The sequence below is a fragment of the Pantherophis guttatus genome, chromosome 15 (assembly GCF_059756535.1).
Source record: "Pantherophis guttatus breed Tessera chromosome 15, ASM5975653v1, whole genome shotgun sequence".
NCBI classification, from domain to species: domain Eukaryota; kingdom Metazoa; phylum Chordata; class Lepidosauria; order Squamata; family Colubridae; genus Pantherophis; species Pantherophis guttatus.
In genome coordinates, this window is record NC_142077.1 from 4,200,001 (window position 1) to 4,438,602 (window position 238,602).

At 45.0% G+C, this 238,602-nt stretch overlaps 10 protein-coding genes and 1 long non-coding RNA gene across 29 annotated transcripts in view; 8 read left to right on the forward strand and 3 right to left on the reverse strand.

Moving 5' to 3' along the window:
• The window catches only part of LOC117675850 (uncharacterized), a 133,545-nt gene extending 68,244 nt beyond the window's left edge, over nucleotides 1-65,301 (forward strand). The window contains exons 8-10 of one of the 3 annotated variants that reach the window (XR_015730066.1): nucleotides 22,198-22,304; nucleotides 49,468-49,646; nucleotides 65,083-65,301. The gene's annotated coding sequence lies outside the window, so the exon portion shown is untranslated. Of the gene's footprint in view, nucleotides 1-2,848; nucleotides 3,512-22,197; nucleotides 22,305-49,467; nucleotides 49,647-65,082 lie in introns of those variants that run through there. The other 2 variants (XR_015730069.1, XR_015730068.1) reach the window with 2 other exon arrangements.
• On the forward strand, nucleotides 22,198-69,062 carry ANKRD65 (ankyrin repeat domain 65). Its single transcript, XM_087879338.1, has 5 exons — nucleotides 22,198-22,304; nucleotides 65,083-65,301; nucleotides 65,908-66,136; nucleotides 67,331-67,880; nucleotides 68,243-69,062. Exons 2-5 carry the CDS (start codon nucleotides 65,295-65,297, stop codon nucleotides 68,690-68,692), a joined length of 1,236 nt encoding a protein of 411 aa, XP_087735464.1. The 5' UTR covers nucleotides 22,198-22,304; nucleotides 65,083-65,294; the 3' UTR covers nucleotides 68,693-69,062.
• Nucleotides 31,052-47,554, reverse strand: TMEM278 (transmembrane protein 278). The gene is made up of 2 exons (XM_034434885.3): nucleotides 46,633-47,554; nucleotides 31,052-33,163 (listed from the first exon to the last, which is right to left on the reverse strand). Exons 1-2 carry the CDS (start codon nucleotides 46,900-46,902, stop codon nucleotides 32,894-32,896), a joined length of 540 nt encoding a protein of 179 aa, XP_034290776.2. The 5' UTR covers nucleotides 46,903-47,554; the 3' UTR covers nucleotides 31,052-32,893.
• Nucleotides 69,063-71,049: 1,987 nt separating the features above from the next.
• Nucleotides 71,050-76,558, forward strand: MRPL20 (mitochondrial ribosomal protein L20). Its single transcript, XM_034434886.3, has 4 exons — nucleotides 71,050-71,410; nucleotides 73,211-73,321; nucleotides 74,646-74,723; nucleotides 76,313-76,558. The coding sequence occupies exons 1-4, from the start codon at nucleotides 71,096-71,098 to the stop codon at nucleotides 76,484-76,486; spliced, it is 678 nt and encodes a 225-aa protein (XP_034290777.2). The 5' UTR covers nucleotides 71,050-71,095; the 3' UTR covers nucleotides 76,487-76,558.
• Nucleotides 76,559-78,350: 1,792 nt separating this feature from the next.
• CCNL2 (cyclin L2) lies at nucleotides 78,351-101,030 on the forward strand. Of its 9 annotated transcripts, XR_015730070.1 has the most exons (12): nucleotides 78,353-79,505; nucleotides 83,873-83,947; nucleotides 85,343-85,452; nucleotides 86,695-86,815; nucleotides 88,864-88,928; nucleotides 89,971-90,771; nucleotides 92,450-92,549; nucleotides 94,438-94,542; nucleotides 95,569-95,707; nucleotides 96,954-97,074; nucleotides 98,191-98,283; nucleotides 99,567-101,030. XR_015730070.1 is itself a non-coding variant. In XM_034434887.3 (11 exons), exons 1-11 carry the CDS (start codon nucleotides 78,960-78,962, stop codon nucleotides 99,925-99,927), a joined length of 1,836 nt encoding a protein of 611 aa, XP_034290778.2. In that variant the 5' UTR covers nucleotides 78,351-78,959; the 3' UTR covers nucleotides 99,928-101,030. The 9 variants fall into 9 exon arrangements, 6 of the variants coding, with proteins under 6 accessions (XP_034290778.2, XP_034290783.2, XP_034290779.2 ...); XM_034434887.3 differs by lacking the exon at nucleotides 89,971-90,771 and having other exon boundaries at nucleotides 78,351-79,505; XM_034434888.3 differs by lacking the exons at nucleotides 78,353-79,505; nucleotides 83,873-83,947; nucleotides 85,343-85,452 and having other exon boundaries at nucleotides 86,755-86,815; nucleotides 89,971-90,100.
• A 2,297-nt stretch (nucleotides 101,031-103,327) lies between these two features.
• AURKAIP1 (aurora kinase A interacting protein 1) lies at nucleotides 103,328-107,949 on the forward strand. 3 transcript variants are annotated; one of them, XM_060694217.2, is made up of 4 exons: nucleotides 103,328-103,402; nucleotides 103,596-103,658; nucleotides 105,879-106,354; nucleotides 107,621-107,949. In XM_060694217.2, exons 2-4 carry the CDS (start codon nucleotides 103,607-103,609, stop codon nucleotides 107,726-107,728), a joined length of 636 nt encoding a protein of 211 aa, XP_060550200.2. In that variant the 5' UTR covers nucleotides 103,328-103,402; nucleotides 103,596-103,606; the 3' UTR covers nucleotides 107,729-107,949. The 3 variants fall into 3 exon arrangements, with proteins under 3 accessions (XP_060550200.2, XP_060550199.2, XP_060550201.2); XM_060694216.2 differs by having other exon boundaries at nucleotides 103,341-103,414; XM_060694218.2 differs by having other exon boundaries at nucleotides 103,399-103,422.
• A 13,438-nt stretch (nucleotides 107,950-121,387) lies between these two features.
• MXRA8 (matrix remodeling associated 8) lies at nucleotides 121,388-142,032 on the forward strand. 2 transcript variants are annotated; one of them, XM_034434893.3, is made up of 10 exons: nucleotides 121,388-122,072; nucleotides 126,944-126,967; nucleotides 127,835-128,128; nucleotides 129,471-129,572; nucleotides 131,676-132,137; nucleotides 135,920-136,078; nucleotides 137,455-137,485; nucleotides 137,788-137,864; nucleotides 138,499-138,576; nucleotides 139,637-142,032. In XM_034434893.3, exons 1-10 carry the CDS (start codon nucleotides 122,024-122,026, stop codon nucleotides 139,660-139,662), a joined length of 1,302 nt encoding a protein of 433 aa, XP_034290784.1. In that variant the 5' UTR covers nucleotides 121,388-122,023; the 3' UTR covers nucleotides 139,663-142,032. The 2 variants fall into 2 exon arrangements, with proteins under 2 accessions (XP_034290784.1, XP_034290785.1); XM_034434894.3 differs by having other exon boundaries at nucleotides 121,669-122,072; nucleotides 127,838-128,128.
• A 4-nt stretch (nucleotides 142,033-142,036) lies between these two features.
• LOC148111856 (uncharacterized) lies at nucleotides 142,037-147,930 on the reverse strand. Its single transcript, XR_015730074.1, has 2 exons — nucleotides 147,800-147,930; nucleotides 142,037-142,249 (listed from the first exon to the last, which is right to left on the reverse strand). It is a non-coding gene; the product is annotated as an uncharacterized LOC148111856 (long non-coding RNA).
• DVL1 (dishevelled segment polarity protein 1) lies at nucleotides 147,907-211,119 on the forward strand. 4 transcript variants are annotated; one of them, XM_087879345.1, is made up of 16 exons: nucleotides 148,002-149,096; nucleotides 175,903-175,972; nucleotides 180,432-180,553; nucleotides 184,814-184,926; nucleotides 189,108-189,246; nucleotides 190,945-191,038; nucleotides 191,977-192,046; nucleotides 192,999-193,138; nucleotides 193,935-194,011; nucleotides 194,313-194,380; nucleotides 195,769-195,918; nucleotides 196,493-196,624; nucleotides 197,514-197,681; nucleotides 198,610-198,816; nucleotides 199,774-199,802; nucleotides 200,905-201,030. In XM_087879345.1, the coding sequence occupies exons 1-15, from the start codon at nucleotides 148,927-148,929 to the stop codon at nucleotides 199,782-199,784; spliced, it is 1,731 nt and encodes a 576-aa protein (XP_087735471.1). In that variant the 5' UTR covers nucleotides 148,002-148,926; the 3' UTR covers nucleotides 199,785-199,802; nucleotides 200,905-201,030. The 4 variants fall into 4 exon arrangements, with proteins under 4 accessions (XP_087735469.1, XP_087735471.1, XP_087735470.1 ...); XM_087879343.1 differs by lacking the exon at nucleotides 199,774-199,802 and having other exon boundaries at nucleotides 147,907-149,096; nucleotides 195,769-195,846; nucleotides 200,905-203,401; XM_087879344.1 differs by lacking the exons at nucleotides 199,774-199,802; nucleotides 200,905-201,030 and adding an exon at nucleotides 211,034-211,119.
• CPTP (ceramide-1-phosphate transfer protein) lies at nucleotides 205,057-214,546 on the reverse strand. Its single transcript, XM_087879349.1, has 3 exons — nucleotides 214,459-214,546; nucleotides 211,090-211,278; nucleotides 205,057-208,288 (listed from the first exon to the last, which is right to left on the reverse strand). Exons 2-3 carry the CDS (start codon nucleotides 211,209-211,211, stop codon nucleotides 207,766-207,768), a joined length of 645 nt encoding a protein of 214 aa, XP_087735475.1. The 5' UTR covers nucleotides 211,212-211,278; nucleotides 214,459-214,546; the 3' UTR covers nucleotides 205,057-207,765.
• INTS11 (integrator complex subunit 11) lies at nucleotides 211,038-233,588 on the forward strand. Of its 3 annotated transcripts, none has more exons than XM_087879348.1 (18): nucleotides 211,038-211,285; nucleotides 217,045-217,149; nucleotides 217,968-218,065; nucleotides 218,812-218,885; nucleotides 219,955-220,183; nucleotides 221,216-221,314; nucleotides 223,088-223,122; nucleotides 223,720-223,858; nucleotides 224,082-224,146; nucleotides 224,493-224,682; nucleotides 225,738-225,821; nucleotides 227,616-227,705; nucleotides 228,490-228,652; nucleotides 229,794-229,901; nucleotides 231,144-231,205; nucleotides 231,345-231,487; nucleotides 232,059-232,188; nucleotides 233,090-233,588. In XM_087879348.1, exons 2-18 carry the CDS (start codon nucleotides 217,122-217,124, stop codon nucleotides 233,153-233,155), a joined length of 1,803 nt encoding a protein of 600 aa, XP_087735474.1. In that variant the 5' UTR covers nucleotides 211,038-211,285; nucleotides 217,045-217,121; the 3' UTR covers nucleotides 233,156-233,588. The 3 variants fall into 3 exon arrangements, with proteins under 3 accessions (XP_087735474.1, XP_087735472.1, XP_087735473.1); XM_087879346.1 differs by lacking the exon at nucleotides 211,038-211,285 and adding an exon at nucleotides 215,420-215,514; XM_087879347.1 differs by lacking the exon at nucleotides 211,038-211,285 and adding an exon at nucleotides 215,446-215,580.
• Nucleotides 233,589-238,602: the final 5,014 nt, after the last annotated feature.

A 238,602-nucleotide genomic window follows, 5' to 3' on the forward strand; every position in this document is an offset into this window, starting at 1 on the left:
TTTTACAGAGAAGAAGAAAAAAAGCATCTGTTCTAGAGTTTATTTGGGTCATATTTTGGCCTTGAAAGGACCAGTTTACTGTCCGCCTCCGCCGGATGATGCAATTAGAGGAAGGGGGTGAGATGCTTTTTGATTAGAAAACAGCGCTTTCTCCTCTGCGGGATTCTATAAAAGGAACCTCTGTTTACTTCATCCGACAAACACGAAGCAGGATCCCGGATAAATGCACCCAGTTTGGCGAGGAAAGAGAATTTCACCTACTCATGGGCTGCGTGTTATTCTCTAAATATTTACTGAACCAAACATTTATCCCTCGTTGCCTGGAAACCTTTCCAAAAATGGGGGGGGGGAAGGGGAAAAGAAAATATGACATGATTTTGGGCGATGCGATGACAGTCATAACAGAATTACAGAGCTAGCAGGGACTTTGGGGGGACCAACCCCCTGCTCAGGCAGGAAGCCCTAGACCAGTGATGGCTAACGTTTTCTGGATTGAGTGGCCAAAGCGCACGTGCACGCCCGACCCCCACCCCCAAAATGCAATGCGCGCACGGCCCCCATGCATCTGCCCCGCCCCCATGCATGCACAGCAGAGACCCAGGAGGCACGTGCGCATGTGTGGCGGAGCTGAACTGGGGCGACGGCTGGCGTGTCCACAGAGAGGGCGCTGCGTGCCACTTGTGTCACGCGTGCCAACGGTTCGCCATCATGGCCCGATACCATTTCAGACAAATGGTTGTCCGATCTCTTCTTCAAAACTTCCAGTGTTGGAGCACCCACAATTTCTGGAGGCAAGTCGTTCCACTGATTAATTATTCTCCCTGTCAGGAAATTTCTCCTTAGTTCTAAGTTGCTTCTCTCCTTGATGAGTTTCCACCCGTTGCTTCTTGTCCTGCCCTCAGGTGCTTTGGAGAATAGGTTGACCCCCTCTTCTTTGTATAGGGCAGCCCCTCAAATATTGGAAGACTGCTATCGTGTCTCCCCTGGTCCTTTTCTTCACTAGATTTAGACATATCAGTTCCTGCAATGTTTTAGCCTCCAGTCCCCTGATCATCTTTCAGAAATGCTGGGCTCATTTGTGGTCTTAATATAGCAATAGCCCTTAGACTTATATACCGCTTCAAAGTGCTTCTCAGCCCTCTCTAAGCGGTTTACAGAGGACAGCTCCTTGCCCCCAACAATCTGGGTCTTCATCTATTCTATTCTATTCTATTCTATTCTATTCTATTCTATTCTATTCTATTCTATTCTTAATTTAATTTTTGTAAAAAAATTTGATTTATATGCCGCCCTTATCCGGAGATTCAGGGCGGCTTACAATGCGTTAAGCAATAGCCTTCCTACTTTTGTATATTTATATAAAGTCAATTTATTGCCCCCACAAACTGGGTCCTCATTTCACCCACCTTAGAAAGGATGGAAGGCTGAGTCGACCTTGAGCCTGGGGAGAATTGAACTCGCAGTAATTGCAGGCAGCTGGATGTTAAATGCTGCCTTAGTAGGAGGCATTAGCCTCCTACGCCACTCAGGCTCTTTAATATGCCACTCAGGTTAGTTTAATAAACTAACTATTCTGATCTGCTTAACGCTGGACGGAGGGGCCCCAGGAGACGTCCAACTAAAAGCAATGGGAAACCACTTCAAAAAAAGCCCTTTCCAGGAAGAAATTGACATGATAGGAACCGTTCCTCAATAATACAATGATCACAATCACATTAAAGCATGTGCGGCTGGTTGCCTGTGGGTTGAAGGAAGTTCAGGTTGTCTGGAAGACATCCACATGGTAAAGGTTACTTCTAAACATTTTGGAAAGATTCTGAGTCCAGAAGTCAAACTGATCTGAACATTGAAGTTTTGTCCTGGAACAGAAAGCAAGTAGATAGATAGATAGATAGATAGATAGATAGATAGATAGATAGATAGATAGATATAGATATATTAGATAGAGATAGATAGATAGATAGATAGATAGATAGATAGATAGATAGATATAGATATATTAGATAGAGATAGATAGATAGATAGATAGATAGATATAGATATATTAGATAGAGATAGATAGATAGATAGATATATTAGATAGAGATAGATAGATAGATATAGATAGATAGATAGATAGATAGATATAGATATATTAGAGATAGATAGATAGATAGATATAGATATATTAGATAGAGATAGATAGATAGATAGATGATAGATAGATAGATAGATAGATATAGATATATTAGATAGAGATAGATACATAGATAGGTAGATAGATAGATAGATAGATAGATAGATAGATAGATAGATGATAGATAGATAGATAGATAGATAGATAGATAGATAGATAGATAGGAAATCTAGTCAAGACTTTGGGGGGCATTTTATTTTTAAATTTCGAATTTGAAGACGACTCCAAGAAGGAACGACATAACCTCCTCTGTAATATTGGAGAAACTAATTGCAGGGAGTGAGAAAGAAAGAGAGAAAGGAGGGGGGTACCCAACATTGTCTGCTTAATTACATGGTTTCCATGTAATTGTTCTGTGTCAAGTGATGGGTCGTTTCTCGGGGAGAGAGAGAGAAAAAAAACAAGCATCGAAGTCTGTAGAACTTTAATTATTAAGGTGACTGGTTGTTTTTAAGGCTTCGTGAGATCTATTTTGGTCCTTCTGTTAACTCTTGAGGCGGTCTCGCTTCAGAACAAAACCCGCTAGGAAAAAAAACCTTAACATTTGTGAATTTATGCATTTGTTGTCCTGAGTTGAACTCCGGAGAGAAAGTATTTGGAACCCAGCAATCGTTTTGGGCATGGTGTTTTTGTTTTACAAACTTACCGCTGCTGTTTTTTTTTTTGACAAAGTACAGGACCAGATAACAAGGACGAACTCTCTTCCCCTCCCAACCAACTCTGGCGAAACTGATGATTCTGAAATATTATCGAAGGGTGGGGAAATCCTGAACTTATTTTGTGAAGTTATGCACAAAATGCCAAGTCAGAGAGACTTCTTGGATCCCGACGCAGGAAATCAAGATGTTTCCCCAAATCTGGTGTCCTCCAGATGTGCTGGGATTATAACTTGCCAGATGCTCCTCAGCCAGCAGGCCAGCAAAAGGCTCGTCTCAAAAACAAAGAAGGAATCCAGACGGATGTAGAAAACGCGTTCGCGAGAACCGACAGCCAAGGTTTTCTTTGCCGTTCTCCATTTTGGCCGCAAGCCCCAGAATCTCAAGAGCTCAGCTTTTCACGGACGGAATTGGAGAAGAGGCTTTGCTTTGTCCATAATTTTATGAGGGAAGAGGGGCGGATCAGAAGTGACAAGGAAGAAAAGTTGGAAACAGTCGCCTCTGGGATTAATGATGCCATTTAAATGCTAAGTAAAGGCCGGCTCGGCTGAGCCAGAATATAAACTGTTGAGAGAAAGCACTAAAAACAATGGAATAACATCCAGGCTATTCATAACACTTAAAAAAAAAAATGCACCTGTCTTGGGAAGATTAGAGACATCATAAAATCTGGAGTTTTTAGTTTGCATTTTTCCTTGGGCCTCAGTCTTTCTCTTTTCAGAGAAAGAAATTCTGATTTCCTTGCCTTTCCTTCTAAGTTATGGGATAACCTCAATAATTTTGAAAAGGGACGCGGTGGCTCAGGGGCTAAGACACTGACCTTGTCGATCGAAAGGTTGGCAGTTCAACGGTTCGAATCCCTAGCACCACCGCGTAGCGGGGTGAGCTCCCGTTCCTTGTCCCAGCTTCTGCCAACCTAGCAGTTCGAAAGCGCGTAAAAAATGCAAGTAGAAAAATAGGGACCACCTTTGGTGGGAAGGTAACGGCGTTCCGTGCGCCTTTGGCGTTGAGTCATGCCGGCCACATGACCACGGAGACGTCTTCGGACAGTGCTGGCTCTTCGGCTTTGAAACGGAGATGAGCACCGCCCCCTAGAGTCAGGAACGACTAGCACGTATGTGCGAGGGGAACCTTTACCTTTACAATAATTTTGAGAAGAAATAATTTTGAGAAGAAATAAAAAGGGATAGTGGAATCTCTCTCTCTCTCTCTCTCTCTCTCTCCCTCCCTCCCTCCCTCCCTCCCTCCCTCTCCCCCCCTCTCAAACACACACATACAGAGATAAGGATTACCAAGAAGGGCTGTGAATTTTTGAAAAAAAAGAAGCAGACACATTCCAGGAAGAGATGTGAGTAGCCGTGTCTTAGGCAGCTAATGGTTAATTTAGGGCATTCCAATTTAAGACTCTAGATGCATAAGCCGGCATCTTTAACTGGATCTGTCAGCCTTATAAGGTAGACCAGACAAACAGCCGCCGTGCGGGACCTAAAAGCTACTTTTATTAGAACAGCTGTAATAACTGAATCTTGCAAAATATGCAGGCTTCTTCTCCTTCTCCTTTCATCTTCATGAAAGAAGATGGGGGGGAAGGGAGGGATGTCTGTGACGATCCCGTAAATCTCTTTCCTGGTATGGGCTCAACCCACGTTTATCTAATCGTTGCCATAGTGAAGGATCTTCCTTCTGTCCATCAAGGCTATATACATCCATGATGGCGAACCTATGGCACGCATGCCCGAGGTGGCCATCCTTCCGGGCACACGAGCTGTCGCCCAACTCTCCTGCAGCTGTGCATGCACACGTGCCCCAGCTGGTGTTCGGGCCTCCAGTGCGCATGCGTGCAATTCAGGGGACCCAGCTGGTCCTCAGAGCTCTCCTGCGCAGCCGTGCGCATTTGCCCAGGCACACGAGAGTACTTGCTTGCAGCGAACGCTTGCGCAGTCGGCGTTCGCATGGGTGCATTGCGCGTGCGAAAACCACGCACATTTGCAGATGGTGCAATTGCGTGCGCAGCGCACAGGGGGAGCCGTGCACAAGGGAGGAGCTACATGTTAGCGCGGATGGCATGCACGCATGCAAAGTGCGTGCCCGTTTGGCACTTTTTGCGTAAAAGGTTCGCAACCACTGCTATACCCCAATCTCCTTCAGATGTTTGTCTTCTCCCAACTCTGCTCCAAACTCTGACCATTGGTGTCCCTCGGTCCTCATTAAATAAATTGGTTTGCCGCTTCCAATGTTTTTTTTTGAGGGGCGACGGTGGATCGTCTGAGCTGATGGATTTGAAAACGGGATTCTGCCTCCCTTAGCGCCCAATCAGTGGAGGAAAGTTTCATGTCGCTGTCATCTCTAGCAAGGCTAATTTATTTATGATATTCCTTTTCTTTTTTTTTTCCCCAGCCAGGTGCTTACAAGAGATTAAGAGTAGGTAATGATAGAGGATTTTAAGAGCTAAGCATCTTTAGATAAAGTCTGCCCTGGGTTACATTTGCATCTTCTTAACGCTTTCTCGACTTGCGAACGAAGGGGGAAAAATAATCTTTGGGGATCTTGCACATATCCTCGCAAATGTGACAGTCACAAGTACATAAGGGCCCTTGGCAAAGCTTCATCTCCCCCTTGCCTTGAATTCACCAGACAAGAGAATAGATGAAGAGGGATAAAGCAGGAATATGTTGTTCCTATTCAATCTGAACCACCGGGAGAGGATTGAAGGACTCGGAAAACAAAGCTATACAGGCCTACAAGAGCAAAAAAAAAAAACCCCCAAAAAAACAGATTTTCAAGCTTAACTCAGCTGTGAAATTGGAACATGGCTTGCAAAGATGACTTTAGAAATGTTTTTCTTATTTTAGAAGGAGTTTTATATTTAGAAGGTGGCTGGTTTTTTTATTTTTCAAAAGGAGACGATTTTGCAGAATCCGGATTTGAATTGATGAACAAACTCTTCCCCCAAGGTTTTGATGCATGATATGAATCCCCGTGGCATATCAAACTTCAATGTCGGTTGTCTGGCAAAACTCGGAGAAAATAAAAATCCGAATCTGCCACCATACATTTTGAATTTCTGATCATGATTTTGAAAATGGTAACGGTGAAGCATGTTTCTTTTAAAAAAGGCTTCCGTGATCCAGGATCCTGTTCCTCTGAACAGCAGAGAGTGGCTTTTGGGTAGTTCAAAAACAACCATGAAATGTTGGCTAGATGAGAACCATTCTCAAAGTATGAAACTTAATTTCTAGAAAATCATGGCCTTACTAGCACTGATGATGTTCCCTAGTTTGGTCATGGAATCTCTGCACGAAAACAACCAAGCTCGGAGAGCCCCAAGCACCCCTTGTTTCAAACCTGTGCTACAAATATTTTCCTTTACTGAATAATTAAAGGTAAAGGTTCCCGTTGCACAAAGGTGCTAGTCGTTCCCGACTCTAGGGGGCAGTGCTCATCTCCGTTTCAAAGCCGAAGAGCCAGCGCTGTCCGAAGACGTCTCCGTGGTCATGTGGCCGGCATGACTCAACGCCAAAGGCGCACGAACACTGTTCCCTTCCCACCAAAGGTGATCCCTATTTTTCTACTCGCATTTTTTTTTAACGTGCTTTTGAACTGCTAGGTTGGCAGAAGCTGGGACAAGTCACGGGAGCTCACCCCATTATGCAGCACTCGGGATTCGAACCACCGAACTGCCAACCTTCAATCGACAAGATTAGCATCTTAGTCACTGAGCCATTGTGTCCTTAGATATGAATAATTACAGAATAACAAAGTTGGAAAGGACCTTGGAGGTCTTCTAGTCCAATCCAAGTTTAAATAATAAATAAAATCCCCTGCCCAAGCGGGAGACCTTATACCATCCTGGAGAAATGTTTGTCCAATCTCTTCTTAAAAACCTCCAGCGATGGAGCACCCATAACTTCTGGAGGCAGGCTGTTCCACTGATTAATTGTTCTCATTGTCAGGATATTGTCAGCCTTCCATCCTTCCGAGGTTGGTAAAATGAGGACCCAGATTGTTGGGGGGCAACATGCTGACTCTATAAACTGCTTAGAGAGGGCTGTAAAGGCACTGTGAAGCGGTATATAAGTCTAAGTGCTATTGCTATTTTCCCTTAATTCTAGGAAATTTCTCCTTAATTCTCTCTCTGATAAGGTTCCATCCATTCTAAAAGTTCTAAAAGTAAGTTCTCCCCCAGCCACACAAGCCCTTCCCCCTCCCCAATTCACGGAGAGCTGTGGGACACGATGAAGCATTCAAGTTGAAATCTGAACCCGTCAATCAACGAGGAAGCTTATCAACCAATTTGCACTGCAATTGTAGGAGGAAACGGTGCAAGACGTCACCCGTGTGGGAGCTGGGAAGGAAAAAAATCAAAACACTGAGAGCTCTGGAATGTCAGAATCCATCCTGTTATTTCCAGCCTGGTCCAGCTTTATTTCTCTGTCCTTGACTTTCCAAGATAGCAATAATAGCCACAACAACATTAGCAATAAATCTTAATACATGGAGGAAATTGGGAGAAAAGTAAGGTAAAGGTTCCCCTCGCACATATGTGCTAGTCGTTCCTGACTCGAGGGGGCGGTGCTCATCTCCGTTTCAAAGCCGAAGAGCCAGTGCTGTCCGAAGACGTCTCCATGGCCATGTGGCTGGCATGACTCAACGCCAAAGGCGCATGGAACGCTGTACCCTTCCCACCAAAGATGGTCCCTGTTTTTCTACTTGCATTTTTTACGCGCTTTCGAACTGCTAGGTTCGCAGGAGCTGAGACAAGTAATGGGAGCTCACCCCGTTATGTGGCACTAGGGATTCGAACCGCTGAACTGCCGACCTTTCGATCGACAAGCCCAGCATCTTAGCTACTGAGCCACCGCTCAGTGGCTCAGAAAAGTAGACATCTGTTTTTCTGGGATGGAGAGGCCATGAAAAAGTTTAGCGTCTCGGAGAGAGCTCCCCCCCAAAATCTCTTGAGAAACCCCAACTCCTGACCCGTAGATTCAGCTTGAAGCCGAGGGCTGAAATTCAACCCTGATTTATCCCTCTCCTTGGGTTATCTTCCATTGGCGTTACAGCTTCTATCATGCTGTTATTTCCCCCAAGCTAATGAGCTAATTTGGAGGCATTTGAAGCTGGTTTTATTTATTCAGCCCCGGCTGATCCGTTTGTTTATTTTGTAGGAGATAATAGCCGGTTATCCCAAGATAAAGTTATCTGCAAACCGTTCAGCAAAGCGCAGGAACAAAAACGAAAAAAATAAATGCAAACAGCCTTGGATGTCACCAGATTACAAACACTTCCCAAACATGGCCATGTAAATCTACAGAGGGGGACACCCGCGCCCCTCATATCCACGTCTGCCTAGATAATGTCTTTTCTTAAGACACTAACTAAAATGATACCATTTTTTAAATTCGTTGGACTTTTTAAATTGCACTAAGAATAACAGAATGAGAGTTGAAAGGGACGAATGGCTGTCCAGTCTCTTCTTAGAAACCTCCAGTGATGGGGCACCCACAATTTCTGGTGTCAAGGAGTTCCACTGGTTAATTGTTCTCACTGTCAGGAAATTTCTCCTTAGTTTTTAAGTCGCTTCTCTCCTTGGTTAGTTTCCACCCATTGCTTCTTGTCTGCCTTCAGGGGCTTTTTTGACTACACGAGACAAGCAGTGCAATTTGGAGTGAGCACCTAAAAGAAACACCGTGTTTCCCCGAAAATAAGGCCCTGTCATATTTTTTTTGAACCTTGAAATAAGTGCTTGGCCTTATTTTCGGGGAGGTCTTATTATTTTGGGGCGCATGGAGCTCTGCATTTAAATATTTTCAGGGGGGGAGGCTTATTTTAACGCATGCGCTCAAAAGCCCGATTGGGTTTATTATCAGGGGATGTCTTATTTTCGGGGAAACAGGGTAGAAAGAACCCCCAATTCCAGGCAAGAGAAGAACGACTGAATAGGACATCCTGAAGATGCCCAGGCCAGCAAATGAATAAAAAGTCTCAACTTTGGAACAAGCGCCGACGAGATGTTGACGAGATATCCTGTCTCCATGGATGAATGTCCCATCCACACCCAGGTTTCTCCCTAATGTTTCCTTTTGGGCTGAAACTCAAGTTCTGAGCAAAATAGCTCTTTTACAGTTTATTTTTAACTTTCCTCTTCCTGGACCAGTTGGAGAGCTCTGCCTCAGAGGATGCTTTGCTCAATACATCTGCTGGTGAACTTCCCTTCCACGACTGGGCAATCACAGTGGGAACAGCCTGTTGGGCTAGCCCAGGGGTTGGCAACCTGTGTGGCTCTGGAGCCGCATGTGGCTCTTTTATCCCTCTGCTGCGGCTCCCTGTCACTGGTCGGCTCCACAATTGATAAGGCTTTCGGTTAGGACAGGTAGAGGAAAAAAGATCCCCCGCGCTAGGAGGAGACTCTATGGTGGGGGAATCGGACTTCCGGTCGACTCCATAATTGAATGGAGGCTTCCGGTTAGGACCTTTGGGGCTCTTTGAGTGTTTAAGGTTGCCGATCCCTGCTCTAGGGAGAGAGACCAACCCAACAAACCAGACTTAATTCTAGTTGTACAATAAATTGATCTTCTAGCTAGAACAGGGGACTTCAACCTTGGCAACTTTAAGCCTGGCGGATTTCAACAGATGGCAGTCCGGTCTCGTCTTGAAAGCTTCCAGTGATGAAGCTCCCACAACTTCTGAAAGCAACTCCTGTTCCATCGGTTGATTGTTCTCACTGTCAGACAATTTCTCCTTATTCCCAGGTTGAATCTCTCCTTGATCAGTTTCCATCCGTTGTTCCTTGTCTGGCCTTCGGGTGCTTTGGAAAATAGGTTGACCCCCTTCCTCCTCTCTGGGGCAGCCCCTCAAATATTGGAAGACTGCTATCATGTCTCCCCTGGTCCTTCTCTTCACTAGACTAGCCAGGCCCAGTTCCTGCAATGGTTCATTGTATCTTTGAGCCTCCAGACCCCTCATCATCCTGGTTGCTCTTCTCTGCACTCTTTCTAGAGTCTCAACATCTTTTTTTTATAGTGTGGGGACCAAAACTGGATGCAGGATTCTAGGTGTGGTCTTACTTGATTATGGATCCATTCGAGGGGTGAAGTCCAGCAGGTTCTGACAGGTTCTGGAGAACCGGTAGCGGAAATTTTGAGCGGTTCGGAGAACCGGCAAATACCACCTCTGGCTGGCCCCAGAATGGGTTGGGAATGGAGATTTTGCAATATCCTTCCCCCAGGAGTGGGGAGGGAATGGGCATTTTGCAGTATCCTTCCCCTGGAGTGGGGTGGGAATGGAGATTTTGCAGTATACTTCTCCTTCCACACCTACCAAGCCACACCACGCCCACCAAGCCACGGACACAGAACCGGTAGTAAAAAAATGTGGATTTCACCACTGATCCATTCCTTTGGAACAGGGTCCCGGATAGCTTTGGCTTATTCGTGCATTCCTCCTTTGTCGAACCCAGCAGATGCTTCCATTTTTTGCAAGATTATTCTCCTCCTCCTCCTCCAGAGAGGTCAAAGAAAGATACTTGTGAGCCTTTCCCCTTTTGGAACATCGATGGGACAGGAGAGGGATGCATTGGAGATGCTGGCACGGCTGCATCCTCCCAACCTCTCCAATTCTTTTGCATGGCAATGCTGAGACTGTCGAGCCAGCTGTCCCGGGGAAATATTTGCTTTGAAGGGCATAAAGTTGCAAAATTAATCAGCTAGCTCATTCCAAGTTCCCTGTCTCTGGCCAGTAATGAGAGCAGTGGGAGAAGAGGTTTCGAAAGAGAGAAAGAAACGAGAAAAGGAAAAACAAGACTGTGAAGCGAGCACGCTCAGCTGGTGGGAAGGAAAGAGTTGATTTCTGCACGCAGCGCCGGCAATGCAGCCTCTCCTCCCTCCTGGGCTGAACATCTTCTGCAGATGATAACAACCGCTCTTCTGCCTTCGCCAGGGGCGGTTGGTCCATGAGCAAAGAGATTTGTTCCTTACCGTCTTTGCATAATGTTTCCAATCTTCCAAGGGAAAAAAAAGGGTAGGGGAAAGTGTGGGGAGAGAAAGAGAGGGTGGGAGAGAGAGAGAGAAGAGAGAGAGAGAGGGAGGGAGGGTGAGAGAGAAGAGAGAGAAAGAAAGGGAGAGAGAAAAGAGAGAAAGAGGTGAGAGAAGAGAGAAAGGGGAGAGAGGAGGAGGGAGGGAGGGATAGAACAGAGAGAAAGGGAGGAGAGAGAACAGAAAGGGAGGGGGAGAGAGAGAGAGGAGAGGGAGGGTGGGAGAGAGAGAAGAGAGAAAGAGAAAGAGGAGAGGTGAGAGAGAAGAGAGAAAGGGGAGAGAGAAGGAGGAGGGAGGGAGGGAGAGAACAGAGAAAGGGAGGAGAGAGAACAGAAAGAGGGAGGAAGAGAGAGAGAGAGAGAGAGAGAAGAGGGAGGAGAGAAAAGAGATAGCCTTCAGTACTCTAGTCTCCCTGAACATGGAAAGTTAAGCTTGGCTCTCTGGAATACTGATGGAGGCTCAGGACCAGCGTGTGAAAGGATGAATCCAAGAGATTTCCCAGGCAGTAATTTAGGGCAGGGGTCCCCAACCCCCAGTCCAGCAACCGAGCCATGCAACCAGGCTGTGCCCAAAAGATTGGGGGGAGCGCTGATTTAGGGCATCTTCTGCTATCATTCAACATTGTTGTGCCAACTAACCATCCGGGGATCAGGACTTTATCAAAGTGATAGTCACTGAGTGGTTACTGGGGACGTAGCTATGGATGAGCGTAATCCAACGCCTACTTAATTCCACTTCTTCTCCAGGATCTGGAGCAGCCTTTTGCCCACTAATACCTCTATTCCGACACGGGTCAGCATGTTCTCCAGATGTCATTGCTTGCGTCATGGCCTAAACATCTGAAGCCTCCTTTTGAGCTGGCCTGACAGCCGTTAACACGACGTCCTTCCAACTCTTGCCATGAAAGAGGTTTCGAAGGAAGCCTCCTTCGCTACGGTCCAGACCTTGAGAGCAGCTGCTCAAAGAACGGATGCATCCTTACGCCATGAGTGGGACTTCCAATTCCTCCAGAGACCTCTTAATATTTCCTCTCTCGTACACGGACAATACCACGCTTCCCATAAACCTGTCTAACTCATGAGGTCATTCCTGGAAATTGGTCCTCTAGCCGCCATCAGGCATGGTCCCTCTGGGGGCAGGAGGATGAAAACAAAATTCTTGTCGGCCCACGCTTCTTTCTCAGACTGGAGGAGGCACCTGGTTTAATTCTAGTTAGGCGTAAAGCCAGTTTCAGCACATAATGTGCTGGAGGCCACTTCGCTGACTGAATTAATTTCTCTGTTGTTCTGAAGGATAGTTTTAGTGTTGTTCAATTGGCTGAGTTGTGTCGGACTCTTCGCAGCCCCATGGACCACAGCACCACCAGGCCCCTTCGTCCTCTAATGTCTCCCCGAGTCTGGCCAAATCCATGCCAACTGCCTGCATGAGACTATTTAATCATCTCATCCTCTGTCCTTCCCCTTATCCAGTAGTAACTGTGAGAAGGATCTTGGAGTCCTAGTGGACAATCACTTCAATAGGAGCCAGCCGTGTGCGGCAGCTGCCAAAAAAGCCAACACAGTTCTGGGCTGCATCAACAGAGGGATAGAATCAAGATCAGGTGAAGTGTTGAGACCACTTTATAAGGTCTTGGTAAGGCTACGCTTGGAGTACTGCATCCAGTTTTGGTCGCCACGATGTAAAAAAGATGTGGAGACTCTAGAAAGAGTGCAAAGAAGAGCAACAAAGATGATTAGGGGACTGGAGACTAAAACATATGAAGAACGGTTGCAGGAACTGGGTATGTCTAGTTTGATGAAAAGAAGGACTAGGGGAGACATGATAGCAGTCTTCCAATATCTCAGGGGCTGCCCCAAAGAAGAGGGAGTCAAGCTATTCTCCAAAGCACCTGAGGGCAGGACAAGAAGCAATGGGTGGAAACTAACCAAGGAGAGAAGCAACTTAGAACTAAGGAGAAATTTCCTGACTGTGAGAACAATTAACCCGTGGAACAACTTGCCTCCAGAAGTTGTGAATGCTCCAACACTGGAAGTTTTTAAGAAGATGTTTGGATAACCATTTGTCTGAAGTGGTGTGGGGTTTCCTGCCTAAGCAGGGGGCTGGACTAGAAGACCTCCAAGGTCCCTTCCAACTCTGTTATTCTATTCTATTCTATTCTATTCTATTCTATTCTATTCTATTCTATTCTATTCCATTCCATTCTTTCTGTATTCCTATTCCTATTCCTATTCCTATTCCTATCCTATCCTATCCTATCCTATCCTATCCTATCCTATCCTATCCTATCCTATCCCATCCCATCCCATCCCATCCCATCCCATTCTATTCTCCTTCCATCTTCCCCAACATCAGGGTCTTTCCCAGTGAATCCCCTCTTCTCGTTCGGTGACCCAAGTATCTGATTCTCCAGCTTCAGGATCTCTCCTTCCAAAGAACAGCCAGGGTTGATTCCTCTTTAGGATTGACTGATATGGTCTCCTTGCGGTCCAAGGGACGCTTCACGAGTCTTCTCCAACATCACAAATTTGAAAGCATCAATTCTTCGGCGCGCAGCCTTCCTCCTGGTCCCAACTCTCACAGCCCCACATTTCGACGGGGAAACCCTAGCAAGGACTATACGATGCTTTGTTGGCCAAAGCAGATGTTTCTGCTTTTTAATATGCCGTTCCTGAAGGATGGCGCTTGCATCAAATCAAGGGTGCCATATCAGCCCATTCCTTGAACGACCAGGAGTGACATAGTAGCAGTCTTCCAATATCGCAGGGGCTGCCCCAGAGAAGGGAGTCAAGCTATTCTACCCTATTCTGAGGCTGGAACAAGAAGCAACGGATGGAAACTAATCAAGGAGAGAAGCAACCTAGAACTAAGGAGAAATTTCCTGACAGTGAGAACAATTAATCCGTGGAACAACTTGCCTCCAGAAGTTGTGAATGCTCCAACACTGGAAGTTTTTAAGAAACTGGGCAGCCACTTGGAACGGATATAGGGGGCAGGGGGTTGGAGTAGAAGACCTCCAAGATCCCTTCCAACTCTGTTATTCTGTTGACTAGATGACCTTAGAGCGATGTTTGTCAACCTCTGCAATTCGAAAACGTGTGGGTATCAACTTTCAGAATTTCCCCAGCCCAGCATCGCTGACTGGGGAATTCTGGGAGTTGAAGTCCACACGTCTTCAAGCTGCCAAGATCGAGGCACGCTGGTTGAAAGGCTTCCCAAAAAAAAATAATTGTTTGGAAAGAGGGAAGACCTGGTTCCAGGAACAGTCCCATATTGCCATCTGGAGGCGGGCGTGAAATGAACATGAAAATGACAGGGGGTGAGCCCAGAAGAAGAGAATAAAGATAAAGCATTACAACATAGCTCAATCATTATACCATCCTTTTGCCCCCAGTCTCCAATGCCCTCCAGTAACTGCAGAATCCTTTGTGGCTGGGAGCGGAAAACTCTAGATTAGTATCTCTCTCCCATTTTTAGGAGTATCTCACAATGCGAGCAGGGGTGGGCTTCAAAATTTTTAGCAAGGGGTTCTCTGCCCAGTTGCTGGGTGGGCGTGGCCATGGTGGGTGTGGCTTAGTTTCCTGCACCATGACAGGGGGGGTGTTTTTGCCCTCCCCGGGCTCCGGAGGCTTTTCTCGAGCTTCCAGGAGGGTGAAAACGGCCTCCCCAGGCTCCGGAGGCGCCTCCCGAACTTCCAGTAGGCCTGTTGTTTGCCCTCCCTGAGCCTCCGCACGCGCCCTGCCTTTACCTGCATCCAAAACAGGCCGCATGGGGACTCCTGGGAGGGGAGGGGAGGGGTGGGCAGGGCCAGCCAGGAGTGGGATTTGGGGGTTCTCCGAACTGCACAGAATCTTAGCTAGAAGATCTCCCGAACCCCTGCGAAATCTCAGCGGCCCACCCCTGAATGCGAGTGAGAAGGGCGATGTTTAAACTCGGTCACTAAATCAAGTAAACGCAACCACTTCAACTGCCACCGAGAAATACAGAGGTGAATAGTATTATACAACGATGGGAAACTTTATTTTAAAAAAAGAAAAATCGCATTTACTGTTAGCACAGTAATAGTTATAGTTATTAGCATTTATGTTATTTATCATTGATCTCTCTCTGGTTGTGCTTTGTTGGCATTGTTATCCTGACATGGCACTGTCTTTTCAGTTAAATAATAAAATAAAAGAAAGAAAAGAAAGAAAAAGAAAAACAGCTCCGCCCCGCCACATAAACGACAGAAGAGAACATTTTCCCTCTGACAAATCGAATTCAGGATACTATATCTAGTCATATTGAACAAGTGAGACATCTTATTTTTTTAAAAAAATCTTTATAGTATCGCAAGGCCAAAATCGGAGTGATTGCGCTGAATTTTTAAGCATTTGGGGAGCAAAATAAAAGAAAAAGGAAGAGGCTGTTTAAAGATTCAAACTTGTATTGCTTTGTCTGTTTAAACGCTAATCCCTAGAAATGGATTGGGCATTTTTCTTTTTCTTTCTTTTTTTTTTTTGAGGGGGAAGAAATGTTCTGTCTTGGACTCCGGATGAAAATCAATCTCTTCTCTTTTAACCTCTCCGTCTTCGTGTCCGTCCCTCTGGAATATTTAGCTTTTCAGGGTGCGTATGTGTGAGTGTAATTCATTTCGACATGAGATACAGCAACGGTGCTGAAGCAACGGCTGTAGAGCCCAAGCTTGTCTGTAACCTGATTTACGAGGTCTCTTTTCGGGTTGTCTGGCCTTAAGCCCAGCTTTCAAAAGCCTGAGATTTGCATTGTCCTCTTTAGGTTCCTGGTAGCTTTCCCTTCTAAATGCTGCGCCGGTAAATCCTGACCCGTCGTCTTTCATCGGTCTCTGTGTGAACGGAATACTAATTGGGCGTCCACCGCAGCCAGCTTTGGCAGACGAGTCAGAAGGATGGACCCACAGTCATCGTCATCATCATCATCATCATCATCATCATCATCATCGTCAGAGTTGGAAGGAATCAGACTCAGAATAGAGTCTGCTCTATTCAAGCAGGAGACCCTAAATCAGGGGTGTCAAACTGGATTTCTTTGAAGGCCGGAGAAGAAACTTCACAAGATTAGGTTAAACTACTCTTAATGCTGATTAAATTGGGATATAATTCTGTCTCAATTGTCCCCACTCTTAAGGAGATGCGATCTGCTTCTGTTTCAAATTGCAGACCTCATTTCCCAACGACTTTCCCAAGGCGTTGTCAGACTTCGATGCTATCTCAAAATAAATGAATTTCCAAACTGCCAATCTTTAAGGAAATCTTTTCTTTAATTGAGCACGGCCGCCGGATCATGACTCGATGCGGACAAGACTGACCTTTTGCCCCCCCCAATCCCTCCCTTTCCGATCCCCAAATCTCTGCTTCTCATTGGCTATCTTCCAAGTCATTCTTCAGACTTCTTGTCTCGTCATTTCCCAGGAATGTTTCCCCCCCTTCATTTCCACGACAACCCGACTTCAAAGGGATTTAGCAGGCAAAAGTTCAGAGCTTATCTCTCTCCCCTCTGCTCTCTATGCCAGCGTCGAAGCGCTGACAGGCGTCTTCCTTGCCAGATGCAAACTTTGATATTCTTTTACGCACTTTCTTGTTCTCCTTTTTTCTTTTTTTCTTTTTTAAGAGCAAGAGAGGCTTTGATGCTCTCCGGGGGGTTTCAAGTTGGAGTCTTCCCAGCTGGAGGTGCCAAGGAATGAAGCGGGCACTTTTTTTCCGCGCGAAACATGTTTTGCTGTTGCCGTTGTAATATAATTTTTACCCCTCTAGGCTCATCTTTTTCTTTTCCATCTGCAAGAAATTAATTTTGTTCTTGTTCTCTTAATTCCCCGCTGCTTCTGTAGCCTGGAGCGAAATAAGAGAAGATGGATTTTGAAGAAGAAGAAGAAAAAAAGAAGAAATACATGCAGTAAAGTTCCTGGAAGTTGATTAATTCATATGTGGGTGCACTTTGAGAGAGAGAGAGAGAGGAGGAGGAGAGGGAGGAGGAGGAAGGAGAGGAGGAGGAGAAGGAGAAGAAGAGGAAGATGAAGAAGAAAGAAAGGAGATGGAGGAGGGGGTGGTAGAGGTAGGAGGAAGAGGGAGAAGGGAAGGAGTAGGAGGAGAAGAAGAGGAGGAAGAAAGAAAGGAGATGGAAGAGGTGGTAGAGGGAGGAGGAAGAGGGAGAACAGAAGAAGAGGAAGGAAGAAAGAAAGGAGATGGAGGAGGTAGAGAGAGGAAGAGGAGGAGGGAGAAGAGGAGAAGAAAAAGAAAGGAGATGGAGGAGGTGGTAGAGGGAAAAGAGAAGGAGAAGAAGAGGAGGAAGAAAGAAAGGAGATGGAGGAGGATGTGGTAGAGGGAGGAGGAAGAGGGAGAGGAGGAGGCGGAGGAGAAGAAGAAGAAGAAAGAAGAAAAGAAGAAGAAGAAGAAGAAGAAGAAGAAGAAGAAGAAGAAGAAGAAGAAGAAGAAGAAGAAGAAGACGACAACGACAACGACCAGGAGGAGGATCAAAGACAGAAAAGCAGTTTGAATGGGATTCTGTTGAGCCTTAGGCAGCAAAAAGGATGCTGAACTTTCAAACATTGGGGTCCCTTTATTGTCACAAAAAGACAATAAAGCAAAAAACTGCCGCAGGACATTTTTTGTTTTTCCTAAGCCTCTTCCAACGCAAGCTGGAGAGCTGGGGATCGTGAGGGAGATTGCAGGGGTTTTCTCCATGTTTTGAACACTGCAGTGAAACCAAAGGATTTGAATCATGCTCGCCCTGTCTGTTTTTGTTCCGGTTGGCACCTCCTTGGGGGCTTACAGTGGAAACGTAATTTCTGGGCTAGATGAGCCTTCTTTGGGACGTAGCATGACGCTCTTTAGCTGGAATAACTCTTTTTATGCACCTGTTATGGGCAGAAGGAGTGACTTTGAGGAACAGCAGGAAGAGCCCCAATCAAGACCATGGTTAGATAAAAGAAACTTGAGTCTGGGCCAAAACTGTAACCCGAGTAAGTGTTCTCAGGCAAAAACTTGGCAAATTTTCACGAAGCTACTAGCCCATCATCAAGTTGGCCTATGAAGACCTAGAAGGAACACCGGTAGTCCTTGGCTTACAACAGTTCATTTAGCGTCCGCTCAGAGTCACAACAGCGTCAAAAAAAAGTGACTCGCTGTACGATCGTTTCTCACACGACCGTTGCAGCATCCCCGGGGGTCACACGATCGAAATTCAGACGCTCGGCAAGTGACTCTATTTATGACAGTTGCACGTCAACCCCTTTGGCGGGGACCTTCGGACAAGCGAAGTCGAGGGGGAAGCTGCATTCACTTAACAACCCCGTGACAACAGCTGCAGAGACTCACTTAACAATTGTGACAAGGGAGATCGTAACGTTGGGAAAAGCTCACTGAACAGCTGTCTCGCTTAGCAACTGAAATTTTGGGCTTCATTGCGGTCATAAGTCCGCAATGGGGACAATTCCTCTAGGGTGAAACTTCGTAATATGCCTTCCCTACTTTAGATTCTAGCGATGCATCCATTTTGGGCTCTGGCCCATCCACCACCAATTTGCAAAATCCACCCCAGCCAAAACACTCCCATTTAAGTATTCAATGCTTCGTTTTTTTCCCCCTATTTATCGTTTTTCTTAATTTGCCATCCGCTGGCGTTAATTAATCCAAATTTCAAGTCAGATGCGCAGATCCCATCCACCCGAACGGCAGCCTTAAAGATGATCGATAAGCGATGAAATATGCAGGAGCTTGAATGGAAGCGCTGGCAAAATAGCATTTCACGCTCCTGTGGCTGTCAGCCCTTCTCGTAAACAATGCCGAAATAACCATTTTGCCATTAACCTGTCTGACTCGGCACATACATTCTCCGGCTTTCTAATGGAGTCGCTATTTCCCCAACAACAAATGGAAGAGTGTGGGGTGCATTGTGTGTCAGCCAGCAACATCAGGAGGACTTTAATCTGTTTTCCCTCGGAGGCAACCGGGTTGGAATAAATACAAACGCTCAGGACTCTCGATTCTTTTTCTCGTTTCTCTCCCCTGTGCCTTCCCACTTTCAAATATATTGCTAAAAAAACCCACTGCCGTATCACATCTTGTTAACCGCTGCAGAGATGAAATCCAGACGGGCAGCCTCTAAAACGGGCAGCCAATGCGGTCAGGTTATCATTTTTATCGCTGCAGCCAGAGTGGTATCTGCATCAAAAGTCAATGTGGAAAGTACCCTGTTTCCCCGAAAATAAGACATCCCCTGATAATAACCGCCCTGAGTCCCTTCGGGGAGAAGGGCGGGACATAAATTAAAAAAAAATTAAAATAAGTCCAATCGGGCTTTTGAGCGCATGTGCTAATTAAGCCCTCCCCTGAAAATAAGTCCTCCCCGAAAATAAGCCCTCCCCAAAAATATTTAATAGCACTTAGACTTACATACCACTTTACAGCACTCTTCTAAGCGGTATGCAATGTCAGCCTATGGCCCCCAACAATCTAGGTCCTCATTTTGCCAACTTTGAAAGGATGGAAGGCTGAATCAACCTCGAGCCGGTCAGGATCGAACTGCTGGCAGTGGGCAGACTTAGCCTGCAATCCTGCAATTCTAACCACTGTGCCACCCAGGGGTGGGCTTATAAAAATTTTAGCAAGGGGTTCTCTGCCTGGTTGCTGGATGGGTGTGGCCATGGTGGGCGTGGCCTAGTCAGCTTCCTGCACCATGGTGGGAGGGGGGCGTTTTTGCCCTGCCCGGGCTCCGAAGGCTTTTGTTGAGCCTCCACTAGGGCGAAAAGGGCCTCCCCAGGCTCCAGAGGCGCCTCCCGAACTTCCCATAGGCCGTTTTTCACCCTCCCCGAGCCTCCGCGCATGCCCTGCACTTGCCTGCATCCAAAATGGGCCGCGTGGGGACTCCTGGGAGGGGAGGGGTTGGGTGGGCGAAACCAGACCGGAGTTGGAGTTGAAGTTTCTCCGAACTGTACCGAATCTTAGCTAGAGGTTCTCCCGAACCCCTGCGAACCCCCAGCAGCCCATCCCAGGGTGCCACCCCAGATTCCCCGCAGCACCCCAATTCTGAAACTGGCTAGCAAATATCAGGCTGTCTAACATTGGAGATGACCCCCCCCCACCCCAATGTTTCTGCTAAGGAAATACCCGTGAAAAAGCTTCGCCGCGGACTAGGAGCAAAATTAATGCCAGTCAACGCACCTCCCCACCCTCATTTTTCAGTGTCATAACTGGCCGGGGAACAGCACGGAAACGTGATGTGTTCCTTGTAACACAATCAGAAAAACAGACTTGTCTGGGAGGTTGATTTTTTGCTGCTGTTTGTTTTTCCGCTCGCTGGCTGCTCTTCCCTGTCCGCAAACAGCCAACTGTTTTGCGGCATTCAAAAACTCCCTTCGGCCTCCACGCAGTCTGCTTTGTAAACCGATTATCCATGTCAGCGAGACATCCACACCAGCTTGCCAGTGTCTTGACTGCAAAATAACTTCATTTAACCTTGGCGTTTTTTTTTATTTTTGTTTTGTTTTTTGGGGGTTTTTGGGTTTTTTTTTTGGAGGCAGGTAGAAGTTGAAATGCATCCGTCTCTTAAAAAATGAAAAATAAATCGGGTTAAATTTGAAAACCTCTAGAGATTTTTAAAGCGTAACAAGCTCAGTGGTGAAATTCAATTTTTTTTTACTACCGGTTCTGTGGGCATGGCTCGGTGGGCATGGCAGGGGAAGGATACTGCAAAATCTCCATTCCCTCCCCACTCCAGGGGAAGGATACTGCAAAATCTCCATTCCCTCCCCACTCCAGGGGAAGGATAATGCAAAATCTCCATTCCCTCCCCACTCCCTCACCACTGCCACAATCTCTGCTTTCTATAAAGCACGCATATACATTTAATCATAATTTTTTTTAAAAAAACCCTGTTCCTTGCCTCTTCCGTTGCAGATCTGTGGGTCCCAGGAATGACGCTGGCTGCCTCCCCTCCTTCTTAAACCATCTTTCTTTCTTTCCCTCTTTCTTTCTTTTTTGGGAACTTCTTGACCTCGTGCTAAACGGTGCAGCTTTTTTCGTTTCCGGAGGCCAGTTTCCAGACACCTTTGTGACTTGTTTTTCCCAACTTGGCGTAAATCAGCAGGGCTCCCCGTGTGCGCTATTTTTCACTTGCTCTGTCTCGGGCATAAATAATTTCCCGGCCTCCCCTCTATGGCAGGGTCGGCTTCCTGAGTTATTTCTGATAAATGTTTCATAGCACAGAAGGCAGCAGACAACCGGAGGGCCATCGTGAAATATTTCATAAGGACGGTGGTTTTATAAGTAACCTTTATAAGCCTAGATTCCCACTTCTTCTTTTCTTCTCTTTTTAATTAAAAAAACAACAACAACCCTAGACATAATTTTGAAGCTAAGGAACTTAGGAGGGGGACATCAGAAGATTTCTTTTTACAGCTCTCCACTTTTTCCCAGAGGTGATCCCAACTGAGTTGTTAGAACACCAGCCAGATTCAGTTATTTTTTATTGATCGGTTAGATTAAATCTACTTTACTCGGGTTATTCTCTGGTGAATATTTGGGGGACATTTTAAAAAAGAAAGAAAGAAAAAAAGAAAGAAAGGCTAATGTGCCTTAGAACAAAATAGCTCTGCTGCTTTTAAGCATCCTTATCTGCTATATTTCTAACACGGGGTGAATAATCTGTGAGTAATTTGTGCTCTGGGATATCTTTGAAAGTTCAAAGTACTTCCCTGGCACCATGAAGTTTGGAGAGAAAAGGGGTACCAAAATAAATTGGAGAGAGAAAGGGAGAGAGAGGGAGGAAGGGAGGGAGGGAGGGAGGGAGGGAGGAAGAGAGGAGAGAGGGAGGGAGAGAGGAGAGAGGGAGGGAGGGAGGGAGGGAGGGAGAGGGAGAGAGGAGAGAGGGAGGGAAAGAGGAGAGAGGGAGGGAGAGAAGAGAGGGAGGGAGAGAGGCAAGGGAGGAAGGAGAGGGAGGGAGGGAGAGGCAAGAGAGGGAGGGAGAGAGGAGAGGAAGGGAGACGAGGGAGGGAGAGAAGAGAGGGAGGAAGGGAGGGAGAGAGAAGAGAGAGGGAGGGAGGGAGGAGAGGAAGGGAGAGAGGAAAGGGAAGGAGGGAGAGAGGAGGGAGGGAGAGGGAGGGGAGGGAGGAAGAGAGGCAAGGGAGGGAGGGAGGAGAGAGAGGGAGGAAGGGAGGAGAGAGAGGGAGGAAGGGAGGAGAGAAAAAACCCTTTCCATTTCCCTTGTCTTGTGGATTTTAACATTGTTGTGGTTACTTCGCTCTTAAACAAGTTTCTGTAACATGTTGGGAAACTTTTTTTTTTTTAATTGATCAAATGTATTTTCTTTGCCCCCAAATTTGCAGGCATTTTGGGTTATCTGGAACAAATTTAGCTGCCGATTGCATCAGAAACATCTCCCAGTGACGGTTTTGGGTGGATCGCTGCATTTTGATCCCAAAGTGTCAGGCAGGTAAGTCTGCATAAAAAAGAAAAAAAATACAAATTCAATTAAGTTCTGCCGTGCGTGTCAGAAGCTTGGTTTAAGATGAAATGACTTAAGATCAGCTATTTTTTTTTCCCCACTGGTCCTGAAACTTAATTTTTCTACGGCTCTTTGATTTTCCCAGGGATAATCTCTACTGAGTAGGAATCGTGAGTCATCATACCACCCAAATGTATCTTGGGAAAGTATCTCTGAGTTGAGATTTCTTCCTTTTTAGGTAGAACTCTCTAAACCAGGGGTCACCAACCTTTCGGACCTCAGGGACCACTAAATTCATAATTTTAAATCCTGCGGGCCACTAATATGATGGGCAGAAAAGATAATCACATGCTTCAAGATGTTGGGTGAAGAGATGCTGAGAGGCCCTTGGTTTTATACCTTCTCTTTGTTCTGCCCCAGCTACGGACCCCAAAGAACGCAGCACACACAAAGTCTATTTACTAAATTAAATCAGTATTTTTCAAATAAAGGCTGTTAATTGACTTTCTTAACAGCCTACAAGAATCCAAAGAATAAATAAACGTAATCTTACTATGGTTGGCAGAAAGCCCAGAAGCAATTTGCAGGAAGCTGATAAGAGAACTAAGATCCAGACGCGAAGGAGAGTGAACGAAGTTGTTCCCTGCAAATTGCTTCAGTCGGTGTTCCTCCTTAAATAGGCTAAGGGAGTGGCTAATTAGCCCCAAGCCTTACTCTCGAGGAGACTTCCTCCTGAGGAGCCACTCCTGCCTTTTGGCAGCTCTGCGCGCCCGTGCATCGAGAAGAGGCTCCTCCTCTTCTTCCTCTTCACTTATGGGGGCTTCTGGAGGTTCTGAAGATCCTGGCTGAATCCCCGCCTCTGGCACCACATCTTCTCCAGCCTCCTCACTGTCCGACTCGAGTGCCAACTACACAGGCTGCTGGCACAGCACCAATCCAGCCTCCTCGCTGTCGGAATCAGCTACTAGCTGCACAGACCGCTGATGGGCCACAACATTCTTGGGCCCCACCTTAGTGTTTCCTGTTCCCGTATAAGAAATGTGCCCTGATTGGTTGTCAGACTCCCAGGAGGCGGGGGTCTTAGCTTACTTTGTAGGTGGTCTCCCAAGCTTGCTTGAGCCTGGCTCAGACCTTAATGGTCCATTGACAAAGACGGGGGGCAGGGTTGTCTTTAAAACATGTTTCTCCATTTCTCTATTATATTTCCCTTTTTTGATATTTCCTAAAATATTTCATTCTTCTAGGAGTGGGGTGGGTTTTAACTTCCTCCAGACCTTTGTTCTGTTAGAGAAAGTATTTTCCAAAAGGATTTGACAATGCCAGAACTCAAGTAAGCTGGAAAATCAATTTCAAGCGATGACGATCCCATTTGGCTTTTTTCGCTCTGAGCCAGGCCTGTGTTTTTTACTACGTCTCACACAGCCTTCAGCGTGGCCGTTTTTTCGCATTCGGTGCCTGAATCACACACCTCATCATTTTAATGTCGCCCATTTCGACTCGACACACACAAAATAAAGTATAAAACCCAAGCCACCGGATTCAAGTTTTACACACCACGGGCAGTGGTGGGTTTCGATTTTTTTTTTACTACCGGTTCTGTGGGTGTGGCTTGGTGGGCGGGCATGGCGTGGCTTGGTGGGCGTGGCAAGGGGAGGATACTGTAAAATCTCCATTCCCACCCCACTCCAGGGGAAGGATACTGCAAAATCCCCATTTCCTCCTGATCAGCTGGGACTTGGGAGGCAGAGAATAGATGGGGGAGGGGCCAGTCTGAATTTTTACTACCGGTTCTCCAAACTACTCAAAATTTCCGCTACTGGTTCTCCAGAATTGGTCAGAACCTGCTGAAACCCACCTCTGACCACGGGTATTCGCAACATCAGTGAGTTTAGCACAGTTTATTTATAAACACTCTTGCAAAGTTGAGTGGGAGAATATAAATGAATGCAGAGGGGGCATATACGGTGTGTATATATATATATATATATATATATATATATATATATATATATATATATATATTTGTTTTCTTGTCTTATCGTAGGCCCTTTATGTGTATTTCTCCTCAGCCGGGTACTTTCCTACGTAAACCAAGATTTTAAAATGCAGCCATAGCTCAGTGAAATCACATCCACTAGTTCTAGGCTATTGGTCAGCAAGCAAGCAGTTTGCTGCCTTTTGGGAAACTAATATAGATCTATTTCGGACTAATTAGTCCTCATCAGTTAGCCACACCCTCATCCCATGTTTCCTCCCCGTAGAGTTCAAGTATTTGTTTTCTTCTCTTATCGTAGGCCCTTTATGTGTATTTCTCCTCAGCCGGGTATTTTCCTACATAAATTTTAAATGTTTTAATTGGTTTGTATTTTTAATTTTGGGCCAAATTTATATATATTTTAATTGTTTTTAATATTTGTATTTCATGTTTTTTAATTCTGGCTGTACACCGCCCTGAGTCCTCAGGGAGAAGGGCGGTATATAAATTTAAAAATAAATAAATAAATAAATAAATAAATAAATAAATAAATAAATAAATAATAAACAAACAAACAAACAAACAAACAAACCAAGCTTTTAAAATGCTTGCTTGCTGACCAATAGCCTAGAACTAGTGGATGTGATTTCACTGAGCTATGGCTGCATTTTAAAATCTTGGTTTACCTAGGAAAATACCCGGCTGAGGAGAAATACAAGTTCGAATCCAAGTAAGGGTATGGCTAGCTGATGAGAGCTAAATACCTTGAAATAGATCTACACTAGTCTCCCTTTATTTCTTTATTAGCGAAATATATATAATTGCAAAGGACAGGGATTTCAGTAGAGAAGTGATGCAGAGGCTGTATGCAGAAAGGGAAGAGATTCTGCATGAGGCACCGCAATGTTTTTCCGTGCCAGAATAGGTGTCTTGCATAAGTGTGTGTGTGCACGCACTGGGGGAGGACAGAACAAGTGTTTTTTCTTGCGTTGAATTAGATCAAGTTCTACAATAGAGGCAGTTCAGCAAAGCAAAGTTTCTTTTAAGCTGGTTGGCGACCGTCAAGGGAACCCACAAACACAATCTCGCCAAACAAAAAAATGCTTAGAAGCTTTCGACTTTGGGCTTTTCTCTTGGGGAGGTGGGGGTGGGTGGGAAAGAAACAAATCTATTTAAATTAAATTAAGCCCCCCCTCCCTCCCTGCTTGCTAAGCCTTTGTATTTTTCTTCTTCTTCTTCTTCTTCTTCTTCTTCTTCTTCTTCTTCTTCTTCTTCTTCTTCTTCTTCTTCTTCCTCTTCCTCTTCCTCTTCCTCTTCCTCTTCTTCTTCTTCTTCTTCTTCTTCTTCTTCTTCTTCTTCCCCCCCTCCTTTTTTCTCCTTCTTCTTCTCCGGAGCCAACATAAACAGCCGCCTCATTCTGTCATAAAATTCACCCATTTTTTTTTTCTGGGTCGTGTGGAGCATCTGTTTGCGCCGTTCCATAAAATACTGGTTAGGATATATATATATATATATATATGCAGCAGTAAGGGGGGGGGAAAGCTGCCTGTTTCTTTGAAGGACACTGGGTAGCTACGTGGCAGGCGGACTCTCTCGGAATACTGATGAAAGCTGCACCAATACAAAAGAAAAAACCTTGGCCTTTCCACCCCCTTCTTGCCAGCATGTGGTGCTGATCTTAGAATCTTTGAACGGGAAGGCCCCTCAGAGGACATCCATCCCAACCCCCCATCTTAGTGAACAAAATGAATACGCAGAGCCCTGGTGGCGCAGCAGACTAAAGCGCTCTTAAGTAGCACCAGCTGCCTGCAATTACTGCAAATTCGAATCTCACCAAGGCTCAAGGTTGACTCAGCCTTCCATCCTTTCTAAGGTAGGTAAAATGAGGACCCGGTTTGTGGGGGCAATAAGCTGACTTTGTATAAAAAAAGAACACTGCTTTGGGGGGGGGGCGAAAGCCCTACTAAGCAGGTATATACAAAAGTATGAAGGCTATCGCTTAACGCATTGTAAGCCACCCTGAGTCTCTGGAAAAGGGCGGCATATAAATCGAACTAATCAATCAATCAATCAATCAATCAATCAATCTCTTCTTGAGTTTGAAAGAAAGGACAGGTGCTTGAAAGAAGAATGAAGGCTAGGGAGAAGGGATGGTCCTTTCCCTTCACTGGAAACTTTTTCTAATTTCTCTCAGAAGCTTGTTGCAAAGAGACCTAGTTCCTGGCTGTCATAACATCTCTCATCTTCCCCAGCCAACACTGGGGAAGCCAGTGGGAAATGAGGTGTAAGAAATGCATTTTGACTCCGCTGTGGGCTATGAGTGTAGGAGGAACAGCATCTGAAGCAAGGATGGAGGGGAAGGGAGAGGAGAGGAGAGGAGAGTTATAGCTTAATAGAGTTGGAAGGGACCTTGTAGGTCATCTAGTCCAACCCCCTGCCCTACACCATTTCTGACCAATGGCAGTCCAATCTCTTCTTGAAAGCCTCCAGGGATGAAGCTCCCACAACTTCCGAAGGCAACTTCTGTTCCACGGGTTGATGGTTCTCCCTGTCGGAAAATTTCTCCTCATTTCTAGGCGGAATTTCTCTCTCCTTGATCAGTTTCCATCCATTATTCCTTGTCTGGCCTTCGGGTGCCTTGGAAAATTGCTCGATCTCCCTCTTCTCCGTGGCAGCCCCTCCAAATATTGGAACGCTGCTATCATGTCTCCCCTGATAGACTTTAATGTCACGATCTTCGATTCACCCACGCTAGGCTTGGCTGCCTGAATCCATTAACACTTTTCGGGTCTCTGCACAATATATTAACTTCCCCATTAAGCAATAGTAGCCTTGTGAGTTTGCATAGGATTCGCAGATGGACCGGAAATTGCAGCTGCATAAACATCATCCGATCCAAAGCTCCGTTGCAAACCTTGTTTTGTCCAGTTGTGCCTGCTATTCGGAGGGCCTTGCTACTTTCATGTCACATAGTGGTACAGAGAGGATACTGTTACCATGGAAATATAATTTCCACCATTAACCCAAATTAAGAGGAGAAAGTCGATTTGCATTCCCGGCTGTTGGCCTGGACACACTCGTCCTGAAGAGGCAGAATTCTGCCCAGGTAATTCCATTTATTTTATTTTATTTTTTTCCCTTAGATTTGGAGAAGCGATCATTCATTCCCTTACATACCGTCCTTCCCTCTAATTTTATTTCTTTTTAAAAAAATAATCTTTATTTACATTTCAGTTAAAAAGAAAAAAAAAGCAACACAACACAAAACGACACACAAAACACAATACAACAATAAACATACATACTTCCTACTTTCATATAGTACCTTAATGAACAAGTATTCGGTACTATAGCTCTAAATTATCCTTCCCTCTAATTTTAGGCCCTTTATAGTCAATGCATGTAGTTCTGAACCAGGGGTGGGCTGCTGGCAGCGGTGAAATCCAATTTTTTTTAACTACCGGTTCTGTGGGCGTGGCTTGGTGGGCGTGGTGTGGCTTGGTGGGCGTGGTAGGGGAAGGATACTGCAAAATCTCCCTTCCCTCCCCACTCTGGGGTCAGCCAGAGGTGGTATTTGCCGGTTCTCCAAACTGCTCAAAATTTCCGCTACTGGTTCTCTGGAACCTGTCAGAACCTGCTGGATTTCACTCCTGGCTGCTGGGGGTTCACAGAGGTTCGGGAGAACCTCTAGCTAAGATTCTGTGCAGTTCGGAGAAACCCCAAAATCCCACTCTGACCATTGCAGCATCCCCATGGTCATGTGATCAAAATCCAGATGCTTGCCAACTGATTCGTCTTTATGACGGTGGCCATCATCCGATCCCCCTTTTGCGACCTTGTCCCGAGCGAACTCAACGGGGAAGCCAGATTCACTTAACAGCCGTGTGACTAATTTAATAACGGAAAAAGAATCACTTAACAACCTTGGCAAGAAAGGTCGCAAAACGGGGCACTTAATCGCTGACTTGCTCAGCAGAGGGAAACGTTGGGATCAATTGGGGTCATAAGTCAAGGACTTCCTGTAATGACACGGATCGAAGTGCTAAACTTACCACGAATCTTCTTTTTGGCTTAACTACATTTCCCATGGTGCCCTCCCCTCACCGCAGCATTAAAACCCCAAGCCTAGCATTTTACAGCTGAATTTTGCTGCTGTGGGTTTTATTTAACAAGCTGCGTTTCAGCTTTGCTGCCCGAGTTTTCACCCTGGCATCTTTCCCAGGTCCTAATAAAAGAGAGAGAGAAGAGAGGGAGAGAGAGAGAGAGAGAGAGATCTTTGGTAGGGAAAGTAAGGATACAGAATTCAACCCTATTAATATTTGATATAAACGGCTTCTGATTCCGTAAGCCTGATTTTCCGAGACGAGGAATTCGCTTGCCGTTTAACTTATTGCGGTATTTATTTTATTTTTTTTATTGCGATACGATAAACCCTTCCAAAACACCGCCACAGAGTTAATTAAGGAATGGATTATCCTGGGCAGTCAAGGAACAGAGAGTCTGGAAATTTAGGATTTTGAGAAAGATTATTATTTAACGCATGGGTGATATCAGAAAGACACAGAAGCGGAGAAGGGGAGGGGTATATGACATCATTTATCTCCTGCCTACAACACAGTCCTTTAAAGCAGTTCCAAAAAGGCTCCATGCCAGGGGTGGGTTCTAAATTTTTTTACTACCGGTTCTGTGCGCGTGGCTTATTTTGTGGGTGTGGCTTGGAGGTCATGTGACTAGGTGGGCGTGGCTAGCTGGTCAGAGTCATGTCTGGAAGGTCCTCGCAGTTACGACCATTCCTCGCACTTACGACCCGACTCATTTGTTTGCTTTTAACACTGATCAGCTGTAGGACAGCCCTTTGAAGCCCCGCGGCAAGAGTTTAAACAGTTTTTTTTCCCTCTAGTCGTCAGCTGGGACTCAGGAGGAAGCAATAGATTGGGGGTGGGACCAAATAAAAAGTAAGAATAACGTTGGGAGGGCGGGGTGGGAGAACCGGTTCGGTGACGTCATATCGTCACCGCTACCGGCTCGGCCAAACCGGACCGAACCGGGAGGAACCCACCACTGCTCCACGCCCATTTCCACCACTCAGGTGACTCACGAGGACACAGACCTACCTCCAAGTGGCCTCAAGGACTCTCTAAAAAGAATGCAAGTGACCAGCTGTCTAAAAAGACTATAAATCCAGCAAAGAATAGAATAAAATAACAAGAGTTGGAAGAAGAGGTGAAATCCAGCAGGTTCTGGAGAACCGGTAGCGGAAATTTTGAGCAATTCGGAGAACCGGCAGCGGAAATTTTGAGCAATTCGGAGAACCGGCAGCGGAAATTTTGAGTAGTTCGGAGCTCCGGCAAATTCCACCTCTGGCTGGCCCCAGAGCGGGGTGGGAATGGAGATTTTGCAATATCCTTCTCCCTGGAGTGGGGGGGGGGAATGGAGACTCTCCGCAGCAACACAAACGTTCATTGCACGTATCCGGTCCAGGGGTCGTAGTTTGAGGAGCCCTGTTTGAGTGCAATATAAAAAAATGCAAATAATTTTTCTGCGGACTTTGGTGACCGCTGACTTGGAGGACTGAGAATTTGCATAGACCTGATCTCAAGAGAGCATCAGGAGCTCAGGGCAGCTGAAGGGGTTAAACCCCCACCCCCAGAAAAAACAAGACAGCTTTTGAAAGGCCGGAATCATGAACAGAGACATTTAGCCCGCATCATATCAAGGAAATAAATGAAAGCTGTTTTTAATTTCACCCCTGAAAGAGTTGCCTCCAAGACGGAAGGTTAATAGCTGCCGTTTGGCACATCCATTTTTCCCCATCGACATTATTAACACTCCTCTCCAGGAAATAAAACGAGCGAATTAAATCTCCGCTGATGCGTCTTAAAACCGGGATCGTCGTTGCTTTGCGGTTGTTGTTGTTTTTTAATAGAAAAAGCAGAGCTTAGATCGGAGGGAAAGACGGCGGACTTTCTCTCCCTTGACTCAAAGGAGCAGAATTTGGGGTGGAGATGGAAAGAAGGTACACAGGGGAAACCTCGTAATTGAGTCCAAAATTTCTTTTGCTAAGCGAAAACATTGGTCGCCTGAGTTGTTTTTTTTTTTTGTCCCCTTTTTACAACTTTTCCTGCCACGGTTGTTAAGTGAATCACTGCTGTCGAGTCACCTGGCTAGAATGATATAAGCTTGCTAAATGTAATCAATACGATTAATAACTGTTCTATTTTTATTAAAAGGGATGACACTTAGAATAGGGTGATTGCAGTGGCGGGATTCAGATTTTTTTTACTACCGGTTCTGTGGGCGTGGCTTGGTGGGTGTGGCTTGGTGGGCATCCCACCCCACTCCAGAGGAAGGTTACTGCAAAATCCCCATTCCCACCTAACTCCAGGGGAAGGTTACTGCAAAATCCCCATTCCCTCCCCACTCCAGGGGAAAGTTACTGCAAAATCCCCATTGCCTCCCCACTCCAGGGAAAGGCTACTGCAAAATCCCTATTCCTACCCCACTCCAGGGGAAGGATACTACAAAATCTCCAGGACAGAGAGAAGGAAGAACAAGAACTTAAGGAAACAGACGATGGGAAAAAAAGTAGTTAAATACTGTAAATAAATGTAATGCGGAAACTGGAGGCAATGATAAATGATTGTGTTGACAGTGGCCAGTCACAAAACACTTGCCAGGTGTGGCACATTCACTCCTGTAGTGTTAAGCAGTTCAGAAGACCCATTTCCCGCAACAGAGAAGAAAGACCGATGGACATGCATATTTTAAAAGAATCTTTAATATCTAGCTAGACAGCGTAGGAGCATCGGGCATTGTCTGTGGTGTCCCCACAATACTGATACACAACAGCAGCTGGAAGAGTTACACAGGACAGGAAGAAGAGTAGCCAGAAACACCACTCCGTGGAGCTCACAATCGGTGCATTACAGGAAGCATCTCTTTGCCCAACAATGACGGGTTTCAGAAATATTACACCCCGGTTCCCATTTTAAGGATAGCCACAAGACATCGGCGAGGGCACAGCTGGACTGCCAAGCGAAAATGTAGCTGGCTCAGCGATTCGGGAAACATTTGGGCGCGTTTCAACTACACCTCGTGTAGTTGCGAATGCAGAGGTGACGTGCCATGTCCCTGCCTCCCTGCCGCTGCGCCAGTCTTCACTGCATTCATGAGCTGGCGCATCAAATCAGCTGGAAGCCACGAAAACCAGCTGGGTTTGGAGCGGGATGTGACCCCAACACAGCACACAGCGAAACACGGAAGCTGCTGCGGCCGACGGAGGGCCTGAGGGCGAGGCAACTCTTGCTAATTGGGATAAAATTTTGGATTAAACCCTACATTGGGGAAAGGGGGGGGCTGACTCTTCCCCCTATGCTGCAGAGGTAGTATTCAGCTGGTTCAGACCGGTTCGAGCGAAGTGGTAGCAGAAATTGCAGGTGGGCATGCCCACCCGCCCTGGATCTATGCCGTCCTATTTAGGCATGTTTTTGAGGCCGTGCGCATACGCGGAACGCGCGAGTGCAAGCAAAGCACATGCACGGAAGGCCGTGCGGAAGTGGCACACGCGCTCACATTTGCGAACCGGTAGCGAAGGTAGGTGAATACCACCCCTGAACGGCGCCTCCTTGGATATTTTCCATCTGAGGGAATCTTAAGAGACCCTCTGAGTCGCCAATGTTGCCTTGTTTGTGAGAGTGAAGCGTTTTCATCGTGTCTTCTGACTGCTAGTTGATGTCCCGCATTTTAAAAGGTAACTAACTATCTCTTAATTTAAAAAAAAAATGTATTGAAAAGAAGGATCGCTCATCAACCTGCAAACTAGGCCGTGAAATTGAGGATGGTTGCAACCAGGGGACATCCTACCTTATTGTCAGGATAATGACGATATAATAGCTGACCAGCTGCCGTAAGGCTGTAATGAGGATGCAATGACGAGGAATGAGTCAGCAGAGTTATTTGACTGTTACCACTTTAAGAGGCTGTATTATAAGAGGGTGTATCTCTCTCTCCAAGTGTGCTTCCATGCTGTAAATTGCTGATTGTTTGACTTTTGCCTAGTATGTGTATGTATATATCCTTTTGTAGAGATAAACCACTATTTATTATTACAAACCTCTGTTTACTATATTTGCTCCTGGGTTATCTCACCTAACAACACTGTGCGCATTCGGACACTTATCCTGAATTAATCCATTTTCTGGGTTTGTGGCACACATTGACTCCATAAATTCACCTAAAATGTATGAATCACAAAGTAAGCGAAGTTGCAGGAAAACCAAATCGGAGAATCGAAGTCTTCGCATGAACCGATGAAGTGAATTAGGTGGGAATGGAATACTCCCACCCACTTGGGCTCCGGCCCCACCCACCACTGCTTCGGCCCCGCCCCTTGTGCAGCTCACAATGAAAAATAACAGACACACCCCGATGGGATTATCTAGCCCAAAGCTGCCTTGAAATCCAGGGAGGCCTTTAGCCCAGCTACTCCTTAGCACAAAGAGCCCGCGGGAAAACAACATGGCGGTGGGTTACTATCACTGCTCTTCCTTGATGCCCCCCACTGAAAATAACCAAGCTGCACGGAGAGGCTGGGAGGACCATCTCAGACCCAAGCCTTGACTTGGTGGTTCCACTCCTTCGCACACCCGCACAGCCCCCCTTCTTCGTACCACCGCCACTTCACGCCTTTGTACACGGCCCGGGTGCACGGTTGGAAGCAGAGGAAGAGGTGCAGGCGCCGGGCCAGGCTGCAGTAGAGAGCCATGGAGACCACGATGAGGGGAGACATGATGACGAAGCCCAGGATGATCAAGGCCGAAGAGCTGTTGTCGTCCAGGATGGTCTGGCAGTAGTAGGCAGTCGAGTGGAGCACCTGCGAAGAGCAGAGGAAGTGAGTCAGGGGCGGTGGAATAGAGTAGAGTAGAGTAGAGTAGAGTAGCGTGTCAAGTTACGATGTCGTCTCAAATAAATTGCATTTCCAAACAAATAGTCTTTGATGAAATCTTTCATTTATTGAGCACAACAATCTGTCCCCGACTCCATCGTAGTCAGCACTGACCTTCTGACCCCAAACCCTCCCTGTCCGTTCCCCAATTCTCTGCGTCTCATTGGTCATCTTCCAAGTCACTCTCCCCATATCTACTACTTCAGCTCACAGGAATGTCCCCCCTCCCATCCCATCTCCTAGGGGATAATAGCTTCAGGGAAAATAAGTAGGTGAAGAGTCAAGCGTCCTCTTCCTTATGTCAGCACTGGAGTGAATGTAGCTTGGAGTGCTGACATAGCGTAGCGTAGCGTAGTGTAGCATAGCATAGCCAAGGACTAGCTATTTTCCCACCCCGTGGATCCCAACGCAGACTCGCTGAAGATGAGGAACTTCAGAGCTAACGGTTTCCCTCCCCCTCTCTACAATTGGCCCACTCGACACCAGGAATCTTCCCCCACGAAATATTTTAGCTTTTCTAGAAATAGAATACCTCTTAATAGAAGATCTGTTCTATTCAGAATTAAAACAGAGGTAGAAACTAGAAAGGGGGAAATATTATTGTGTTATATTTCTATATAACACTTTAATTAATATGTAGATGTAAAGATCAGAAGTTGAAAGATGTTCCTATTAGGTATACCTAAATATGGCTATTAGCATTGTGTATTAAAATATTGAATTAATTAAACGATGAAGGCTTATATACAGGGTGGAGGAATGAGTAACACGTCAACAACTTTACTTTTAATATGTAGAATAATTATTAGAATTATATGTGTTTGATTAATGTAACTAATATTATCAGTATTATCACTGTCACTGTGTATTGAAACGAACGATACCAGACGCCACACTGCTCATGTATTCAATGCTTGCGTCCATTTAAAAATAAAAATAAAATATTTCAGCTTTTCTGATCCTACAATCTGGAGAAAAATCTATATTTTATCTTGGAGAGCACGTTGAATCAGAGGCGGTGGTCCAGATCGATTTTCTTCAGGCTGAAATCATATTTTCTAAATTGAAAGCCCACGCCGAAGCCTCGGGGAGCCCAAAAGCAGAAAAGCAACCTCGATTCAATTTTATTTACGTTTATGGATAGTTCCCATCCAATCCAATCCGCTCTCTTGTCATGTTAAAGTGCCCATTTGGTGGGTAATTGGCTTTTTTGCTTTGCTGAAAGGAAAAGAGGAGAGAAAAAGAGAGAAAAAAAGAGGAGCGAAAAAAAGGAGAGGAGGAGAGATCAGGGAAGAAGAAAAAATCAGAATGATACTTTGAGTGCTAAGTCTGAGGTTCCGAATTCTTTCTCCTGGTTTAAAAAAAAAAAAAGGATTGGAACATTGAACTGCATTGAAACAAAGCCAGCAACCTGACGTTTAGCCAGTCCTCGACTTATGACAGTTCGTTTAATGACCGTTCGAAGTTACGATGACACTGGAGGGGGGGGAAAGTGACTTACGACGGCTTTCCACACTTACACGACCATTGCAACATCCCCATGGCGATCAAAGTGATGAAAATTCAAGACGCTTGTCAACTGACTCATATTTACGACAATTGCAGTGTCCTGGGGTCACGTCAATTGGGAAGCCAGGTTCACTCAACAATCTTATCAACTGCAGTGATTCACTTAACAACTGCGGCAAGAAAATTCGTCAAATTGAGACATAACTCACTTAACAACCTGTCTCGCTCAGCCGCAGACATTCTGGGCTCCATCGGGGTCGTAGATCGAGGGATTGGGATTCACCTGTGTTGAATTTTTCATTCCCCTTTACAGCTTTGGAAAGTCGGCCATTTTTTAAAAAAAATATCCCAGTGCTGTTTTCTTAAACTCCCGTATCCATTTTGGTTTGCTTTCCTTGATTAATTGGCTGTAGAAAACAGAAATAATATCCTTCTGTGTTCCCTAATTATCAGGAACGGGCAAAATTTTGGCTTATATTATCAGAGAAAACTCATCTTGGTCTTGAGGGCTTGTTTAACATTCTACATTCAGTGATGGGATTCAGCCGGTTCGGGCAAGTTCAGAAGAACTGGTTTTTGCTCCCGGGGGGGGGGTGCAGGAGGCCGACTGCTGCCTGTCACACCCTCTGGCCACACCCATCATAGCCACGCCCACACAGCCGGTCATTAGGGCAGAGAACCAGTTGTTAAAATATTTGAACCCCACCACTGTCTACATTGGAAGGATTTTTGCGTTAAGCCAGGATTTGTTTTAGAAAGTGGCTGGGTACAGGCCAGACAAAGCCAGAATCCCAAACTCATATCTTGGCTTGACCTCTGTATGTAAATTCAAACCGAGATTTAACATTCTATAAAAGGGGGTGGGGTTTTTTTGGGTTAGGTGAAAGAGATGCTTAATTAACATCTAATTTTCCTTAGCAAATTACCCTCTTTGAGCTTTTTGCCTTGATTGATTGATTAATTTATATGGCAATCTATCAGCGTGTCTTCCTTGGGCAGCCCGCAGAGCAAAGGAAAACAAAATAAAACGTTACGGCTTAGCAAAATGGATTGTAATAATAATAATAATAATATTAAAAAAGACAGCAACTCAATATTAAGACCAGGAGACAAATTTCAGTGAAAAGCAACGGCCTCAATTACTATCTAGAACTAAAAATTGGACAGACCCACCAAGAACCTAGGAAGCGTTTAAGAAAACTTGGCAGGGGTGGATTTCAAAAATTTTAGCAAGGGGTTCTCTGCCCGGTTGCTGGGTGGGCGTGGCCATGGTGGGCGTGGCCTAGTCAGCTTCCTGCACCACGGTGGGAGGGTTGTTTTTGCCCTCCCCAGGCTCCGGAGGCCCTCTGGAGGCCGGAAATGAACTTCCGGTAGGCCCGTTTTTCGCCCTCCCCGAGCCTCTGCGTGTGCCCTGCACTTACCTGCATCCAAAACGGGCCGCATGGGGACCCCGGGGAGGGGAGGGGCGGGCAGGGCGGGGCCAGCCAGAAGTGGGATCTGAGGTTCACTCCCAGATGGCCCTGGCCCTAACTCTGCCTCCGACGCAGAGGCCTCTTCTGGGCCTTCCCCGGACTCCAGGACTGGCCCATGTTCCTCCCCAGCCTCCTCACTGTCCGACTCCGCTGCCAACTCCGCGGGCTGCTGACGGACAAATAAGTTACACATTGCTTTTCTACCTCTTGAAGATAAATCTCTTGCTTTTTCAGTTTTCTATAGATACCTAGATGCTGGACCAGGATGAATAATCCTAGCATCCTATAAATACATGTGTCCAAGCCATCAAGGTATAAACTCTGTGAGCCATTTCACCTTTTCAATATTCCCTGTTATGCCAAGGTGCAATTTATTTCTCTCACCTCCAGCGAGAGGCATTCTTTGTGCTTCTGCCTCCGCGTGCCTTCGATTCCCATTTTTTTATAGTCTTTTGTGGAAAGGATACTGTAAATGGCAAAAGAAATGTGAAACCTAAGAGCGAATGGGAAAAAAAAGCAGGGCGTTGAATTTTCATATTTTCCTCTGGAAGCTTTTCAGGATACAGAAGAAGTACAACTTGAATAAAATATCCGGCAGCCGGAGAGAGGTGATCCAGGCCATCTTGCAGAAAAAAAGATCAGTGTTCACAAAATAAGAAAATAAGGCCCAAGGTGGCAAAGCAGATATTTTTGATATCTCTCAAGCAGTCAAAAAGTCTAGATTTGTATTAAGGGGGCTTATAATTTGACTTTGATATGATGGCTTTTGCTTTGCAAAGGACGCAGATGATTCAGAGTACATACAACAAACCGGCTTTCCCTGGGGAGAATCCAGTGGTGGGATTCAGCCGGTTCGGGCCAATTCGGACAAACCGGTAGTTAAATTGCTGGCTGGCCCCGCCCCGCCCTGCCCCTTCCTGCCCTGCCCCTTCCAGGAGTCCCCATGTACCCCATTTTGGCTCCGAGGCAAGTGCAGGGAGGCCTCCTAGGCCCAAAATGGGGCACGGGAGGAGGGGTGGCGCTCCCAGACCCGTTTTCGCTCCCAGGAGGCTTCAGGGATGCCTACTAGGCCCAAAACAGAGTGCGGGGGGGGCATGTCCCCTCCACGGCCCGTTTTTGTTCCCAGGGGGTTGCAGGAGGCGGAGTGCTGCCTGTCACACCCCTGACCACGCCCACCAAGCCACGCCCACAGAACCGGTAGTAAAAAATTTTGAATCCCACCACTGGGAGAATCCACCCTGCAGACCCTTTCTCCAGTTCTTCCCTTTCCCAGCTGCCTAAAGCAGTAGCCGTGACAACCATTGGGGTAGTGAGTTTACATGTGGTTCGACAGGGGAACTGACTGCCACAAGATGTCACCGCTTCCGCTTTAGCTAGCTGGAAAGGGGAAGAGCTGGAGGGAAGAAATACCTTTGCCAAAGTTGAAATCTCCCAACAATTATTGGTAAAAAAAAAAGACCTAAAGCTTGGCAAAGACTTCTAACTCCACCACCCTCCATTCCCCACTCCGCTGAATACTCAATCATCCTGCCTTCTCCCTTAATGGCCTACTTTCTAAACTAATTCCAATGCCAAGTTACTTTGTAAGGTTCCAGTATCTAGCGTTTTCTGTTGCTTTGCTTCTTCGGTGTTATCTTCTCACCGCAGCAGTGAGATTTTTTATTTCCTTTTTTTTTTAGAACTGTGATAAAATGGTGGGAATTTCCTGCAGTCTTATGGGAGGCAATTAGGGTCTATAAAGTCCAGGAGAGTTTGATTGTTCTTTAATATGCGGTAATAAACAACTCCGGGGAGATGAGCCCAGATTAAGGAAGCGCCTGCGCTAATTTCTGCAGGGACGCGAGATGGGGGAGAGAGAGAGAGAAAGAGAACGGAGAAATTAAATCATGAGCTGCTTCAGAGGTTCCCAGTTCTCTTTTTCCTTCAGGACTGAGGGGAAACTGTTGCTCTAAAGATACAGGAACCTCTGAAGATTTGCAGGGCTGGGATTCACCCGGTTCAGACCAGTTTGGGGCAAACCGGATGCTAATTTTACATCTGGTTCACCGAACCTGTAGTTGCAAGGATTGGCTGACCCCACCCGCCCCGTCCCGCCCTGCTCCTCCCAGAAGTCTCCATGCATCCCGTTTTGGATGTGAGGTAAGTGCAGGGCCCGTGCGGAGGCTCTAGGAGGGTGAAAAATGGGCCTACCGGAAGTACCCGAAGTCCAAAAATGGGCCCGTTTCTGGCCTCCGGAGGGCCCCCAGAGCCCAGGGGAGGCCGTTCTTGCCCTCCCAGAAGCTCGAGGAAAGCCTCCGGAGCATGAGGAGGGCGAAAATGTCCCCCCCACCTGTTGTAACTCAGGCCCACGTAGTTGATACTAAATGCAAACAGTTCCAAAAAACGAACAGATTTTATTAAAACCGCTCATTCTGAGAATTAACTCATTCTCAGCATATTCTAAATGAAATGAAAGCAAAGTCCTCGAAACACCATTTATCGCTGACCTTGGGATAATTAGGCAAACCGCCAAAGACTTTTCTTGGCAACAGTTCAGGAACAGAAGAAATAACTACAGCCAAACTAGAAGTAAATCTCTCAACGGTTGTTTTCCGGCAAAGAAGCCAAGAGCAGTTGCTGGTCTTTTAAGCCTTATGGGAGAGGCCAATCATCTCTTGGCCTTACTCCTGAGTCGTCCTCTCTGCTTTATCTGCTCTTGCCTTCTGGCAGCTCTTCTCATACGTGCACTAGGAACAGGCTCCTCCTGTTCCTCTGCCTCTCTACTGTCAGCCTCTGGAGGCTCCGGAGTCCACACATCACTTCCCGATGGCCCTAGCCCCATCTCTGCCTCGGACGCAGAGCCCTCATCTGGGCCTTCCCCAGCCTCCAGGACTGGCCCATGTTCTTCCTCAGCCTCATCGCTGTCCGACTCCGCTGTGAGCTCCGCAGGCTGCTGGCGGACCACAACACCACCGGGATGCAGGAGGCCGAGGAGGCCACGTCCACCCAGCAACGGGGCAGAGAACCGGTTGCTAAAATTTTTCAATCCCAACCTTACACACAGTCTGCTAAAAGTAACGGGGGGGTTTCGAACATAATGTGGGCAAACCGAGCTGCGAAAAGATTTTTTTCTGTTTCATTCCCGGTTGGCCGAGGAAAACATAAGCTGAGTAATGAGGAAGGGAGGTTGCCTGGGCTTTGCATTCCCTCGTGCCCCATCTGCAAGGGATGGCTGAGTGACTTTCCAGAGAAGTTCCTGCTTGGATAACGCGACCGATATTCAGCGCGTAGTCAGCAGCAGCATCCTGATCTGTCGCTGCTCTGCGGGAACCGCTGGCCTCAAAAGCTGACAGATCCTGGGAAGCCATTAGCTAACCGTACCCTTGAATACCCAAAGGTGTCATTTACTTCTATTGATGGTCTGTTTGCCACTATAGAAAGGAAAATAACCATCTGGCATCTCCCGGGGTGGGTGAGTGGGTGGGTGGGATGGATGGATGGATAGATTTTTGTTTGCTACTCATCTCAAACGGGGGCTCAGCCTGGAGCAGCGGACAGCCGCTGCTTTGCAAACGTCGCCATCGATTCCAGAAGAGGTCATTTAGAGAACAAAGTTACAATCCGGGATTGATTTAGCATTTTAATCGCACCCCCCTCCCCCTTTAATTAAGCTGGTTTGAACCGCCACTGGGGCTCCCGCTCTCCCATCGATTAAAAAAGTAATTGGGAGGCAGAGGAAGCAGCAAAGGATTCCATCAACTGGTCCCAGATCAGATCTCACCGAATGGACATGCTGTGGGTCCTGTCATCAAGGGAGATAGATTGAGTAGCGTGCCTTTTCTGCTGGGTGGAATCTCCTCCCACCCCCCACCCCCCCAAAAAAGTGAGGATGGCCTCATCGCTCTGTAGGTCTCACAAGGGTTATGCCAGCAGGCCTCGGGGATCCCAGGGGATGGACGAAATAGTGGGGAGGCTCCATTAATATTAGCATTCTCTATCTATTATTCCTGTTTAACAGTTTTTATCGGGTTTTTTAAAATGCTCTTTATATTGGTTAACGGTAGTGATTTTAGATATTTATTGTTTGCTTTGATGTACGTCACCCAAGGTCATTTGCTGGTGAGATAGATAGATAGATAGATAGATAGATAGATAGATAGATAGATAGATGATAGATAGATAGATAGATAGATAGATAGATAGATAGATAGATAGATAGATAGACAGACAGACAGATAGATAGATAGATGATAGATAGATATCCTGTTGCCCCTGATAATAAGCCCAATCAGGCTTTTGAGCACATGGCAATAAGGCCATGCACTTATTTCAGGGTTCAAAAAAATGTAAGACAGGGTCTTATTTTCAGGGAAACATAGTAGATAGAGAGAGAGAGAGGGAGAGAGAGAGAGATGGATAGAGATAGAGAGAGAGATGGATAGAGAGAGAGAGATGGGTAGAAATAGATAGAGATGGATAGAGATAGATAGAGATAGAGAGATGCATAGAGGGGTAGAAATAGAGAGAGATGGATAGAGAAAGTTAGAGAGAGAGAGATGGATAGAGATAGAGAGATGGGTAGAAATAGAGATGGATAGAGATATATAGAGAGATGGGTAGATAGAGATGGAAAGAGATGGATAAAGAAATATATATATGGAGAGAGATAGATAGAGATAGAGAGATGCATAGAGGGGTAGAAATAGAGAGAGATGGATAGAGAGAAAGTTAGAGAGATAGAGAGATGGATAGAGATAGAGAGATGGGTAGAAATAGAGATGGATAGAGATATAGAGAGAGATGGGTAGATAGAGATGGAAAGAGATGGATAAAGAAATATATATATGGAGAGAGATGGATAGATGGATGGATAGAGATAGATGAATAGAGATAGAGAGATGGATAGAGAGAGATGGATAAAGATAGAAAGATGGGTAGAGATGGATAAAGATAGAGAGAGATGGATAGATAGATAGATAGATAGATAGATAGATAGATAGATAAACAGACAAAATATTTTTTCAACACTTCAAGACCATGGACAGCTCCTGATATTTGCATCAGGACTGGCTGATGAGGGAATCTTGAGGGCATTTCCCCATTTTCCCAACATAGACCTTTTGCCTTTCCATGACATTTTCCCTGGAGGGGGGGGATCAGTCCCCTTTTGGTATTGCTCTTCCCGTTAAGAGAAAGTGCCTTCCCCACCCACTCCCCACCAAACAAACCCTTCTCATTGTAAGGGACCCTTTTGATAAAAAGGCGAAAGAGAAAGCAATCGTATCCTCTCTTCCCTGGGATTCATCCTCAGACCATCCAAAGCACATTCTCTCCATCCCTCCTAGGTTTTTCCGGTGCCCTTCCTGATCATCCCGCCCCCGTTGCCCTTTTCTGAATTCCTGATTCTGAAAAAGCCCCCCCTCCTTTTTTTGGCGAGGGGTGGGTGGGGGAGAACTTCTGCAAGGAAGGTTTGATAAAGCTCAAACTTCCTAGGGATGCAAAGGAAGGGACCAGATGAAATGCCTTTTGAGTAGATTTGTCCCTAATGGCACGCATGCACTACCTTGGCAGGTCGATCCGCAGAATACTTAATGAGAAGAAAATGAATTTGTCAATCTGAATGAATCAAGGGTTGGTCGAGACGGCCTGAGCCCAAAACCTCCACGCTTGAAGCCATGGATAATATTGATTCAGGACTTTTAACAGATGAACAGAGTTGGAAGGGACCTCGTGGGTCATCTAGTCCAACCCCCGGCCCAAGCAGGAGAACCTACACCCCTGGTGGTGAACCTATGGCGTGCGTGCCAGAGGTGGCACACAGAGCCCCTCTCTGTGGGCACGCGTGCTGTCACCCCAGCCCAGCTCCATCAGGTTTCTTCAGAGAAAGAGAGGGGAAGAGAGAAAGGGAGAGAGGGAGGGAAAGAGAGACAGAGAGAGAAAGAGAGAGAGAGACACAGAGAGAGAAAGAGAGAGGGGGTGAAGAGAGAGAGAGGGAGGGGAAGAGAGAGGGGGAAGAGAAAGAGGGGGAAAAAGGGAGGGAGGGAAAGAGAGAAAGAGGGGAAGAGAGAGGGAGAGGGAGGGAAACAGGGAGGGGAAGAGAGAGGGAGGGGAAGAGAGGGAGGGGAAGAGAGAGAGGGAAGAGAAAAAGAGGGGAAGAGAGAGAAGAGAGGGAAAGAGAAAGAGGGAGGGGAAGAGAGAGGGAGGGAAACAGAGGGAAGGAAAGAGAGAAAGAGGGAGGGAAAAAGAAATGATATTACAAAAGTTTTTCTTTTTTATCGCTAAACGTAATATTTCAAAAGCAGAAAAAAATGAAGGGGCATAAAAGTGCATTGATCACGTTTTTCTTAGAACAATTAGCTGAACTCTGCCTTGTTTATCATTATTTTAGGTAGTAAAACCTCAGTATTCAGGTTAACTTGCCGTGTTGGCACTTTGGTTTTGGGTTGAAGTTTGGGCACTCGGTCTCTAAAAGGTTCGCCATCACTGCCCTACACCATTTTTTTCAAAAAACAACATCTTTAATCTTCTTGAAGATTTGCTGCAATTTGGAATCCTCTCCTTGCTTTTCCCAAATGCAGAATATTTTAGAAGCATTTCTGCCACAACTGGAATTCTTGGGCCATTTCCCCCCCCCAATCAGAAAATAGACTCTTAGTTTTATAGATTTGGGGGTGGTTTTTTTTCTCATCTTGGTTTTTTCCCCCCTTTTACTGACCTCTGCGCCCCTCCGCCGCCCCACTTTTTTTCTCCCTCCTGTCTTTAATTTATCAGACAAATCCTGGAGACTGACTGCGGTAAGTGTGTGCTGGGGGGAGAAATCCTTAATTAAAAAGACATTAAATGGAATTCAGTCCGTGTCGGCAAATACAGACAGAAGCTAAGGAGCAGGAGGGAGGCTGGGAGAAAAAAAGAGAAGCAAGCCACACACACACAAAAAAAAAATACTGTTAGAATTAGACAAAAATTCTGCAGGAACCAAGAAAGAAAGAAAAAGAAAGAGGAAGGAAGGAAGGAAGGAAGGAAGGAAGGAAGGAAGGAAGGAAGGAAGGAAGAAAGAAAGAAAGAAAGAAAGAAAGAAAGAAAGAAAGAAAGAAAGAAAGAAAGAAAGAAAGAGCTCCTGTCAATGAAGATCTGGAATTTATTGAGATTGTAATTAATTACTGAAGAGGAAATTTAGATCAATGTGTATGTGTCTCCACCAAGAGACGCATAGTGCAATAACTTGAATTCCTCTCTTCTCTTCCTGCTCTGTTTCCTACCCCAAAACTGATATCAAAGCTGTTTTTCCTTAATATTACGGGCAGACTGTTCTTACAATCCATTTGTAAGATTTGTATACATCAGTGGAAGCTTTTTGAATGACAGAGGCCTTGATGGGACACAAAATTATCTGTGTAGCAAATTTAACTTTTCTCCTAAAAGGTAAAGGTTCCCTTCACACATATGTGCTAGTCGTTCCTGACTCTAGGGGGCAGTGCTCACCTCCATTTCAAAGCCGAAGAGCCAGCGCTGCCCGAAGACGTCTCCGTGGTCACGTGGCCGGTGTGACTCAACGCCAAAGGCGCACAGAACGCTGTTCCCTTCCCACCAAAGGTGGTCCCTGTTTTTCTACTTGCATTTTTTACGTGCTTTCGAACTGCTAGGTTGGCAGAAGCTGGGACAAGTCACGGGAGCTCGCCCCTTTACATGGCACTAGGGATTCGAACCGCTGAACTGCCGACCTTTCGATCGACAAGCTCAGCTCTTAGCCACTGAGCCACCGCATCCCCATATCATATAAATACTGCAACTTATTTATTACATTTTACGGCAGTTTTTTATTCATACTAACACATGCCAATAAAATAAACATATCTTTAATTTGATGGACCATTTACATTTTTATTCCTGTGAGTAGCTGTCGTAGGCTAACCCCACCCCCACCCCCCAGTACACTGATTTGCCTGGGGGCCCGTAATGCTGTTAAGACGGCCCCTGGAGCAACTCTTAGCAGGTTGAATCCGATGCCCGTGCCAAAAACAAGCCTGATCAAGTTGGCTTTTTAAAACAGGATGGAATTCGGAAAGTCAATGAAAGCCGTGGACTCTTTTCAAGATTACAGTATACAACCGCCCTCATTCTCAACCTCTTAACTGGGATTGGATGCAGCCAAGATAGGGCGACAGCTATGCTTGCTAGGAATGCTAGATTCCCCATATTTGGAAAATTGGGAAACAGATTCAGTTTTGGTCGCCACGATGTAAAAAAGATGTGGGGGCTCTAGAAAGAGTGCAGAGAAGAGCAACCAAGAGGATTAGGGGACTGGAGGCTAAAACATTTGAAGAACGGTTGCAGGAACTGGGTATGTCTAGTTTAATGAAGAGGAGGACCAGGGGAGACAGGATAGCAGTCTTCCAATATCTCAGGGGCTGCCCCAAAGAAGAGGGAGTCAAGCTATTCTCCAAAGCACCTGAGGGCAGGACAAGAAGCAACGGGTGGAAACTAATCGAGGAGAGAAGCAACTTAGAACTAAGGAGGAATTTCCCGACAGTGAGAACAATTAATCCATGGAACGACTTGCCTCCAGAAGTTGTGAATGCTCCAACACTGGAAATTTTCAAGAAGATGTTGGATAACCATTTGTCTGAAGTGGTGTCAGGTTTCCTACCTAAGCAGGGGGTTGGACTAGAAGACCTCCGAGGTCCCTTCCAACGCTGCTATTCTATTCTATTCTATTCTATTCTATTCTATTCTATTCTATTCTATTCTATTCTATTCTATTCTATTCTATTCTATTCTATTCTATTCTATTCAGATGCTGCAAGCTTCACCGGTCCCTCTCTTGGGTATTAATGACTGGTGGCTACTAGCTTTCCAAGAGATCCTTTCCCCTCCCTTGCAGGGTGAGGGAGAACAACCTGGATTTTTGCAGAGAACTACTTTCGTATTCATAAAATTACAGGGTTAGAAGGGGCCTTTGAGATCTTCTAGTCCAACCCTCCCACATACACATACTTAAGGAGGAGATCCTATACCATTCTGTCCAATCTCTTCTTTAAAACTTCCAGTATTGAAGCAACCCACAACTTCTGAAGGCAAAGTCGTTCTACTGGTGAATGGTTCTCACTGTCAGGAAATTTCTCCTTAGAAATTCTTAGGTTGGATCTCTCTTTATAGTGATTTTCAACCTGTTACTTCTTGCAATGGGTTATTCAGGAGAAGGAACCAGCAGTTGAGAAGAGGGCGTGGGGGGGTCTTTGCTCACTAGGGCTAACAGTCTGAGAGCCAGATAACTTCCAAAGAAAAGGGGTTTTCCTTTAGACTAAGATCCTTGTTCGAATCTGACTTCTGTTTAAGAAGGGCATTTTGCACAAAGATAGTAACAAAAAATTTAGAATGTGCCGAAATGAACAAACTGAACATTTGAAATTAAGGAAAAGGAAGACAATGAATGTTTCGAGGTATGGGATCTGTTCTAGCGATGGTTACGTAAGAGAAACAGGAGATAGAACTTCAAAAAGCATAAGAGAAAGACTAATCTTATTATTAGGATTGTTTACCGTAACTTATTGATTAATTTTGATTAGTATTAACAATTAATCTGTATTGATGTAACGAGGGAATTAACCATGTTCGTGTGAGATTACGATTAGAGAATACTATCATCATTACTGTGATGCTTATTACTCAAAAGAACTGTAACCAGACAACTCACGGTCTATATGGATTTTGAATATGTTGCTCTTGTTTATTTATATTAATATATATATATATAAAGAGTATTTTGCAAAGGCGAACATTATCTTTTCCTTGTCATAGCATCACGCCCCATCAACATCATATCTGTCAACAGCCAGCATTCTTTCTCTTCACAACGAAACAAAGCCAACGAAGGAACTCCCCAACACTTGAGGAAGTGAACAGGTTGGCTGTTTTTGGATCTCTACCCTCCCCCCACTTTCCTTAACAACTTGGGTGTACAGTCAACAATGCCCTTTGGGTAGGACTTAATGGATCAAGTCCCATTTAGCATTATGCGACTGAAGCATCCATTGCATCGAAGCTACCTTGTGATGCTTGTCATCCAACGAAGGACCACATATCCCATGCTGGCAGAGCGATTAAGGGGTTGGGCAAAGACGGAGGAACTCCAGGTTCCGTCCTGTCCCTTATCTATGAAGCTTCCTGGCTGACTTTGGACCAGTCACTCTCTCAGCTCAACCTACCTCACTGCTCCTGCAGTGAAAAATAAGAGAATGGAAACACTATGTAAATAGATCTCCTTGAGGTCATTGGATGAAAGGCAGAATAGAAACCTACGGGGAGCCATCAAATCTAGCACGGTGTGATGACGACAGACGATGCCTCTGAGAACAGACAGAGTACAAACCTCCCCTATCCACTAGGCTTCTCTCTCTATCCTCACCCAGAAAGTTCAGTTTGCTGTATAATACTTACCCGGGAGTGACACTGGAATCCGAAATAGACCACGACGATGGCGGGCAAAAGGACCACTGAAAAGATGGCAGCCATCAGAAGGAAGTTCAGGAGAAAAGCCAAAGAGTTCATTGCCCCCACCAAGCAAGTCCAGGCCCAACAGCCACAGGTGCTACGGCGTTCCATGGGCAGGAGCTGGTCCTCCATGTTGTAAGGTGGGAGAGTTTGGATGGTGTGGGACGTGTCGGAGAAGTTGTCCCCTTCGTAGTCGTCAATCTCCTGATCGGACATCTTCAGGAAGATCAAACCGGGCGTCTCAATTCCTTAATTTCCTCCTCTCCCTTTTCTGTCCGTTCAAAATGGAGCACCCCAAGTTAGGGGAGAAGATAGCAGCCGAGGTGGGTTTTTCCCAAAGTGGTGCCCACTTCCAGGAAACAGGAGATTGAATGGAGGTGGCCTTGGGAGCATAAGACAGAAGTTCTTACATGTCCTTTCGGGGATCAGGTGGTTGCCTCACCTGAACTGGTGAGACGAGATGGAGAAGACCTTCCAAGAGATGGGATGAAGTTTTCCTAGAGGGTGGACAGTTCTCCAGCTTTGCCTACTGGAATTCTTGGTGCGAGAAGAGCTTGCCGGTGTGAAATTTGGAAAGGAAGGGGCCAAACACACACGCCATCTTCTGCTTCCACCTTGTGGGTTTGAGTTTCCAGCGAGATATTCAATTTTCCAGAAGTTCTACACCGGTCGCACCGGTCCTTCCCTCGGCACTCCTCAAGTCTCCACGGCAGTTTGCGCTGGATTCATCCCCTGATTATTTGGGCAGGGTTCGGTCCTTCAACTTTTCACTTCTCCCCCCTCCTTCTCTTTCGTGATGTCCCGGATGCAAGGAAGGCTCCCTCCCTGCCTGAGCCGAAGGCTCCTTTCCCTCTTCTGAGCCGGCTCTGATCTCAGTGCTGCCGCTTAGAAGCAGCTGCACCGAATTTTCTCCTGCAGGCATCCAATCCTTTGCTGCTGCTGCTGCTGCTGCTTTTCTCCACCCCCTTCGAGTCGCTTACTACGTACCCGTTTCCATCCAGCCAGGCCCACTGCTGATCTTTTCCTTGGTGTGTTGCTGCTCTGCTGCTCCCTTTTGATGGAGGGAACCGGACCAGCAGGCTGAGGAAGGGTGGCAGGCAGAGGACAGTGAGAGAGGGGGGGGAAAGGAGATTAATGAGAAGGGATGAGAAGGAATAGAATAGAATAGAATAGAATAGAATAGAATAGAATAGAATAGAATAGAATAGAATAGAATGGATTAGGAATAGGAATAGGAATAGGAATAGGAATAGGAATAGGAATAGGAATAGGAATAGGAATAGGAATAGGAAAGTAGAGTAGAGTAGAGTAGAATAGAATAGAATAGAATAGAATAGAATAGAATAGAATAGAATGGATTAGGAATAGGAATAGGAATAGGAATAGGAATAGGAATAGGAATAGGAATAGGAATGGGAAAGTAGAGTAGAGTAGAGTAGAATAGAATAGAATAGAATAGAATAGAATAGAATAGAATAGAATAGAATAGAATAGAATAGAATAGAATAGAATAGAATAGGACTAAGACTATAGAGTAGAGTGGAGTGGAGTGGAGTGGAGTAGAATAGAATAAGGATTAGGAATAGGAATAGGAGTAGGAGTAGGAATAGGAATTAGGAATAGGACTATACAGTAGAGTAGAGTAGAGTAGAGTAGAGTAGAGTAGAGTAGAGTAGGAGCGAATAGAATACAGAATGAATAGAATAGAAGAATAGAATAGAATAGAATAGAATAGAATAGAACAGGAGTAGAGTAGAGTAGAGTAGAAGAGAATAGAATAGAATAGAATAGAATAGAATAGAATAGAATACAGAATGAACAGAATAGGATAGGATAGGATAGGATAGGATAGGATAGGATAGGATAGGATAGGATAGGATAGGATAGGATAGGATAGGATAGGACTAGGACTAGGACTAGGACTATAGAGTAGAGTGGAGTGGAGTGGAGTGGAGTAGAATAGAATAAGGATTAGGAATAGGAATAGGAGTAGGAATAGGAATAGGAATTAGGAATAGGACTATACAGTAGAGTAGAGTAGAGTAGAACAGAACAGAACAGAACAGAATTGAATTGAATTGAATTCTTTATTGGCCAAGTGTGATTGGACACACAAGGAATTTGTCTTTGGTGCATATGCTCTCAGCGTACATAAAAGAAAAGATACGTTCATCAAGACTCATCAGGTACAATACTTAATGATAGTCATAGGGTACAAATAAGCAATCAGAAAACAATCAATATAAATCATAAAGATACAAGCAACAAAGGTACAGTCATACAGTCATAAGTGGAAGGAGATGGGTGATGGGAACGATGAGAAGATTAATAGTAGTGCAGATTTAGTGAATAGTTTGACAGTTTGTGGGAATTATTTGTTTAGCAGAGCGATGGCGTTCGGGAAAAAACTGTCCTTGTGTCTAGTTGTTCTGGTGTGCATTGCCCTATAGTGTCGTTTTGAGGGTAGGAGTTGAGACAGTTGATGTCCAGGATGTGAGGGGTCTGTAGATATTTTCCCAGCCCTCTTTTTGCCTCGTGCAGTAGACAGGTCCTCCATGGAAGGCAGGTTGGTAGCCATGGTTTTTTCCGCAGTTCTAATTACCCTCTGAAGTCTGTGTCTGTCTTGTTGGGTTGCAGAACTAAACCAGACAGTTATGGAGGTGCAGATGACAGACTCAATAATTCCTCTGCAGAACTGGATCAGCAGCTTTTTGGATCATACAAGATGCCCAGTTCTACTTTTGCCTCTGACTTGCAACTTTTTTTTTTTTTGTATTCCAGATTTATTTCTGGCACAAGCCACCCCATTGCAGTAACTCTGGGAGATTTGCAAAAATGTAGGCATCTCTTGACACCAGCTAAAGTGAATTAAGGCGCCGGATCCATCTCTGAAGTCAACTTTTCAGAAGTTTTTTCAGAAGTGTTCATGGAAGTAAAAAGGGGAAGAAATCCAACTACAGGTAATCCTCAATTTACAAGACTTCATTTAGTGACCAAAGTTGTAAAGACGTTGAGGGAAAAAAAGGACTGTTTTTCAAACTCACAACTGTTGCAACATCCCCAGGGTGGCGTGATCAGAATCCGGATGTTTGGCCCCTGATTCATATTTATTCACGTGGCAACTAAGAGGCATAAAAAAACAGGGAAAGCCTCTTTCTTAATGGAATGGAAGCTGCTGAGAAGGTTGGAGGTTTGGTGGCCAGGAAGGCTGGAGAGCTTCAAGGGCAATTGTCTCAAAAGGATTCCATGCCACCAGCTTCCAACTCACGGTTCTGCAGAATCTCCCTCACCTTTCTCCTTCATCCCACATCTCAAAGTTGTTTCTCCTCCGCATCAAGCCGATGTTGTGAAGCTGATAATTGGCGACGGGAGGAGATGGAGAAAGGCAGCGTGTAAAAATAAAAGGAAGTGCCAGAAGTCATCTTAAAAATAGACACTTCAGCTGGCAGCGTCAAGTGTTCCCCCCCCAGAGTGGCACGAGGAGAACGATAAAATACAGTTAGTTCTTTGGCAGAAAATTGGAGAGGCTGTAATGATTCCCTGGGCACTTCGGAGGAAGGAAGTGGCGTGAGCACTCGCTCACACAATTGCGTTTTGGTGAGTGTGAATATGTCTAACCTTGTCCCGAGGAAGCATGCCCAAGGGATCAAGATCAAAATATTTATCAACCTACTCAAAAGAAACATCTGTCACTCCCAACGAAAAAAGACTCCAAGGCTTGACTTTCCTCAAAGTTCCATTTTATTAGAGACGTCACATCTGAGAAAACCCGAATCTGAAAGCTTTCAGGTTTCCCCCAAACCAAAAGAAAGTTCAAGTCCCTCCCCAGCATCCACATGTCCATCACATGATCCAATCAGGCACCATCCAAAACTGATAATGCCTCCCAGTCACCGCATCGCAGCTGCAGGGCACTGTGGCCTTGACTCTCTGAGAAAAGAATGTTATTTTGACTACATATCACCCATATTCTATACAATCCCCTCCTCCCATTTTCCCACAGTAGAAAATGTGGCAGGCCTGAAGGCCCAACTGTAAAAGATGGCTTCCAGGTCTGACACACACACACACACCCCATATCAGAGGAAGGGAGTGAAACGAGTTTGGGGATACCCAGTAGCGTGCAAAATGTGTAAGCCAACTTGGCCTGATATCTGTCCATAGCACCTAGAACCGGTCAAGCACAGGGCATTTATTGGCTCTAAAATAAATATGTAAGTTCTGTTTTGGGGAGTTCCTAGAGGTCTCGTCTTGCAGGACCGCAGAATCAAGTCGATTCTTCTAAGCCAGACCTGGGGAAAATGCGTCTGGGCTGCTGTCGCTCTCCTTGGTGCTGAACCTGAGTTCCTGTTGATTTCTCCAAAAGCTTATCAACACTGTCAGAATAGAACTGGAAGGGACCTTGGAGGTCTTCTAGTCCAACCCCCTTCTCAAGCAGGAAACCCTATATCATTTCAGACAAGTGGCTCTCCACTCTCTTCTTAAATACCTCCAGGGATGGATCACCCACAACTTCTGGTGGCAAGCTGTCCCACTGGTCAATTGTCCTCAGTGTTAGGAAGTTTCTCCTTAATTCCAGGTTGCTTCTCTCCTTTATTGGTTCGATTTATTTATTGGTTCGATTTATATGCCGCCCTTCTCCGGGAATTTAGTCCGGAGACTCAGGGCGGCTTACAATGCGTTAAGCAATAGCCTTCATACTTTTGTATATACCTGCTTAGTAGGGCTTTCGGGCCTCCCCTAAGCGGTGTTCTTTTTTATACAAAGTCAGCTTATTGCCCCCCACAATCCGGGTCCTCGTTTTACCTGCCTCGGAAGGATGGAAGGCTGAGTCAACCTTGAGCCTGGTGAGATTCGCACTTGCAGTAATTGCAGGCAGCTGGTGCTACTTAATAGCACTTTAGTCTGCTGCGCCACCAAGGCTCCTTGCTTAGTTTCCATCCGTCGTTTCTTATCCTGCCCTCTGGTGCTTTGGAAAATAAGTTGACCTTCTCTTTTTTGTGGCAGCCCCTCAAATATACTTAAATTTAAAAAATGTTAAAAAATATACTGATAAACTGGATTGGGAGCCTCAGTTCGGTGCTTTTAAGGACTGCAGACAATGCCGCCTTCTTCGTGACCAGCATTAAAGTCAGATTCAGCTGCCAACCAGGTTAATTTTTAAACATGAAATAGTAGCGAGAAGGTATTACTTTCCCCCCCCCCCGGGAGCCAAAAAAATATTGGGAATTGCAGCTTTCGAATTCCCCCCTTTCCCTCTGATGAATATTTAAACCTATTTACGGCTCTTTTCCCAGCTTTGAAATAATTCACTCCTTTCCTTTCTCAGACGTAGCACCCCCCCCCCCCATCTTAGCCACCGAAAGAAAAGTTGCATGTCTGATTTTTATCCTCAGCCATTGCACTTAAAATAGCCCGGCATAATTGCATAAAACCCAGATGGCGTCCAGGGTGCAAACAATCATGACGGATTGCACAGAATGTTCTCCGGAGATACGTAGTGTTTGTGCCTCACAATTGCTCTTTCTTTCGCCTTTCTCCTTCCCCCATCCTCACCGCTCTCAGGACTATCATTCCGGACAAATGGCTGTCCAGTCTCTTCTTGAAAACCTCCAGCATTGGAGCATCTTCTGGAGGCGAGCTATTCCGCTGATTAATTGTTCTAACTGTCAGAAAAATTCTCCTTCCTTCCAGGTTGAATCTCTCCTTGATTAGTTCCCACCCATCGCTTCTTGTTGTCAGGGCTCCAAGTAACATCCCCAACGAAAGAAAACTCCGAGGCTTAAGTTCCCTCAAAGTTCCATTTTATTAGACGTGTCATATCGGCGCATCTGGGAAAACCCGAATCCGAAAGCTTCCAGCTTTTCCCCACCCAAAGGCAAGTTCAAGTCCCCGCCCAGCCCCCACATGTCCATCACGTGTCCCAATCCAAGCACCGTCTCAATTGGAGATGCCTCCCAGTTTCATCTGTCCAGGGACAGGGCAAGATGTCCTTGACTCTCTGAGAAAGGAATGTTGTTTTGACTGTATTATCACCCATGCTCCATACAGTCCCCCCTCCCAATTTCCCACAGGGGTAAATGTGGCAGGCCTGAAGGTCCAATGCAAAAGATGGCTTCCAGGCCTGACAGGCCGCCCCCTCCCCCCATCGGAAAACCATGTCCTGAAACAAGAGTAGCATAGTGGTTAATTCATCATATTAACCATCTCTCCCTCCCCTTTGGCTTATCGGGAAACTTTTCGTGGAATTGTTTTACTAGCTTATTAGCTTTAACATTCCACCTTCCAGGAATTGACATTTGTCCTGCCCTCAGGTGCTTTGGAGAAGAGGCTGACTCTCTCATTGTTGTGACAGCCCCTCAAATACTGAAAAACTGCTATCATATCACCCCCTAATCCTTCTCTTCGTTAGGGCAGAATATACTCAGTTCCCTCGATCGTTCATCGTCCAGTTCAGCCTCTAGACACATGGGTTTCCAACCTTGGCGACTTTAAGACTTGTGGACTTCAACTCCCAGAATTCCTCAGCCAGCTTTGCTGTGCTGACTGAGGGATTCTGGGAGTTGAAGTCCACAAGTCTTAAAGTCGCCAAGGTTGGAGACCCCTGCTCTAGACCAGTGGTGAAATCCAATTTTTTTTTTAACTACCAGTTCTGTGGGCGTGGCTTGGTGGGCGTGGCAGGGGGAGGATACTGCAAAATCCCCATTCCCTCCCCACACCTGGGGGAAGGATATTGCAAAATCTCCATTCCCACCCCACTCTGGGGCCAGCCTGTTCTCCAAACCACTCAAAATTTCCGCTACCGGTTCTCCAGAACCTGTCAGAACTTGCTGGATTTCACCCCTGCTCTAGACCCCTTATCGTCTTTGTTGCTCTTCTCTGCACTCTTTCTAGAGTCTCACCTTCTCACCAAAGGGGGTCCCTATTTTTCTACTTGCATTTTTTTACCTGCTTTCGAACTGCTAGGTTGGCAGAAGCTGGGAAAAGTCATTGGAGCTCACCCTGTCACACGGCACTAGGGATTCGAACCGCTGAACTGTCGACCTTTCGATTGACAAGCTCAGCGTCTTAGCCCCTGAGCCACCTCTAGTCTAGGTCATCATGTTTGTTTTCCATAAAACAGGAAAACTACATAAATATGATAGTTGTATTTTTTTTTCTGGCTTATGATTTGATATCGCTTCCTTCTGCTCTGAATTTAGCATCTGATATACGCTAACTTTTTTGGGGAGTGGGGGTGGGGGGAGATTGGGGGGAGTGACTCAGTGGTGAAATGTAAAATTTGTTACTACTGGTTCTGTGGGCGTGGCTTGGTTGGGGGGGTAATATGACTGAGTGGGTGTGATCAGTTTTTTTTTTTTACTTTTAAAACCATTTTTTCTACAACCTCTTCGGCTGAAGAGGTTGTAAAAAAAATGTTTTTAAAGCCTCTGACGATCCCAGCTGACTTGCCTGATCGACAGAGGCTTTCTTTTTTTAAAAAAAAAAACCTCTGATGATCCCAGTTGAGCCACGCGATCATCAGAAGCTTTTTTTTTTTTACTTTTAAAAGCATTTTTTTTTGGCCAAATAGGTTGTAGAAAAAATGCTTTTAAAAATAATTTAAAAAAGCCTCTGATGATTGCTCGGCTCAGCTGGGCAATTGGGGGGGGGAGCAGGGATTTTTGCTACCGGTTCTCCGAACCACCCGCCTCCATCGCTACCGGATCGGGCGATCCGGTCTGAACCGGGAGCATTTCACCCCTGGAGTGACCAAACTGGATGCAGTATTCCACGTGCTCCGATTTATTGCGAGTTTCATCTCTGAGCAACGGCTTTCTGGATTTTTAACTTTTAATTGGTAAAGAAATGAGGCATAATGCTCAACAGAGTTGAGGGGGGGGGCCAAAGAACCTTACCGTACAACAGTTGTGGCTTTTATGGGAGCGCCCGCACCATTTTCAACAGCTTCGCCTTTTAGTTATGGGTCTAATTAGCTTGTACTCCTGAAGATGAACCTCTGGGGGGAAATACAAAGGCTCGGCAACCGCACAATTATGCCGCAAATTTTTATCATTACGTGGACAAGTCCACAGCTCGCCTGCTGCCTTGGTTAATATCTGAATCTGCCTTTTATCCATGGGGTCAGTTAGATAGAATAGCGGGCATGCCATTCCTGGTGCAGCGGGAGAAAGGTAATTGGACAGGCCGAGTGGCTCCAAATCAAACACAAATAGAGGTGATCTGAGGATTTGGAAAAGGGAGATAGGCCTTTCTATCTCTATCCATCTCTCTCTCTATCTCTATCCATCTCTCTCCCTCCCTCCCTCCCTCCCTCCCTCTCTCTATCTACTGTGTTTCCCTGAAAATAAGACCCTGTCTTATATTTTTTTGAACCCTGAAATAAGCTCTTGGCCTTATTGCCATGTGCTCAAAAGCCCGATTGGGCTTATTATCAGGGGATGTCTTATTTTGGGGGAAACAGGTTAGGTAGGTAGGTAGATAGGTAGGTAGGTAGATTGATAGATAGATAATGATATAGAGAGATAGAAGATAGAGAGACAGTAGTTAAGATAGATAGATAAGATAGATATGATAGATATTGTGTTTTCCCGAAAATAAGACCCTGCCTTATATTTTTTTTTGGAACCCTGAAATAAGCGCTTGGCCTTATTGCCATGCGCTCAAAAGCCCGATTGGGCTTATTATCAGGGGATGTCTTATTTTGGGGGAAACAGGTTAGGTAGGTAGGTAGGTAGGTAGGTAGGTAGGTAGATAGATAGATAGATAGATAGATAGATAGATAGATAGATAGATAATGATATAGAGAGATAGAAGATAGAGAGACAGTAGATAAGATAGATAGATAAGATAGATATGATAGATATCGTGTTTTCCCGAAAATAAGACCCTGTCCTATATTTTTTTGAACTGTGAAATAAGCACTTGGCCTTATATTGCCATGTGCTCAAAAGCCCAATTGGGCTTATTATCAGGGGATGTCTTATTCTGGGGGAAACAGGGTAGGTAGGTAGGTAGGTAGATAGATAGATAGATAGATAGATAGATAGATAGATAGATAATGATATAGAGAGATAGAAGATAGAGAGACAGTAGATAAGATAGATAGATAAGATAGATATGATAGATATCGTGTTTCCCCGAAAATAAGACCCTGTCTTATATTTTTTTGAACCCTGAAATAAGCGCTTGGCCTTATTGCCATGTGCTCAAAAGCCCAATTGGGCTTATTATCAGGGGGTGTCTTATTTTGGGGGAAACAGGGTAGTTGCTAAGTCGACAAGAGCCTGCTTCCTCATTCTCTGCATTTTTTTTTTGCGCGCCCACACAAGCGCAAATCCAATATTTGTTCAGTGCGCCAAGATTGTCACACGTCCGCCTTATTTCCCTTTGTTTACGCCTCAGCACATCTCAAATAACAAGGGCCTGTGTGAAGAGGGTAAGATACACCCTCGTTTGCTGCGGCTTTCATTACATACAGTATATTTATTTATTTATTTATTTATTTATTTATTTATTTATTTATTTATTTATTTATTTATTTATTTATTACATTTCTCTCTTCAGCACTGAAGCTTTGAAATATTGGGGGGTTGTAAAAAATAAATAAATAATAATAATAAATCCCGAGCCTCCCCAAATTGGGAGAAAATAGGTGAAAATGTCAACTCCAATGACACGTCCTGCCAATCTGCTTGCAGCCCTCCTAAGCCTAAAATGATCTTTAAAAAAACACACATTGAAGATGGTTTCCCCAGTGAAAAAAATTAGAGATGTGTGCACTTTGTTCCCTGAATGGTTATACTAGGTGCAGAAACTTACTGCACAGATGCCTCTTTCCTTGGTCTGAAGGAAGCCAAGGGAACAGGGATTTGGTCTAGCTATGTAGCTAAAGAAAGTTATTCCCAAACAGAGGAAGGAAAGGAAAGAGGGATAAGAAGGGAAGGAAAGAGGAAAGGAAAGGGGAAAGGAAAGAAAAGAGGGAAGGGAAGGGAAGGAAAGGGAAGGAAAGGGAAGGGAAGGGAAGGAAAGGAAAGGAAAGGAAAGGAAAGGAAAGGGGGAAGGAAGGGAAAGAGGAAAGGGAAGGGAGGAGGAAAGGAAAGGGGAAGGGAAGGGAAAGGAAGAGGGAAGGGAAAAAAGAGGGAAGGAAAGGAAAGGGGAAAGGGAAAGGAAAGAGGAAAGGAAAGGAAAGAGGGAAGGGAAGGAAAGGAAAGGAAAGGGGGAACGGAAGGGGAAGGAAAGGAAAGGGAGAAGGGAAGGAAAGGAAAGGAGGAAAGGAAAGAGGGAAGGAAAGGGAAGGGAAGGGAAGGAAGGGAAGGGCAGGAAGGGAAGGGAAGGAAAGGGAAGGAAAGGGAAGGGAAGATCTCTTAATCTTTCTGAATATTCCTTTTTAGGCATTTTCAGATATTTGCTTGGAACTTTTGCCATTGGAGGACTTTCTGTTTACCCCCAATTTTATCCTTAGTCCATTCCAGTTCATCTAATAGGCTATATAATTCTCAAAACCTGCATTTCACACCTGGTTTTTTTTTTCCAACCGTCTTTTAACCTTGTAAATGATTTACTTAACAGTCCCACCCTCTTCCGCAGTCACACTATATTTTTCATTCCCACTATATTTCTTCGGCGGCATCTTCTGGCAGTTTTGAAGTCCGTCGTGAAGCTTCCTGGCGACTCCTTGGCTGTTCCTGAAAAAAAACGGATGGTAGCCAAAAAAAACCCTTTTCCCTGATCCCTCATCCTTATTTTATGCAGCCAAGATTTTATTGATTCTTCCGGGCGGTGGAAGCTCAGAGGCATTGGGAACAGCTTTGCTAAAAAGGCATTAAGAGTTGCCTAGCTTCTTCTCCGGTAATATTGAACTGCAAACTAAGGCATACAAAAACCTTTGCCAGACCAATTCTTGAATACAGCTCATCTGTCTGGAACCCACACTGCATATCGGACATTAATACAATCGAACGAGTTCAGAGATATTTCACGAGAAGAGTCCTCCGTTCCTCCGCTCGCAACAAAATATACCTTATGCCACCAGACTCGAAATTTTGGGCTTAGATAACTTAGAATTTCGCCATCTTTGGTCTGACCTAAGAGTAGTACACAAAATCATCTGCTACAATCTCCTACCAGCCAATGAATACTTCAGCTTCAACCACAACACTACAAGAGCACACAATAGATACAAACTCAAGGTAAACCGCTCCAAACTCGACTGCAGGAAATACGACTTCAGCAACAGAGTGGTCAACGCCTGGAATGCACTACCTGACTCTGTGGTTTCTTCCCCGAACCCCCAAAACTTTCACCTTAGACTGTCTACTGTTGACCTCGCCCCATTCCTAAGAGGTCTGTAAGGGGTTTGTGCATAAGCACCCCAACGTGCCTTCCGTCCCTGTCCTAATGTTTTCTTTTATTCGTATCCTTTTCATGTCTTTATAATGATGTTTACACCTGTATTTGTCATCAAATACATGCTTGACGAAAATAAAAATAAATCAGATAAAAATAAAGGCCAGGGCTCATAGAATTGAGCATAGCTATGCCTTTGTGTTCCCAGCCAACCCTTCCGCATTTCCAACGAAGCTTGAAGAGCAGCAAAGGAGGCCCTTGAGTCTAATCACCCAAGCTGACAAACCAATCCTGAAACCCAGAAACCAGGTTCCCCGCTCCCCCCCGGTACCCGAAATAAATTATGGAGAGCTCTGTTATGGAACAATTTGTTCCCTCCCTCATTAGCATTCCTAAGAGGAAGCTTTGTGCAACACGGGCCCTTAATCGTAGAGAAACACTACCGTCTCTCTCCTTTAAAATAATAACAAAAAGGTTTAGTTTGAAGACCCATTTCCAGTGGGTGTTAAAAACAGTGGCGGGACTCAAAAGAACGAACCCTTGCAATTAAGTCCTTCAAGCATCGTTTTTATCATCCCTAAATGCATCTGTTACCTTTGTTTCATTCACAAAGCCGGAGCCTGACTCAGTGGCCTCTCCCAACACAACGGAAGCCATGGAAACCAGCGGGATAGGGACGGCGGTGTCATTGTTTCCCTATCTCTGCGAGGATTTCAATTTTTGGAGTAACAAACCGCGATGCACGGCCCCTCTCTCTGGCTCTGGAGCCAAGCTCTCACTGGGTTTCTCGAGTAACTCGGGCCTTCTCTCTGGACTGGGCGCCCGTAACCTGTCAGAGTGCGCGCAGTGTGACTATGTGAGATGACAACCCAGGAGCAAATACGGTAAACAGAGGTTTGTATTCAAATCGTGGTTTTATCTACAAAGAATATATACATACATGTACTTTAGTCAGACCTCAAACGAACAGCAATCAGCAATTACAGCAAGGAAGCACACACGGGGGAGAGAGAGAGAGAGAAAGACGCCCCCAACAGGGCCTCTTCTTATTACAGGCTCTTAAAGTGATATCAGCCCAAAAACTTTGTTGACTCATTCCTAGCGTTACATCATCGTAGTGGCTGGTCAGCTCTTAAATCATCATTACCCTGATAGGTCGGAAGCTCTTTTCTCTTGGGGACAGTTAGCCGGAGATGTTCCCCCCAACCTACCGTCCAAGGAGTCCCTCTGGAAGGGTAGTCTGAACTGGGTGTCCACCTCTGAACATCTACCTCCAACCTCCAGACTGAATTTGAACCTCTACCTGGTAGCGTTTTAGGGATCCCTGGGTCCTACTCTGGAGTAGCAGACATATTCTGAAACCCAGCTCCCCAAGATGGTAGAGTTAAAAACAACCTAATCCATAAAGCATCTTTCTCTGTGGAAAAATGGCCTACTTGTTCTTCAGTTGAGCTCCATCCTAGACAAAGAGCTAACCAGAGCTTTGTATCTGCAGCTCAGTGGGTGATATACTCGTAAGGTATACTTAGATCCACAGAATGGATGGAAAGAGAAGGATTTATTTGCCCTGAAGAAGAAGTCCCTCCTTTGATCCCAAACCTGCTCTCCCTTCTGGCCTCTTGTTGTGGCCCGCCAGCTGCCAACGTTGCTGGTGGCAGACTCAGATGAGGTGGAGGTTGGGGAAGAATTTGAGCCAGTTCTGGAGCCTGGGAAAGGCTCTGATGGATGCTCAGTGTCAGACACAGAGATAGAGCCAGGGCCGTCCGGCATTTCCCAGCCACTGGAGAGGCAGCTGCCTTTGGAGGCTGAGATGAGTGAGGAGGATGAGGAACAGCTGGGGCCTGTTGCTCCAGATACACCAGTGGTGGGTTGCCCCCCAGTTCGTACCGGTTCGTAAGAACCAGTAGTAAAACCGGCAGGAAGTCCCGCCCACCGCCCTGAATGTCATCATCGGCGATCTGCGCATTCGCAGAAGCTGCTTCTTCAGTTCGCGCGATCCCGTTGCAAACCGGTAGTAAAGGTAAGTAGAACCCACCCCTGAGATGCACGTATGCGCAGAGCTGTAGTGCAGAAACACTACAGTGCCCATCATCCACAGCCAAGCAGAACTGCAATTCTCCCACCTTCAGTGGGACGTCGAAAGTGGCCGACGGGGCAACGATCTGAAATGGCAAAATTTGGGAGTAAATGTTCAGGATTTGAAAAAGAGGGTTAAATCTTGGATGGTGGAACGACCCCTCACAATGGGTATCCGCAGAAGAATAGGGGTCCAAAAAAAAAAAAAGTCCAATTACTTCTGCCATTTTGACTTTTTAAGACTTTCTCTTGCCACCTCTCAGCTGCCTTTACCTCTGTAAGAATTGATAGAGGAAGAAGTTTAGACGCTCTTAAAGGTTACGCTGCTGCGGTGAGTTAACTAAACGTACAAATTCATCTTTATTACAGCCAAAGGCCAAAGATATCACTGAAAAGCAATTACTTTTCAGGATAGTCCCTGACTTAACATCCATTCATTTAGTCTGTTTCTTGTTTCTGCTAAGGCTGGGTCGGAACAGCCTCTCCTGATTTGGACCAGGGGTGAAATCCAGCAGGTTCTGGAGAACCGGTAGCGGACATTTTGAGCAGTTCGGAGAACCAGTAGCGGAAATTTTGAGCAGTTTGGAGAACCAGTAGCGGAAATTTTGAGTAGTTCGGAGAACCGGTAGCGGAAATTTTGAGTAGTTCGGAGAACCGGCAAATACCACCTCTGGCTGGCCCCCGAGTAGGGTGGGAATGGAAATTTTGCAATATTCTTCCCCCAGGAGTGGGGAGGGAATGGGGATTTTGCACTATCCTTCCCTTGCCACGGCCACCAAGCCACCCCACGCCTACCAAGCCACGCCCACAGAACCCGTAGTAAAAAAAATGTGGATTTCACCACTGATTTGGAGGTTCGACAAAAGTAGGACAGAGATTTCTAGCAGGCCCAACAGTGGTCAGTCAAGCGCTAATGAAGTTAACAATGCGAACACGATAGCATTAGTGCCATGAACGGCTACCGGAAACGCTCACTTAATTGGCGCAGATAGCACTCTTCTTTGGCATTTTATCGCTCTTGGGAATTCGACAATCCTCATTTTATTCCCCTCCGCCCCCGCGGAAGCTATATATATGAATTTTCAAAGGAAGGACCTGTCGCGAGGGTGGATTGTAACCCACTTCTCTTGACGCAAGTATCCTCCTTGAGATCTTTCTGTGGCCACCAACGGGGATGGTGGCCCTCTCTCTTTTCTTCTTGCTTACAGCACCATCTTGTGTTGAAGAAGAAAAAAATATCTCCCAGTTGTAAGGGATGCGATGGCTCAGTGGCTAAGATGCTGAGCTTGTCGATCGAAAGGTCGGCAGTTCGGCGGTTCGAATCCCTAGCGCCGCGTAACGGGGGTGAGCTCCCGTGACTTGTCCCAGCTTCTGCCAACCTAGCGGTTCGAAAGCACGTAAAAAAAAAATGCAAGTAGAAAAATAGGGACCACCTTTGGTGGGAAGGGAACAGCGTTCTGTGTGCCTTTGGCATTGAGTCATGCCGGCCACGTGACCACGGAGACGTCTTCAGACAGCGCTGGCTCTTCGGCTTTGAAGCGGAGATGAGCACCGCCCCCTAGAGTCAGGAACGACTAGCACATATATGTGAGGGGAACCTTTACCTTTACCTTACATCTTGTGTTCATCCGATTTGACGAAAAATATCTCCTAGTTGTAGCCCATCCAAAGCTGGGGTTTTTTTCATAAGGCAACTGGGCTTCCTTTGGTTTTTTTTCCCCTTGAAGACGTTTCGCTTCTCAGCCGAGAAGCTTCTTCGGTTCTGACTTGAATGGTCAGAACCGAAGAAGCTCCTTGGATGAGAAGCGAAATGTCTTCAAGAAAGAAGAAAAAAAAACTCAAGAATGTCCGGTTGCCTTTTTGAAAATGGCACCTTTGGGACAACCATGACTTGAGAATCTCCATAGATATTTAGTTGTTGTATAGTATCTCTCCTTTCCTTGTGCCTGATGGATCAGTGCTGGGCACTTTTGAAATAAAACCAGCAAAGGAGATTATTCAAAATGTGAACATGGGTCCAGAGAGAACTGGAAATAAGCAAACAGAATACAGAATAACAGAGTTGGGAGGGACCTTGGAGGTCTTCTAGTCCAACCCCCTGCTTAGGCAGGAAACCCTACACCACGAGAGAGAGAGAGAGAGAGAGAAAAGGAGAAGGAGAAGGAGGGAGAGGGAGAGGGAGAAAAGGGGGGAGAGAGAGAAAGAAGGAAAGAGAGAGGACAGAGAGAAAGAGTGAAGATAGAGAGTAGAGAGAGGGAGAGAGAGAGAAAGAAGATAGAGAGTAGAGGGGGGAGAGAGAGAGCGAGAGAAAGGAAAGAGAGATTGATCTGGGATTATAGAATAACAGAGTTGGAAGGGACCTTGGAGGTCTTCTAGTCTAACTTCCTGCTTAGGCAGGAAACCCTACACCACGAGAGAGAGAGAGAGAGAGAGAGAGAGAAGGAGAAGGAGGGAGAGGGAGAAAAGGGGGGAGAGAGAGAAAGAAGGAAAGAGAGAGAAGGACAGGGAGAGAGAGTGAAGATAGAGAGTAGAGAGAGGGAGGGAGGGAGAGAAAGAAGATAGAGAGTAGAGAGGGGGAGAGAGAGAGAGAGAGAAAGGAAAGAGATTGATCTGGGATTATAGAATCACAGAGTTGGAAGGGACCTTGGAGGTCTTCTAGTCCAACCCCCTGCTTAGGCAGGAAACCCTATCCCATTTCAGACAAAGGGTTATCGAATCTCTTCTTAAAAACTTCCAGTGTTGGAGCATTCACAGCTTCTGGAGGCAAGTTGTTCCACTGATTAATTGTTCTAACTCTCAGGAAATTCCTCCTTAGTTCTAAGCTGCTTCTCTCCTTGATGAGTTTCCACCCGTTGCTTCTTGTCCTGCCCTCAGGTGCTTTGGAGAATAGCTTGACTCCCTCTTCTTTGGGGCAGCCCCTGAGATACTGGAAGACTGCTGTTTTTGTTTTGTTTTGTTTTTTAAAAAAAAGGACCTTCCTTTCCAGATTTTGGATCCCTAAGCAATTCTGGTGCCCGTGATGGATTCCTGGGCCTCCGGGCAACCTTTACCTCTCAGGCCCGTAAAGAGCTTGGGTTCAGGGAAGTGTTGTTACCCTTTTAAAAAATTCATTGTGTAATTTACCAGCCGGGCGGGTAATGATTCAGAATGCCAAGGTGTCAAAAGGCCAGCTGGCGAGATCACGGCAGAGAAGCCAAGTTAATGATCAGGTCTAAATAAATTTCTAGACACGGCTCCGGGTGCCAAGTAGATAATCCCCGTAGGATCACTCTTCTCTTCTTTATTTATGTTAAAAAAATCATAAGTATTCGGCGGAGTGTCTCTTGTTATTTTAACAAGTAACATTCATTTAATTGTTGTTGTTGTTGTTTTTTTAAAAGGAATTTCAGGCTTGAGTAACAAAAGAAAACAGGGCATTAAATAACAGAAGTAACCTCAGCTTGGAGACGTGTTGGAGCATGCCGCATTGTCTGTCGGAAAATCGCCCACTTGTGTTTGTGTGTGTGTGTGTGTGTGTTTTTCCTGCGGTGCCTCTCAAGGTGAAGAGTCGCTTTGGCGCTAAGCTACTCATTCAGGGTGTTTTTTGGGTTCCCCCCCCCGACCCCAGAAGCTGCAAGGGCAACCAGCAACCCGGCACTGAGTCAAACTGAGGTGCCCAAGAAAGAGCTTTCCGTTCTTCTTCCCTTTCATACGGTGAAGGGCAAGTGAGGATTCGGTTCAAACCTTATATTTTAAAGGTTTGATTTGGTTTTTTTTTTTTTTTTTTTAAAGAATCCAGCAATGCAGACCTTTCGGCAATTTGTAAACACTGGGTCTGATTTTTCAAAACACGACCTTGCTTTATATGGAGAACTTCACACCCTTCTGCAAATCCTAAACAGTGAGATTTCATCTGGGAGGCAGGACATCTTGGCCTACAACCCCACCATCTTTTCCTCCTCGTTGTTGCTGCTTCTTCTTCTTCTTCTTCTTCTTCTTCTTCTTCTTCTTCTTCTTCTTCTTCTTCTTCTTCTTCTTCTTCTTCTTCTTCTTCTTCTTCTTTATTCCTCCTCCTCCTTCTTCCTCTCCGTCTTCCTTTTCCTCCCCTTCCTCTTCCTTTTTTCCTTCTCCTCCTCCTCCTCCTCCTCCTTCCTCTCTGTCTTCCTCTTCTCTTCCCCTTCCTCCTCCTTTCTTCTTTTTCTTCTTCTTCTTCCTCCCCCTCCTCTCCTCCTCCTCCTCTTCATTCCTCTTCCTCCTTCCTCTTCATCTCTGACTTCCTCCCCTTCCCCTTCTTCCTCCTTTCTTCTTCATTCCTCCTCCTTCCTCTTCCTCTTCCTCTTCTCCTCCTCCTCCTCCTCCTCCTCCTCCTCCTCCTCCTCCTCCTCCTCCTCCTCCTCTATTCTGGCTCTTGCTCTTCAGGCAGCCTCAACCATTGCTAATTGATGTTGCCGTAATACGTCTTAGATATTGCCTCTCTCCACCTTCTTCTGGGTCTGCCTCATATCCCTGGATATTCCCCTCTTTTTATATACGCCTTCACCCCTCCCCACCCCATCACTACTACATTATTTTCCTAGCTGCCTTCCCAAACCTGAAGTCCATGCCTGTGTTGGACTACAAGCCCCATGTTCCTCAAACATCAGGCTGCTTCAAAATCTAGACAGGTTTCAAAAGCGTTTGCGTCAGGGTGTCTACCGTGTGTGTGTGTGTGTGTGTGTGTGTGTGTGTGTGTGTGTACACACAAAAGGGAGGACAACTGGCTAGGTGACATCCAATCACCGATACATAAGACGGTCACGTCTCCTTCCCTCCTTAGGTCTACTTAGTTATTAAGTAAACAGCTCATTGCACGCTCGAGCATAGATTTGCAAGGAACAATCTGCTGGACTCAGCTCGCTGGCTGCATTCCTGGATATTTATGAAGCAAATATTGTCAGAATAAAAATAATAGGCCTGATTCTTCTTGTCTTCCTCCCTTCCCTTTCTTTACAGAGCTGCTTTGGAAATTCTGCTTCGTGTACCAAGAGTAGCTACACACCACCCTGCGCTCACCTCTCGGGCGATAAAAGAAACTCTGGAGAAAAGATTGCCAAGTTCTCTGAAAAGAAGCAACTCAAAAGGTGTGTGAACACGCCTTTCCTACACATCCTTGGAAAAGCAGCATTGTGCGGTAAATCAAAAAGTCGGCAGCAGAAGAGAAAAAAATGACCGGTAGGTAATAAAAATGTCTCCACCTGCTTCTTATGCTTTTAGAAGGAAGCCAAAAATCTCAAGTTTGGATAAGATCAGGGATGTCCTACCTTGGTAACGATAAAGACTCATGGACTTCAACTCCCAGAATTCCCCAGCCAGCCATGTGTTGAAAGAAATATCCCTCTGGGTTCAGTTCCAAGCCGGGAGAAAGACACTGGAAACATGGAGGCTGATTGGAAAGAGGGTTTAATTAATGGTGAAGCAGAACCACCAAGCACATGTGATTCTGGGTAGCTGACCACATGGAGTAGAGAGTGTCGGTTCTTTATACCTTCTCTTGGGCTTTGAACTTGAGCTTCCTGTTCCTGTGGCAAGAGCATGTATTCTATTTGCTGTAGTCCGACTCCCATGGGGCCGTGTACAAATCCTGGGAGTTTGTCTGAGATACGTTTGGTTGAAGTTTGGCTGATGCAATGAAGGGGCTTGTTGGGCAATTCCTATTGTGGCTACCAGTTTTCAGAACCTGCTGAATATCACCTCTGCTGCATCTTTTTTATTTTTTTAGATGCACAGACTCTAACGCTGATCTGGTTTCCCCCCCCCCCCCAATCCTTTCTTCAACAGCAGCGAAAACTCAGGCTGAGCTGATGAGAAAATGGATGGTGTTGGCCGAAACCACCGGCGAGGGAATCCGAAAAGAGGAAGGCTTGGAACCTATCGCAGAGGGTACCGATAATGGTTTGGTCCCGACAGCCAAGGCACCAAGGTGGAGGGAGCTCCATCAGGCAGCCAGGAATGGGGACCTGCGGCTGGTAAAACAGCTGTTGCAGCGAGGGGCATCTACGAACAGCAGGTGAGGCCTGAGGACACCGGTAGAAACTTCCTGCTATTGCTTTGGTCAGGTGTCGGTCGCTCCTTAAAAACCTTCAGTGTTGGAGGTTAAGCCACGAATCATGATTAGCACGTAGCTGCTAGTTTGCAAAGGCCATCTAATCACCAGCCCTTTGGTTCTCGAGTCTGGCTTTCACACAGGAATGGAAATCGGCCAAGAGGATGGACGGGAGGAGCGGAGACCTTTCTGGATACGAAAGAAGAAGAAACACGAAAGAAATGCTCGTTAGGAAACCCAAAACCTCCTTTGCTGTGGGGGGGGGAGGAGAAAACATTGGAGAAAATTGCACTTATGCCTTTTGACCCAGTGTGTATCAAAAAAGCCATACATTCTAGGCTTCACTTCTAAAGAGAACTGGCTGGCACGGACAGGGGTGGGCTTCAAAAATTTTTAGCAAGGGGTTTGCTGCCTGGTTGCTGGGTGAGTGTGACCATGGTGAGCATGGCCTAGTCGGCCTCTGGCACCACGGCAGCGTGGGGGGCATTTTTGCCCTCCCCAGGCTCTGGAGGCTTTTCTTGAGTCTCCAGGAGGGCGAAAATGGCCTCCCCAGGCTCCGGAGGCCCTCTGGAGGCCGGAAACGGGCCCGTTTTCAGCCTTCCTGAAGTTCCGGTAGGCCCGTTTTTCGCCTTCCCTGAGCCTCTACACGTGCCCTGCACTTACCTGCATCCACAACGGGCTGCGTGGGGATTCCTGGGAGGGGCAGGGTGGGCGGGGCCAGCCAAGAGTGGGATTCGAGGCTTCTCTGAACTGTACAGAATCTTAGCTAGAGGTTCTCCCGAACCCCCAGCAGCCCACGCCTGGATACGGACCGGGGTGAAATCCAGCAGGTTCTGACAGGTTCTGGAGAACCGGTAGCGGAAATTTTGAATAGTTCAGAGAACTGGCAAATACCACCTCTGGCTGGATCCAGAGTGGGATGGGAATGCAGATTTTGCAATATCCTTCCCCCAGGAATGGGGATTTTGCAGTAACCTTCCTCTGCCACGCCCACCAACCCACACCCCGCAGAACCGGTAGGGCAAAAATTTGAATTTCATTCCTGGTACGGACCTCCAGCCGTGCCTCTATCTAGAACTAAACTTCCCAGCATCCCTCGCTTTCCATCCAAGGCCTTCTTAGCTTTCTTTTTTTTTCTATTTAACTGACACTTTTTAGAGACGAAAACGGTTGGACTCTCCTGCACGTCGCATCCTTGCATGGCTACCTCCCCTTGGTGAAGTTTCTCATCCAGCACGGAGCAACGGTCCACACTGACAACATGGCCGGTTACACACCTCTCCATCACGCTGCCTGGAGCGGCCATACCCAAGTTGCCGAGCTCCTCCTGGCTCGGGGGGCACCGGTGATGGACACAACCAAAGGGGGCCTTACCCCGTTTCACTGTGCCGCCGCCAACGGGCACACCTTGATGATACAACTGCTTCTATGGCACGGGACAGATCCCGACGCTTCCGACTGTAACCAGTGGACTTCCTTGCACTGGGCCACAGCTGGCCACCAGCTTCATATAATGAATGGGTTGATTTCCCAAGGGGTCAACCCCAATCTCCAAGGCAAGGGCGGCATCGCACCTTTACACATAGCTGCCGAGATTGGGAGGGCCGAAACGATACGTCTCCTGCTCGCCAAAGGGGCCGACGTGAATCTGCAAGACGACAGCGGAAGGACGGCGCTCTCTGTCGCTTCTAAAAACAGTCATCATGAGGTGGTCTTACTTTTTAGATCAGATCTATACTAAGATCGGTGTTATTATTAATTATTACCGGTGGTGGGTTGCTCCCGGTTCGGCCTGGTTCGGGCGAGCCGGTAGTAGTGATGATATGACGTCAGCGAACCGGTTCTCTATGGCTGTGAGCTGGGCCCTCCTGCCCGTCCCCGTGTTATACCTACCTTTATTTGTTGTTTTTTAGCCCAGCTGATAGACGCGGCAGAGTGGATTGCCGCACCTCAGCTGGGCAGAAATCTAATGCGCTTGCGCAGAGCGCAAGCTCAGCGCAAGTGCAAGCGAAGCGAACTGGGCCATGACTTCCGTGGCTTTCTCAAGCTTTTCCTATCTTCCCTCTTCAGATGGTGAAGCTGTTGCTCCAGAACCAAGCGGATCGGAATTTAGCGGACTCCCATGGCTGCACCCCGCTCCACAAGGCCGCGGCCGCCGGGAGCCTGCCGTCTGTCCACCTTTTGCTCCAAGGAAGCTCCCCTGCCTGCGTTACTCAAAGAGACGGCCTCCTGCTCACGCCACTTCACCGGGCGGTCCTCGGCGGTCACGCCGAGGTAGCCGGTTGTCTCTTGGAGCACGGCGCGGACGTTGACGCCGCTGGGTGGCTGGGCAAAACCGCTTTGCATTTGGCAGCGGAGAAAAAATTCTTTCCCCTGATGGAACTTTTGATAGCAAAGGGTGCCGACTTTAACCAGAAGACTTGGTGGAACGAGACGGCTGAAGACCTGACATTGGTGAAGCCAGAAGCCGGAATTTTTTTTAGCTGTGCTCTCCCTGGGGGTCACCAAACGTGTAGGTAGTCCTTGACTTAATGGCCGTAATTGAATTTCTGTTGCTCAGTGGAAACGGCGGTTAAGTGAGCTTTGCCCTATTTGGCGAACCTTTCCTTGCCACCGTCGTTCAGTGAATCGCGCCACCGTCGTTTCATAACCAACACGGTTGTTAAGTGAATCTGGCTTCCCCAATGACTTCGCTTGTCTGAAGGTCGCCGAAGGGGATCCCATGACCCTGGGGACACGGCAACGGTCATAATACGAACCAGTCGCCGAGGGTCTGATGAATGTTGATCGTGTGTGACCGCCGGGACGCTGCAACGGTGTGACCTGTGGCCTCTTGTCTTTTTGGCTTGATGGTTCACTATTAAAAAGATATTAAATCGCCTTTTCAAAAGGATCGGAGCTCAACTGACTGGAGATTTTGTGCTGTGTCAAAACTGCCTGGTAATTTCCTGCTGCAAACGAGCTTCGCTTCTATTTTTCTCCTTATTTCCAGGGAGTTTGAAATTTTCTTTTGCGTTTCTCATGGCGGCCGGTCTGACTTTCCAGAGGTGATGAAAAGAGCATTTTAGGCCGAGATCTCTTCACACCTCACGGTAGCTTCAAGGCCTAGACTCTCAAACGTGGTGTTTCCCAATACCGGTATAGTCCTCGATTTATGACCACAATTGAGCCCCACATTTCTGTTGCCAAGTGAGACATTTGTTAAGTGGATTTTTTTTTTGCCCCGTTTTACGATCTTTCTTGCCGCATTGGGGCGGCTTTTTCCAGCCCAGATCTGGAAAAAAAATTAAATTATTTCAGTGAAGCTTAGCACAAAATCTGAGCTGTCAGATTCTTCCATTGGGGCAGCTGTGACAGGAGTGAAATCCAGCAGGTTCTGACAGGTTCTGGAGAACCGGTAGAGGAAATTTTGAGTAGTTCGGAGAACTGGCAAATGCCACCTCTGGCTGGCCCCAGAGTGGGGTGGGAATGGGGATTTTGCAATATCCTTCCCCTGGAGTGGAGAGGAAATGGGGATTTTGCAGTATCCTTCGCCTGGAGTAGGGAGGGAATGGGGATTTTGCAATATCCTTCCCCTGGAGTGGAGAGGGAATGGGGATTTTGCAGTATCCTTCTCCCAGGAGTGGAGAAGGAATGGGGATTTTGCAATATCCTTTCCCCAGGAATGGGGAAGGAATGGGGATTTTGCAATATCCTTCCCCTGGAGTGGAGAGGGAATGGGGATTTTGCAATATCTTTTCCCTGGAGTGGAGAGGGAATGGGGATTTTGCAGTATCCTTCCCCTGGAGTAGGGAGGAAATGGGGATTTTGCAGTATCCTTCCATTGGAGTGGGGTGGAAATGGGGATTTTGCAGTATCCTTCCCCTGGAGTGGGGAGAGAATGGGGATTTTGCAATATCCTTCCCCTGGAGTGGAGAGGGAATGGGGATTTTGCAGTATCCTTCCCCCAGGAGTGGGGAGGGAATGGATTTTGCAGTGTCCTTCCCCCTGGAGTGGGGAGTGAACTTTTGCAGTATCCTTCGCATGCTACACCCACCAAACCAAGCCACGCCGACAGAACCTGTAGTAAAAAAAAATTGGATTTCACCACTGCCCTACGCCACACTTCAGACAAAAAATGGTTATCCAAGATCAGTTGTTTTACAAATGCAGGCTTTGAAGTGCGGTGCCCAGGTCGAGCCAAGAGCCCACAAAATCCCCTTCGAGCCCCACCCTGGATTTCCTTCTAGAAGACCCATCTGCCACAGCCTGTCCCCAACCAGCATCCCACCTTCCCATCTATATCCACCCCTGTAGGTTTTTTTTTTCCCTTCTTCTTCCAACAGGACCAAAGCGGTTTGCCTTTTTCCAGAAAGTTTTATCTCCTCCCGGGCTTTCCTGGTGGTCTCCCCTCCTAATGAGGTCCGATCCTGCACAACAGCCTTTCCAAATTAGCCAAAGGGAAGGAAAGAAAGAAAGAAAGAAAGAAAGAAAGAAAGAAAGAAAGAAAGAAAGAAAGAGAAGGAAGGAAGCAAGGAAGGAAGGAAGGAAGGAAGGAAGAAAAAGAAAGAAAGAAAGAAAGAGAAAGAAAGAAAGAAAGAAAGAAAGAAAGAAAGAAAGAAAGAAAGAAAGAAAGAAAGAAAGAAAGAAAGGGGAAACTCCCCTTCCCTTCTTTTAAATTCCTTCGGGGGCGCGTCGATCGGAACCGCAGCTGCCTTTTGCTCCACGTTCGGCCTTTCCTCTTTCCTTCCTTGAGGGGCGGCTCCCATTGAAGCGAACGGGAAAAAGGGACGGGACGAAGACGATCGCACGGCGGCTCTCCCGCGCAAAGCCGCGACAACCGTCCTTTTGTGTCCCTTCCCCCCCCCACTACCCCGACCCTCATCTAAACCCGACGGCGTCGCTTCGGCTTTCCTCCTCCTCCTCACCCACCTCTCCACTCAAATGGCGAGTTCCGCCCACCGCACCGCACCAGCGCCGGAAATGCGGGGTTGCGGAGCGCGCGCTCTTTCCCCTTTGCGCCCAGGCATTTTTTTTTTTTTGCAGCAATTGCAGCTGAGACTGGCCGGGCAGCCGGAGGGGGGAAAAGGAAGGGAATTGCACCGCGTGGCTCGGTCACCTCCAGCCTGCAACCGGGCGATCGCCTCTTTTGCAAAACTCCGGGTCGCTGGCATGGTTTTCCTCACTTCCGCGCTTTGGCTCCGGAGCCGGGTGACCGACCGATTTTGGCGCAAGCAGCTGATCCTCAAACATGCGCTGGTAAGGCGAGAGGGTCTCTCCATCCACACCCCGCACACCCCAGTCTTTCTTCCCGTCCTCTTCCCTCCTTTTAGTCCCGGGAGGGGTGTGTGTGTGTGTCAATAACTTGATGTTTTGGGGGCTAGGCTGCCTGGGAGCCGGGGATGGGAGACCACGAGGAAAGGACGATACTAGAGATTCAAAGAAACATCCCGGAAGGAGGCAAGGGGCAGCCCGCTTCCGTGTTGTGGTTGCCTGGAGATGCAACCTGAACATCAGGAGTTGAGCTCCCCTGAAGGTCATCTTTACTCCTGCTGGAAATTTACTCCTGATAGTAGTGATAGCACTTAGACGTATATACCGCTTCACAGTGCTTTTACAGCTCTCTCTAAGCGGTTTATAAAGTCAGCCCTATTGCCCCCAACAATCTGGGTCCTCATTTTACCCACCTCGGAAGGATTGGAAGGCTGAGTCAACCTTGAGCTGGTCAGGATCGAACTGCTGGCAGTGGGCAGAATTAGCCATAAATATTGCATTCTAACCACAGGAAGGGAGGGCGGGAAGACGAAAGGAAGGGAGGGAGGGAGGGAGGGAGGAAGGGTAATAGCACTTAGACGTATATACCGCTTCACAGTGCTTTTACAGCCCTCTCTAAGCGGTTTACAAAGTCAGCCCTATTGCCCCCAACAATCTGGGTCCTCATTTTACCAGTCTCGGAAGGTTGGAAGGCTGAGTCAACCTTGAGACAGACGGTCAGGATCGAACTGCTGGCAGTGGGCAGAATTAGCCTGAAATATTGCATTCTAACCACAGGGAGGGAGGGAGGAAGGAAGGAAGGAAGGAAGGGTAATAGCACTTAGACTTATATACCACTTCACAGTGCTTTTGCTTAAGTTCCCCCTGCCAGATGTTTAGAACTACAGATCCCAGAATTCCCTGTTCTCAGCAGCCCGATCTGTTGAATGGGACTTCTTACTACAGATCAGGGGTGAAATGCAGCCGACTCTATCCGGTTCATGCAAGCCAGTAGCGCCGGCGGCGGGAGGCTCCGCCCCCCCCAAACCAGGACATCATCATGTCCCTGTTTTGACCCTCTGCGCATGCGCAGAAAGCTTTGGGCATGCACAGACGATGGTGCGCATGCACAAGTGACGGCACGTGGGTGTGTAAAGCATTCGTTCACGCGTGGGGCGCGCGCAGATTAGCAAGCCGGTAGGAAAGGTAAGTGCATTTTACCCCTGCTACAGATGCCCGTCTTGGATGGTGCCAGTGCTCGATTTGTGGGTTGAAGGGACAGGGTAACCATTTCAGGTTCGGCACAGTGATGCCAACCTCCAGTTGTGCCACGTATTGTCTTAACACGGGGGTCAGCAACCTGTGGCTCTGGAGCCGCATGTGGCTCTTTCACCCCTCTGCTGCGGCTCCCTGTCACTCAAAATATGCACCACAACTGCCAATGTGCGACACCCGCCGGCACACGATTTATTGAGCTTTTCAACCTCCGGTAGGCCAACCAGGGATAAATCCAAGAAAAGAAAAGTTTCAGAAGAAAACAGAACGTTTAATTCAACTACATAGGCTAGTTTTGTGGCCGCTCAAGAAATAGTCAGGCACGGGAAGGGTTTTGTGGCTCCCGGTGTTTTCTTTTTTGTGGGAAATGGGTCCAAATGGCTCTTTGTGTCTTTTAATGCTGCAGACCCCTGTCTTAACACATCAAGCCGCCTTCAAGGGTGGCTTTGGTGAGTTGAGGGATTTCTTGTAATTGTAATTCTTCTAATTTTTGTTCTGCTCTCTTTGTGTCCTCCTTTCCCTTCTCTCCAGCATTTTCGTGGACGGAAGAACCGCTGCTATAGCTTGGCCTACCGAGCTGTTCGGAGGGCCTTTGTGTACGCCACCAAGGCCAGATATCTGAAAAAGAGAGATATGAGGACGGTAAGGAAGAACCAAGGACATTTGAGATATTTATAAAATATTGTGTATTCTGAAGTGCCCATCTTCTCCTGGGTTTCTACCTTCTATAATTGCTGGGTGCTCATTTAAGAAAATGTCCTTTATTTACTAACCCACAGAGAAAAGCAAGCAACAATGCAATTACAACAATGTAAATTGTATGTGTGTGAGAGAGAGGTGTGGGGGGGAGGTATGAAATACGGTCATCCTTAATTGAATATTACATAAAATGTCTCTCATATATGTGTGTGCGTATGTGTGTCATTTTATGTAATAGTTTCAGTTAAGGCTGACCGAATTTCATAGCCATTGTCCATGCATAAGTTACATCCGTCAGCAACATAATACCTAATGTCAAAAGTCTCAACTCACTAAATAATAGCCATAAATTCATTCAGTTTCAATCTAGTCAGCATTCAATTTTGCGGTTACTAAGATTGTTGGCTGAGCAGGTACAAAAACAGCCAGGGAAATGATTGAAGCCTGGGACAAAAGCCTCTTTGTCAGTCAATGGGAGTGCTGATTTACCACCAGTTTATCAGATACTTAGGAGTGGAGGACTTGAGACCACAAGGAAAGAACAGAAACTACTTAATAGCTGGCCATCAACACCCCAGTCAACAACTCAAAAGCCACACACACAACCAGGCACCACATAAATACTACACACAGAATAACCCACATTCAGGTAGAGAGATGTTCCCTGAGGATGGGCTCCAGCATAAGCCCAAAAGCTTGGAAACCTAAACCTCTGGTCCCGGTGAGTGACCCAAATTGCATCCTGCATACATTTATTTTCCCAATGTTGAAGGACTTAATTTCTTGGCCGTGGAGAATCCATTTGTATTCTCTAGCTGTCAGTGTCCATATAATACTGTGTCTCCCCCAAAACCGGGGGACCGGGTCTTATATTAATTTTTGCTCCAAAAGACGCATTAGGGCTTATTCTCCAGGTAGGTCTTATTTTGGGGGAAATGCAGTACTAAACGCCTCCGACTGCTGACGATTTTAACGGGGGCTTATTTTGGGGGTAGGGCTTATATTACGAGCATCCTGAAAAATCATGCTAGGGCTTATTTTCCGGTTAGATCTTATTTTCGGGGAAACAAGGTAGACACATACTGTATTTTCCATGTAATAGGTAAACATGTTAAAAACCCTAGATTTAATTTAGCATCTCCAGGTAGGACTAGGGGAAACAGATTTTTCCCTGGCTTTTATGCCAGGGACGGCCCGCAGCTCTGCAAACATCTTTCCTCCTGTGTTCTTTACCAAAATCTTATGAATATTGCACGTTCTCTTTCAGCTTTGGGAAACCAGGATCGAAGCGGCTTCGCTGGAGCACGGTGTGAAGTACCATAATTTCATGAGCGGCCTTTATAAGGTAATCGGCTTTAATATTTTTTTCTTTCTATTTTAAATTTCCAGACGCCGCTTTTCAACAATTGCATTCTTCCAGAGAGCTTGTAGGCGATGAAATGACGCCACCAATTTATCATTGCTTTTGTTAGAATTGCTTGACGTTATCCTTTTTAAATTTGCCGTATATTTTGAATGTTTTATTTTACTTTAAGGTGGGGAGGGGTTTTGTCCCGTTGATGGCCTGTGGTTCATCTCTGTGAGCATGAGTGATTTTAAATCTAATTTTTTAAAAAATGGGGAAGGATTGCAGCAGGCTGTCAAAGTTTACAAATGATTTTTTTTTTGGTACAAAGTTCAATTCTGCTTTTTTTTTTCTTTCTTTAACTTTTCATGGTTGGATAGGATAAAAAAAAAATACAGGAAATGTGCATCCGCGGATAGAAAGACATTACAGAGGGTGAGGAGCACGGCACAAAACATCATGGGCTCTCCCCTGATATCAGTAGATCAGGTGTCAGCAACCTGTGGCTCCGGAGCCGCATCTGGCTCTTTGGGCCCTCTGCTGCGGCTCCCTGTCCCATCACTGGCTGGCCCCATCCCTCGCCTCCCCTTCCAGTCACTCCTCACCTGGCCTTGGAAATCCGAGATACAGAGAGAGGAGGGGGAGAGAGGGAGAGAGAGAGACAGAGATACAGAGAGAGAGAGAGGGAGGAGAGAGAGAGACATAGAGAGATACACAGAGGGGGGGAGAGAGGGAGAGAGAGAGAGACATAGAGAGATACAGAAAGAGGGGGGAGAGAAAGAGAAAAGGGTTTTGTGGTTCCCGGTGTTTTTTAACAACCAGTTCTCTGCCCTAATGACCAGCTGGGTAGGCATGGTTAGGGGGGTCATGTGACTGGGTGGGAGTGAGTGATGTGGAGTTGGCCACGCCCACCCAGGTTTTGTGGCTCCCTGTGTTTTTTTTTTCTGTGGGAAACACTCAAAGAGCCATTTGGACCCGTTTCCCACAGAAAACACCGGGAGCCACAAAACTCTTCCCGTGCCTGACTATTTCTTGAGTGGCCACAAAACTAGCATATGTAGTTGAATTAAACCTTCTGTTTTCTTCTGAAACTTTTCTTGGATTTATCCATGGTTGGCCTACCAGGAGTTGAAAAGCTCAATAAATTGCATCCCGACGGGTGTCGCACATTGGCGAGTGTGACGCATATTTTGAATGACAGCCGCAGCAGAGGGGTGAAAGAGCCACATGCGGCTCCAGAGCCGCAGGTTGCTGACTCCTGGTAAAGAGGATTATGTGTTAGTATGATTGATTGGGTTAGGAATTTTCTTTCTTTCACTGTGAGTTATTGATACCGTGTTTCCCCGAAAATAAGACCCTGTCTTATATTTTTTTGAACCCTGAAATAAGCGCTTGGCCTTATTGCCATGCGCTCAAAAGCCCGATTGGGCTTATTATCAGGGGATGTATTTATGGTGTGTGTGTGTGTGTGTGTGCACGAAGGGTGGCTCAGCCAATCTCATTGTACATTGTGCATTGACAATAAAGGTTGAATTGAACTGAAGAATCAGACCAGCTCATCTCTCTTTTGTCTTTCTCCCACATCCCAGTGTCAAGTAGAACTGAACCGGAAATCATTAGCTGATCTAGCCATCTATGAACCAAAGACATTCAAATCTTTAGCTGCTTTAGCCAAGAGAAGAGGGGAAGAAGGACTCCTTGCAGCCCAAGGAGAAGGAAAGGAACCCGAAGGAATATTTTCCCGCCTAGTGAAACATCTGTGAAGGGGACGTGCTCCCAATGAGCTCTGCTCAAATGAAAAAAGAGACATTTTAAAAATAAAAATGTTGATTTTTTTTTCTCTCTCTCTCCCTGCTTGAGCCGAAGCAATGATTTCTGAAAGTCATCCAGTTTGGTCCGTGGCTTGTGGCTATTCAAGTTGGGGCATATATCCAGGTATGTCCCATCTGCATTAAGTTGTTGGGTAAAATCTAGCTCAGAGACTTCATTTTTTCCCAGATTTTTTATTCAGTAAAACACAGGAAGCAAAACAAAGGTTAAAGAATACTACGCATACATAAAATGAACTTTAAAGTAGAGCAAAGGGTAATGTGAAAGGGTTTAAATGAACATTTCTCTGAAGCCAAGTTCTCTCATACAAAAATTCAGAGTAGCCATACGAGGACAAATTACGCATTGTAAAGATTGCTTGGAAGTGGGAGATACTACTGGATCCCCTGCATGGATTGCCCCTATGACTATGTAGGATAGACGGGGAGGAAGCTAACGACAGCAAGGACACAAGCGTGAGGTCAGACGACGAGAACCGAACTCATCGGCAGCCTCGCATTGCGACGGACAAGGACACGCATTCAATTTTACAGCTACTAAGATTGTTGGACGAGCAGGCACAAAAACAGCCAGGGATGCAATTGAAACCTGGGAAGCGGGGCCCTTCCTCAGTGAACAGGAGTGTTGATTTATCACCAGCTTATCAAGTAAAATTAATAAAACTGAACAACCAAATTAATATTAAGGGCTCCCTAGTTTTCATAGGCGAGGGCCAACGATTTAAAAGCCAGCCATCAATGCACCCCAATCATTATCTAAAAAGTCACATACAACAGGCACTGTATAAATGTAGAGTAGAGTAGGAATAGAATAGAATAGAATAGAATAGAATAGAATAGAATAGAATAGAATAGAATAGAATTCTTTATCGGCCAAGTGTGATTGGACACACAAGGAATTTATCTTTGGTGCATATGCTCTCAGTGTACATAAGGAGAATAAAATACATTCTTCAAGAATCATAAGGTACAACACTTAAGGATAGTCATAGGGTACAAATAAGCAATCAAATCATACTAGGAAGCTATCAATATAAATCAAGGATACAGCAACCAGTTACAGTCATGCAATGGGAGAAGACAGGTGATAGGAATGATGAGAAGACTAATAGTAATAGTAATGCAGCCTTAGTGAATAGTTTGACAGTGTTGAGGGAATTATTTGTTTAGCAGAGAGAGGGCGTTCGGGAAAAAACTGTCCTTGTGTCTAGTTGTTCTGATGTGCAGTGCTGTATAGCGTCGTTTTGAGGGTAGGAGTTGAAACAGTTTATGTCCAGGATGTGAGGGGTCTGTAAATATTTTCCCAGCTCTCTTTTTGACTCGTGCAGTAGACAGGTCCTCCATAGAAGGCAGGTTGGTAGCCATGGTTTTTTCCGCAGTTCTAATTATCCTCTGAAGTCTGTGTCTGTCTTGTTGCAGAACCAAACCAAACAGTTATAGAGGTGCAGATGACAGACTCAATAAATATCCCACACATACTCTGCTAAGAGAGAAGTCCCCCCGAATATGGGCTCCAGCACGAGTCCGGAAGCTCGGAAGGCAAAAACTCTGTCCCCGGGACACCTATATTTGCCATCGTCCGTAACCAGGGTTAGTTTTTAACCAGGTTGGGCATGCAGATCAGTCCCACATGGTGAGTTAGGAGGGTGTTGCACCCCCTATGAGTGAATTCATTAACCAGGCCCACTGCCCTGTGCCATCACAACCAGCGCAAGGACCATATAAGGAAATCCCCCTTTGATTATGAGCACAACTCTTTGCAAAGCTTTATATATATGTCAGCAATAATAGGAAATGCTTGCAGAGGATGAGTGATTTGGTGCATGCTCATTCCTGGGAAAGGAGGACTACAATGCCCATAGCTCTGAGCTAGCACGGGTATTATCATCACAGGGTGTTTTGTGTGGTTTTTATATATATATATATATATAAAATAACCAGAATAAGATTTAATTCTGCCATTCTTGGCAGCAAAAATCAATGGAAGCTGGGAATTCAGAACTTTGTATCTGGGTTGTACCATTACAACGCAGGAGGGGGGGGAGCCGATATGGAGAAGTTCTTCCCCTCTTGAAAGGTTAAAAATAAGGGGAAAGATTACCAAAAAAAAAAACAAACCCCAATCTTCCCCTTGCCGTGTTAGTTCTTCCGTATTTGGCGAAACGAAAGTCGCCAATTCTTTTCGGGCCCCCCCGCAATTTTGAAGTGGTAGAACCCAACGTTTCCTTTTGAGAAGTAGTAGAAAAGAAACCCCGCGCGCGTTGCATGCCGGGAAGCTCCGATTGTCTCTCGCTCTCTCTCTCCCCCCCCCCCCTTCTTCGTGCGAAACTTCCGCCGAGAAGGAAAAATTGAAAATTTCCAACGTTGCGTCACCCGAGCGGGAGGGTGGGTGGGCGGGGGAAAGGAGATGTTCTTTTGGCGCTGGCCAATCGGAAAGCCGACGCCTCCCGAAGGCGGGCCAATCGGAGACGTCGCGGCCTCAGGGCGGGGCCGGGCGCCTGGCGCGAGCCGGAAGCCGGGCGCGAGGAGGCCGGAAGTGGGGTGGAAGCCGTCGGAGAGGGAGCGGAGGTGGCGACGTCGTCCGGACAAGATGGCGGCGATGTTGGCACCCGCGACGGCCGCAGCGGCCCCGGCCGGCTTCGGACTCGGCTCGGTTCGGACGGCCGCCGCTTCGGCCGGCTGCTCGTCGTCTTCGTCGTCGTCGTCGTCTTCTAGCGGCGGTCCGGGCCCTCTCCCGCCGCCACCCGCGCCTCCTCCGCCCGGGGCGCTCCGCATCGGCGACCGGCTCTACTCGGGAGTCCTGCTCACCTTGGAGAACTGCCTCCTGCCTGAGGAGACGCTTCGCTTTACGCCTTCCATGAGCAACGGCCTCGACGCCGAGACCGAGGGGCAGCTCCGGATCCAGGGCTGTGAGCTCATCCAGTCGGCCGGCATCCTCCTCAGGATCCCTCAGGTGAGGACGGGGAGGCCTCGGGAGACTTGTTCGAAGCCCCACCCCCCCCGGGCGGTTGGAAGGCGGTTAAAAAAAAGGGGGGGGGCTTCGAATTTTGAGTGGAGGGGGGAAAAAAAGCAGGGGACGTTAGTGAGGAGGACGTTTGGGGACTACAATACCCATCTTCCCCTGGGCAAGTATAAACGGTGACCCCAATAAACAAGTAACGTTGGAAGGCGGTTAAAGGGGGCTTCGAATGGGGTGGGGGAGGGAAGAGCAGGGAACATTAATGAGGACGTTTGGGGACTACAATACCCATCTTCCCCTGGGCAAGTATAAACAGTAACCTTGGAAGGCGGTTAAAGGGGGCTTTGAATGGGGTGGGGGAGGGAAGACCAGGGAACGTTAATGAGGACGTTTGGGGACTACATTACCCATCTTCCCCTGGGCAAGTATAAACGATGACCCCAATAAACAGTAACCTTGGAAGGCGGTTAAAGGGGGCTTCGAATGGGGTGGGGGAGGAAAGAGCAGGGAGCGTTAATGAGGAGGATGTTTGGGGACTACAATACCCATCTTCGCCTGGGCAAGTATAAACGGTAACCCCAATAAATAGTAACATTGGAAGGCGGTTAAAGGGGGCTTTGAATGGGGTGGGGGAGGGAAGAGCAGGGAACGTTATTGGAGAGGACGTTTGGACTACAATACCCATGTTCGCCTGGACATGTATAAACGGTAACCCCAATAAACGGTAATGTTAAAGGGGGCTTCGAATGGGGTGGGGGAGGGAAGAGCAGGGAACGTTAATGAGGACTAGGGACTACAATACCCATCTTTGCCTGGGGAAGTTGGGAGTTGTAGTCGGCCGGGATCTTAACGGATTAAAAAAGAAAACAGAATAAAGTCGGTGTAGAAATAGAATAAGTCCCTTATAAGGGCCCCTTGGAGAGGGATGAACTACAACTCCCAGAATCCCCCATTTTCCAGCTTTCTGGGAGTTGTAGTCCACCCCTCTTCAAGGGGACCCAAGGTTGAGAAACTGGCTCATTCTATTGACTTAATCTATTCTGACATTCTATTTCTACACTGCCTTAATTCTGGTTTTTTTTTTTTTTTTAATCTGTTAAGATCTCGACAGACTACAGCTTCCTCAGAAGATGGGTATTGTAGTCCAATAGTGTACTTCTCACTGTTCTTTCCCCCACCCCCATTCGAAGCCCCCTTTAACTGCCCTTGCTGCCTTCCACCGTTAACTGTTTCTTGGAGTTACTGTTTAATGCTTTCAGATAATTAAGATGCTCCTGTAATAGTTATTTTTGTTCAGAATGTCAAAACTCTGCTCTTTTATTACTGTTTATAATTTCATCATCTTTTAAGTGGGGGAGAGGAGAGAGTCCCTGAAGGAGCCTTCAGTTGTTTTCTTCCTCTTTTGCAACCTTATCTGTTGTAAGGGAGCTGGGGACAATGGTCCCCATTAGCATTTTAAAAAGGAGGACTTAAGCTTGCCTTAAAACCTTTATGCAGATGCCTTAAACAACCTGGCCAGGGTCAAAGAAAAAGAGGAAAAACAGTGCCTCTTGGGCACATGATCTGCCCTCTTCAACCAGTATGTGGGTTGTGCTGGGTGGAGATGGAAGGCATTGTGTTGTCATTGTAACCTAATCTCAAATATGCAAAATCTGCCTGTCTTAGAAATACTAAGCCTATTAGTTGTACAAAAGTAGACAAAAAATAAGGTATGGTGCTGCTCTTTGTAGGAAGTTTGTGTTAGATAATGATTTGTCCCAATTTGTGAAGGAAGAGAGGCTACCATGAAGCTGAATTGTGGACATTTACCATCTCAGTTCATTTTTAATAAAAATGAAGGGTTTTGTAGCCTCTGGTACTTTTAGGAGCTAATTCCAAAATTTGGAATTTGAGGATATTCTGTTCAGAGTTGCTAGTTTGGATCTGTACAAACCCAGACCAGGACTGAACAGTACTGAAACTTCAGAATGAAATTCAAAATTCCAGACAATACTAGATTATGACCTGTACTATTATGACATCAATGGTACTGACATATATAGTAAAATCTAATTCTCCTATATTATAGTCCTGTAATCATTCAAAGCTTTTCTTTATTCAGATACTGAAATATAATAGTGGTGATAATCTTACAGGTGTTCCTCAAGTTTTGGTTCATTCTTTGGTTCATTCTTCCAAAATATGTGTGTCACTGTGCAATACTGATCATAGGATGTTTGTGAGCCTTTTATGTACAAATGTGGTTGTGGAATTCTTGTTTGTATTTGCTAATAGACAACTTTTTTACATAAAGTCTTCATATGAATTGGTCTAGAGTTTCCTGTTTGGACTAGAAAACCTCCAAGCTCCCTTCCAACTTCATTATTGATAGTCCCAAAGGTGCTTTTTCAAGAAGCAACTGGACTTTCTGTGGTTTTTCTTTGAAGACATTTCGCTTCTCATCCAAGAAGCTTCTTCAGCTCCCAGAAAGTCCATTTGCCTCTTAAAAAAGCACCTTTGGGAGAACCATGATCTAGATGAGTGAGAATCTCCATAGACATATGTTATAGATACATATGTCATTAGGATTGTGAGGGCAGTCTTTCCGCTTGAAGACAAATAAGGAAAAGGAATTTATAAATATAAAGTTATATTTAAACTGGAAGATGAAACAACTTGGAATTCTCTTCTCAGGACAAAATAACCCCACCCCTAGTTATTTTAAAGTTTTCCAAAACCAGAGAATCTGTGTAGCATGCAGTGTTCTAAATCCAGGAAGTATTTAGAAACTCAGTACAAATGGGCTGCCTCTGAGTTAGTTGTTTCTGCTTTCTTTTGTTTTCCAGGCTAATTAAACCTCAGGACTTTTTTTTTTTTTTTTTTTTTTTTTTGGAAACAGTTAAATCCAGGCTTGTTTTTTTTAAAAAAAAACTTCTTAAGGAGGAGTCCTGATAAGGAAGCGGGGATGGAGGTGGGGGAGAGGCTGAGAGAGGAATATTGCTTTATCGGAAGTTTTCTAACACAGCCCAGGCAAGCCGGCATTCGGTTCCAGGAAATGGTGTGACGCAACAGCCCTTTGGCCTGAAATGACAGTGATTCCCTCCCTTGCAAGTTCTTTGTTGTCTGCCAAGGAAACCAGCTGAGGGCTGCTCTTTTGAGGGCAGTCTGGATGACAGTATTTTTGGAGCTGCAATTCTGGCTTGCACTCCGGCTGATTCATCCCCCAAATTTCAATCCCCTTGTTGAGGAATCTTGTCTTAGTTTCTCCTCCCGAACTGTCTTTTAGGCAGAGTGAGTTTTTTCATTGCCCCTTGGGTGTTTTTTAAAATTGCACCTTTTGAGCAATAAAGAGCCGCCCGGGCCCTTTCATTTTTCAGAGAAAGTGGGTGGAAGGCCATTGAGTGCCTTCCACCTCAGAATCCTTTTAAGTTGTCTGTTGACACCAAATAAACAAGAATGCCGTTTTCTCACATGCCTGCTAATAGGAACCAGGAGTTGTGATGACACAGGGCCATCCTTTCACATACATTAAATAGTCTCCCCGCATCATTTCCTTGGGCGCTGGGAAGTTTAACCTGTGCAGTGTGTGTGATTGCCAATAATTTTTTTTTTAAAAAAAAGTTACTTCCCTTAAACAAGGAAAAACCTGGTTACTTTGGAAGTGTTTTTCCCAAGTCGAGCTAGGTATAACATTCATCTATGACAGGGGTCAGCAACCTGCGGCTCTTTTACCCCTCTGCTGCGGCTTCCTGTCACTCAAAATATGTGTCACAACCACCAATGTATGACACCTACCCTCCCACGATTTATTGAGGTTATAGGCACGGGTTTTGTGGTTCCCGGTGTTTTCTTTTCTGTGGGAAACAGGTCCAAATGGATTTTTGAGTGTTTAAGGTTGCAGACCCCTGACCTATGAGAAGACGAGGAGGGACGCCGTGGCTCAGCGGCTAAGACGCTGAGCTTGTCGATCGAAAAGTTGGCAGTTCAGCGGTTTGAATCCCGAGAGCTCCCGCGACTTGTCCCAGCTTCTGCCAACCTAGCAGTTCGAAAGCCCGTAAAAAATGCAAGTAGAAAAATAGGGACCACCTTTGGTGGGAAGGGAACAGCGTTCCGTGCGCCTTTGGCATTGAGTCATGCCGGCCACAGCGCTGGCTCTTCGGCTTTGAAATGGAGATGAGCACCGCCCCCTAGAGTCAGGAACGACTAGCACATATATGTGAGGGGAACCTTTATCTTTTATGAGAAGACGAAGATGATGGAGAAAATACAGCATCAGATTCTTTATAGATTCAGAGCTCATGTTCCATTTAAGTTTTTTTAATTGGAAGAGTATTAATAGATATTCTGGTTTTGCTTTTTTTTTTTTTTTTTTTGTTTTCCAGGTGGCCATGGCTACAGGGCAGGTGTTGTTTCAGCGTTTCTTTTATACAAAATCATTTGTGAAGCATTCCATGCAGGTACTTGGTTTAATTTTTGAAAATGGAGGGGGTGGGGGCGGCTGTAAGCTCAGTTGCCATTTTGGAACATCAGACTGAAATTTTTCTGCTGGACATCCCCAGCTGATATTACTTGCTGATAGGTCCTGTTGATCTCGAATACAAATGTTTTTCAGGCCTTCAGTTTAGTGTCAACATGAATCGATAATGTCTTTTTCCTCTTGGGCCACATCCATAATGTATCATGTTGATGCTAAATTTGGGGGTTGATTGAAATATATGCTCCTTTTCCTTCATTGCTGACATTTACGCAACTTTTAAAAGATTGAGAAATTCTACCTCCTGCGTCAGAAAAAGATGACTCACTGAAAACATTTAAGGAGAGCTTTTTTTTTTTTTAATTTTACTTTCTTTCAAAAATTATAATGAAAGCAAAGTTGACTTTTTTGGGAGTTGTGCTGAGAGAAGCTTAAGGATAAGGTCCCTTCCTGAATCTTGTGTGTGTGAGAAGAGTTAACATTCTGAGTCCTGCAGTGGCAGAGCTTTTTTAAAAGCACAGGTAGTCCTTGACTTAACAGCCACAGTTGACCCCAAATTTCCATTGTTATGTGAGAGAATTGTTAAGTGAGTTTTGCCCCATTTTACGACCTTTCTTGCCACAGTTGCTAATTGAGTTAGTTAAGTTAGTCACACGGTGGTGAAGTGAATCTGGCTTTCCCCACTGACTTTGCTTGTCGGAAGGTCGCAACACGGGGATGACATGATCCTAGAACATTGGAATGGTCATAAATAGGAGCCAGTTGTCAAGCGGCTGACTTCTGGTCACGTGACCATGGAGACGCTGCAATGGCCTAAGTGTGAAAAACGGTCATAAGTCCCCCTTTTCAGTGACATAGTAACTTCAGTCACTAAAAGAATGGTTATAAATCGAGGATTAGCTGTTTTAAAAAAAGTGTCAGGGTTCCGGATCGATGCCCTAATTAAATCATGAGCCTCAAAGAAATCCAGTTATTTATGAGGAGCTTCATGTCGGCACTTTCCAAGTGAAGCCAACTCTCACCCCACGTAATTTACGCCCTAATCATGACCCTGTTTCTCTCCCCCCCCCCCTTGGGTGTGTCATTAATCACATTCGCCAGCGGAGCAATTTCGTGGGTTGTCGCTGTGGGTAACCCTGGGAGACAGCCTTGAGAGAGAGATGTCTGAAATGTGTATCTATTTTTGGTTGTCGTGCTGCTTCGTCGGTTTCCCATCCCCCTGGCCTATGGCAACTCAAGAGCAGGCCAGGGATGGTTTGCCAGTTGACAAAAAAGATTGATTTCGATTGGGCTCAGAAACAAAAGGGGCAGCTCAAAAGCCAGTCGTCCAAATTGTTCTCCCGCAGCTCAGAATGAAATTTCCGTTGTCTCTTTCCAGCATGTGTCGATGGCCTGTCTTCATTTGGCTTCCAAAATAGAAGAAGCCCCACGGCGCATAAGAGACGTGATCAATGTATTCCACAGACTTCGGTTACTGAGAGAGAAAAAGTAAGTCTGAAATGCGGTGGGCTTGGGCGGTCAGTTCTCGCGGTTTCTACTTCGGCCTTCTTGCAAGAATTCTTGTAAGCCTCGGTCATGACACACACACACATACCCATCCACTTCCTTGTCTTTCATGCTCTGGCCCCTTTTCCTGCATCCACACGCAATATAGGGGTGATTTAAGGATCCCGTCTTTCTCGGATTGTGGATCCCATCCAATGCGGAAAGGGGGTTCGCAGCGATTCCTCCCCCTGTATTCACGAAGGAGATAGTCGCTGGGGTTCTTATCTCCAGGTTTTTCGCTCCTGAACTTGGCAAAAGGGAGACCGCAATTATATTCCTAGAAACAATATAATTGCTGGAGGTGCTACAATGAAGCTTTGTATGGGAGAAAAACTCACTCTGGGGCTGAAGGATCGGTTAAAGAGAGGGAATTTGGGCTTGAATCGGGTGGCTGGCCCTCACCAAAAGGATCTTGAGAGTTCCAGATGGAGAATTTAAACCTTTCTCGATCTGGTTCCCTTCAACTTGATTGCACCAAGGGATGATCTGTTGTGGCCTGCCGGCAGCAGCCAGATCGGAGGAGGAGGAGACGTGGGAGTCAGGGTCAGCATCAGGGCAACCTGAGAGCTCCAAGGGGGAAGAGGGAATGGAGCTGTCAGAGAGAGGGAGGGGGAGAGAGAGAGAGAGAGAGAGAGAGAGAGAGAGAGAGAGAGAGAGAGAGAGGCGGAGCCTGGGCTGTCCGACAGCCCTCAGATGGAGAGTCAACAACCCCCAGGTCTGGAGGTGGCTGATGAGGAGGAGGAGGAACAGCTGGGTCCAGTGCCTGATGCACGGATGCACAGAAGTCAGAGGAGAGGAGAGCAGTGGAAATCTATGGGCTGGTCCTTGGGACAGAAAAGCCACCGCTACTAGTGAAGCCCCCATCCTAGCTCTGGGGTTAAAAGCCAACGGGCGGAGATGGATGGATGTGGCAGACAACTATTCATCTCCCAGCCGGACAGTCTTGTTAGCCTGCGGTGAGAGAGAAACTTTTTGCCGGGAATGCCGGCGCTCCTAATCTTTTGAGTTAAATTCAGAGGGTTTGTCGTGTTTGGGGAGCTGGGTCAGAACATGAGGGCCGTGGCTTCAATTGAGCTGATTTTTCCATTCAGACCGTACAAAAGCTGGCACTAAGTCTCCTACTGTGGGCATTAGGCTGTCGAGGTTTCAGCCAAGACCTCCCTCCTTCCCTCCTCCTTCACGCAGGAAACCTGTACCCCTAATACTGGATCAAGAATACGTTAACTTGAAGAACCAAATCATCAAGGCAGAGAGGAGAATTTTGAAAGAACTCGGATTTTGCGTCCACGTGAAGCATCCTCACAAGGTTCGTATTGGGTTTCCTGTTTTTTTTTTTTCTTTCCTATATATCTGTTGCCTGGACAGACCAAAGAGTTGGGGTTTCTTCCCCAACCTCATTTAAAGAAATACCTCTTAAGGCCCAGGACTGAACGGATGGCTTCCCATTTTAAGCGCTGATCACCTTTCTGTGTTAAGGATTGCTCGTTTTCAATCTGCGTGACAAGGAGTGTCTTTTGGTATGTCCAGGTAACACTATAACTTTCTTCAGTTGTGCATCAGATCTTCCCAGATGCTCACATCCTTGTGCAAGGGAGTGTGTTCTCTTTCTTCCTCTCTGCTGTATGGCTTCCTTTTTTTTTTTTTTTTGGACTCAACAACATTCAAGTACTGTCCCTTTGAGAGCGAAACAAGCTGGCAACCCCGCGGAGCGGAAACCCCGCATCTTCTCCGTGCTTTTAATCCTGAGCCTCTTTGGCAAGGGTGTTCCCATCAGAGGGTGTGCGTGAATTACACTACGCCTGATGAAGAGCTTGGCTTTGTCTCTGGTTGGGCCAGGAAAGGGCACGAGGCTTCCCCATTCAGGCCCCCTTTTACAGTTTCCCAACCAAATCGCATCCCTCTCTCTCTCTAAATCTTTGCGATCAGAGCCCAGCATCTTAATGAAGTAAATGATCGTCAGTAAAGTCCTGGAAGTTTTTGGGAAGCGTGGAGCACAGTGAGTGGACTGTTTGTTCTAAACTTGCTGGCTGACCTTGCCCAGCACTGTCCCTCACTATACAATCCAGGGGAAAACCCTGGATAAAATGTTTCTGCATTAATAAAATCTGGTTTGTGAGCTTCAGAAATGAGGATATCGTAGCCATAGTTTAGGGCTATCAGGAGAGGTAGAGATACCCATTTCCTATACACTGTGGCTCCTTGGATTTTTCTGTTCCACCATGCTCTTGTTTAATTCCTTTCTGGGAATTTTTAATATATATATATATAATAAGCATTGCAGGCTTACTGCTCTCTGCCAGCAGTTCATTCCTGACTGGCTCAAGGTCGACTCAGTCTTCCGTCCTTCTGAGGTCGGTAAATTGAGGACCCAGATTGTTGGGGGAAGAATGGCTGACTCTGTAAACCGCTTAGACAGGGCTGTAAAGCATCGCGAAGCGGTATATGAGTTTTAAGTTGCTGTTGCTTCTCAGAATATAAGCTCCAGCTTGTGAATCAAGTTTGAGTGCCCTAACTCTTTTTCCCCTGAGCAGTCTTAACTCATTTCTGGGCATACTTTGAAGCCTAAAGTAAGGTAAATTAGTTCTTTTTTCATCCCTTCATCAACTTGTACAGTTTTTGGGGTGGATCCTGAAGGAGATGGGACACAGTGGCTCAGTGGCTAAGACGCTGAGCTTGTCGATCAGAAGGTCGGCAGTTCAGCCGTTCAAATCCCTAGTGCCGCATAACGGGGTGAGCTCCTGTGACTTGCCTCAGCTTCTGCCAACCTAGCAGTTCGAAAGCACGTAAAAAATGCAACTAGAAAAATAGGGACCACCTTTAGTGGGAAGGTATCAGCGTTCCATGCGCCTTTGGCATTGAGTCATGCCGGCCACATAACCACGGAGACGTCTTCGGACAGCGCTGGCTCTTCAGCTTTGAAATGGGGATGAGCACCGCCCCCTAGAGTCAGGAAAGGCTAGCACGTATGTGCGAGGGGAACCTTTACCTTTACCTTCCTGAAGGAGAAAGCTCTCTCCCATTTTTAACTTCCTTTGGATCAGGTTGAAGAGAGCCAGGCCTAGAAACACGAAATGCCCAGGAGAAAGCTTTGCGTTATGTGTCTGTCCTTCTGAGTCTCACTTCTCTGCTTTTGGAGGGCATAAATACTGTGAACTCTGGAACTTAAGATTTTAAGTTCCGGAGTTTGCAGTATGTCTGCTTCTTTTTTTTTACTATATATATATATACCTAAAGTTAGCTGTGGCTCAGAGCAGCTTGTCAAAGAGGACCTTAGTTCAGCTGGCCTCCTCTCTAAATTAATACCTCTCTCCGCCGCTTGACCACCTGTATAACTCCATCACCCGTATCTTCCAGATAATCGTTATGTACCTTCAGGTATTAGAATGTGAGCGTAACCAGCACCTGGTCCAGACCTCATGGTAAGTTGACGTTTCTTGTTTCTCTTGAGGCCAGCGGGGCAGTGGCTGGAATGTGTCATAGTTGTGGGGGCTGTGTGCGCGTGCTCCACTGCCGTGTTCGTGGCCTTCCGTTTTCGTTGTGTTTTTTTTAAAACCCCGGAACGCCACTTCTTGTCCCTCCGAACGGACGGGCTGCTTTGCTAAAAGAGTCAAACACACACTGTGTCTTAAATGGTAAGAGAGCGGATCTCCCCACCCTTTCTGTCCTGAGGGAAATTTCCGGGCGGGGGTTCGGAAGGAGAACATCTGTGCTTGGAATGGGGATGCCAAACCCATTTTGCGTAGGGAAAGGAGGGAGGGCATCGGAAGAAAATAACCTTGGGAGGGCATGAAAGCAACTTGCACGCACAGCGTTTGTCGTTGAAAAACACATTGCCCGGGGTGGGTCTTATTCTAGGTGTGGGGGTGGCAATCTTTTAGCACATGGAGTCTCCCCCCGAACCTATGGGCCGCAGCCCACTAATGGCCTCTTTGGAATTGGGCCACATGAGTGGCGGGCCGGTGCACGCAAGCAGCGAGCCGACGCACGCAAGCAGCCCATGCATGAGTGTTCAACTTGATGGGCTGGTGAATACTCACACGGCCCAGTTCCCCTCTCCCACCCACCCCCAGCCAGGCCGTCACGCTGCAACAGTTAGGGACCTCTGTTTTAACACCTACCTTTTGGGTGACTAGTGGCTGCCTGTCACCTTACAACAGCTCCCCCAAGGTGGCCTCAGCCATCTTGTCCGTGTCCCCATTTCCCAGGTTTTAGATCCTTAAAATATCTCTGTTCTGTTCCGTGTTGGTGTTTTCTGAATCTCACAGTCCTAGCCAGCCTCTCCTCCCTCCCACTCCCCTTCGACCCCGTAGTAAGAAAGCTAGCAGCTAAACCTGTGAACCTACCAAGGGTGTAAAAAACATTGATCTCAAAAAGCGATTGTTATGAACTGTCTGGCTGTGGTTTTGAAGGAGAACCTGTTTTGACTTTCTTTCTTTTTTTTCTGTACTCTTTTGATCGAAGGGTAGCCTCTGAGGGTAAGTGACTAAGACCTCCTCTGCTGCCCACGAACAATGGTGCAGGGAATACTGGCGTCTTCAGTCAAACCCCGAGCAGGCTCCAACAGAGAGAAGGCTGACTCTCTAGACAGGTGGTATGCGTCCGCTAGTAGAGTTAAAAACTGGCCGAACTGCTGCTTGTTGATTTTATTTTTATTTTATTCCCCCCTCCCCCCGTTTGTTTCCAATCTCTTTTCCATTTCGTTTGCACACTTTTCCCAGGTGAGCCCGTGTTACTTACTGTCCAGGTGCTCTGATGCTATTATGTTTGATATCTCATAGTTCAATGCAAATGTTTTGGCTATTTATTTATTTTTTCTTCTTAAAATTGTCGCTGGGCTGGGAAGGAGGGAACGGGGCTCTAAATGCTGGTTATTGCATCTGTAAATCTTATTATGCTTTTTGTATTGTATTGTAATTATTTATTTAAAAAAAAAAGATGTCAACTTTCCTGATTATTATGCACGTCGTATGGCCCAGGGGTTCTGTTTGGACTTTCAAAAGTTGGATCTTCACCGTTGCCTCCCAGAACAAAATGCCTTCCATTGTTGTTGAATTAGAATGTTTGATTCTCTGCTGGAATTATTGCTGTCCGGTAAAGTGGTGGTGGGGGAAAAGTCCAAGATCTTATGTTGCATAACCGCACTTTTTCAGTTGTTTCCAGGTGCTGCCCTTGATCATTTAGCTCCTGTAACTCTGGGAAGCCACCACAGTTAGTTCATTTTGGTGCGTCTTCTAATCTAAACTGACGTAGCTCCATTCAAAGGTTAGTTGGGCAACTGATCCCCCATCCTCTTCGTGGATCTAGGCTGCCACCGTCCAAGAATGGTTATTATTAAGTCCTTCTTTTCATCCCCTGGACCGGTTTTTCCATGCCCCAAGACGGTTGAAAGAGGCCATTTAGAACATTCCGGCGGGCATAAATACAGGTAGACCTTGACGTCCAACAATCCATTTAGCGACCGTACGAACTTACGACGGCACTGAAAAAAAATCATGACTTCTGGCCATTTTTACACACGGCCGGGCTGGCAGGGTCACACGATCAAAACTTAAAAACACTCAGCAACTGACTCCTATTTATGACGGTTGCAGTCTCCCTAAGTCATGCGATTCCCCCTTTTGCAACCTTCTGAGAACCAAAGTCAAATTCACTTAACAACCGTGTGACTAACTGAACAACTGCCTAACAACTGCCTAACAACTTCACCTAACAACTGTAGTAAGAAAGGTGTTAAAATGGGGCAAAATTCACTTGGCGTCATACTTGGCAACAAATTTTAGGCTCCATTCTGGTTGTAACTCAAGGACTACCTGTATTTGGGGGGAGAAAAGGCATTTCCTGTTAAATAATTGTTGGTTTGCCTTTTTTTTTTTTCCTTGCTTCCATTTTTGCTGCACCTGAGCCATTTTTTCATCAATGTAGGCCCCCCCCCCCCCCCCCCCCACACACACACAGGTTGAATAGATAGATTCTTGTTATGGTAACAAAATGCAGCTCGGAAATTAAAATTCCCCCGTGTGTGCAAACCTTCACAAGAAATAGGCATGCACTCATAGCGTAATACAGCCTAGGCTCCTAAACCCCATCCAGCGGACGACACCTTGGGGGGAAATAAAATACTTTATAAAACAAATTATAGGTGGTGAAAATGTACTGTGTTGCTTGCATTGCCTTTCGTGTTCCGGTGTGTGCAAAAACGGACTGATCAGAGGGTCATGTGCTGTGTATGTTTTTACTTCACGCTGTGCACATTTGTTTTGAGAGACCTTGTTACAGCCGGGCGGCTAAAGAACAACTCAAGGAGAGAACCCAAATCCATGTTCGACTTGACTCATTGCACCCCCGTTGGCAAAGGATGGGACGTTTTTTTCTGGCTGACTCCCTCAAATGGATTTGGGTCCAGTGGTTTTCCCTCACTCCGAATGGAGAATCTCCCCGTCGGAAAGCGGCTTGCGACGGAAGAGGCCGGCTGTTGGAAAAAGCTCTGGATTTCTTCACCTCCCTCCTTCCTCCTCCAAAACCGTTGAACCTGTTCCCGCAGACTTGTTTCTTTTTGCATTGCGGACGCGTGGCGGTGGGAAGAGTCTTCGGACCGCTATGACTTGATCGCTGTTAAACCTTGCGCTTGGCGTAAGACCAGCCCGGTAGATTGTAGCCGAGAGCAAAGTTAAAACAGGTTTCTCATTCCTAAAAAAACAAAAACAAAACACCCACGTTGCAGTTGATAACGTTCTAGATCGATGTTCTAGATTGATGCTCTTCTGCGAGATGAAGCAGCTCGTTCCCTTGTTGGGGTTCACAGGGTTAGCTAGCAGGAAAAAGTTAGCTCCGTTAAATTGCAAAAGGAGGAGGCTTAGTACTGTACAGGAAGTAATTTTGGGGGGGCAACTTAGCAACTCCTCCTACTTTTCTCTTCTTTTCCCTTCCCCAATTATCTCAGGAATTACATGAACGACAGCCTGAGGACGGATGTTTTTATGAGATATCAACCGGAGACGATTGCTTGTGCCTGCATTTACCTTGCTGCTCGGACTCTTCAGGTTGGTGTCTTTAAAAAAATTAGACTTTTGTGTTTCCTAAACAGGATTGCTGCTTTTTAGTGAATTGGTTTCACCACAGAGAAAGGGGGTGGGGCAGGGGTCAGCCTATTCTCCAAAGCACCAGAAGGCAGGGCATATGTTAAGTTTGCTCACTCTATTATAATGAGGTTAAACTTGAAGGTCTTGGAGGCCTCACCTGTGTTTTGAAAGAAAGAAGGATGCCTTGACTGTGTTCAAATGTTTTTTTAAAAAATGGGGGGAAGGCATTGTCTGAATTTGTGAAGTTGCAGTTCTTGTATCTCTAAAATAAAATGACATATTAACACTTAAAATAGAAAAAAAAAAAAACAGAAGGCAGGGCAAGAAGCAGTGGATGGCAACGAAGCAAGGAACAATAGAATAACAGAGTCGGAAAGGACCTTGGAGGTCTTCTAGTCCAACCCCCTGCTTAGACAGGAAACCCTACACCACTTCAGACAAATGGTTATCCAACCTCTTCTTAAAAACTTCCAGTGTTGGAGCATTCACAACTTCTGGAGGCAAGTTGTTCCACGGGTTAATTGCTCTCACTGTCAGGAAATTTCTCCTTAGTTCTAAGTTGCTTCTCTCTTTGATTAGTTTCCATCTGTTGCTTCTTGTCCTGCCTTCAGGTGCTTTGGAGAATAGCTTGACTCCCTCTTCTTTGGGGCAGCCCCTGAGATATTGGAACACTGCTATCCTGTCACCCCTGGTCCTTCTTTTCATCAGACTACACATCCCCAGTTCCTGCAACCGTTCTTCTTATGTTTTAGCCTCCAGTCCCCTAATCACCTTTGTTGCTCTGCGTGGAGATTTTTGAGAAGAGACTCGACATCCATTTGTTTGAAATAGTATAGAGTCTCCTGTCTGAGCAGGGAGTTGGATTAGAAGATCTTCAAGGCCCATTCCAGTTTTATTATTCTTTTTTTTTTTTTTTATTGCAAAAGTTTTACAATTACATTTTCTCCCCTTTCCCCCCCCCCACCACCCACCCCAAACTTCCAAACCTCCCTAACCCTCCCCTCCCCCCAGTTTTATTATTCTGTTCTTTTTCTGTATTGAGCATTTAGTGGCTTTTTTTTCTTCTCGCAGAAGAGGAAAGAAATGTTAAAAAAAAAAAAAGTAGGCTTTTTTTTTTTTTTTAAACCTAGAAGTAATCCACTGTTTTCAGGCCTGGGCTTCTACGAAAGTCATGTCGATTCTCCCATCCCACGCCCCAATAAAAACCACAGCCTTAAAAATGTACTAGGAGCTCTGAATGGGATTGCAATTCAATGCTTTATATTTTGAGTCTCAAAGCAGGCCTTCCTTAAAAGTTTTTTAAGTTGGGGGAAAAAACTGCCTTTTTTTGGAAACTTTTTCGATTTTGAGAAATCGAGGGATGGTCTGAGAAGTAAACCGGAAAGCGGGAGATCCCCAGTAAAACTAATTTGTTTCAGTCTCCCAAGTTCTCCTCCTCTGCCCTTTAGCAATAGCCCTTAGACTTATATGCCGCTTCATAGTGCTTTTCGGCCCTCTCTAAGCAGTTCAAAATCTGGGTCCTCATTTTACGACCCTTGGAAGGCTGAGCCAACCTTGAGCCCCATCAGGATCGAACTCCTGGCAGTGGGCAGAGTCAACCTGCAATCCTGAATCCTAAACCCCTGCGCCACCAGGGCTCTTAAAAAAAAGATCTTGGATCTTTGGGTAACGTCTTACCCAAGGAAGCCATCTTGAGAGCTTGAAAGCTGGCTGCGATTTGGGAAATCCCGTTACTACAACCTGCCGTAAACGCTACAAAGAGTCGCCCTCATTGCGGGGAGGGAAGCATGTGAAGGGAGGCACGTGCCTTCTCCTAGTTTAATGAACAGGCGATGCCTTTTCTTTGCAGATTCCTCTTCCGAGCCGTCCTCACTGGTTTCTTCTCTTCGGGGCTACCGAGGAGGAAATTCAAGAGGTCTGCCTGAAAATTTTGAAGCTCTACACGGTGAAGAAGGTGAGTTAGCTGCCTCTGGGGCAGGTTCGTGAAATGGGAGGCCACAGTGGTTGGTTAGCAGCAGGCTCTCTTCTCTCTCCTTGATCAACTTTGGGGGCTGGGAAGATTACGGAGATCCCCTCCATCCAGGAGTCCTTCTCAAGCCTGCGACGGGAACCCTACTCCGATTTCTGTGGGGGAGGAATACAGGTCGTCCTCGGCCTACGACCACAGCTAAGGCCGGAATTGATGTTGCTAAGCGAGACAGTTGTGAAGCGAGCTTGTCCCATTTTACGACCTTTCCTGCCAACGTCGTTAAGCGAATCGTTGCCGTTGTTAACTTAGTAACACGGTTGTGAAGTGGATTCTGGCTTCCCCGTTGACTTTGCTTGTCAGGAGGTTACCAAAAGGGGGGAAATCACGTGACCCCCTGGGACACTGACCGTCATAAATATGAGTGAGTTTCCGAGCATCTGAATTTTGATCACATGACCATGAGGAGGCTGAAACGGTCATAAGTGTGAACAATGGTCCTAAGTAACTTCTTTCAGTGCCATGGTACCGTGTTTTCCCCGAAAATAAGACCCTGTCTTGTATTTTTTTTTTTTTTTTTGAACCCCGAAATAAGCGCTTGGCCTTATTTTCGGGGATGTTTTATTACTTTGGGGTGCGTGGAACAAGATGTGGCTCCTCTTGCCGTTCTTATCTGATTTCCAGATCTGTCTCCCTAACCCTAACCAGAGGAAATGGCGGGGACCGGCTGCACATCCATTTAAATGTTTTTGGGGAGGGCTTATTTTCAGCCGGGTGGGGGCTTATTTTAGGGCATGCGCTCAAAAGCCCGATTGGGCTTATTATCAGAGGATGTCTTATTTTAGGGGAAACGGTAACTTTTGAGAGATCACTAAACAATCTGTTGTAAGTCGAGGACTACCTGTGCTTCATATTCTTGGGTCCTTTTCCTCGCCATCCACCTGCTCTTCCCTGCGGCGCAGCCTTTTCAGGTAAGCAAAGGTTGATCCTAAAGCCTTCTCTTTGCCTCCTCAGATTGATCTGGCCGTTCTGGAAAGCCGAGTAGAGCAGCGGAGGCTGGCCATGGAAGAGGAGAAAGCCCAGGCCAAAGGCCTCGTGCCAGACGGAACCCCCCATCTTGCCGTGTCAGGTTTTTCTCCCGTCCCCAAACCAGGTGGGTGTTCCTTGTCTCAGAATAACTTTATTGTCCCTTTGGACGTACACTAATCAGCACACATTAAAATGAAATTTCGTGGCATACAGCAGCTCTCAAAGGGTCTCCAAATCCAATATATACGATATGAACTTAGGAGGGGATAGTAGCCTGTCAAAAGAAAAGCTGCAGAGAGGGGGCCAGGGATGGATGCCAGTTATCAGTTGCCTTTGGAGTCGGACATCAGTGGGGCAGAAGAATCGCTGGAGCCTGTTCCCAGTCTGCGCAGACGAAGGGAACAGCTAAAGAACAAGGGTCGACTCAGGAGTAAAGCCACAGGTGGATGATGAAGGGCCCCTCCCAGAGGGAATTAAAAAGGAGCGAAAGGGGAGTGGAGTTTGCAGGAGACAATTAGTTCGCTTAATTAGTTTGTTACTCTCTGAGACTCCTTGCCAAGTTCTGAAGATATCGGCCTGGCAGCTCTCCAAGCCAGATAAGGTCTGCGACTGTCAATTCTCCCTTGAAAGACTTTGCTGGATGTGAACGAGAGGAATTCACAGTCACTTAATAAAAAGGGTTTTTTTGTTGGGACAAGGAGTCCGCTTCATGCTCTTGGGAAGCCTAAGTCAGAACACAGTCTAGTTGAAACCAGCCATCAGTCCTGGGGATTGATGGGTTAGTAAGATTCCTCAACTTCTATTTGACTTCAGACCAACAATCGAGTCAGCAATACCCCAATGAAGAAACTGCCAAAGAGCCATCAGTAAACAGCCCAACCAAAAGAATCCCTAACCCACACAGACGGGCACAGACACCAGAATATAAACTGAGAGCAAATCCCATTCCTTACTAGCACTGATGACGTTACCTAGTTGGGTAATGAAAGGTCTGCAAGAAAAACAAAACAGGTTCAGAGAGCACCAAGGACCCTTCATTTCAACCAGCAAATATTCTCTTTCATTGGGTTCTATCTTGAAGCACCTCTTTGACCTAGTCGTTCGTCTCTTGAGATGCTCTTCTGACTCAGCAAGAATTTGTAAATGATCATGTTATAGACCCAATAGGCGTTGGAGTTTTTTTTTTGAACAGAATCCTGGCTGGACTTGCGTCCTTAAGTTTCGATCGCAGGACCCTTCATGTTTTCGGTTCCCCGAGGGTTCTTTTTTCCCTATCCCGTAGCCCAAAGATCGGGCAACGCTTGCCTAAATTTCTAATGTTCCCGGATTGGTCTGGGTTTCCTGACCTCTGTCTCTTTCCCCCTCTCTAGAATCTCCCAAAGACACCAAAGGCAGCGTTAAGCCTTCCCCGCTGCCTGTGCAGGCAGTCAAAAACGCAAAGAGGAAGACCGAAGGGATGAAGAGATTGAGGTCGAAAAGTCCGATTAATGGGTAAGGTTTGGGGCTGGAGGCTCTCCTCCGCTTAACGGGAGTCGTGTTGCGGGTTTTTTTCCTCCAGTTTGAATCCAGATACTTTTCTCTCTCTCTCTCTCTCTCTCTCTCTCTCTCTCTCTCTCTCTCTCTCTCTCTCTCTCTCTCTCTCTCTCTCTCTCTCTCTCTCTCTCTCTCTCTCTCTCTCTCCCTCCCTCTCCCTCTCCCTCTCCCTCCCTCCCTCCCTCCCTCCCTCCCCCCCTCTCTCTATCTATCTCATGCAATGTTTCCCAACCTAGGCCAGTCTTAAGATGTGTGGACTTCAACTCCCAGAATTCTCCAGCCAGCCCTGGGGAATTCTGGGAGTTGAAGTTAGGTCGGGGAACTTTCTGTAGTGAGATCCTACAGTAGTGGCCAAAATTGTGCAAACCTTTTTGGAAAAGCGTATTTTCTAAAACTAGCTAATAACACCACTTTTTCTTTTTCTTTTTTTTTTCTTTTAGTAGTACCATAAAATTATATATCAATGGAAAAATAATTTAATCAAGAATGTAATACAATAACTTTTAGGAAGGATTTGCTATTAGAATAGCAGTTACAGTATAAAGAAGAAAAGTGAAACAGGAAGAAAAAACGAGACAGACAAAAATGATCCCCATAGGAAAAACGAGATAGACAAAAATGATCATCATGTCAGTTAATCCTTAGTTGGATAACCTTTAGCATGAATGACGGCCTTACAACCTCTTCCCATGGAGTGAACCAAGTCTTTTACTTCTACAGCTGTTATGTGAAACCAAGATTGAAGGATGGCTTCTATTAACTGGGTTTTATTGCTGGGTCGCTTCTGACTTAACAAGTTTCTTGAGTCAGCTCCATAGATTTTCAATTGGGTTAAGGTCTGGGCTATTCCAGCAGTGGAATAGGATTATCTTGAAATTCCAAAAAAAAAAAAAAAAGAAGTGGTGTTATTAGTCATCAAACCTCAAAAATACAACTTTTCCCAAAAAGGTTTCCACAATTTTGGCCACTACTGCATTTTTAAGATTACCTCTGTCGTGAAAGTTCATCGTTTCGCTGAAAAGAAAAAGAAAAACATATCCACAGCATCACCTCCCTTATTCTTTGAATCCGCAGCGTTCAGAAAGGCCGCGAGAGCAGGAGTCGCAGTAGAAGCAGAGACCAGAGCTATTCTCGATCCACGTCGCACTCCCCTTCTCCAAAAAAGAGGTAGGCTAACCAAAAGGCTGGAGCTGCCTTGTTGGTTCTATCGGCAATTGCTTTTAGTGACAAGAACAACCGAAAGGGTCTCTATCCAATGACATTTGCTAGCTGGGCATTTGGCTCTCACGTTTAATGGTTGGAGTCAATTACAGGTAGTCCTCGACTTAATGACGGTTTGTTCAGTGACCGTTTGAAGTTACAACAGCGCTGAAAAAAGGCTTTTATTCTATTCTATTCTATTATTTAAATTTGTATACCGCCCTTCTCCCGAAGGACTCAGGGCGGTGAACAGCCAAAATTAAAATACATACAATATAAAATTTAAAATAATTTAAAAACAGAATTAAATCGAATTGGCTTCCCAAAAATTAAAACCCATTACCCTTAAAATAACCCATTAAAATTTTAAGCCAGCCCAGCTTGCTGAAATAGGAAGGTCTTCAAAGCGACCTTTTTGCAACCTTTTGACAAGTCCTGTGGCCTAGAGATGGCGCTCTTGCCTCACAATTAGGAGGTGGTGAGTTCAATCCTAAGTAGAGGCATGTAGGATCTCCTGCTTAGGCAGGGGTTGGACTAGATGACCTCCAAGGTCCCTTCCAACTCTGTTAATCTGTCCACGGGGAAAGCCAGATTCACTTCGCCAACTAATGACTAACCTAACAACTTCAGTGATCCACTTAACCACCATGGCAAGAAAGGTGGTAAAAGGGGGGCAAACTTTACTTAACAACTGTCTCGCTTGGTCACAGAAATTTGGGGCTCCCTTGTGGTCGTAAGTCGAGGACCACCTGTAATAGGAAGCCAGCCTTTTCGGTCTCCACCCCAAGATTGTATGCCTTAACTCAGGAGTGTCAAACTTAATTTCATTGAGGGCCGCTTGTGATTGACCTCCGGGGCCGTGGTGGGCGTGGCCAGCTTGACATCACTCGTGTCGGGGGTGCCTGTCGCTCAAACGCTCCACCAGAGAAAACGGGCTCTCGAGCTCCGTTTTCAGCTGGGACGGCCTCCTGCAATCCTCTGCCAGCAAAAACGGAGCTTGGGAGAGCCATATTTTCGCTGGCAGAAGTACCGCGGGACGGTCCTTGGCTATTTCCAGGGTGGCCCCGTGGGTCGGATCTGGCTCCCGGGCCTTGAGTTTGGCACCCCTGCCTTAACCAGTATAAGCGCAGGAGGAAGCAAACGATAAGCCAGGCAAACCGTTCTCAAGTTTTCAACGTTTTTAAAATCTGCCCTGGCGGTTGCAACGACAAGTAACCTGTCTTCCTTTTCTCCCCTCCCCCCCCTTCCAGGAAAAGTGAAAGCTATTCCACCTCCAGCTGCTCCAAGTCGCACAGCCGTTCGAGGAGCCGCAGCGATTCGCCTCCCCACCAGTTCGGCCACACCGCTTCCTCCGGTTACCAAAGCTCCAAGATGCGAAACTACAAGAAGGACAAGGGATACAAGTATGGCTCTCCCAAAGCCCGGAGATCCCGTAGCCAGAGCTCCTCGAGATCCCGCAGCCGTTCGCGGGAACGCTCCGAGCACACCGGCAAGTACCGGAAGAAGAGCCACTACTGCAGGGATCAAAGGCCCGAACGACACCACCCATACGACAGGCCGAGCCATCGCTACGAGAGAGATCACCCCGGCCACAGCCGACACCGGAGATGAAGTCAGACAACACAGCCAAAGCTCCCCCCCCCTCCCCCGGCTTCAGCCAAGCCCCTCTTTTGCCTAAGGCTGGACTCTGGAGCCTTACAAACATCTTGACTACTAGTTAAGGGCACGGACCCTACAAGGGCAAACGATGAGGATTGAGGGGGGGTTCCCTCTTTGGCTGTTTCCCCCCCTTGTCTTGATATAGGGCTGTTGCTTGTCTGCTGGATTTTGTGTCTGCTTCCTGCTGGTGTGATGTCCCTTTGAGCTGTCAAAAGCAGGATTGTGGCCTGCGTCGGATTCTACGGAGGAAAACCTCAGGACACTGTTCAGAGGGTTGAGATTCCCCCTCCCCCATTTTTTTAAAAAAATCTTTCTTTCTCTCACACACAGAGGATCTTGGAAGGTCACCCCAACAACATTTTGCTTGGTGCTAAGAGCATTTTCCTTTCTCTCTGTTCTCTCTTTTTTTTTTTTTTTTCTTTTCTTACAGTGAACCTGTTCGCATTGCTACTACAGAAAAGGTGATTTCCGGATTCTTTAAAATCTAGTGCCTATATTAGGCAGTCTCAGAGGGAAGAAGGATCCGATGCTGAAATGGGAAGGATGGAGGAAAAGCTTTAACCCTTTCAAAGTGCAAAATGTGTTTCAAGTAATTTTTGGAACGAGGAACCCGCATCCTGAGAATGCAAATGTTTACGTTCCTTAACTCGAGGTTTTTTTTCCCCCACAGGCCTACTTCTTCTTACTATTATTATTATTATTTTTTATCCCCGGCAGAAAGAACTATGGAATAGTATTTAAATTCCACATATTGAAAGTGGTTTTTTTTTAAGAAAAAGAAAAAAAATTCCTGGTGCTGGCCACCAATACCAAGCTGCGGATGATTTCATAGAGCTTAACCTTTTACGTGGTTTAGTTAATAAAAAATTTACTCAGGATCTTTTCAAAAAGTCTGAAAGAAATGATTGTTTTTGTCTGTTCGTAGCTTGCTGAAGAGAAAAGTGTTTATATAAAGAGAGAGATGTGTGCAGCACAAGAATATCCGTTTTAGTGGTATATCTGAGCTGTCTTCCTGTTCCTTAATTTCATTAAAGTATTTGATTTTGTATTTAAAACGGTTGGACTCGGACTCTTCAACCTGCATTGGAGTGGCTGTTTTAGTTTGTGATATGTTCTTTTTCTCTCCCCAGTACCAGATTTTACCAATTGCAAGCCTTTTACACAGAGCAGAAGGTTGAAGTTTGGTGTCAGATTGGATCTAGGGGGGACATAGTTTCTGGAAAAAAAAATTTTTTTTATAACAGTGCACTTTGCCTTAATGTTTCATTATCTCAAAAACATTTCCACACTCCTTTTTTTTTCGCAAAAAGCACATAGCAACAGTTCATAACACATAGTTGGCCTTGGCTGATGCCCAAAAACTTAAGCAAGTGGTTTGGTTTTCCTTTTTTTTTTTTTTTACTGTTGAGGATGAGAGCTGTATCGATGGAGCAGAGGCTAAGAAGAAGAACCGTTGTTGAAAAAAAGGATAGAAGAACGAAAGTTTAACGTGGTGTATGAACTTGGCGTGGCAGTTTCCAGACATTTTGGTGTAAGATTCGCCCTATAATAGCCATCACAAATGGGATAACTTCCAAGCACGAGGCCAAACGTCTTCAGCAATGCACTTTGAAAATATTCTGAATCTCAAAAGATTCTTGGCTTGGAGCAGACAATGTGAAAATAATTTATTCTACTATTATTAAAGACTTTCGGTTATTTTCTAGGCTATTTTTAAACTCTTAATAAACTTCATGTGGTTTAGAGAAGAATTTCAATGAGAATTCTACTAAATGACCCTTAAATCCCTATTTTTCCCTAGACATCCCTAGGGCAAACGAAACTAGTTTCTAACTCATGAGTATTCTTATTGCTGCCAGGGAGGGCACTAATATCGGACGACTTAGTAACTCTTAAGATGTCTAGTTGTCAAGTAATTGAGTAGCTATTACTCCTCCCCCTCAATACTATTAGTTTCAAGAAAGATTTGCCACACAGTTGTGAACTTCAACTAATAAAAGAGATCTCCTTGTGCTGTTTTCTTTCTAGTGGTGATCTTATAACCTGCAATTTAAAACCTCTGTCCATTAGAAACTCCCCAATGGGAGCACATCGGAAGCATTTGATGGACTTAATAGTTGAGCCCACCGGCCCCCAACATTCTGTGCCCTCCCCATCTTTTAATCAGAACCTGTATCTTTACTGTATTGAAATGTATCTATTTTAATGCTTTTTATTGTTCGGATGCAAGCCGCCAAGGGTTGTGGCGGCAAATTAAATAAACAGCAGTGTCACAATTCAACTGTTGGAATAGAATCCAGACAATGGGGATGGTGGTGTTAGCGGCTTTTAGGCCACCCTCAGCCTTGGAAGCTCATCAGGTGAGCTTGGCCCAGTTCCCCCCCCCTCCTACCCCAAGCTACCTCGCAAGATTGTTGTGGGGGCAAAGTAGAGGCAGGAATGGGATAGGTCAGTCAGAATAAAGCTGGAAGGAAGGGACCTTGGACCCTCCTGCTCAAGCCAGAGATCTTAAGTACTAGAACTATCTAAAGTGTATCTTTTTATTCTCGATGAATGTATTTTATTCTCCTTATGGACACTGAGAGCATATACACCTAAGACAAATTCCTTGTGTGTCCAATCACACTTGGCCAATAAAAGAATTCTACTCTACTCTACTCTACTCTACTCTACTCTACTCTACTCTACTCTACTCTACTCTACTCCACTCCACTCCACTCCACTCCACTCCACTCCACTCCACATTCTATTCTATTCTATTCTATTCTGAGCATATACACCTAAGACAAATTCCTTGTGTGTCCAATCACACTTGGCCAATAAAAGAATTCTACTCTACTCTACTCTACTCTACTCTACTCTACTCTACTCTACTCTACTCTACTCTACTCTACTCTACTCTACTCTACTCTACTCTACTCTACTCTACTCCACTCCACTCCACTCCACTCCACTCCACTCCACTCCACATTCTATTCTATTCTATTCTATTCTGAGCGTGTGCACCTAAGACAAATTCCTTGTGTGTCCAATCACACTTGGCCAATAAAGAATTCTATTCTAGAAGTAAAACAAAATATAATCTTAAAGTAGAAGTACTACCTTAATCTTCGGTGACAAGGGGACAAATATAAATAATATAATATGGGGAATTTTAGGAAACGATCCTTATTACAACACTGGATCATGTCCTTATTGCGAAAAACCTCCTGTAGTAATACAACTGGGCTTTCCCCCCCCTCTCTTCGTCATCAACCTGCGGCGTTCGATCCCTAGAGGGAAGCAGAGACCAGGAATACAAGGGGCGGAACCTTCCCCTTTTAAGCCCGCGTTTCCGGGAGGGACTCTTAAAACAACCGGGCCCGGAAGCAAGCGCCTGACCGGAAGTGCACCCTCGTATCGTTTCCCCCCCGCCTTCAAATTGATGGTAAGCTCTTCGGTAAGGAGGTATACAATACGGTTGTGTGTTTGTGTACGCATTTACATTGTTGTGTGTGTATGTGTGTGTAGGAGGCCGCTTTTGGCCTCGAATAGGGCCTTTACTCGAGTGGGGGGGCCTGTCCGGCTTTTGGCCTCCTGGCTTCTCTGACGACCCTGTTTCCTTTCTCGTTTTCACTTAGCCGGCCTCGACATGCTGGTCTCTCGGCTGACGGCTCCCCTCGTGAGGGCATCGCGCTGTGCAGGTAAAAGGGCTGCTGCCTTTGCTAAGGGAGGGGGTGGGGGGGTGGCCAGGCCGTTTGCCCCCCCCCCAAAAAGGGGCCTTTCCCATAAATAAATAACTTTACTGTCATTGTACGTGTATACAAAAATATATTATATGTATATGAAATCTTATTCTGTTCACCGCCCTGAGTCCTTCGGGAGAAGGGCGGTATAGAAATTCAATAAATAATAAATAATAATAATACACAGTATATCTCTGTTTTCATCTATATCTTTCTTGTTCAATCTAAACATTTCTCTATTGTGTATAGGCAAAGTTTCTGGATATCATTCCTATTAATCCAATTCATGCTAACAATGTTAATAATAATAATAACTTTATTGTCATTGTACATGTATACACAGTATATCTCTATTTTCATCTATATCTTTCTTGTTCAATCTAAACATTTCCCTATTGTGTATAGGCAAAGTTTCTGGGTATCATTCATATTAATCCAATTCATGCTAACAATGTTAATAATAATAATAATAACTTTATTGTCATTGTACATGTATACACAGTATATCTCTATTTTCATCTATATCTTTCTTGTTCAATCTAAACATTTCCCTATTGTGTATAGGCAAAGTTTCTGGGTATCATTCATATTAATCCAATTCATGCTAACAATGTTAATAATAATAATAATAACTTTATTGTCATTGTACATGTATACACAGTATATCTCTATTTTCATCTATATCTTTCTTGTTCAATCTAAACATTTCCCTATTGTGTATAGGCAAAGTTTCTGGGTATCATTCCTATTAATCCAATTCATGCTAACAATGTTAATAATAATAATAATAACTTTATTGTCATTGTACGTGTATACACAGTATATCTCTATTTTCATCTATCTTGTTCAATCTAAACATTTCTCTATTTGTATAGGCAAAGTTTATGGGTATCATTCATATTAATCCAATTCATGCTAACAATGTTAATAATAATAACTTTACTGTCATTGTACGTGTATATACAGTATATTTCTATTTTCATCTATATCTTTCTTGTTCAGTCTCAACATTTCTCTATTGTGTATAGGCAAAGTTTCTGGATATCATTCCTATTAATCCAATTCATGCTAACAATGTTAATAATAATAACTTTATTGCCATTGTACGTGTATACACAGTATATCTCTATTTTCATCTATATCTTTCTTGTTCAATCTAAACATTTCCCTATTGTGTATAAGCAAAGTTTCTGGGTATCATTCATATTAATCCAATTAATACTAACAATGTTAATAATAATAATAACTTTATTGTCATTGTACATGTATACACAGTATACCCATACAATGAAATTCACTTAACACCCAAAGACCAGGTCCAACACACATAACAATCCCCAAACACACCCCCACCCAGCCACCACAAATTCCCCACTCCTAAAACCACCCAAACATCCACACAACAGACCAAGTAATGCTGTCCAACAGCTCCCTGATGGTGGCCCTTTAGTTCATTGTCGAGTGCAATTATAGCTCTCGGTTAAAGCTAGTCAGAAAATGTGTGGTCCGAGTTTTAATCGTTCTGGATTTTCTGCCAGAAGACAACAGTCCAAAAAGATTGTAAGCAGGATGGGAAGAGTCTCTGAGGATGTTATGCAACTTCCTTAAACGGCGAGATTTGAAGATGTCGTCCAGGGCTGGTAGCTGAAGCCCTGATGATATTCTGGCCAATTTTAATGATTTTCTGTAGAGCTACAGAGCTGCTCCCATACCATGCAAGAATGCCGTATGTCAGGACACTGTCAATGGTGCTGCGATAGTAGGACAGAAGGAGATGCTGAGATAGATTTATCTTCATCATCTCATGTCTCCTTTTGCTGGAGATGAAGAGTGGAACTCTTGCCTCACAATCAGGAGGCTGTGAGTTCGATCCTAGGTAGAGGCAGATATTTCTTTCTCTCTGGGCACAATGAGAATATATCTGCTGAACAAAGCTCCGCATTGGCGACAGGAAGGGCATCCAGCCATGAAATGCTCTGCTAGCTCCATTCAGTTGCCCAGACTCCACCTCGCAAGGGATGATGGGGTCGTTAATTAATGAAGGTGATTGTTTTAATGCAGGCCAGCCAGAGTCTCCTCTTGGCACGTGAGCAGCAAACAAATAAAATAAACAGGAGTTTATTCTCACAAATTCTCGCAAATACCTATTTATAAATTTTGTTCTCACTTTGTCCACAGGGTGCTTTCTTTTGAGACCATCTGTTGTCCTTCCACCTCCTAGAGCAACCGTTCTGGCAAGTTACAGCACACATCCGTCGAGCAAAAATGGAACCCGGCCCCACCAGTGGTTTACCTTTGACCCTGAACTGGAAGAAATGTTGGTCCCTCGCAAGATGTCCATCTCACCTCTTGAAAGCTGGCTGACGGTTCAATATTTCCTCCCTAAAAATGGAGGTATCATAAACGTTCATGAGAGGAACGCTCCCCGACCGTTCCAACAGTACGATCTCCCTGCTCCTTCTAGGGGCACTGAGGCAGAGGAAGAAGAAGAAGAGGCAGAGCAAAGAGGGGAGTTGAACCAGCCCAGAATGGAATGCAGAAACATTTTGAAGATCCGGCGGAGGAAGATGAATAGGCACAAGTACAAGAAGCTGATGAAACGTACAAAGTTTTTGCGGAGAAAGGTCATGGAAAAGCGGATGTGGCGGAAACAGGTGAGTTTTTCTGCCCATTGACCTCTAGGTGAAGAAGAGCGTTTGTGTTTGCACAGCATGGTTGAGTTTCTCCTCTCTTGATGAACTAAATGTCAACTTGTAAAGCATTCCTGGCCTGCTCTTGAGTTGCCATAGGCAGGAGGAGGGAAAACTGACGGAGCAACACAGCAGCAACCAGAAGCACAATCCACGCATATGTTTCTCTAGGTTACCAGAGCTCCAGCCAGAGAGGCGTGATCTCTACAGCCCGCAAAAGTGCTCCGTTGGAGAATGTGATATGACACACCCTGGGAGGCAGGGAAAACAGGGTCATAGTTGGCATGTAAATTACATGAGGTACAATTGACTTGCTGTTAGGGTTCCTATGGATGCCCTAATTAATTCATGAGCCTCGAGCCAAGTTTCAAAAGAAATCCAGTTATTTATTAGGAGCAATATGTCGGCACATACCCAAGTGGAGTCAGCTCTGCCCCACGTAATTTACATCCCAACTATGATCCTGTTTCTCCCCACCCACCCACCCACCCACCCACCCACAGGTGTGTCATAAATCACATTCTCCAACGGGCTGTAGAGAACACGCCTCTCCGGCTGGCTCTGGTAACCTAGGCTGCAGTCTTGAGAAAGGTATGCGTGGAATGTGCTTCTGGTTGCTGCCGTGTTGCTCCGTCAGTTTTCCCCCCTCCTGCCTATGGCAACTCGAGAGCAGGCCAGGAATGCTTTACGAGTTGACACTATACATGTGCCTCTGTGCAGCAAAATTGCATAGTGATTGTCTCTTAAGGCCATGGTTTTCGTCCAGCTATCAACACAGCATGATCATAATTGGTGCAGCCAAAAAATAGGTTGGGCCATCATTGGGGAAGGTTAAAAACCATAGATGTGGAATACCTTGAGAGACTCCAATTTTGCCTTGGCTTTTCTAGGATGTCGTCTCTGTTATAAATATGAGAAAATTGGCACCTGAGTGCTTTTGACTAAATCTGACTTGGTTGGGGCATTTTTCCCAAGATACAGATTTAATACAACTAGTCCTTGACTTACAATCATTCGTATACTGACCAAAAGTTACAGTGGCACTAAACAAAGTGACTTAAGACCATTTTTCACATGACCATTACAGCAGCCCTGATTAAATGAACGAGTTATATCCAGGTGATGACAAGATTGTAACCTCAGCTCAGATGACGTGCCACGAATTCTGCGGTTTGGAGCATCGTTCCCAAGCTAGACTTTCATTTTCTGTTTTTTCCTTTCTTTGTATAGAAAAAATTTGAAAACGAACTGAAAAGGATGTGGAAAAAAGCCGGCTTGAAACCCCCCCCCGAGGGTTGGGTAACTCCGAAGATTTACCTCAGAAATGTGAAATCTTGATGCTGCTTTGAGTAGAAATGTCTTTAATTAAAAACTTTTATTTAAAAGGCAAAGGTAATTTTCTTGCTTACCACCCCCACCCCCCCACAAGTAACAATTGTACTGCATTTATACAAGAATTTTGAAATGGAGCCTTTTAACAATTATCCTTACGGCAACGTTGTAATGTTGAGTCTCTATTGCAGATTGGTAAGAATAAATGCAGGAAGTGACCTTTTTAACAGTGAATAAAGGGATTTATTTTGTCTGCTGGCAGTTGTTTAGAAACACAGGTGACTTCTGTCACCCTGTCAGGCTCAGAACACAAACTTCTTTATTTGTGCAAGCGACACAATTCTAACTTGAAAAGACCAGCTATTCTCCAAAGCACCTGAAGGCCAGACAAGGAATACTGGATGGAAACTGACCAAGGAGAGATTCAACCAAGAAATAAGGAGGAATTTTCTAACAGAGCAATCAACCGATGGAACAGAAGTTGCCTTCGGAAGTTGTGGGAGCTTCATCCCTGGAAGCTTTCAAGAAGAGACTGGACTGCCATCTGTCGGAAATGGTGTAGGGTCTGCTTAGGCGGCGGGCTGGACTAGATGACCTACAAGGTCCCTTACAACTCTCTTCATCCGTAGGTGTTCTCTCCCCTCCTCTCTCTCTTTTCCCTGTCCCGATTTTAAGTAGTGTCCGATTGTAAAAGGTTTGAGGTGACTTCAGCGCCTCTACCAAAAGGAGGTGCAGGAAACTCCATTGGGAATTTGGGGGGGGGCAGGTTTTCTCACCCAATCAGGTTAGCTTTGGAGATCAGTTGCAAGAATATTTTTTAGGGGGGGCAGTGGGGGAAAAAAACATTTTGGGCTACTTTGAAGAGCTCGGACAGTTTTGGGGCCAGATACCAAAAAACATCCAGGAATGCTAAAACTGCCTAACGCATCGCAGGGATCTTCCTCTTGTGTGTGTTTTTTGTTTTTTTTAAATTTGATTTATATGCCGCCCTTCTCCGGAGACTCAGGGCGGCTTGCAGTGCGTTAAGCAATAGCCTTCATCCTTTTTGTATATTTATACAAAGTCAGCTTCTCTTTCTTTCTTTCCTTCTTTCTCTTTCTTTCTTTTTCTTTTCTTTTTTTTTAAATTTGATTTATATGCCACCCTTCTCTGGAGACTCAGGGCGGCTTACAGTGCGTTAAGCAATAGCCTTCATCCTTTTGTATATTTTATACAAAGTCAGCTTCTCTTTCTTTCTTTCCTTCTTTCTCTTTCTTTCTTTTTCTTTTCTTTTTTTTTAAATTTGATTTATATGCCACCCTTCTCTGGAGACTCAGGGCGGCTTACAGTGCGTTAAGCAATAGCCTTCATCCTTTTGTATATTTTATACAAAGTCAGCTTATTGCCCCCACAAACCGGGTCCTCATTTTACCTACCTTAGAAAGGATGGAAGGCTGAGTCAACCTTGAGCCTGGCGAGATTCGAACTTACTTTAATTGCAGACAGCTGGTGTTAAATTACAGTGCCTTTGTCTGCAGAGCTATCCAGGCTCCCCCCCCAGCACTAAACCCCCAGATCCAGCTTCTCGTTTCTCACCCCACTCACCCCCACTTTCTCTTCTCCCCAAGGATCCCTTTGAGGAAAAAAAACAGAGGGGGGGGTAGCAGGTTTCATGCTTTGCAACCTCCAACATGCCTTAATATTCGGACTATTCACACCCCGCTGAACTTTTTGATACTCTCTTGATGCAAAGGTCGGCGGTTCGAATCCCTAGTATGGGTGAGCAGGGGGTTGGACTAGATGACCTCGAAGATCCCTTCCAACTCTGCTACTGTTACTTCTCTCTTCCTCACCCCCCCCCCACCTCTTTATGGGTGACTCCTGCTGGGACCAGCCCAGCCCTGGATCTTCTGCCCCCAACCTCGAAATGGGACCCCCCCCATCCCATCCCACCCCACTCCCAACCAAGGGAATTGCATCATCTGCAGAAGAATCCAAAGAAAAGCTCCTGGCAAGCGGAGGCATCCGGAAAGGCGTCGCTTTCTTCTCGTGCGCGTGCGCGAGGGCTCCAGGCTGACCGGCAACCAGCGCCACCTACTGTTCGCTGCCATTTTTTTTTTTTTTTTCATTTCCTTCCTCGGTTCCGCGCGCTTTGAGCGCCTCCGCCTTGGTTCGCGCAGGCGCAGTTCGCCTCCTGTGAACCCCCGAGCGCGCCGTTCTGGCGGGAGTTTTGAGGAGCGTTTCTGAGGGGATTTTTTTTTTTTTTGGCGTTTTTTTTGGGTTTGTGTGTGTGTGTGTGTTGTTTTTAAGGTCATAAAATTTTGGGGCCGTCCGGGAACCCTGCTGTTGAAACGAATGAGTTTTCCATGAGGGGAAAAAGAAAAAAAAAAAAAAAGCAATTTTCCCTCACATTAAGCCAGGGTTTGCTTAATTGTGGCTTGTGGAGCAGCCCTGTTGTTGGAGCCCTCATGGGAAGGCTGGCAGGGAGGAGCGCTAGGCCTCAAATCCTGGTTTATCAAACCAGGGTGCTGAGCTGGCTTTTTTTTTTTTTTTTTTAATTTGATTTATATGCCGCCCTTCTCCGGAGACTCAGGGCGGCTTACAATGCGTTAAGCAATAGCCTTCATCCTTTTGTATATTTTTATACAAAGTCAGCTTATTGCCCCCACAAACTGGGTCCTCATTTCACCTACCTTAGAAAGGATGGAAGGCTGAGTCAACTTTGAGCCTTGGAGAGATTCGAACCAGCAGAAATTGCAGGCAGCTGTGTTAATAACAGGGTGCATTAAACCACTGTACCATCAAGGCTCTTTTGTTTGTTTGTTTGTTTTTTTGCAAAGCAGTGTGTTTTCAGGCTAAAATTGACCCCCTGCCGAGTTTATCCAGGTTAAATCCAGGTTAACCTGGATTGTTTTAATATAAAGTAAAGAGTAACATCATTCCTTAGTACAGATAGGCCTAAATTAACTTAGTACAAAATTAACTTAGATTAATAAAATTAACTTAGTACAAAAAGGCCTGAATTAACTCCATATAAAAGGCCCTACAGGCCTTCTTTAAAAAAAAAAAAAAAAAAAAGTGCCTCTTGCAAAAGTAGAACAGCAAACATTGGAAGTTGCAAGGGAAAATCACAATCTGCCCCATTTTGCCTCAGGAAAATATATATTTTTTAGTTTGGCTGTGTCAATGACAGCAGCCGTGTTGTCCCTGAGGGCTGCAAACCCATCTAGGGTAGTCAAAAGATGTGGAAAAAGACTTTTCTTATTATTATTAGTTCGATTTATATGCCGCCCTTCTCCGGAGACTGAGGGTGGATTACAATGCTTTAAGCAATAGCCTTCATACTTTTGTATATACTTGCTTAGTAGAGATTTTTGGCCCCTTTATGGGTTTATAGATGTTTGCAGTGTAAATCTAGTAGCCCTGGGCGAGCCCCCATGTCAGCCATTTTGTGAGAGCACCCTCAAATCAGTTTTCACAAGCCTGAGTGGGAAGTCAAAAGGTTGAGGCCTTCCAACTTGGATCAGAATACATTTGCAGAAGGCTGAGAATGACTGATAAGGAAACCTGCCTATTCGGTTAATTGGCTAGTTTATTTATTTCCTTAGTGGGTTTCTGCCATTTCTTTTTACTGTATTCCAGCAAGTTTACAGATTTACAGATTAAGAGAGTTGGAAGGGACCTTATAGGACATCTACTCCAATCCCACTCCCAAGCAGGAAACCCTACACCATTTCTGACAAATGGTAGTCCAATCTTTTCTTGAAAATCTCAAGTGATGAAGCTCCCACAACTTCCGAAGGCAACTTCTGTTCCATTGGTTGATCGTTCTCACTGTCAAAGTTCCTTCTTATTTCTAAGTTGAATCTCTCTTGGGTCAGTTTCCATCCATTATTCCTTGTCTGGCCTTCAGGTGCTTTGGAAAATAGCTTGACCCCCTCGTCTCTGTGGCAGCCCCTTAAATATTAGAACACTGCTATCATGCAGAGTTGCAAATGCTGTGTTGCTACACTTTCAGCTGTCTACCACAGGTTTACACTGACCAATGAGCCAGTCTTAATGGGGCTTGCTTTGAGGCCTACTATCACTGTACTAAATCAGTTGACTAAGGGATGTTTATTAAGGTTTAGTTAAAGGGATTAGCATGAGAAAGATAGAATTTGCAAGCAGTGGCCACTGCAAAGTCTAATGGAGGGGCTTACCTTAACAAAATCTGAATTGTAAATCACCCAGAATCATTGATTGAGATAGGTGGCTATAGAAATTGAATGAATGAATAAATAAAATTCACTGAATTGAGATGAAAACACCAAGGGAATGACATTGCATTGGGATGGCTTGGAATTTTTTTTAAAAAAGATGTGAAATAGCTAAATGGACATTTTAATAGCAATAGCAGGAAAAAGTGAAGCAATTTGAAAAGATATGGGGAATGGGCTGGAAAACTACATTGTAACAGTAACAGAGTTGGAAGGGGCCTTGAAGGTCATCTAGTCCAACCCTCTGCTCACACAGGAGACCTCTACTAGAGATTGGAACCGCCAAACTGCCGACCTTTCTGATCGACAAGCTCAGCGTCTTAGCCACTCAGCCACCTAGTCGTTGTATAAAGATGACTCCTGTTTTTGGCCAAAGCATCCCTAATCATCAATAGGAGTATTTATCCCAGGCAGCAGCTGCCTGAGTCATGCAAATAAAAGCTCTGGAATACCAGTTAGGACTGGCTGGAGTTGATGCATCTAAACTATTTTTGTGCCTGAAGATGTCAGCTTCTGATCTTGATTCCTTCTTTTTCCTTCCAGCCACTTCTGAAGAGGCTGCCACTGTATTTGTGGTCAACGGATACAAGCTCTGGATGGTGAGTTGACTGGCTGTGGAACAAAACACGACTTGACAGATTCTCCCTTCAGTCCAAGGGACCTTTCAAAGGTAAGTCCATGTAAGCATATCGAAAGAATCTCGAGGCATTGGTTCATCAAGGTGGAGAGAGTCCACAGCTAGGCCAAAGGGATGATTTCATTAAATTCCTTTATTTTAGTATGGATGCAGTTTCCCAAGATCAAAATGTCTTTATTCCTTCTTTATTCACCCATCATTTATAGACTGAATTCTATAAGTATTTATCAATTCTATCTACCGTAGATAAAAGTGGCATTGTTTATGGATGCTATGATAAAGTTGCATAGACAAAGAGCATAAATGTTATTCTTTGGTTAGCTTTTATAAGCATACTGTATACAATAATTTTTTTAAAATATATTTTTATTGCTTACATATAAATATATTGAATACAGTGCAATTGTCCTGGCATTCTACTTGCCATGAAACAAAGGTAAAAACAAACTAACATAGCTAGTGCTGTACAGTTATTTCTGACCATCATATTCTAGATTAGAATATCAATTTATCTTTCATTCTAATACCTACATTCTGATACATACATAGTATCTCATTCCATTTACACCTAACCTGATTCTTCCACATTCTTCACTTCCACCTCACGTTTCTATGTATACAATAAAAATGTTGTTGGGCAAATAGTTATTTTCATTTTCTTAATATTTTTACTCCATCAGATCTTTTTGAATTTCTTTGAATAAATGTTAAATGCAGAAATACATCAATCCACTTACATTTACATATGAAAAGTTCATGGGTTGTGTGGATATTTAATATTGGACATCGTTTAACTGCTGGGAACAGTAGGGGGAGCACCCACACAAGGAATTTGTAAGCAGAAGGCCAGTGAGTCTGAGCTGGGCTGCAGAGGGCAGGTGAAGTTCCCTTGACCCCTGGTGAATACATGGACATCTACACAAAATTCTATTCATGTTATCACTGTTGTCTTCTGAGACATTTTCCCTTCTTGTCTGTAGCCTTGAACATTCCTGTTACTTTCCTCCCACCCACGCACTACCCAGATCTGACCTCGAGTTTTTAAGATTACCCAAGGATGGCTGGCTTTTGCCACATAAGGATGAGCCCATCCTCAGCTTAATACACTTGATAGCTTCCAAGAAAATTTCACACAAGTCTTTCTGTCTGCTGCAATTACATATGGCCCAATTCTCTTAATAGTTTTTATAAACGCTTAAGTTTGGAACCATTCTTCACTTGGAACAATGTAATTCTTTTTCCCTGCAAAGCTGGGAAATTTGGGCAATGTATAGAAATTCTGCTATTCCCTCTTGTAATATATTTGGAGATTTGGAATGTAGTTGTCCTGACTTTAATCCAGCGTTTCTCAATCTTGGCAACTTTTAAGATGTGGGGGCTTGAACTCCTAGAATTCCCCAGCCATCAGGCATTGCTATAATCTTTCAAATTGGTTGCAGAACTGTTGTAGAGAAACTGAAATGTAGATATTCTTACATTTTGCTGATCACTTTTGTACTGTATACTCCCCCCCTCTCCCCCCCCCCACAAGCACCTGATGTACAAAACAGCCTCTCAACAAAATAAACAGATGGGTTCAGTTTGCCAACTCCTGGCTGGAAATTTACAAACAGGCCAGGAGTTCCAATTGCTCAATAATCTGTTAATGGAAACAAGAGGCATTTTGATTTGTGGCCTCTTTAAAAAAAACACTCATAAATATATTATGAAGGTTCTCTAAGAAGTATCTGCTCCTTTTTCATGAAATTTCTTGAATATATTTGCAGTCAGATGGGCATAGAACTCACATTTACTAGAATAGCAATTTGCAGCTTTGGTGCTTAGATCTCACTAAATCTTCCATTAAACAACCCACTATGAAAATAGCAGAAAGTCTTTATGAATGTATGGAGTCTTTTCCAAGCATGTATTTAAGGCTGTTGTCAATCCAAAAATAATGTCTTAGGGTGACAAGCTTTAGAAGAATCAATAATTAAAAGAAAAGACGGGGAGGTCTCTTCAACTTACTGAAGAAATATGATAGGAATAGTTAAATAGACAGAGCAGATTAGATGACTCAGGCCAGTATAAAATACTATATATACATTACCCAAACCTATATAGTTTACCAAGCACTGCAACAGCAGATAATTATCTTACACTCTAATCAGGTTTTTTAGATGGCTAAAGTGGGATTGTTTTATATGGTTACAAATTATATCTATATAATTTGTAACAATTCTAAGAAGATTCTGTTTACTTAGAAAAATGCTACAGCGTAACAGTGATCTAACTTGGAATATTGCTTTTTTGGTAAACTGCAACAATTCTTGAAATTTCATTTCCCCTAGTGCCCCATTTTAGCAGCACAACGGACTTGGATGACACGTGTCCTCTTAAAACCTAATCCTAATTTTGCTGGGCATCATTTCAGCAGGAACTGAATTTTGATGAGAACACCAGCAAAAGGAATGTTCTTGCTGGAATGATTTTTCTATTTCCTGTCCAAAGACACCAAGAAAGCCACCAGCTGTTTCTAAATCTTCTGCCACCATTTATGTTGAGTGCATAAGCTTAAATTTTTACCAACTTACCCCAACCCTCAGATTGTTTCTGAGATCCCCCTAGGGTACCTGTACCATTGGTTGAGGTTGATTGCCTTAAAGCATATGGTAGCTGGCAGTAAAGGATAAGGGAATTAATGTGGTCATCACCAGCTCTGCCAAGATTTGACTCCTCTCCATTAAGTATTTCTATTTATGTCAGTTGTCTTCCAGATAATGGTAACCATGTGCCTACATTTACATTTTTCATCCTCTTTTCCTCTGGGTCTTTTAGAATGCAAGTTAAATCGTACTGACAGTCTTGCATTAATTTCTTTGGCCAAATGTGAGGTACAGACAATTGCTGTGGATAAATAGGAAGAGCGTGGTTGTATGAGATGCAAGATTTATTTAGTCTTCCTTGCAAATTGAGGCCTACCAGCCTTAGGGAAAGGGAGCTGTGAATTCAGTACTTTGGTTGTTGGACTCCAATCCATGATAATCAATTATCTCTTGCATGTGAGGGATTCCCTAACAAAGGGCACTGATTGATCTCTTTTCCAATGGCTTAGTAAGCCTTCCATAAATTTTTTCTTCCCTTCCAGGAAGCGAGGCACTTCTTTGCTTCTCATTAAAAATAGCTTTTGTAGGAACTAACAATTCATCAAATTCCGGGAAACAAATAAGGATATCACTGAGAAATCGTAAAGGATGATGGTGTGGAAACTTTGGCTCAAACTTTACGGCTGTATGGCCTCTCTTAAAAGAAAGCTGAGCAAAGAGGAAGAGTCATCAGCAAAGTGTGTACATGGGATTGGAAGAACAGGGAGAAAGCCAAAAGCAATGTGGTTATGGACTTAGCCTCGGTCTTCATGGCAGTTAGTTGCTTTAATATTTCTGAGTCAAGTCCATTTCCTTTCTCACCACCCTGGTGATTTCATCCTGGGCGGGTGTAAAAGATACGATCTGCAAAAATTCAAGCAAAGTTGTTGTACAGGACCAGCACTTTAAACTCAAGTCATCTTGCCTGAGACAGAAAAGGAAGCTTAATTGCTGGGAAAAAGCCAGCTGGATACTCCTGAGTTTGTCTTCCTGACCGGCCACAGAACTGGTCAGGCTTCTTAGCTCTTCCTTCCAACATCATACTGCCACTATAGCCTGATACCATTGCAAAAGGCATGAGGTCCAAATCTGAATCAAAATGAAACACTAGTTATGGAATAATTTGTGAGCCTATCCTTTAACCTTCCTCTTCAAAATCTAGAATGTCTGGGCTTAGATGATTAGAAACCACAAGATGTTTTTCCAACATTCCAGTCTAGTCTATGAGCCTGGAATTTCCTGATATTTTCCTTCCAAGTATGAGCCAACCCTGCTTAGTCTTCTAAGATCAGGTTGATTAAATGCTGACACCAGAGGTGGGTACGAATGAAAAATGTGCCACCTGTGCCTTTTTCTTATGAATTCTTAAGTGAGCCATAAGGAAGAATATTCTAAAAATATTTGTAAGCGGCAGCTAAGTTTTGGCTGGAATCCTGAGAGATATTCCAGCTTCAATTACACTGTTGGTTTGGGGCACTTCTCCTTCTCCGTCCTCAGCTTACTGGCCTTGTCCAGCCATCTGCCTCTTTTGATTCAACATCTTGAACTTGGAGTCACACAGCTAAGAGATATTTATTCTCAAGATGAAACTTGATAATTTCAGAGTTAAAATGGTATCCTGGTGGTGGTCCCGTCAATTCCTCAGCAGTTTTGGGATCAGGAAAAAAACAAACAAACCCTGGCTGTACTCATTCTCAAGGCCTCTACATTTGCCACTGGAATTCTACCAACCAAACCACGCGTGGCCTTTTTTTTAGCCCAGGGATCTATTTTGATCTTATTTTTTTTTTATAAAACACAGTGGTTTGGAAAGCCCAGGCAACTGTTAAAAACAATATTTTTAGGAGAGGTGTAACTTCTAACACAGCCACCGAAAAATAATTCTTTGATCTTGTGGGTGGTTTGGGAACTCCTTCGTTTTTTGGGGTCTCCAGTAGGCTGTGATAATGGGCAGGCTTACAAGGTGGAGAGTAATTTAAAAGGGAACAAATATGCTCTTTCAAAGGATAGAGATGCCCCTATGTGGTTTCAGAACGGAGGAGGTAGAAATGCTGTGATTTAAAGCATTGGCAAAGCCTCCCCAAATTTGCTGATCCAGAGTTTACATAATTTCCAGCAAGTGGCTGGGAATTATGGGACTTGATACCCAGCACATTTGGAAACCACCAGCTTGGGTAAAACTGGACCACATGGGTTGTTCTCATACAAAGCATCTTGGCAACTGAATTAAATTCATTTTCTGGCTTTACACAGCAGGTTGACTCATAAGGTAAACCAAAAGGTTGGATTGCGCAACTCCCTAACCACAAAAACACTAATCATGTTTAGTATGTTGTGCACATCAAATGCCACTATTGTCTTCAACTGGGGAAGTGTATGAACAAAGCCTTGGTGGCAATCTAGATTTTCAAAATTTCTGGTAAACAGCATATTTCTTTAAAAAAAAATACTTGATTGGCTTACTTTTGAAACATTATCTCCAAAACTGCTGGACAAGAGATGAGTAACAGAGCATGGAATTTTACTTTCTGATTTAGGGAAATTTTGGAAGCAAAGCTGGTGGGATGAGGCCTCAATGATGCTGATTTGATTGCTCTGTTATTTCCTCCCGGTTCTCTGTCTCTGATTTATTCAAAGAGGAGATGTTTTTCCCCAAAAAAGAAGAATCAGAAACGTAAGAAATTACCTTTTATTGAGTCAATCTGTCTTGTTCTATCCTGATTAGCAATTGCTCTCCAGGGTTCCATGCAGAATTCATCTTTCCAGGAAATTGAACTCAAGACTTTTGGCATACAAAACAAATACTTGCTCTCACATAGAATCTGATTGCAAGAATGGGGAGGACCCATGTGGCCCTTTTCTACCTGTGGTCAAAGGAATTCCTTCAGCAGTGAAACTTAGCCAGTTCCCTTAAGTAGAAGGAATCAGCGTAAATGTTAAAGTCTGCTCATGAATTCCTGTCAGGTTAGGCTGCTATATACGTTCAAAGGATGTTTTTTATATTGATTTATAGTCTTTAAAAAGATATATACCTACCGCTGCAAAACAGAAAGTAGTTAAAGAAGGACAGAAGAGAATCAACTTTTTCTTTTTTTTCCCCCTTTCCATGGGTAATACTTTTGTATTATTGTTTTGGAACATTAAAAAAAAAATCCTGGGTGAAGTTAATGTTTTTGTAAATGGTTCCTATTACTGCTGTTTTTTTGAATTCCAGGAATTAAAACTGTAATGCTTGCCAGAAGTGAAAAGCTGAGTTTTGAATGTGTTACTCCATCCCATAGGAAGTAATATGGAATATAGGAAAAATATTTTCTGTGAGCATTGAAAGCCATAATCTACATAAATCCTATCAGTAACTGGTGGACTAATAGGAAGAGATCTCTGCTATTAAAGCCTCCTAATTTCTCTGGCTAATATTCAAGCCTGCTTTCCTGACTATATGATACAAATTGAGAAACTCTGGGAATCCTAATATAGTAAATTGCCCAAGTCCAATTCCTAGAAGTTTCTGGAGACAACAACCATGATCAAATCTGTTATTGAGTCCCTAGCAGGCATGCTGGGAGATAAAGTCTCCTTTGAGTCAAAACTGTGATAGACATTATAAATAAGAAGGTATTGCAAAGGCACCCTAAAGGGAGATGCAAAATTTGGTTTCTGACCAAGAGTCAAGGCTTAATTTAACAACATAATAAGGCTTTAGTCTCTGACAGAGATGGAAAAGCCACAGGTGACCCAGCAAAACAATTTCAAGCTTTCTACATGACAGAATGCCTCTGACTGCGCACAGAATTCTCACCTTTGGGTAGCAGCAAGCAGTAATCACATGAAATGCGGCACAGTAGCTGTCGGCTGAGTTTTCTTTTGATTCGGTGAGAATTTTCTGAGGAGACCTTAGATTTGAAATTATTGCTTCTGTTCAGGTCCAGGTGGGCAGCCTTCCACAGGGATCAATTTGCCCCCAAGTATCAATTTGTAGGGGTGGGGGTAAACCAGGGGCTAGAGTAGGGAGCAATTAGAGCACAGAAAGACTTCTATAACACAATGTCCCCAATAGATTCCAGAACGGGTGAAGTCATGGGAGTAATAGCAGATTATGTGTGGCAGGCCTATAATTGTGGCTATATTTCAAGGGATGCCTTTATTGCGCAAGAAACCCGCCCTGCCAGCAGCAGAACTTTGTTAACCCTGCTAGCTGGATTCCTTTTAGATGCCTGGCTTGAAGATTTGGGATGCTAACAGGTGCCGATAGAATATTGTTAAACCATGTATCACAGTTGCCCCAACATTCTGTTATTTGGTGAAGAATTTCCTCTTATCAAGAAACCTTGATCCTTTCTGCAAAAAAGGAGGGCATGGAGGGAGGGGAAATACTCCTTTGAGTCCAAGGTCAACTCCTGCAAACTTTGTGGCGATGTCCATGCTGTCTTCAGTATGTAATGGTTTGCTGCTGCCCTCTTCCAAGTAGTGTTTTTGACTTCTTGCCTGGCTTGCAAGTCCTGTGGTGATCTGATGCTCCCCCATTCAAGGATTGATCAGATCCAGCAATACTTGGCAATTTGAGATCAGCCAAAATGATCGGAGTACTTCAGTTTAAGGACACCTGATCTGTAAAGTACACATAGATACCAGATTCCCACATGCCTCGTCTCCTCGCCCTGATGCTTCTAAATTCCTTCAGGCTTTCCTATTCTTCTCTTCTGGAGGATGAAATGGAGATCAGATTCAATTACGGTACTTCAGCCAAGTTAAAGGATGAATTGACATTACTGTCAGTTAAGTTAGTCTTTTTTGTGGTGTAATGTGAAGCCATTGTTATAATTCTCATCTACCCTAGAGGCTTATACAAAGTCCTGGTTTTGCCATAACGTTCACTCCAGATATGTTTTGATATAATTTTTGAGAGTAAGAAATATCATTGTTATTATGGAGGTCCAATGAGCAGTAACAATAAACTGTGGGCTTTTTTGCAAAAAAATAATGGTCATTGTGGAGCTACTACCTCCTCTGGCAATAGTAAGGAAACAGTTCTTAGAACACAGAATCATAGGGTTGGAAGGGATCTTGGAGATCTTCTAGGCCAACCCCCTGCCCGTTATTCACACAGTTGTGAATAAGACTTGGGGATGAATAAGACTTGTTGGAAGAAATTTCCATCTGGTTCAGTTCCAAATGGGGAGAAAGACACTGGAAACGTGGAGGCTGATTGGAAAGATGGTTTAATGGTGAAGGAGAACCACCAAGCACACGTGATTCTGGGTAGCTGACCACATGGAGTAGAGAGTGAGGGTTCTTTATACCCTCTCTTGGGCCTTGAACTTGAGCTTCCTGTTCCTGTGGCAAGAGCATGTATTCTATTGGCTGTAGTCAGACTCTCATGGGGCTATGTGGAGTCACATTTGTCTGAATCAAGTTTGGTTGAACCTTGGACCTTAGACTAACACAGTTCTTCTGAATGGAAAGAGCTAATGCCTCAGTTTTGTAGCAGAATTGCTCAGAAGGTATTTTTTGAAAGGTTCCAAGGGAAAAATGCTTTGGGGAAAATATTTCTGCTATACACCCCCTGCCTATAATGTAGCTTTGATTACCCTGCTTCTGATGTATAGATAAATTGGAATTCCATTATCTTAATGTCTGCATGTCCTTAAATGTTGTGGCATATTTAATCCATTATGACCTTATGATTCTTGACAAATGTATGTACACTGAGAGCGTATGCACCAAGACAAATTCCTTGTGTGTCCAATCACACTTGGCCAATAAAGAATTCTATTCTATTCTATTCTATTCTATTCTATTCTATTCTGTTCTGTTCTGTTCTATTCTGTTCTATTCTATTCTATTCTATCCTATCGTATTCTTCAATTATCAGATCCAATCATGGGATTGATAGAGAAAGATGCCAACAAAATGCTGAAATCTAAGAGTTTGTTTACAGAAAATGGCACTCATTAGGACATGCATCACAACCAGCATGTTGGCAAAAGCTGCAGAAGAAAATCTGTTTCAGATTATAATGAGGTTCTGTGTGTGTTAGTTTACAAACTGCCATAGAAATCTGAAAATATGAATTTATGAGTGAAAACAGATGGAACTAAGACACACTGAATACTTAACAAAGCCACCTAACCCTGGAAGGTATAAAGATTTTAAATCCAAATGTTTTATTCCTATAGAAATGTGGTCTAATAGGGATGTGGTCTAATAGGTAGTATTCATTTGACCTTGTTTCATCCATATTTTTTCGGAGCTGTTTTGAAGCTGATAGCAAAGCCATCTAGAGTTGAGATGGACAAATCAAAAGAATAAACTTTTAAGAAAAGGAGGGAAACAGGGATAATGAAAAGATACAGGGTGCAAGAGAACATCTGGCAGAAAGTCAGCCTAAGCAGGAAAAGAAGAAAGCTGGATTCTGTAAATGCCCAGAAAATTAATACCATATATCCAAAAAGGGAGGAGGGTGGGCGGAACTGTCTTTGAAGCTTGGAGCTGTGAGGAGCGAAGCCAGCAAAACGTTACTAGATTTTAAAAAATCACTGTTACATCAAAAGTCATTTAGGCTGTGTAAGGCTGCGGAAAGTTCAGATAGTATGTATGTTATGTAGAAGTTGAGCCATAGGATTGGACAGAGGTGGGAGGGCTGGCAAGCCAGAGAAAGAAAGAAGGAGACAGGAGGGAAGGGTTGTGCTATGGAAAGAGGTTTGCTGTATATCCATGTTTTGGGGCTGTAAACGGATGAGATCATAAAGTGTTTTCAAGCAAGCAGCAAGGGGAAGATTTGAAGAAAAGAAGGAAGAGAGACATGGAGCAAGCTAGCAAATTCCTTTTAGCTCTCTTGCTGGTTCTCCAGGGTAAGTTTGAAAAATGGGGATTAATTTTCTTTGTGTGTCCTTGTACAGCCCTCTTTCTTCCTCTTTTCGGGAAACATTAGATTTTGCGTATACTTTAGGAATGACATATGTAAACATGGGGGGCATTGCATTATCCTAGTTAATTTGGAGACTGTCCCATCTATAGCACTTTCATGGGTTCCTCCATTGGAATGAGAATATGTTTTGTGAGTTTTGCACTGCTGAGAGGAAGAGTAAAATACAGCTTTGCTTGGATAGAATTTTATTGATTGGTTGGTCAGTTGGTTTTGGCTAAGAAGACCCTTAGCCACAATCTGGCTAAAAAAAGTCAAGCTTGGCTTGAGTTTATTTTGGACACTTGATGTATTAGATCTATTTTTTAATGACAGCATGAAGCATATACTTTTATTAGATGCTGTCTTTCTGGTACAGCACATACGATAAGCAAAAGTTTCTGTGGTACATGTCTCTCAGCCAGCATAAGCAGAGGAACAGAATCAGCAAGGAAAAATTAACGTTATATTAGTATTGTTCTTCCTGTTGCCATCCTGAGAGTCTGGTTGGGAAAACTTAGAACCTTACTTTTCTATCAGTGAATGTAATTCCTCTAGCTACAACTGTCTGTTTGCAAAATGGAGCTATCCACCAAGTAACTATGCTTTGCCGGAGGAAAGAAGTTTTTCCAAATAAATGTGAAGCATTGGTGAAAAAAGCAGCACATAACAAAAGGGAGAGAGGAAGTATTAAAATAACTTTTAAAAACAAGGCTCTTTAAATATTAAATAGTAGCAGTGGTAGTCAAAGTGAATTTAAGTAACTGGAGATAGCTAATTTTAATAGATTAGGTTGCTATTTAATAATTAAAATCCTGATGTTATCTGTGATATATTGACTGTAACCCCGATTAAAATCTATACATTTTGTTAAAAAAATCTTGATGGTGAAGGAGCTACTTCAGAAAGATTTATTTATTCGAAGCCTATATCCATCTCAATCAATTATTCTGGGCAGTTGACAATTCCAGAACTATAAAAACATCCAAAATATACACAGCAGCTGAGATACTTAACCAATTACTATTAAAGCCAAGATTTGGAATCTGCCAATTCAAGCAGATGTATACTTTTGGATATACTGAATTCTTCCTTAAGTAAACAAAGAATTTGGTGACATAAAAAAAACACACCCTTCTTATAACTTCTGCCTTTTCTGCAGCACAGATCTAGAAAAAAAAAGACTTTGCAGTCCTTGTTTTTATTTCTCTCTTTATCAAAGAGACTTTTACATTTGCTAGAGACTACTTAAATCAAAGTTGGACTTGTGATTAAGGATTTGTATCTGTCATAAACCAACAAAAACCTTTTATATTCAGCCGTGGAAATTATTTGTACTTTCTTCCTCCTTTCTGAGACAAAGTATTCTGTTTGTTTTGTTTTAAAAGAGGTATGTGATCATATCTAAAGTAAAAATATTTTATAAGAATAGAAAAATGAAGTTGTTATGATTGTCCTCTCTCCCTCATCCTAAGCACTTTTGTTTTCACCAAATATTATTTATTTTTATAATAAGAGGAATATGCAACTATTCAAACAGAAGATTCAATTCAGTAGTGGTCTGATCACATCTCAGAATCAGATTTTCTTTTTGGGCTGAATTGAAAAGCCAAGTCTGATTGTCAAATTCTATCAGAGACCTCCTCCAAATTGATTTGACCAATTGCTTCAAAAATTCAGACCAACCCAATTGGACAGTTCGATCTGAATGTCTGAATTGGATCAGATTGATTTTCTAAATCGAGCAGGATTACTTCAATTGGCTGAATCACATCAATTGTGCAAAAGCTGATTTTTACCTGCTTCATGCAGACCTGGTTGAGAACTTCCTAAGCAGTTGGGAGGGGGCTCACATTTTCATTAATTTTTAACGGATCTGAATCTTTCTTTTGGGGCAATTTTTAAAAAACTTTAAAGACTTTTTCTTACAATGAGAAGGATCTCCCAAGACAGCCTGCATTTAAAAAACACAAAAGCAGAATTAAGACTAAAGTTATTTTAATACCTTACAGCAGTGATGGCTAACCTTTTTGCTGTTGCGTGCCAGAAGCGGCGGGAGTGGGGGGGGGTTCCCCATAATTCAATCCCCCCCCGCGCTTTTGGCACTTCTGGAAGGCCCGAAAATCAGCTGACTGGCTCGCACATGCATGCTAGAGCTGAACTAGGGCAAGGCTCGTGTGCCTACAGATATGGGTCCGCATGTCATAGGTTCACCATCACGGCCTTACAGCATACAATGTTTGTACAGAGAGGAAATTAGAGTGCAGATTGACATTTTGGAAATTATCTGGCTGGATCAAAGGTGTCATTCTGTTACCTGGCTGGAGCAAAACATCTGACCCGGAAGCTCTTAAAAAGTTCCACAGATATAAGTGTACATGTAGTCCTCAACATACAACCATTTGTTTAGTGGCTGTTTGAAGTCACAACAGCACTGAAAAAAATGACCGTTTTTCACACATACGACCATTGCAGCATCCCCACACTCCATGTGATCAAAATTCAGACTCTTGGCAACTGCCTCACATTTACGACGCTTGCAGGGTCCTGGGGTCACATCATCCCTTTTGCGACCTTCTGATAAGCAAAGTCAACAGGGAAGCCAGATTCACTTTACAATCGCGTTACTGACTTAACAGTTGCAGTGATTCACTTAACAACGATGGCAACAGAGCTCGAAAATGGGGCATGGCTCACTTAATAACTGTCTCACTTAGCAGCGGAAATTTTGGGCCGTAAGTCAAGGGCTGCCTGTACTATTCAGGTGTTTCCTGTGGCCTTCCAGTTGGGGGACAAAAAAGTAAGATGGTGGGGGGGTGCTCCCTTGAATCCGTGGAATCAAATCTTTACTTTTCCTTAGTGCTGTGCCTTAACCACATCAGTTGTATATTTTGGGCTAGATTGTCTAAGCACGGCATCCTGTTTCCAATAAGTGCGAAGTAGGGCATGAAAAAGAGAGTTTCCTTTTCTAAGTTGTCCCTGCATAGCAAGTGGGATTCTGAGGTAGACTGCCAATAAAACCCAGGTTCTATTGCTCTAACGACTCCAGGCAAGAAGGGAGAAACCTGATGCCTTCCCAGCGGGAGTTGTAGGGAAAAAAAGGTGGTCCGCTTTGTTTTATAAACACCTGTGCGCATTTTTTTAAAAAAAAAAAATATTACATTTACAGTCAAGAGACCAAACAAACACCGTTTCCTTTGATCTTCAACTAAGGTTAGCAATGCCAGAAGGTCTGGGGAGGGCTGTGTGTGTGTCTTCCCTCTGCATCTAAATTTGGCGGAATGAAAAAAAAAAGGGTTAAAGGGATCTGTGCAATTCTGAGCAACAGCACATCTGGTGAGTTTCCTGCTTTCTTTGGAAGAACAACCAATCTCTCTCTTTTTTTTCTTTTCTTCTTCTTCAAATGAAATTGTCCGCAGTTGAATCATTGCAATATGCAAGTATATTCTTTACATTAAACTGGGATGCACAAAGGGTGAAAATAGTCCTCCCCCAATCCCACAAATAGAGATACCATGGAAAAGGTGTGTCCCAGGGTCACTGAGTTCCATCAGACTAATCTTGTTAAACAGGAGTTAGAGCTCTCCAGACAGGGAATGTCCACCCTGACATTCATAACAGTACCCATTTAGCAAATCTCTTAAGAAATCACTGGTGTATGTAGTCAACGAGAGCATGAAATTCATGCTTTGAGACTGGAACTCAGGCTGGTCACGTCTTTTTCAAGGAATAAGGAAAAAGATTTGCCTAATGTTCCTTTGCTTCTAGTCTTTTTTATTTATTTATTTATTTATATGCCGCCCTTCTCCGGAGATTCAGGGCGGCTTGCAATGCGTTAAGCAATAGCCTTCATACTTTTGTATATTTATACAAAGTCAGCTTATTGCCCCCACAAACTGGGTCCTCAATTTACCCACCTTAGAAAGGATGGAAGGCTGAGTCGACCTTGAGCCTGGTGAGAATTGAACTCGCAGTAATTGCAGGTAGCTGGATGTTAAATGCTGCCTTAGGAGGCATTAGCCTCCTACGCCACTCAGGCTCCTTTGGGATGGAGACTTCAAGGATCTGCAGGATTCAGGGTTTTTTTTAAAAAATAGCAACCAGGCTTATGGTTAAGATTTACTTAAGGTGTTACAGAAAGCATCACCACAGATGGCTGTCCAGCTTTAGTCTGAACATTTGAACAAATAAAGTAGAAAGATATGGGTTAGACAGCATCACCACCAGATGGATTGGTAACTGGCTGACCAACCGCACTCAACGTGTAGTCCTCAATGGAACTGCATCTACATGGAGAGAAGTATGCAGTGGGAGTACCCCAAGGCTCTGTTTTAGGCCCAGTACTCTTCAACATCTTCATCAATGACTTGGACGAGGGGATAGATGGGGAACTCATCAAATTTGCAGATGACACCAAGGTGGCAGGAATAGCCAACACTCCAGAAGATAGGCTCAAGATACAGAAGGATCTTGACAGATTTGACCATTGGGCGCTATCTAACAAAATGAAATTCAATGGTGAAAAAAGGAAGGTTCTACATTTAGGCAAGAAAAAGAAAATGCACAGGTACAGTATAGGTGGTACCTGGCTCAATAGTAGTGAGAGGAATCTTGGAGTCCTAGTGGGCAACCATTTAAATATGAGCCAGCCGTGTGCAGCAGCTGCCAAAAAAGCCAACACAGTTCTAGGCTGCATAAACGGAGGGATAGAATATACCTTCTATCCTGTGTAGGACTTGGCACTGGTGGCGGTGGTTGATATTGTTACTTTAAAAAATTGGCCTCTGACACTAAAAACTTTCTTTTCTCCCCTTTTAGAAGCTGCTGTTCATCCATATTCTGGTAAGTGAGAATAAGAATATATATACAGCTTTACATTCCTGCGTTTTTTTAAATAAGAGGCATGCATTCCATTCAACAACCCTCTTGTATACAAGTCGGATTATTGTCAAGTAGCAGAAATACCATAGTGGATTTATTTAAAGAGATGGCTGCTTACTGGAAGGGTTTTTCAGAATAATAATATTACTTTTTTTAATATAGATGTGATTCTCTCTGAAATGACCAGGCTGCCTGTAACCTTTGGCCAAGAAGGACTTTTCCCATAAGCCCCTTTTAGTTGCAAGTGTCAGGAACTGACCTTAGGTCTCTTGTGTGCCTTGTGCCATGGGTCAATGAAGCCTTTGCACGAACCTCTTGGCTGTGCCCTGCACTTGCCTCCTTTGGCTAGAACAGGGGTCTGCAACCTTAAACACTCAAAGAGCCATTTGGACCCGTTTCCCACAGAAAAGAAAACACCGGGAGCCACAAAACCCTTCCCGTGCCTGACTATTTCTTGAGCGGCCACAAAACTAGCATATGTAGTTGAATTAAACGTTCTGTTTTCTTCTGAAACTTTTCTTTTCTTGGATTTAATCCATGGTTGGCCTACTGGGGGTTGAAAAGCTCAATAAATTGTGTGCCAGAGGGTGTGGCACGTTGGCAGTTGTGACGCCTATTTTGAGTGACAGCCGCAGCAGAGGGGTGAAAGAGCCACATGCGGCTCCAGAGCCGCAGGTTGCTGACCCCTGGGCTAGAAGAAGCACAGAGGCCATCTCCTCCCTGACTTATGTTAGGTTTCAGATCAATATGTAGATGGACGCTCCCATTTTCAGTTGAAGGCCTCTCTTATTATACACCTCCTTTCCTTTCCTCCTGTTGCAATCCCAGCAGATGCACCTAATCTGGAAAGCATGGTGGTGTCCGTAGTAAACATCACCGCCAAGGAAGGCTCCCGGACGGTTCTCACTTGCAAGAGCTACCGGATGGTCTGGACTCAGGACAATCTGAACGATCGCCAGCGGGTGGTTCATTGGGATCTCTACAGAAGCCAGCAGGATGTGGAGAGGCTGTGCGACATGTACTCTGCCGGGGATCGGCGGGTCTACCACACGTACAACCAGGGGCGGATCTCCATGCCTGAAAACGCATTTACGGAAGGCAACTTTTCACTGATGGTCCAAGGTAGCTGCTGCCCCTGCACATATCCGTTAATCTTCTTTTTTTCTAAAAGGGAAATGTAGATTTATTCATCAACTGAAATTATTTCCCCTCATGCTTTTTTTTAAAAAATGTAGTTTCCAAAAGGGCTTGCCAAAGGACTAGTTATCGTAGCCACAAAATCCATAGAAATTTGTATAAGATAAATGAATGAAAAATAAAAATGCAGCAGGGTGAGTTGTTCTCAGATGCCAAGTATTTTCACTTCCTCCTTTGGGGTTCCTTCTTCCAAATGTGCCCACTGAAGAGCCTCATTTCCACAGAAGGAAAATATTGTCCCTCTCTCTGGTACAGTACATACCAATGGATTCCTTAGAAACACTGAGTTTATTAATACTGAGGTTAGTTGTGGGTTTAAAAGTTAAAAAGTTTCTCAAGTTGAGTTTGACTCTTAGTAACTACATAGATTATGGCAGGTAATTTCCTTAGCCACTGTAGTGAAGAGGTTTGCACTTGCTGTCAGCCACAATGTTTCTCTTTTCCTTCCCAATTTTGCCTATAGCTGTGATCTCTTGGTGGTGTCATGAAACAGTGGACCAATTAGATCCAACCTTGCTTATCTTTTTTCAAGTTCTGCCAAGATCACTTGAAACCTAATTCACCAGCCTCACAACCCGAAACATCACTTTAGCTTTTCCCTGTTAGTTTGTTTCTTTGTTTTGCATTTGCAGATAGTTCTCTCCCTTCAAGTTGCTTATTCTCTAAAATGGCAGAAAAGGGGGTTTGTAACCAGAAGGAGAAGGGACGTGGTGGCTCAGTGGCTAAGACACTGAGCTTGCCGATCGAAAGGTCAGCGGTTCGAATCCCTAGTGCCGCCCTAGTAACAGGGGGAGCTCCCATGACTTGTCCCAGCTTCTGCCAACCTAGCAGTTCGAAAGCATGTAAAAAATGCAAGTAGAAAAATAGGGACCAACTTTGGGGGGAAGGCAGCAGCGTTCTGTGCGCCTTTGGCGTTTAGTCATGCCGGCCACATGACCATGGAGATGTCTTCGGACTGTGCTGGCTCTTCGGCTTTGAAACGGAGATGAGCATCGCCCCCTAGAGTCGGGAACGACTAACACATATGTGTGAGGGGAACCTTTACCTTTAACCAGAAGGAGGGGTTTTCCTAACGTGGCAAGTTCCCCTCACAGATGTTTAAAATCAGATGTGCCTTTGTTTTGAATACTTATAGTTACAGGATTCCTGCACCGTTGTAGATTGGACTTCCAAGAGTGATACCGGTATTATTTACCTTCTTCCTGTTGTTCTAATATCTAGTGGTCTAAATGATCTCCTTCTCTTTCTCTTTATTCCTCTAATCAAGATGTTGCTGAGAGCGACCAAGGAATTTATTCCTGTAACCTCCACCACCATTATTGCCATCTGTATGAAACAGTGAAGCTGCAGCTTGAGGTCACTGAAGAAGGTCAGCAGTTTTGGGGACTGGGGGGAACCTCCTGAATGGGAGGAATGTGTGAGTGGGAATCAACAGGAGGAGGAATGTGTGTGCACGTGGCTTGTTTCTGCAACTTTATTTTTGCTCCCCTTTGGTGTTTCTCAGTCATTAAATCATGTAGCCTTGTTTGAAGCAATTTTGGAAGGGGCCTTTCTGCTGTTCAGCATGGAGCAAATGAGAAGTCTAGGGAGTTGTAATTTAGATGTTTGTGGCCAACCAAGCATTTCCCGTCACAAGGCTGCAGAGAAAAGGCCCGGAGAATTAAGATATCCTTTTGTTAGTGAAGAAAATGGGATTTACAATTTTTTTTGGAAGAAAACTTTTCCTTTCAATCTCTGAGGAAAAGTAATCTTGCTCTGATTGAGAAAATAGAAATATGTCAGTGCCTGAGCTGACTCTGTTATTATGCTTTTAGGGATCCTTGTTGGATTTTTTTCTTTCTTTCCTTTTTTTTCCCCTGCCTTGTGTGTCAACTCTCTCCATAATGCATCTTGGTGTAGATGTAGGATTTAGGGCCAATGCATTTTCTTTGGCTTGATCCAGGAAAATTCTTACATTTTGTGTTCTTAATGAAATTTTCTCTATAAGATTCTTACCAAGCAATGTCATTTCTAGAAGGGAGGGTTGGGTTTGTTTGTTTTTGAAAAAAGGTTATCCCCACATACACACCCCACAAAAATTTGCAGGTTTTTAAAGAACTTTCCGAGAGCTTCAATACAAGGAAGCAAAGAAAATGTACTATTTTCCTATTTTGGAAAGGCCGGACTGCTTTGGCAGTTTATATACCTTATATTGGAGTAGGATGCATCTCATTAGAAAGATAGAACACTTCCTAAAAAGTGCATTTTATTTAAACAGCAAGCCTGAGAAGTAAGTTCAGCTGAGAGTTAAGACTAAGAGATCCATCAGCTACATGCCTGATACGGGATCGGAACTCGATTTTTATTTTTTCCATTTGATGCACTGGAGTTAGTCAGATTTTTATTTATTGGATGTTTATTAGATATTTTTGTGGCAATTCATTCTTATCTCAAAGTTACAAAACACCATTTGTACAGTCCCTCTGTTCTTCTGTGCAAAGCGGAAAAAAACAAGGCAGATGATCAGCATCTGGATTTTGTTCTAACGTAGCCAGTGATAGAGACCAAGATACCGCTTAATGGACAATTTGGCTTGGGCGGCTGACGTCTAAAGCCAGCTTCAGAATGGACAGTATTTTGACTCCCACATCTTCCACACAAAGAATCGGTGGAGAGAATTGGAAAACCATGATGGATCTAGGTTGTATAAAGACTAAGAAAATCCGTTCTGCCTTTGTACTTGCTTTTGCATTCTCCCTGACATCCGATTATTTATTTATTAAAATTGTCTGCCACCTATCTCTCTACAAAGCGACACTGGGCATCTTATCATTGTAGAAAACACACTCTGAACAACATGGGTGTGAAGGGTTCTAATCGGGTGAAATCCAGCAGGATCTGACAGGTTTTGGAGAACCGGTAGCGGAAATTTTGAGCAGTTCAGAGAACCAGCAGTGGAAATTTTGAGTAGTTCAGAGAATCGGCAAATACCACCTCTGGCTGGCCCCAGAGTGGGGTGGGAATGGAAATTTTGCAATATCCTTTCCCCAGGAGTGGGGAGGGAATGGGGATTTTACAGTATCCTTCCCCTGCCGCACCCAGCAAGCCATGTCCACCAAGCCACACCCACAGAACCGGTAGTAAAAAAAATTGGATTTCACCACTGGTTCTAATGCTCTCTCTATGAGAACTGGAGGGAACTGTATGAAATGGCATTGTAGGAGATGACCAGGCTGAGGCTGAGCCCAAGGGAGGGGTCAGCTATATCAGTCGGGAGTCCCTTCATGCCCACAAGAGCTTTAGGTTCAGCGCACCTTGAATTCCTTCAAATTTTATCTCCTGCCAATTTGCTTTGACCCTTTACAGTTCAGATTCTTGTAGAAAGCTTAAGTTTGCAATAAATCTTTATATTCCCATTTTCACATTTCCCTGGCACATCACAAGCCTCCCCGCAAGCAAATTTATTATTTTCTCTTGTGTGTGATTTCTACAGCTGAAGAAGTCCAGAGATACTGGGATGGAGAGAAAGTGGTGATTGTTGCCCTGAAAGGGAGCGCGGTGATACTTCCTTGCATCAACCGGAACCAGGTTTGGACCGGACGAGATGAGGAGGAGGATCAACAAGTCGTCCACTGGGACAGGCAACCCCCAGGGGTGCCTCATGACCGGGCCGATCGGCTCATTGACCTGTATGCCTCTGGCGAGGGCCGTTTATACGGGTCTTTCTTCCTCCGGCAAAAGATGAACATCACCGAGAAGGCCTTTGCCCTGGGCGACTTCTCACTGCGGATCTCGTCTTTGGAGGCGGCGGATGAAGGGATCTACTCCTGTCACCTGCACCACCACTACTGTGGCCTCCACGAACGGAGGATCTTCCAGGTCTCGGTGGTGGAGCCAGAACAGGAGAAAAAAGTGGTGGTGAATCTGACGCGCCCCAATCCCCCAGCAGCACCAGGTAAGCAATTAACCTACTTAAGCAATTAGCTTAAAGCAATTGACAATTGACGTCTAACAAAAAAGGACGGGCTCTCTCATCCAAGGAGCACTTCTAAATTCCAGAAGCTGTCCACATATAACATTGCAAGGACTGATGTGAAGAAAAAAAAAATTTGGACTTGCTAATTCCAGGCGCTTTGGGCAATATAACTATGTTTTAGGGCAGATTTTTAATTGAGGTAGTAGCCAGTTTTATTGCATTGCACATTTCCTGCCCCTGAACCAAGGAGTCAGTTTTTCCATCTTTCTAAGATTAACTTTTTTAAAAAAACAATCAACAGATGGGGGGGGGGGGAACCCTGCAATTTTAATAAATAAAATGCCTGACAAATAAAAAGAACGAACCTGTCAGGCATAGTTCTTTGTTTATTAACAATCTAAAATATTTATTGCTTGTTTAATATTTAGTACCTGCTTAATAACATCCCTGGCAGCACCGCAATGAATTTTTTAAACGGCCCAGTACTGCTAGGTTTAGCTCTTCCAGGGCTTCAGAGAACTTCACCGCGAAGGGGATGCTGAGAAAATCTCAGGGACCATATGGCAGATCTTTCCAACCCAGCTCCTTCTAAATGGCTCAGGGTAACTCTCTTCACAGCACGGTGGACAGGGACAGTGGGGCAGGTCGTAGGTGGGAGAAAGCTACCCATGGCAGCAGCAGTCTTAAAGAAAGAGCGGGCCTGCACTTCTCTTTCTGGGCTCTAGAGACATGGTTTGTTGAGGGTTGCTGTCAGAAAAATAACGAACTTGGTAAGGCAAACCCAGAAATTTCCCTTTATTTCCTTTACATTGTAAATATAGCTCATAGGATCACTCTTAAGGCATTTCCTTTTTCCTATTTCAATTATAAGCTGATAATGACTTTTGGTGGCTCCTGGGGCATCATCATTTAGAGTTTCGAGGAAGGCAGATGACCCTGCACCTCGGCTTGGTTTTAAGGGGACAAGTCACAAGTCTTGACAGCCCAATCGTCATTTGCAAATGAGAAAGCAGAGGAATTGTTTGACCCAGTTTCTGAGCTGTTCCGCTCGTCTGCCTTCTTGCAGCTGCAACCAGGAAATTGGTCCCAGATCCCCAAGAACTTCTTTCCATCTTGTGCAAAACATCTTTTTTTTTTTTACTTTTTAGCTAACTCAGACTTCCGTTGGAAAATCCGTTCGAAGAAAACTCATTGAATCAACTCCCTCTCCCTCTCAATACTTGCAAGAATCTTTGTTTAATAGCAGGAGAAGTTTAGTTGATTCCTCAACTCTTGGAGATCAAACTCTGGGAGGAATATAGCTTTTTGTTTCAAAGAGGAGAGCTAGAAGCTTCTCCTTGGGTCTTTTAATGCCAGGCATAGTTCCAAGGTTTTGGAACCCTTTCCTAACAGGAAATTTTATTCTGCTTACAAGATCAACATGGCCTATTTATTTTTACTCCGCCTTCCATCAAGAGCTACTGTTAACCCCTTTGAGGCTCTGATTTTAAGTACAAGTTCACTCAATTCCTATTCTTTTTTCAGTCAGACTTGTGGTGTGGATTGAGGGATGGTATTATCCATTGCTGTGCTGCCTTTAAATACATGTGGCAGTTTGTTCTTTGGATTTTGTTATCTGCTTCTCCTCTCTCAGTGTGGCTGCTCAGCAATGGTTTCTCAGAGGTAGATTTGCTTTGTATGTGGAGGTTTTGTTACAAATCCTCAAGAGTTTTATGAATTCCTTTCTGAAGGACTTCTGACATAGCATCTTCTTTCTTGTACTAGTCAACCAGATAATAGTAATCCTGCTTTCTCTTGCAGTCTTTTCTGAATGTCATTCAGAGGTAACAATTCTCTGCATGGACATTCTGCCTATAACTGTTGTGACTAGCCGTCACTGAAAGAATCTTCCTCCATGTTAACTGTGCCACAGATTGGGCCCCTTTCCTTTTCTGTGTCCTGAATACCGCAGAAAGCAGACCGTCAGTCCTTCCAAACTGATTCCCCAGGACAATTATTTTAAAAATAGACGGGATGATATTACCGGGGGCAACATGTGCAGTTTAAGAATCTGCCAACTCTGAAAGAATCACAGGACATCAATGTCAGCTGATGTAAACAGTGACAGAAAACTCAGTGAAACTAAAACTTCTCTTTCTGTTAAAAGAGAGGGTCGCCCCTAGACTTTGCTGCTGTTCCCCACAGATTATATCTCCCACTATGTCAAAGAAGAACTGGGAATGAGGACAGTGGCAGTCCAAGTCATCTAGGCAGCCCCAGGCCATGCACTAATTTGAAAAATAAAGGTTTATGGCATTTCTTGGGATGGATCAATAAAGGAGAATCTTTGTAGCTCAGGTTTGATATGAGGGGGTCCTTGGTACTCTCTGAGCTTGGGTGTTTTCTTGCAGACGTTTCATTACCCAACTAGGTAACCATCAGTGCTAGTGTAAAATCTTCTATGTTTCATGTTTAATTTCAGCCTCTGGTTCTCCAGATGGTTTGTCTGAAGCTAAACATTTATCTGCCTTCTTCTCGTCCAGTGCTGAACATTTCTTCCCAGGCTGTATGTGCACATTGTGGCCTCAAGAAAAATGAGTGGTTTCCAAGGAAGAAAATATAACTGCACGCTAAAGATCTCTTTGCCTTAGAAACTTTTGCAATCAGTTTTCTTCCAATGTTTGGCTATGTTGTGTTTCATCTCTGAGGTTTCTCCAAAGTCACTCAAAAAGGAGTTTCTTTGAGATCTTTTGGGATCTTCCCTCTTTCTCGATGTATCCAAATTTCCCTTTTTTCATATGAAATGCTGCCTAAAACTAAAATGCTGCTCTGAGTCCTTGTCTGCATTTATATAACCCTTTGACTTTTGAAAACAAGTATTTTTCCAAATGTCTCTTCCCCCCCCCCCCTCTCTCTCTCACACACACACACACACACACACACACACACACGTCTTCATGAACTGCATTTCACACTGGCAACTTGCTCTTGCTTTCCCTTCTCTGCTTCAACACAAAGAACTGCTACACCCTGCATTGGAATGGATTCCTGGCTTGAAACCTATATATATATATTCTTTTGCCTGTGTGCACACATCTGTGGTTTGATTTTGTTTAATTGAAACTCATTCTTTTGGTATGTACATTCTTCTGTCACTCCACTGAACTAGACAGTTTGATAACATAAAGTAATCCTCAAACAGAGACAGTAGCAAGAGCCAATCTGGGGCTGGTCATCGGGATCGGAGGTTTTCACTTGCAAGCTTTTGGATTCATGCTGGAACCCATCCTCAAGGGACTTCTCTCTAGCCTCTCTCTAGCTAGAGAGAAGTTCCTTGAATATGGCCTCCAGCGGCTCCCTAGGTGGCTGAGTGGCTAAGACGCTGAGCTTGTCGATCAGAAAGGTCAGCGGTTCGAATCCCTGGTATAGGTCTCCTACGTGAGCAGCGGGGTTGGACTAGATGACCTCCAAGGTCCCTTCCAACTCTGTTACTGTTACAAGTCCAAAAGCTTAGAAGACAAAACTTCTGGTCCCAGTGACTGACCCAGATTGGCTCTTGCTACTGCAGCATTATTCTGGGACACATATATTTGCCTTCATTCCTAACAGTAGGGAGAACTGGACTGAAGTCACTCCTTCTGAGGAAAGGAGTGAAAAAAATTGAATTTCACCACTGATCTGGTGGGGTAGTAGGATTGACTTTAGTCGTGAATTTTCCTAATTGTTTTATAGCTGTGAATCAACCCACTGAATTAAAAAAAAAATCTTCCTCTACCATCTAGATCCTAATTTGGGCCGGACCCACAATGTGATCAATGTCATCATCCCTGAGAGCCGGGCTCATTTCTTCCACCAGCTGGGTTATGTCCTGGCCACTCTCTTGCTCTTCATCCTCCTCTTGATCCTTGCAGTTCTCGTGACTCGCCAGCACCGCAGGAGAGGTGAGCTCAGGCATCTGCCACTCCTTCACTTGCCTCTTCATTTTATAGGACCCCATTTTCTCCTGGGAAGATAGAACTGTGGTTATCACATAATTTCTCCTCTACTTTTAAGCTGCAGAATGCCATTTCCCACTGCTAGGGCTTAAGTGAGCTTGTGAATTCATCCAGATGCTACGTGGAAAAAAATGGGTTTGAAGGAATTTAAGACAGGAACACCAGAGGGCGGAGCTGGCGTCGCGACAGCACGACGGAAAATTCTAGGGCTCTAGGATCACCGTCGATATCTCCACAACTGGACGGTCCTTTTTGGACCTCACAGTCCCGTTGAGACTGTGATAGTGGAGGGCACATCCTGTCGATCCCAGGGATACCGCAAAGTTCCTGGTTGATCCAGGAGAAGCCCTTTTTCCGGTGGTGGGGTGGCAGCCATTGTAGCTGCTGAAGTTGAGACAGCTCCAGAACGGAAGAAGATTGGAAGGCAGTGTGTCAATTCGCTTTCGTGACCACTTCACAGTGAAATAAATCAGACATGAAATAAACAGTTGCAAATGGCCATCCAAAAGGTGCATTTTTTTCAAAAGGCAACTGGGCTTTGTTTTTCCTTAGACATTTCGCTTCCCATGCTTCTTCAGAACGGAAGAAGCTTCTTGGATGAGAAGCGAAACGTCTTCAAGGAAAAACAAAGTCCAGTTGCCTTTTGAAAAGAAGCTTCTTAGATGAGAAGTGAAATGTTTTCAAGGAAAAACAAAGGAAATCCAGTTGCTTTTTGAAAAAGCATCTTTGGACAACCATGACCTGGATGACTGAGAATCTCCATAGACAGTTGCAAATGGATTTATTTTCAGGAATATATTTTGACCAGCTCTCATTTGGAAGTGGGGTGGGAAGGTGAGTTTCTCTTTTTTTAAAAAAGACTCTGGTGACTATCCCTATGTGGTTAACATTTTATTTTCCCAGGATCCTCGGAAGCAACATTGTTCAGCACTGATTGATAAAAGAAATAATAACATAGTGTTTTTCATTGAGGAGGATACCCTTTTCTCCCCAAAGACCACAATGGCCGACAATGCTGGGAGGACAAAATGGCAGCTGCCAAGAGACAATTGCCAAACAATGAGGCAAAATGAGACAAAAAGCATCTTCTATTGCCACAAGTAGTGCAAGAGAAAAAAAAATTCAAATACCCATTTCACCAGGGCCTAATTTGGATATGAATGTATATCCTTCAACGAAGCTCCATATCGTCTCAACTCTAATGTGTTTATTTCCATTTAAAAAATCCTGTGTGTGACTTCACTGGGCTGTTCTTATTTATCTGTGCTGGCAAGTATCTCCCTGGATATGTGTTCATATCTGTTCTTTATTCTTATTTTTAGGTTTTCAATACAATGTGAAAAAATATGATGAGTAAGTAGACTCATATTCCTTGTGCTCAAAGATATAATGTGATCCTAGAAAACTTTTCTCAAAATAGCTATAATTAAATCTGAGAATCTTCTGCATTCTAATAGCCATCCAATTCTGGGGTGCTCCTCCGATATCTTTTGCTATTAATTGCATAAAATGTCCACACTCTTTTGTATCTACAAATTGATAGAAGCAATAATTGGAAACGTATCTGAGAAAGATTGGTTGCTGATATGCTATGCTGATAGTAATACTGCAACAATTAAAACAACGCAATTATAATTTTGTCTTTGTATTTCCAGGAAAGAACTGACTCTCAGAGAGGTTCCATTTGAGGCAACAAATTTGTCGAACTACAAAAGTGAAGATTTTAAATTGGGTAAGTCTTGGAGGGTGGAGGGTTTGAGGAGGGGGTGCTTTCACATGTTCCACTGCCACATACTGACCTGACACCATGCAGCATTTTTTGTTTGGTTTGGCATTTGCATGGTGCGTGAGCAAACCATTGTATTGTCCAAATCCCACAGTACATCACCAGTTCCTCAACAAATTCTGGTTAAAAAAGCCAAAAGGTCCATTCCATATGTGAATTCACCCCAAGTGTGTCTTCACTCTGAAGCACTGCTTCTTCAGTCTCTATTCTCATCAGTTTGCATGATTGCCTAACTTTAACCTGAAGATTTAAGATCTAAAAGAAAATCCCACTTCCTCCCATCCCCCACTCCCGGCATCCTGCTCCCTCCCTCCCCATCTGTTAACTGCATCTTCACTTGCATTGTTATTCTATTTTTATGGTTTTTAGAAAGAGTAATAAAGAGAGAGAGAGAGGGAGGGAGGGAGGGAGAGAGAGAGAGAGAGAGAGAGAGAGAGAGAGAGAGAGAGAAAACACTTGCATTGTTGTTCTATTTTACTGTTTTTAGAAAGAGTAATAAGAAAGAAAGAGAAAGACAGATAAATAGATAGTCTCCTTTTTCTAAATCATGTTTTTCCTTAACCAATTTCCCTCCTTGCAGATTACAAAAACAATATCCTGAAGGACAAAGCTGAACAAAATAGGATTCTCCCTGCCAAGAATATTGACTTAGATAAAGGTGAGTGGGCAGCAAGAATAGACGGTGATTCTCCCTCTGCCCCCACCCCCCATTAAATGTCCCGTTGTTTCACTTCTGAGAAAATGTGTGTCACCCTCTTTGTTAGCAAAGAGAGGGATATTTGGAAAGTGCTTGATGAAACTCATCCTTGCAGAGTTGGTCCTTCCCCACAGTCTTTCATTAGCTCACCACAACTGACTGCCAAAGGGGTTTATTACAAAGCCCTTCGCTGCGGGTGAGTCATTCTTTCCCTCCAGGAAAGGCCGATGGGACAAGGCTCCAATGTGCCAACATTATCATTGGGGGACCAGAGCTCTGCCTTCTTTGCTCCAGGCCCGAGAACTCTTTCTGCTACTTGACAATCTCTTTTGCCATGCCAGACCTCACACCCTAATTTTCGAACATAGATTGCATTCTAAGCAAATCCACACTTCGGCTTTTAAGAAAGGTCTCTGTTCCAGGAAAACAGTTCTTCAGAGCAGGATTCCAATTCCTGAACGAGCCTGGGCAGTGATAAAGAATGATGGGAGTTGAAATCCGGTATATTAATGGCCAGATATCATCTGTTCCTCTTCTTAGAGACTGTACAGTAATTCACTGCATGTTTCACTGCCACCTCAAGTCCTTTCACTTGAGAATGCTTGAAAAGCCTTCCCCCCCTCCACCTCCCCTCATCTGGTGCAGTGGACTATAAACCCTTTGTCCAGCAGGTGATTTAATCCAGTGTGTTTGGGAAAAGCCATTTTGAATGAATGCAGCAGGCCTCATAATCTGGAATCACATTCCCCTAAATACTTAACATCTGACATATTTGATCAGCAAACTGGGTGTCCTTTCATGGCTTTTAATTTGGTCTTGTGAACCTCCATCCAGCCAGGGTTTTAAATTAAAAATAACATAATATTAGATTCCACACAATGCTTTGCCTGTCATTTTTTCAAAAAGGAGTCAGAGAACGTGAATTAATAGCACCTAAACATATGGAATTGTGGCTGAAAATTCTGCCTTGCCTAAAGTTTAACCCACCACTAATTCTAGATTTCTTCTATTTTTTTTTCAGAATTCAGGAAAGAAAATTATAAATGAAAACAACAACTCAAAAGCTACTGGCTGGACCAGAAGCTCCCTTAAGAATTTAAAAGTACAAGAGAACTTTGTTTTCCTTTTTTTAAAAACGTCATCCTTCTAGTTACCAAGAAGTTTCTGCAGACCTTTTTTTTCCAACCTTGGGCCTATGAAAGCATACAAGACACGTAAGCTGTAAATCCTATGCACGCTCATTTCGTAAGGTTTACTACCAGGTAAACAAGTATAGGGCTGCCCTGTAAAACTTCCTCTTTATTATCTTATAATATATATGATATTTTTAAAAGGGAGGGTGCAGGTCAGCTTCTTCGTTCTTTTATCTTGTGAGATTGCTTATACTTTCCCTCCCCCTAAGGATTTCATCCCTTTAAATAGTTTTGTTTCAATTGTATTGATGATTTGACTTTTTTTTTTTAATTGCTTAAAAAATAATAAGCTGAAAAATTAGATGCTTGGCTTGCTGTTAAACATGGAACAGAGAGCATATTTTTTTCCTGGCACCAACATTTAAAATATGGAGTTATATGGAAAGCGAGAAAGAAGGGACCTTTCTCCACTACTGAGTTAATGTGCTATCCATGTCTCCTTGAATCAGGAGAAAACAATATTTTCCTGATTGGCAAGTTTTCTCCAGTTTTTCTTGCTCTGTTCTTAAGTCGTCGCCTTCCAAGATAATGAGTAACAAAACCTAACAGATTTTTATACTCTGCGAGACTGCCATTTGAGGATGCCAAAAATAAGGAGGAAAGAACGACATTAAAAGTCTTATGATGAAGGACAGCTAAGCCCGTTGCTTGGGGCTGAGATGAAGGCAGCTCTGAGAGACAAGGAGGAAACTGCCGTTATCAAGGAATCATTATATCATGATAAAAACATACGCGATGAAAGGCCCGAAAAGAAAAGAGGCTGACAAGTCACAACATGGACCAGTTTCTTAAATTGTGGGGACATGTCGACGTTTGCATCCCGCAGAACTCTTCATCGGAAGCCTGCTTCTGTATATTTTTCATCAAAAGGTTTGAATCAGGAGTTCAAACCCAATGGGTCTTCTTTTGGTAGTAGAGTCTGCTTAAGAGGTATATCTGGGCCAAATCCCTGGAGTCTGAACCAACCATAAAATGACTTAGAATGAACTTGCCAATCTGGGATTGTTGAAATAACAAGAATGTCCAATGTTGGATCTAAAGTTTCTGTCTCTGCTATCTTCTTCCAAGCCTTCCTGATTCTGTTGGTTTGAATCCCGTTAAGTATATGATCCTGTCCTTCCCAATATTTGACTTCGGAAGCAACAGGGATTTGAAAAGGAACCAGAATTCTTGTACAGAAGTCTTGGAAACCCACGGCAACTCGGTGCTGGCTCTGTTCCTCCCAGTTTCCTCTTGGCTCATGCGATTATGACAGATAATCATCCATCTCCTGCTGCATAAAGGAGACAAAATGTAGGGTCCCATGCAGAGGTGGGCTTCAAAATTTTTAGGAAGGGGTTCTCTGCCCGGTTGCTAGGTGGGCGTGGCCATGGTGGGCGTGACCTAGTCGGCCTCCTGCACCACGGCGGGGTAGGGGGGCATTTTTGCCCTCCCCGGGCTCCAGAGGCTTTCCTTGAGCCTCCGGGAGGGCAAAAACAGCCTCCCCAGGCTCCGGAGGCCCTCTGGGCCCTTCCCAAACTTCCGGTAGGCCCGTTTTTCGCCCTCCCTGAGCCTCCGCACACGCCCTGCACTTATCTGCATCCAAAACGGGCCGCGTGGGGACTCCGGGGAGGGGAGGGATTTGGGGGTTCTCCGAACTGCACAGAATCATAGCTAGAGGTTCTCCCGAACCCCTAGCAGCCCATCCCTGGTCCCATGGTTGGTTGTGATCCTTGGACATTGCAAGACATGAAATGACAGGCTGTATATACTGATGGAGTACAAGAACCCGTAAGATCTCCCAGGATGGGGAGGGGATCTTTCAACAGAAGGAGGATGCCTTGATTCTAGATTTCCATCACTTAGCTGGAGAACGTAACAACTGACCTCCGGTGTCCCTCCAACTCAAGATTCCTCCGTCTTCATAGGTATACGTAGTGGTGAAAACGTATTCATTTCCCTGTATTTAACCTCTACTGAACTGAAGGAAAGGACACAACTTTTTGGGTTTGAGCTACTCAGAGTAAACAGGGTGCAGAAAACCTGTTAAACAGGCTATTAGCAAAAAAAAAAAAAAAAAAGGAGGAGGGGAGGGAACTGTCTTTGATCAATATGTACGCCTGGAATATTTTTCCTTAAAATCACGATGATCTTTTGCAGTTAGGCATGGTGAGAAGAAGTCTTTTAAAGAGGTATTGCTAACAAGGACTACCTGATCTGGCTAATAAAACGCTAAACAAACTCACTGATGTTTGGACAAGAGGTTTTCTTTTTCTTTTTATTTTGGTTTGCTTTTGCGTTGCTGGGATTTTAGCCGAGGCGAGAGGTTTTGTGTGTATCTTGCGCTTGTTATGGCTTGTTTCAAGCATCTCCTGCCTACCAAAATTTGGAACGGGGTCACTTGGCCATCCGATCTCTCTGCCACGTTAATATTTTTCTTTCAGCTCAGCCTGGCTTCAATACTGCTTGAAGGAGAAAGGGGTGGGAGGGGGGAAAAAAAAGAAAAGAAAAGGATTGCTGTTATTTCTATATGAAATTTAGACTTCTTTTAAAAAGTGGCAACTGCTTCTCTTCTGATACATTTTGTGTTCTTCCACTGATTTTCTGCCAAGTAAAATCACTTAGTAACTTTTTCTAGGTGGCAGAGGAGAATTCTGGACAGCATTTTCACAGGCATCAGTCCTGTCTATGTCAACAGAGAAATGACCCTGACAACACAATTTGAGAGGCATCATTTTGTCATAATCTCCCACAAAATGTTACAGTGCATATTTAATCAGTAATATGCTGATTAACTCCTTTGCCCAGATTCAATGAGGTAGTTTTCAGCAGATTCCAGATTAAAAACTGAAGATGGTTATGTTGACCTGTCCTACAGAATTATTGTTTCAGTGATTCGACAGAATGTTTTAACAGTCCAAAAAGTTTTGTTTTCATTAAGAATCGGCTCATAAAATAAGAGTTTTTTGAATGCTCCGAGGAAAAGCTGTAAAAAAAAAAAAAGTCCATAGGAAAATCAGTTAGCTGTTTGAGATTAAAATTTGTCAGCCTTCAAAATACCAGCTTTACAAAGTGCCATTTCTCTAGCAAACCTATGGAATTCTTGTTTGCAAAAAAAATGTATCGGATATATATGTGATATGCTAACTCCAAGGTAAACTGACCCATTATGTCTGCCAACTTTTGATATTTGTTTTTGTTTTGTTTTTTTGCACCTGGAGAATATTTTATTGTTACACCATAGAGGGAAGACTTCCAAATTTTTGCATGCTTACTTTAAACCAAACTCAAGTAACGATGAACAAATAAAATACGACATTTATCAAAATGGGGATGCGATTTTGGAAATGGGAAAGAAACAATTTCTACCCTGCCATATATTTTAAGGAAGTGTCATATTCTACGACTTACACATTCAACTATTTAGAAGGAATAATGTTTAAAGTTGGGGGAAGGAAGGAAGGAAGGAAGGAAGGAAGGAAGGAAGGAAGGAAGGAAGGAAGGAAGGAAGACAGACAGACTTTTGGACATAAAAAGAGGACAGCTTTATTTTATTTCATCCTTCGGGAACTCTGAAATCTGTATTTCCTTATTGTGCATTTGCAGCCAAGAGAACATTCTCTCGTGACATTGACACACACACACACACACCCCAGTTGGTTGAGAGTTGCCGTGGGAACAAAACTTGAGCATTGCAGCCTGCTCCAGAGCAGATAACCAGCACTTTTTGGAAGGCCTCGCTTGCCTTGATCGTCCAGCATCGAGGGGGCGAAATGCCAAGTTTGATTTCTGCATAAACTGTTCGGAAAAAAATACCCATGAAATGGCCTTTGGAAAGTTCATGGGGATGGGGGTTGAACAGCTTCTTTATCCTCCTCTTCTGACTCAGTTTGAGTCTGGGGTCAAAACCAGCAAAGGGCAATGCGACTGTCTGGAAGCCCTTGTGATGTGAAAGGGGGCAGCATTTCTAGCAACCATTGGCAAGCGAGACAGTTCCCCATTGGTTGAAAGTGCCATAAATACCCCCCCCCCGTGCTTCCCTTGTTTAGCCAACACAGTGAATCAACACCTGGCAGGAACACGGCCTTCTCGGTGGTGGCATCTCTGTTCTGCAATGGTCTTCCCAGAGGTGATGGTGGTTATATAGCGATCATCATGAGGAACGTGGTGACCGTCAGGCTGCCTTTCTTTCAAACCTTTTGCATTTTTTTTTTTTAAATTTGATTTATATGCCGCCCTTCTCCGAAGACTCAGGGCGGCTTACAATGTGCTTTGCATTTTCAGCAAAGAAAATTTCAATTGGCCGTATGTCCCAGTAAAGGTAAAAAGATTCCCCTCGTACATATGTGCTAGTCGTTCCTGACTCTAGGGGGCGGTGCTCATCTCCGTTTCAAAGCCGAAGAGCCAGCGCTGTCCGAAGACGTCTCCGTGGTCATGTGGCCGGCATGACTCAACGCCAAAGGCGCATGGAACACTGTTACCTTCCCCCCAAAGATGGTCCCTATTTTTTCTACTTTGCATTTTTTTAACATGCTTTCGAACTGCTAGGTTGGCAGAAGCTGGGACAAGTAAGGGAGCTCACCCCATCACGCGGCACTAGGGATTCGAACCGCCGAACTGCCGACCTTTCGATCGACAAGCTCAGCGTCTTAGCCACCGAGCCACCGCGTCCCTTATATATCCCTGTACTTAAGTCATTTAAAGCATTCTGTAATTTGAATTTTTTCCCCCCAGCTAAGGGGAAGGTATTTGTGCTCGGGTTTTTTCAAATAGTTTCAAATTGATTACATTATGATATTTTTGTTTCTGCATTATAAGACAGCCAGAGAACTTGTCTCGATAGGCAACGATATACCTAAAGTAATTTTTTTTTTTAAAAAAAATCACAATATACAAGACTGACAGAAATTGGACGGCACCATAAATGTCATTTAATAAGTAATCTTACTTCATTACTAGCATGATCTCCTTTCTCATACGGAGGTAACAAAATCAAGTCTCTTTTGACTTGTTCCCAGCAATTTCATACACACTTTTTGTGTAATTTTCTTTATGCTCTCTGTTGTACTAGAGAACTCGTTTGGTTCTATGGGTTTGCTTCCCCCTAGTGGCCATTTCTCTTACTACAAGCTTTCCGAACCGGATTAAAACTGAAGGCAGCTCCAGCTTTCAAAGATCAGGGATTGAGGGGTTTTAACCATGGTTTAATAATTGGCCATGGACTGAGGTTGCTCAAGATCCTGAAAAAGAGGCACCCTGGTTTCCACACAGCAGCGCTTGGCTTTATACCACATTAAACCAGAGGCTTTCAGTGCCATGTGTGAATCCAGCTGTGGTGAGTGCCAGGTGTTGTTTTTTTTTCTCCCAATGGTGGGAAGTGTCAACTGTGTGACTGATAGGAAAACAAAACAGACACAGGGCCCTTGGTGCTCAGAGTGGTTTTCTTGCAGACGTTTCATGACCCAACTAGGTAACATCATCAGAGTCGGGAGGGAGTAAGGATTGCTCTTGGGAAAACCTTTGTGGATATGTGGAAATTTCTGGGAATTAAACGAACCCCTGGAGGCCAAAGGCTCTCTCTGATTTTACCCAAAAAGGAAAGTGTGCTTTGGGATTTTTTATCCCAACATCTGGTTAAACCCACTGGGGGGAAAAGATTGCAGACCAGATTAGCGGTGGTCCCTTTGTGTCCAGGCAGCCCCTCTGGAAACAAACCGGAATCCACGAGGCATCCAGGATGGAAAGGAAACTTCGTGCTTAGGATCTCTTCCAGGTGTTTGTTTGAAGATCTGAGAATAGAATAAAATAGAATAGAATAGAATAGAATAGAATAGAATTAAGATTAGAAATAGGAATAGGAATAGGACTGTAGGGTAGAGTAGAATAGAATAAGGATTAGGAATTAGGAATAGGACTGTAGAATAGAATAGAATAGAATAGAATGGAATGGAATGGAATGGAATGGAATGGAATAGGAATAGGAATAGGAATACAGAAAGAATAGAATAGAATAGAATAGACGGAATAGGAATTAGGAATAGGACTATAGAATAGAATAGAATAGAATAGAATAGAATAGGAACAGGAATACAGAAAGAAAAGAATAGAATAGAATAGAATAGGAATACAGAAAGAATAGAATAGAATAGAATAGGAATACAGAAAGAATAGAATAGAATAGAATAGAATAGAATAGAATAGAATAGAATAGAATAGACGGAATAGGAATTAGGAATAGGACTGTAGAATAGAATAGAATAGAATGGAATAGAATAGAATAGAATAGAATAGAATAGACGGAATAGGAATTAGGAATAGGACTGTAGAATAGAATAGAATAGAATGGAATGGAATGGAATAGAATAGAATAGAATAGACGGAATAGGAATTAGGAATAGGACTGTAGAATAGAATAGAATAGAATAGAATAGAATAGAATAGAATAGAATAGAATAGAATAGACGGAATAGGAATTAGGAATAGGACTGTAGAATAGAATGGAATGGAATGGAATAGAATAGAATAGAATAGAATAGAATAGAATAGAATAGAATAGAATAGAATAGAATAGAATAGAATAGACGGAATAGGAATTAGGAATAGGACTGTAGAATAGAATAGAATAGAATGGAATGGAATGGAATAGGAATAGGAATAGGAATACAGAAAGAATAGAATAGAATAGAATAGAATAGACGGAATAGGAATTAGGAATAGGACTATAGAATAGAATAGAATAGAATAGAATAGAATAGAATAGGAATACAGAAAGAATAGAATAGAATAGAATAGAATAGAATAGAATAGAATAGAATAGAATAGACGGAATAGGAATTAGGAATAGGACTGTAGAATAGAATAGAATGGAATGGAATAGAATAGAATAGAATAGAATAGAATAGACGGAATAGGAATTAGGAATAGGACTGTAGAATAGAATAGAATGGAATGGAATAGAATAGAATAGAATAGAATAGAATAGACGGAATAGGAATTAGGAATAGGACTGTAGAATAGAATAGAATAGAATGGAATGGAATGGAATGGAATGGAATAGAATAGAATAGAATAGAATAGACGGAATAGGAATTAGGAATAGGACTGTAGAATAGAATAGAATAGAATAGAATAGAATAGAATAGAATAGACGGAATAGGAATTAGGAATAGGACTGTAGAATAGAATGGAATGGAATGGAATGGAATAGAATAGAATAGAATAGAATAGAATAGAATAGAATAGAATAGACGGAATAGGAATTAGGAATAGGACTGTAGAATAGAATAGAATAGAATAGAATAGAATAGAATAGAATAGAATAGACGGAATAGGAATTAGGAATAGGACTGTAGAATAGAATGGAATGGAATGGAATAGAATAGAATAGAATAGAATAGAATAGAATAGAATAGAATAGAATAGAATAGAATAGAATAGACGGAATAGGAATTAGGAATAGGACTGTAGAATAGAATAGAATAGAATAGAATAGAATGGAATAGGAATAGGAATAGGAATAGGAATAGGAATAGGAATAGGAATACAGAAAGAATAGAATAGAATAGAATAGAATTCTTTATTGGCCAAGTGTGATTGGACACCCAAGGAATTTGTCTTAGGTGTTTATGCTCTCAGTGTCCATAAGGAGAATAAAATACATTCTTCAAGAATAAAAAGATACAACACTTAATGATAGTCAAGGTTACTAATAAGCTATCAAATCGTACTAGGAAACAAATAAAAGCAATATAAATTGAAAAATACAAGCAACATGGATATAGTAATAAGACCCACGTATTAGATACGGAGTTAGTTCGCCTCCCACCGCTCCCGGCCCCCCCCCCAACTCCGCTGTTTGGGAAACAATGGGATTTGTAGTCCACCGCATCCACAGTGGGCTTCTCGGCCCTGCTTGTCTTTGTAGGTCTCCACCACCACCCCAAAAAAAAAAAAAGGCCCCCTTCCCGGGAACTCCCATCCCAACTAAGGGCAAAAGGGGGTGTAGGCAGCACCTGATCTCCGAGGAGCGATTCCATTGGGCGGCTCTGCAGAGGAGGAGGAGGAGGGGGGCTGCTCTTCCCCGCTTCTTAAAGCGGCCCCCCCCCTCCCTGAATCGCCTGAATCGGAAAGGTTGGGGGGGAGAGAGACCCCTCTCATCTCACCTCGCCTGTCCCTTTGATTCGAGATTCCGCGCGTGCGTAATAGCGCGGAGCCTTTTTTTTTTTTTTTTGCCCAGAGGAGACGGGTGTTGGTTTTTTTTTGGGGGGGGGTGCGCGTTCGCTCGCTTGCAAAAAAAAAAACCCTTTAATAAAATCGGGTCCCTTTAAAACTGGGTGGGCGGAGAAGGAGACTGTCAAGGAGAAAGGAGGGCTTTGGAAGGAGAGCGTTGCTGCTTTTGCTCGCCCTGCTCAGCCGCAGGGGTTGCCTTTCTCTCCACCTCCCACCCCCCCCCCCCACAAGCCATAATAACCCTCCCAATCCAAAGCTGCCTTGCTCGTTTTTTATTTTATTTTATTTTATTAGCATTTGCAATATTTAATATTTGCAATACTGTTGTCAAAGGCAGCAGAGGGAAATCAGCCCAAGAAAAGAAATAAGCAGCTGTGGTTTGGTTTTGTTTTTTGTTTTTAAAATCCACCTTCTCTCTCTCCCTCTCTCTCTCTCTTGCGTTCCCTCCATCCTTCCTTCCTCCGTTCCCGAGTCTTTTGGGTACAATTTGAATGCCGCTGCCTCTCTAGAAAGGGGTGTGTGTGTGGGGGGGGGGGGAGAATGCTTTGCGGGGAGGCCTGGCCGAGCCCCCCTTTTCCTCCTTCAGCCGCTGGAGGGCGGTATGGGGCGCCCCAATCCTTCCGCGCAGGCATCGCTCCCGTAGCAGTCAGGCATTTTCCCTTCCTGTTTGGAGACTAACCTTGCCTTGTTTAAAAAAAAAAAACCCTGGAAGACTCCGAGGGACTGGCACCTTGAACTTGGCCTTGATTTATTTCCCCCCGCCCCTCCTTCTTCTCTCCCTTTTCCACCCCCTTTCCTCGAGCCTCTGCGCCCCATTCCGCTCCTCTCTTTACCAAACCTCCTCCTCCTCCTTTTTCTCCTTCCCCTCTTTTCCCCCTCCCCACCCCACCCCCCCTCCTGTCCTTCTTCCATGGCGGAGACAAAAATAATTTACCATATCGATGAAGAGGAGACCCCTTATTTGGTGAAATTGCCCGTTTCTCCGGAAAAAGTCACTTTGGCGGATTTTAAAAATGTCCTCAGTAACCGGCCGGTACATAGCTACAAATTTTTCTTCAAGTCGATGGACCAGGATTTTGGGTAAGTTGGGTCTTGCCTTATTGTTTTTTTTTTTTATTATTATTATTATTATTATTATAAGGTCTTTTTTGGGGGGGGGAGGTTGGTCAGCACTGTAACTGTCCTTGATTTTGCATTTGAGAACAGCTGGCATTCCCTTGCCTGCCTTTTAAACTAGCCTGTTTCTTAACATTTTAGGGGTGGGGGCAAATCTGCTTGGTTTTATGGAGCTTCCTTGCCATGCACCTGTTTTATGGGGAAGGCCAAATTATACACGGGCTCTGAACCCCGTGTGTAATTCTTCCCTGTCTTGGAAATAAAAACGATCTGTACGTCAAAATGTCATATTTTCCAGAAGAGAGTCTTTTTTGTGTGTGTGTGCTTGATAAAACAAGTCCCAGCTAAAATGGGACATGTGAAGGTCTGGGATCAGATTTAAGGTCCTCTTGTGTTCTACCTAAGCTGTCATTTGATGGTAGCTGGGTAGAAATGTTGATAAAACACGTGGAAAGAAAAATACCTTGTGCCACACTGGCAAAGGTGGGCATGTTCAGACGGCAAGGGCAGAAATATGAAATTTTAAAGAGGTGGAGCTTAGATTTTTCTGAAGGAGGAGGCCCTGAACAGAAGCTGGGCATGTGTGACACTCTGGTGGCCTAGAATTATGAAAGTTTTGGCAGGCAATTCTGTGAGAGGTTGTGGTGGGGAGGGGGCTGTCCCTTTACTCCACCTCCTGCCAAAGCAGCCTGAAGTTTAGCTTTCCAAATGCCAGGTAGGCAAGCAGCGGGCAGGATTAGCTTTTCTGCTGCCAGTTGCTGTTTCTGAGTTGCCAGTTAGGCCTATTTGAGTGATTGATTTGCTCTTGCTATAAAGAAAGACTTGACACTGGGGAAATGTGTAGGGCCCGCTGATCTATTTTTTCCTAGAGGTGGTGGTGGGGAGAGCGAGAATGATACTGTGATACCGATTGATCGTGTTCCTTTTCTTTCTTGGGAAAAGCAAAACAGTTGTGTTTTCGGCTGGAGGTTGGTTTTTGTCTTTCTGTCTGGGCGATGCCATCTAAGCAGGGACCAAAAATAAACTTAGGTGGCTAAAAAGAATTGGGAGTCTGTGTGGATCATATATCGATCATCCTCTTCCAAGGTGCGATGTTTCGGCGTTGGGATGTTTTATATTAAGGAATGGTGCCTGGTTTGGCGTCGGTGGGCTTGGATACCTCTTAATAGATCTATATGGCGTTAACAGTGTAGGAGTGCTGTGCTTTAAAAGCGTTGGATTTTTATTTGTCGTGGGCTGAAGATGACAATAGCTGGAAGACGTCAGAGCAATTTCCCAGGTCTACACAGCGTTCTTGTTCTGGCCATTGAAAAGACACTGAGATTTCTATTGAATGATAATTGTGTGTTTCCAAAAGGCTTTTACGTAAGAGAGAGTCAGCCAGGCGTGCAAAATTATAAATGAAACAAAAGTCGTTAAATGTAATAGTTATAAAGGGGAAAGGGAAAAAGACTCCCAAGAAGGGTTGTGTCTCCTTAATAAAAGACACAAAGTGGGGGGAGAAAAGCTATGCCTTAATGTCATTTTGACATCAGCAACACCATGCCTGTAAATTACCAGTTGCAGAAGAACAATAGTGGAGTCTCTGACACACACACCCTTGTCAGCACCCCAAAAGCATCTGGTTGGATATAGTGAAAAACAGGAACTGCTGGACCAAGTGGACTTTGGCCTGATCTTGTGATGGTCTCCTGGGATGGCTAGGAACAAAACTGAACACTTTCAGTTCCAAAAGTTTACTCTGAGTGTGGCCAGTTCTGAGATTTTGCTACTGTTTATTGTGTGGAAGAGAATGGCTAAGAGGCTTAGATCACCAAGGTGTATATCAGGGGTCCCCAAACTTGGCAACTTTAAAACTTGTGGACTTCAACTTCAAGCTATGCTCGTTTTTACCAATCTGAGTATCGGCAGGGCTGTTAATTTAACATCATTAACAGCCGACAAGAATCCAAAGAATAATAATAATTCAATTCTGAGGCACAGTATTTCAGATAACTGTAATCTTACTGTGGTTGGCAGAATGCCCAGAAGCAATTTGCAGGAAAACTGGCAAGAGATATACAAGAGCCAAATCAAACGTTTCTGAAATCAAGATGCGAAGGAATATGAACAAAGTTGTTTCCTGCAAATTGCCTCAGTCGTTGTCCTTCCTTAAATAGGCTAGGGGAGTGGCCTATTATCCCCAAGCCTTACTCTTGAGGTGACTCCTCCTGAGGAGCCACTCCTGCCTTTTAACAGCTCTGCGCGCCCGTGCATCGAGAAGAGGCTCCTCCTCTTCTTCCTCTTCACTTATGGGAGCTTCTGGAGGTTCTGAAGGCCCTGGTTGAATCCCCGCCTCTGGCACCACATCTTTTCCAGCCTCCTCATTGTCCGACTCGAGCGCCAGCTGCAGAGGCTGATGGCGCAGCACCACACCAGCCTCCTCGCTGTCGGAATCATCTACGAGCTGCACAGGCCGCTGACGGGCCACAACAGCCGCCCAGCGCACATGTGTGCGCAGGGAAGATGGTCTTCTGGTTTCCAGCACGCGCATGCGCACTGGCCAGCTGGTCTTCACATGCACGCCAGAAACCGGAACAGCAGCTGCCCGGGGCGTCTGCACGCGCCAGAAACTGGAAGATAATCTTCTCGGCACACGCATGCAGACCAGATGGCTGCTCTTTCAGTTTCCGGTGCTCCCACGTGTATGAACACCAGCTGGCTGGCGTGCCAAAGCCCGGAAGAGTAACGGGCGACAGCTCACGTGTCCGGAAAGATGGCTCTGCGTGCCACTTCTGACACGCGTGCCATAGGCTCGCCATCATGGCAATATGGCAATGAAGATGCAGCAAAATGTCTCAAACTAACAACAACCACAAGAAAAGTCCAGTTGCCATGATTCAGTCTTCAGACTACTACTTAAATAAGGTTTTTCCTGACTGGATTTGATCTGAATTTGTACTTTGGCAAGTGTACAAATTATCTTTAGCTATGTATCTGCCCCAGGTGGCTTACGTACACTATAAATTTACACATGATAATCCTTGTTTGAATTTTCCCATTATTATTTTTTTACATACAATATTTTCAGTGTTCTGAATTAGCTGAATTCAGTGTTAGCTTAAAGAACTTTCAACACAAACTTATTTAATTGGCTTTTAAAAAAAATAATGGGTTGGACACAGTTATAAAGAAAATGTTTGCTGGTGGTTATTGACATTATTTGATGAAAGAGGGATTAGACATAGAAAATGGTTCCAGATGTGAGGGAATAAACAAAAAATAGCTGTTAGTTTATTTTTAGTTGTGAATTCTCCAGTAGTAGCTGCTGTCCCCCTTTCCCAGTAAACTGGATCAAATCGCGCTTATTATATGTGAATGAAATGAACTATAAGATTAAAATCTGGTTGGAAGAAATGATACAGCAACGTATTGAATTTAAACCAGAGTTGTTCCTACTGGGTATCTTTCCAGAAAAAATTAGTAAGGAAAATGTATGTTTGATCATACATGTAATAACAGCTGCAAGAATTGTGTATGCTCAAAATTGGAAATCAGAGAAAATACCTTTGGAAGAAGAAATAATAAAAAAAAAATTAGATTGTGCAGAAATGAATAGATTAACCCTGATGATTAAAGATAAGGAGGAATCAGAATATTTTAAAACATGGAATTATTTTTATAGTTGGCTGGAAAAGAGATATAAATGACTGATACCATAATTATGTATAAATGATGATTACAATATTGATTTAGCAACGAAATGTTAGAATGGTTTGGAGGAAGATAGAAGAAACTTATGGAAAGGGAAGGGAGTATTAAATTGATGTAGTAAATGTTTGCTTGTCTTAAAAAATAAAAATAAAAAATACTAAAAAAAAAGAAATGAACTATGAGTTGAAATACGAAGGTGCCTAATTTAAGTCCTTTAAGGTGGAGTCTTTTTTGTTGTTGTTGTTGTTGCCCCATGGCTTTTAAATGATTTGTTTTAAAAAAGAATCGTAACACCCAGTTCTTTTATTACTGTCATGAATCAGCGTTTGAAATGTAGTAATCGCTTGGTAATAAAATCTGTTGGATCTGTGGTACCTGGATCTATTTCTAGCTTTGAGGAACTGGTGTCGTATATCACTTGCAAAGGTCAAAATCCGAGGAAGGAAAGATTGTGGAAAAGCACCAATGGATTTATTTATTTTTTTTGTGCCCTATGATTCTGTAAACATGAGATAGAATTCTGTACCTTTGTCTTCTTTTTTTTAATCTTTGATTCCCCCCAAATCAATTCCAAGCCCTTCAGGTTATAGAAAGCTGTACGCCCACAGAGAGAAAATCAATGGAGCTTGATGGCCAAATAGTATTTTCCATAAAATACTTGCTAGTAAGGAGCATGTAAGGAGCCCTGCCCACCCCGCTCCACCCCTCCCAGGAGTCCCCATGCGGCCTGTTTTGGATGTAGGTAAGTGCAGGATGCACATGGAGGTTCGGGGAGGGTGAAAAACGGGCCTACTGGAAGTTTGGGAAGGCTGGAAACGGGCTCGTTTCCAGCCTCCAGAGGGCCTTCGGAGCCTGGGGAAGCCGTTTTCGCCTTCCCGAAGGCTCGAGAAAAGCCTCTGGAGCCTGGGGAGGGCAAAAATGCCCCCCCCATGGTGCAAGAGGCCGACTAGGCCACGCCCACCATGGCCACGCCCACCCAGCAACCGGGCAGAGAACCCCTTGCTACAATTTTTGAAGCCCACCCCTGATGCCGCGGTTGTCAAACCAATCACTACAGTTGTTAAGTTAGTAACCCAGTTGTTAAGTGAATCTTGACTTTTGCTTGGTGGAAGTTGATCACACAATCTTCAGGGCAGTGCAACGGTCATACATACGTGCCAGTTGCCACCGTCTGAATTTTAATCACGGCTGGGATTCTGCCACGGTCATCAGTGTGAAAAGCAGTCACTTTGTTTTCAATGCTGTAACTTCGAACGGTCATTAAACAAATGGTTGTAAGTTGAGGACTGACTAATAGTACTGTTTTCCACTGTAGCCATCCCATAAATAACACATAGAAAGATGGTATTTCTTCCCTTCAAATCCTTTCTTATTCTGGAGATGGCATATACATATGGTAAATTTCTTCTCTATGAATTGGCCTAGTCTCTCTCTTTTTGTTGTTGTTAGTAGTGAAGTCGTGTCCGACCCATCGCGACCCCATGGACAACATTCCTCCAGGCCTTCCTGTCCTCTGGAGTCCATTTAAGCTCAGCGCCGACTGCTTCGGTGACACCATCCAGCCACCTCCTTCTCTGCTGTCCCCTTCTTCTTTTGCCCTCCATCGTTCCCAGCATTTGGCTCTTCTCCAGGGAGTCCTTCCTTCTCATTAGGTGGCCAAAGGATTTGAGTTTCATCTTCAGGATCTGGCCTTCTAAAGAGCAGCCAGGGTTGATCCTCCTCTAGGACCGACCGGTTGGATGGCCTTGCAGTCCAAGGGACTCGCAGGAGTCTTCTCCAGCACCAGAGTTCAAAGGCCTCCATTCTTTGGCGCTCGGCCTTCCTTATGGTCCAACTTTCACAGCCATCCATTGCAACTGGGAAAACCATCGCCTTGACTATACGCTCTTTCGTTGGCAGGGTGATGTCTCTTCTCTAAAACTACCCAATTGCTTGGCCGTTGCTATTTCTTGCATCAGTGGCTTCCTCTAGTTATGACATACCGTGCAAACAGATCCTTCCATAAATTCTTTCCAGTTGAAAGTGATGCCTTGCAGTATTACTTAAGGATGAAAAGCACTTTATAATCTGATTTATAAGTGAGTCTCTTGTTGACCTTTCACACGGGGGTCCCGGCTTTCCTTGTAAATGATAACGGGCAGATCTTACTCTTCCGGAAAATATTTCTCTTTAAGGTCCTCTCCCTATCCCACTGCAAGTGGTAATTAGATTAACTGGTACATCTTGAACTAAAAATCCAACCTCGTTTTCTTGGCACAGTTACAGGGTGGCTGCACGGAGCTATAATTTGGCAAGTGGTTTCCAGCTTGGTGTGGTGGGTTTTGTTTTGTTTTTTTCATTCCCCCATTGAGAAGCACAGCCAGGCGTGGGGAGAGGAAAATACTCTGGCATTGGGAAGACAAATGGACATTGAACCAGGGGAGGACTTCAAAAATTTTAGCGGCGGGTACTCTGCCTGGTTGCTGGGTGGGTGTGGCCATGGTGGGCGTGGCCGAGTAGGCCTCCTGCACCACAGCGGGGCGGGGAGAGACTTTTTGCCCTCCCCGGACTCTGGAGGCTTTCTTCGAGCCTCTGGGGAGGGCGAAAACAGCCTCCCCAGGCTCCAGAGGCCCTCTGGAGGCTGGAAACGGACCCGTTTCCAGCCTTCCTGAACTTCCGGTAGGCCTGCTTTCCGCCCCCCCCAAGCCTCCGCACACACCCTGCACTTACCTGCATCCAAAACAGGCCACGAGGGGACTCCGGGGAGGGGAGGGGTGGGCGAGGCCAGCCAGGAGTGGGATTTGGGGGTTCTCCGAACTGCACAGAATCTTAGCTAGAGGTTCGTCCCGAACCCCTGAGAACCCCCAACAGCCCACCCCTGCGCTGAGCCTTGCAGAGACGCTGCCTGGCTGGTGGATCTGCTGTGTAAATATCGGACATATTGTCATAAAAGCATATCCTTTTCCTGGTTCCTCTCAGAGCAATCCTGGAAACGGTACGACATGGCTCAAGAATTCCCTGGACGGCTGAATTGGTTCCTGTCCACAAAGGCTAAGGAGGAAACTGTGGTCAGGCATGGACTGGATCTCAGCCAATATCTAGATAGAATGCACCTATGATCAAGGATCCGTTTCCTCCGTTATATATTTCGTCAGCTGAATATTTAATGAATACATCACAGAGCTGTGATTGGAGATAACAGAATAACAAGAGTTTTTTTTTAAATTTGATTTATATGCCGCCCTTCTCCGGAGACTCAGGGCGGCTTACAGTGCGTTAAGCAATAGCCTTCATCCTTTTGTATATTTTTATACAAAGTCAGCTTATTGCCCCCACAAACTGGGTCCTCAATTTACCTACCTTAGAAAGGATGGAAGGCTGAGTCAACCTTGAGCCTGACGAGACTCGATCTTACTTTAATTGCAGACAGCTGGTGTTAAATTACAGTGGTTAGTCTGTTGAGCTATGCGGGAGAATTGGATCAGAGGTGGAATGGAGGATGCTTAAAAAGGGCACTTTCGGCTGGCCGGCATCCTGGTTAGCACTGATCCACAGTTGTAGGATATAGATGGGAGGCGTTCTTGGAACCGTTCCCCTTGGCAGGGTGTTTGCAAGCTACTCCAGGCCAACAGTTCTAAGTAAGCAGCTGAACCAAGGAAGCCTTTCTCGACCCGTGCTGGGTGGGGCACGTTCTTTATTACACACAAACATGACGGAAAACACGGCAAGGGATGCCGGAGAACCATGACTGCTTCCTGCGATGTGGGTTTGGAGGAGAGGCCCCTTAGAAAAACAAACAAACGGCAGGACTTCCTGCGCTGCCCTTTCCAAAGGAAGTTATTTTCCCCTGGTTAAGGATTTTTATTTTTATTTTTTCAAAAAATGTATTTCTTTGCCAATATTGAAGGCTCTGAAGGGGGCCTCTGTCTCTATCCAGGAGCTGGATACTGAGCGAACACGGACTGCTAAGGAGATGCAGTGGAAAAACAGTTTGCCCCCTTTCTATTTTTTTTTAAAATTTTTAAACTTTTATTAATTTAAGAAACCACATAATACATTTATAAATGCAAGTAAAACAATTTACAACAAGCATCATCTTAATGACATCTACCTATAATATCTGAATTGTTACAATATCAATATCCTATATTCTTCAGTCTACATTATTTCTCTCACCGTATATAATGATATTATTTTATTGATATCTGGTGTCTCTTTCTTAAATTTCATTTGATGTAAAAATTTATTTTACTCTATTGATATCTTTTCTTTTATTTAATTTTTCTTTCTTTCTTCTTCTCTTTTTTTTTCACTTCCCTCTAACCATTTATACCACTTTTGCCAGACCAGATAATATTCAGATTCTTCCTTTCCTTGGATCCCCTTGGTGAGTTTATCCATCTCAGCGCATTCCATAATTTTGGATATTAATTTCTCTTGAGTCGGGACCTCATTTTGTTTCCAATTTTGTGCGTAGATGATTCTTGCTGCAGTCAAAATGTGTGTTATTAAACATATTATTTCTTTTTCATATTTGCTTGTAGGTATTCCTAATAAGTAAGTTTCTGGTTTCAATGGTACCTTTTGAGTTATTATTTGTTCCAGTTGCATTTTTATATTGTTCCAGAATTTTTTAGCTTTGGGACATGACCACCATGTTTGCCCCCTTTCTAAAAAAAAAAAAAAAAATGCTCGTCCGAGTTTCCCAAGTGATTCTGACAAGCACTCTCCAAAAAACAGAATAAGGTGGGCCAGGCAGAGTGGATACTTAATGGGGCTGTCCTTACATAAGGAGGAGGAAGTGGCTGAAGTTAAAAACTTAAAAACATCAGGGATCTGTGGCTGAACTATAGCCGACTGCACTCTGCAAACTGGGTAGTTAAGACCACCTAGCACAGTGGTCACCAGCTGGTGATCCGTGGATCGCTGGTGGTCCGTGAGAAAATGTTGGTGGTCTGCAGAAAAATGATTTGCCTTTTTTATATTGCACTAAATCGGGGGTCCTCAAACTACGCCCCCTGGGACAGATTCATGCAATGAATGTTTGTGTTGCTGCAGAGAGTCTCCCACTTCGGGGTCTTCTTGTGTGGGTCGGAGGGGGGCAGAAATTCTGACTTGGGGGTCTGCTTTGTGGGGCTTTGGGCGAAGGCTGGAGGGAAGTGCTGCTGGTGCGAAGAGCCGGAGGGCCTCGTTCCAGTGGGACTGCATCATGGCCTGGAGCTGGCTGACCATCTCAGCCCGCTGAACCTCCAGGTGCCGGTACCTGGCCTTGCACTCCTGCAGGTCTTCCCTCTGCTTGGAAAGCCTATGCTCCTAGTCCTCAGTGAGGGGCTTCTGCTGAGCCTCCTTCACGGCCAGATCCAATTTAAGCTGAGCTGTTTTGCCAACTCTTTCTCATGGTGGCTGCTTAGCTCCAACAACTGCTTCTTGTTGGGGCCCTAAGGAGCCTGGGGGGGAGGGGCAGGCGAGCAAGGGCTGGGAGTGGAGGGGCGAGTAGAGGCCAGCGAGGCATCCCTCGACACGAGTGACATTGAGTTGACCACACCCACCCAGTCACATGATCACCTAGCTACGCCCACCCAGCCAGTCATTAGGCAGATCACATTAGTGGTCTGCGGGATTTTAAATTATGAATTAATTAGAAAGGTTGGTGACCCCTGACCTAGCAGATTTATTTTGAAGTGAATTTTTGCACTGACTATGAGAAGCTGAATCTAAGGCTCAAAAGACATGCCTTTTGGGCGCTGGCCAAGGTGTGTCCTCACCACCCCCTCCACCTGGGATTATTTCTTACTTCACAAGTGATTTTTCCTCCTCTTACATGCCCCTCTCTTGCACCTTAACCCAGTGCTCATGGCTGGTGGGTCAGGAGAAACAATCAGATGCAGCCCAAACCTTGGTTAGCTTGGAAAAGCTCTGAATCCATTTACAGCTTTTATTTAGAAGCAGGGCTCAGCCCTGGGAAACGCGATGAAATTCCAAGGAGAGGGTGCCAGGGTGTGAATTTTTAAGAGAGGAAAAAAAAAAAAAACCCGAATCGTTCAAAATTTCAAATTAAGATGGGAGGGAAGGGCTGTGAAGAGGAGCAGCAGCAGGGGTGCAATGGGACGGTGGAGGCTGGGTGGGCCTGATAGGGAGATTGGCAGAAGATTGCGAGGATGGTGGGAGTGGGGTGGGGGCCCTGAAGTGTATTTTTATGCCTTCGGAAAACAACAGATGGATTTAGCAGACGGATTTGGGTGGGGAAGGAGAAGAGATTCTGAAAAGTCAGAAAGGCGGTTTGAGGGGGGTGGGCAGGGAGCGATGCTGTAAAGACTAGGATTCCTGTTGGAGATTTTTGGGTTTTTGCGTCTGCACCGGGCTATGGAAAGCGTGGTATTTCTCCTTGAGGTCATTTGGTTTCCCTTTGAGGGCACGCGTGATTGGCAAGGCAGCAGCATCAAATACGGAAAACTCAGCAGTCTGTGTTTAAATGCTTCTAGAAGAGCGTCCCTCCTTCTTTGGGATGGATTGATTCACTAGCGGACATTTCTTTATTTTATTTTTTTTTATGCTTTTCCCAGAACATTTTGCTAAAATCCACTTCCCTGTACTTTTATTAACCTAGTTGTTCTGGCCTGTCCTTTCAGGGGCAGAGAATCAGGCAGGATTGTTGTGATCCACCAACAGTCTGCAGAACTGGCAGCGGAGTCGGACAGTGAGGAGGCTGGGGAGGACCATGGGCCAGTCCTGGGGTCTGGGGAACGCCCGGATGAGGGCTCTGCGTCGGAGGCAGAGATGGGGCCAGGGGCATCTGGGAGGGATGTGCGGACTCCGGAGCCTCCAGAGTTGGACAGCAGAGAGGCAGAGGAACAGGAGGAGCCTGTTCCTAGTGCACTCATGCGCAGAGCTGCCAGAAGGCAAGAGCAGCTAAAGCAAAAGGGACGACTCGGGAGTAAGGCCAGGAGATGATTGGCCCCTCCCATAAGGCTTAAAAGAGCAGCAAAGGCTCTTGGGCTCTTTGTAGGAAAGCAGTGTTGCTCAATCTGTTTCCAGTCGGTGTCTCTTGTTTCTGAACTTTGTGGGGCTTTGCCAAGAAAGGCCTTTGGCAGGGTGCCAAAGAAGATAAAGGTTTGTGATAAGCCCAAAGGACTTTTTTCTGAAGGACTTGTTTTGGAATTAATTTGGACTAAGCTGGGAATGAATGTAATTCTCAGCTGTTATAATAAAATAGCTTTGTTTGAGACTAATTGTGTCTTGTAATGACTTTGTGAGCCTAGGTCACAACAAGGATTTAGCACATTCAGCTCAGCTATGCTCTGCTTAAATCATGATTTCTTGAATAAACTACAGTTGGCGGGTTTATCCACCCTGCTGACCCATTAACCATCATTAGACAGGTATCCCAAAAACCCACCTGCATTTTAAAAAGATTTCTAGAAAACGTGTTTTGGGAACTAGGCTTCTTTTAACAATAAAACCTAAAAAAAAGGCAAACTGGAAAGCAAAGACTTGGATCTCAGGTGCTTAAATCGGAACAGAACCAAACTGAATTTAATTTGGCAAACAAGTCCCTCTCAGCCTCTTTTTGATTGGTTACATGCATGGGATCTGATGGAGATCAATTTCTGTGCTACCGCTCAAAGGAGCATCTTTTGAATGATTTCGAGACGGGGGGGTGTTGCTCTACCAGCTTTTGCAACACTGGTCTGTATTTCCCTTTTTTTAAAAAAAAAATTGCAGTGGATTTTTTTCCCCCTCTGTCATTTCTCTGTCATTCCAGGAGCATGATTGAAAAGACATATTGGCTGCCTTAATTCTTTCCTCCTCCCCCTTTTCTTCCTTCTTCCATTTCCTGTCTGTCTGCCTCTCCCGCTTAATAAAGTCACCTACCTGCCTTTGTGGGGTTCCTTCTGGCGAGATCTGTCAGAGCAAAAATGATCAAGAGGTTGCCTTCTTCCTACGTCTGTACTTTTTGGATCAAGGCTCCTCGGAGAAATAGAATTTACCTTTCATCCCTTCTCCTTAAGTATGGAAAATGACTCCAACCTGCTGACTTTGATAACGTTATCTGGTGTGTGCGAGTTGGACCTTTCTGTTTTGTACCGGAAGGGAGTCTTTTGTTATAATGATTGGTATTGTAGTAAAAATGCATTTTGCAAAGGTCTTTTTTTTTCCCCCACTGCAAAAGTTCAATTTTAGTTCATTATTGGGTTGCTTTAGAATTTTGGTTTCTTTTTTTAAAAGAATACTAGCTGATAACCCAGCGTTGCCTGGATATTTATGCATCCCAATCCTTACAGGCTTTTAAAAGCATACATACAGTATACACATTATAAAGTAAAATCATACACAAAATCACTATAAGTCTTTGGGTCCTGCCGTGGTAACTGCCTGGGCTGACGCCCATCTGGCGGCAACTTTGTGTCTTCATTTACTTTGGCTTTCTTAAAAGACGTTAAGTACATCTGTTGGCCATAATAGCTGCCCAGCGCTAACTTCTGACTTTACCTCTTTAAATTCTAAATTTTGTTTGAAATTCTGGATGAGAGTCACTGTCCATTCAGTCGCTACATTACCTTGAACCGAATCCTTAGCTGCTATTTTATATCTGGCTTCGGCCCATCTATTTGAGAGGTCCAAGGGACATCCTAACACAGGGGCCTGCAACCTTCAACACTCAAAGAGCCATTTGGACCCATTTCCCACAGAAAAGGAAACACCGGGAGCCACAAAACCCTTCCCATGCCTGACTATTTCTTGAGTGGCCACAAAACCAGCATATGTAGTTGAATTAAATGTTCTGTTTTCTTCTGAAACTTTTCTTTTCTTGGATTTATCCATGATTGGCCTACCGGGAGGTTGAAAAGCTCAATAAATCATGTGCTGGGGGGTGTCGCACATTGGCGGTTGTGATGCATATTTTGAGCGACGGGGAGCCTCAGCAGAGGGGTGAAAGAGCCACATGCGGCTCCAGAGCCGCAGGTTGCCGACCCCTGTCCTAACACTATCATGTACGCATTTCAGGACCTCGGAGAGTTCCAGGGGGAAATAGATGTTTTCCTTCATCACAATATGACTAATCTGGGGGCTTGGATCCATTCCTGAAGGTGATTATCAGAGTAATTGTACTCAATCTGGAAACAATGCAAGACTCCTAGTATTGTGCTACGACGTTAATCCGTGCTTGCAGTTTAAGGACACTTGGCCGCCTGCTACGCGATAAACCAAGTTCAGGGAGGAATGGCAAAATCTTTAGTTTGACTCCTCTGTTCTGAGCATCCTCTTCCTGCATAAGAGGTTCCTTTCTTCATGTGACTATCAGAGGCTGGTTGTGTCAAATTATTAATTCAATGATGAGCAGATAGAGAAAATTTTGTGGGAGTTTGCTCAACCTATGCCAAGCCCAGCCTCCCCTCTTCTGGAAATGTTCATTTTGGTGAGCAACTTGGACTCAGGACTTTCTTGTAGACTAATGTGTAACATTCACTAATTGTACTTTTGTTATGCAATGCAATGTTATGCAAAGGACTACTATGGGTTAAAGAATCATCAAGCCATGTTCCAATATCTAAGGAGCTGCCAGAAAGAAGAGGGGATCAATCTATTCCCCAAAAACTGAAGGCAGAATAAGAAGCAATGGATGGAAATTAATCAAGGAGAGAAGCAACCTTTAGAATTAGAATTATTTAGAATTCTTTCTTTACTTCTTTATTGTCCAAGTGTGATTGGACACACAAGGAATTTGTCTTTGGTGCATACGCCCTCAGTGTACATAAAAAGACAAGATACGTTCGTCAAGAATCATAAGGTACAACACTTAATGATAGTCATAAGGTACAAATAAGCAATCAGGAAACAATCAATATCAATATAAATTGTAAGGATACAAGCAACAAAGTTACAGTCATGCAGTCATAAGTGGGAGGAGGTGGGTGATAGGAACGATGAGAAGATTAATAGTAATAGTAATGCAGACTTAGTGAATAGTTTGACAGTGTTGAGGGAATTATTTGTTTAGCAGAGTGATGGTGTTGGGGAAAAAACTGTCCTTGTGTCCAGTTGTTCTGGTGTGCATTGCCCTATAGTGTCGTTTTGAGGGTAGAAGTTGAAACAATTTATGTCCAGGATGCGAGGGGTCTGTAAATATTTTCCCAGCCCTTTTTTTGACTCGTGTAGTATACAGGTCCTCAACGGAAGGCAGGTTGATAGTCATTGTAACCTAGAACTAGAAGAAATTTCCTGACAATTAGAACAATTAATCAGTGGAACTGCCTGCCTCTAGAAGTTTTGGGTGCTCTGTTACTGGAGGTTTTCAAAAAGAGATTGGACAGGTATTTGTCTGAAATGGTCTAGGGTCTCCCGCTTGAGTAGGGGGTTGGACTAGATTCTAGAAGGCCCCCGATTCCAATTCTGTTATTCTATAATTCTGTTATGATTTGTTTTATTTGTCATGATTTGTTTATTTTGACGCTGTTTTTTGGTTTTGCACAGTACACTGAGCACAAACCATAAAAACTAGAGATACAATACGCTAAACTAAAGTCAAATTTACAATATTATCCTTTTGGTTTAGCGCAGTGTCCAAACCAGGTTTATTTATATATTGATTTATACCCTTGGTTGTTGTTTAATGGACATACATTGTACAAAACCGAAATGCTCAGTTTTTTTCATCTGCAGTTTAAAAATAGATGTATTAATAGCTGCCTTGCAGGTTTTCAAGAATAACGAGAAACACCAAATTAAATATTAAATTCCGTTAATTCCTTCACTGGGTTGTGAAGGAGCTTTATGGGCAGAGCCGAGATTTGAAAGTAAAACAAATTTTTTCCCCCTGACTTTAATTAACTATGTGTGCCTTTCAAAAAAAAAAAGGAGTGGAAGATCATTTTTCTTTCTAGCCAGCCACATTTTGGATGAGGCTGCGAACATTACTTAACCCTAAGAGAAGAAACGTTGCCAACAATGCAAACTTTCCCCATCTGCTAAATATCATCTTGGCATAATCATCATTCCCTGGTTTTTGGTGGAATAAACCATCCACCCTGGGTCAGTTTTTCTGGAACGAATAAAAAATGCCTCTTTCGCTGTATAATTTGGCGTCATAAACAATCATCTGGGCTCAAGAAGCAATGGAGGTAAAGGCTAACCAATTATTTCCGGTGTGGTCGATTCGCCTTGATTAAAAATGCTGAAAGAAGGAATCTCTCTCGCCACATGCATTTTTATTGGCTTCAGGCTCTTTGCTGTCTCCCAGGAACAGTTGCCTCCCCCTGCCAGTTCCTTCCCCCGCCCCATATTATGGCGATATGGAAAGTGCTGGGGGAAAAAAGAGGAATTGGATGAATTCTCCAATGGGCAGGGAGAAAAACACGGTAGAATTAAATTAGCTCCAAAGGACCGCATGGGCAAAACCATGACATAGAACATATAACAGAGTCGGAAGGGACCTTGGAGGTCATCTGGTACAACCCCGTGTTCAAGCAGGAGAAGCTATACCATTTGACTGTCCAATCTCTTCTTAAAAAAACTCCAGGAATTGAGCATCCACAACTTCTGGAGGCAAGCCTTCCCGCTGATGAGTTATTTTTGGCGTCAGGAAATTTCTCCTTAGTTCTATTTTTTTCTCAGCAGTCCCAGAGTGATTTGCTACTGGCTTCTTCTTCTAGCAGCTTTCTGTATTTTCCAGCTTAGCCTTCCATCCTGGACTTTCCTGGTGGCATCTTTGTTGTTGTTAGTTGCGAAGTCGTGTCCGACCCATCGCAACCCCATGGACCACGTTCCTCCAGGCCTTCCTGTCCTCTACCATCCTCTGGAGTCCATTGAAGCTCACGCCGACTGCTTCCAGGACTCCATCCAGCCACTTCGTTCTCTGCCGTCCCCTTCTTCTTTTGCCCTCCATCGTTCCCAGCATTCGGCTCTTCTCCAGGGAGTCCTTCCTTCTCATTAGGTGGCCAAAGGATTTGAGTTTCATCCTCAGGATCTGGCCTTCTAAAGAGCAGTCAGGGTTGATCTCCTCTAGGACTGACCGGTTGGATGGCCTTGCAGTCCAAGGGACTCACTGGCAGTTGTCTTCTCCAGCACCAGAGTTCAAAGGCCTCCATTCTTTGGCCTTCTCAGCCTTCCTTACGGTCCAACTTTCGCAGCCAGACATTGCAACTGGGAAAACCGTAGCTTTGACTATACGCTCTTATGATGTCTCTGCTTTTTAGTAAGCTTATATGGCATCTTATCCAAACCTAACAAGGTTTATGTTTCACGATCTGCCAGAGTCCTGCCCTCTTGATCCGAGTCCACAAAGTTTAGAAATCTTGTTGATCGGCAAATTAATGGAGAATTAAATGCTGTATAATCTGTCCACGGAGGAGAAGGGGACAAAAAAAGGCAGCGGTGTGTTTTCGGATGCCTCCTCATCACGTGTTGGGGATCTCTTGAGCGGACCTAGCCGTGCAAACTCCAGCTCCTCCACCATAGCATCGGCAAGATTGATTGTGTCAATCATAGATATTTGAAGGAGGTTAAGGATGGGTGAGAGAAAGGGGCAAGGGGAAAACAAACCCTCTATTTAAAGGGAATCGACTTTTAACCTCCTCCTTGCTCTTGCAAGGTGCATGTGTTTCTATCTCCTCCGGCTGTTGTTTTCGAGAAGAAAACTTTTAGGAACAAAAACAGGCCAATTCTGTCTGCAATCGCAGGCAGAATTACGCAGAGGAAAAAAATTTAATTGGAAGGAAGAAGGACGGTTGTGTCTGTGGCAGCAGCCTGCCTGCCTGAGACATAATAGCTTTTTTTCCCCCAAGCTTGACAGGCTGACAATGAACAGGTCCTGAATGTGGCTTTAATGCCTGATTGTTTCTGACAGGCCTTGGGGTCTGTAGCGATTGTAGTCAGGTTGCTTTGGCCCCCCCCGAGACAAAACGGTGCATTGTGCCTCCTGCACCGTTGCGTTCAAGTCGTGCAAAGGTGGCTCGTCCAGACTCTTAGCCAGCATTTGGGGATGCCAGGGCAGCTAGGCCTGGTCAGTGCCCCCCCGCCCTCAATCTCCTAATGCCATCCCTATCTAATTCTCCATGTGATGCACAGCCTGAGGGCACCCCGCTCAGCACAGCCTGCAGTATTTACCCAGTTTTACAGGCAGTGAATGAAAGTCCCATTGGTGGGGGGGGGGGATTTTTTTCGGCAATCTAGATTCTAGAGCAGTGATGGCTAACCTTTTTGCCGTTGCATGCCAAAAGCAGGGGGGGGAGCACGGGGAGGTTGCCAATGTGCGTGCCCACACCCATAATTTCACCCCCCGGTTTTATCACGTGATGGCATGGTGGGCCCGGTAGGCCCGTTTTTCACCCTCCCCAGGCTCCAGATGCTTTCTAGGAGCCTGGGGAGGGTGAAAACGGCCTCCCCCCCCCCCCCGAGGCCCTCTGGAGGCTGGAAACAGCCCATTTCCCAACTCCCGGTGGGACCGGAAGGCCCAAAAATCAGCTGGACGGCGCACGCATGTGCGCTGGAGCTGAGCTACGGCAAAGCTCGCGTGCCCACAGATATGGTTCCGTGTGCCACCTGTGGCACCCGTGCCATAGGTTCGCCATCACGGTTCTAGAGTGATTCTTTCAAATTTGAGCCCTTATCCTCTGCCCGACTCTCACAGCTCTGTTTTGTTGATGGGATATGGGGCCTCATCCTCTTCATCAGTGGTGGGATTCAGCTGGTTCGGTCCGGTTTGGTATCTCCGACTGCGGTCGGTCCTGCTCACCCACCCGGATGTAATGCCGCCCTATTTAGCCAAATTTTGGAGGCTGTGCGCATGCGTGAGAGAGGTGCGGAAGAGCGAAGAGTATGCATGGAAGGCTGAGCATGAATGGATGGTGACACGCACCAGTGGTGAAATCCAAATTTTTTTTACTACCGGTCCTGTGGGCATGGCTTGGTGGGCATGGTGTGGTTTGGTGGGCGTGGCAGGGGAAGGATACTGCAAAATCTCCATTCCCACCCCACTCCAGGGGAAGGATACTGCAAAATCTCCATTCCCTCCTCATTCCTGGGGGAAGGATATTGCAAAATCTCCATTCCCTCCCCACTCCAGGGGAAGGATACTGCAAAATCTCCATTCCCTCCTCATTCCTGGGGGAAGGATATTGCAAAATCTCCATTCCCACCCTACTCTGGGGCCAGCCAGAGGTGGTATTTGCCAGTTCTTTGAACCACTCAAAATTTCCGCTACCGGTTCTCCGAACTGTTCAAAATTTCCACTACCGGTTCTCCAGAACCTGCTGGATTTCACCCCTGGTGCTCTCTCACATTTGCGAACTGGTAGGGAAGGTAAGTGAATCCCACCTCTGCTCGTCATGCCTGGTGCAAAAGCCAATCCTTCCCGGTTGTTTCCAGCTTGTGCATTTGGAAATGGAGTGCCCCTGGCTGTGGAGGTTCCATCAGACGTTTTCTGTAAAGCTTCTTCGCCAGTTGTGCGCTGAAGTACTAACTAAATATTGCTTGGAAGAGGGAGTAACTCTCTTCCAAACGGCCTGATCCAAAGAAATCTTCGTGAAGACCTTTCCACCCATTTTTGAACGGATGATGTTTAAGGGAAGAAAAAAAAAAAAGAATGAACTTTGGGCTGGAGAATCTTCCTGCTTTTTGGTGAGAAATGGCCCACTCGCACCCTCTGAACTTAGGAACAGTTGAGAAAAGGCAAATATAAAAAAAAACGAGCCATGCTATGTAAACAAAATGAGAACATTTTTCAATTCGGAAGGAGCGACTTCCATTCCCAACATTCCCAAAAGCTAGGAAACATTTGCTAACTGTTCTGTGGCCGTGGTAAGGAGGCTGAGAGAGCAAGTCACAGAGACATGAATAAATTCAAAGAAGCCTCAGCTTTTCAGGGAAGCAGTTTGATTTCTGTCCGACGAGACTGAATTTAGGATGACCAACAATGAAAAAAAAATCTGCCCCCTTACTAAGGTTTCATTAGCCAGCCCCCCCATATTTCGACCCCTGAATCCTGGCTGTTAGCCCCTTGCCAGGGAAAATATTGTGCCTGACTTGTGGGGCATATTTGAGGCACCTTATGTCAGTGCATTTATCGGCTACGGAAAATCTCCCCGAATCGGGGGAATTGGAACTGAAAAAGGGCACATTTGGAGCAGTTACCTCGTGGCCAGAGAACGAAGAGAAGGCGCTTTTTGGATTTGAAAGATGAAAAGGTTTGGCCTCCCATCTCAATACGCTCTGGTAAATAACTTTTAGTTCCAAGGATGTGCACAGACCACAAGAATAGGACAATTGAAGAGGCAAAGATCCGGGGGACATCGTTCCTAAGAAAGTCGATGCAAATTGGATTTGCGGTCCCAAAACCTGCCCAAGAGGAAACATCGCCGTAATTTAAAAAGCAGGCTTGTTGTTTCCTTCAATTGTTTCTTTCCACGGCCTCTCTTGATTTTCTTAGCAATCAGCATTTTACCGAGGGGTAAATAATTTGAAAGCTTGTAGACCAGACCGACATCCTGTTAATCAGAAAAGACGGTCGGATGGTGTGTTTGCAGTTGGGGATGCCTGGAACACGAGCTAAGATAATTGTATTGTTTAAGTCATGTAAGCGCTTCTTGTCCAATGTCTTTTTTTTTTTTTTTTTGGTGAGCATCCAATAAGCACTTTAAACCACTCATCCAGCAGGAAACAAAAGTAGATGAAATTGACCTGTCCGGAAAAATGAGGAAGAGTGGTGGATCTTCCTCATTTCCTTAAACAAGTTTGGCCAGCACGCTTTCCTGAAAGCAATCGAGCATCAGAGTGACAAAATGGTCTGCCGGCATTAGACGGAATCTAGGATGATTATCTTATATATATCTATATATCTATATCTATATCTATATCTATATATCTGTTTATGTAAGTTTTCACGGGTATGTATGTGTGTATAGTTAATATTTCGGGTTTCTTCCCGTGTAATTGTGGATATATCTATATCTATATCTATATCTATATCTATATCTATATCTATATCTATATATCTATATCTATATCTATATCTATCTATCTATCTATCTATCTATCTATCTATCTATCTATCTATCTATTAAATTAGTCTTGGCCAGACCGTATTTGAATTATCCAAAGTAACATTTCACTGGCACTAACAGAGATAAAACTGGCAAGCCCTAGTTTCAAACTCTTCTCATTTCCAGCTTCATTTGTCTTCCCCTCCTCCCCATGATTTTCAGCTTGTGAGTTATTTTAGGATGGTTGTGGCTACTGAGACAAACTCTTCAAGTCTAAAGGGAGCTAGCTAAGCCAGTCAAACCACGGACCCAAGATTTGTCACTGCCAGATACGATGGATGTGATGGGGGACCCGGTGGAGTTTCTTCTCTCTCCAGTCGGAATTGTCATTAAGACGGATCATGTCAGGATCTGCTCCTGTGGTTGCTCTTAATTTCTTCTCTCTTGTTCCCCCTTGATCCCCAGTGGCCTTGATTTTGCCTTTGGGGGGGTGGCACACAGAGAAAAGAAGATACAGAGGTTTGCATGAACATAAAGAAAAAAGTAGCTGCTCAAATGGAAGATAGGAAAAAGAGCAAATGGGGAAAAAGGAAGGGGGGGAGGGAGGTGAGAGAGAGGGAGAGAAGGGCTGGCTCCAAGTCACCTGGTGAATTTTGAGCCTAAGAAGGGACTGGAACTCACAGTCTCCTAGTATGTAGCTTGGTGTCTTAACTACAACACCATACAGGCTCTGAATATTCACTGGTTTTCTTCCTGGGAAACCTAAAAGCTACATATGGGGATGGAAGGAGGGAGGGAGGTTGGAAGGAAGGAAGGAAGGAAGGAAGGAAGGAAGGAAGGAAGGAAGGAAGGAAGGGGGAGGGGAGGGAGGAAGGAAGGAGAGAAGGAGGAGGGAGGGAGGGAGGAAGGAAGGAAGATGAGGGAGGGGAGGGAGGGAGGGAGGAAGGAAGGTGAGAAGGAGGAGGGAGGAAGGAAGGAAGGAGATGGGGAGGATGGAAGGAAGGAGAGAAGGGGAAGGGAGGGGGAGAGAGAGAGGTGTAAAACAGTTACAAACTTTGATTTTCCCCCTTTTCATATGTGTGTGTGGCGCTAAGTGCTAAGAATGTTTTTATTAATTACGAGCTGATTCAGAATTCAAAGAACAGTGTTGCTTGTTGATGGATATAATATAACTCCTTGCCAGAAACGGGCTAATGCCTGCACAGCAAATCCTCAAATTTAAATGACCTTGGATTAGCAAATGTGGACATTCTGCTTATTAATAAATATCACTTCCTCTTATTACGGCAACCCCAGGCGTTTTGTAACTTTTGTTAAGGGAATCAAAAGATTCTTGTGCCAGACTTTGGCAACCTGTGATGTAAAGTTTGGCACTTGGCTCTTTTTTTGGGGGTTATGTTCCAATACTCCCAATGAACTTTTTGGAGATGCTGATACAGGAAAGGAACAGAACGACAGTCCCACTGAGAGGATCAGGGACTGTTTTTTTTCCCCTGCCCTTTCTCTCTCTCTTTTTTCTCTTTCCTGCCCCAACAACTCCATTTTATGCCAAAACCCGTCTTTACCGCTGTTGAAAGAAATGTCCTTCTAGGTTCAGTTCCAAGTGGGGAAAAAGACACTGGAAACATGGTGCCTGCTTGGAAAGATGGTTTAATGGTGGACAGCAGGACCACATGGTTTGAGATCCCGAGCAAAAAAAGGCACATGGAGTGGAAAGAGAGAGAGAGAGAGAGAGAGAGATGTATACCCTCTATTGGGATTTGAATTTGAGCTTGTATTCTGCTTGGTTGTCAGACTCCCATGGGGGTCATGCAGGGGTAACTTTGTAGGTTGTCTGTGTTCCAGGCTTGGTTGACTCTTGCTAGGTGATGATGTAATGAAAGGGCTTTGGGATTCCTCCTATGGCTCTGCCTGAAGAAGGTAAGATCTTTGTTATGTAGAATAGACTGGCCCAGGCCTTAATGGCCCATTGACAAAGGGGGTGGGATTAGTTTCTGCCTCCCTTTTTGGGGAAATATTCTGCCCTTTTAATATATCCTAAAAATATTTCATTTTCCTACACCACTCTACCAATCCTGGCTTACTGGATCACAGTGGTTTTCAGTGGCATCTCGGCTGTGTGAAATGCCCTTTGATAAACTGGTCTTTTCTTTCCCACATTGCCAGAAAAGGGTTTGAGGCTCAGCTAATGTAAAATCCTCAAGGTATCGCCTGGCCTCGGGCACAAAACCAATTTCTCTGCTGTTTATCTCACAGATCTGAATAATAATAATTGCTTTGGTAGGGTTGGTTTTTTTTTTTTTTTTTTTTTGAGCTTGTTAATGGCATTACCTGCCTCAACAAGAAACCTGAAGGACAGCATTAAAAGAGCTCAGCCTGTTCCAAAATGTCTTTTTCCCAGCTCTTCCAGAGAGGAGGAGGAAGAGGAAAAAAAAAAGCTAATTGTTAAGGCTAGTAGCGAGTTTGAAAAAGGCAGTCCTTCCCAACTGCCAAGCATTTGTTTATTTAGAATAGAATAGAATTTTTTTTTAATTGGCCAAGTGTGATTGGACACACAAGGAATTTGTCTTTGGTGCATCCGCTCTCAGTGTACATAAAAAGACAAGATACGTTCATCCAGAATCATAAGGTACAACACTTAATGATAGTCATGGGGAACAAATAAGCAATCGAATCATACTAGGAAACAATCCATATAAATTGTAAGGATACCAGCAACAAGGTTACAGTCATGCAGTCATAAGCGGAAGGAGATGGGTGGTGGGAACGATGAGAAGATTAATAGTAATGCAAACTTAGTAACTCGTTTGACAGTTTGAGGGAATTAGTTGTTTAGCAGAGAGAGGGCGTTCGGGAAAAAACTGTTCCTGTGTCTAGTTGTTCTGGTGTACAGTGCCCTAGAGAGTCATTTTGAGGGTAGGAGTTGAAACAGTTTATGTCCAGGATGCGAGGGGTCTGTAAATATTTTCCCAGCCCTCTTTTTGACTCGTGCAATATACAGGTCCTCCATGGAAGACAGGTTGGTAGCCATTGCTTTTTCTGCAGTTCTAATGATCCTCTGAAGTCCGTGTCTGTCTTGTTGGGTTGCAGAGCCAAACCAGACAGTTATGGAGGTGCAGATGACAGACTCAATAGTTCCTCTGTAGAACTGGATCAGCGGCTCCTTGGGCAGTTTGAGCTTCCTGAGTTGGCACCAAGCTGAGTTTACAACCTTCGGAAGGTGGGAAAGCCAGCACCAAACCAAGACCCTTTCTCTCTCTGGATTTTTCTCTTTCAACAGATTTTTAAATTTTTAATATTTTTTAGTATTTTATATATTTAAATTTTAAAATTGGTTTTAAATTGATTGGGGTTTTAATTTGCTTGGGCCAAAACTATTTAATTTGATTTTAATTTCCACTTTTAAATTTTGTATATATGTATTTTATTGTTTGGCTGTGCACCGCCCTGAGTCCTTCTATACCGTAGGGCGGTATAGAAATCAAATCAAATAAAAAAATAAAATAAACAGCAGTTTCAACCTCCTCTCACCCGTCTCCTCCCACTTATGACTGTATGACTGTAACTTGTTGCTTGTATCCTTATGATTTATATTGATTGTTTCCTAGTATGATTTCATTGCTTATTTGTACCTTATGACTATCATTAAGTGTTGTACCTTATGATTCTTGACGAATGTATCTTGTCTTTTTATGTACACTGAGAGCAGATGCACCAGAGACCAATTCCTTGTGTGTCCAATCACATCTGTCTGTCTGTCTGTCTGTCTGTCTGTCTGTCTGTCTGTCTGTCTGTCTATCTATCTATCTATCTATCTATCTATCTATCTATCTATCTATCTGATTGTTTCCTAGTATGATGTGATTGCTTATTTGTACCTTATGACTATCATTAAGTGTTGTACCTTATGATTCTTGATGAATGTATCTTCTCTTTTTATGTACACTGAGAGCATAGGCACCAAAGACAAATTCCTTGTGTGTCCAATCACACGTCTGTCTGTCTGTCTGTCTGTCTGTCTGTCTGTCTGTCTGTCTGTCTGTCTGTCTATCTATCTATCTATCTATCTATCTATCTATCTATCTATCTATCTCACTAACTCCTATCCTTTCCTGTTCCTGGAATCTCTCACAGCACTTTTTGGGGTGGAGATAAAAAAAAAAAAAAAAAGGAGAAGTAGGAGCTATTTTAAGAATTGGATGTTCTCTTGGCTTGCCTGTAATTGCTACTAAAAGAAAACGAAAGTGGAGCTGGCAGCCACAGGGGAGGCGTTTGCCCGAAGCCACTGACTTGTTAAATGGCAGAAATTTAATTGATGGCTGGTTGGAGTTTTTAAGCCTCTGAGTGTTATCCTCCCCTCTCCATCAACGGTGGGGAGGAGTGGTGGTCTCTGGTAGGGGCCCTCAAACTTTTTAAACAGGGGACCAATTCACAGTCTCTCAGACTGTTGGGGGGCCGGACCGAGTGGGTGGTCATGGCCGGACCGGGTGGGCGGGCGTGGCGAGGTGGTCATGTGACTGGGTAGGCGTGGCCAATTTAGCAGTCCATTAAACAATACACACAAATTAAACTTTGTTATGCTCCTGGGCCTCCAGTATACTCCAGTATAGTAAAACAGTGTTTGTGTATGTATGTATGTATGTATGTATGTATGTATGTATGTATGTATGTATATATATATATGTGTGTGTTTGTGTGTGTGTGTGTGTACAGTTAATATTTCGGGTTTATTCCCGTGTAATTGTGAACATATCCCTAAAAGGATATTTAAATTTTATTAAAAATTTAGGGATATGTTCACAATTACACGGGAAGAAACCCGAAATACTAACTGTACACACCTATATACCCGTGAAAACTTACATATATATATATATATATGTCGCTTGTTTTGGTCATTCATGCTGGTTTTCTCAAGAGTTGCAATGTATCAATCGATCAGAATAGAGCTGGAAGGGACCCTGGAGGTCTTCTAGTCCAGCCTCCTGGCCTCTCAAGCAGGAAACCCTATGCCATTTCAGACAGATGGCTGCCCAGTCTCTTCTTAAAAGCCTCCAGTGTTGGAGGATCCACAATTTCTAGTGGCAGGCCGTTCCACTGGTTAATTGTCCTCACTGTTAGGAAGTTTCTCCTTAATTCCAGGTTGCTTCTCTCCATGGTTAGTTTCCATCCATTGTTTCTTGTCTTGTATCTGTGTTAATTAGAAAAAGAAGTGGGGCTGTTTTTCCCCCTTAATCTTCCTCTTTGTTCTTTTTATTCCTTGTCCTTGGGGGATGGAAGACCACCAGGAAATCCCGGACCATAGGCTAGCCAGCCTGAAAGCTTGATCTGGAGGAACCTTTTCCTCTCCTTTGTGCTTGACTTGACCTTAGCTGTCTTTGTGTTGGGAAGAGAGGCTGAGTCAGAAGCCAAAGTTTTGTGTTAACCAGATAGACGTTGCCTATGGTCCCTTTAGTATATAGGAAGTCTGACACTTCTGATTTCACCATGTGGAGGCCGAACCTCCCTGGATGATGCCCAGACACGAGTGCCATGCCTGAAATTGTGAAAAATGTGGCCTGCTTGATCAAGTTCAGCCTTCTTATCACTAAAATGCCAGCTTCGTTCTGCCTGGCTGCTTGGCAGGAATGCCTTCTTGCCCGAGGGCGAGCGGCGTTTTCTGTACAGGCCTGTACAGATTTGCCACTTGCCTCAGACAGGGGAATAAAGTGGAAAGAGTCCTAGATGCCACGCTCTCCTCTGCCGGCTTCTTTCCCACACTGTCTTTGAGCTAAAAAAATGTTTCCTTTCCTTTCCACGGGTGCTTAGTAGTTGTTGTTGTTAGTCGCGAAGTCGTGTCCGATCCATCGCGACCCCATGGACAACATTCCTCCAGGTCAGGTGTCATCAACCTGCGGCTCCGGAGCTGCATGTGGCTCTTTGGGCCCTCTGCTGTGGCTCCCTATGGGGTGATCTCACCACTGGCTGGCCCGACCCTTGCCCTCCCCTCCCAGTCATTCCTCGCCTGGCCCGAGAAAGTAAGGGCAACGGCGGGTGATGGAGAAGCGGTGGGGCAGAGACGGAGAGATACAGAGAGGGGGAAAGAGAGAGAGAGACAGAGAGATACAGAGAGAGAGGTGAGGGAGGGAGGGAGGGAGAGAGAGAGATGTCAAAAGGGTTTTATTTATTTATTTATTTATTTATTAGATTTTTATACCGCCCCCTCTCCCGAAGGACTCGGGGCGGTGAACAGCCAAAATTAAAAAACATACAATATAAACAATTAAAATACGTTTAAAACAGAATTAAATCTAAAATGGCTCCCCAATTTTAACAACCAGTTCTCGGCCTTAATGACTGGCTGGGTAGGCGTGGTTAGGAGGGTGTCATGTGACTGGTGGAAGTGAGTGATGTCGAGTTGGCCACGCCCACCCAGGTTTTGTGGCTCCCGGTGTTTTCTTTTCTGTGTGAAACGGGTCCAAATGGCTCTTTGAGTGTTTAAGGTTGCAGACCCCTGCAGTAGGCCTTCCTGTCCTCTACCATCCTCCGGAGTCCATTGAAGCTCACGCCGACTGCTTCAGTGACTCCATCCAGCCACCTCCTTCTCTGCCGTCCCCTTCTTCTTTTGCCCTCCATCGTTCCCCAGCATTTGGCTCTCTTCTCCAGGGAGTCCTTCCTTCTCCTTATCCCAAGACTCCGTTGCCCATATAGAGGAATTGTGCTGTGGTGTCAGATGCACAATTCGGGCATGCTCCTGTTGATCTATGCTTCCCACTGAGCTGGTGCACTCCCAGTGCATCATTAAGAACAGGACATTTCCTAGCAGTGACAAATTGATGCTTCACTTTTCTCAAAGCATGTGGTTTATTTCTTGATTATTTCTCCCCACCCACCCACCCATCCGGATCTTCCTTCTAACATTTTTGCCCCTCCCATTTTTGGAATCTGACCCTTGGCTCACTTGCTTGACCTTGGTGTACGTGCTCGTTTTGAGGACTTTGCAATCGAACGATGCCGATATTCAGATGCCAGCTGTTCCTTTGTGGGCTCCCGTGTCACCTTTTACACCTAGGTTTTTTCAGGTTTATCATCCAATGGAAAGATTTGACGTTTCCTTTTTTCCCCCCTTTCTTTTCTCGCAGGGTGGTAAAGGAAGAGATCTCAGATGACAACGCAAAACTCCCATGTTTCAACGGACGTGTCGTGTCCTGGGTACGTAAAGTCACTTCTGCCAGATCATTGACGCGGGGAAAAGACACGGTTGGGGAGGGGTGTCTTTGCAAAATGGGACTCGTCACTTGCCAGGTCTTGCGTGCATCATATATATATATATCTGGAAGAAGGAAGAAAAAATCTGTGGGTGCACACGAGAGGTTGCAAGAATTAGCTGTTCCCAGAGCCACAGCTCTGAGGTTCAAGCATCTCATGGGTTTCTGAGTTCCTTTTGGTTTGATTATGAATTCTTCCATTCCTGTTCTTAGCCTCATTGCACAGTCTGTCCGCAGCCCGTTCTGCGAATTCATCGCTAATCGCCTTCAAATGGTTTGCGATTTTGATCCCTTCTTTTGAAAGCCGCCTCCATTTTTCGGCTGAAAAACCATGCTCAGATGCCCTGCTGAGGTTGACTTTGTTTGCCAAAACGCCCCTTGTCTGTCTCGGGGCGGCGTGGCGGCTGACACAGGTTGCGCACAGTGGGTTGGCCATTGTAGGCAATTTTCTGTTTCATCGGCTGCAATAACGGGATGTCATTTTTTTTCCTCCACCCCCCCCCTTGGGAAAACCCCACCTGATTTGCCGCTTTGGCACCAGTTCCTGATTGGCCGAAGACGATGTCATGCTTTTTTCCCTCCCCCCCTCTCCCGACAATCGCATCCCGCCATGCAGGGTGGTACTCCCGCCCCCCGCAAGACTCAAGGTGGTATGATTCCCCTTTTTTCTTGTGCGTTGTTCTTTCCCACGTCTGCTACGAATTCAGACCAACGGATAAAATCTGTTCAGCCTTAGATTGTTCTGAAAAACAGCCAGGCACAGAGAGATAGATGGAAAAAAACGGTTGGCAAGCAATCCATCATGGAGTAACAATGGCTTTCTCTGTATAGAAGGAAACATAGACTTTTTAGCATGGTGGCCTGCTCTATAGAGAATTGTCCTTTAGAACTGATCATGTCTTCTCCAGCCTTCCTGGTCAGCTTCAAACCTAGATTTCCGATCTTTTAAGTCTAACTCTAAATCGAGATTTAGCCTAGATCAGTGATGGCTAATCTTTTTGCCGTTGCGTGCCAAAAGCGGGGGGAACGCGGGCGGGTCACTCACATGCGTGGCCACAGCCATAATTCAATGCCCCCTGCACCCCCCACACGCATGCACGTGTAACTCCCCCTTGCTCCTCTCACTTTTGACACGTGACGGCAAAAAGGTTACCGGTAGGCCTGTTTTTCACCCTTCCCAGGCTCCAGAGACTTCCTTGGAGCCTGGGGAGGGCGAAAACAGCCTTCCCCATCCCCTCGGAGGCCAGAAACAGTCTTTTTCCCAACTTCTGGTGGGCTCAGAAGGCCCATTTTGCGGCCTCCCCAGGCTTCAGAGTCTTCCTTGGAGCCTGGGGAGGGTGAAAACGGCCTTCCCCACTCCTCTGGAGGCCCTTCGGAGGCCGGAAATGGCCCGTTTCCCAATTTATGGTGGGCCATAGATTTGCCATCACAGGCCTAGATGGTTACTTGTTATAAAAATAAAAGCATCCAGTGTTCTTTATATAATTAAAATCCATACAAGCTCTCATGCTGTGTTTCATAGGCTTTGCCAGGGGTGAAATCTACTTACCTTCCCTACCAGTTTGGAAGTGCACGCACCCTGCGCGTGTGTCACATGCACGCTTGGCAGAGGATAAAAAATAGGTTACTTCCTAGTTAAAACCAGGAAATAACGGCCTCCAGGTGGCTGGGCGGAGCCTCACGCTGCCGCCGCTACCGGTTCTCCAAACCACCCGCCGACGCCCAAACCGCTGCGAACCGGCAGCATTTCACCCCTGGGCTTTGCCCTTTTTAACACTGCTGCAGTGGGCAAAGTTTCCTATTGCCTTAGCTCAGAGGTGGGCAAATATGGCCCCTTTATGACCTGTGGACTTCAACTCCCAGAATTCCTGAGCCAGCTTGGCAGTCTCAGGAATTCTGGGAGTTGAAGTCCACAGGTTGCAAAAGGGCCACAGTTGCCCACCTCTGCCTTAGCTTTAAATTCTCAATTTGTCCAGTAAAGTATTACCCCTTGGGTTTTTTTTTGGTCCCTTTAGAAATTAGAATTGGCAGGTCTTCCGATCTTTTAAAAGACATTATCTACCCACATTACAGCCTATTTTTAGAACAACAAAAACTAGATTTTTTTCAAGGGTGTGTGTGTAGAACTTGGCTCGCTAACGTGAACTGCTCCGATCTATGTATTTTTCCCTCCAGTCCTAGAAAAAAATTTTTTTTTCTCTGCGCTCCCTTGTCGTGTTAGTCTTTTAATGAAGACGTCATTCACCCCCGCCTCAAAAAAAACCACCTACGCTGAATTTTCACTCCCTCTCGGGGAAGCATTTTCCTGTTAGTACCCTTAACAGGGAAGGGGAAAAAAACAACACATGTAACATTTGCATTTTTCTTTGATTTCCCCCCCCCTCCCGCCTCCTTTTAATTCATGCAAACCTTTTCATCAGCAAAAATTATGCCAGAGGGGTTGATGGTCCCCTGGTATTTTCCCCCGCCATTCTGTCTTAGTCCACCTCTCTGACATTTTCTTCCCGGTGAACATTTTCCCCTGCAGATCAGCTCGGGGAATAGCAATTTTGTGCCTTCTGTCACTGGCTGGTTTTTGCCTTTAGTATTCTTTTTAGCATTTCCCCAGGGATTATTCTTTCGAAATTGGAGAGAGGCGGGCTTCGCTGAGATGAGAAACACGCAGCTATTTTGTGCTGAACCTCAGTATAGTACGAGCATGGGGAAAAAAAGGCTTGCTTGGGGAAGTAACAGTAACAGAGTTGGAAGGGACTTTGGAGGTCATCTAGTCCAACCCCCTGCTCACGCAGGAGACCTCTACTAGGGATTCGAACCGCTGAACTGCCGACTTTTCTGATCGACAAGCTCCGTGTCTTAGCCACTGAGCCACCGAGTGACTCTGTTAGTGTGAGACCTCTCTCGGGTTGGAAGATAAATAAATGACACGAGTCAGACCCAGAATAGCTTTGAATACAATCCTGATTCTTGTGCCTAGAGCAGGGGTGTCAAACTCAGTTTCATCGAGGGTCAGATCAGCATTGTGGTTGTCCTTAAAGGGTCAGGAGGGGAGGGATGTCACTAGAGTGGTTATGGCTGATTGGCCATCACACACACAAGAGAAAGGCCAGAGACACTGGTGTGTGCGATCCACGCCGGGTTGGGGTAGGGTAGGGTAGAGTAGAGTAGAGTAGAGTAGAGTAGAGTAGAGTAGAGTAGAGTAGAGTAGAACAGAACAGAACAGAACAGAACAGAACAGAACAGAATAACAGAGTGGGAAGGGACCTTGGAGGTCTTCTAGTCCAACCCCTTGCCTAGGCAGGAAACCCTACACCACTTCAGACAAATGGTTATCCAACCTCTTCTTAAAAACTTCTAGTGTTGGAGCATTTACAACTTCTGGTGGCAAGTTGTTCCACTGATGAATTGTTCTAAATGTCAGGAAATTTTTCCTTAGTTCTAAGTAGCTTCTCTCCTTGATTGGTTTCCACCCATTGCTTCTTGTCCTGCCCTCAGGTGCTTTGGAGAATAGCTTGACTCCCTCTTCTTTGGGGCAACCCCTGAGATATTGGATCACTGCCATCATGTCTCCCCTAGTCCCTTTTTTCATTAAACCAGACATATCCAATTCCTGCAACCGTTCTTCATATTCGCCTCCAGTCCCCTAATCATCTTTGTTGCTTTTCTCTGCACTGTTTCTAGAGTCTCCACATCTTTTTTACATCGTGGTGACCAAAACTGGATGCCGTATTTCAAGTGTGGCCTTACCAAGGCCTTATAAAGTGGTATCAACACTTCACGTGATCTTGATTCTATCCCTCCGTTGATGCAGCCTAGAACTGTGTTGGCTTTTTTGGCAGCTGCTGCACACGGATGGCTCCTATTTAAATGGTTGTCCACTAGGACTCCAAGATCCCTTGGAGGGTAGGTCAAGCCTGTCCGTGCGTGCGAACGCCACCTCCTAGGCGCACACATGCACGCTGGGATGGGGAGGGCCGGGCCCTTACTGTTTCCAGGATGGCCGCGCGGGCCTGATCTGACCATATCGCGGGCTGGATCCGGCCCACGACCCTTGAGTTTGACACCCCTGGCCTAGAGGGATAAAATAGCCAACTTGTTCTTTGCTTGTTTTGTGTGTTTGTATTTCACAATTCTGAACCGCCCATCTTCCTCAAAGAGGGATTCTGTTGGCTTCTGTTTACAGTTTTAAAAAAGTTTGGATTTCCCCAAGTATAATCGTTTAGTATCAGTTTAGGGTCAGATGGGCAATACTCCTTTTTTGGTCTAGCAAAGGCACTCAAGGTGATTGTTTTCAGAAGTCAGGATGATGGTTAACAAGGCACTCTTTTCTCCACAATATTACGGACGGAAGGTTGCGTTATCTTCACCCCGACATCCTCATTTTAATTCACCACCTTGTCTTGCAGTTGGTCCTGGCCGAGAGCTCCCATTCGGATGGCGGATCGCAGTGCGCCGAAAGCCACACCGATCTTCCTCCTCCCCTTGAGCGAACCGGAGGCATCGGAGACTCTCGCCCCCCTTCCTTTCAGTATGGCTCGATTTAAACATTTCAACACTCAATGCTCATTCTGCTGCATGTGATTTTAACGTGGGCGTGTTTTCCAGAATTTTTTTTTAAAAAATTGGAAGAATGGGGGGAATCTGCGAAAGGGCTGATCTCTCCACTTCCAGCAGCTGGAATGGCTGCTGGTCAGGGATGATGGGAACTGTAATCCAGCAAAAACTGGAAAGCCTCAAATTGTCCACTCTTTCCTCTTCTCCCTGAGATAGGATAGGATCAGAGTTGGGTTTCAGCAGGTTCTGACCAGTTCTGGAGAACCGGTAGTGGAAATTTTGAATAGTTTGGAGAACCGGTAATAAAAATTCTGACTGGACCCGCCCCCATCTATTCTCCGCCTCCCAAATCCCAGCTGATTGGGAGGAAATGGGGATTTTGCAGTAACCTTCCCCTGGAGTGGGAAGGGAATGGGGATTTTACAATATCCTTCCCCTGCCACGCCCACCAAGCTATGCCCACCAAGCCTTGCCATGCCCACCAAGCCACACCCACAGAATCGGTAGTAAAAAAATTTGAAACTCACCACTGGATAGGATAGGATAGGATAGGATTCTTTATTGGCCAAGTGTGATTGGACACACAAGGAATTTGTCTTCGGTGCATATGCTCTCAGTGTCCATAAATACATTCATTGAGAATGAAAAGATACAACACTTACTGATAGTCACAGGTTACTAATAAACTATCAAATCATACTAGGAAACTCAATAAAACAATATAAATCATAAAGAAACTAGCAACAAGGTTATAGTCATAAGTAGAAGGAGATAGGTAATAGGAAGGATGAGAAGAATAATAGTAATACACGAGTGGTGAAATTCAGGTTTTTTTACTACTGGTTCTGTGGGCGTGGCTTGGTGGGCTTGGTGAGCATGGCTTGGTGGGGAAGGATACTGCAAAATCCCCATTCCCTCCCCACTCCTGGGGAAGAATACTGCAAAATCTCCATTCCCTCCCCATTCCCTCCCCTTTCTGGGACCAGACAGAGGTGGTATTTGCTGGTTTTCCAAACTACTCAAAATTTCCGCTACCGGTTCTTCAGAACCTGTCAGAACCTGCTGGATTTCACCCCTGTAATACAGTCCTAGTAAATAGGATGCTAGGATAGCTCTATGCATAGAGTTATTTTTTTCCGCCAAGAAGAATGTTTCCTACTCAGGTGCTAGTTTGACTGCCTTGGTGAGAGGAGAAGAAGGGCGTCGCATGTCATCAGATAGCGAGAAGCGAGCAGGGATTAATTACCCTTAATGACAGGCGTCGCATAATGATCCGACGCGGGTTTAGATTTTAATATCCACTCTTGTGCAAGTTTTGGGTGTCCCTGTTGTGAAAAAACGCTGGCAACTTTGACTGAGCGACTCTCTACACAGAGAAAGTATTTTCCCTCGATTCAGATTATTCGTGATAATTGTCATGCTAAACTAGTGAAAAAACAGGGCTCATGGAAAACAGGGTTTAAGAAATAATGCATTAATGGGGTACAGGTAATCCTCGCCTTACGACCACAATTAAGCCCAAAATTTCTGTTGTTAAGCGAGACAGTTCTTAAGCGAGATTTGCCCCATTTTACAACCTTCTTTGCCACCATTCTTAAGTGAATCACTGCAGTTGATAAAGTAAGTCACACGGCTGTGAATCCGGCTTCCCCCCCCCCCACATTGACTTCAGTTGTCAGAAGGTCGCAAAAAGTTGCTTCCCAAGTCTCAGCTGATCAGGAGGAAATGGGGATTTTGCAGTAACCTTCCCCTGGATTGGGGAGGGAATGGGGATTTTGCAGTAACCTTCCCCTGGAGTGGGGAGGGAATGGGGATTTTGCAGTAACCTTCCCCTGCCACGCCCATCAAGCAACACCACGCCCACCAAGCCACGTCCACAGAACCGGTAGTAAAAAAATTTGAAACCCACCACTGGTTGTAAGTGTGAAAAACGGTTAATAGGTCACTTTTTCCAGTGCCGTTGTAACTAAATGAACTGTTGTAAGTCGAGGACTACCTGCATTTCAGAAACATGTCTGTAACTAACATCTTTTTCAAAAAGTCAGTGGATGTGGACTTGTGTCCCTGCAGATATAGATAGTCCTCGACTTAGGATCACAATTGAGCCCAAACTTTCTGCTGCTAAGCAAAGCAGTTGTTAGGGGAGCTTTACTCCGTTTTATGACCTTTTTTTTTTTTGCCATAGTTGTTAACCGAATCCCTGCAGTTGTTAAGTGAATCATGCGGTCATGAAACGAATCTGACTCCCCCCCCCCATTGACTTCGTTTGTCAGAAGCCAGCTGGGAAGTTTACAAATCTTGATCACACGCTCTCGAGACACTAAAACCGTCATAAGTACATGCCAGTTGCCCAGTGTCTGACTTTTGATCACACGAACACGGGGATGTTGCAGCGGTCATAAGTGTGAAAAATCCATCTCAGGGGACATTTTTCCAGTGCCATTGTACTTCGGATGTCACTAAACGAATGGCTGTATTGTAGCAGGCCAGCATCTGGAGGGGGTCACCGGTTTCTTGTTTCTATTTCAAACCTTCTTATAAAACAGTTTCTAAGAAGACAAGAATTTGGCCCTGTTTACTTCGTGGGATATCCTAACCAAGGGTGAATCAGAAAGTTAAAAATAATGGCGATAAGATAATAATAAAACAAAGAGTACGACACTTAAAGCTGATAAAATCAGGAATGCTGCGTCCAGGACAATCTCATTACTCCCCCCCCCACCCTGTCCTGGGAATGGGTCACACCCTGTGTGTAGCATTCCCGCCTAGAACAGTTAGCGAGAGGGAGATTGATTGCTTCAGCCAGCCTGCTTCCTTCTTTTGCAGTGATGTTTCTGCCCTCTCCTGGCTGTTCCCTTGCATGATCTGAGAAAATAGTTTTTTAATTTCCCTAACACACAGTGACTTAAGACGTTGAGCTTGTCGATCGAAAGGTCGGCAGTTCGGCGGTTCGAATCCCTAGCGCCGCGTAACGGGGGTGAGCTCCCGTGACTTGTCCCGGCTTCTGCCAACCTAGCAGTTCGAAAGCACGTAAAAAATGCAAGTAGAAAAATAGGGACCGTCTTTGGTGGGAAGGGAACAGCGTTCCATGCGCCTTTGGCATTGAGTCATGCCGGCCTCATGACCACGGAGACGTCTTCGGACAGCGCTGGCTCTTCGGCTTTGAAACAGAGATGAGCAACACCCCCTAGAGTCGGGAACGACTAGCACACATGTGCGAGGGGAACCTTTACCTTTACTTTTAACACATACATGAACAATTTGAAGAGTTGTTTTTTTGAGCCTGTCCACCCCGCTCTCCAAACTTAATCCAGCGAATTAACAGCTTCCACTCCCGTTTATCAGGCCTCATAGAGTTTGGGATTAAATGAGCAGGTGAAAAATAACAAGAGATGCCACCTTGTAGCTAAAGGGAATTTAAAGCATTTTTTTTTTTTTTTTGCAGTTCTTTGAGCCTCGTATGCTAACAAAATAGAAACAAACTATGAAGCTGCTTTAAAAGAAAAAAAAAAGATATAACATATTCTAAAAGCAAAAAGAATCAAAGCAGCTGATATATCCCATAAAGCTGCGACAGTGTATTCACTTCCAATTAAGCCAGGGACTAACTTTTCTTAAAATAAATACTTTTCTGTTTTATGTCATTGTTTCTTTTCTTTGAGTATTTGTCTTCTTCATATAGTCTTCTTGATATATGCCCGGCCTTGAAGCATGTCCACAATTTATAATGGGTTTAATAGTGGAAGATTTATTAATTGGAAGGAATCCGTAGCGTCTTTTCAAATGAACACGTTTTATTAAAAGTCATAAGACTTTGGTGAGGTTATAATAATGATTTATTAACGGGTTCCATATAAATGATAGGGCAATGATGGCGAACCTTTTCAGCACTGAGTGCCGAAAAGGGAGTGCGTCAGAGGTGGGTTTCAGCAGGTTCTGACCAGTTCTGGAGAACCAGTAGCGGAAATTTTGAGTAGTTCGGAGAACCGATAGTAAAAATTCTGACTGCCCCCCCCATCTTTTCTCTGCCTCCCAAGTCCCAGCTGATCGGGAGGAAATGGGGATTTTGCAGGAACCTTCCCCTGGAAGAGGAACGGGCAATGCCTCACATGCCAGGCGACATGGTTCCGTGTGCCACTTCGGGCACGTGTGCCAAAGATTCGCCATCACGGTGATAGAGCCTGCCTTCGAGTGTGCACCGCGTTTGATGCCATCTCTTCTTCCTTTTCCCCAGCCCAAATGCCTCAAGCAGCCGAGATGGGCTGGACAACGAAACAGGAACGGAGTCCGTTGTCAGCCACCGGCGGGATCGTCACCGGCGGAGGAACCGAGAAGGCCACGAAGATGGTAAGTTAGCTCTTTTCCTTCGCCTCGGATGCCTCGGCTTGGCCTGCATTTCTGAGGTTAACCAGGAGCCTAAAACCCATTGTTAGGAGGATTTACAGAGTGTTGTGGCCCTCCAGCGGCCAGCAGAGCTGGTGGGAGACTCAAGACAATGAGGAGGTTGGGGAGGAACATGGGCCAATCCTGGAGTCTGGGGAAGGCTCTGATGAGGGCTCTGCGTCGGAGGCAGAGAGGGGGCCAGGGCCGTTATGATAGGTATCAGCTGCCTTCGGAGTCGGACATCAGTGGGGCAGAAGAACAGCTGGAGCCTGTTCCCAGTGTGAGCTGCCAGGAGAAGGGAACAACTAAAGAACAAGGGTCGACTCAGGAGTAAAGCCACAGGTGGCCGATGAGTGGCCCCTCCCAGAGGGAATAAAAGAGGAATGAAAGGGGAGTGGAGTTTGCAGGAGACAATTAGATAGCTTAATTGGTTCCTGACTCCTTGCCAAGTTTTGAAGCTATCGGCCTGGCAGCTCTCCAAGCCAGATAAGGTCTGTGACTGTCAGTTCTCCCTTGAAAGACTTTGCTGGATGTGAATGAGAGGAATTCACAGTCACTTAATAAAAAGGGGGATTTTTGTCGGGACAAGGAGTCTGCTTCGTGCTCTTGGGAAGCTTAGGTCAGAACACAGGGAAAAAAAATCAGTTTTTAAGGTGCCCATTGCAAAGGTCTGGGGCAGCATCGGCACACACTCAGTGCCACAATACCCACAGGCATGTAATGACTAGAGGCAAACATTTCCCGTATGTGCTGAATAAGCATGCAAGTTCATATAGAAAGAGGTTCAGTCTGAATTGTTTTTAAAAATGCAGAATCTCCTTTTGAGTTTTCACTCCTGGTGACTTCATGGACAGTTTGATGTTGTTTTCTTGGCAAGAAGGTGGAAGTAGCTTGCTGCTTCTTTTATCCCATCCCAGTAGTGATGACGGCGGGTGGTTCGGAGAACCGGTAGCAAAAATCCCTGCCCACTCCCCCATGCCCACCTGAGCCACGCGATCATCAGAGGCTTTTTTTTTTTTTTTTTACTTTTAAAAGCATTTTTTTGGCGGAAGAAAAAAAGGCTTTTAAAAGCATTTTTTCTACAACCTCTTCGGCCGAAAAGGTTGCAGGAAAAAAAACATGCCTTTAAAAGCCTCTGGAGATCCCAGCTGAGTTGCCTGATCGTCAGAGGCTTTTAAAAGCATTTTTTTTCCCTGCAATCTCTTAAGGTTGTAGAAAAAATGCTTTCAAAAGTAAAACAAAAAAAAAAGTTGGGCACGCCGATCCAGTCACATTACCCCCCCCCCTCCACCAAGCCACGCCCACAGAGCCGGTAGTAACAAATTTTACATTTCACCACTGCTTCTAGTTCATCATTGCTGGTTTGCCTGTATTACTGAGAGTGTGTCACTCTTTGCTTGCCTTTTGTGAGAATGCGGGCCAGGTCAAGAACCAGTTTGCCTTCATGTCCTCTTCTTCACCCTTTTTCTTCTTTGGAGGGGATCCGTGCCATCTGTGAAGCAGCAGGCAACCACTTTCTTTCTGTAATGCCAGCCTTGCTCTCGGGCACACAGATCTTAACACAAGCCTGCAGGAGGGGACTCGTCCTTCTCCGCTGAGGAATAATTGCACTGACGGGGAGTGGGGGGTATGGAAACAAGCCAGCGATGGGCTGCATTTTCCTTATGTGCCAAAATCTGCTTTTATCCCTGTTTGGGGTCTCATTACGGGAGCTTCTGTCTGCAGAGTTTGGTGGTTTTATTTTATTTTTAATGGGAAGCAATACGCCTGCTGTCACAGCAGGAGCGAGGGGACGAGTCCCTCACCCTGGTTTAAAACAATAAATGCCATGCAAGGTTGAGACAATTGACCAATTCCGATTAAAAAGGGGAAAGCAGAATACTTAATTGGAAGTTTAGGAGGTCTGTTTTGGAGTTCTCATTAGGAACCGAGGGTGCTTTGTAGAGCCCAAGCCCGCCTCTTCTGTCTCCTAAACAGAAGCACGAAAGGGAAAAAGCTCTCCAATTAGAGAAATAATTAAGAATCTGAGTTTTGTTCAGACTCGGGACACAGATGGGGGGGGTCAAATGACACCCTCATCGTTTCACCGCTTGTCCTCGCCCTACTCCCATTTTTCCACGGAGGGCAAGGTGGTGGATTTGACTAACCGAGGCTGGCAAAATCCATGTTGGGCGGAGGGGAATCGGCAGACGGCTGCTTGACGTGTCCGCAACAAATAATGAGGCGTGACCGGTTTTGGTCTTTCTGTGTGTGTGTGTGTGTGTGTGTGTTTGTCCATTTCATTTGTGTTGTATTCAAACCCTCCCCTGGCATCTCTCCCGACGGATGGGAAAGGAAATTGCTTTCCGGATTCCTTTTTCCTAAAGATGCAAGACGTCTTTTAATTACGTTTTCTCGGGCAGTCTTGCCCTTATTTATCAATGAAGTGCAGGGGTGGGCTTCAAAAATTTTAGCAAGGGGGGGCTCTGCCCGGTTGTTGTGTGGGTGTGGCTTAGTTGGCCTCCTGCACCATAGTGGGGGGGGGCGGACAGTGGACATTTTTGCCCTCCCCGGGCTCCAGAGGGTTTCCTTGAGCCTTCCTTTTAAAAAAACTCGGGTTTCCTTGACGTCTTTCTAAGCAGCTTAATAAACACTGAAGGCCAGGAGGAGGACAAGTACCAGTCTCTTATCACTAGCCTCCCTCCGTCCTACTTCTGGAACTGCCACGGGGGACACAAATCCAGGCAGTAACACGTGGCTCAGATAGTGTGCATTTGTGTCATTCATGTCGTCAGGCTCCAGATGTAGCTGAAGGGGGCATTTCAAGGCTAGCTGGTGACTAGCAAGGGATGTTAAGAGTTGGGGATCAACAAAGTTTGGACGGACGAGTCCTGCTAGGTTATTCTGTCTTTAAAAAGGTCTCCAGTTGCCTACGTCTTTTCTTTCTTTCTTTCTCCCTCTCTCCCTCTCTCCTTTTCTCTTTCTTTCTTTCTTTCTCTCTCTTTGTTTCTTTCTCTTCCTCCCCCTTTCTTCCTTCCTTCCTTCCTCTTCCTTCCTTTCTCTTTCTTTCTTTCTTTCTTTCTTTCTTTCTTTCTTTCTTTCTTTTTCTTTCTCTTCCTCCCTCCCTCCCTCTTCCTTCCTTCCTTCCTTCCTTCCTTCCTTCCTTCCTTCCTTCCTTCCTTCCTTCCTTTTTCTTCCTCTTTCTTTTTTCTTTTTTTTTCTTTCTCTCTCTCTCTTTCTTTCTGGCTGGAAAAGAATGGTTGATTTTTAGAAGCCCCCCCCCCGCCCCAAAAATGGGAATCTTCTTTCTCATTGCCTCAACTCCAGAGTGGGGCATGGCAAATGGGACATCCTCTAAATGCCACCAGAGGATGGAAGTTGGACTGGAGGCTAGTTCATGGATTCCTTATTAAGGAATCCAAGAGGATCATCCTCTGGGAAAGCAGGTAGGTCTTGGCCGAGTAGACATAACAAGGAGTTTTAAGGTTTTTTTCATGCTTTGCACCTAGGCCCTTGCAGTCTGCAGGTGACGGCTTTTGAATTTGCAACCGAGAAGCGATGAGACGCAGAGCCCGTTGCAGAGGGTTTACAAGTGAATTAGGAGTGCAGCTCGTCCTTTTGTTCTCTGCACCAGCAAAATCCTCAAAAACAAAAACATTTGGCTCTAGCTCTGCCTAATCGGGCGGCAGCTTATGGGGATGATATGTGCTTAAATCCAAACCCTTTGATTTTCACTAGAGTTGGGGATTAAGTCGATTTTTTGTATAAGTGTGGTGGGCCTTTTTTTTTTTAACACAGTGAGCAAGTAATTTGATTTCCTCCCTGGGGATCCACAATGTAGCTTCCTTTTCTCAGCGCAGATATTCCTCTACTTATAACCACAACCGAGTTCAAGATTTCTATTGCTAAGCAAGGCAGAGATTAAATGAGTTTTGCCCAGTGGTGAAATCCAAATTTTTTTTTACTACCGGTTCTGTGGGCGTGGCTTGGTGGGCGTGGTGTTGCTTGGTTTGTGTGGCAGGGGAAGGATACGGGAATCCCAGCCCCTAACCACTATCCCATGCTGCTGTTTGCATCCCAACAGCTGCACCTGTTGCCCACTTGGTGTCAGTCCAGCCCAGCCCGACGACTCTTTGCCTCCATTCACCCTGTTTTGATTTCTGCAGTCTCTCGCATCAATGGACACCCGAAACTTGACCGACTCTGGGAGCCGCCGCCCGGTTACGATAGCTCCTCTACTGTGATGAGCAGCGAACTTGAATCCAGCAGCTTTGTGGACTCGGACAATGAAGAAAACACCAGCAGGTAAGGAAGTCCTTAGCCTACCCCACCACACTTTTCAGGAACGTTTCTCAGACCTCACCTGGGCAGAGGTGGGTTTCAAAAATTTTAGCAAGGGATTCTCTGCCTGGTTGCTGGGTGGGCGTGGCTAGGGTGGCGTGGCCTAGTCGGCCTCCTGCACCATGGCAGCCCTCCCCGGGCTCCGTAGGCTTTTTTTGAGCCTCCGGGAGGGTGAAAACGGCCTCCCCAGGCTCCGAAGGCCCTCTGGAGGCCAGAAACGGGCTCCCGAGGTCTTCTAGTCCAACCCCCTGCCCAGGCAGGAAACCCTGTACCATTTCAGACAAATAAAACTTCCAGTGTTGGAGCATCCACAACCTTCTAGAGGCAAGTTGTTCCCGGGTTAATTGTTCTCCTTTTCTCTTTGATTAGTTTCCACCCATTGCTTCTTGTCCTGCCCTCAGGTGCTAAACTAAACTAAAATTAACATTGTTGTTTTAATCCGGTTTTATTTTTTTAAATGATGATAAGCTGCCTAGCGTCGCTTCCAGGTGAGATGAACGGCATATACGTTTGATAAATAAATCAATGAAAAATAAAAACAAACCCCTCCCTCTTTTACACCCAATCCCCCCAAAACTCAGAAGCCGTGAGCGTAGCAGGTTTCCTTTCTGAGCTGGCATGGGCAAACCGCCGCGCCAGGCAGCCAGGCAGAGCGAGAGAATGGAATGTCTCCAGGTATGTTCTTCCATATTACAAAGATGATTTTCATAAGGCCATGAGATGTTCCAGCAGGAAGGAGGGGAGAGATAAGGAGGGGCTGCACTCAGTGGGGGGAGACAAGGAAGCTTTTGTCCAGTGCTGCGAAAGGGACATTTTCAGTCAGTATTGGGTAGGCCTATTGTGCCAGTTGAGGTGGGGTGGGGGGTTCGAAGTTTGTTCTGTTAAAATAGGGAGCAATGTTTCAGTTCTGCTTGCATGTGAGTATTGGACTTTTCTTTCTTTCTTTCTTTCTTTCTTTCTTTCTTTCTTTCTTTCTTTCTTTCTCTCTCTTTCTTTCTCCCTCCCTCCCTCCATTATCCATCCTTCCTTCTTTTCCTTCTTTCTCTTCATTTATCCTTCCTTCCCTCCCTCCATTTATCCATTCTTCCTTCCTTTCCCTTCATTTATCCTTCATTTCTTCCTTCCCTCCCTCCTCTCCTTCCTTTCTCCCTCCCCCTCCCTCCCTCCTTTCTTTTTCTTTCTTTCTTTCCTTCTTTCTTTCTTTCTTTCTTTCTTTCTCTCTCTCTCTCTCTCTCTCTCTTTCTTTCTTTCTTTCTCCCTCCCTCCCTCCCTCCATTTATCCATCCTTCCTTCTTTTCCTTCTTTCTCTTCATTTATCCTTCCTTCCCTCCCTCCATTTATCCATCCTTCCTTCCTTTCCCTTCATTTATCCTTCATTTCTTCCTTCCCTCCCTCCTCTCCTTCCTTTCTCCCTCCCTCCCTCCCCCTCCCTTCTTTCTTTCTTTCTTTCTTCCTTCCTTCCTTCCTCCCTCCCTCCATTTATCCATCCTTCCTTCTTTTCCTTCTTTCTCTTCATTTATCCTTCCTTCCCTCCTCCCCCCCCCTCTCTCATACTATAAATTTCTTCCTCTTGCAGCCCAGAAGCACCAACCATCCAAGAACCGAAGTGGCTGAGCTGTGCTCTGCTTTCTCAAATCCGCTCCTCTTTTCTTCTCCCTCCAGGCTGAGTAGCTCCACGGAGCAGAGCACGTCGTCCCGTCTCATTCGGAAGCACAAACGCAGGCGAAGGAAACAGAAAATGCGACAGATCGACCGGGTGAGAGACTGGGATGCCTTGCTTGGCAGTCTAGGTTTAAAATGTCCCAGCAGTTCCTCTTTTTTTGGATCAGGCTGACCTTCCCATCTTGGGTGATGGTCACTGACATAGGTCAGGGATAATTTCAGTGAGGGATGGCAAAGATACATTTAAAAATCAACATTAGAAATTAGAAATTAAAAATCAAATTGGGGTTAAAAATAATTTGGATGTTTAATCATTCTATAATTTTGCCATTTTTAACCCCAATTTAATTTTTAATTTCTAACGTTGATTTTTAATATGTCGTTTTATTTATCAATTACATTATATTGCACACTGCCCAGAGCCCCTCTTTGAGAGAGCTAGGCAGTTTAGAAATATGAAATATATACCGTATTTGTCGGCGTATAAGACACACCGGACTATAAGATGCACCTACCTTTTTTGGGGAGGAAAACAAGAAAAAAAAATCTGCCTCTGCCTCCCAGCAATTTGCCTCTTTGCAGCAAACAGCAGAGGCTGAAAATGGGGCGCACAGAGGTGGCAATAGGCAATGGCAATCCCTGCAGCCTGAAACAGCTGATGGTCAGGAAGCTGATCCAACCGACAATCAGCTGCTTGTGCTAATCAGGCTGTGGTGAAGCTGAAACTGAAATGGGCTGTTTGCTGCAAGGAGGCAAATTGCTGGGAGGCAGAGGCCAAAGGGTGGGGGCTGGCATGTGGGTGGGGCTACATTCGATGTATAAGACGCACCCAAATTTTCACCCTCTTTGGGAGGGGAAGTGCGTCTTATACCCCAAAAATAGGATAAATAAATAAATTTGTAATGAACTGCTGGTGAATGGCAGGCACTCCCAGACAACCTGAGGTGTTTTGCAGCTGAACTCTAGCCGCCATTAGTTGGAAGCAGTGCCAACTTGACCCTCTCTCTCTCTCTTTCCTCTTCTGTCTTCCAGTCTTCCTCCTTCAGCAGCATCACCGATTCCACCATGTCCCTCAACATCATCACTGTCACCCTCAACATGGGTAAGCCCCACTGGGCAAGATTCGTGGGCATTGAAATCTTGAGAGCGAGGAAAAATGTTGACAACAACTGCCGTCTTTCGCTCTGGTTTGGAGGTCATAACCCCCACACACAGGGAAAATGTCAGGGTTCCAAGTAACACTCCCCAACGAAAGAAGACTCCGAGGCTTGAAGTTCCTCAAAGTTCCATTTTATTAGAAGATGTCATATTGGAACATCTGGGAAAACCCGAATCTGAAAGCTTCCAGGTTTTCCCCACCCAAAGTAAAGTTCAAGTCCCTGCCCAGCACCCACATGTCCATCACCTGGTCCAATCCAAGCACCGTCTCAACTGGAGATGCCTCCCAGTTCCAACCCTTCAGGTGCAGGGCAAGATGTCCTTGACTCTCTGAGAAAGGAATGTTATTTTGACTATATAATAATAATAACTTTATTGTCATTGTACGTGTATACACAGTATACCCATACAACGAAATTCACTTAACACCCAAAGACCAGGTCCAATACACATAACAATCCCCAAACACACTCACACCCACCACAAATTCCCCACCCCTAAACCACCCAGACATCCACACAACAGACCAAGTAATACTGTCCAACAGCTCACTGATGGTGGCCCTTCAGTTCATTGCTGAGTGCAATTATAGCTCTGGGATAAAAACTATTCGGAAGACGCGTGGTCCGAGTTTTAATTGTTCTGTATCTTCTGCCAGAAGGCAACAGTCCAAAACGATTGTAAGCAGGATGGGAAGAGTCTCTGAGAACGTTATGCAACTTTCTCAAACAGATTATATATCACCCCTGCTCCATATAATCCCCCCCTCCTAGTTCCCACAGTAGTAAATGTGGCAGGCCTGAAGGCCCAATGCAAAGGATGGCTTCCAGGCCTGATAGATAGTCTGTTTTAACGGTCTTCGTGTACTATATCATTGTTCTCTTTCTTGACGTCAGAAAAATACAATTTTCTGGGCATCAGTATCGTAGGACAGAGCAACGACAGGGGCGACGGCGGCATTTACATCGGCTCCATCATGAAGGGCGGGGCGGTGGCGGCAGACGGACGGATCGAGCCAGGCGACATGCTATTACAGGTTGGTTGAGAAGGTGGCCGCAGAGGTGGCTTCTTAACCGGGCCTCAGTTTCCTCCCTTGGCATGCTCATTTAAATTGTTGTGGCCCATATGCGGCCTGTGCGGCTGGTGGCTGATTCCGACAGCGAGGAGGCTGGTGTGGTGCTGCGCCAGCAGCCTCTGCAGCTGGCACTCGAGTCAGACAATGAGGAGGCTGGAGAAGATGTGGTGCCAGAGGCGGGGATTCAGCCAGGGCCTTCAGAACCTCCAGAAGCTCCCTTAAGTGAAGAGGACGAAGAGGAGGAGCCTCTTCTCGATGCACGGGCACGCAGAGCTGCCAAAAGGCAGGAGTGGCTCCTCAGGAGGAAGTCTCCTCGAGAGTAAGGCTTGGGGCTAATTGGCCATTCCCTTAGCCTATTTAAGGAGGAACGCCGACTGAAGCAATTTGCAGGGAACAACTTTGTTCACTCTCCTTCGTGCCTTGATCTTAGTTCTTTGCAAATTGCTTCCTGGGCTTTCTGCCAATCATAGTAAGATTAAGATTATTCTTTGGATTTTTGTAGGCTGTTAAGAAAGTTAATTAACAGCCTTTGTTTGGAAAAAAAAAAAACCCTTAATTTAGTAAACTAAGGTTTGTACAGACTTTGTGTATGCTGCGTTCTTTGGGGTCCGTAGCTGGGGCAGAACATAAATTTTGAAGGGCTGTTTCTGTAAGGCCCCCCAGCCAGCCAGCCAGCATCCATGAGGATGCTGAAGAAAATAACACCAGGGAAGGTTTGGGCTGCGTCCTTGCTGATCCTTACTCTGATATGTTGCAGGTGAATGAAGTAAATTTCGAGAACATGAGCAATGATGATGCCGTGCGAGTTTTACGGGAAATTGTCTCCAAGCCTGGGTGAGTGAGGGAACGAGGGAATATTATCTATGGTTGCTGTAAGACCTGTGGATTTCAACTCCCAGAATTCCTGAGCCAGCAGGTCCTTCACGACCTGTGGACTTCAAGGCCCAGAATTCCTGAGCCAGCAGGAATTCTGGGCCTTGAAGTCCACAGGTCGTGAAGGACCCATAGTTGCCCACTCCTGCTCCATACCATCAGCCTGGTTGGTTATTTTTCAGATCAGTCACTTAATGAAGGACAGAAGCTGATTTCTGTTTTGCCTTATTATTATTATTTTCTTTTGGTTTTCTTTTCCCAGACCTATCAGCTTAACAGTGGCCAAATGCTGGGACCCTACCCCCAGGAGTTACTTCACAATCCCCAGGGGTGAGTGACCGGACCGCTCCTTGCTACAGTTTTCGGCGTTAAGGAATATCAAGGTTTTTTTTAGTCAACGTCCTTCTATGTTTGGTAAAAATTGCAACGAGCAATGCTTCATATTCATATCGCCTCTAGCCGAGATGGGCGGCCTATGCATTTAATTAATAAATAAATAAGTAAATAAATAAATAAATATTTGGGAGCGCCTTACTCTTGTTACCAAATCTTCTCAGACTTTTTTTTTTATAGGAATATGATGATGGTGAGGTATGTCTTAGTTTTTCCTATATTGTAAGTATAGACATTCTATAGAGAGCCAGGGTAGATGTTTTGAAATCACCCTGATGGTTAATAAATTGTGTGGTTTCCTTTGGGTGATCAGAAATAATAGGCAGGGACAGAATTCTGTCAATATTCTCTTTGTTTGAAGGACATGGTAGGTTCAAAAAGGCTCAATATGAATGAATGAATTGAATGAATGAATGAATGAATGAATGAATGAATGAATGAACGGGTGGGCTGTGGCAGTGGAGGAAAACTGTGCCAGAGGAAGAGAGATTGATTTTTAATAGCTTACTATGGTGCAGCTGCAGGGACGTGGTGGCTCAGTGGCTAAGACGCTGAGCTTGTCAATCGAAAGGTCGGCAGCTCAGCGGTTCGAATCCCGAGTGCCGCCAAACGGGGTGAGCTCCCACGACTTGTGCCGGCTTCTGCCAACCTAGCAGTTCGAAAGCACGTAAAAAATGCAAGTAGAAAAATAGGGACCACCTTTGGTGGGAAGGTAACAGCGTTCTGTGCACCTTTGGTGTTGAGTCATGCCGGCCACGTGACCACGGAGACGTCTTCGGACAGCGCTGGCTCTTTGGCTTTGAAACAGAGATGAGCACCACCCCCTAGAGTCAGGAACGAGTAGCACATATGTGCGAGGGGAACCTTTACCTTTAGCTATATGGCAGATCATAGCCCATCTTAGCTGATACAGGGTTTTTGTCCGGTTAGTTCTGGAGGAACTAACTAGGAAAGCTCAAGACAAATAGGCAAAACTGGAAAGTCAGAAAACATCCCCTACCAGGTCAAAAGCCCACTGCTTCTGCGCTGTGGCTGCAAAGTTACTAAGAGCTGAGCTTGATTGAAGGAATCAGTACTTTTTGAAAACGTTGGCATTCTGCGTTTTTGAGCTGGCCATAGAAAAGGGGATTTTTCCCCCCCTCCTCTTCCGCGATGCAGTTAGAAGCGCAGGCTTGTGAACATTTCTCACAGCCTCTTGGTTCAAAACATTATTTTTTTTCCCCAACTGAGGTTGAACGAAACCGAAATAACGTTTGGCTGACTGCTTTGTTTTTTTCTTCTTTCCCTCCTCCTCCTCCTCCTCCCTCCTTCCTCTCGTGATCCAGCTGAGCCGGTGCGGCCGATCGACCCCGCGGCCTGGATTTCTCATACCACGGCCTTGACGGGAGCGTACCCCCGTTACGGTATGAGTCCTTCCATGAGCATCATCACTTCTACCAGCTCCTCACTAACAAGTTCAATTCCCGATTCGGAAAGTAAGTCACCCTGCCGCCAGGACCAGGCAGGTTTCCTTCCTGCGCAGGGCTGGCAGAGTAGAGATAAAAAGAGACAGTGCCCCCCCTCCCATCACCCCATTGGCCCTCAAACCTTAACCCTTCCCCCCAAATAAATACACATGAAAATGATTTCTGGTCCTTTAAGAGAAAGAAGTCATAAAAAAAGAGCAATTCTTCCCCGTCAGGAGTCTCTTCCCAACAATCACCAGTCCAGACGCTTAGTGCACTCTAGGATTAAAGAACCGTCTGAAGGTTCCCATCCAGAGCAGTTCTTTGGTTGGAAGGGATCTTAGATTAGATTATTTTAGACTATTCCTTTTAATTAGGCTCTCGCCAGAGAACTTGCTGGTGGATACAAGCGAGCAAAATCTGGTTATTATGGTCGCACCCACACACCCACACCCAAAACAGAAATTTCCCCTCCATTCTCGCGATAGCCCACCCCTGTGTGAGCTTGCTTTCTTTCCCCCTCTGCCTTGCTCTTCTTTTGCCTCTCCTGACAATCCTCCTTCCGCAGAATCAGCATCTCCGATCTTCCTTTCCCCCCTTTCAGAACTGGACGAGACTCCTTTGACGGTGAAAACCGACATGGCCACCATTGTCAAAGTGATGCAGTTGCCGGATTCAGGGCTGGAAATTCGGGACAGGATGTGGTTAAAAATCACCATCTCCAATGCAGTGATCGGTAAGCTCTTTCCCAGCCTGAATCAAATTGCTCCCTAGTTTTCCTTTTTTAACTGCGGCAAAGAGGAACCAGGTAAAAAAAATTTCGGCTCAAACTCAGCAACTTCGCCAAACCCAGCAACTCCCATCCCCTAGGGCCATGATGGGGAACTTATGGCACGTGTGCCCAAAGTGGCACAAGGAGCCATGTTGCTTGGGACGCGCGGCGGTGCCCGTTCCACTTCCGGGTTTCTGGCGCACATGCGCACAACGACGATCAGCTGGCCTTTTTGCATGCGGCAGTGCCAAAAACTAGAAGAGCTGGTCTTCCGTTTTCCTACGTGAGCGTGCGCGCTGGCTGGCTGATCATCCCGTGCGCATCCGTGCCAGAAACCCGGAAGAATAGCTGACTGAAACCGGAAGTTCGGTAGCGTAGCTGAAACCGGAAGTTCCGTAGCTGAAACCGGAAGTTCCGTAGCTGAAACCGGAAGTTCGGTAGCTGAAACTGGAAGTTCGGTAGCTGAAGCCGGACGTTCGGTAGCTGAAACTACTGGGCGTTGGTTGATTGATTGATTGATTGATTGACAAGAGCAGAAAGGAAAACCTTGCCACGGTTCCAAGTTGCTCCTCATCCTGGAAAGGAGTTGGCTGTAATGGTTGGGCTGCGTGAGGAAGCCAGCAAAGAAAAGAAAGGAAGGAAGGAAGGAATAGGAAGAAAAAGAAAGAAAGAAAGAAAGAAGGAAGGAAGGAAGGAAGGAAGGAAGGAAGGAATAGGAAGAAAAAGAAAGAAAGAAAGAAAGAAAGAAAGGGAAGGAAGGAAGGAAGGAAGGAAGGAAGGAAGGAAGGAAGGAAGGAAGGAAGGAAGGAAGGATAGATAATCATATCTGCCATGTTTTCCTGCTTCTTTGTAGGAGCAGATGTCGTCGACTGGCTTTACACCCATGTGGAAGATTTCAAAGACCGCCGAGAAGCTCGGAAATACGCCAGCAGCATGCTGAAGCATGGCTACCTCAGGCACACTGTGAATAAGATTACTTTCTCGGAGCAGTGCTATTATGTGTTTGGAGATCTTTGTGGCAGTAAGTGGCCTCCATGGCACGTCTCCTTTGGATAAGCTGCTCTTTTAGGTAGTTTCCCCTTTGCTTACTTAGGCTGATTTTTGGTCTGTTTGTATTTATGCACCTGTCTCCGCATACAGAACTAGAAAAGGGGAACTTGACTCGAAATTAAACCAAGCCCTTAAACTACCAACTTCCCATAAGTCTGTCTATTTGTAAAACTTAATCATTGCCTCTTTCCCATTCTTGCTTCAGTAGAGGACAGCAGCTAACTGACCTTGAGTAATCGTGAAAAAAGCTGGTTTGTTCTGGGATGGGAGACCACCAGGAAATCCCAAGAGTGTAGATTGGGATATTATTATTTTTTTTAAAAAAAAAAAGTGTTCCCCAAAAGAGAGTGGCAAGCTGCTTCCGTAACACCTCCCAAGAGTCAAACTTGCCGACTTACAGATAATAGCATTTCTGTTGAAAAGGCTACTTTCATTGAGAGCCAGTTTGGTCTAGTGATTAAGGAAGGCACCTTGTAGAAACCAGGAGACACTGAGTTCTAGTCCGGCTTTAGGCATGAAAGCCAGCTGGGCGACTTTCGGCCAGTCCTCTTTCGGCCCAACCCAACTCGCGCAGTGTTGTTATTGTGTGGGGAAACAGGAGGAGGAAGAATATTAGGTACGTTTGCCACCTTGAGTTATTTATAAAAATAATAAAATAATAAGGGTGGGGTTTAAAAAAAATCTAAAAAATTAAATTTTATATGATCCAGTTTGGTGGCTTAAGAGAGATCCAAGATGCTGAAGGAAAACTGATGGTTCTCAGGCAGGAGTGCACTTGAGCTCTCTGCTTATTGAGCTGTTCTCTCTCTCTCTCTCTCCCTCTCTCTCTCTCTCTCTCTCTCTCTCTCTCTCTCTCTCTCTCTCTCTCTCTCTCTCTCCCTCCCACCTTTCTTCTCCAGATATGGCTGCAATGAACCTCAACAACGGTTCCAGCGGGGCTTCTGATCAAGACACCCTGGGCCCCCTCCCGCACCCCTCCACGCCTTGGCCGCTGGGGCAAGGTTATCCTTACCAGTATCCCCTTGCCCCTCCGTGTTTCCCGCCAGCCTACCAGGACCCTGGCTTCAGTTACGGCAGCGGCAGCGCGGGAAGCCAGCACAGTGAAGGTAGGCCCTCTCGGATGCCAGCTTTTTCTGCCTTCCTGCTCCCCTGGCTGTTCCGCATTATTCCTTCCTCCCCCAGCCCCCACCTGCGCTCTCTTTGCCTGTCCCCTTCTCACGGACCCTTGCATCCATCTTGCACGGAGTTCCGAGCTTACCGCCATCGGGTAGGGGAACAATGTTCAGCTGAGCTGCCTGCGTGGATTCACACAGGTTCCTTAACCTGTTAGGTTAACCTGTTAACCTGGTTAGGGGAAAAGTTTAGCAGCTGCAAACTGTGCTGACACACCTAGCTTGGTTTCGTTCAGCCGGCAAGTTTCAAAGGATGAGCATTGTTCCCAAAAACAGCAACAACACCTGTTCTGCATTCAGAACTCAATTCTGAACTCAGTGCTGGTTCTTGCAGAGCTCCCAGTTTGCCAGCACAAAGGACAGGTAGTCCTTGACTTACGACAGTTCATTCAGTGACCGTTCAGATGGCACTGAAAAAAAGCGACTTATGACTTACGACCATTGCAGCATCCCCACGATCACGTGATTGAAAATTCAGACACTTGGGCAACGGGACTCACATTTATGACGGTCGCAGTTTCCCTCCGGGGTCACGTGACCTTCTGACAAGCAAAATCAAGGGGGAAGGCAGGTTCATTTAACAATCATGTTACTTAAACAACTGCCGTGGTTCAATTAACGACTATGGCAAGAGAGGTTGTAAAATGGGGGCAAAACTCACTTAAGAAACATCTCACTTAAGAACAGGAATTTTGGGCTCAATTGTGGTTGTAAGTCGAGGAGTACTTTGTACGTGGCTGCCTTATGAGTGTATTTGTGACACGAGGGCCCCAGAGTCTTTTCAAATGGCTCTTTTGGCTGACATGTGTTGTTGTTTTAAGTGTTGCTGCTGTGACATTCCTCTCAGGTTGCTTTCGGTAATTGCTCTCTCCTTGTTTTATCCTGAGCAAGCCTTAGATTGAAGGATTCATAAAGGATTGGTAAGCATATTTTTCCTCCCTTTCCGAAGCTCATTTTCAGTCCATGCAGATTCTCATCTCTTTTCTTTCTCCCCCTCCTCTGGAATTTTGAACTTGTTTCTCCCCACTTCCTCATCTAAGTCCTTTAATTTAAAAAAAAAACCTGTATTTAAAAAGCACCCTGTGCCTTGGCCTTACTGCCTGCAGAATTCCCGGAGAGGCAGAAACCAATCGCGGTTGCCGCTAGAGCAGTAGTAGGATTCAGCCGGTTCGTATTGGTTTGGATGAACCGGTAGTAGCAACCTGCATGTGGGCCCCTGGATCCTCTATCGCTGTGGTTTTTGATGCCGCACGCATGGGTGGACGTTGCTATGTTGTCTGACGTCTCACGTATGTGTGGACGTTGCACATGAGCGAATTGGAACGGGAGTCCCTATGCGGCCCATTTTGGATGGAGGAGAGTGCAGGGTGCACGCGGAGGCTCGAGGGCGAAAAACGGGCCTATCGGAAGTTCGGGAATTCCAAAAAAGGGCCTGTTTCTGGCCTCCAGACAGCTTCCGGAGACTGGGCAGGCCATTTTCGCCCTCCTGGAGGCTCAAGAAAAGCCTCTGGAGCCCAGGGAGGGCAAAAATGCCCCTTCCCGCCGTGGTGCAGGAGGCTGACTAGGCAACACCCATCATGGCCACGCCCACCCAGCAACCGGGCAGAGAACCCCTTGCTAAAAAAATTTTAAGCCCATCCCTGGTTACAGGGTCTCCTCTGTAAATCTAATCTCCTCCAAATCTGGGATTTTGGAGCCCAGGGACTTCATATTTGCACAGGACCTTATCCCGACATTCAGTTTCCGGGGTGTCTCCCTGCTGACGTGATTTGCTTTGCTTCATTCCCTTCAAACCAAGCATTCGAAATCATGCTCCCGCTTTGCTTCGCTTGAGCACCTCCGCATGTTTCCGCATCCCATCTTCATCCGCCTTCATCCCGCGGCCTCTGCTTCATCGCTCCCAAGGACTTTTCCGCGGTTCCCATTGTCTGACGGGCGAGCAAATACCAAAACACCTTCTTTTTCTCCCGGGCCTAAACCAGTTCCTTCTCCTCTTCCTTGTTCACCTCCTCCCTTTTCCAGGAAGCAAAAGTAGCGGCTCTAACCGAAGCAACAGCGAGAACAGCCGGCGTCGGGAGAAGGACCGCAAGTCAGCAGGCGGCGGTAGCAGCAGCGGGTCGGACCCAGCCACCTGGAGCAGGGGTGGGGGGAGCGTCCTGCGGCACGAGCGGCCCCCTAGCCAGCTTAGCCACCGCAGCCACGTCTCGGCCACCCTCAGCGAGAGAAGTCCTCGCAGTCACCATTCTTACGGCCCGCCGGGCGGGTTGCCTTCTCTGGGGAATTTCCCAAAGCTGGGAAGCAAAATCTACGCCGTTAGCGGGCCTCCCGGAGGGCCCCCCGTGCGGGAACTTAGCTCCATCCCTCCCGAACTGACCGGGAGCCGCCAGTCCTTCCAGAAAGCCATGGGCAACCCGTGCGAATTCTTTGTGGACATCATGTGAACAGAAGTGCCTTCTTAAGAGAGTCCGCGCAGAAGGGTTCCTGGTCTGTCAGCAGACTGGCCCGGGACTTTTTATTTTTCCTTTCAAAGCAACGGGGAAAGAGAGCGACCCCCTCCCACACACACCCTTCCCACTCACCTTGCCCCCCTCCCTTGACAATCTTTTGCATGTCACACCCTTCTGACTCTCGATTGTGTTTTGCCAGCAAAAACGGGGAAGAGCGATTCCAGGATGTTAAATCTGCCAATCGGGCATATTTTGTCTCCCACCCACCCCCTTTTTTCCCTCCCCCTTCCCTTCCCTTCCGTTTTTCTGAATGTGATTGATAGATGTTCTCTCTTAGATATCTCTTAAATGAGCTTTTGTTATGCGTGGCACTTTTTCTCAGTGCAATTTTACTGTGTTCTCCTTGGCTTAACTAAGGGATCGTATTTTATATAATAGTTTGAAACGAAACGAAACAAAAGCAACATTGGCAATTCTCCGGTCCTGCGTATTTTGCACCTTTAAATATATATATATATATAGGGGGAAATAAAAACTTAACAATAAGAAGGATTTGCTTTGATAAAGACAACATAACTGGGGTGTGGGTGACATTGGGTGCGTCTGGGTTCATTTTTTTTCGAACCCCGTTTCAACGATGGGTGAAGATCTCTCTGTAGGTGTGTTTCCTCCTTCCTTTGGGCTATTTTTCATACCTGCTGAGCCTTTCCCCTTAAGAAGGGAAAGACCATTTTGAGAGAAACTCGACGGGTTAAATTTTCTCCTCCGAAACCATGAACTTTTGGGTTGCCTATTTTACACCTTGAAAGAAGCTTCTGGTGGTTGTAAGGGCTTCAGCAGGCACTCCAGCAGGCAATTATTGCCGAGTGGTGTTCCATCCATCCCTCTCCTTGCTCCAGACAGAGAGAGCATTGCTGCCTTTGTTGATCACACACCCTAAATTGTGTCTTGCCACTCTCTCTCTTTTCGCCACAATTTTGCCTTCCTTTTTGAGACTGGACCAAGCCTTCCTACGGCGTAATTAAAACTCCCCTTTGGTTGGAGGATTTTAAGAAGAGATTGGGCAACCATTTGTCTGAAATGTTATAGGGCTGTGATGGCGAATGGTGATGGTGGCACACAGAGCCATATCGGTGGGCATGCGAGCTCAGCTCCAGCGCGCTGATTTTCAGGCCTTCTGGCCCCACCAGTCGGCAAACGGGCCATTTCCAGCCTCCAAAGGGATGGGGAAGGCCGTTTTCGCCCTCCCCAGGCTCCTAGAAAGGCTCTGGAATTGTATTGTCGTTCCGCGTGGCTGGTTTATCTTGCTGGCCAGCACGATCCAATATAAATCATGCAGAGAAGCTAGTCCTCATGGATTCACTGAAGCAAGCCTGTTTCAGCTTATTGAGTCACGGTTTGGAAAAGATGCAATTTACCCCTTTAAAATCTCTGACACATTCTCCTTTTCTCCTTCAGGGAGATCCCTAACTCCCAAAAGTTTTACACCTGGCTGTGATGGGCCTCCTATCTGCCTTCCCATTCATCCTTCCTGTTGCCAAATAGCGAGCCTGTTTTGGGCCCGGAGAAAATATTGAAATTGGATGTTTTGAGTTAGCTGCTTCTTCCCCTTTAAAGTTGCATTTTACTGGACAGTAAGGAATAAAGTCAAAGGAACATTCTAACCAGGGATTAGAATGATGCATACAGAATTTTATGTACAGTAGAGGAGAAAAAAAAAACTGAAGTAAATGAAATTAAAGGCAGGTAATGAAATCCCTGCCCACCAACTCTCTATAATACCTTAACATTGGGTCATACCCAAGATTGTGTTCTCGATGATGTGTGAATGGCCCCCTTATTTCTAATATCATCTTCCTTTTTTTCTGAATTTTGGGGAGGGCTTCTTTGTAGATATTGTATGAAAAACTCCAGTTGTCTGTATAGTTAATATATAGCTGCTTATGTGTAAATGCTATTTTAAACTCTGAAAGAAGCTTTTACTTTTATGTGACAAATGCACTTTCGTGATTTTTCTTCATTGGTGGTGGCAGCATTTTATTCCGAGATATTATATATATATATTTCTGTTGTCTCTGTCTTTTATTGGCTTGTTCCGTGATCGGCATGCAACTCCTACACACCCACCCTCGGGATAGAGCAGATGCAATGTGCATTTCAACTTTCGCCGTGTTTCAGAAATATTAGAACGGAATGGATCAGTACTCAAAGTGTCCATATAGCAATAGCACGTAGACTTCTGTACCACTTCACAGTGCTTTTACAGCCCTTTCTAAGCGGTTTACAGAATCAGCCTCTTGCCCCCAACAATCCGGGTCCTCATTTTACCCACCTCGGAAGGATGGAAGGCTGAGTCCACCTTGAGCCTGGTGAGATTCGAACTGCCAAATTGCAGGCAGCCGGCAGGCAGCAGAAGTAGCCTGCAGTACTGCGCTCTAACCACTGCGCCACTGTGGCTCATACATCAACATACAGATATATCACAAGGCCGTAGAGCAGGGGTGTGCAACCTCGGTGAGACTTTTAAGACTTGTGGACTTCAATTCCCAGAATTCCCCAGCTAAGCATGGGAGTTGAGCCTGGCTAGGTGGCTCAGTGGCTACGACGCTGAGCTTGTCGATCAGAAAAGTCGGCAGTTCGAATCCCTAGTAGAGGTCTCCTGTGTGAGTAGCGGGTTGGACTAGATGACCTCCAAGATCCCTTCCAACTCTGTTACTGTTGTTGTTATTATTATTATTGCAGCCCACAAATCTTAAAAGTCACTGAGGTTGGACACCCTTGATTTAGAGCAAAGAGCAGCACTGCAGAAAGTCAAAAGTCAATTTCAAGACAGCGTAGCTGAAGTGACAGCTGGCTAGCCAAGACTGGTCAGCCTTGGTGCGTGTAGTTAGATGGACAAACCACCACAAAACCCCACATCTATAGACGAGACTGGGAAATTGGGCAGAAAAACCCACCCACTTTCATATTCTTGCCAGAAAAACTGCCATGGATAGTCCTTCTTCATGCTTGGAATCCATTCTCAAAGGCGCCCTTGCTTGTTAGCTATCTTTGCGTCATTGACTTTGCTGAAGATAAAACCCCGTGTCTCTCAAGGCGGAGGGAGATGTCTGCTGTCTAGCTAAGAGTTACTCCCAGTCGCTTGCAACTCCGCCTTTGTTGAAATGTTTTGAACACCTCAGGTTATAATTCTAGGACTCCCTAGCTTTACATTTGGAGTAAGTCTTTGGAATTTTCCTCCGTCCCTCTGGCCTCAGGACGTACAGGCGCAGAGCTGCCAGAAGGCAAGAACAGTTAAAACTAAAGGGACGACTCAGGAGGAAGGCCTGGAGATGATTGGCCCCTCCCATAAGGCTTAAAAGAGGAGCAAAGGCACGTGGGCTCTTTGCAGGAAAGCAACGTTGTTATTTCTGTTCCCAGTCGGCATCTCTGATTCTGGACTCTGTGTGGCTTTGCCAAGTAGGTCTTTGGCAGCGTGTCAAGGGAGATAAAGGTTGGTGATTTCTCCCGAAGGACTTTTTGCAACTAATTAGGACTCAGCTGTGAACGAACGTAATTCACAGCTGTTGCAATAAAAGAGGTTTGTGGGACTACTCGTGTGTTTTAATGACTCAGGAAGCCTAGGTCACAACATCTATGTCCAGGTGAGAAGGGCCTTCTCCCCCCACCCCTAATTAGTTTCCTGCCATCTTCCAGCTGCCGGAACTGCAGAAAAAGAACACATCTGTTTCGAGCTGCAGTAGAGATGTTTATTTCAGGCCGAGCAACGCAAGCGGTAAAGGACAAGAGTCATTGCAGAATACATCCAGGCTCTAGGGGGGCAACCTCCTTCTAGGGCACCCCGAAACAAAGCACTTGTCATTTCAACAGACCGGAGGTAGAAAATATAAAAAATATACCTTAAATTACATCGGTACCAAGAAAGAAATACCACAGGGAATCTTCCCAAAACACTGTGACAAAAATAATAATAATACACACACGGAAACAAACGTCGTTGGATTGTCTTCGTATCAGAGGTAACAGCGACAGCCGCCTTTAATCGGTGCTGAATTTAGTGTTTTGCAATGGTGTGGAAGAGGCAGGATCCTCCTTCCCCCCCACTCCCACTACTTCCCTTTGAAATAAAAATAATAATCAGCAGGCAGAGATTCAGGCTGTAATCGGGAAGGGAAGAAGGGCTGCTCGGAGTCGGCTGAAACCAATCGCTCTAGTTGTGAGGAGTGAGTCTTAAGCTCACTTTCATAACCGAATGAAGCAACAGCATGAAGTAAGAGCAGGACGGTTGCAAATGAAGGAATACCGGCTTTTAAATACTGCCCTGGCTTTAAAAGGAATACGTGTGCGGGTTCCTTCAAGGCAGGAGTTGTAGCTTAGCAAGTTGATGCCCCAGCCTCCTCCTCCTTGATGTGCTAGCTGCCTAAAGTTGCAAGGATCGACATTTAAAGTATGGAGATGGGTTACCAGATCTATAAGGAAATGAAAAATTTTCAAGGCCTGTTTTGTTTTCTTTTTTGGCCCATAACACAGAAAAGTCTTGGTCTTTTTTCGTCTCTTGGCATAGCCGGCTGCGCTGCTTGAACGGCACGATTTTTTAAAATTATTTTTTGGGGTGCGTGTTCGGAACAAAGCATGCCCAATAATTCAGCTGTCAAGGAAAGAAGTGAATCCCTGGAAGATTGTCTTGATTGTCTCGTACGGTTGAGGCCTCTTTCAGAACCAAGACAGTGCCCTTGCGTAAGAGGCTGCGAAAGTGTAGCCCTAAAATACTCTTTTAAGTGCACTGCCAAGTTAGAGGGAAAAAGGTTAAGAGATGTGTGAAGAAGCGTTAGGAGACGACAAGAAAAGAACGAGGAGGAGGAGGAGGATGAAAGCAGAAAAGGCGCTGCCGATGTACATTGTCGGTGTGCCAATCAATGGATTGTCTTAATTGCTATTCTTATTATTTTTTTTCTTCCCGCTCCAAAGATGGCGTGCTTTTGCTCAGCGATGATGCAACTGCTAAGGAACCAGCGCATGGATAATCCCAGGATCCTTTTTCCAACCTTATCCTTGACAAAGAGTCGTAAGAGCTCTTAGCTTAAGCTTCCAGCCTTAAAGAGAGATTGTTCACGGGGCTTTCGGGCACCGCCTTCTCCTCCTCCTCCTCCTCCTGTAGATTTGGCAAGAGGATCAGCAATGAGAGTTCTTTCTCAAGCACGCTTCTGTTCTTTAAAACTGCTTTCAGGAGTGGCCTTTCAGGCGTTGAACTCCTAGCATCCTTTCCGTCACTGGGGATGCGCAGATAAGGCTCAGAATTAGGGTTCCTTTGGCCCAGTCCTGCCCTAAGTGGTCTCAGGTGATCCAAAGCATCCATATTTCCCCAGCTCTCTAACTGTTAGCTAAATACAAACCCTTGTCAAAGGCACTGCATTTCTTTGGGCCTGCTTTGCACAATCGCATGCTTTGATTGTGGATGGGAGGGGTGGGCTCAACCGAACCCAGGCGAGGCGAGTGGTTCAGCTCACGTGTCTCCTTCACACCTAAGTAATATTCTCCCGCTCTGTTTCCACCTGCGCTTAAAACCCTTTCCCAGGTTAATTGGATGGGGATAATAAAGCTTGCACTTTCATGGGACTCCATGCCCCGGCGTTGGTTGGTTGGTTGATTGATTGATTGATTGACAAGAGCAGAAAGGAAAACCTTGCCACGGTTCCAAGTTGTTTCTCATCCTGGAAAGGAGTTGGCTGTAATGGTTGGGCTGCGGGAGGAAGCCAGGAAAGAAAAGAAAGGAAGGAAAAGGAAGGAAGGAAGGAAGGAAGGAAGGAAGGAAGGAAGGAAGGAAGGAAGAAAGAAAGAAAGAAAGAAAGAAAGAAAGAAAGAAAGAAAGAAAGAAAGAAAGAAAGAAAGAAAGAAAGAAAGAAAGAAAAGTAAAAATAAAATAATCATATTTGCCATGTGTTCCTGCTGCTTCTTTGCAGGAAGATGCAATCAAAGATGACATCTTTGCAGATGTCATCAACTGGCTTTACACCCACGTGGAAGATTTCAAAGACCGCCGAGAAGCCCGGAAGTACAGCAGAGAAAGAAAGAAAAGAGAAAGAAAGGAAGAAAAAGAGAAAGAAAGAGAGAAAGAAAGAAAGGATGAAAAAGAAAAAGAAAAAGAAAGAAAAAGAAAGATAGATCAGGGACTGGATGCATTTCTGGATCAAAGCTTTTGGAAGGAGGAAAGGGGGCAAGAAGAGAGCTTTCTGATTGGGGGAACGGCATAAAGGCTTTTTTATCTTCAGTGCCAGAAACCCAAACCAGAGAAATGGCTTGAAGACCTCGGAGCTTTCCAAGAAGAAACCTGATTGATAAGAGCAGGAGATGATTTTCGAGGAGATCTGGGGGGGCGGGGGGGGGAGCTTCAGCAGCAGGAAGAGCTGCCGCTCTGGGATCAGCACCGGTTCCCCCCTCAGGGGAGGTCGAGGAGTTTGTGCTCTGCATAGAGGTTTTCCGTGATCTCGTAGACGTTGCTGATGTAGGGCAGAGCCTCCCCCAGCATCTCAATGGCCTCTTCGGTGGTGCCCACTCTCATGTTTTCCAGGAAGGCGTCTCGGGTGGGCAAGGCGTAGAAGGCCATGGTGGCTGCCTTGCGGACGATCCAAGGGTGATAGTTGGCCAGGGAAGCGTTGTAGGAATCTGTGCACAACGCTGACGTCTTGGAAGTCGGGCTGCTAGTCCTCAGGCCCTCCAAAAACAGGTGCAGCCAGCGCAGGGCCCGGTGGAGGCGAAGGATAGTTCGGCAGCCTGAGGCAGGGTAGCTGCCAGGCTCCCTCAGATCCACCAGCCCGTTGGCCAGCTCATACTTCACCATGGCTTGGAGGGTGAGGTAGTCCTCCTGCTGCTCGCTGCTGCGGAAGTTCTCCATGATCTGGATTTTGGTCACTGCGTCTTTGGAGATGAAGGAGAAGATTGGCCCCATTGTGTTCAGAAACCTCCACGGAGAAAGAGAAACAAAAACCAAAGACGTTGTCATGATAAAGTAACGGGAACGGATGCCCCCTTCCAGATTTTGTCAACCCCTACTGGACATAGTAGGTGGTTAAGTGGTTAAGTGCAGTATTGCAGCAAACTCTGCCCACCCGCCTGCAGTTCGATCCTGACAGAGCTCAAAAGTTGACTCAAGGCTCCGATCTTTCCGAGGTGGGTAAAATGAGGAGCCAGATACAGAATAAATAGATGCAGATACAGAATAACGGAATTGGAAGTCCTCTAGTCCCAATGCTCAAGCAGGAGATCCTTAGACCATTTCCAGATTGTTGGGGGGGGGGGAGTGCTATATGCAAATAATGCCTGCGTTGTAAACTGCCCAGAGCGTGCTGAAAAGTGCTATGGGGTTGGGGGGGTTACTATTGCTATTGTCTGGGCTAGTGGGAATTGGGGGGTCCAAGAAATTTGGGCAGCCACAGGACCAGGGTCTCCGAGCCCACCAAACGTTTCCTCTGTCTGCATGGGGAGGAGACATTGAACGCAATAAAATCTCCACAAACTAATTAGGGTTGGAAAGGTTGTTGGGTTTTTTTGGGTGTAATTTACGTCCTTTATATAATCGCATCAATTGTCCAGGCAGTTTTGGAAACGGGGATGGGGTCTAAAATTTCTCAGAGAAGCTCAAGGTTTGACTGCACAGGACATGACGGCTAGAATGATCTGTCACTAAGTTTAATTTAGTTAGTTTACATGTTTAGTTAGTTTAAATGCCATCTTCAGTGTACCTTGTAACTATAAAACACAAACACACATCCTTCACATTCTATACCCGTGATGGCGAACCTATGGCATGTGTGCCACAGGTGGCACACGTAGCCTTATCAGTGGGCACGCCAGCTCAGCTCTGGAATGCATGTGTGCACCGGCCAGCTGATTTTCAGGCCTTCTGGGTCCACCAGAAATAGGGAAACAGGCTGTTTCCTGCCTCCGGAGGGCCTGGGGTGTGTGTGTGGGGAAGGCTGTTTTTGCCCTCCCCAGATGCATAGAAAGGATCTGGAGCCAGGTGAGAAAGAAAAATGGGCCATTGCATGCCAGGAGCGGGGTACATAGAATTATGGGTGTGGCCACGCGTGCGTGCGAACCTCCCCCGTCCCCCCCCCTTCCTGGCATGCGATGGCAAAAAGGTTAGCCATCACTGTTCTATACAATTGAATTGAAACCCCCTGATATTGCATTAATATTGCACTATTGAATTCAATATAGTTACTGCCCTGGAATAGAAGCTGTTTTTCAGCCTATTTGTCCTTGTTTTTATGATCCAGATGATAATAGTTAAAAAAAAAAAGATGAGATGGATCTTTAAAAACGTTTTGAACTTTCTTAAGGCAGCGGGAGCTATCAAGCTCTTCCAAAGAGGGGAGAGGGCAACCCATGATCCTCTGGGCAATGACGTTGATCCTCTGGAGCGCCGTCCTATCTGCCACTGTGCAATTGGCAAACCAGACACCGGTGCAGTAAGTTAAAATGCTCTCTGTGAAGACCACCAGCAGTTTTTCATTCAGTTGTTGTTTCCTGAGAAGTCTCAGGTAGTAAAATCTCTGCTGGGCCCTTTTGACCAGGGCTGCAATGTGAGCGCCCCAGGTCAGGTCCTCTTTTTATGGTAACAACCCAGAAACTTAAAACTGGCCCCTTGCTCCACTCGGTCTCCATCGATAAGCAAGGGCTGGATGTCTGATCTGTTTCTTCTATAGTCCACTATAAGCTCCCTTGGTCTTATTGGTGTCAAGGACCAAATTATTGTCTCCACACCACGAAAGCAACCAATCTACCTCATCCTGATAGGCAAACTCATTTCCACCCCCCGCCCCCCCGAGATGAGTCCCACCACTTTCCCATCCCCTTTTAAAACGGAAGATTACAGAATCCAAAGCTGAGGTTCGAACCCATTTTTAATTGGGTCAGCAGTGGTTTTTGTTCACCTGGTTTTTGTTTCCTTCTGGCTAATTCAACTACGGGTTTCCTCGAATGGCATTTTTTCCCCTCCCAGGCTGTATTTAACCTATAATACAGAAAACAGCTTCATTCTCTGCCAAAAAATCCAACACAGTTCTAGGTTGCATCAAGAGAGGGATAGAATCAAGATCACGTGAAGGGTTGATACCACTTTATAAGGCCTTGGTAAGGCCACGCGTGGAATCCTGCATCCAATTTTGGTCGCCATGATGTAAAAAACATGTGGAGACTCTGGAAAGAGTGCAGAGAAGAGCAACAAAGAGGATTAGGGGACTGGAGGCTAAAACATACGAAGAACAATTGCTGGAACTGGGTATGTCTAGTTTAATGAAAAGAAGGATTAGAGGAGACATGATAGCAGTCTTCCAATATTTGAGGAGCTGTCACAAAGAAGAGGGAGTCAAGCTATTCCCCAAAGCACCAAAAAGCAGGACAAGAAGCAATGGGTGGAAACTAATCAATGAGAGAAGCAACCTAGAACTAAGGAGAGATTTCCTGACAGTTGGAACAATTAACCCGTGGAACAACTTGCCACCAGAAGTTGTAAATGCTCCAACCCTGGAAGTTTTTAAGAAGAGGTTGGCTAACCATTTGTCTGAAGTGGTGTAGGGTTTCCTGCCTAGGCAAGGGGTTGGACTAGAAGACCTCCAAGGTCCCTTCCAACTCTGTTATTCTATTCTCTTTGCCGGTTTCTCTAAATGTATTCTAATCCCACATTTTTGGTTTTTCTAACCCAGCTTCAGATTCTGAGCCCAGGACTTGTCAAAGCACAGGGGACGATGAAACTTCTTACCTGACTAATCCTTTCCAGCCCGCTAAGTAGGGGTCCATGAGGATTTCTTCCTTGCCGTTCAGACAGCTCTGGAACATGACCAGTACCGCTTTCAAGCCGTGAACGTCCTCGCCGTCAGCCATGGTGGTGAAGCTCGGAAAAACGGGGGCGAGAACTCCAGGCAGATGGAAACAGAGCCTCAGGGGGAACCTCCAAGGTAAGAAAGAGCTTTCTGTTATTACTTGAAAAAGAGTCGGAAACAGACGCCCGGCACTCGGTGGGAAGGAAACGAAATCCTGAACAGTCACCGAGAAAGGCGTGGTGAAGGGAAGGGCGATCCAGAGCTTTTTATGTCAGGCTTTTCAAAACAGCCGGCTTAAAAGGATGTGTTTGTTTTTTGAGTGGGGGGTGGGAGGCAGGCAGGGGTGAAATGACCCATCGGTGTGTTTAGCAGGTTGAACTGGTCTAGCTTGCTTCCCCCCCTCTCCCCCCCGTTATAACAACTTCAAACTCGAAAGAAATTGCTTGAAACAAAAGTCCTGCTTCAATATAAAGTAGTCCTCGACTTCACGGCCACAGAACGAAGCCCAGAATTTCCGCTGCTAACGAAAACGCAGTTGTTAAGTGAGATGAGCTCGGGTTATTCATTTCTTCCCACGATTGTTAAGTGAATTTGGCTTCCCCCGACCGACTTTGCTCGTCCAAAGGTCCCCCAAAACTCATACGTCATAAATACATGCTGAGAGTCCAAATTTGGATTCCCGTGAACGCGGGGAATGCCGCAACGGCCATTAAGTGTGAAAACGTTAAGTCGCTTTTTTTCAGTGCCGTCGTAACTCTGAACGGAGGGTTGGAAGTCAAGGACTACGAATCAGTACTTTTTTCTGAGACTGAGTCTCATTCAGTTGCAAATATGATCAGTTGGTTTGAAAGTCTTGGTTAGCTTGGAAGGCAGACAGCCAGATCCTAGCGATCGGGTTAAATTTTAATCCCCCCTCCCCGCCCCAGTTAGCCCCAATTAAAACCAGTGAAGCTTTGCTGGGTTTGTGGGGGGGTGCGTGTCCCCCAAGGCAACAACCACTTTGCCCAGGGCAGAGTCCAAGTGTGCCAAGGCATTTGAAAATCCAAAGCCAAGATGGTTTTCAACAAGGGAAGGTCCTGATGTGATCCTGGGGCCGTCCCAGCCGATCCACCAAAGTTAAAAGCTGGGATCGGGGATTTTCCAACTCGCCTCTCCCGATTAATGTTTAAAAAGGAAACCAGAAATACTAGAAATGCCGAATTCCACCCGAGATCCCCTTCTGCTCCGAACAATCAGCGGGTAATAATAATAATAATAATAATAATAATAATAATAATAATAATAATAATAATAATAATAATAATAATAATAATAACCAGCCTCAAAGGCTGTGAATCTCACTAAAGATTGAACCAATAATAGTAGTAGTAGTAGTAATAGTAGTAATAATAATAATAGTAGTAGTAGTAATAATAGTAGTAGTAATAATAGTAGTAGTAGTATTTATTTATTTTATTTATTTTATTTAATTTGTATACCGCCCTTCTCCAACAGGACTCAGGGCGGTGAACAGCCACGGTAAAACATAACATATAAAATTTAAAAGCAGTTTAAAAGACATTAAATAATTTTGGCCATCAATTTAATTTTTATTTTATTTTATTTTATTTTATATTGGATTTCTATACCGCCCTTCTCCCTAAGGACTCAGGGCGGTGTACAGCCAGATTAAAAAACATGCAGAACAAATATTAAAAACAATTAAAAGATATATAAATTTGGCCCAATTAAAACTCATTTACCAATTAAAAACGTTTAAAACATTTAAAAACAGTTAAAAATTTCATCTTAAGCCAGCCCGGCTTGTTTAAATAAATGGGTTTTAAGGGCGCGACGGAAGGCACTGAGGTCTTGGATTCTCCTTATCTCTGGGGGGAGCTGATTCCAGAGGGTAGGTGCCCCCACAGAGAAGGCCCTCCCCCTGGGGGTCACCAGCCTGCATTGTTTGGCTGATGGCACCCCGAGGAGGCCCTCTCTGTGGGAGCGCACGGGTCGATGGGAGGTCGTCGGTAGCAGCAGGCGGTCTCGGAGATAGCTAGGCCCTATGCCATGGAGCGCTTTAAAGGTGATAACCAACACCTTGAAGCGCACCCGGAAGACCACTGGGAGCCAGTGCAGCTCGCGCAGGAGCGGTGTTACATGGGAGCGCCAGGCTGCTCCCGTCACTACCCGCGCTGCTGCGTTCTGGACCAGCTGGAGCCTCCGGGTGCTCCTCAAGGGGAGCCCCATGTAGAGAGCGTTGCAATAGTCAAGGCGAGAGGTGACGAGGGCGTGAGTGACTGTGCACAGGGAATCCCGATCAAGAAAGGGCCGCAACTGGCGGATCAGGCGAACCTGACAAAAGGTCCCCCTGGTTACAGCCGTCAGATGTTCCTCCAAGGACAGCTGCATATCCAGAAGGATTCCCAGATTGCGAGCCCTCTCTGTGGGGGCCAACGACTCGCCCCCAATAGTCAGTGATGGAGTCAACTGACTATATCGGGATGCCGGGAGCCACAGCCACTCAGTCTTGGAAGGGTTGAGCCTGAGCCTGTTCCTCCCCATCCAGATCCGCACAGCCTCCAGGCACTGGGACATCACTTCAAGGGCATCGTTGGGGTGGCCTGGGGTGGAGATGTACAGCTGGGTGTCATCAGCGTACTGGTGGTATCTCACCCCAAAGCCACGGATGATCTCACCCAGCGGCTTCACATAAATGTTGAACAGAAGGGGCGAGAGGACCGATCCCTGCGGCACTCCTACTAATTAATAGTAGTAGTAATAATAGTAGTAGTAGTAATAATATTAGTAATAATAATAATAATAATAATAATAATAATAATAGTAATAGTAGTAGTAGTAATAGTAATAATAATAAAATAATAATTAATAATATAATAATAATAATAATCCAGGTTAATAAGCCTCTTATTTTGGGTTTAACAGTGACGAGAGTTGGAAGGGACCTTGGAGGTCATCTAGCCCAACCCCGAGACCTGTACTAGGGACCACCGTACTCCCGAGTGTTCATACTTAAGAACTTGGCTCCCTGGCTGGTTTCGAATTCAGAACTTTGCCTAGGATTGAGGGATGGGACAGAATGATATCACAATTAACCATCATTTAATCACTGTTTATTATTAAACCCTGGTGGGCAACATCCATGGGAGCAGAAGCCCCCCCCCCCACACACTCTCTAGGTCCCTGCCCCCCCCAACTCCCAAGGTTTAGCCCCGCCCAGCCTTGCAAGGGGAGGGGCTTCTTCTTCCTCCCAGGGGGCTTCCCTCCCCCTCCCTCCCCTCCCCTCCCCTCCCGGCGCTTTCACTCACCTTAGCAACCCCTCTCGTCCTTCCCCGCTTCGGCCGGCCCCCTTCTTCAGGCCCGCCAATAAGGACCCTCCTCGGGCCCGCGCGACCCGCCTCCTCCTCCTTCCCGCTAAGCCAATAGGCTCCCCGCTGGCCGGTTTGTTTTTTTTTTGCCCAATGAGGGCTTCAGAAACGGCTTGGGGGGGGGAAGACCGCGCGCTTCCGGGAAGGCGGGTCTGCAATACGCATGCGCAACTCTTCAGCGGGTGGAAGTGGTGGGAGACGGTGTTTCCTCTCGTCTCTTTGGTAGAAATAATTAAAAAAAATAGATGTAGAATTCTTGATTGGCCAAGCGTGATTGGGCACGCAAGGAATTTGTCTTAGGCTCTCAGGTGTACAAGAAAATAAAAATCAAAAATGTGTAAAATAAACTAGATCAATAAAAAATAGAAGTGTGAAATAAGCTAAATGAATACAAAATAAAATAAAAGTGGAAAATAAACGAAATCAATACAAAATAATAGTGGAAAATAAACTAAATCAAAAAATAAAATAATAATGGAAAATAAACTAAATTAAATAAACTAAATGAAAATGGAAAATAAGTGGAAAATAAACTAAATCAATACAAAATAAAATAAAAGTGGAAAATAAACTAAATAAATGAATAAAAAATAAAATGAAAGTGTAAAATAAACTAAAAAATCAATAAAAAATAAAATGAAAGTGTAAAATAAATTAACTCAATCAATAAAAAATAAAATAAAAGGGTCGAATAGATTCGCCTCCTCTTGGATTATTATTCATTCGCCTGACTTCACTTTTATGTAATGAATTAACTCCCAAAGGAGCCCAAATGAAACCATCTCTTTCCTGCAGAGGCGACTTTTTCTGCCTTTTTTATTTTATTTTTTAATGTTTGTACCCGGAAGAAGAAAAAAAAAAAAAAGGCTCTGTGGGGGCAATCTACCCTTTTCGTTTATCTATTATACCAAGGAGGTCCTATTGCGCACGCGCGCTCCACTCCAGGTGGGGGGGGTGTTTTGAGTGCGATGGTCCCCGGAGTCAGGCGAGCAGCGGGTAAAAAAAAGGGGGGTTGCTTGTCGCAGGCGGAACAAAGCAAAAAAAACCCCCCACATTTTCCAGGTTGGACTACAATTCCCAGCATCCCCGGCCTGCTTGGGGAGGTGTCGAACCCCCCCCCCACCCCTTTAGGCCCTGTGTCCGCCTGGGGACCCTGGGAGGGCGATGGGAACTGCAGTCCAAACTTTGGTCCTGGCCTCTCTGGCCTTTGCAAGTAACTTATTTACTAAAGCAGAGGTGGATAAAAAGCGAGGCTTTTTTTAAAAAAAAAATAAAAAAAAAAGAAATAGGACGTTTTAAAATTTAAATCGGATTTTTAAAATTATTTTTATCAGATTTATTTTAATAAAAATGCTTCTGGAGTAAAAAAAAAAAAAATCTACCTAAAGATAGTTTTTCTATTTAAGATACGTTAATAATTTAATGTATAGAGACGGAAAACGACTAGCACGCACGTGCAGGGGGAACCTTTTTAACCTTAATAATTTAGTTTATTCAGCATGAAATGGAGCTTAGTTATGTAGCGTGAGGCTCTATATTTTATATTGGTATTGTTTACTGATTGCTTATTTGTACTCTATGGCTGTCATTAAGTGTTGTACCTTATGATTCTTAACGAATGTATCTTTTCTTTTTATGTGCACTGAGAGCAGATGCACCAAAGACAAATTCCTTGTGTGTCCAATCACACTTGGCCAATATAGAATTCTTTCTTTCTTTCTTTCTTTCTTCCTTCCTTCCTTCCTTCCTTCCTTCCTTCCTTCCTTCCTTCCTTCCTTCCTTTCTTTCTTTCTTTCTTTCTTTCCTTCCTTCCTTCCTTCCTTCCTTCCTTCCTTCCTTCCTTCCTTCCTTCCTTATCTATCTATCTATCTATCTATCTATCTATATCTATCTATAGCTTCTCTCTCTTCTATCTTCTCTCTCTCATCTATCTATCCATCCATCCATCCATCTATATATCTATATCTATCTATCTATTTATCTATATCTTCTCTCTTCTATCTTCTCTCTCTCACCTATCTATCTATCCATCCATCCATCTATATATCTCTATCTATCTATCTATCTATCTATCTATCTATCTATCTATCTCTATCTTCTATCTATCTTCTCTCTCTCTCACCTATCTATCTATTTATCTATCTCTATCTTCTATCTCTCTTCTATCTTCTCTCTCTCTCACCTATCTATCCATCCATCCATCTATATATATATCTATTTATCTATCTATCTCTATCTTCTATCCTATCTTCTCTCTTTCATCTATCTATCTATCTATCTATCTATCTATCTATCTATCTATCTATCGCAATATTGGGACTGTTGGTGAATCAGCAGCAGGTCAGAGGAGGAGCCCCTGCGGGACAGAGATGACAGTTGCTCTTTAAAAATTATGATTTAAACCGAGTTGGTTTAAATCAAGCCTTTTAACTAGTGATTTAAATCGTGATTTAAAGAAATAAAGAATAAAGATTTCATTTTCCCCCTTGCTTGCGTGGCTCAGCACCGTCTTTCTTGTCTCTCTAGGAAACTTTGGTCAAGCTCGCCGGTAATGCCGAGACGGTGATTGCTGCAGAGCCTTGGGAAGCCTTCATCCTTCCGGGATGCCTGAAATAAAAGTCACTCCCCTGGGTAATTTTCCTTTTGGGGGGGTCAGAAAAAAATTGGGAATCTGGGGTAACTGAACCAGCACACTCTGCCCTAAGCGAGTCTCCTTCAAAAGTGGGGAAATCCAACATCGCAAATCTCTACACCTAGCGCCTGAGTTAAGCGCTGTGGAAAGGCTGGTTAGAGAAAGATCAGTGGATTAAATAACACAGTGGCTTGTTTGAATCCCTGGCTCTGGATTGACCCAAATATATATTTCTATGCTGTATTTGGAGGTACTGAAACAGGAGTTCCCTGTATGGATTTTTTGTAGGCCGTACAGTTTGAATTATTTATTTTTTTTAAAAAAAGTGAAGTGAAAAGACTCATCCAGTGATCATCTTATCGGTTTTTCTGCTCGCATCTGGAATTCCTGGTTTGCCTACAGCAGTGATGGTGAACCTTTTTGGCACCAAATGCGCATGTGCACTCTCGTTGGGGCCATGCTCTGAAAAAGCCAAACTTCTGGGTTCTGGCACACATGCGCACCCAACAATCAGCTGGTTGGCATACATGCGCGCACCAGTTTTCAGCACTGCTGCATGCGCAAAGGGAGCTGATTGTTGCGCGCGCATGCGTGCCAGAAACCCGGAAGCCAAACAGGCAAAGCCATGCATGCTAAGCGACACGGCTTCGCGTGCCACCTTGGGCCCTTTGGTGCCATAGGTTTGCCATCACGGGCCTAGGGTAACCAGCCTTAAAGGCAAATGTGACAGATGCCAATGAGAATATCAATAAAAGCCTGCATTTTTTTAATTAAATCAATTCACTTGTCTGTTCTCTCTCTCTCTTGCTTTTTTCAGGAGCTGGACAAGATGTGGGACGCAGCTGCATCCTTGTGTCCATTGCAGGGAAGAACGTCATGCTGGATTGCGGGATGCACATGGGATTCAACGATGACGTACGTTTTCCTCCTTAAATTTGTGAGATGGACAAATTTCCCCCCAAAACTACTTTTTTTTTTTGCAGCCAAGTTTTTTATTTATATATAAATATTTTGAAGGCAGTGTATTGTCCAGGCATTTTGTTTTACAAAAAAAAAAAAGAAAAGAAAATAACAGATATACTGTTAGTGATAATAATAATACATAATAATTATAACAATATTTATAATTATATTAACTTATTTATGATCATATTAACTGTACCAGCATGCTTATAATTATAGACAACATTCATATTTTACATCCATCTAACAATCTTCCTTCATCTAACTTCTACCTCTTATCTCTAACCATTGATAAAACCTATCCTGCGTTGAATTGTACTCTGTGTCTCCTTTATCTTTTATTTTCAATGTCAATCTATCCATCTCTGCACACTCCCTAACCCCCACTAACTAGGGTTAGCCCCACTAACCCTAACCCCAAACTACTTTCTGAATGGTGGTTTCCCTGTCAAAATAATTGTAGCTTCTTCCAAGTCCTGTTGGGTTTTGGGCGCTTAAGGCTAGGCAGCCTCCCTGATGCCAACGGAAAAAGTCGTGCTGTGTTTCATCTTCGAAACGGGGCTGTGAACGGTCATCCTCCTGCATCTTTGGCTCAAAATGGTCCAGGCATCCTGAGATCTGTGGCTAGCTGGGATGGAAAGCAGAGAGCTAGAGGGAGGAAAAAGTCCAGACGTGCTGTCCTCCTTTGTGTCTTCTAGAGGCGGTTTCCTGATTTTTCTTACATCACTCAGAACGGAAGGCTGACTGACTTCCTGGACTGTGTCATCATTAGGTGAGCGCACCTGTCTTGTGTTAAAACACAGGTGATAAAACCTTTACTACCTATGAACTGAGTTGACCTGTGCTGCCTGAGATGCCTCCTGTAGAACAAGTTTGACTGCACTGTTGTGTTCTTTGTGGTTTTATTTCTATTTCCCAGTCTCATGTTTGCAGATGTCAGTGAGATCCTGGTGTTTCAAATAATAATAACAACTTAAAAACCTCTGGAATTCTTGTAAACTTCATACAGGTTTTCCTGCTTGTACCTCTCCAGTTCTGCTCCTTTGTTGTGTTTTTTGGAGATTTTTATTTATAGTTATTTTCTGGGGCTGGAAATTTTGCCAGAAGATAGTTGTTCAAAGTGGCTTATTTCTTTGATTGACATTTGGGGGACAGTTTTTTTAAACAAGCACCTCAGATTAATTTCATTTGCTGTATCAGTCTGTAAATAGGTTCTTTTATTCTTACGGTGCTCAGAAATTGAATCAACAATTAGCGAAACGGTCTCTGCTGTAATTCTATTACCGCATTTTTCAGAGTATAAGACGTACTCCCCCCCCCCACCAAAAGAGGGTGAAAATTTGTCTTATACACTGAATATAGCCCCGCCCACCTGCTGGCCCCCATCCTTTGGCCTCTGCCTCCCAGCAATGTGCCTCTTTGCAGCAAACAGCCCATTTCAGTTTCAGCTTCAGCACAGCCTGATTAGCACAAGCAGCTGATTGTCGGTTGGATCGGCCTCCCGAGGATCAGCTGTTTCAGGCTGCAGGGATTGCCATAGCCTATTGCGTCTTTGCGCCCCCCCTTGTTTGCTGCAAGGAGGCAAATTGCTGGGAGGCAGAGGCAGGTTTTTTTTTTCTTATTTTCTTCCCCCAAAAAGATAGGTGCGTTTATAGTCCGGAGTGTCTTATACTCCGAAAAATACGGTAGTTTAAATGTTATTATCGTGTCTTATAGATCAGTTCTGAAACTGGTTTCTAGAATTATGATCCAAACCCAAAGTGGAGTTGAACTGAAACGGAAACTCCCCGATTGAGTCCTTTGTAAAGCCCATCTTGGATTCCTTGTGTGTCCTTTCCCAGCCACTTCCACCTGGATCACTGTGGGGCCCTCCCCTACTTCAGCGAGATGGTCGGCTACGATGGACCGATTTACATGACCCACCCGACAAAAGCCATTTGCCCCATTCTCCTGGAAGATTTCCGGAAAATCACCGTGGATAAGAAAGGAGAGACAAACTTCTTCACCTCCCAGATGATCAAGGACTGCATGAAGAAAGTGGTGGCTGTCCACCTTCACCAGACCGTACAGGTAAGGGGAGTGGGATCTTTGGACCGCGTAGCTCGGATTTCCAGAACATTCCTCAATGGTGGAAGGATTTCTGCCCAAATTGGGAAAGTATCTACACAGCCCACCCATCCTGCATGTTGAACAAAGATATTGTCAGGTTTCGAGGTCGTCTCAAATAAATTGCATTTCAAACAAAGTCTTTGATGAAAAACTCCCATTTATTAAGCACGACATTCTAAATCCGACTTCATCGTAGCCAACACTGACTTCCAGACCCCAAACCTTCCCTTTCCTGTTCCCCACTCCTCTGCACTCATTGGCCATCTTCCAAGTCACTCTACCCCTAATCTACTGCTCCAGCTCAAAGGAATTTTCCCCCTCCCATCCCATCTCTAGGGGATATTATCTCCAGGGAAAATAAGTAGGTGAAAAGTCAAACGTCTCTTTCCAGACGCCTCTGCTTCTCCTTCTTATGTCAGCACTAGAGTAAATGCAGCTTGAAGTGCTGACAGACATATTTATATCTGTAATTATTCTGGGATCTGGGATCATCCAAGTTTGGATCCACTCGATCTTAGATCTGGTGAGACCAAGGAATGGGGTACTTGGTCAAGAAATTCTTGGGGAGGGGAGTCAAATTCTTGACTACAAGCGAGCTAAAAGAAAGAGCATTTGTTGTATCAATGCATATTGCAAATCCTCATGTTTCTAGTCCTGGAGGAACAGGAAATGACACACTCTGGATCACAGCATGGCACAAATGACACACTACCTAAGGTGCACAATTCGGACACGTTTGTGATGTCGTGGTTTACACCGGACACTTATTCACACAGTAGTGGCAAATTGGCTAAATTTGCTATTGAAAAAAACAACAAACCAGTTGGGATGACTCTTATTATCTGGTTTAGTAACTGGCGAGGTCTGGTCAGGTTCTGACGGGAGATGTTCAAGTTGAGAAACTTTGAAAAATTGTTACGCAGCCTTCACAAAACGCTGGTTTGTCGCCACCGATTTTTCAATCTCTTTACGGTCACGTATCTTGCTTTTTAGGTGGACAGCGAGTTGGAGATTAAGGCCTATTATGCTGGCCACGTCCTTGGGGCCGCGATGTTCCAGATTAAAGTCGGTTGTGAATCCGTGGTTTATACTGTAAGTGACTTGGATGAAATCGTCACATCTCTCCGTGATCCCTTTCAGCCCAAACGTTTGTTTTCCACGAGGTCCTTCTTGTAAGATGGAACTCGCTGCTTATCTGGGCACAGTACCATCATGGGTTGAAAGATTTGCAGATATGCAATGAGTTAATTCGGGTGTCAGCAACCTGTGGCTCTTTGGGCCCTCTGCTGTGGCTCCCTGTTGGGTAATCCCACCATTGGCTGGCCCCGCCTCTCGTCCTCCCTTCCCGGTCACTCCGCCTGGCCTGAGAAGGTAAGGGCGACAGCGGGAGATGGACAAGCGGCCAAGGCAGAGGGGGAGAGAAGAGGGGGAGGGAGGGAGAGGGAGGGAGGTCAAAAGATTTTTGTGGTTCCTGGTATTTTTTAACAACCAGTTCTCTGCCCTAATGACCGGCTGGGTAGCTGGGGATGGTGGTCATGTGACTGGTGGAAGTGAGGCCACGCCCACCCAGATTTTGTGGCTCCCGGTGTTTTCTTATCTGTGGGAAACGAGTCCAAATGGCTCTTTGAGTGTTTAAGGTTGCAGACCCCTGGTTTAATTGTTTAAACCCTGCGTATTTTAGGAGCTGACTAAAGAACTGCCCCTCCCATTAGAAACGTGGCTAGAAACGAAGACATGACAAAGGACTCCACAGGCTGATCTCTAGAGGCTTTTATATTCTTATAACCTCATGTCTGTTCTGTGATGACTGCTCAGACATTGAGGAACTAACAATTAAAATTATATCTTCAGTGTGATATTTACCACTGGCCAAAGACAGCAGAGGTTACCCTTTGAAGCCCTCTTTTTATTATTATTGTTTCAGTTATCCTTTCATCTTCTGCTATAAGTGCTCAAGGCAGCTAACCTGATTTAAAAGCAACCAAATGCAAAGGCTGTAAAGTCTGCCCCTGGTGGGCATGCTTGGTCATTACAAAGTGCAGATGAGAGTAAATACTGCCCTCTTGCAGCTGTGGCAAGGTACTGCTACTGCAGAAGAAAAAGTGAAGGTTTGATACGCCGAAGGATTATAAATTTGAACCTTTGGGGAGGCCCATTTAATTTTAGGCACCTAGCAAACACTTCCTTTTGTTTCCTGATTTCCTGCAGTGTTCCATTTGTCTATATATACTCTTTGGAAGATCGGTTAAAGCACACCTCTTTAGTCAGATTTTTAAACGTTAATCTGGTTTTTTTTTCTTTGTTTGTTATAATAAGTGCTCAAGGCAGCTAACCTGATTTAAAAGCAACCAAATGCAAAGGCTGTAAAGTCTGCCCCTGGTGGACATGCTTGGTCATTACAAAGTGCAGATGAGAGTAAATACTGCCCTCTTGCAGCTGTGGCAAGGTACTGCTACTGCAGAAGAAAAAGTGAAGGTTTGATACGCCGAAGGATTATAAATTTGAACCTTTGGGGAGGCCCATTTAATTTTAGGCACCTAGCAAACACTTTCTTTTGTTTCCTGATTTCCTGCAGTGTTGCATTTGTCTATATATACTCTTTGGAAGATCGGTTAAAGCACACCTCTTTAGTCAGATTTTTAAACGTTAATCTGTTTTTTTTTTCTTTGTTTGTTATAATAAGTGCTCAAGGCAGCTAACCTGATTTAAAAGCAATCAAATGCAAAGGGCTATAATTCGTTTTAAGTTGTTGATTTTTATCTTTGGTACTTTGGCTGTTTCTAGAGTGTAAACTTTGACATGAAAAGAAGAGAACGTAAATGGGATAAATAAAAATTTTTTTTTTTATTTTCTTCTCTTTATTAGGGGGACTATAACATGACACCAGACAGGCATTTGGGGTAAGTACTTTGGATTCAGTGGGAGGAATTGATTTGGAGAGTTGATTTAACGCCACTTATTTTGAAGGGGTGTAATAAAAGAAAGCTTCTGAGTCCATACTTCAATTTCTTTTAGAATGTTGCATTCGATAACACTCCAAGTTGGCAGAGTTTAGGCAGCGTAACTAGTATTATGAGATAAATCCAGGAGCAAAACCCACAGCACACAGAGCCTTTACATACTTAACAGTGGTTTTATCTGCAGCCAAATATTTACAGACTTATACGTGGTTAAATACATTATCATACAGCTACACACAGAGAGCAATTGAGATACATGATGAGAGAGAACATGAGAAGGCATGAGGAGAAGAAAATGCCCTCTAATGGCTTCCCTTATATAGGCAGCTTCTTACCCGGCTTCTTAAAGCAGTAGTATCACTGCTGCCTCATTCCCCTTGCGTCAGCTTCCAGTTGCCTCCGCTTACAACCTCTCATCAGTTTACAGCTATTAACACTTTATACCCTGACATTTTTTTTAAGGGGAAAAAAAAAATGGAATCCAGCGTAGAAGTGGCCTATTTTGGTGTTGAAAGCTTCCGTGCTTTGCTTTTTCAGGGCTGCCTGGATTGACAAATGCCGCCCCGACCTGCTGATTTCTGAGTCCACATATGCCACCACCATCAGGGACTCCAAACGCTGCAGGGAAAGGGATTTTTTGAAGAAGGTCCACGAGACCATTGAGCGTGGGGGGAAGGTAAGTGACGCCGGAGACTTTGAACTGGATTTTGTTCCAAAGAGGGAACCGTCTCCAATGGGAAAAGTTCCTCTCTCTTTCCTTCCTTCCTCTTCCTTCCTTCCTTTTTTTCTCTCTTTCTCTTTTTTTCTCTTTCTTTCTTTCTTTTTCTTTCTTTCTCTCTCTCTCTCTCTCTCTCTTCCTTCCTCCCTCCCTACTACTTTTTTGCTTTCTTTCCCTACAGGTCCTGATCCCAGTCTTTGCTCTGGGCCGGGCTCAAGAACTCTGCATTTTGCTGGAGACCTTCTGGTAAGCAGCAATCCTTAGTCCTTTGTCTTAAAATCATTATTCTCTCCCTGCTGAAAGAAAGCCCATGCTGCTTGTAGGAATCTTCACTCCCAAAGCATTGTGATTAGCTTGTTAGCAAGGGTGTCCAACCTTGGCAACTTTTAAGGCTTGCGGACTTCAACTCCCAGAATTCCCCAGCCAGCCACCCTTTAAATCCTCCCCTCCTTTATTCCATTAAGAGCTGAGTTAAGGGACGAACCTGCTTTGCCTGCAACTTCACCAGTAGCGCAGAACATGGGACGGGAGCCGGGCCATATGGAAAGAGCAAAAGTCACACGCTTTGTCCCCCTTTTTTTCCCCACCCAAGGGAGCGCATGAATTTGAAGGCGCCCATCTACTTCTCAACGGGGCTGACGGAGAAGGCAAACCACTACTACAAGCTCTTCATCACGTGGACGAATCAGAAGATCCGGAAAACTTTCGTCCAGAGGAACATGTTCGAGTTCAAGCACATCAAACCTTTTGAGAGGACCTATGTTGACAACCCTGGGCCCATGGTATGAACGCAGGAGTGGGGTGGGTAAGGGTGTTGGTAGCGTTGAAAACCACGGCATGCTTGTGTAAAGGAGATAGGCCGGAATGGGAGAATTTGCCACGACTAACTCGCCACAGCCAACTCACCACCGCCAGCTGGCCACAGGAAAACTCACCATGGGGCAACTCGCTGCAGAACAATTGAACAATTCGACTTCATTGTTTAAAATACCATATTTTTCGGAGCATAAGACGCACCGGAGTATAAGATGCACCTTAGTTTTTGGGGAGGAAAATAAGAAAAAAGCTGATTGGCAAGTGGATCCACCTCCTGGAATACCCCCAATCAGCTGTTCTTCAGAGGTGAATTTTAGCAACAGGTTCCTTGGTTGTCAGCTCTGTGCCTTGCTTTTTTTTTTGCATTTTTTTCTGCCCTTGAAACATCTGAAACTCTGTTTCAGCAAAAACTTCTTTTCCTGCCTCTGAAAGCCTCCGAAACAGAGCTTCAGAAAAAAGCCTCTGAAGCTCTGAGGCTTTTTTTTTCTGAAGCTTCGTTTCTGAGGCTTTTTTCAGCCTCTGAAACCTCCGTTTGAAAAGCTGGGCGGGGCTACATTCGGAGTATAAGACGCACCCAGATTTTCACCCTCTTTTTTGGGGGGGAAAAAGGTGCATCTTATACTCCGAAAAATACGGTAATGTTTAAAAATGCTTTCATTTTTGTCATTCGAGATTCGTTTTGTCCCTCCTTTGGCATCCTTTAATTATTAGATTCCACCATTGGGTAAAATGAGGACCCAGATTGTTGGGGCGCAATATGCTGACACTGTAAACCGCTTAGAGAGGGCTGTAGAAGCACTGTATTGCTATTTCTTTCGATATTAAATGTAATTCTTGTCCCGCAATGAATTGGCTGTGGGAAGTTGTCCCGTAGCAAGTTGGCTGCAGCGAGTTGTTCTAGACTCAGATTGCCAAGCAAGGGGGACCATTCTGCAACCACCAATTTAATCTTGGTGGATGAATTGATGGATGAATTGGTGGATGAATTGATCTAAACTCTTTTCCTTCATACTCCAACTAGGTTGTGTTTGCTACACCAGGGATGTTGCATGCGGGCCAGTCGCTCCATATCTTCAAGAAATGGGCTGGCAACGAGAAAAACATGGTAGGAGGAAGACGGCAAATCCACCATTAAGAAATGAATTGCCCAGAGAGGTTGAGGTTGTCTGCTAAGATTTGCTTGCATTTTTTCAGGCCTTTGCATCAGAAAGGCTAAAAGTATTAATTGAACTCCCTGGGTGCTTGGGATGTTTAAAAACAGGCTGTCTATCAGATCAGTCCTTAAAACCCCTGAGCCCAGCAATCTCGTTCTGAAAAGAACAGTTCACTCAACCTTAGCTAGTTGGCAGTAGATTACTACTGAATGGGGTGGGTGGGTTCATTCTTCCAATCTAATAATTGTTCTGACCTAGCCTTCCCCAGCAGCACGAAGCTGAATCCTCGTCCTAAATAAACCCCTTTTATTTAATTTACAGTGAATTCCTCTCCAGCAAAGTCTTTCCCACAGTCTTTCAAGATAGTTCATAATTACCGACCTTTATCAGGCTTGGAGAGTGGCCAGGCCGATATCTTTCAGACGCTGCAATACTTGGCAAGAATGCAGGAATGAACTAATTGTCTCCTGCAAATTCCACTCTCCTTTCGCTCCTTTTTTATCACCTCTGGGAGGGGCCATTCATCGTCCACCTGTGGCTTTACTCCTAAGTTGACCCTTGTTCTTTAGCTGTTCCCTTCCTCTGGCAACTCTGTGCATACGCACACTGGGAACAGGATCTAGCTGCTCATCTGCCTCACTGATGTCCGACTCAGAAGGCAGCTGACAACTGTCAGACGGCCCTGGCCCCCTCTCTGCCTCCGACGCAGAGCCCTCATCAGAGCCTTCCCCAGACCCCAGGACTGGCCCATGTTCCTCCCCAACCTCCTCACTGTCTGACCAACCAACTCTGCTGGTGGGCCACAATAATGGCAACTGATGGCTACTGAGAGATCACTCTCTCTACAACGGCATCACAAAAATAAAACCCTTTGTGATATTTTTTGGGATTCCTTGTTGATGGGGTAGTTGGAGGCACCTTGCCTCAGGTGAACTTAGAAAACGGGTCAGTGTGAGACAACCTGGGTTGGCACTTGCAAGCGGTTTTGCTGCGTGCTTTAACTCTTAATGGCGATCCAGTATTTAAAATGCACATAGGAGGAAGAGTGCAACAAAGAGCTATACTTTACAAGGAACTTCCGTTGGTTTTTGAAGAGCGAGCCCCCCCCACCATGACAGCGGGTTACGAAAAGTATTAACGAGGCAAATTAGTCCGTTACGTTGCGTTGTTTGCTCTCAGTTGCTTTAACTCTGCGTGAAAGTGAATTTACTTATTTATTTATTTTGTTCAACTTGTATGCCGCCTTTCTCCAAAGACTCAAGACGGAATTTGCCTTGCATTTGCCTGAATTTGCATTCAGTTGCCTTGAAAATCTAGTTTAGTTTAGTTTAGTTTACTTTATTGTCATTGCACATGGTACAACGAAATTAAATGCCGTCTTCAGTGTACGTTATAGCTATAAAAATAAAAACACAAACATAGATATCCTTTACATTCTATATAATTGAAATTGAAAACCCGATATTGCACTATACCATAGAATTCAGTATGGTTATTGCCCTGGGATAAAAGCTGTTTTTCAGCCTATTTGTCCTTGGTTTTTATTGACCTGTACCGTCTGCCAGATGGTAATAGTTCAAAAAAAAAAAAAAAAAGGGTGCCCCTGATGAGATGGATCTTTAAGATCTTTAATTCACTTGTTATTTGTGTACGTGCTTTTGGGTTGGGAGAGTTAGCTACTATTTATTTGTATTCTCAAAACCATTATGGCCTGCTGTAATTTCCTTCCGGGTTTTCTCCCCCAGGTCATCATGCCAGGGTATTGTGTCCAAGGAACAGTGGGCCACAAAATTTTAGGCGGGCAACGGAAGCTAGAAATGGAAGGAAGACAAATTGTGAGTTGAACCCTCTGGGAGAGGGCGGGGTAAGTGTGTGTGTGTGTGTGTGTCCAAAACAATTTACTGCTGTTAAGGATCTCTGCTTTTTAAAAACTGGGACAGCTAATTTTTTTAAAAAGGAGATGGATCGCAATCTCTACTTCGTTACTTTACTATCGATGAAATATTCGTGGAGCAAAGGGATGCGATAAGGTCCAAAATTACAATCTAAAATGGGGGGAACAAAATTAAGTGTTGAAGAAATCTTAACTGTTTACCAAGGCGTCTCAGCACAGTTCTTCACTCCTGACGACCGTATTTTTCGGAGTATAAGATGCACCTTAGTTTTTGGGGAGGAAATTGGGGGGGGGCAGAAATTCTGCCTACCAGGTATTCATCTGTCTAGTCCCAGCAAATTAGTTCGCTCACTGGTTTTGAGGTTGGGGCTGTGCTTCTAAAGCACAGCTGATCCTCGGAGGGAGCTCCAGTGACTAAAGCAGGTGAAGAGGGGTAAGAGAAGGCAGTAGCTGTTCCGGGTAGCCACTGTGGGCACTGCGCAAGGTTACATTCGGAGTATAAGACGCACACAAATTTTCAGCCTCTTAATAAGGAGGGAGAAAAGTGCATCTTATACTCTGAAAAATACGGTAGTTTGCTACATACAGGGTGATTTTTAAAAGGTAGGAAAGCATTCTAAATTGCACAAAAATAGAGGTGGTCGGGCCCGACCTAAGGCATTCGAGAGGGCTGCCATGCTGATTTTTTTTTAAAAAAATTGCCCTCTCTGCCTTGCTCCCCACAGCTGGAAGTCAAGATGCAGGTGGAGTACATGTCCTTCAGCGCACACGCCGACGCCAAGGGCATCATGCAGCTGATTCGGCAAGCCGAGCCTCGCAACGTCCTGCTGGTCCACGGCGAGGCCAAGAAGATGGAGTTTCTGAAGCAGAAAATAGAGCAAGAGTTCCGTACGTGTCCAGTCTTGAGCAGGAATGCTGGGTGGCTGGCGGTGGGTGTTTGTTGCGCAGCCTTTTGCCCCCTGAGGTTCGCCAAGGGCTTCTCGAAACGCAGAAAGCTTGAATGGATTTGATGCTGAAGAAAGACAGAGTGGCTCAGAGAGAACCCAGTGCTGGTTCGTAAGTGGGGTAATTGGTTGGTTTTCTGATTCAGTTCTGGGAGCAGCAGTGACACCGAGCCGTGGTGGCACAGTGGTTAAAATTGCGGTATTGCAGGCTAATTCTGCCGACAGCTTGGAGTTCGATCCTGGCGGGTTCCAGATGGACTCCTTCCGAGTTGGATAAAACAAGGATCCAGATTGTTCGGGGCAATAGGCTGACTCTGTAAACCGCTTAGAGAGGGCTGTAAAGTACTATAAAGCGGTATATAAGTGCTACTGCTATATAAATCAAGTGCTATTGCTACCTATCTACCTACCTACCTTCCTTCCTTCCTTCCTTCCCAATGGTTAGAATGCAGTATTACAGGCTAACTGTCCACTGCCAGCAGTTCGATCCTGACCGACTGGCTCAAGGTTGACTCAGCCTTCCATCCTTCCGAGGTCGGTAAAATGAGGACCCAAATTGTTGGGGGCAAAAGGCTGACTCTGTAAACCATTTAGAGAGGACTGTAAAGCGGTATATAAGTCTAAGTGCTATTGCTATTAAACAGCCTGATGTTGGTTTTATGGCATGCCACAACTACATTTGGGCAACTTGGTTTTTCTTCTTTTTAACAGAGCCCAGACGGGCGCTCGAGCAAAAGGGCTGGCAGGGTTAGGTCTCGTCTGCTGACTTGGGGCTGGGGATGCCAGCTGCAGTGGCAGACGTTAGGATCCGCAGCCATTTCTCCTAGATCAGTGTTTCCCAAACTTGACCCTTTGAAGATGTATGGACTTCAACTCCCAGAATTCCTCAACCAGGCATACTGGTTGGGGAATTCTGGGAATTGAAGTCCATGCATCTTAAAATAGCCAAGTTTGGGAAACACTGTCCTAGATTATGGCTAAGACATTCACCAGCATTTTCAGACTGCAATCCTTCTGGTCCTCCCTGGGATTAGACCAGAAACCCCAACAGAGCTAACGAAGACCCGTCTTTCCTTCGCTTGCAGGGGTCCAGTGTTACATGCCTGCCAATGGGGAGACGGTGTCTGTTTTCACCAATCCTAACATCCCGGTGGATATTTCTCTCGGGCTGCTGAAGAGAGAGCTGGCTGTTGGTAGGTTTCATGGGGCAAAACCCCTCATTAATATCCTACAGGGAGGAAACCGGGGCTTTTATGCTGTTGCTCATCTTGCAGCCCTTTTTTTGCTCTGGGCACAGCCTCCCCCCTAACTTGGTGCTTTCTAAATAGGTTGGGACGATGGGAGTGGTAATTCAACTGCCTCGGAAGGCATGAGCTTCAGGCAGGGGTGAAATCTACTTACCTTCCTTACCTGTTCAATAGTACACACGCCGCGTGCTTGAACCCTCTGTGCATGCGCAGAGGGTAAAAACCAGGTTACTTCCTGGTTAAAACCAGGAAGTAACGACGACCGGGCGGATGGGTGGAGTCTCGCACTGCTGCCACTACCGGTTCTCCGAACCACCTGCCGCTGTCGCTACCGTTTGGGGCGAACCGGGTCGAACCAGTAGCATTTCACCCCTGGCTTCGGGGCACGTTCTCTGACTTCGAGCCCTTATCTAGCCGAAAAAAACCACAACTCCTTTCTAATGGGAGCAGATTCAGGCAAACCTTTGGGGGTCTAAGATCAGCACAGTCATATAATACTTCCAGGAGGGAGAGAGGGAAGGGAAGCTGTCCCCAAATAGACAACTGGGAACAGGGTTTTGAAACCCGGAGGCTGTTTGTAGGGTGGGCCAGGCCAGTGAAGGGAAGACAGGATGGCCTTGCTTGGAAGACTGTATCAAGCCAAAGAAAAGGCAATTTGAGAAGTCCTCAGTGATGATGTTACCTAATTTGGGGAATGAAACGTCTGCAAGAAAACAGCCAAGCTCCGAGGGCACCAGGGACCCCACAGTCCACTTCCTCCTCCTCCTCCTCCTAGCACTGATGATGTTACCAAGTTGGGTCATGAAACGTCTGCAAGAAAAAAGCCAAGCTCAGAGGGCACCAGGGACCCGTCATTTTAACCCTGAGCTACGAATATTCCCCTTCATTGGAACAGGCCGTTTGATTGAAACCTGAGCAGCATTTTAAGAGTTTTAACATTCAACTGGTTGGATTAACACTCCTTCCCCAGGGTGGGTGGTAAAGATGGAGGCCTGTGGCCGTGGGGTGAAGTAATCCAGGGATTTGGAATATGTTGGGAAAGGGAACTTGGGAGACCATGTTGCAGGGAGGGATTACATTACAGCCTCCAAGGGGCCACGGCCTGGAGGGAAGGAATTTGGGGAGCAGGAGCTGGAAATCCAGCCCCCCCCCACCCCCAAGACTCAACTTTTCTTTTTTTCTCTCTAGGTCCCTCGCCGGCCTCCAAGAAGCCGAAGCTGTTGCATGGCACCTTGATCATCAAGGATAACGTGAGCGAAGGGAAAAGGGAATCTGGGTAGCGCCGTAAGGCTGGCAAAGCATTTGCATTTCACCCGGCCTGCCTTTGACCAGTGTGTGAATTGCGAAGGGTTTTTTTTTTTTCCCTCTGCTCCTTTTGCTTATGGACAGAGTTTCCGCTTGGTTTCTTCCGAGCAAGCCTTGAAGGAATTGGGGCTGGGGGAGCACCAGCTGCGCTTCACCTGCCGGATCCACTTTCAAGACCCCCGCAAGGAACACGAGACCGGCCTGCGTGTTTACAACCACCTGAAAAGGTGAGCGCACGGGGTAGGGACAGGATTTGGTAGGAGCCGCAATCTGCCCTCACCTTGAGGACTAGAAAATTTGCTTTGGTTGGAAAGAGAAAACTCACATGGACAGGAACCGCCACTGAAACCCGCTTTAATATCATGTCACATTAAATGCACTTAAAAATACGAGACAAGTGGGATTTAATTAAAGCAGGTAATCTTGGCGTTGCCTGGGGAGTGGTGCCGTGGCCTAGAGGTGGAGCTCTTGCCTCACAATCAGGAGGCTGTGAGTTCGATCCTAGGTAGAGGCAGATATTTCTCTCTCGGGGCACAATGACAATATATCTGCTGAACAAAACTCCGTACTGGTGTCAGGAAGGGCATCCGGCCAGTAAAATGCTTTACTAGCTTCATTTGGTTGACCAGGCTCCATTACGGGGTCGTTAAACGACAATGATGACGATCTTGGCATTGTCTGGGAAGAGAAGTTTATCCAAGAATTGATTACAATAGAAGTTTGTGAGTAGTGGAGCCACTCTTTGACGCCCTGTGAAAAGGTTGAGAGGGATTCAGCTCGGGGCTGTTTTCTCCCCAGCGCCTTGAAGGATTATTCCGTCCAGCATCTCTCCGACACCTCCATCATGGTGGAGTCCATCTTGATCCAGGTTACGGTGCAGTCCGAGGATCCCGCCACCAAACTTCTGCTTGTGTCTTGGACGTACCAAGTAAGGTTTTAAATCTGATTTTACGAGAGGAGATGTGCGTAAAGGGGGTGGGCCTGAAATATTACATCTGCCTTCCTTTTTTTTTTTTTTTTTTTTAATTTGATTTATATGCCGCCCTTCTCCAGAGACTCAGGGTGGCTTACAATGCGCTAAGCAATAGCCTTCATCCTTTTTTTGTATATTTTATACAAAGTCAGCTTACTGCCCCCACAAACTGGGTCCTCAATTTACCTACCTTGGTAAGGATGGAAGGCCGAGTCAACCTTGAGCCTGGCGAGATTCGAACCGGCAGTAATTGCAGGCAGCTGGTCTTAATAACAGGGTGCTTTAGACCACTGTACTACCAAGGCTCTTTGTTTCCTTTGTTAACAAGAGAACTGAGCTTCCAGCTGCAGGTGATCCAGGGGTGAAATCTAGCAGGTTCTGGAGAACCGGTAGCGGAAATTTTGAGTAGTTTGGGGAACCGGCAAATACCACCTCTGGCTGCCCCCAGAGTGGGGTGGGAATGGGAATTTTGCAGTATCCTTCCCCTGCCACGCCCACCAAGCCACGCCCACAGAACCAGTAGTTAAAAAATTTGGATTTCACCACTGAGGTCATCTATATCTCGTAGCACCCCAATAATCTTGTCTACGCCAATCTGGAACGGCCTTCCCCAATATAGGTTCCCCCTCCAGAAGTTGAAGACTTCGTTTCCCAGAGTCCCTCCGTGAAGGTCATTGGGGAATTCTGGGAGTTGAAGTCCCTTAACAGCCCTGGCAAGAAAAGTCGTAAAAATGAGGCCAGACGCAAACTTAGCAACGGTCTCGTTCAGCGACGGATACGTTGGGCTCCATTGCGGTGGGTGTAAGTCCAAGGGCTGCCCGTATCGAAAACCCTGAATCTGGTGTTCTGTCTGCAGGATGAAGAAATGGGGAGCTACGTCACGTCTCTGCTGAAGAAAGCCCTGCCTCAGATTACAGGATGAGCCTCGGTGCCTCCCAAGCTGCTGCCACAGACTTTTAGCTAAGGTTTGCACAAGAGGCAAGTTGTGATTCGACAGAAAAAGAAAAAAAAATATTGTTTTAATCATTGTTGGAGGTTTGGGAACTTCTCACCCATCTTCCCAGCGTCTTTTCTTCCCTTAACCCCCTCTTACTTCGTCTTCCCTTCGGTCTGCCTCCTCAATGCCCTTCGTTTTCCTTTTTCTTTTTTTTTTTTGGTCCCACTTGCTTCTGCCCAAACAAAATGTCCTCATTTTTTCCTTGGTGAAGAGCTGCGTGCCCCAAAATTTGGGGCACAGGACACTTCTACGCGCAGGACGATCCCCCGTCCCCCAAATACGTGACGCAGCCCTAGAAGGAGCAGTGTAAATACTTGTGTTCTATCTCTCTTTGTTTTAATAAAGACATTTTACTTTTCGTTTTATTGATTTTGCTGGTCACAGATGGACCAGCCTCCAAGCCCCAGGCCTCTTGTGAGAAAACGCCCTTGATCCAGGGTTAGAAAGAGTCTCACCAGGCCTCATATCCAAGAAATAAGGCTCAGATCTCTTCTGCGGTCTCAGTAGCGACTCTGTATTTAGAGGAATTAAAGGCACCTTGGCAACAAACAAACCTCAGTTAGCTCAGGGAAGGCTGCAAGAGAAGCCAATCCGTGTCTTTGTTTCTCCGAGCCAGACAAAAACCACCACCACCCCGCCAAAAAAGCTTCATTGAAACCATGGGTCCTCAAACTACAGCCTGCGGGCCTCATGTAGCCCGCCAAAGCCATTAACCCCGGCCCGCGCAGGACCACAAGGCTGCCCCACCCACATCACCCCGCCCGCCCTTCGGCCAAGCGTAGGACTTACCTTCGCTAGCCTCGCGGGCTGGAACTGAAAGGTAAGGCCAACAATTTCTATCTAAAATGGGCCATTTTCTCTCTGTCTCTCTTCTCTCTCTTTCAGTCTCTCCCTCTATCTATCTAAAACGGGCCATTTACTCTCTGACTCTCTTCTCTCTCTTTCAGTCTCTCCCTCTCTGTCTATCTATCTAAAATTGGCCATTCTGTCTCTCTTCTCTCTCTTTTAGTCTCTCCCTCTGTCTATTTATCTAAAATGGGCCATTTTCTCTCTGTCTCTCTTCTCTCTCTTTCTGTCTCTCCCTCTATCTATCTAAAACGGGCCATTTACTCTCTGACTCTCTTCTCTCTCTTTCAGTCTCTCCCTCTCTGTCTATCTATCTAAAATGGGCCATTTTCTGTCTCTCTTCTCTCTCTTTCTGTCTCTCCCTCTATCTAAAATGGGCCATTTTCTCTCTGTCTCTCTTCTCTCTCTTTCAGTCTCTCCCTCTATCTATCTAAAACGGGCCATTTACTCTCTGACTCTCTTCTCTCTTTCAGTCTCTCCCTCTCTCTGTCTATCTATCTAAAATGGGCCATTTTCTGTCTCTCTTCTCTCTCTTTCTGTCTCTCCCTCTATCTAAAATGGGCCATTTTCTCTCTGTCTCTCTTCTCTCTCTTTCAGTCTCTCCCTCTATCTATCTAAAACGGGCCATTTACTCTCTGACTCTCTTCTCTCTCTTTCAGTCTCTCCCTCTCTGTCTATCTATCTAAAATTGGCCATTCTGTCTCTCTTCTCTCTCTTTTAGTCTCTCCCTCTGTCTATTTATCTAAAATGGGCCATTTTCTCTCTGTCTCTCTTCTCTCTCTTTCTGTCTCTCCCTCTATCTATCTAAAACGGGCCATTTACTCTCTGACTCTCTTCTCTCTCTTTCAGTCTCTCCCTCTCTGTCTATCTATCTAAAATGGGCCATTTTCTGTCTCTCTTCTCTCTCTTTCTGTCTCTCCCTCTATCTAAAATGGGCCATTTTCTCTCTGTCTCTCTTCTCTCTCTTTCAGTCTCTCCCTCTATCTATCTAAAACGGGCCATTTACTCTCTGACTCTCTTCTCTCTCTTTCAGTCTCTCCCTCTCTGTCTATCTATCTAAAATTGGCCATTCTGTCTCTCTTCTCTCTCTTTTAGTCTCTCCCTCTGTCTATTTATCTAAAATGGGCCATTTTCTCTCTGTCTCTCTTCTCTCTCTTTCTGTCTCTCCCTCTATCTAAAATGGGCCATTTTCTCTCTGTCTCTCTTCTCTCTCTTTCAGTCTCTCCCTCTGTCTGTCTAAAACGGGCCATTTACTCTCTGACTCTCTTCTCTCTTTCAGTCTCTCCCTCTCTCTGTCTATCTATCTAAAATGGGCCATTTTCTGTCTCTCTTCTCTCTCTTTCTGTCTCTCCCTCTATCTAAAATGGGCCATTTTCTCTCTGTCTCTCTTCTCTCTTCCAGTCTCTTCCTCTGTCTATCTATCTAAAATGGGCCATTTTCTCTCTGTCTCTCTTCTCTCTCTTTCAGTCTCTCCCTCTCTCTGTCTATCTATCTAAAATGGGCCATTTTCTCTCTGTCTCTCTTCTCTCTTTCTTTGTCTCTCTCTGTCTATCTATCTAAAATGGGCCATTTTCTCTCTGTCTCTCTTCTCTCTCTTTCAGTCTCTCCCTCTCTCTGTCTATCTATCTAAAATGGGCCATTTTCTGTCTCTCTTCTCTCTCTTTCTGTCTCTCCCTCTATCTAAAATGGGCCATTTTCTCTCTGTCTCTCTTCTCTCTTCCAGTCTCTTCCTCTGTCTATCTATCTAAAATGGGCCATTTTCTCTCTGTCTCTCTTCTCTCTCTTTGTGTCTCCCTCTCTCTGTCTATCTATCTAAAATGGGCCATTTTCTCTCTGTCTCTCTTCTCTCTTCCAGTCTCTCCCTCTGTCTATCTATCTAAAATGGGCCATTTTCTCTCTGTCTCTCTTCTCTCTCTTTGTGTCTCCCTCTCTCTGTCTATCTATCTAAAATGGGCCATTCTGTCTCTCTTCTCTCTCTTTTAGTCTCTCCCTCTGTCTATTTATCTAAAATGGGCCATTTTCTCTCTGTCTCTCTTCTCTCTCTTTCTGTCTCTCCCTCTATCTAAAATGGGCCATTTTCTCTCTGTCTCTCTTCTCTCTCTTTCAGTCTCTCCCTCTGTCTGTCTAAAACGGGCCATTTACTCTCTGACTCTCTTCTCTCTTTCAGTCTCTCCCTCTCTCTGTCTATCTATCTAAAATGGGCCATTTTCTGTCTCTCTTCTCTCTCTTTCTGTCTCTCCCTCTATCTAAAATGGGCCATTTTCTCTCTGTCTCTCTTCTCTCTTCCAGTCTCTTCCTCTGTCTATCTATCTAAAATGGGCCATTTTCTCTCTGTCTCTCTTCTCTCTCTTTCAGTCTCTCCCTCTCTCTGTCTATCTATCTAAAATGGGCCATTTTCTCTCTGTCTCTCTTCTCTCTTTCTTTGTCTCTCTCTGTCTATCTATCTAAAATGGGCCATTTTCTCTCTGTCTCTCTTCTCTCTCTTTCAGTCTCTCCCTCTCTCTGTCTATCTATCTAAAATGGGCCATTTTCTGTCTCTCTTCTCTCTCTTTCTGTCTCTCCCTCTATCTAAAATGGGCCATTTTCTCTCTGTCTCTCTTCTCTCTTCCAGTCTCTTCCTCTGTCTATCTATCTAAAATGGGCCATTTTCTCTCTGTCTCTCTTCTCTCTCTTTGTGTCTCCCTCTCTCTGTCTATCTATCTAAAATGGGCCATTTTCTCTCTGTCTCTCTTCTCTCTTCCAGTCTCTCCCTCTGTCTATCTATCTAAAATGGGCCATTTTCTCTCTGTCTCTCTTCTCTCTCTTTGTGTCTCCCTCTCTCTGTCTATCTATCTAAAATGGGCCATTTTCTCTCTGTCTCTCTTCTCTCTCTTTCAGTCTCTCCCTCTCTCTGTCTATCTATCTAAAATGGGCCATTTTCTCTCTGTCTCTCTTCTCTCTTTCTGTGTCTCTCTCTGTCTATCTATCTAAAATGGGCCATTTTCTCTCTGTCTCTCTTCTCTCTCTTTCAGTCTCTCCCTCTCTCTGTCTATCTATCTAAAATGGGCCATTTTCTCTCTGTCTCTCTTCTCTCTTTCTGTGTCTCTCTCTGTCTATCTATCTAAAATGGGCCATTTTCTCTCTGTCTCTCTTCTCTCTTCCAGTCTCTCTCTCTGTCTATCTATCTAAAATGGGCCATTTTCTCTCTGACTCTCTTCTCTCTCTTTCTGTCTCTCCCTCTATCTATCTAAAATGGGCCATTTTCAATCTGTCTCTCTTCTCTCTCTTTCTGTCTCTCCCTCTATCTATCTAAAACGGGCCATTTTCTCTCTTGACTCTCTTCTCTCTCTTTCTGTCTCTCCCTCTATCTATCTAAAACGGGCCATTTTCTCTCTGACTCTCTTCTCTCTCTTTCTGTCTCTCCCTCTATCTATCTAAAACGGGCCATTTTCTCTCTGACTCTCTTCTCTCTCTTTCAGTCTCTCCCTCTCTCTGTCTATCTATCTAAAATGGGCCATTTTCTGTCTCTCTTCTCTCTCTTTCTGTCTCTCCCTCTATCTAAAATGGGCCATTTTCTCTCTGACTCTCTTCTCTCTCTTTCTGTCTCTCCCTCTCTGTCTATCTATCTAAAATGGGCCATTTTCTCTCTGTCTCCTCTCTTTCAGTCTCTCCCTCTCTCTGTCTATCTATCTAAAATGGGCCATTTTCTCTCTGTCTCTCTTCTCTCTCTTTCAGTCTCTCCCTCTGTCTGTCTAAAACGGGCCATTTACTCTCTGACTCTCTTCTCTCTTTCAGTCTCTCCCTCTCTCTATCTATCTATCTAAAATGGGCCATTTTCTCTCTGTCTCTCTTCTCTCTCTTTCAGTCTCTCCCTCTGTCTATCTATCTAAAATGGGCCATTTTCTCTCTGTCTCTCTTCTCTCTCTTTGTCTCTCCCTCTCTCTGTCTATCTATCTAAAATGGGCCATTTTCTCTCTGACTCTCTTCTCTCTCTTTCAGTCTCTCCCTCTGTCTGTCTAAAACGGGCCATTTACTCTCTGACTCTCTTCTCTCTTTCAGTCTCTCCCTCTCTCTATCTATCTATCTAAAATGGGCCATTTTCTCTCTGTCTCTCTTCTCTCTCTTTCAGTCTCTCCCTCTGTCTATCTATCTAAAATGGGCCATTTTCTCTCTGTCTCTCTTCTCTCTCTTTGTCTCTCCCTCTCTCTGTCTATCTATCTAAAATGGGCCATTTTCTCTCTGTCTCTCTTCCCTCTCTTTCAGTCTCTCCCTCTGTCTATCTATCTAAAATGGGCCATTTTCTCTCTGTCTCTCTTCTCTCTCTTTGTCTCTCCCTCTCTCTGTCTTATCTATCTAAAATGGGCCATTTTCTCTCTGTCTCTCTTCTCTCTCTTTCAGTCTCTCCCTCTGTCTATCTAAAACGGGCCATTTACTCTCTGACTCTCTTCTCTCTTTCAGTCTCTCCCTCTCTCTGTCTATCTATCTAAAATGGGCCATTTTCTCTCTGTCTCTCCTCTCTCTTTCTGTCTCTCCCTCTGTCTATCTAA

Coding starts and splice junctions, on each gene's coding strand:
- DVL1 (XM_087879342.1), top strand. CDS start 148,927: ATGGCGGAGACAAAAATAATTTACCATATCGATGAAGAGGAGACCCCT. Junction 194,381..195,768: donor TTACTTCACAATCCCCAGGG/GTGAGTGACCGG, acceptor CTCGTGATCCAG/CTGAGCCGGTGCGGCCGATC. Junction 196,625..197,513: donor CATCTCCAATGCAGTGATCG/GTAAGCTCTTTC, acceptor GCTTCTTTGTAG/GAGCAGATGTCGTCGACTGG.
- CCNL2 (XM_034434887.3), top strand. CDS start 78,960: ATGTTCTTTTGGCGCTGGCCAATCGGAAAGCCGACGCCTCCCGAAGGC. Junction 88,929..92,449: donor CACCTGGTCCAGACCTCATG/GTAAGTTGACGT, acceptor CAATTATCTCAG/GAATTACATGAACGACAGCC. Junction 92,550..94,437: donor TTGCTGCTCGGACTCTTCAG/GTTGGTGTCTTT, acceptor TTTTCTTTGCAG/ATTCCTCTTCCGAGCCGTCC.
- AURKAIP1 (XM_060694217.2), top strand. CDS start 103,607: ATGCTGGTCTCTCGGCTGACGGCTCCCCTCGTGAGGGCATCGCGCTGT. Junction 103,659..105,878: donor GAGGGCATCGCGCTGTGCAG/GTAAAAGGGCTG, acceptor CTTTGTCCACAG/GGTGCTTTCTTTTGAGACCA. Junction 106,355..107,620: donor AGCGGATGTGGCGGAAACAG/GTGAGTTTTTCT, acceptor TTCTTTGTATAG/AAAAAATTTGAAAACGAACT.
- MXRA8 (XM_034434893.3), top strand. CDS start 122,024: ATGGAGCAAGCTAGCAAATTCCTTTTAGCTCTCTTGCTGGTTCTCCAG. Junction 122,073..126,943: donor TCTCTTGCTGGTTCTCCAGG/GTAAGTTTGAAA, acceptor CTCCCCTTTTAG/AAGCTGCTGTTCATCCATAT. Junction 129,573..131,675: donor GCTTGAGGTCACTGAAGAAG/GTCAGCAGTTTT, acceptor TGATTTCTACAG/CTGAAGAAGTCCAGAGATAC.
- MRPL20 (XM_034434886.3), top strand. CDS start 71,096: ATGGCGAGTTCCGCCCACCGCACCGCACCAGCGCCGGAAATGCGGGGT. Junction 73,322..74,645: donor AAAAGAGAGATATGAGGACG/GTAAGGAAGAAC, acceptor GTTCTCTTTCAG/CTTTGGGAAACCAGGATCGA. Junction 74,724..76,312: donor TCATGAGCGGCCTTTATAAG/GTAATCGGCTTT, acceptor CCCACATCCCAG/TGTCAAGTAGAACTGAACCG.
- CPTP (XM_087879349.1), bottom strand. CDS start 211,211: ATGGCTGACGGCGAGGACGTTCACGGCTTGAAAGCGGTACTGGTCATG. Junction 208,289..211,089: donor GGCTGGAAAGGATTAGTCAG/GTAAGAAGTTTC, acceptor TTCTCCGTGGAG/GTTTCTGAACACAATGGGGC.
- ANKRD65 (XM_087879338.1), top strand. Junction 66,137..67,330: donor GGGGCATCTACGAACAGCAG/GTGAGGCCTGAG, acceptor GACACTTTTTAG/AGACGAAAACGGTTGGACTC. Junction 67,881..68,242: donor CTAAAAACAGTCATCATGAG/GTGGTCTTACTT, acceptor TTCCCTCTTCAG/ATGGTGAAGCTGTTGCTCCA.
- TMEM278 (XM_034434885.3), bottom strand. CDS start 46,902: ATGTCCGATCAGGAGATTGACGACTACGAAGGGGACAACTTCTCCGAC. Junction 33,164..46,632: donor GATTCCAGTGTCACTCCCGG/GTAAGTATTATA, acceptor TGCTCTTCGCAG/GTGCTCCACTCGACTGCCTA.
- INTS11 (XM_087879348.1), top strand. CDS start 217,122: ATGCCTGAAATAAAAGTCACTCCCCTGG. Junction 217,150..217,967: donor AATAAAAGTCACTCCCCTGG/GTAATTTTCCTT, acceptor TGCTTTTTTCAG/GAGCTGGACAAGATGTGGGA. Junction 231,206..231,344: donor CCTTGATCATCAAGGATAAC/GTGAGCGAAGGG, acceptor GCTTATGGACAG/AGTTTCCGCTTGGTTTCTTC.